Source organism: Macaca mulatta, chromosome 7, assembly GCF_049350105.2.
Source record: "Macaca mulatta isolate MMU2019108-1 chromosome 7, T2T-MMU8v2.0, whole genome shotgun sequence".
Classification (NCBI taxonomy): Eukaryota; Metazoa; Chordata; class Mammalia; order Primates; family Cercopithecidae; genus Macaca; species Macaca mulatta.
In genome coordinates, this window is record NC_133412.1 from 44,514,768 (window position 1) to 44,725,332 (window position 210,565).

The 210,565-nt window shown below is 47.7% G+C and overlaps 1 protein-coding gene and 1 pseudogene across 24 annotated transcripts; one reads left to right on the top strand and one right to left on the bottom strand.

Moving 5' to 3' along the window:
* Positions 1 to 8,816: 8,816 nt before the first annotated feature.
* On the bottom strand, positions 8,817 to 25,591 carry LOC144329766 (non-histone chromosomal protein HMG-17-like; annotated as a pseudogene).
* A 48,797-nt stretch (positions 25,592 to 74,388) lies between these two features.
* SMAD3 (SMAD family member 3) lies at positions 74,389 to 205,609 on the top strand. Of its 24 annotated transcripts, none has more exons than XM_077938334.1 (11): positions 74,389 to 75,147; positions 113,168 to 113,328; positions 175,210 to 175,403; positions 175,572 to 175,703; positions 177,050 to 177,124; positions 178,582 to 178,761; positions 181,173 to 181,223; positions 191,751 to 191,963; positions 195,219 to 195,356; positions 197,843 to 197,987; positions 200,892 to 205,609. In XM_077938334.1, exons 3-11 carry the CDS (start codon positions 175,319 to 175,321, stop codon positions 201,013 to 201,015), a joined length of 1,143 nt encoding a protein of 380 aa, XP_077794460.1. In that variant the 5' UTR covers positions 74,389 to 75,147; positions 113,168 to 113,328; positions 175,210 to 175,318; the 3' UTR covers positions 201,016 to 205,609.
* The last annotated feature ends 4,956 nt before the right edge of the window (positions 205,610 to 210,565 follow it).

Below are 210,565 nucleotides of genomic sequence, written 5' to 3' on the forward strand. Positions count from 1 at the left end.
TGAATAATCACCTACTATGCACAAGGCTCCAGGCTATCTGCTTTAACATTGTTCATCTTATTTAATCCTCCCCAAACTTTGAAATAAGCAAGTCCCTTTTAATAGAAACAAAAACTTGGGAGTTAAGCCACTCATCCCCAGAATACACAACTAGTGGCAGAGCTGGATTTGAACACACATCAGACTAGATCTAAAGCCCACACTCTTACCCCTTCATCACGATGAGGAACCAACAGCTTTCAAATATCGAATGGCAGGGTCCCAGCTCCCTTCCTCTCCAGACTGAGCATTCCAGAGACTTTTAGTCCCTAAAGTTGGCGCCTCAGGTAGAGCATGTGCTCAGATGTGGTCAGAAAAACAGAACATAGCCAGGGATAAAAGAACTGTGGGGATGGAGAAAAAAGCAGCCCCGAGAGCTTCACATACGAGTTACTCATCACTTGATTTCATCCACTTGTTGACATAAGTTGAGTGCCTGGTATGTGCAGACACCATGTGAGGCCATGAGGATGAAGAGAGAAAGAGGGAGAGTGAACAAATGAGTGAAGAACAAATGAGTGAAGAAAGAGAAGGGAGGGAGGGAGGAGGGAGGGAGGGATGGAGGGAGGAGGGAGGAGGGAGGGAGGAAGGAAGGAAGGGAGGGAGAAAGGGAGGGAGGGAGAAAGGGAGGGAGGGAGGGAAGAAGGGAGGGGGAGAAAGGAAGGAAGGAAGGGAGAAAGAAAGGGAGGGAGGGAGGGAGGGAGGGAGGAAGGGAGGGAGGGAGGGAGAGAGGGAGAAAGGAAGGAAGGAAGGAAGGAAGGAAGGAAGGGAGGAAGAAAGGGAGGGAGGGAGGGAGGGAAGGAGGGATGGAAGGAAGGAAGGGAAGGGAAGGGAAGGAAAGGGAAGGGAAGGGAAGGGAAGGGAAACGAAAGGAAGGGAGGGAGGAAGGGGGCCCATGTGGTTGCTCATGTCTGTAATCCCATGTAATCCCAGCAGCACTTTGGGAAGCTAAGGCCGGGGGGATGGCTTGAGCCCAGGAGTCTGAAGCTGCAGTGAGCTGTGATTGCACCACTGCTCTCCAGCCTGAGTGACAGAGACCCTGTCTCTATTAGAAAAATAAAATAAAATAACAATTTTAAAAAGGAAAAGAAAAAAAGGAAGAGCCTAAAGCATGAGGGAGCTTGTGGCCCAGTAAAAAAAAACAGAGGCAAAATCAATAATTACTGTAGGCTGGGTGCGGTGGCTCATGCCTGTAATCCCAGCACTTTGGGAGGCCGAGGCGGGCGGATCACGAGGTCAAGAGTTCGAGACCAGCCTGACCAACATAGTGAAACCCTGTCTCTACTAAAAATACAAAAGTTAGCTGGATGTAGTGGCGCACGCCTGTAATCCCAGCTACTTGGGAGGCTGGGGCAGGAGAATCGCTTGAACCTGGGAGGTGGAGGTTGCAGTGAGCCGAGATGATACCACTGCATTCCAGCCTGGGCGACAGAGCGAGACTCCGTCTCCAAAAAAAAAATTACTGTAAAATGTTATATATGTACATATTTATATAGATAGATGTTGACATATGTTTACTTATATATCCATATATTTATATTGATGTATATATAAATACACGTATATAGAAACATATGTAGAAACATTTGAATATTTAAATAGCAGCATAACTAGGGTGCTATGAATCTGGTCCTGGAGCAGTCCATGGGGAGATGGCAGGCATGCCAGGCAGGAGGAAAAGCCTAGGCAGAGCACAGAGGGGCAGACATAGCTTTCAGACAGCTAAGGATTCAAGAACAACCTAGATGGAAAAGTATTCCATTAAAAGACTGCGGTACACCAACAGGACTATTCTTGCCTTAGTGTTGGATGACAAGGCCTTTGCTTCCCAGGGCACCCCTGGCCTGGGCCTGCCTTCCTGAAACCCCAGGCTGTTTCCGCAGAAAACATTCTCTCCATACGTTTAAAAAATTGGTGATTCATTCCCACAGAGGAAACTTGTTTTGGCGTTTGAAAACATAAATGGGCAAAGGACATAGGCGGCTCACACAAGAGGAAGCATGGTTAGTAAACAGACTCAAGGAAACACAGTCAACCTGGCCAGTAATCAAAGAAATGCAAATTAAAACAACTGAGGCGCACATTTCCACCTATTAAATTAACAGCCATAACAAAAAGGTTGAGATGATTATATTCCATTCTGGTGAGGTCTGGGGAAAAGCGGCAGCTCTGACGTTGTTGGAGGTAGGACGGGCCCCATGATCTGCAGAGTCCGGGGCAAACGGAAAATGGAGGGCCTTTTCTTCAAAAAGCAGTAAGAATTTCAGGCCGGGCGCTGTGGCTCAAGCCTGTAATCCCAGCACTTTGGGAGGCCGAGACGGGTGGATCATGAGGTCAGGAGATCGAGACCATCCTGGCTAACATGGTGAAACCCCGTCTCTACTAAAAAAATACAAAAAACTAGCCGGGCGTGGTGGTGGCCGCCTGTAGTCCCAGCTACTTGGGAGGCTGAGGCAGGAGAATGGCATGAACCCGGGAGGCGGAGCTTGCAGTGAGCTGAGATCCGGCCACTGCACTCCAGCCTGGGCAACAGAGCGAGACTCCGTCTCAAAAAAAAAAGAAAGAAAAAAAAGAAAAAAAAATCATTAAGAATTTCAAACGGCCAGGCACAGTGGCTCATGCCTGTAGTCCCAGCACTTTGGGAGGCCAAAGCGGGCAGATCGCTTGAGCTCAAGAGTTCAAGACCAGCCTGGGCAACATGGTAAAACCCTGTCTCTACAAATATACAAAAATTAGCCGGGTGTGGTGGCATACATGTGCCTGGAGTCCCAGCTACTCAGGAGGCTGAGGCAGGAGGATCATGTCAGTCCAGGGAGGTTGAAGCTGCAGTGAGCCGTGATCATGCTACTGTACTCCAGCCTAGGAAATAGAGCAACACCCTGTCTCAAAAAAAAAAAGAAAGAAAGAAAGACAAGAAAAGAAAAATTTCAAGATGGCAACAGCATAGAATTAAACCAAACACTCTTCTCTTCTAAGTCCTCACTGGAAGTTCTGTAAATGAGTGCAAGCCTGTTATGGGGAAGGCATCCCTTCCCCTAACAAAGCAGTCTCTTCACCTGAAGAAGATGTCATCCTCTCCCACCTACATGGAGACTTTATTATCAACTGTCACTTCTCCCTTGACATTCACCCTGCTGCTCTCCACTCAGATTTTCCCATCAGCATTCAACATATGCACAAATCCTCCTTTCTGAAAAAATATATGACACCAATAACTCCCTCCTCAAGCCCTCACTCTGCCTTCTATCCTCCCACTCTGCCGTCTCAGTCACATTCTGGAAAAGCTACATAGACACACTATCCCCATGTCCCTATTTCTCATTCATTTTTCCACCCTGTTTGTTCATCATTATGTCTTGCCAAGGTCACCATTGATTGACTTCCATTTGCTGAGGCCTCTCAGCGGCATTTGACACTAGCAACCACTCTTGCCTTCCTGTCACACTCTTCTCTTGGCTTCTGTGACATCATGTCCTCCTGCTTTTCCTCCCACATCTCCTGCAGGCTCTTTGGCCAGCTGTCTGTATACTGACGACTCATAAGTTCATGGCTCTTACCTAAACTCTGCTCTGAGTTTCAGACACGCAGTCCAGATGCCCATTTGGTGGTTCATCTTGTCTATCTCAAAGACACCTTGAATTCCTTATGTACAAAACTACCCAAATCTGGTCCTCTTCCATTGATCCTTATGTCTGTGCATGGTGCCATCATTTCTCTTTCTTACACCAGGAATCATCCTTCAGATTCCCTTCTCTCCTCTCCTTCTCACTACATCTTAAGTCTACCAAGTTTTGCCAATTTTACCTCCTCAATACTTCCTAAATGCTAAATTCCCTTATCCCTAAATGCTAAATTCCCTTATCCCCACCTCTATCCCCACACTCATCATCTAAGCAACTATCATCCTTCATCTGGACCACTGAAAAGCTCTCCATTTGTACCCCCGATCTTTCTTAAGCTCCCTCCCACTATGCAACAACCAGTGTTTTGAAGCACACATCCTGTCAGTAGGACCCCATTGCTCTCAGGATAAGGACCAAAGTTCTTCACATGGCTCACAGCCCATGCATGGTCTTGCCCCATGGTCCCCCACCCATTTGGCTCCAGCTATTGCGGTCTTCTTCTGGTTCCATGTGCTTTACCAAAAGGCATTTGCACATGCTGCTCCCTGTGTCTAGAATTTTATTCCTTTCCACCTTCGGTCTAGTTAGCTCCTAGTCATCCTTAAGCCCCAAGCACAATCACTTTTTCCTTAGGAAATCCTTCCATTAACCAACAGGCAAAAGAGGGTTCCACCATCAAATACTTTTATAGCTCCATGCCTCTCTCCTTACTAATACTTAGCATGGTTATAATTGCATCCATCTGTGCAACGACCTGATGGAGTCCGCCTCCCCAACTAAACGGCAGGATCTATGAGCATTGGCTGTATGTTTTTCCTCACCATTGTAACCGTAACACTTAATCAGTGTCTGGCAAGAAGAAAGTGTTCAATAAATATTTGGTGAATGAATGAATGGAAATCCCTTTGACAACATATTTTGAGAGCTATAGAAATTACAGCTATAGTTATGTTTTGATTCAGTAATACAGCTCCTAGAAATTTATCCCGAGGAAGTAATCCAAAAGAAAGAAAATATTGTATATATTTATATATATATGAAAATATTAAGTACAAACTTTTTCTAATGGCAACATTTTTAAAAACACATGGATATCTAGCAATAGGAGAAATGTTGAAGTGTGGTAAATCCACAGAATAAATAACACGGTCATTAAAAATAATAGTGAAGACTAAGTAGCAATGTGAAAAACAGATTACAATATTACAATTGTTTTTCAAAAGCTGAATGCAAAATTGGATTTCTACAACTACGTAAAAATGTTTTATGCATGTAGACAAGTACCAGATGGGAACGAGGAAAAATAAATGAGTTGATTTGTCCAAAGAGTACATTATGGTGGAATTTTCCATTTCATTTTGATTTCTCTTTGTATAGTTATAATATTGTTTTTATATAAATGACACCTTAGTGTGAGCTATACATTTTATCTAGCAATAGGTTGAATAAAACAGCAATGTTAAACTAAGAAGCCATCAAAACATAGCTAGTTACAATTGATTCACTGCTCAGCTGAGTTACAAATGCCTAATAAATAATGTTATTTGAGAACAACCTTATTAATCACTTTTAAAATAGATCTCATAACCATATATATATATATATATATATATATATATAAACCCTATGTTTATAATGTTTTATGAACATTTGTGTACATGTCTTTGTGTGGACATATGTTTTTGTTTCCCTTGGGTAAATACCTAGGAATAGAATGGGTGAACTGTATAGTAGGTATATGTTTAACTTTTTAAATAACTATCAAACGGTTTTCCAAAGTGATTGTGCCATTTTACACCCCCAGCAGCAGTGCATGAATGCTAGTGGAATGTAAATGTTCCACATTCTTACCAACATGTGGTATGATGGTTGGCCTTTTTAATTTTAGCCAGTCTAGTGGGTGTGTATTGTGGTTTGGATTTGTATTTTTCTAATGATTCATAATGTCAAAAATGTTTTATATTCTTATTTGATATCTGTATCTAATGTTTGGGGGAAGTATTCATTCAAATCTTTGGCCCATTTTTAAATTGAGTTATTTTTCTTTTGACTGTTGTGTTATAAGATATATTTATATATTCCAAATACAAGTTCTTTATTAGATATATTTTGCGAATATTTTCTCCAGTCTGTAGTTTGCCTTTTCACTTTCTTAACATAACATGATCTTTTGGAGAGAAAATTTCAAAATATTTATGAAGCATAATTCAGCAACTCTTACTTTTATAGCTTGTGCTTAGCCCAAGATCACTAGATTTTTTTTCCTTCTGTTTACAGGAACTTTATAGTTTTAGGTCTTACATTTGGGTTGGTGGCCCACTTAGAGTCAGGTTTTGTACTTGGTGTGAAGTAAGGGTCAAGGCTCACATTTTTGCACATGGATATCCAATTGTTCCAACACTATTTAGTGGAAATATTAACCTTTCCTCATTGAACTGCCTTAACATCTTTGTCAAAAATCAATTAACCTGGGGAACGAATAATTTTTTCAACAAATGGTGCTGGAACAACTAGATATCCATGTGCCAAAGAATGAAGTTTAAACCCTACCTCATACCATATACAATAATAAACTCAAAATGGATCAGAAACCTCTAAGTACATGCTAAAACTATAAAACTCTTAGAAGACAACATAGCAGTAAACCATTACCTTGAGCTAGACCATAGTTTCTTAAATATAAAAATTAAAGCACAAGCAACAAAAGAAAAAGTAGATAAATTGAACTACATCAAAATTTAATTGTTTTGCAAATATTAATAATACATCAAAAAAAGTGAAAAGCAATAGCAAAGACATGGAATCAACCTAAAAGTTCATCAATGGCAGATTGGTTAAAGAAAATGTGGTACATATACACCGTGAAATACTATGCAGCCATAAAAAAGAACAAGATCATGTCTTTTGCAGGAACATGGATAGAGATGAAGTCCATTCCCCTTAACAAACTAACCTAGGAACAGAAAACCAAATTCTGCATGTTCTCACTTATAAGTGGGAGCTAAATGATGAGAACACATAGACACAAAGAGGGGTACAGTGGACACTGGAGCCTATTTGAGGGTGGAGGGTGGGAGGAGGGAGAAGATCAGAAAAAAATAACTATTGGGTACTAGGCCTAATACCTGGGTGGTGAAATAATCTGTACAACAAACCCCCACGACACGAATTTACCTATATAACAAACCTGCACATGTACCCCGAACCTAAAATAAAAGTGTAAAATATTTTTTAAATAATCAAAATAATATTTTTTAAAAAGTAAAAAGACAATCCACAGAATGGGAGGAAACATTTGATCACATATCTGATAAGGAACTCATATCCAGAATACATTTTTCAAAAAAACCAATCTCTTACAACCCAATAATAAACAGACAAATAGCCCAATTTAAAAATAGGCAAAGGCTTTGTAGATGTTTCTCCAAAGAAGGTTCTACAAATAGCCATGAATAACACGAAAAAGGGCTCAGCATCATTACTCATTAGGGAAATGCAAACCAAAGCCACAGTTAGGTACCACTCCACACCCAGTAAGATGACTATGATAAAAAAAAAAAAAGGATAATAACCAGTGTTGGTGAGGATGTGGAGAAAGTGGAACTCTCATCCATTGCCAGTGGGACTGTAAAATGGTGCAGCTGCTTTGGGAAACAGTTGGGTAGTTCTTTAAAAATTAAATATACAGTTACATATGACTCAGCAATCCTACTCCTGTCTACCTGAGAGAAATAAAAACATATGTCCACACAAAAATCTATACAGGAATAGTCATAGATGTATTATTCATAATAGCCAAAAAGATGAAACAACCCAAATGCCCACCAATGATGAATGAATAAACATAATGTGATATATTCATGCAATGGTACATTATTTATAATTAAATGGAAGAAAATATGGATACATATACAACATGGTTGATCCTTAATACATTACGCTAAGTGAAAGAAGTCTACATATTATATGACTACATTTTTAAAAATATCCATTTATATCAAAAATTTTAGGCAGAATGGGCAAATATATGAGACAGAAAGTAGACTAGTGATTGCTTAGGGCTCAGGGTTGAGTGTTGGTGGAGGAAAATGAGGAATGACAGCTAATGAATATGGGTTTTGTTCTTAGGGTAGATGAAAATATTCTACAATTAGATTTGTTGATGATTGCACAGCACTGTGAATATATTAAAACCATTGAGTTGTGACTTTAAATGGGTGAATTACGTGATGTGAATTATGTATCAAAAAGAATGTTAAAAGACCAATTGATCATGTACATGTGGATCTATTTCTGGATTCTCTTCTGTGCCATTGAGTGATTGGTCTTTTTTTTTTTTCCCCCAAGCCAAACTGTATCCAGCTTTATTAAAGATATTTTCCATAAACAATCACAGTATTTCAGGCGGGACATGGGCAGACAATTGTTAATAGCATATGACAACTTTCAAACTCCCTTCTTCAATGGACTACCAAAAATCAGAAAGCCACTGTAAAACCCAGGGAAGTCTTCACCTGATGATCTGAACGGGGAAAGTTTAGAGTGAGGTTGATATTTCACATTTAGCATGTTGTTTAACAACTTTTCACAAGCTGACCCTGACCTTCAGGAAATGAAATAAAAATGGCAGAATTTATCTGAAGATCCACAATCTAGAAACGGAACCACTGCTTTTTCAAGGGGTTCCATCTCAGTGGCATCACTGGAAAGTCCAGATTGCCTGACACACCAGTAGCCAATTATTGAGGGTCAGGTCCCAACAGGTGTCTGGGCTTAAGGGAGTTAAGTCTATGCTGAAAGGTGGTAAGGGATAAGAGGACATAAAAACGAATTTGTTTTTCCGTCCCACAAGGCTTTTGCACCAAGGGGCCTTGGGTGTCAAAGTCAGGGAATCCCCACTCCTGGGAGCCAAGAGCAAGTGTCCCAAAACTAGAAGGGAAAGGGGTTTTCCACACGTCAATCCAGCTTCAGAGACATTGTGTTAGTGACATATGCCCCTTCCCCAAAAAACACAATGAAGTGTTCTGTGTGATAACAACATAGTTTAAAAAAAAGGTAAAACAAAATTCTACATTTTTATAAAAGCTTGATAAAAAATAGCATTTCAGACTATACAGTCACCAGAAGTACACAGTTATCAAAAATGCACACGCTTCACTTGGCATCTGCAGCACCTTCAGCTTTCTGTGTCCGGTCCCTTTTCTGCGGCGTTACTCCCCTCCTTGCCAGCCTCAGCTTTTCCCTTCTCCCTTTTGGGTACCTTCTCTCCCTTCTTTGCGGGGGCCTTTTTAGGTTTGGGCTCCGGCTTTGGAGGAGCAGGTTTAGTAGACAACCTCGTGGATCCTCTCTGTGGTTCGTCCTTCACCTTGGCTCTATCTCCTTTAGCATCACCTTCAGCCTTTCTCTAGGGCACGGTGGTGGCGGCAACGGCGGCGGGTCGTAGGCGCTGGACGCCTGATGCAGCAGCGCGGGGGCTTTGGTTGGTCTGGGGATCGTTCTTGCTGCTTCTTCACGCTGCTCCGATTCGTCTGTCTTGACACAGATACCACGCTATCTTGATCATTGGAGCTTTATAGATTTGGAAATTCGTGCAATTTCAACAACTTTCTTCTTTTACAAAATTGTTTGGGCTGTCATACGTCACTGTTAGAATCAGTTTGTTATTTTTACAAAAAACAGCATGCTGGGTTTTTTATTGGGATAGTACTGAGTCTGTAGATCAATTTTAACAGAATTAACACCTGAATATTACTGAGTCATCTGATCCATGGAGATACATATCTCGTCACTTATTTAGGTCATCTTTGATTTCTCTCAGCAATATTTTCAGTGCATGGGTCTTACACATCGTTTGCCACATTTGTCCCTAGGTATTTCATATTTGTGATGACCCACAAAGTTTTCAAAGAAATGTATTGGCAGAAATACTGCTAGATTAGACCGAAAGGGACAGAGACAGTACAAAATGAACAGAGGTTCTTTGAACCCCTCAAATTCTACTGGCAGGGAGCAGACTGAGAAAGCTGCTCAGTTGCGAACATGTGCAACGTTTTATTTAAAACTATTTTGGGTTTTTTAAAATTTCAATTTCCAATTCTTTGATGGTGTATAAGAATACAATTTCCAATTTCAGTTTCCAGTTCTTTGCTGGTGTATAAGAATACAATTGATCATCCAAAAAAATAGATCTCTATGTATCCTATACATTTCTTTTTTTTTTTCTTTTCTTTTTTTTTGAGAGGGAGTCTCACTCTGTTGCTCAGGCTGAAGTGCAGTGGCATGATCTTGGCTCACTGCAATCTCCGCCTCTTGGGTTCAAGTGATTCTCCTGCCTCAAGCTCCCAAGTAACTGAGATTACAGGCACCCGCTGCCACACCTGGCTAATTTTTGTATTTTAGTAGAGACTGGGTTTCACGACATGTTCATCAGGCTGGATTACAGGTGTGACCACCACGCCTGGCCTGTATCCTGTACATTTCTTAAATTCACTTATCAGTTCTACTGGCTTTTCTGTAGACTCCTTATAATTTTCTACCTAGATAATTGTGTCATCTGCAAATTAAGAGTGTTTTATTTCTTCCTTTCTAATTTGAATGCACTTTCTTTTTTGCTTTATTGCACTGGCTAGAACTCCCACTAGAATGTTGGGTTAAAGTTGTGAGAGTACACATCCCTCTCTTATTCTAGGTGTCAGGTGAAAGCATTCAGCGTCTTACTGTTGTGGTAGACAACCTCCAAGATGGTACTGATGATCTTCATCTGCTGGTGTTCATATCCTTGTTAGTCGCTGTGTGTCTGCATTGGTTTGTATGACCAATAGAATAAAGAAGAAGCGATCGTGTGCGAATGCAGAGACTAGATCAGAAAAGGCATTGTTACTTCCCTCTCTTTAGAATAGTTTGTTTGGAGGGAAGCCAGCTGTTATGCCAAGCAGCCCTCTGGAGTCTCTCGTGACAAGGAACTGTGGTCTCCTGACAATAGGCAGTGAGGAACTGAGCCTCTGGCCAACAGCCATATGAAAGATACCATATTAGAGGCGAATCCTCCATCCCCAGTCAAATCATAACTGCAGTCCTGGCCGGCAACTTGGCTACAACCTATGGAAGGCCCTAAGCCAGAACCATCCAGGTTCCTGGCCCTCAGAAACTGCAAGGAGGTAAAAAAAAAACAAAAAACAAAAAACAAAAGTGTAAGCTGTTAAGTTTTGGGTAATTCTTTATAAAGTAATAGATAACTAATAAAGACTTTGGCATTTAGAAGTGGGAGGCTGCCATAATGAAAACTTAAAATTTAGGAATGGTTTTGGAACTGAGCAATTGGTAGGAGCTGGAACGACATTGAAGAGACTGCTGGTGAGGACTTAACAGTAAATGAGGAGTGTGTGTGTTATTGGAAACTGGAGGAAGGAAGTTTCTTATTATGTAGTTACTATGTAATTCTCATTATGTATTCTTATTATGTAGTTAGCAACACTGTCAGCTGTGGTTATGGGGAAACTAGAAAATGTCACCAGTCAACTAGGTAATTGGGCTAAGGACTGTTAGCCAACACTGTTGAGGGTACTGCCTCATAGCTTGCTGCTTATCGTAAAATGCCAGAGGAAAGACTGTTTGGTTTTTTGTTTGTTTGTTTGTTTTTAAAAAGGAGCTGGGCACAGTGGCTCACACCTGTAATCCCAGTGTTTTGGGAGGCTGAGGTGAGCAGATCACTAGAGCCCAGGAGTTTGAGACCAGCCTGGCAAAACCTCATCTCTACAAAAAATACAAAATTTAGCTAGATGTGGTGGTGCACGCCTGTAGTCCCAACTACTCAGAAGGTTTAGGTGGGAGGATCGCTTGAGCCCAGGAGATCGAGGTTGCAGTGAGCTATGTTCATGCAACTGCACTCCAGCCTGAGTGACAGAGCAAGACCTTGTCTCAAAAAAAAAAAAAAAAAAAAAGAGACAGGACTTACTATTTACGAAGATTCCCACCTCTCTAGATAGCAAACAATGCTAAAATTAAGAAATAGCTTCTGGGTAAATATTAAACTCAGGGGCCTCTCAGGAAATTGTGTTCTTAGGATGAAGCTGAGGGAGGAGGGTGACTGTGAAGTCGTTTGTTAAATCCTAAGAAAGATTCAAAAGGCAGTGTTTCACAGTACCGTTCAGTTACACTGCAATTCTGAAGATTTCACGGCGTGACTCACTAGAAATGAATCGCTAAGTGGGACAAGATTCCAGAGCCAAATAACTAGATGAGCAAGAGGACACCGAGAGGGATGTCTGGAAGAGGTAATCATTTCCAGGAATTGCCAAGAGAGTAGAGGTTGTGTCCACGAACATGGCTCAGGTTCGAATCCCAGTTCTGCCGCTTGTTGGCTATGTGACCTTGGGCAAGACACTTTATTCCTTGGTTTCCTTAGCAGTAAAATGTGCATTAAAGTACTTACTTTTGGGAGTTGTCAGTGAAGGTTAAATAGTTTAATATACATAAGCACTCAGAACAACGCCTGACATCTAGGTTATGGTAAACAAGTAATAGTTGTCGTCATTATTTAGGAAGGTGAAGTGAAAAAACCTACATTTCTCATAGCGAAGCTAGATGTGGCCCAGCTGTTAGAATTTGAGCAACAAAAGGAATTATGGTCTCATGTGTTGTCACAGGCTATGGGGGCTCTCAGAAGCCATCAAAAGAGAGCAGTCAACCAAGGGACAAATGTGAGACCAGGTCCCAGAGGTTTAATTTGCATCTGGCAGTTGAGTGACACAAAGAGCTGAGAAGTGAAAAGGAGAAATTGCTAGGGTCTGAGAACACTTAGAGTCAGCTACAGCTGGAAGCGGTTTTTTCTTTTTCTTTTGTTTGTTTGTTTGTTTTGGAGATGGAGTCTCACTCTGTCACCCAGGCTGGAGGGCAGTGGTGTGATCTCAGCTCACTGCAACATCTGCCTCCTGGGTTCAAGCGATTCTCCTGCCTCAGCCTCCTGAGTAGCTGGGATTACAGGCATGCGCCACTATGCCTCACTAATTTTTGTATTTTTAGTAAAGACGGGGGTTTCATCATGTTGACCAGGCTGACCTCGAACTCCTGACCTCAGGTGATTCACCCACCTCAGCCTCCTAAAGTGCTGGGATTACAGGCTTGAGCCACCGTGCCCGGCCCGGAAGGGGTTTTTATATGACCGTGTCCAATATGATCATTTCTGTCAGAGAAAGGAGCTTAGAGGGGAAGTGATTCCACTAGCTGTGGCATAGCTGGGCCTGGCGCTGAGGAGTCCATGGTCTTCTGGTGCCTGCAGCACTGAAGTGGGCATCAGCACCTGCGTTCCTCTGTGATAACCAGCCTGGGCAAGGTCTGCTCAAAAATGGCTGGTACTTACTGTCAGAGAAGAGCTGAGATAGTAACAAATGCTAATATAATTTTCTATACCTTTAGCTTGCATTTATCTAGCAATTACTATGTACTAAGTCACAATCGTATTAGAATAAACCATTTGGGGCCTATAAAAATGACAATTTCACTAGGCGCCATAGGTCATGCCTGTAATCCCAGCACTTTGGAAGGCTGAGGCAGGTGGATCACCTGAGGTCGGGAGTTTCAGACCAGCCTGACCAACATGGAGAAACCCTGTCTCTACTGAAAATACAAAATTAGCTGGGCGTGGTGACACATGCCTGTAATCCCAACTACTCAGGAGGCTGAGACAGGAGAATCACTTGAATCCAGGAGGCAGAGGTTGCGGTGAGCCAAGATCGTGCCATTGCACTCCAGCCTGGGCAACAAGAGTGAAACTCCATCTTAAAAAAAAAAAAAAAAGGCCAGGTGTGGTGGCTCACACCTATAATCCCAGCACTGTGGGAGGCCAAGGCAGGAGGATCACAAGGTCAGGAGTTCGAGACGAACCTGGCCAATATGGTGAAACCCCGTCTCTACTAAAAATACAAAAATTAGCCAGGTGTGGTGGCAGGCGCCTGTAGTCCTAGCTACTCAGGAGGCTGAGGCAGGAGAATCACCTGAACCCAGGAGGTGGAGGTTGCAGTGAGCCGAGATGGCACCATTGCACTCTGGCCTGGGTGACAGAGCGAGACTCTATCTCAAAAAAAAAAAAAAAAAAAAGACAGTTTCATATAGGTCAACCTAATATTTTACTTCATTTAATCATGATAAAACTCTATGTGGTATATACTATAATTATCTCCATTTTACAGATGGAGAGACTGAGGCACAGAGAGGTTAAGTGACTTACCCAAGGTCACATAGCTGGTAAATGGTGGAGACATTTTATCAATCCAGGAGGTCTGACTGTACAGCCCATACTCGCAAACCCCTTCTTTATACACTGAGGTGGCTGTGCCCACAGTCTTAAGGGGCTGGCCCAGGCACCTGTCCCCTACCCCAGCCCTCAAAGCCTGGTAACCAGTTTTCCTCAGGAACTTAGATCAGCCCTGACCCTCCTGGAGCCTTGTCAGAAAGAACGCGCGCTAGATCAGCCCTGTGATCTCTTGCTGGCTGGGCTGCAAGACAATGGAACGACTCGTGCGCATCATGCGTTGTGGTGGAGACAATGTGTTTCTCCAAACACAAGTCACCGGAATAACAAACACTGCTGACTTCCACAGTACCGAAGTCTAAATATTGAAGTGGAGCATCCGTGCCTCGCCACGTGTGGTAATATTCCAGTGGGAAAAAGCCGGCAGCTGCTATTGTCTGGATTCCCCAGAGGGAAGATCTGAGGCTGTTTCTCTGGTCTTGTGAGACTTCTGCCGCCTCTCCCAAGGCCCCAGCCTGAAAGAGGGATTGTCTGATGTCAGACAAACTTGGGGACCCCAAACATCCCCCTGCACTGGTTTATAGCAAAACAAGCAAATAATGACAATGTGGAGACTTTTCCTAAAACAAAATGTATTCCATTTAAAGAGTCCTATTCATGATGCACAGCTTCCTTCTCACAGTGGCCCCTGTGCTCTGGGTCAGCTCCATTCCCCTCTCTGTCCTTAGCAGCTTCCTCTTCTGACACATACTCTCTGCATTGCACAAGGGCCTTCGCCAGCCCTGACTCTACTTCATGACTTTTCAGTCTCCATTTCCATTGCTCACAGCCTCATTCTCTCCATATTTCTTTGCTCATATTCTCTTGAGAGAATCTGACTAACCTAATATGCCTCTTCTTAAAATTTTTTCATATTTTGTAGAGTTAGGGTCTTGCTATGTTGCCCAGGCTGGTCTCAAACTCCTCGCCTCAAGCAATCCTCCTAGCGAGGCCTCCCAAAGTGCTGGGGTTACAGGTGTGAGCCATCACACCCAGCCCTAGCTTGCCTCTTTTAACATCAGGCCATATTATATGTTGTTGGCCAGCCAATCAACCACCTGCCTTGGGGCCAGGTGGCTGTGATGGTCCAATAAGCTGTCAGGGTCATATGGCCCTAAACAGGGTTCCCTTTTGCAGCAGGTAGTGGCAGCAGGCCAGTTCCCCTTAGAAGGGATGTAAAAGGCAAGTGCTATCATTGACATGGCTGGTACAAAAGTCCAATTCTAAGGTTTTGTGCCAACACTGTATTGGTACTTCTCAGCCCAGGAAGGTCACAGTCGTGGCTCAGGAAGATCCACCCGAGACACACAGGGGATACCAGAGCACTGGGCTCTGTGGAGAGAGGCAGCCAAGCGTCAGACACATGCTAAATGGACAGGATTCAGCCCAGGGGGTGCTTGCTGAGTCAGAGAAGAAGACACAGATTTACACATGTCTAGGAAGAAATCAGGAAGCCTTGCTGAATAATAGATCGATGGTGGCATCGTTCACGGAGAAAAAGGACAGGAGAAGAGCAGATTTTGGGAGATGAAGAAGACGTGGGCGTTCCCTTCTGGCATGAGATATGAGACATTCTACTGCATTTACCATCAGAAAGTAGGTTGTTCAAATGCCAACTTTAGGAAAGAAGTAGGGGTTGGAAGGACAGATGTGACAGATGTGGGTGGACGAAACCAGGGAGTAGGTGATGTCGCCCTGGGAGAAGTGGAGCATGTGACCGACAGCAAATGAATGAATGACCTAGTCAAGACTTGGGACTTGCTCATGTTTCATTCCTCCCCAGGTGACGAGCACTCACCGAGACCCTGCTGTCAGATAAGGCAGAGTGGTGAATGGAAATAATAAGGATATGGGCTCTAAACACAATGCCAAGTTCAAGGGTGGACTCTGAAATGTACCAGCAATTTGCCCTTGGGCTTTGTCCTTAACCTCTTGTAGTCTTAGTTTCCTCATCTCAAAACGGGTGTAATGATATGTACCTCATCAGGCTGTAGTGAGGATTTAAAAAGGTAGCAAGAGTAGAGTTCCAAGCAGAGGATTTGGTGTGTGTAGTAGGCATTTAACAGAACTTACAGGGCTGAGCACGGTGGCTCAACCCTGTAATTCCAGCACTTTGGGAGGCCGAGGCGGGCGGATCACCTTAGGTTGGGAGTTTATGACAAGCCTGACCAACATGGAGAAACCCCATCTCTACTGAAAATACAAATTAGCCGGGTGTGGTGGTGCATGCCTGTAATCCCAGCTACTCAGGAAGCTAAGGTAGGAGCATCGCTTGAACCCAGGAGGCGGAGGTTGCAGTGAGCTGAGATCACGCCATTGCACTCCAGCCTGGAAAACAAGAGCAAAAACTCCATCTCAAAAAAAAAAAAACAACCGAACTTACAGACTCCTACCTCCTGCCGAACGCAGCTGTGAAATACTCACAACATTCTGATAAAGAGCAGAATAGAGATTCTGGGGATGCCATACCCCTAGCCAATGGCTTCTCCACAGGACCCACTGACTGTGTCAATAATCTCATCTGGAGATAATGTCAGGAGTCTATATTTGAGGCCTGGGCCAAATAGTCCTCCTGCTCCCCACCCACATCCCTTGCATGTGCCCTCTGTGCCAGGCCATGCCCATTCATGTGGGCTCACTCCCCAGTGGGGGCCTCCCTCTTGCAGGACTCTCTCAGGCCCCTCAAATCTGCATATCCCTGGCCCCATCCTCCCCCTGCCTGCTGCTACCCAGGTACTGGTCACTCTCCAAGGGGAGTATCCAGTTTCCAAGTCTTCCAAACTTCCCAGCCAAGAGCTACCATTCTGATGCGTATACTAGTGTCATGCAGATAGAAGCCACAGAGGAAAACGTATTCCCTTTAGTTAACGTCAAACATTCAACACTTGAACATTAGTTTACTTCATGTCATAAGATTTCTTCAAAGAAGTTGATAGAACTCAATTGAGAGAAATAAATGAAGATGAAAATAAGAGGAGGGTATGCCCATTCCAGCCTAGACGACTAGAAATAGCAAAGGCAACAATTTACCTTAGGTTTCTGTATAGATTTATTTATTTATTCATTTATTTTGTTAGTATTGTTTTTTGAAATGGAGTTCTGCTCTTGTTGCCCAGGCTGGAGTGCAATGGCACAATTTCAGCTCACTGCAACCTATCCCTCCCGGGTTCAAGCTGTTCTCTTGCCTCAGCCTCCCAAGTAGCTAGGATTACAGGCATGCATCACCGCACCTGGCTAATTATGTATTTTTAGTAGAGACAGGGTTTCACCATGTTGGTCAGTCTGGTCTTGAACTCCTGACCTCAGGTGATCCACCCGCCTCAGCCTCCTGAAGTGTTGGGATTACAGACATCAGCCATGGCTGCCAGCCAGATTTAATGTACTACCTATCAAAGCCCCTAAAGGATACTTTATGAGACCTTGATTAAATGAATAGTGATGTCATTACCGGATTAAATGGTTAAAAAGACTAAAGCTTCTCTTGAAAGGGTGTGATAGTAAATTTAGCCTACCAGATTTCATAACATATTACAAAGTGACAATTATCCAAACTATATGGTAACAATAGGGGAAAAATGATCAGTGGAAAAGATTAGACAATCCAAAATTAATCCAATATAAAGTAAAACTAAAAATAGTTCAACAATCCAGTGAGGAAAACAATTACCATATAATAAATTATTTCGAGAGAATTATAATGCAGAGAAGAGTTACTTACACTTTGTACCATTTTCTGCAATAAATTGCATGAGATTATGTGCCTGTCTGAAAAACAAACCGTAAAAAAGACTTGAACATGCAATACCACATTGATCATATTGGAAGAAAATCCATAATCAGAGACAAAAAATTCAATTAAAAAATAGGAAACTTTTGTTGAATAAAATATAGGACAGTTGCAAGAGGAAAATAACAGCCTGGAAGAAATAACAAACCAGCAATACACTAAAATTTATTAATTTTTGCTTTTTTACAAAAAACGCTAAAATCAGTGCCCAGATTCCACTCTGTAAGCAACAAAGGAGGTGAACAGACAGTTTACACAGGAAGCGCAGATGGTAAATCAAAACATGAAAAAGTACATAGCTCTACCAGAAATGAGAGGAATGCAAACACACAAGCTCTGGGTATCAGTGCATGCTTACCAAACTAGTGAAAAAAAAATGAAATCATCAAACCCTGAATGGGTGGGGCTGTGGGAAACAGGCAAGAGCCTCTATAGAGAGGCTCAGGGCTGACCTGCAGCCAGACGGCTGCATTAAACACGGGCTACACCGTGTGCCGCTTCTGAGACCTTGGGCGACTTATCTCTCTGTGCCTTGACTTCCTCACCAGTCAAATGAGGTATAAATGAGTTGATACATATAAAGTGCTTGGAAGAGTGCTTAGCATTTAGTCAGTACTCTATAAGTGCTAGCTATTATTAATATTTGTGTGGGGTGGTGGTTTTCTCTCAACTGAAGTAACAGGGCATGGACTTTGGAGCCAGAAAGATCATTCTTTCAACAAATATTTATCAAATGCCAGATCCAGGTGCAAATCCCAGTTCCATTAATTACTAGTAATGTCACCTTGTGAAAACTGCTTAGAAATCCTGAATCTCAGTTTCCTCCATCAGTAAAACTGAATCATAAAATCTACTGCCTAGTGCTATTTGAAGTGTAATGAGATACTACATATAAAGTCCTAGGATGGGACATGTAGACATCCTTAATACATATTAGATTCTTCACTCCTCCTCTTAGAACGTCAGCTCAGCCCAGGTGTCCAGCCCAGATCTGTGATCACACAATTTGCCCTCCACTGCCTACCAGCTCAACCTGGCTAAGATCTTTAGAGGCCCCAACCCCTGAAGGCCCATTATGCCATCTACCTCCAACACATGTAAATCAAAAGAAAAACATCACCAATTCATAAAATAAATGTTGGTGCTTTTGCTTGTTGTCATTGTTGTTGTTTGTTTTTCTGAGATAGAGTCTTACTCTGTCACCCAGGCGAGAGTGCAGTGGTGCAATCTTGGCTCACTGCAACCTCCACCTCCTAGGCTCAAGCGATTCTTCTGTCTCAGCCTCCCCAGTAGCTGGGATTACAGGCACCTGCCACCACGCCTGGCTAACTTTTTGCATTTTTAGTAGAGACAGGGTTTCACCATGTTGGCTAGGCTGGTCTCGAACTCCTGACCTCAAGTGATCCGCCTGCCTTGGCCTCCCAAAGTGCTGGGATTATAGGCGTAAACCACCGTGTCTGACCTAAATGTTGGTGTTTTGATGTGCCATGCAACTTGTACATGTGCTGAAATAAGTTGTTTATTTCTGTATTATTTTTCTCCCTCTTGCTTACTTCTTTTGGTCTGCCTGTTTGCTGCTGACTTTTTGCAGGTGGCAAAGCCAGCCCAGTGGGTCATCCCTTCCGCTACCAAATCACCCCCATGACATGCAGGCCACCTCAACTTCAGATTTCTCCCTCCCCAGGGGAATTTACATTTTAGGTGGTTGGGAACAAGAGCTCCTGGCCAAAAACCTGACACAGAATGGGCACTCAGTAAATATTTGTGGAATGAAGGGGTGAATGGATACATGAATGTTTCTGAACAGTGGAATTTGAGCTGCCATGGGAGGCAGAGGGGAAGAATAGCAATGCTATTTTTGCTATCTTTTAAAATCCCCATTTCTCTTTAATGGAGAGACAAAGTAACCAGAACTCTTCAAATCACACTAGGTCAATGCAAGGCTGATATTTAACAGGTTGAGTGGCACAGATACTGACCAATCAGAACAGACCTGGACAGCCACGCTGGACTCAGCACAACCTCTTTGCTTGTGGGTAATGGAAGCCCAGGGTTTCTGAAGGCAGGGGCTACAGAGGAGGGGACACTTGGGACTCGAGGCAGCTGCTAGTCATCAACTGGTATGAAAACATTTCAGTACTCAAACAGCAAGCACAGCAGTGTCACACACATGATGAATAAACATCAGCTCGGGCTAGGTAGCTGCATGACAATCAAGAAACTTCTGCCACTTCCCTCCCTAGGCCCCAATTTCCTCATCTACGAAACAATAAAACTTACTAATCTTCAGCTTCACTCTAGTTCTTACTACCTGTGATTTTAGTATAATAATAAGAAGAACAATTTATAAAAGCCAGCCTGGTATGGCAAAAAAAGCACATGTTCTGAAGCTGGTAGACCCAGTTCAAACTCCAACCGTTACTTACTGTGAGGCTTGGGTACAAATCAATTAACTTCTCGGAACCTCCACTTTTCATTCATTTAACAAACATTTATGGAGCCCTTTTTATGTACCAGGTCCTAAGGACACTTTTGTGAACAAGACTTAGTCCCTTGCCATCATGGAACTCGCTATTCTACCAAGGACTCTGGATGCAAGTGACAGAAACTGGCTCAAGCTAGCTTAGGCAAAACCAGAATGCATCATAAGAATGTAGCAAGTCTGGGGGCACCCAGGATGGAAAGCAACTAGACGTTGCCTAGAACCTGGACAGGAAGGCCACCAGCCTCTCTATCACCCTCAGCTATCTGCTGCATTACTCTCTTCTCCCCCTCAACCCCCTCAGTTCTGATGAGCCTCAGTTAATATGACATCTCAATTGTAAATTCTTCACAAAGAATCCCAGCACTTGGCTGGGCACGGTGGCTCACGCCTGTAATCCCAGCACTTTGGGAGGCTGAGGTGGGTGGTCACCTGAGGTCAGGAGTTTGAGACCAGCCTGACCAACATGGCAAAACCCCGTCTCTGCTAAAATTACAAAAAGTAGCTGGGTGTGGTGGCTACTCTGCACCCAGGATCCTCCACACACACACTCTGCCTCCCTGGAATCTCTTGAACCCAGGAGGCAGAGGTTGTAGTGAGCCCAGATCGCACCATAGCACTCCAGCCTGGGTGATAGAGTGAGACTCCAACTCAAAAAAAAAAAAAAAAAAAGAATCCCAGCACTTTGGGAAACCAAGGTGGGTGGATCACTTGAGGTCAGGAGTTTGAGACTGGTCTGGCCAACATGGCAAAACCCTGTCTCTACTAAAAATACAAAAATTAGCCGGGCGTGGTGGTGCACTCCTGTAGGCCCAGCTACTAGGGAGGCTGAGGCAGAAGAATTGCTTGAACCGGGGAGGCGTGGTTGCAGTGAGCCGTACTCCAGCCTGGGTGCAGAGTGAGATTCCATCTCAATAAATAAATTCTCCACAAAGAGAACCTGATTGGCCCAGCTTAAGCCACATGCCCACTCCTAATCCAATCACCTATGACCATAAGGCGGAACCACTAGGTTTAAACATGGCCTCAGAGACTCACCCATGTGGATGGGGGAGGGGTCCAAATCCCCAAAAAAGGGAGGCTTGTAGATCCTGGTGTCCACTTCACGGCCTCATAGGGTGGATGTAAAGATGAAATGAAATTCCATGTAAAGTGACTGGCACAGAGCCTGGCAGACATAGCTGCAGCACTGTGCCTCTGTGCCTTGCTGGCAATTGGTGCTTGCCTAAAACATGTGCTGAATGGGGGAGCAGTATTATTAACAATGATACCTTTCACGTATTCACCAACTTTATGTTCTTTCCGTTAGTTACTTCCTCTGTTGCCTGGATCGCGAGCCCCACTTTGCTGAGTGGACTTAAACAAGTTAGTTGGGCACATGTGGCACCCAAGGTGGGTGGCATCCACAAGGTGGGTGCCTGATGTGCTGAATGAATGAATGAGTGAATGTTCTTCCACTCAGCCCTCAGTGCTCTGCTGAGGCAGGATGGGTGGCTGGAAAAACGGGGTCTTTGAAATTTGTCTCCTTTTCACCCAGACCTTTGTTAGAAGATCTTTTTCCCCCTTTGTTTAGTAACCAAAGAACCAAGAACTCAGGAAGAGATCAAGGACTAGGTTCAAGTCCTCCCACCGCCCCCTCCCCCTCCCCCTCCTCCCCTCCCCTCCCCGCCTAATTTGATGACTATCTTTGAGATACTGAGCTACCCTCTCTGGACTTGGTTCCTCCACTGGCAAATGGATATGGGCGCACTGATGATGGCTGCTTGGCTTTACATGTTTGGGAGGATTGGTCAAAGTCAGAGGTGGGAAAGGACTTTGACAAGGCCTGGCCTCAGCCCTTCCCTACCGCCATCCACAGAGGAATCTTGGGTCTCTCTGACCAGGCCCCTGCAGCCTGGCGGGAAGAGATCTCCAGGCCTTCCGCCCAGCTGCTCCGTGCCCTTGGGAGCCCCTCCGTCGCCAGCCCACAACCAACCGATGACTTTACCGGCTGTGTGGTTGAAACCTGAGCTCTCTTGCTAGGGCTTGAACAGGAAGTTTTTTCCTGTGGTGGAAGCTTTTGTTCTCCAAGTCGAATTTCCCTCAGCTGACTGAGGGAAATTTCAGTCAGCCCATCAAACCTGCAGGGGGGCTGAGGGAGGGCTGCCTTGCAGGACAGAAGGTGCAGGGCTTCAAGCACCAATGGCTGTCTCCACCTTCCTCTTCTTCCTGCATTAGCCCATTGTGGCCTGGGGTCAGCTCCCTGTCCATTGGCTCCAAAGGAAAGACAGGGGGACCTCATTCATTGTGAGAGGGGTTAGAAAGGTGGGTGGAACATGGTTTCTAATTTTGGTCCAGTCACTTACTGTTAGCTGAGTGACTTGGGCTGGACACTTAACCTCACTGGGACACAGTTTCCTCATCTGTAAAATAGGAATAATAGTTCCTCATACCTCCTATTAATGGGTATCAAATGTAAAGCATTAAAAACTGCCTGGTACATAGTAAAAGCTCAGTGAATATGAGCATTAATTTTTGTCCTTATTATCTCTCCGGTGAAGAGGAAATTAGATATTGTGTGTGAGGTACCTACAGAGGGTCCAGCTCAAAGACAGAGGCAGAAAAAATCCCTTTACCAAGGGAAGATCATGCTTTTCTGCTGTAGGAATCCTGCTGTGCTTTCCCTCCCAGGAGCGCAAGGCCTCACAAAGATGACTCTGTTTGCTAAGACTGCCATAACAAAGTACCACAAACTGAGTAGTTTAAACAACAGAAACACATCCTTTCATAGTTCTGGAGGCTAAAAGTGTGAAATTAAGGTATCCAGCAGGGTTTGTTCCTTTCGAGGGCTGTGAGGGAAGGATCTGTCCAGGTCTCTCTTTTTGGCTTGTAGATGGCCGTCTTTTCCCTCATACCATCTTCCTTCCTTCTACGTGTATCTCTGTGTCCAAATCTCCTCTTTTTTTTTATTGCGGGGGGTTGGTGGGGAAGGGCAGGGTCTCACTGCATCACCCAGGCTGGAGTGCAGAGGTGCGATAATGGCTCACTGCAACATCAAACTCCAGGGCTCAGGCAATCCTCCTGTCTCAGACTCCTAAGTATCTGGGACCACAAGCACACGCCACCACACCTGGCAAATTTTTTTTTTTTTTTTTTGAGACAGAGTCTCGCTCTGTCACCCAGGCTGGAGTGCGGTGGCGCGATCTCAGCTCACTGCAAGCTCCGTCTCCCGGGTTCACGCCATTCTCCTACCTCAGCCTCCCGAGTAGCTGGGACTACAGGCGCCCACCACCACGCCCGGCTAATTTTTTGTATTTTTAGTGGAGATGGGGTTTCACCATGTTAGCCAGGGTGGTCTCGATCTCCTGACCTCGTGATCCATCCATCTCGGCCTCCCAAAGTGCTGGGATTACAGGCGTGAGCCACTGTGCCCGGCCAATTTTTTATTATTATTATTATTTGTAGAGACAGGGTCTCACTATATTGCCCAGGCTGGTCTCAAATTCCTGGGCTCAAGCAATCCTCCCACCTCCCAAAGTGCTAGGATTACAGATATGGGCCACTGTGCCTGGCCGAAGTCTCCAGTTTTTTGTTTTTTTATTTTTGAGACAGAATTTAGCTCTTGTTGCCCAGGCTGGAGTACAATGGTGCTATCTCAGTTCACTGCAACTTCTGCCTCCTGGGTTCAAGTGATTCTCCTGCTTCAGCCTCCCACGTAGCTGGGATTACAGGCATGTGCCACCACGCCTGACTGATTTTGTATTTTTAGTAAAGACAGGGTTTCTCCATGTTGGTCAGGCTGGTCTCGAACTCCCGACCTCAGGTGATCTGCGCGCCTCAGCCTCCCAAAATGCTGGGATTACAGGTGTGAGCCACTGCGCCCGGCCTCCACTTCTTAGAAGGACATCAGTGTTGTTGGATTAGGGCCCACCCGAATGGCCTCATTTTGATTTGGTTACCTCTGCGAAGGCCCTGTATCCAAATGATGTCACATACTGAGGGTTAAGGCTTCAACATAGGAATTTCAGAGGGACACAACTCAACCCATAGCAATGACCTGGGGGAAGGACAGTGCTTAACTGGAAGGTGGATTTCAAGTCTTAACACCAGAATAGAGAAGACAATTTGGAGGAGAAAGGTCTCCTTGAGGCCTGTCAAATTCTCCCTGGAGCACGGCTATTTACATAAATACAATAGTGTCACGTTTTCAAAGCATCAGAACCTATTTATGGGACCCAAATATTTAAATTACTTGTTTTCCACTCTAAACCTCTGCTTCCCATTCCTAATTTCATCTGCCAATATCAAACATGAAATCTGAGATTCCCCAGTAAAACTATGCCATCCTCAATTCCTTGGCAATGGAGTTGCAAAGAAGGAGCAATGGATAGGGAGTTGATGGAGCTAGACCCACGCACTTGCTGTGTGATCTTGGCCATGTGACCGCCTCTCTGGGCCTCAGTCTCAATTGTAGTTTGTGTGATTGCGTATGTGTGTATGCACAGGTGTAAGAAAGGTGGAGGGATGGGCTGGGTGTGGTGGCTCACGCCTGTAATCCCAACATTTTGAGAGGCCAAGGCAGGCAGATCACAAGGTCAGGAGTTTGAGACCAACCTGGCCAATATGTTGAAACCTCATCTCCACTAAAAATACTAAAATTAGCCAGGCGTGGTGGCATGCCTCTGTAGTCACAGCTACTCAGGAGGCTGAGGCAGGAGAATCGCTTGAACCCAGGAGGTGGAGGTTGCAGTGAGCCAAGATCGCACCACTGCACTCCAGCCTGAGCAATAGAGCAAGACTCCTTCAAACAAAACAAAACAAAGCAAAAAAAAAACAACAAAAAAAAGAAAGCAAGAAAGGAAGGAAGGGAGGGAGGGGAGAGAGAGAGAGAGAGAGAGAGAGAGAGAGAGAGAGAGAGAAAGAGAGAGAGAGAGAAAAAGAAAAGAAAAGAAAAGAGAGGAAAAGGTAGGCCTAGGGAGACGATCTGACTTCTGACTGCTGCTCTAACCGAAGGGTCATGGGACAAAGCTGGTGCACCTTCTTTGAGTGTCAATTTGATATGAAGGTAAGCAATTTCAAATATAATTTTAAAACCCCAAAGCACTCAAGTATGTCAGAGTAGAATGCAACACTGCATGCGCCTTTATGCTAAGACATGAGGTTTTAGAGAAATTAGAGATACACTAGGCTTTCAGTGGCTGTCCCATACTTCATTTCATAACCCTGATCCCTGGGGTCTGAGCTGTTTCCTGTGTGCCAGTAGGGGCTCTTCATTGGAAAAATCTGAGATGCTTTGGACTAGATATTGGCAAAGACATTCCAGTTCAGAAACTAGAGAACTTGGACCTGGACTCACTTCTGACACTGACAGTCTCCGGGGGTCTTTCATTCATCGCCTCCCTTTATTCAGCCACATTTTCACTATGCATGCAACAGCCAGACCAGGTGGGAGGCCTGCACCAATCCGAAAAGATGCAGCTGGACGTTGGGAGACTAAGGCGGATCACCTGAGGTCAGGAGCTCAAGACCAGCCTGACCAACATAGTGAAACCCTGTCTCTACTAAAAATACAATTAGCCAGGCATGGTGATGGGTGCCTGTAATCCCAGCTACTCAGGAGGCTGAGGCAGGAGAATCGCTTGAACCCAGGAGGGGGAGGTTGTAGTGAGCCAAGATTGTGCCATTGCACTCCAACCTGGGCAACAGTTTGAGACTCCATCTCAAATAATAATAATAATAATAAATACAAAAATTAGCTGGGCATGGTGGTGCACACCTGTAATCCCAACTACTTGGGAGGCTGAGGCAGGAGAATCGCTTGAACCCAGGAGGCAGAAGCTGCAGTGAGCTGAGACTGTGCCATTGCACTCCAGCCTGGGCAACAAGAGCAAAACTCCATCTCTGAAAAAAAAAAAAGAAAAATGCAGCTGGCAGCTAGGAGAAGAGGTGCACAGATGGTGGGCGTGGAAGCAGAGGAAGTGGAATCAACCACTGGAGGAAGCAGGCTCTGGCAGTGCTTCGGGGAAATGTCTCGGGGCTTCCCCCATCTTCCAGTTCCTCTGATGGTCAGAACGATAGGAATTTGAAAGGGAGAGCTGGCTGGGCGTGGTGGCTCATGCCTGTAATCCCAACACTTTGTGAGGCCAAGGCAGGAGGAGGATTGCTTGAGTGCAAGAGTTCAAGACCAGCCTGAGAAACATAGTGAGACCTTGTCTCTACAGAAAATAAAAATAAATTTTAAAATTGGCCAGGCACGATTGTGCATGCTTGTAATCCCAGCACTTTGGGAGGCTGAGGCAGGAGGATCACTTGAGCCCAGGAATTCTAGGCTGCAGTGAGCTAAGATCACACCACTGCACTCCAGTCTGGGCAACAGAGTAAGGCGCTGTCTCAAAACAAAAAAAAAAAGGAAAAAGAAAGAAAGAAAAGAAAAGAAAAAGAAAAAAAATAAAGTGAGAGCCCACCTTTCTCTCAAGCTCCAGCCCTCTCTTTTCTCCTTCACAGCCAAGCTTCTTGAAGGTGATGTGTATCCTTCTCCACTTGCTGTGCTCTGGCTTCTGCCCCCCAGCACCCACTTAAACTTGATCTCCATAATGTCCTCTTCCCTTGCTGCTAATGACAGGGAGTCCTCATCTCACTGGCCCTCTGGCAGACCCTCTGGCTTAAGAGTCACTGCCTGCCCTTCACTTTCCTCCTCACTCTCCAGCTGCTCCTTCTCAGCCATACAGAAGCTTCTCCTTTCCCTGGCAGCTCTTCCTTCTGCACATCCTTACCCACTCTCACAGATCAACCTATCTCTTTACAATGATGGTCCCCAGTGTCCATCCCTGGCCTAGAGCTCTGCTGCAGCTTCCAGCCTGGCCACCTGGCTTTCTCCTAGACATCCCACAGTCCTTTCAAACTCAGCAAGGATCAAGGGGGCCAAGGCCTTCCCCTGGACCCCGTCCTTCTTCCATCTGTGTTCCCAGGCACTGAAACCAACTGCGGAGCTACCCATGGTGCCTCCCTCCCCTTTGCCCTCCTCTCATTTTATCTGTAGATTAATTGATTAGCTTCAGTCTCATTCTGTGAATTGCACCTCTCAGCATTCTTCATTTGCACGTTTCAGCTGTTCTTGACCACATGCTCCCTTCAGCTTCTCCAAGTCCCACAGCTGCCACTTTGCAATGCTTGTTCTCTTTCCTGCAGTGCCCGCCTCAGTCAGGCCTAGGTGCATCCCTAGATGCTGATTTCAAGACAACTGAGTTCCCTTTGGCTGGGCACGGTGGCTCACGCCTGTAATTCTAACACTTTGGGAGGCCGAGGAGGGAGGATTGCCTGAGCTCAGGAGTTCAAGACCAGCCCGGGTAACATGGTGAAACGCTGTCTCTACTAAAAATACAAAAAATTAGCCAGGTGTGGTGGCATGAGCCTGTAATCCCAGCTACACGGGAGGCTGAGGCAGGAGAATAGCTTGAACCTGGGAGGTGGAAGTTGCAGCGAGCCAAGATCATGCCAATGCACTCCAGCCTGGGTGACAGAATAAGACTCTGTCTCAAAAAAAAAAAAAGACAGCTGACACAGGGTCGCTGAGCCCATGAGAGGGGCACAATAGCACACAGAGCAAGGCAGGAACAAGGTAAGCCCCTGATAGATCTCATGAATAAAAACCAGGAACCAGCCCAGGACTCAGGACTAGACACAGCAAAGAAATCTTGCTCCTCATCCAAGCTCTCCCACTGCAATAGATTTTGGTCACTTGCCTATGAATGTCCCGTGTGGTCAGCCAGCCAGAAAACCCATCTCCACCTCTCCTCTGTAACACACAAGCAAGAATTGGATTTAAGGAACTGGCTGGCAAGCTGGGCTGGGAGGAATTTGTTTGCCCAGACCGTATTGACTCTAGATGACTGATACATAGGATTTTTAAACCAGAAGGCCAAGGACCCTAATGAAGATCTCCTTGGGAGAGCTGGTATGAGCAGCACTCTGGAGTCTCCCTTCCAGATGCAAATATCCTGTCTGGGGCTACCAACTCCAGCTCTGCTCGGCAGGGCTTAGCGGTGAACAACCGTGGTGGTTCTCAACAGTGGTTCTCAACAGGGGCGTATTTGGCAACTTCTGAAGACACTTGTGGCTGTGACATCTTGAGTCAGGGAGAGGTGCCACTGGCATCTAGTGGGCAGAGGCCAGGGCTGCTGCTAAACATCCTACAATGCACAGGAGAGTCCCCAGCAGAGGATGACCTGTCCCAACAGGTTGTCAGTGCCAAGGGTAAGAAACCCTACTATGAAGTCAGACAGCTTGACTTCATACCCCAGATCCACCTGGAGCAACTCACCTACCTTCCACTGGCTTTGGTTTTCTCCACTTTAAAGGGCTGAATATTTATATCTACCCACAGGGTTGTTGTAAATTAAAAAATGAGATAACTTGGGAAAGGTACTTGGAACCATTCTTGTTATACAATAAAGCACTCAAGAAAGTATCCTTTCTGCTGTTAACTGCAGCACAGTGAAGATACAGCTCTTCAGTGCCAATCCATTCAGATATAGATGAACATTTCCATCTTGTCATCACATTTGGCAGAATCAGGGAGTCCCCATGTCACTGTGGAGGCTTCACGTCACTCCAGATTGAGCTACGCCTCTGAGACCCACAGGGGCAAGGCACTCAATCTTCCACCTGGATAGATTTAGCAGCTTCCCTCCTGGCTCCCTGGGCTTGCTTCCTTGTCAGCCTCTGCAGACTCTGACCCAGAATCAATCCCAGACTCCATTGCTGGGCTCTTCCCCACCAGCAGCTGAGTCCCAAGCTGCTCCAACTCAGCTGTTCTTGACCACGTTTGGGCTCCCTGACCACCTCTGGCTCTGGCCTCAGCTCGCCCATTATTGATGCTGGCTGCCCGAGTAGCCTCAGCTAGCTTCCCATCCAGCCAGGGCACTAACAAACACTGGAGAGTGTACATTTCTATTTTTCTAGTTTTTAGTTATACCTGATCTGTACTTGGAATTATTTAAAACACTCAACAAAAGAAAAAAAAAGATAGCAGTAGTGGAAAGTCTGTAAGAAGGAAAAGAGAGGTGAAAAGCATTTTTTACAATTTTTGAATTACAAATATACCTACCTTACTTTTTACATGTACTGCACATAAAAAAGCATCGTGGCTAAGTGGATTGGTTTCTAAAACATATTCATTCCCCATGCCGCCCCCTGCCAAACATGCTTTAATTATTTAGATAGTACAGTTGGGAGGGGAGGCAGAGGGAGCGAGAAGGAGAATATTAAAAAATCCTAGAATTTGTATAAAAGGAGAACCAACACTTTCATGGGTTAAGTAATGAAAAACTAGCTAATCTTTTATTTTAAGGAAGGTCAGTCTCCCAAAGGCAGAGATGGAAATGCACTATCACTTACGGAACAATCAGCTTGGCCAAGCATCCCCAGCAAGTCCCTCCTAGGACTCTTGCATTCAGAGGGGTCAGCCTGCATTCTCCTGGTGGCAGCACGGCAGGCTCTGAAGTGCCTGGCAGTGAAATTTAAGGAGCAGAGTGAGGCAAATTCCTGCTCCAAACCTGCTCTTCCATTCTACAGTCAGGAAGGTGAGTGACAGAGCTTGCCAACTCAGCCAGTCATAAAAGATTGATCCGTTTCTTCCAAACTGATGGTTCCTCTCTTTAGGCAATTGGGCACTTGAAGAAGCTTGCCCCATCCCAGTTGATTCCTCTGTGCCCATTTTCTCACTAGCAAACCATTAGCATGATGTTCAAGGAACAATCATCTACCACATGATGTACTGATGCCCTGTTTAATCAAACTAGGGCTTAAGAATAGCTGTGAAGGGCCAGACGCAGTGGCTCACGCCTGCAATCCCAGCACTTTGGGAGGCTGAGGTGGGTAGATCACCTGAGGTCAGGAGTTCGAGACCAGCCTGGCCAACATGGTGAAACCCCGTCTCTACTAAAAATACAAAAATTAGCTGGGCATGGTGGCATGCGCCTGTAATCCCAGCTACTTGGGAGGCTGAGGCAGGAGAATCACTTGAACATGGGATGCAAAGGTTGCAGCGAGCCAAGATCTCGCCACTGCACTCCAGCCTGGGCGACAGAGCGAGACTCCGTCTCTAAATAAATAAAATAGCTGTGAGATGGAAGAGGCTGCAAGTTCCCCTGGGAGCTTGTGGCACACAGAAGACCCCAGGACCTTGGCCTTAACGGGGTTAGGTTGCTGGGACTGGGGCTGGCTATTTCCACTCTAGAATGGTAGTACTGAAGACCCCTTTATTCATTTACTACTTCATTCATTCAGGGAATATTTATTGAGCATCTACTATGTGCTCCCAGGCACTATTCTAGGCACTGGAGTTACAGTAGAGAACAAAACGGAAAAACTCTTGCCCTCATGGAGCTAATATTTTAGTGGAGTGAGACAGATAAAAAATAAAGTAGGTAAGAGATATAAGCTGTGAGGGCGGTAAGAGCTGTAGAGAAAAATTAAATAGTGGAGGGGGCAGGGTATGTGGGTAAGGGGTGTTGCCATTTCAGAGAGTTCTCGGAAAGCCTCACTCAATGCTGATGTTTCAGTGAAGACCTGGGAGGTGAGGGGTGCTGCACTGACACCTGGAGAAAGGGTGCGCGGGGCAAAGCCAACGGTCAGGGCAAAGGCCCTGAGGTGGGCATGAGGCTGGTGTATTTGGAAGACCAGGGATGACATTAGATCAGAGGAGAAGTGGTGGTAGAGGTAGATCATGCGGACCTCACAGGCTGCTGCAAGCCCTTTGGGTTTTTCTCCAACTGAAATGGAAAGTCACTGGAGGGTTTTATGCAGAACAGTGACACCAAATATTTTATGAATCACTGTTAGCTCCTTTCTCAATTATATGATTACCACCATTTTAAAGGCAGGGAAACTGAGGTTCAGAAGGGTTAGGAGAGTTTCCCATAGGCACATAGCATGAGCTGCCAAAACTCCTCTCCCTTATTTATTTATTTATTTATTTATTTATTTATTTATTTAGAGATGGAGTCTCGCTCTGCAGAGTGCAGTGGCATGATCTCGGCTTACTGCAACCTCCACCTCCCGGGTTCAAGGGATTCTCCTGCCTCAGCCTTCTGAGTAGCTGGGACTACAGGCACACACCACCACGCCGGGCTTATTTTTGTATTTCTACTAGAGACGGGTTTTCACCACGTTGGCCAGGAGAGTCTCGATTTCTTGACCTCGTGATCCACCCTCCTCAGCCTCCCAAAGTGCTGGGATTGCAGGTAAGAGCCACCGTGCCTGGCCAACTCCTCTCCCTTCTAATCCAGGGCTCTTGGTGCTCCTGCATGTGGTTTCCAAATGCTCTCAACTCTTCTCCTGCCTGAGAAGGGGAGGCCAGAGCCTTGGAGCTGGGAAAGGGGCAGGCAGGCTGGCTTTTCTCAAACCTGGATTGCTGGGCACCTCTTGTCCAGCATCATTTGAGGGCATGTAAGGAAACTGCTCTAGAAATTTATGGGGTATGGCACACACGGTGAGTGTTATGAGAGATTATTGAGATGCTCTCCATGATTCCTGTGAACCCAGGTCCCGAGGGCCCAACAGGCCTCCATTTGAGCATTGGCTTGGCCATTGCTGGTAGCTGCTATTCATCTAGGAAGATCCCAGTGCTGGCCTCTGTTTCCACCTCCCCCAGCCCTCACATGTGGATCCACTGGTTTCAGCTACAATTCCAACGCTGGCCTGGTTCACTGATCCATCAGCCTGAGGCTAGAAGCACTTACTGGAGAGCAAGTCACTCTTTCTACTGGCACCCAGTACTGTGCCTGGAGCACAGAAGTTGTCACACACCTATCATCCCCTTGGGCACTGGGCCTTGCCCTCCTGTGTAGCCTGCAGCTGGGTCAGCCTGGCTCCTCCTGTGGGGGCTAGGGGCTGGCCCCAGAGCTGCCCTGGCTAAGGCCACAGGGTCATACTGGAAGTGAACAGACCAGTCTCAACAAATCCAGGAAACAGACCCAAGTAAGGAGTGTGAAGGGCATGGCTGTAGTGTGGAGTGTGGAAGCCCAATTCTGGGCTGCCCAGAATTTCCCAGCAGGCTTGGGGGAGGGGTAGTGGCAGCTGGCCCAGTGGAAGGGAACCTCCATCCACCCTAGAAAGGTTGTCCCACTTTCCTTGTGGGTCAGCACCTCACAATGTCATCACCAGAAGGGCTTTCTTCCCCATGTGAATTGCGTAGCAGGTAGATGGATTTGTGCTTACAGACACAGAGTGGCCAGAGTTTTAAACGCCATCAGTTCCTATGGCCCATCTCAAAGAAAAAGACAAGGAGAAGCAAAATTAGAAGGAAAGAAAGAAAGACTGTAAAAGTTAAACAAAACCACCCACAAATAGCTTGAGGCAGAAAAAAGATTGTACCATATCATGGCAATCGCGGACAGTTTGGCAGCTGAGGGAAAGATGACTCATTCCTAGGCTCCGCTTGCATAATCCTCCCCAGCCCAGGCAGGAGAATGAAACTAGGAAACTAATGCAATGACATTTAGTAGCAAAAAGGAAGCCCACACAACATTTGTGCGAGGCCGTCCAAAAATAGCGGGCTCCTCCATGCTTGGGTTTTGAAACTATGCATTTCGCTTGAAATGCCTGAGTCGTGGCACATTTTTCTTGGACCTCCCACACCCTAATTCAGTTCATTTCAATTTAGCAGACATTTAGTGCAGGCCTACTGTGCTCCAGGCTCTGTGCTAAGGATTTGGGAGTGGCAAATACAAGGATAGGGGAGACACCAAAAGGAAAGTGTGAAGGGAAGAATGATGGAGTCAAACCCCAGCACGATCCCTTACCAGGTCTGAACCTCAGTTTTTCTGTCTATAAAGTGGGAACAATGCCCACCTCATGAAATTGTGTGAGAGTCAAATGAGAAGAGCAAAGCCATAGGGGCTCATGAAAGGAGCCCTTAAATCTGGTCAGGGTGATCAGGAAGTCCAGCAGGGAAGAAGAGATCTTTGAAATGAGCCTTGACTTATTTTAACTGAACCGAACTGCCAGACTGAATAGTGGCAAGTATTTCTTCTGGGCCTGCTGGGTGTCAGGCCTGGCGCCGGGTCCTGAGAATGTAAGAACAAAGGGGAGAAACCCACCATCAAGCAGTAATAATCCTAACAGTAAAAACAGTAAAAATAATACAGGGAAGCAGCTAGGCATCATGGTTTTGGGTGCCAGTTCTGAAAACAGACTCTCTGTGTAAAAATCCTAGTTCTTTTACTCCCAGCTGTGTGGCTTCAGTGAGTTCTTTAACCATTCATTCTAGGCTCCTGTTTCCTTTTCTATAAAATTAGTATACAAATAGCAATTCCTTATAGGGTTGCTGTAAAAATTAATTGGAACAATGCTTGCAAAGCGCTTAATCTAGTGCCTGGTGAAGTGATCCATAAGGGTAAGCTGCCACTATCTTCATTGCCACCGTCACCATTATCTTCATCACCATTATTACCATCACACGTCACAGAAGAGAGGGAGGCACAGAGTCCTCCAAGCAGAGGAGAACATGGAGAGTCGGGGAATGCCAGAGGACGGAATGCTTATTCTTGAAGTGGGTTTTGAAGGACAAGGAGAAGTTTGCCAATAGGATTCTGGAAGAAAGAGGTATTCCAGGCAGGGGGACAATATGAGAAAGAAGCATGAATGTGCAGAAGATAAATGTTCAGGAAACAGGAAATGGCTCAGGCCGACAGCCAGGCTGAAAGGATGGCCTGACCAGGGAGAGAGAGGGCAAGCGGGAAGGGAGTGAAAGTCCTTCCTTTCTCGGCCTTTTGCACACACCCTCCTGGCACATGCCAGGCAGTCAGGAAGCCCCGGGCCTGGACATGAGCACTGGCTCTCTCACAGAGCCCTTTCTGACTCTTGGCTTCCTTCCAGGAGACATTAAGACACAGCCTGACTGAGAATGCAGCCACGGTCACTATCACATTTATTGAGAAAACTATCCCTTATGTTACTCAGAGCTCTTTGCATACAGATGCTCAAGATAAATTCAACTTAGAATTCAGCCAGGAAAAAGCATTGATGAAACTAATTTATAACTTTCATTCAGAGTTTACAACATGCCAGCCTCTAAGTGCTTTACGTTATTAGCTCATTTAATTCTCACAATGACTCTATGAAGTAGGCACTACGATTGCTCCTGTTTTGCAAATAGAGGAACTGAATGATAAAGAGGTTAACTAATTTGCCAAAGGAACATAGCTAGTAACTGGCAGAACAAGGACTCACGTTCTGGGAGTCAGGCTTTAGAGCATGTATTATTTCTATTTATTATTATTATTTTTATTATTATTATTTGAGACAGGGTCTCACTCTGTTGCCCAGACTGGAGTGCAGTGGCACAATCTCAACTCACTGCAACCTCCACCTCCCGGGCTCAAACGATCCTCCCCCCTCAGCCTCCTCAGTAGCTGGGACTACAGGAGCACGTCACCATGCCCAGCTAATTTTTGTATATTTTGGTAGAGGTGGCGTTTCACCATGTTGGCAAGTTGGTCTTCAATTTCTGACCTCAGGTGATCTGCCCACCTCAGCCTCCCAAAGTGTTGAGATTAAGGTGTGATCCACCACGCCCGGCCAACATGTGCTCTTTCTTAACTCCTTTGTAATAAACAGAACTCTTGTGCTTTCTGTGTTTCCCTTTTTGCTTTGGCCACCTGGAGCTTCTGCTAAGTTTTCAATAAAGTATAATTCTTTCCTTAGCCCAGATTCTCTTTCATAATTTTTTTTTTTCCTTTAAAGCCCTCTGGTCTCCAGATCCTAACAGTCAATCCAGGTTTTCTTCCCACTACATTCTTCCTTGCAATTTGTGCTCCAGCTGCTCTGGGAGCCTCACTTTTTCCAGAATTCCTTTGCATTGTAGTACCTCTATGCCTTTGCTCATGCCAGTCCTCCTACCTGAGATGACTTGCCCTTTTTTTTTCTTTTTTTAGACTTAATGACGTGGAAAACTTATCATTTAGTGAGTGGAAGAAGTAAGTTACAAAACTACGTATATAAAAATACAGGTCGGGTGCAGTGGTTCATGCCTATAATCCCAGCACTTTGGGAGGCCAAGGCAGGCAGATTGCTTACGGCCAGGAGTTCGAGACCAGCCTGGCCAACATGGCGAAACCCTGTCTCTGCTAAAAATATAAAAATTAGCTGGGCATGGTGGTGCGCACCTGTAATCCCAGCTACTCGAGAGACTGAGGCAGGAGAATTGCTTGAACCTGGGAGGCAGAGGTTGCAGTGAGCAGAGATCACACCATTGCACTCCAGCCTGGGCCACAGAGTGAGACTATGTCTCAAAACAAACATAAATAAATAAATAAACTCCCATTGTTGGTAATTAATATTTGAAGTGAATATATGAAAAACCTCTGAAGTTACATACCAAAATAACATTGTTTAGATCTGAATGGTGGAATAACAAATTATTTTATTTAATTTTTTTCTTGGTGATCTCTATTTCTTGAATGTTCACAGAAAATACGTATCATTAAATTGTTACTTTTAAGAAAAATCTAAGTTAATTTTTTTTCATTAAACAATTTTTTAAAAAATGACTTATTACCCGGATGGGCACAGGACCACTTTGGGAGGCTGAGGCAGGTGGATCATGAGGTCAGGAGACCGAGACCATCCTGGCTAACATGGTGAAACCCCGTATCTACTACAAATACAAAAATTAGCCCGGCATGGTGGCAGGCACCTGTAGTCCCATCTACTCAGGAGGCTGAGGCAGGAGAATGGCGTGAACCCGGGAGGCGGAGCTTGCAGTGAGCTGAGATCATGTCACTGCACTCCAGCCTGGGCAATAGAGCAAGACTCTGTCTCAAATAAATAAACAAATAAATAAATAAATAAATAAAGGCTTTTTATCATTTTGACCCTTTTTAAGTAAGCAGTTTTATGACATTAAGTACATGTACATTGTTATGCAACCATCTAGGATGACATTCTAACCTCATTTCCAGCTTAGCCACATTCACTGTCTTTCCAGGACTAGAGTAGTTTTCACCTTCTGTTTAAAACTTTCTCTATCTCCTCCCACACCCCCAGCAGAAATGATGGCTCATCTCTCTCCACTCTCCTGTTATGGGGAGTGTGAAACTATGTGTCACTCATATCATTCTGCAATAGTGGTCAAGTGAGCAGCCCCTACAGCCTTCATTTCCTATATTTGATACCTACTATTTGTGTCCTAGCATAGCTGGGGCAAGTCACTTAATCTATCTGTGCCTCAGTTTCTTCAACTTTAAAATAGACATTATCAGAATGGCTATTACTAAAACATCAAAAAATAACAGATGCTGGCAAGATTGCAGAGAAAAGTGAACTCTTTTTTTTTTTTTTTTTGAGATGGAGTCTCGCTCTGTCTCCCAGGCTGGAGTACAGTGGCGCGATTGCGGCTCACTGCAAGCTCTGCCTCCCGGGTTCACACCATTCTCCTGCCTCAGCCTCCCGAGTAGCTGCGGGCACCTGCCACCATGCCGGGCAAATTTTTTTTTTTTTTTGTATTTTTAGTAGAGACGGGGTTTCACCATGTTAGCCAGGATGGTCTCGATCGAAAAGTGAACTCTTATACACTGACAGTGGGAATGTAAATTAGTTCAGCTGCTTTCAGTGGAAAGCAGTCTGGAGATTTCTCAAAGAACTAAAAATAGAACTACCATTCAACCCAGCAATCCCATTTCTGGGTATATTCCCAAAGGAATAGAAATCGTTCTTTTATAAAGACACATGCACACATATGTTTATCTCAGCACTATTCACAACAGCAAAGACATGAAATCAACCTAGATGCCCATCAGTGGTGGACTGAATAAACAAAATGTGGTACATACACACCATGGAATACCACGCAGCCATAAAAAAGAATAAAATCATGTCCTTTGCTGAGGCGATTATCCTAAGTGAATTAATGCAAGAACAGTAAACCAGATACCACATGTTCTCACTTATAAGTAGGACCTAAACATTGAGTACACAGGAACACAAAGAAGAGAATGATAGACACCAGGGCCTACTTGAGAGTAGAGGATGGGAGGAGGATGAGGACTGAAAAACTACCTATCAGGTACTATGCTGATTACTTGGGTGATAAAATTACCCCAAACCCCTATGACACGCAATTTACCTATGTAACAAACCTGCATATATATCCCTTGAACCTAAAAGTTGAAAAGTAAAAAAATAGACCTTATTAGTTTTATTTCACAGATAAGGACACCAACGCTTACAAAGGTTAAGTTTGCCCAACATCCCAAAGAGAGTAAGTAGTGAAACACTGTTAAAGCCAGTCGTCTGGCCCTAGAATGCACATGCTTAATCTGTGCCCCTCTAAATAATAACAACACTGCCATTTACTGATCACTTATTATGTAGCAGGCTCTCAGCTAGGTATGTGGTGCAATAACCTATTTAATTCTCATAAGTAGCCCCATAAAAATGGTTATTTGTAGCCTTTTATTTTTTTGAGATGGAGTCTCACTCCGTCTCCCAGGTTGGAGTGCAGTGATGTGATCTTGGCTCACTGCAACCTCCGCCTCCCGCGTTCAAGTGATTCTCCTGCCTCAGCCTCCTGAGTAGCTGGGATTACAGGCACCCACCACCACACCAGGCTAATTTTTTTGTATTTTTAGTAGAGACAGAGTTTCACCATCTTGGCCAGGCTGGTCTTGAACTCCTGACCTCGTGATCCACCCACCTCAGCCTCCCAAAGTGCTGGGATTACAGGCATGAGCCACCATGCCCGGCCCTGTAGCCCCTTTTACATATGCAGAAACTGAGGCCCAGAGAGGTGAAGTCATTTGCCTACATTTCTCAGCAGAATCAGAATTTGGTGACTATAAAGAATGCCTTCTTATGCACTACTCTATGCAAAAAAAAAGTTTGATTTCTCAAGTCTATGACTGAGGACTCGATGACTACAGATTGTTCTTATGACAGAAAAGGGTAAGGCTTTAGAGTTCAAAGACAGGGATTCAGCAAGAACTCAAAAGTATGAAGAAGCCTTCACAGGAGAGGCTGCACTGAGCCCTGCAGACTGGCGGTGGCTGGCCCATCCTGCCTGGGGCTGGCAGTGAAGGTGGGACTCCTCAGAAGCTGTCAGTTCTCAGTTAAGATTAATGAGACTGAAGTGGGATCTGGGCCAGGGCTATTGCCCAGGAGATACCACTGAAAGCCAAAGGCTAGCTAGAGATGGCCAGCGTTAAAGATGAGCTCAATTCGGGAGATGCCCTATCAGAGCAGGGAGAACACTAGAGTCCAGGTCCACAGGTGCACTCAGCAGGTGTCTGAGCAGGTGGCTGGGTGTGGGAAGGGGAGAGTGTGGGAAGACTCCACATGGGCCTCTCATGGGGCCTCCTTTCCACAGTTACAGCCTTCTCTCCTGGAAGCCAAAGCCCTCCCTCCGATGGCTCTGTCAGCATGAATGACAACTCAGGCCTCCAACAGGGTAAGATAACAGGAAGCATTCCAGGGAGCCAAGCGATAAGAGGTGCGCAGGGTGTGATGTGGAAGAGTGAAAGGTGGAGATAGAGGGGAGGAGACAGGCAGAGCACAGGAACAGGGAGGGAAAGGGCGCTTTGGAAGCAGCTGTTTACAGTTGAGGCCTTCCTGGGAAATCAAGGTCACCTCTTCCTAAAGCCAGTTCTCCAGGCTCTGCTTGTCAAAGCTTTGCTAGTTGTGTTCAGGTTGTGTGCTTGAAAGTAACATTGCTGCCCCTTGGAGGAAATGCTAGTGAATTCAGGTCTTCTGCAGACAAAGACTGGCCTTCTCACCTCCTGACCCCTCTTTCTTTTCTGGTGATCACCTGCTGGTTTCCCCCATTATGTCCAGTCTACAATGAGCACTGTGATTTGTGTGTGTGTGTGTGTGTGTGTGTGTGTGTGTTTCCAAAGGAAAGAGGGCCGAGCATGAATAACAGCAACTACTTCTATCATCTTTTAAGCTTCACCCTGATCCAGGACGGCTCTCAACTAATTCTCACAATGATCCCACAAAGTAAATCTTTTTATTAACTCTTTTTACAGGTACAGAGTCATGGGTCACACAACTAAGAACTAGCTGAGCTGGAACTTGAGCCCAGGCCTGCCTGATTCCAAGACAATCACTCAAAGAGTCCTCTCTGGGGGTTGCACTGAAGTGGGAGTTTCATTTTTTTCTGGTTTCATCCTGAAACACTACCACTTGTGACTTACTCCATCATCCCCTTTGAATATTAACTCTACCCTCTACCCAGCCCTGGAGACATAGAAAAGCTAAAAATATAGACAAAACACGGTAACAGGGTATCAACAGAGACTCTGAGGAGCGGTACTTGGTCCAGATTCAGGGGAGGCTTTTAGGGACTATTTCTTGAAGGATGAAACATCTGAGCTGAAACTTGAAGGGTGAATAGCAGCAGACTGGTAGGGACAGTGGAAAGGTATTTAGCCAGAGATCAGAGTCTGTGCGAAGGTCCGGAGGCATGGAATACCAGAGCTTCTTCAGGAAACTCACTGGTGATTTGGAATATGGGCAGACTCCTGGAGTAGCAGAAATGCAGTTGGTGAAGGTAGCAAGATTTACCTATCCTCCTAAGGAACTTGGACTTCATCATGAGGAGATGACAGGGAGGCACTGAAGGATTTCAAACAGGAGAACAATGAGTTCAGACTCCTGTTTGAGTTGAGCACTGGTCTTTCTACTTTCAGAAAGGCAGCTGTGACATTGTGGACAGCACCTGGAGCCCTGATGTTTAATTCCGAATTGGACCTTAAGCAAGTCACTTCCTCTCTTGGAACTCAGTTTCCTTATTTGTAAAAACTGAAGAGGTTGACCAGATGGCCACTTGGATCATTTCCAGTTCTTATATTCTAAGAAAAAAACTATGACCTCTCCAGGGAAAACAATGAGGATACCAGATCTCTTTCTGGTTTTTTGATTCCTCTAGAGTATACTATAGAACTGAAGAAGGCAGTCAGATATAAGAGTTTAGAGTTCAAGACAGAGATCTGGCGGGAGAGAAACATTTAGAAGCCCTCATTATACACAATATTTGAAACCCTAGGTCATCTCATCCAGTCCCAAGGCTTCAAACATCATCTATACCAAGAGATCTCAAATTTCTCTCTCCAATCATACCTCTCTTCCAAACTCCAAATTCGCACATCCCACTGCCTTTGAGGCACATCCACTTGGATGTTCAATAGGCACCACCAACAAAACATGTCCAAAATGGAACTCCTGATCTTCCCACTCTACTACCCTAGCCTGCATCACCCTCACCTTACCTTACAGTTCTTCAGGTAAAAAATGTACACATCAGCCAGGAGCGGTGGCTCACGCCTGTAATCCCAGCAGGTTGGGAGGCCGAGGCGGGCAGATCATGAGGTCAGGAGATCGAGACCATCCCAGCTAACATGGTGAAACCCGTCTCTACGGGTTTAAAATTAGTCGGGCGTGGTGGCGGGCACCTGTGGTCCCAGCTACTTGGGAGGCTGAGGCAGGAGAATGGCATGAACCTGGGAGGCGGAGCTTGCAGTGAGCCGAGATTGTGCCACTGCACTCCGGCCTGGGTGACAGAGTGAGACTCTGTCTCAAAAACAAAAACAAACAAACAAAAAAGTACATATTATTCTCAATTCCTCTATAGCTCTTATACTCCCATTTCAATCCAACCTGAAATATATCCAGAATCCATCTCCATCACTACCACCAGGTTCCAGCCAACATTATTGTCTACCTGGATTAGTGAAACCACCTTCTTATTCACCTAATAGTCTACCAGTAATGCTCTGTCTCGGAGTATCAGCTAGGTCATGTTAGGACTCCCCAATGACTTTCTTTCTTATCAGAACAAAATTCAAAACCCAAACCGTGACCTACAGGGCCCTACGAAATATGCACCCTTCACTTCCTCTCTGACCTCATCCCCTACCACTGTCCCTTTCACTCTGCGCCCTCCAGTTCTTTGAACTCCTGCCTCAGGGCCTTTGCACTTGCTGTTCCCTCTGCCTGGAATGCTCTCACCTGGAGCGCTACAGCTCCCCCACTTGCTTTGGGTCTCTGCCCAATGTCAGCTTGTGAGAGAGGCCTTCCCTGAGCACTCTCACTAAAATAGCACGCCTCTGCCACACTTTGTCCTTTCACTCTGCTACCGTCTTCATTTTAACACTTATCATCATATAATGAAGATATTTATGTGTCTGCCTCCCCACCTACAACGGAAGTTCCATCACCACCTGGACCTTTTGTTCACTGCTCTGTCTGCGATGCCAAGAAAGCTGTCTGGTAAGTTCTCAGTAAGTGCTTTCCATACGAATGTGAATAAAACAACGTGGCAAGGTCACATGTCTAGAAAGCATAGGGCAGAGATTTGAATCCGGGCACAACCTGCTTGAGAGCTTCAAGCCGAACCACTGTGCGGTTCCTCCTGTTGATGACGGGGCGGGCTGGGGAAATCTGAGGTCCCTCAGCGATTCAGTCCTACACTTAGGGGAAGAGCCGTGGGGCTGGGGGGCGGGTAGGTAAGGACAAGAACACAGTGTGGCTTTTCCCAGCCGTTCCTCTACTCGCTGCGGGGTGTGCTTGATTTTAACAGCACTGGCCATGAGGTCATGGGGGCGCGGGGGCAGTCTCCTGGGAAGACAGAATGGGGGTAAATACGGAGGGACACCTCTGTCCCCTCAGGGCAGCAGAAACCACGGACTCTCCGAAGAAGAAAGGCCAGGTGGGAAGGAGGCGTCACACACTAGGTGGGAAGGAGGCATCACACCTTCGCCGAGTTACCTTCCCGGAGAAAATCCACGCGGGGACCTTGGGCAGCAGAACCCTAATGAAGGGACCCTGGCAGGAGGGAGGACCACAGAAATTCAGAAGAAAGAACAAAACAGAGCGAGACCGCACTGGCGGGGCCTCCCAGGACGTTCTTCGCGAAGGACGAGCATATTGCAGGGAGCGAGCGTGCCCGGGACGCTGCTGGAGGCGCAGTCGCTCCGCGGCGGGGGCGGCCCGGTTTCCCCGCTCTGGTCCTCGCCAGTTCCTCTGCCGGGGCTTCTAGGAAACTCGCCTGCGTCGGCTACCCGGGCCCCGGGCGCCCACCGTCCCCCGCCGCGGCCGCGCTTTCCCCGTGCACGCGCGCCGCCCGCGCCAGCAGCTGCGCCGCCGCTCACCCACCCGCCTGGCTGGTGGTGGAACGCATCTTCCAGGAGTGCCCCGCAGACTCCGAGACTCTGGGGTCTCGCTCTTGGCTGCAGCGTCGAGACTAGCGGCACAGATGGCTTTGCTGCACGTGAAAAAAAAAAAGCCGTCGGCAGGCTGGGTACCCTGAGCCCTTTGATCTCTTGGCGAAAGGGGATTCTCTGTCCTAAATCTAAATCTAAAAGGAGAATCTAAAGGGCCTGCTTTCTTTGCCCTCTACCTCCTCCTCCGTGCCATGTGGAGCTGGGGAAAGGCTGCAGTCTGGAAGTTGGGCCACCTGGCTTCCTGTCTCACTGCTGTCTTTTGCTTGCTGTAAGACCTTAGACCAGTGACTCCCGGTCTCAGATACTCTAACTTTAAAGCCAGCAGTGTAGATAAGATGGTCTCTACCGTTTCTCCAGGACAGGGATTGGGTCCTATTTTTTCTCACGATCCCCAAATTGAAAAGTGGGGGAGTACACTCGGTTTAAGAATGATTGTCTGTATTGTAATGTATTCCTGTTGGGGTGTGTGTGTGTGTGTGTGTGTGTGTGTGTGTGTGTGTTATTTGAACCAGATGTTTTCATCCCATGTGCAAAGTTCTAAATGGCCCCCATTGTCCTGCAGCTGGGGACACAGAGCAGAGATTTCACACACATGCCAAATTCATCTTAAGGTTCAGCTAAACCCCGAGCTCAAGGGAGCAAACCACAACCCACTTGGCCAAAGTTTTCTGTTTCCCGAAAACTCCCCTGCACCTTTGAAGAGGGATGATGTCCCAGAGTTGTGGCTCTGTCCCAACCTGCTCCTGAGAACAGATGAGCCTCAAGGTCAAAGCCTGGGGGAGTGGAGAGCAAGCTGTGTGGGAGTCAGGGTGAACTTAAAGTGAGGCCCCAGTTCGAAAGACCAGGTCTGCTCAGTGGCAGGTACGGTGAGGAGGGGACAGGTTTTTAGAGCTTCAGATGGAAGTCATCTAGAAAACTACACTTGACAGCTGCAGCCATACCTGGCACTCTTGTAAGCACCTTTCCAGTGCCAGCATCCTCCAAAACAAGGGTGTAATATTGAGATCATTACTGTGGGCAAAAGGGGGCTCACCTCAGCTAGAACCTCCTGAGAAACATACAGAAGTCCTCCCTGACAAGTATGAAACTAGGGTTCAGAGAATTTAAATCGCCTGCCCAAGGTCACACCACTGGGGAGTAAGGCATTGGCCAGCAGGGATTAGAACCTTCTGTTGTCAGAGCTCATGGTTTTCCCATAATACTACAGACCAGGGTCTATTTAGGCTCTGACTTGCTGGGGGGACTTTTTGCCTATCACCTGACCTCCCTCTGGAGGTGGCTCAGTTTCTCACCTAGGAGGGGGATGATGAAGGACCTAGGGAGAGAAATCACAGGAAGAGGGGAGGTGCTCACAGCATAGCAGAGTATGAGTAGGGCATGGGGTTGGGGCTGTCATCCTGGGCACGGGGTGTGGGTGGGGGGGTCCTCCTGGGTATGGGGTGGTGAGGGTATCATCCCGGGCACAGAATGGTGGTGGAGTGTCATCCTAGGCATGGGGTGTGGGTGGGGGTGTCATCCTGGGCATGGGGTGGGGGTGAGTGTCATTGTGGGCATGGGGTGGGGATGGGAGTGTCATCATGGCACGGGGTGGGGGTGGGGCTGCCATCCTGGGCATGGGGGTGGGGGTGGGGTGTCCTTCTGGGTGTAGGGTGGTAAGGGGTATCATCCTGGACACAGGGTGGTGGTGGGGTGTCATCCTGGGCATGGGGTGGGGGTGGGGTGTCATCTTGGGCATGGGTGGGGTGGAGGTGTCATCCTGGGCTTGGGGTGGGGTGGGGGTGTCATCCTGGGCACAGGGTGGGGGTGGAGGTGTCATCCTGGGCAGGGAGTAGGGGTGTGGGTGGGGGTGTCATCCTGCTGTGTATGGACACCAAGAAAAGAATGAGGAGCCATGCCTGAAGGGAGACACTGGGAGGCCAGGCTGCCCACCTGACTTCCCTGCTCCTCCCCCTCCCCCAGCCACAGTCGCCCCAGGCTGGGAGGTCTCAAGTCTGATTGCACCAACACCTGGTTTGCATTAAGAAGTCCCTGACTGCTGAAGGAAGTCTCCCATAGAGACTTACTCTTCCCGATTACATAGGGCTTTACAACTTACCAAGTATTTCCAATCATTTTTTTTATTTTTATCTTCCCACACCTCTTTGAGGTGAGCAAAGAAGGCATTGTTATTATCCCAATTTTACAGCTCCATGGAAGGGAACTTGCAGACCACAGCCCAGCCCCCTCCCTTTATAATCACATTAATGTGGCCCAGAGAGGAGACGCTACTTGTCCAAGGCCACACAGGTAATGCATGGCAGAGTCGGGACAAGAAATGAACTCTCTTGGCTGACAGGCCTTTGTTCTTGCTAATGCACTGACCCAGGACATCCAGACTCCCGGGATTTCCCTGAGAAGTTGCTTAGGCTGGGCATAGTGGCTCATGCCTGTAATCCCAGCACTTTGGGAGGCCAAGACAAGTGGATTGCTTGAGGCCAGGAATTTGAGAGCAGCCTGACCAATATGGTGAAACCCTGTCTCTACTAAAAATATAAAAATTAGCCGGCATGCCTGTAATCCCAGCTACTCAGGTGGCTGAGGCAGGAGAATTGCTTGAACCGGGGAGGTGGAGGTTGCAGTGAGCCGAGACTGTGCCACTGCATTCCAGCCTGGGCAACAGAGCAAGACTGTTTCAAAAGAAAAAAGAAAAAAGAAAAAAAAAATCCCCTCGACTGGGCATAGTGGCTCATGCCTGTAATCCCAACACTTTGAGAGACCGAGTCGAGAGGATCACTTGAGCTTAGGAGTCAAGACCAGTCTGGGCAACACAGGAAGCCCCCATCTCTAAAAGAAAAATAAACAAATTTAAGCTGGGCATGGTGGTGCATGCCTGTGGTCCCAGCTACTTGGCAGGGCTGAGGTGGGAGGGTCACTTGAGCCCAGGAGGTCGAGGTTGCAGTGAGCTAAGATCACACCATAGCACTCCGGCCTGGGTAACAGAGCAAGACACTGTCTCAAAAACAAAACCAAACCAAAAACAAGTCCCCTTAACAGCATTTTCCCCAAAGTCTGCCTTTTCTTCATTAAAGTCAGGTGAAGATTAGGGAAGAAAAAAGATTGTGCCTTGACTCTGGTCCTGCTTCCTGTGCTGGGTAAGGTGAGGGGCGGGGGCTGGTGAAGGGTGAGTGAGGGGTATGGTGGCAGCCAGCCCAGGGTTCCCATGGTGCCCTGCAGCCACACAGTCAGTGGTGGCTAAACCCTACCCTTCTGCTTTTCCATCCTATTTTCCAACCCTGGCCTGTGGTTATTGATGACCACACTGCTCCTCTGTGGCCTACAAGAACCCTCTTCAGCAAGGATTCACTTCATCACAATCAGAGGGCAGAAAAAGTGGACTCGGACATTTTTTTAATAACCAGAAGCTACAAAGAGGACTGAAACAAATTGAGTTTTATTAAAAGAACCCTCCATTAGCCAGAAAATGTTATTACCTTGCATCCTCTACTCCCTGAGCTTTCCGCTTAATAGAGTATTGATTGAAACACACATTTCCAAAGTCTGGTCTCAGAGGAGTGGAAGGGGAAAAACCCAAATAATTCAGAAATGCAGAGACCTCTTGCAGAAATGCAAGAGACCTAGCTGAAGTATTACTCTCTCTGATAGATTTTGGAGGGATGCTGGAAAGAAAAACACGTTAATTAAGCAAGTAACAGGCTGAGGTCTGGCCTGAAGCAAAAGTTTTGTGGCTGAGCTATAAAAAGGTTAAGTGTCTAAGGGAAAACCCAGAAGCTTGCTAACCAGCTGCTCAAATGGGTGTTGCTATAATTCCATAGTTTGCACCAGACCTGGGCAACAGCTGGCTTTTGGCACCCAGCAGGGAGAGTGTGTCCCTACTGATTGATCCAATTGAGAAATTCCTCTTCCACTTTGTAATTTGAAATCCAATAACTTACCTCCTTCCTTCCTCCCCCAACCCCAAAGACAGAAAATTAGCCAGTGTGTGAATGGACTTCATAAGTGATCCATCCTATCAATACCGTATCAGGGATGCTAAAGACTGCCCTTTTAGGGTAAGTGGGCAACCATCTTGAGCTCAATTTTCATCCCTCAATATGATCCTGAACATCCAATGGCTCCCTGATACCTTTAGGATAAAGCCTAGGTTTCTTTGCATGCATCTCAAGTCCTCCAAACTGAAACCCACATTATCTTTCCAACTTAATCTCCTAACAATTCTATAACATACGCCATCTGCCCCAGCCAAGCTACTAAGTCTTTCTCACCTATTCATTCAGATTCTTCCCAAAACATGTGAGGGCCAGAGAAAAAAGATAATCTCGATGAAATCTTCCCTTTCCTTCCTCAGGATGGACTACAGACTTTCTGACCTTCCTCTCCCATTGCTTCCAGGATGTGCCCCACCCTCCCCAGCCTGACTTCCCAAGCTTTTCTCAGCTTCGCTTCCCTGCCCTGCCTTCAACATGGATGCTCTGGGTCCCGTTTTTGACCTTACACAATTACAAGTGTGACCAATTTAGTCCATCATCTGCATGTATTGTATTTGTCCAACCACACGGTAAAAATATAGAACTTCTGAATGACAGAACAAATGAATTTGCAATTAGCCCTTCACAAATACTTCATGGCAAGGCAAGGATAGAATGATTTGCTCAAGGGATCTTCAGTCTAGTGTTCCATACACAGAGAGGTGAACTATGATAACAATCCATTGGTAGCCTAAAGGTTAGTTCATTTAACCGACCAGTTTAGTTAGGGGTTGTTGGCACATCAAAGCAATGTTTATTAGACCTGGCAAAGTGTCATATTGTGCTTGGGTACCTCAAACTTTTCTAGAGCTAGATGATAACATCTGCTTTCTTTTCAAGAGAAAAATAGTTTCCTTTCCCTGAGCATACAGCATCTTTGTTCCCTCTGTTAACTAAGATGTCAGGCTGCCTCGAGTTATTTAAAGAGACAGAAAATGTCTTTGTTTCTCAGCAATATTCCCTTGGATTCCTTTCAGTGACAGCAAACAGCTACCTTGTTATAAGATGTATTTGCTTGCTTTAAAAAGGATATCACTCTATCTATCTAAACTCCACTTTCTGGTTTCCATCTTTACTTAGAATTGCTCTGGTCCCCTAAAGTCATTTCTGTGTATATTGCACTTCTTTAATATTGATATGGAAAGACCCCAAGCTTCATGTTCCTTTTCCTGAGAAAAAACACCCTCCTCCTCCTTTTTAAGGGCTAATAACTCCATTTTGCAAACATCCCATTTCAACCCCAGCAGTTGAAACCAATGGATGCAGCTGCTTTGCTAAGACCAGATAAATGGGGCGGCTGCCCTGGTTACCACAGAGACAAAAGCCCACTTTTCAGGAGAATGAGGGCCACATCTGGGAGCCTCAGGCCTCGCCCCTTCCCCCTTGCTGAGGCCTCTTGCTTTCTGTTCAAATAGAAGTGGAGGAAGAATAGTTTCTGCTGCTGACTTGTGACTTTGTGGAGCCTCAGCGGGGGAGCAGAGGGGAGGCAGTACTAATCTAAGACTCATCTGGTCTAGTGGGAGGGCCCTGGGCTAGGGGCCTGGAGGCCCAGGCTCTTGCCTGACTAAGCCAGCTGTTTGGTGACCTTAAGCAAATCATCTTCTCCTCTCTGGGCCTCAGTTTCCCCAGCCATATAATGAGGGACATTTATGAATTATTTTGGTTTCAGTTTCCCCAGAAGCTTGCATCGAGGATTCAAGTGTGAGTAATAGGTCATTTAGAAGGTGATCCCTAGCAACTCAGGTGAATGGTGTGGAAGTGAGACAGAGAACGGAAGGAAGCCAATGTGAGGCGTGCTGCTGAGCAGGCCATCACCACGGGCAACTGGTGTTGGGAACACTCTGGGAGACAGAGTTGGAACACACCTCAGAGTTCATCTGCCCAAGGGGTGAGGAAACTGGGGATTTAGCCACCAAATGCTCATCCCTTATTCATAAGAGGGCTCTTGCCAGGGACATCAACTCTTGGGCGCTTTGGGCTTTGCCCCACGCTGGCCACGGTGCTCATGGGTATCGGGTGTGAGTGGCCTGAATTCAGCATGGAAGTGAGTGCTGAGGAGATGGGGCAAGGCACTGACAGCATCTGTTCTAATAATTGACCTTTACAGCCCTGAAAAGCTGTGAATTTGTACTTGGGCAAAGTAAGCAAACTTAGGGTTTTGGTATGATAGGCAGGGCAAAAGAACTGTATTCTGTGCAACCAATGACAGTCCCTGACTTCCTTCCCCATGATTCTAAACCTCTAGGCTGTTTCCAGGGAGAACAGAACAGAAATAAAGTTCATCTCTAACTATTTAGAATGGTAAATTTACCCAGTGGCCAGAGAAGATGATGAAACTATACAGACTCCATCCTGCCTCCTTTCCCATTGCTTCCAGGATATGCCCCCACCCTCCCCAGCCTGGCTCCAAAGCATTTCTCAATCTGGTTCCAAGATATCTTTTCTTTTCTTTCTTTTGTTTTGTTTTTTTTTTTTTTTTTGGCTTCCCAATACAAACCACCCATCACTGTTAGGTTTTCTCTCTCCTCACTTCTACATAGGCCATTCCTACAGATTCCCCTAGAGTATCTTTCATCTTATTGACTGGTCAGAATTCTAAATGTCTTTCAAGGACCAGTGCTATTTCACCTTCTCCAGGAAGTGCTTCATGACCATTCTCGGGTTAGAAATATCCCTCATGGCCAAGCACAGTGGCTCACTCCTGTAATCCCAGCAGTTTGGGAGGCTGAGACAGGAGGATCACTTGAGTCCAGGAGTTCAAAACCAGCCTGAGAAACATAGTGAGACCCCCCCCCGTCTCTCCAAAAAATTTAAAAATCTACGTAAAAGCAGCCACCAGTTAAGACAGTGTTTAAGCTCAACATCTGGCTATCTTTAATTCCAACCAGTAGTCCCAGCTACTCAGAAGGCTGAGCAGGGAGGATCACTTGGGACGAAGGCTGTGGTAAGCCAAGATCATGCCACTGCACTCCAGCATGGGCAACAGGGGAGATCCTGTCTCAGAAAAAAACAAAAACAAAACAAAACAAAACCAAAGAAAGAAAGAGAGAAAGAAAGACAGACAGACAGACAGACAGAAAGAAAGAAAGAAAGAAAGAAAGAAAGAAAGAAAGAAAGAAAGAAAGAAAGAAAGAAAAAAGAAAGAAAGAAAGAAGAAAAAGGAAGGAAGGAAGGAAGGAAGGAAGGAAGGGGGAAGGGAAGGGAAGGGAAGGAAGGGAGGGAAGGAATGGAAGGGAAGGGAAGAAGGAAAGAAGGGAAGAAAGAAAGATCCTTCTTCTCTGAGTATCTGTTGCCTCCAGCATGCATCCAGCCTATACACACTAGACTGTCATTTCTCAGAGGCATGCCTGGCCTCCCTCAAATCGGAGACAACTTCTTTATACTACTTGGGTACCTATCTCCCAGTCCCTAGCAAGTATCCTAGAGACAGGAAATGTTGAAATAAAGAACAGTTTGGCAAGTATTTATTGAGCACCTTACTATAGAGACACTGTACAAGGAGCAATGGGGTAACTCAAAGGTCAATAAAATCCCATGGCCATAAAGGATTTTAGAGTCAAAGTTGTCCTAGGTAATAGAAAGTCAGGATTTGCAAGAATGGCTCTTGGGGATCATCAGCTCTAAGTGCCTTCCTTCACAGATGTGGGAATCACAGAAGAAAATGACTCACCTAAGGTCACATAGCTAGTGAGTAGTTCTACATTAATCTGTTACTAATAGAGGGCCCCAGGCTGTCTTTTTTTAATCATCTGTGCAAGTTCAGGAACAGTCTTCTTTCTTTTCCTTTGTCTTTTTTTCCACTTTAAAGGAAAATGAAATTTACTGGCTTCCCTTTCTGAAGAGAAGGGGCAAAGAATAAAAATATCAGTTATGTAATAGTCATTTGGCTTAGTCATGCAGCCCTGCCGGAGTGCTGTTCGAACAGAAAGATGATTAAGTTAAACGCTGCATATTTATTCCCCTGCGGTCACCCTCATTGGTTCTGCCGCTGTAATTGATTTGACAGGTTATTTTTACTCGGAATGAGCTGGGTTCCTCTGCTGGCTTGCAGATTTGCTCTTGCTCTTGGAGTCCAGGCTGGCAATTGTCCAGATGGCCAGATGTGGGCTGATTTCTACCTGAGGAGGTGGAGGGGGGTCCTCGGCCTAGCCTGGGGGAGAACTGAGCTTGCAGTGTGAAAATGTGAAGGTATGAGTGCCTGTGTGTGTGTGTGTGTGTGTATGTGTATGTGTGTGTGTGTAGGGGTTGATGGGAGAAGAAGGGTAGACAAGCTCAATGTCATGCTTCAAGGGATCAAACTGGGAAGGAACTAGGAAAAAATTCAACATGACATGAAATTATGTTAAGGATTTTATTCTGAGGGCAGAGAAAGTCTTATATGGCTTGGAACAGAGGAATGGAAGACCATGTGGGGGAGAGCTTTTTGCCTACAGAGGCTTCTGTACTTTTTGTCTATTCCAAGCAGCCACCTCTTCCCACCACTGCAAACTGCTCCCCAGAGTACAAAGTACATAGAACCAGTGTTCTCGGGTAGCCTGCAGCACCAGCCACCTACACAACCTTCTTCATCCTTGCACACAGCTCAGTGCCTCCCGCTTTGCCTGGCTGTGAGGGGAGAGTGTGCTGGCAAATGCTCGGAAACCCATGGGAGACCTCTAGAAGTGGGCAAGGACCCCTTGAGGGAGCTGGTCCCCTGCAGAGAGACAGGCCATGGATTATTAGAACCATCTCAGTAATAACGTGTGACTTCAAATATCAACTAACCTTTGAACTTCAGAGTCCTAATCATCTATCAATGTGGGACAACCATAGGCTCTGTCCCATCCCCTCACTAGGTTATGATAACAGTAACCACAAGTAATAATCATGGTATGTCAAGGTCTGAATCAAATGCTTCCTGCCATGCACAATCACACGCTATCTTCTCAGCGTGATCGAGAAGGTGTTACTATTATCGTTCCTTACAGATAAGGAAGCTGAGGTTCAGAGAGCTGAAAAACTCTACTGTGGGAATACAGCTCATGAGTGTTAGAATTCAGGCAGGCTGGCCCCAGCCCTTGTCTCTCTCTCTCTCTCTCTCTATTTCCTTTAAGTCAGGGTCTCACTGTGTCACTCAGGCTGGAGTGCAGTGGTGTGACCTCAGCTCATTGCAGCCTCTACCTCCCAGGCTCAAGTGATCCTCCCACTTCAGCCTCTCAAGTAGCAGAGACTACAGCTGCATGCCACCATGCCCAGCTAATGTTTGTATTTTTTTGTAGAGATGGGGTTTCACCACGTTGCCCAGGCTAGTCTCAAACCCCTGGGCTCAAGTGATCCATCCACCTCAGGCTCCCAAAGTGCTGGGATTACAGGTGTGAGGTGCCACGCCCGGCCCAGCCACTGTCTCTTAACACTACAGTACTTCATTCAATATATGCCAGGAAAAAAAAAAAAATGAAACTGCTGAATGGTCAACTGCTATGAAGCATGTTAATGTGAAATTGTTACCATATCCAGAGTACTAGAATGCTGTGGAGACAATGTGTGGAAAGGGCAGCCCCAATGTCTGCTAGTTTTCTAACTTCTCAGACATCATCCTTCTCATGTGTAAAATGGGAAAAATAATATCCATCTCATATAGTCATTCTTTTTTTTTTTTTTTTTGAGACAGAGTTTCGCTCTTGTTGCCCAGGCTGGAGTGCAATGGCGCGATCCCTGCTCACCGTAACCTCCACCTCCCGGGCTTAAGCGATTCTCCTGCTTCACCCTCCTGAGTAGCTGGGATTACAGGCATGCACCACCACCCCCGGCTAATTTTTGTAATTTTAGTAGAGACGGGGTTTCTCCATGTTGGTCAGGTTGATCTCGAACTCTCAACCTCAGCCGATCCACCCGCCTCGGCCTCCCAAAGTGCTGGGATTACAGATGTGAGTCACCGCATCTGGTCTCACATAGTCATTCTGAAGAGTGTAAACCTAGCAAAGGGCCTGGTATAGAGTAAGCAGTCAATAAACACAACTCCTTTCCTTCCTTCAACTCATCAAGAAAGCTGAGCCAAAGGAGCATCCACTTCCCCCAGGCCTCCCAGAACAGGGAATTTCCTCTGTGCATTTAACTTTGAGCGAGGGTATTGGGGTTTGACTCTCCAAAGTGGAACATTATCCATGGCAGTGACCTGGCCAAGCCCTGCTCAGTGGCCTGCCATGGTCAGGTCTAGGCCCATGCTGCTGCCTTCCTGCCCACCGAGCATTCAGGACTGGAGAGGAGGCTCACCCTGGAGCGGGCTAAGGAAGTGAGGTCATAGCCTGTGACAGCAGTTTGGAAGTTGGGAGAGGCCTGTCAGCCCCTGCCAGTCCCTGGACCTTCACAGAGCAGTTGTTTCCTATGGTTCGGCTGGAATTTCAGGCAGGAATGTCGAGCAGACGGCAGTGGGGCAAGTGTAAATTCCAGAGGCTGAGGCAACATTTTGCAGATGAGATTTTTTTCGCTGCCAGCCTCTGGCCTCAAGCAAGGCCTTCCTGGGAGTGGGAGGCGTTCGTTGGGCTTGGATTGCCTGAGATGCAGCTTCTCCTATGGTGAAGGGAAAATGATGGGTGCACTACTGTGGGCTAAGCACTTCACATGGATGTAACCCTTGTATGGTCAATGGGATTTAACCTGCAAACTGAAGTCAACATTATTTTCTTTTTCTGTCCTTTTCAGCTTTGTTTCTTTCTTCCTATCCCTAAATAAAATCTCAGGCAGATCTTATAGGTTTTCTGGGCCCCTTCAGTTTCCAAGACAGTCTTAACATTGTTTTTGTGTTGTGGGGTTTTTTTGTTTGTTTGTTTTTGAGACGGGGTCTCACTCTGTTGCCCAGGCTGGAGTGCAGTGGTGCAGTCACAGCTCACTGCAGCCTCCACCTTCTATGCTCAAGTGATCCTCTGATGTCAGCCTCCCACTACAGGTGCTTGCTACCATGCCTGGCTAATTTTTTTATATTTATTTATTTATTTATTTATTTTTGAGCCAGAGTCTCGTTCTGTCACCAGGCTGGAGTGCCATGGCACAATCTCGGCTCACTACAACCTCTACCTCCCAGATTCATGTGGTTCTCCTGCTTCAGCCTCCCAAGTAGCTAGGACTACAGGCATGTGCCACCATGCCCAGCTGATTTTTGTATTTTTAGTAGAGATGGGGTTTCACCACGTTGGCCAGGATAGTCTTGATCTCCTGACCTCATGATCCACCTGCCTTGGTCTCCGAAAGTGCTGGGATTACAGGCATGAGCCACCGCGCCCGGTCAATTGTTTGTACTTCTTACAGAGACAAAGTCTCACTATGTTGCCCAGGCTGGTCTTGAACTTAAGTGATCTACCTGCCTCAGCCTCCCAAAGTGTTGAGTTTACAGGTGCAGGCCTTGGCACCAGGCACAGTCTCACTTTGGTAAACAGGAACATCTAGGTTAGTTTTATATCACAACTCACAACTCCAAGGTGATTTCTCCCTCCCCACATAAGGAACACTACTGAATGTAGTGTTTACCCTGAACTTTGTAATTTTCATTCCCATACATGTCTTTTTGTTTTGTAAGTTTTTAATCAAAGTATCATTTGCATTAGGTGCACAAATCTTAAATGTACAACTTAATGGATTTTACAAATAAATATATGCCTGTGCAACCACCATTTGGATCAAGCTTGGAAACATGTCCAGAACTCCAGAATGCTTCCTCAGGAAATACCACTTCAATGTACCACTGGTCTGACCTCTACCACACGGATGAGTTTTGCCAGCTTTTGGCCTTGCTAAGTGTGAAATCATACACATCATTCTCTTTTGTGTCTGGCTTATTTCACCTGTAAGAGCCACCCTATTGTTTTGCACGTCAGTAGTTCATTTGTTCTTACTGCTGTGTGGAATTCTTGTGTGACTATGCCATAATTTATCCGTCCTACTAATGATGGACATTTGGGTTATTTCCAGTTTGAGGTTATGATGAATATATAAGCATTCTTATACATGTCTTTTGATGGACTTAATGGCTTATTTCTCCTGGGTATGTAACAAGGAGTAGAATTTGGGAGGATGTTTACGTATGTTCAATAGTGGATGCTGTCAAACAGTTGTTCAAAGTGGTTGCACCAATTTACTTTCCCACCAGCAATGGATGAGAGCTCTGATTAATCCACATCCTTGATAGTACTGGTGTTGTTAATCTTTTAAATTTTAGCCATCCTAATGGGTATGTGGTGTATGGCATTATGTTTTAATTTGCATTTTCCGGGTAATTAATAAGGATGAACACTCTTTTATATGCTTAGCAACCTTTGAATAATCTTTCTTTTTTTTTTTTTTTTTTTTTTGAGACAGAGTCTCACTCTGTCGCCCAGGCGGGAGTGCAGTGGTGCCATTTCGGCTCACTGCAAGCTCCGCCTCCCAGGTTCATGCCATTCTCCTGCCTCAGCCTCCTGTGTTGCTGGGTTTACAGGCACCCACCACCACACCTGGCTAATTATTTGTATTTTTTTTTAGTACAGACAGGGTTTCACTGTGTTAGCCAGGATGGTCTCGATTTCCTGACCTCATAATCCGCCCACCTCAGTCTCCCAAAGTGCTGGGATTACAGGGGTGAGCCACCACGCCCCGGCCTGAATCTTCTCTTTTATAAAGAACTATTCAAGTTTCAGTTTTAAAAAATTGACCTCCTTCCCTTTTCATATTGATCTACAGGAGTTAATTATGTAATTTGGAGGAGTTCCTTCTATATATATTGCAAATCTCTTTTCCTACTGTTTGTATTTCTTTTCAGTATTTCTTCAATGTCTCTTTTCATGAACAGGTCTTAATTTTTTTTTTTTTTGAGATGGGGTTTCACTCTGCCTCCCAGGCTGGAGTGCAGTGCCGCAGTCTCGGCTCATTGCAACCTCCACCTCCTGGGTTCAAGCGATTCTCCTATCTCAGTCTCCTGAGTAGCTGGGACTACAGGCGCACCCCATCTTGCCGGCTAATTTTTGTATTTTTAGTAGAGACTAGAGACGGAGTTTCACCATGTTGGTCAGGCTAGTCTTGAACTCCTGACCTTAGGTGATCCCCCTGCCTCAGCCTCCCAAAGTGCCGAGATTACAGGCATGAGCCACCGCACCTGGCCACAGTTCTTAATTTTAATGAAATCCAATTTATCAGTTTTTTATGGTTAATGCTATTTGTGCCCTGTTTAAGAAATCTTTTCCTATCCCAAAGTCATAAAGATATTCTCCTATGTTTTCTTCTAGAAGCTTTATTTCCCATGCACATCTTCATACTCTAACTATGTGTATATGTCTAAGCATATACAATTTTTTTAGTTTTAGATTTCATACAATGTAGCACATATTCGGCAACTTATTCTTTGCACTCAGTAGTGTATTTGCCAGCTTAATCTTTGTTGATACATGTAGCTCAGATTCATTCATTTTCACCGTAGCAAAGTTAATTACACTGTGTACATAGATCACCATGTATTTACCCTTTCTCCTGCTGATGGACATTTAGGCTGTTTCCAGTGATCATCACCATAAGTAATGCTTCTATGAACATGCAAGCACGTGCCTCCTAGTGTGAGAGTGTCTCTGGGGTACATGCTTCACAGACTAGGAGGCTGTGGTTTGGAAGCTGTAGAAACTCCGCACTTGGAGGGGGTGCCTCTGGGGCTGTTGAGGAGTAGGAATGGTGAGATAGACCAGTGAGTGGGTGGAGTGGGGGTGCTACATAATCCTGGCTCCGGGCCCAGACCCCTGTTTCAGCCAGAGCAGATTTGCTTTCATGCTTTATAACCTGGGGTTCTGTTTAACTCTTTGTTTGAAAAATCAGTTCTGCTTTTAAAAAATAATTTTTTTTGCCAGGCACGGTGGCTCACGCCTGTAATCCCAGCACTTTGGGAGGCTGAGGCGGGTGGATCATGAGGTCGGGAGATCAAGACCATCCTGACTAACACGGTGAAACCCCGTCTCTCCTAAACATACGAAAAAATTAGCCGGATGTGGTGGCAGGCGCCTGTAGTCCCAGCTACTTGGGAGGCTGAGGCAGGAGAATGGCGTGAACCTGGGAGGTGGAGCTTGCAGTGAGCCAAGATCGCGCCACTGCACACCAGCCTGGGTGACAGAGTGAGACTCTGCCTCAAAATAATAATAATAATAATAACAATAATTTTTTTAAACAAATGACTGTGTTAAGGCATTGTTCCCAAAGTGTTATAGGTTAAAAAAAAAAAAAAAAAAAAAAGAGTCTAGGTTTGGTGGCTCACACCTGTAATCCCAGCACTTTGGGAGGCCGAGGCGGGCAGATTGCTTGAGCTCAGGAGTTCAAGACCAGTTTGGCCAACATGGCGAAACCCCACCTCTACAAAACATACAAAAAATTAGCTGGGCATGGTGGCGCGTGCCTATAGTCCCAGCTACTTGGGAGGCTGAGATGGGAGGATTGCTTGAGCCTTGGAGGCAGAGACTACAATGAGCCATGACTGTGCCACTGCACTCTAGCCTGGGTGACTGGGGGACAATGCAAGACCTTGTCTCAAAATTTAAAAAGGATGAGCCCTTCAGCCTTCAGCCCCAACCAGTCTGCTCACCACTATCACTCTACATTGTGAATTAACCCTTCACGTGCAGCCCTCCCTCTTCTCATCCCAGCTAGACTGCTTATTGGTGTATCCTCAGCTGTCCAGCTAATCGGCTTGTTGATAGGTTGATTCATTGATGAGTGACCCTTTGAATAACTTGGCACCATCATCTCATATTTGTACATTGTACAGTTCACAAACCAGTTTCATAGCTATCCTTTGCTCCAAAACTGCCAACACAGAGCCTCAAGGATTATGTGGTAGAAGAATCACTGTCCTCACTTCACAGAGGTGATCCTAGGTCTCGGGGAGATGAGGAGGCTTGAGGTCATGTGACTGGGTGCTGGCGGATCGGAACTTGGACCCAGGCCTTTGAATCCCGGCATTGTGCCCGCTCCACTGTTGAGTGTGGCCTGAAAACACGACCTTAATCCAGCCGTTAATTAATAACTAACTTGTGTGTTGGCCTCTGCAACTTACAAAGTTTCTTTTAATCTCCACAATCCTTTGGTGGCTGGATGTTGTTATAATTTTCCCCCAACCCGCCCCTTTGCAAAGAGGGAAAACTAGTGCTCAGAGGGTTGAAGTGTCTTACCCGAGGGCACACAACTGTGGCGACAGAGCTACACTCAGTACCCAGCTTCCAGCTTCCTTGTCCTCTGTTCCCTGTCCTCTGTTCCATCCCTCACTTTTCTTCCCATGGGCAGGCCCCGGAGATGTCTGAGCATGTGAGCTTTTCAGCCACCCTCCAGCAGCCTGAAGGCCTGGCTCTCCTGGGCAGGCCCCGGAAACAGCTAGCTCGGTGGTGCTGAGCCGCCCCTCCCATGAGGCCTTGAGTTGTTTTTCTTATCTAAATAAACTCTACACAAACATGGGCACATTACTCATGTGTGAGTTATTTGCGATAGCATAGCCCAGAGATGGGGAAATCAGTTCACACTGGAACTATGTCTCAACCTGGTCAAAAAACAAATGGGGAAATGGAGTTCTAGGCCCAGGGCAGCAAAACTCAAACCCACACCCCATCTCAAGCCCGGGGAAAACTTCTGCCCCGGTCACATGCTCTGTGGACCCCACTGGAGAGAAGACAGAACCCACCTGTGCCTGGGGAAGGATGTGAGGGAGCTCCAAGAGCTGGGCCATCTCTTCCAAGGCCAGCCTCTCTTCCCACGGGCCCTCTTGAGGAAAGACAGAGACACGCCTGCAGAGCAGGAGATCTCTGCTTTATCTTCTGGGCTTTTGCAAAATGAGTGCTGGAATCCATACCGGGTCCTTCTCCCCACATTTAATTAGATTCCTTCAACTTCTGGACTTGGATCTTTCACCAGAAGGCCTTGGGATCAGGGGAGGGGCTTAAGGAGCTGCTATAGAAATGAAGACTTGTAACTTAGCTCAGTGCCTGGCAGGGACCGGCTGCTTTCATTATGGTTGAGGGGCAGTCGGTTGTGTGAGTGATGGGAAAGAGAGATGATGCTAAAAGTTGTTTATCTTGGCCCACCATCACATACCTTCCCAAAGGCTTGCACACCCACTCTCTCAGGCGTGTTGATTACCTCATCGTTTAGGTGAGGGCCTCTCAGAGAAGTTCTCTGATGTGCTGGAGATACCCATGGGATGTCAATCATAAACCATGGAATGTGGGTTTTGTGTTTGCAAAGAGCTCTTGGACACAGGATCTCAGAGGAATTCTTGACAGAGCTGGAAAAAGAACCTTAGCCCCCTGACTCTTAGATCAGCAGATCTGGGTTCCAGAAAATGTTTCCAGGATGCCCAGCTCTCTGGATATGACTCACATTGGTCCCAAGGAATGACAGCACTGCACATGGCTTCTGCCCCAGGTCTCTGGAACTGCGCTGCTGCTTGGCCCCTGTGGTCACAGGGATTCCTTGCTCCTCTTTGCCAGCTTCAGACCAAGGGACTCGAGTTTGGAGAGGCTGTGGTTACTGTGCTGTGTGGGTCTTGTCCTGGAGCCCTTGTGTGATTCATCTTTGTGTTCCCACAGGGACTGCCACTAAGACAGGGCTGGGTTAAGACCCTTGGATATTCTGAAAGATCAATCCTCCCCCATATGAAATTCAAAGAAAAACAATTCTAAATTTGAAAAAAATGCCACCCATTCATGTGGGCTGAACTCAAAATAGCTTCCTTCTAGAGATTCTGATTGCAAAATCCTGGATGAATGCAATAAAGCTGAACTTTTTTCCTTGGCCTAGGAGTGGGGCAAGGGAGGGAGGGGTTTTGCCGTTGGTCTAAGCACCTACTTGCTCTGCTTCCTGAGTCATCCAGATTGCCAAGGGAGTCTTGTACGTGGTAGATGTCAGCCCACGTCTTCTAAATTGAATGAAGTGTGCTCGCTTCCCAGAAGAGGACTAAATCCAAGCAGTAATGTGTTAAGGTATGGGCACAGAGTCTGAGCCAGCAAACACACACACCTCCCCTCCATGTGCGCACGCGCGCACACACACACAAGCCCATGCAGGCACACGGAGGGGAAGGGGAAGGTGGGGGAGGGAGGGGGAAGAGGGAGGAGGAAGAGAATGTGTGGGGACCCAGCAACCTTTCTCAGTTCCAGTTTAAATTAACAGCAAAATAAAAACATGTTGTTCTCTCTCATAATTAATAGATGTGCTTGGAGTTTCACCTCTTGCCAGGCCCCTCCCCTGGTACTAACTGACCCTTTACAGACAAGGTTCTACAGAAGGATCAGCTACTAGCCCTGAACCACATGGCTGGAAGGCTGGGCCTGGAACCTTTAACTTCACGGAAGATGCAACTCCACAAAGGGATTTTAGAACTTCCTGTTGCAGCCCCAAGAAGATGAATGCATTTCTACCTAAAACGGGCTTAGATCTGCTTAAAAAAATAACAACAATGGTAAAAATACACTTAATGAATGTGTAACAAACCACAAAACCACAGAAAGTGGGGTTTGAGGGGGAGTGCATAATTGTGTGTATTTTAGACATTAAATTAAGGTAACATGGCCTCATTTGGAAAAATCTGAGGGGAGGAAGGAAAGCACCATGAAAATATGAGCTCCATGCTGGCTGGGAGTTCAACTCCACCGTCCCCAGTGAAGCGCCAAGGGTGGAGTGTTCCTTTGTTAGTGTGTGTGTACATTTGTTTTTCATTTATTCATTCAAATATTTACTGAGAGACTACTTTGTGCCAGGCCCTGTCCCGGATACTTGGCAACAGAGCCATTTATTAGATATAGGAGCTCCTGCTCTGGCTACTCACATCATTGGGAACAGAAATGATATTTTTGGGTTCTTGTATTAAACTAACTGCATGCTACCCAAGGGCAGCAGGCCAGGTTCTTCTCTTGTAGCATTTCTTCTACAAAGCACCCTGAAGTGTGTGCCCACAATGGATGCTCAGGCAATAGGCCCAATGTGTGTCCTGATGCCCTGATAGGCACTAGACTTCCTTTTCTCCTATCACCTCCTCTCCTGCTCTTATCTCCTAGACCTCCGGGGTGGCCTTGGCAGAATAAGGCCCTGAGAGTTTAGCTGATTAAAGCTGGCAAGAACTTGAGGTGTTACTCTCTCATGGTCATTTGCATCTAGTTATGGGAATTAGGTCAGAGCTAGGAGAGTCTCAAAGGCAAAGAGGTTTCAGCTAGAAGAATGACAGCTCCATGGCAGGGTGGAAAGAAGAATTCCAAGGCAGAGAAGAACCCAGTAACTGAGTAGCAGTGTCTGCAGTGGGTAATGAAAGGAGGGCACTGAGTCATGTATTTGCAGCTTGCAAGGCCAGTCTGCTCCCTTCATTTTACAGATGAGGAAGCCAAAACTAGGAGTGTAAACAGCTTGCAAGCTGGGAGCAGGTCCATTGCTAAGACCAGGCCCTCCAGACCCCTGGGCACTCCAGTCGGTCCATTAATCAGGTCCTTAACCAGGCTTTGAGAACTTCAGATAGGGTCAGGCACAGTGGTTCATGCCTGTAATCCCAGCACTTTGGAAGGCTGAGGCAGGTGGACCACAAGGTCAGGAGTTCGAGACCAGCCTGGCCAGCATGATGAAACCCTGTCTTTACTGAAAATACAAAAATTAGCCGGGCATGGTGGTGTGTGCCTGTAATCCCAGCTACTCGGGAGGCGAAGGCAGGAAAATTACTTGAACCTAGGAGGCGGCGGTTGCAGTGAGCTAAGACTGCACAAAAAAAGAACTTCAGATAGTTTTCAGGCAAAGAGACTCCTTCCCCAGGTTGCAGCCATTCTCTTCATCTGTAAGTGAAGTCAGCTCTGATAAAGGGCTGTGTATCATCCAGGACCATGCGCCTATGTTTCCTCTGGTCTCTGTCATTTCCTAGTAATTATCTGAAGGCAGTGAAATATGGTACAACTAAAACTGAGAAGAAACCATACAAGAAACAGCGGGATTGTGATCCAAGTCACCTAAATTTTAGCAGTTGGCACCTGAAACCAATCTTCACTTATATCTTTCCATGCATACACTACAGATTAGACCTATGACATCACCTGACCTAGTGGCAGGATGAACACGGGACTGAGAGTCTGCAGTGTAAGTCCAGAGGCCGAGTGTCAGTTATGAGACTTTGGGCAAGTCAGTTCATCTTTCTTTCTTTCTTTTTTTTTTTTTTGAGATGGAGTCTCGCTCTGTTGCCCAGGCTGCAGTGCAGTGGCCGGATCTCAGCTCACTGCAAGCTCCGCCTCCCTGGTTTATGCCATTCTCCTGCCTCGGCCTCCCGAGTAGCTGGGAGTACAGGTGCCCACCACCTTCCCCGGCTAGTTTCTTTGTACTTTTTAGTAGAGACGGGGTTTCACCGTGTTAGCCAGGACGGTCTCCATCTCCTGACCTCATGAGCCTCCCGTCTCGGCCTCCCAAAGTGCTGGGGTCAGTTCATCTTTCTAGGGCTCAGTTTTTTTCTTTTTCTTTTTCTTCTTCTTCTTCTTTTTTTTTTTTTTGATGGAGTCTGGCTCTGTTGCTCAGGCTGGAGTGCAGTGGCATGATCTCAGCCCACCTCCCCAGTTCAAGTGATTCTCCTGCCTCATCCTCAGTAGCTGGGATTATAGGTGCCCATCACCATACCCAGCTAACTTTTGTATTTTTACTAGAGACAGGGTTTCACCATGTGGGCCAGGCTGGTCTTGAACTCCTGACCTCAAGTGATCTGCCCTCCTGGGCCTCCCAAAGTGTTGGGATTACAAGTGTGAGCCACCATGCCTGGCCCTGAGTTTCTTGATGATTAATCAATTTACCTGCCAAACATTGATTCATCATCTTTGATGTACTCGGGTATACGTGTTGAGGGGAAAAAAGGCAAGACAAGGTCCCTGACCTTAAGGGGCTTAAAATCTAGTGTAATGGATCAGTTCAGTAAACAAATAAATGTACTGATGGGTATAGGTATGAATTGGAATAGAGGTCTGAACAGGGCCGAGTGGGGCTCAGTCCTTCCCCGGGAGTCCGAGAAGAAAAGGCTTCAGGAAGGGGGTGATGCTCAAACTAGTCTTGAGCAGAGAAGGAAGTGTTCATCTGGCTGAAGAGGTGGCATGTGAGGACTGAAGGGATGGACAGGCCCCAGAAGGCAAGATGGGAGGGGCCTAAGCAAAGGTACAATGGGTGAAAGAATCGGGAGTATTTGTGATTTTCCTGGAGAGAAGATGTGATATGGGACACAACAAGAGGGATGAGGCCAGAGGTAGCGCAGGTCGCATCACCCAGTGCCTTCTATTCCATTTTGAAGGACTAGGGCTCCAGTCTCTGAATCTGTGCTGTCCACCAAGGTAGCCATTAGCCACACATGGCTACAGTGCACCTGAAACGTGATCAGGCAAGATTGAGATGTACACGTGAAATATACAATGGATTGCAAAGACTTCATACGAAAAATAATATAAAACAGAGATAACTTTTTTTTTTTCCTGAGACAGAGTTTTGCTCTTTTTGCCCAGGCTGGAGTGCAATGGCGCCATCTCAGCTCACTGCAACCTCTGCCTCCCGCGTTCAAGCGATTCTCCTGCCTCAGCCTCCCAAGTAGCTGGGATTACAGACATGCGCCACCACCCCAGCTAATTTTGTATTTTTAGTAGAGACGGGGTTTCTCCATGTTGGTCAGGCTGGTCTTGAACTCCGGACCTCAGGTGATGCACCTGCCTCGGACTCCCAAAGTGCTGGGATTACAGGCGTGAGCCACCGCGCCCGGCAAACAGGGATAATTTTATATTGATTACATGTTGAAATGATAATGTACTAGATATGTTGAGTTAAATAAAATAAATTATTGCCGGGCACAGTGTCTCACGCCTGTAATCCCAGCACTTTGGGAGGCTGAAGCAGGTGGATCACGAGGTCAGGAGTTTGAAACCAGCCTGGCCAAGATGGTGAAACCCTGTCTCTACTGAAAATACAAAAATTAGCCAGGTGCAGTGGCAGGTGCCTGTAATCCCAGCTACTTGGGAAGCTGAGGCAGGAGAATTGCTTGAACCTGGGAAGAGGAGGTTGCATTGAGCCGAGATCACGCCACTGCACTCTAGCCTGGGCGACAGAGCAAGACTCCGTCTCAAAAAATATATATATATATATATGTCTATATATATATATAAATAATTAAAATTACCTTCACCTTGCTTTTTCTTTTTTAAATGTGGTCTCAAAAAATTTTTAAATTATATATTTTTATTGGACAGCACTGCTGTAAATAATGGCAAATCGCCGAAAGCATACTTTTTTATTTTAAAGCAAGAGAGATGCAAATTGAACTTGTGCTTTAGAATGCTCACTCTGGCAGCAGGTAGAGAACAGAGACAATTAGAAAATTATTGTAACAATTGGTGGCGAGCAGTGATGGGGGCCTGAATTAAGATGAAAGCTGGGTGTTGGGATGGTGAATTCCATGGCGCTTGGGGTGTGAGAAAGGCGGAGTCCCCAGGCTGCTGGCTTCTGTGACTGTAAATTTTGGTGGTGTCCCTATAGGAGGGAAGGTCGAGGAGGAGGTTCATGGAGAAAGATGACAAACTCAGTTCCGAACCAACTTTGAGTTGACTGTGGGCCACCAAACGGGAGGTCCAGGTGATTTGGCCTGATGTCTCTGGAGAGGAGTCTGGGCCGGATACTTGGATATGGGAGTCAGTTTATAAGGTTAGGTGAGACTCAAGGATGAGTGAGATCAATCAGGGAGAGGACAGAAAAGAAAAGAGGCAAGTACTTGGCTCTGAGGAACACCAATACCTACAGGAGGGCAGGTGGAGAGGTCTGAAAAATAGAGCCTCCTACTTCCTGACAACAATGACATCCTATGATCCCTCATCTCAGGGCAGGCAGCTCTCTGCTGGGAGGTCCTTCAGTGGAGCCTGGTTTTCATCTGTTGATTTCAGAGAAGACAAAAAGTCACAGCTAAAGCTGAAGCTTTCTGGTCCCCTTGAATGGAGCTATTGATGATGAAGCGAGGCAGTGAGAAAAGAATCTGCCCCAGGTGCAATGTCACTTTTTAAAGCTGATGTGGCAAGACTAAACTGGTGTAATCACTTTTCAGAGGGCCATTTGGTAATGGTATAAAAAGTAGAATTCTGCTTCTAAGGAATTATTCTTAAACAAATAATCAGGGATGTACACAAACGTATATACACAAGAATGTTTAAAACAGCACTTTTAATAATACCAAATAAAATTGGAAAAAACCTCACTGTCCAAGTGTGGGAAACTGATTTAATAGTTATGGTAGGCCGGATGCAGTGGCTCATGCTTCTAATCTTAGCACTTTGGGAGGCCGAGGTAGGCAGATTGCTTGAGCCTAGGAGTTGGAGACCAGAATGGGCAATATGGCAAAACCCTGTCATAAGTTAAAAATATAAAGAATTAACTGGGTGTGGTGGTGTATGCCTGTAGTCCCAGCTACTTGGGAGGCTGAAATGGGAGGATCACCTAAGCCCAGGGAAGTCAAGGCTGCAGTGAGCTGAGATTGCACCACTGCACTCCAGCCTGGGCAACAGGAATGAGACTGTGTCTCAAAAAAAAAAAAAAAAAAAAAATTAAATTATGGGAGGTCCATGTGACAAAAAGCTCTACAGACTTTCAAAACAATGTAGGAAATACATATGTATTGACATAGAAAGATATTCACAATATGTTAAATGAAAATGCAGGTGAGTGCAATATGATTATTTCTAGTTAGTGGCTGTTGTTTGTCTTCATTGTGATTAAGAGCAAGGACTTAGGTCTAGCAGGCTGCCTGGATTGACTGGGCACAGTCACTCACTGGTCTGACCTTGCCATGCTCAGTGCCCTTTTCTGAAAAGGAGACGATAATAACATGAACCACAAGCAGTTGTGAAAACCAAACAAGTGAATCGAATCCATAGAAGTGTTGAAAATGGGGCTTAGCACTTGTAAGACTTCAATAGGTGCTAACCTTCATTATTTTTTAAAACATCGTTAGTGAGATATAATTTACATATCATACATTTCAACCATGTCAATCAGTGGCAGGAAGTTCTCATGGGCTGCAGATGCTGGGCTGTAAGTAAGGTGCAGAGTATTCCAGATGGGATATTATTGTAAGAGGTCAGGATTCTGCTCTTTCTCCCGTCACACACCCAGAGCCTGACTACACTGAAGCACTAACAGGCCCTCTCTGAAGGCCAGCAACATCTTCACACCTGATCTGAGAGTGCAAATCACCATTGTCTCCTTCTCTGCAACTCTACAACCCACGTTTCACACACTGGAGACACCTGACACTGCTTTTGCCCACATTTTTTTTCCTTCTCTCTCTCTCTCTCTTTTTTTAGATGGAGTCTCGCTCTGTCACCAGGCTGGAGTGCAGTGGTGCGATCTCGGCTCAATGCAACCTCCGCCTCCCGGGTTCAAGGGATTCTCCTGCCTCAGCCTCCCAAGTAGCTGGGACTACAGGTGTCCGCCACCATGCCCAGCTAATTTTTGTATTTTTAGTAGAGACGGGGTTTCACCATGTTGGCCAGGGTGGTCTCGATCTCCTGACCTCATAATCCGCCTGCCTCAGCCTCCTAAAGTGCTGGGATTACAGGTGTGAGCCATCGTGCCCGGCCTCCTTCTCTTTTTAAAATCTGTTTTTTCATTGGGTTATAACTCTTATACAGTATACCCTATTTCCTTTTACAATTTAATTTTTTAAAGTCTGGCCCAATATACATAATAAAATTTACCATGTTAACCATTATGAAGTATACAGCACAGTGGCATTATGTATATTCATCCTTGTTCTGCTCTTATCACACCATCCACCTCTGGAACTCTTTTCATCTTGCAGAAGCTCCGTACGCATTAAACACTAACTGTCATCACCTCTTACCCAACCCTCTGGAAACCACCATTCTACTTTTTGTCTCTATGAATTTGTTTATTTATTCATTTATTTTGAGACGGAGTCTCGCTCGCTCTGTCTCCCAGTCAGGAGTGCAGTGGTGCAAGCTCCGTTCACTGCAGCCTCTGCCTCTTAGGGTTCAAGCTGTCCTTGCACCTCACCCTCCTGAGTAGTAGCTGGGATTATAGGCATGCACTACCATACCCGGCTAATTTTTGTACTGTTAATAGAGACGGGGTTTCTTCATGTTGGTCAGGTTGATCTCAAACTCCCGACCTCAAGTCATCCTCCCGCCTTGGCCTCCCAAAGTGCTGGGATTACAGGCATGAGCCACCCTGCCTAGCCTGAATTTGACTACTCTACGAATCTTATATAAGTGAATTCATAGAACATTTGCTCTTTTGTGACTGATTTATTTCACTTAACATGGTCTCAAAGCTCATTCACACTGTAGCATGTGTAAGAATTTCAATCCTTTTGAAGGCTGAACGATCCTCTATTGTATATCTATACCATATTTTTCTTCTCCATCTGTTAATAGATGCTTGGGTTGCTCCCGCCTTGTGGCTACTATAAATAATGCTGCTATGAACAGGGGCATACAAATATCTGTTTAAGTCCCTGCTTTTAGCTCCTTTGGGTATACGCCTCTGTTGACTTTTTTTTTTTTTTTTTTTTTTTTTTTTTTTTTTTTTTGAGATGGAGTTTCATTCTTGTTGCCCAGCCTGGAGTACAATGGTGCTATCTCAGCTCACTGCAACTTCTGCTTCCTGGGTTCAAGCGATTCTCCTGCCTCAGCCTCCCAAGTAGCTGGGATTATAGACATGCACCACCATGCCCGGCTAATTTTGTATTTTTAGTAGAGATAGGGTTTCACTATGTTGGTCAGGCTGGTCTCAAACTCCTGACCTCAGGTGATCCGCCTGCCTCGGCCTCCCAAAGTGCTAGAATTATAGTAGTAAGCCACCATGCCGGGCCTCTATACCTCTGTTGATTTTTAATGTAAAAATAACATGCCTCTATTATTTTTAATGTAAAAAAAATTAAAAAATAATTTAAAGTCATACACTCTCGCTGCATTTGTACAACTCTATTTTCATTTCAATGCATCCTCTTTGGTGACTGTTCATATGCAGGTATTTTTAAACGTAAATGCTATTGTAATGAACCAACAATTTTCTGACTACTGTTTTTTAGGTCGACATTGCAAACAGAACCATAGACCATGGGCCTAAGCCAAAACTGATTTGTGACTTTATTATCTTGGAAAATAGGAAAGGGAAAACACAGCAACCTCTGTAAACATATATACGTACATACAAGATATATGCAAGGACAGAAACATATGAATTCAGAGAGGAAACTCACACAACATGTACTTAAACAACTGGTGCTGGACTTCGAAAGAATGAGCTATGAACAAGACCTCAGAGGCACAGGCAGAGACAGCTCACATGCACACACACGTGAATCTCAACAACACCCCTGTATGCCTAGAGAGTGCAACACACCAGGACACACATAAATGATAAAAAAATAAACTCATACACACACCTCACACCTACCAGGATCTTCTCCTGGCCCCCAAACTCCCGGACTGGCAATTTCTGAAGGCTGGGAAGGAGATCCTGCAAGAGAACTCAAAACAGCTCTGTGAACCCTGCCCTGGGCTCCAAGTGCCCGCCCACAGGCCTGTCCCATGCTCCCAGCTCAGCGTTGGCCCCACGCCTGGGTCTGTGCACAGCCTCAAGTCCAATTCACTGCCCCAAATCTTTCCGAGTCAGACCTACTCCCTCTCAATACTTTCCTTGGACAGTACCTGTATCCAGCTCCTTCTGTCATAGTCATTCTCCCAGGGACACTGTGTAATCCACACCAGAAATTCTGCTATGGGCTTTGGGGGCATAGGGACCCACACTGGGCTGGCAGGAAGGGGCCAGCAGTCCATGGCCAGTCAGGCTTGGGCCAACAACAGCTGAACTGCCTGCCTCTCTGGTCCCTCCTCCATAAAGCAGCAACGCAACAACTAACTTGTAGACACTGATAACTTTAAACGTGGCCACATCCTTGAAGTCCCAAGCCCAGTCCTGGCATAGAGCAGCCCCACAAATGGTGTTAATCTCCTGCCCTCCGTTCCCTAAGCTGTCAGATAGGGCAATGCCTAAGCCTGCATGTTTTAGGGGTTGCTGTGAGACAGGAAATTTTTAATAATTTTGACTAAGTTCTCCACATGTAAGATATCATGATCACCGAACTGAATAGTACTGGAAGCCAAAGGTTGTATCTTTTGAACAAACTAGAGAACAATTGGTCTATTGACTAATGTATGTTGAACACTTTGTAATGCTGTAGCTCTAGAGCAGTAGGGTAAAGTTAGCCACACTCCTCGGTTACGCACATCAATCAAACACACTTAAATGCATTTATTTATTTTCCCTCTTTAGCCTCATCCCCTATTCTCCCATACATCCAACTCAGACATCTATTCTACTCTGTTCAATATGTACCATTTTATTCCTACTTTATTTATTTATTTAGAGACGGAGTCTCGCTCTGTCACCAGGCTGGAGTGCAGTGGCATGATCCGGCTAACTGCAACCTCCATCTCCTGGGTTCAAGTGATTCTCCTGCCTCAGACTCCCGAGTAACTGGTATTACAGGCTCCTGCCACCACAACCGGCTAATTTTTGTATTTTTAGTAGAGATGGGGTTTCACCATGTTGGCCATGATGGTTTCGAACTCCTGACCTCAGGTGATCCACCTGCCTTAGCCTCCCAAAGTGCTGGGATTACAGGCGAGAGCCACTGCACCCGGCCTATTCCTAACTTTTTTATTATGGTAAAATATACATAATAAAATTGACCATTTTAACCATTTTAAGCGTACAGTTCCATGGCACTGACTGCATTTACATTGTTGTGCAACCAACTCCACCATCCATCTCCAGAGATTTTTCATCTTCTTCCCCTGAAACTCCATACCCAGTAAACAACAATTCTCCATTCCCTCTCCCCCTGGCCCCTGGCAACCACTATCTCCTTTCTGTCTCTAAGAATTTAACTATGCTAGGTACCTCTGTAAGTGGAATCACACAATTTTTGTTCCTTTGTGGCTGGTTTGTTTCACTTAGCATAATATTCTCAAAGTTCATCCACAATGTATCATGTGTCAGCATTTCCTTCCTTTTAAAGCTGAATAATATTTCATTGTATGGGCCGGGCACAGTGGCTCACGCCTGTAATCCCAGCACTTTGGGAGGCCGAGGTGGGCGGATCATGAGGTCAGGAATTCAAGACCAGCCTGGCCAACATGGTGAAACCCCATCTCTACTAAAAATACAAAATTAGCAGGGTGTGGTGGCACATGCCTGTAATCCCAGCTACTCAGGATGAGGCAGGAGAATCATTTGAATCCGGGAGGTGAAGGTTGCAGTGAGCCAAGATTGCACCACTGCACTCCAGCCTGGGCAATAAGAGCGAAACTCCATCTCAAAATAAATAAATACATAAATAAAATGTAAAAATCCCATTGTATGGCTACAATATATCTTGTTTTTCCACCCATCCATTGATGGACACTTGAGTTACTTGCATCTTTTGTTTGTTGTGAATAATGCTTCTATGGACATGGGTGTGGAAATACCCTGAGTCCCTGCTTTCAGTTCTTTTGGGTATATCCCCAGAAATAGAATTGCTGGATCATATGGTAATTCTGCTCAGTTTTTTGAGGAACTGCCATACATACAACATACCATTTTCCTCAGAGGCAGCACTACTTCACACCTTTACCAGCAATGTGCAAGGATTCTAATTTCTTCACAACCTCTCCAACATGTTATTTTCTGTTTTTTAAAAGCTAATAGCTGGCCAGGCATGGTGGCTCACACCTGTAATCCCAGTACTTTGGGAGGCAGAGGTGGGAGGAATCACCTGACATCAGGTGTTTGAGACCAGCCTGACCAACATGGAGAAACCCTGTCTCTATTAAAAATACAAAATTAGCCGGGTGTGGGTGGCACATGCCTGTAATCCCAGCTACTCAGGAGGCTGAGGCAAGAGAATTGCTTGAACCTGGGAGGCAGAGGTTGTAGTAAGCCAACATTGCACCATGGGACTCCAGCCTGGGCAACAAGAGTGAAACTCTGTCTCAAAAAAAAGAAAAAAGATAATAGCCATCCTAATGGATGTGAAGTGGGTCAATGTGTATCTTTTTATTTGTATAACTTCTTTCAAAATATATGTAATTATTTTGTGTATATGTAATTTGTTTTACATAGTAGCATTATGCTATTCATTTCCCTCTGTGTCTTACGATTTTCTCTTGGAACTATGTTTAAGTTCTATGCATTTGTTTTGTGTACATGGAATTCATTGCTTCTCACTTTCGCATAGCACGTTATGGTATGCATGAATCACATCCATGTATATTGAGAACCTACTATGTGCTTGTGCCAAGCTTCCTATATGAGTGATTTAATCTGATTCCATACAGCAATCCTAAGAAGGTGTTGTAATTATCACATTTTACGGATGAGAAAACTGACACACACAGAGTTACAGAACGTGCCCAGAGTCACACAGCCGGAAGTGGAAGAGGTAGAAGTTTAACCCAGGTCATTCTGGTGCCACAGAAGAGCTCACACGTGTAAGGTATTACAAAGAGCTATAGATAGAGATCTGACTGTAGACAGAGGCTCTCCCTTAGGCGAGGGCACTCTGATGAAAGTTCTAGTCCTGATTTGGCTACTAATCTTCACAATGCAAATCACCTTCCTTTACAGACATCACTTTCTGTCTGTGTAAGATGAAGATGATTTTATATGCTTTTTCTAGATTCACTACTTGTTGATTAAATACCCTTTAGCTAATGGGAAAATAATCAGAATTGAGGTCAGGTGTTTGTTTCTTTCGTGTATTTGAAGTGGCCCACCTGGGAGTCACTCCAAATATGTGAAAACCACTCAAAATACAAGAAAACCCACCTCATGAGGTGAACTGTTCATAGGATGGACTATTCCCAGGGAAACAGAGCCGCTGTTTCCATTTCCATCCCACCTCTCTTGAACTTTGCACTTAACCATGATGAAAAACTAACCGGGCTAACGTTTCCCTCCCAAGAACAACCTCTGCAAAAGCAGGCCTGGGTGGGCCTCAAGAGACCAGGTGCCAGAACAGAGTTTTATCCATCAAGAGTGGCCCACCCATTCACTGCCCAAAGTCAAGATCAACAGAACATGTGGGGTCTTCTCAGCACTGAGAAGAATCAGTTCCTCAGCCCTCCTCAGAGCTTTCTGAAACTGGACTTAGTGCCCCAGTGGAGGGACCTCTTTTGGAGAAACAGGCCTGAGGAGAAATAACTAGCCTAGAAATGGCACTTCTTAGACTTGCAGGTGGGTCCAGCACTATTTTTCTGCATGCACAGCTGTTCCTGTCACACAGATGCCAGCAGGGGAAGCGCAGGGAAGCGTGGTTCTGCCGCACTCACTAGCTGGCTGCCTGGTGATTTCTTCCCCTCAGGAAGATGAGAGGGCTTGAATGAGGGCCCCTTCCAATGCCATGATTTTAGAGGGTGAAGTACCTGTCAGGTCCTTCCACTACATGTAATCCTCAAATCTCTCTGAGGCTCTTCCTCCACAGTGCAAATCGCCTTCCTTTATCAGACATTGCTCTCTGTGTAACATAAAGGACTTGAACTAGAGGAGGACAGTTACAATGCTCTTTCTGGATCCACCACTCTGCACAGTGAGAACCATTTACTCCATTCTTACAGCAGAGAGAACAGACGCTCCGCGAGGGGAAGAAGAGAAAGCCAGCATTGGAAGCCAGGCCAGTCACTGACGGATACTGAGCCCCTTTTACTTTCTCTGGCTACCTCTCAATGGTTGGACTTGTTCAGGTTAAGATTAACATTTTACTGGACGATGATGACTGCAAGGTCCCTGTCCATCTTTGCCCACTCAGTCACATCATCCTCATCCCCACTCTTTGATGCTTCTCTAGGCTGTGAATCCCTTGAAGACCTTCGTCTTTTATTTTGGAAGTTCAGGAACTGAGTAGGAGGGCTGCAACATAGAGCTGCTCCGTCAATGTATGTTAAACTTATCTGACCTCCCTCCACCACTTTTCATGGCATTAACAATGCAAACCTTTTCACATGAGCTTCTCACAGCCACCCTAGGAGATTGCGAGGGAAGCTACCTCTAGCCCCATTTTACAGGTGAGCAAATAGTCCTTGCAGTGTTACAATAGTGTGCTTGTGTAGAGAACTGTTTTGCAAAGAGCTCGATCAATGATGTCTTCTTTGCCTTCCGTGACCCAGGCAGCTGGGTGCAGTGTCAAGATCGAAGACTGAGGCGTCAACAAAGTATTGGGTTCAAATTCCAGCTCTGCCACTTGGAACCCTGAGTAAGTAATATAATCTCTCTGTGCCTCCGTAAACGTGAGGCATAGGAACATCTACCTCACCAACCATTGTTAAGATTGAATCAGAGGCAGGCGGGCTACCTGGAAGAAAGCAATTAATAAATGAGGATTGTGTCATCCTTGTCTCTTGAGGGACGGGAAGAAGAGAGTGAAACCTAAGACCACAGCGGCAGCGCATTAACAGGAGGACCAGCAAGCAACGGAAGTCAGGTTGACAAGCCTCAGTTGGGTTTCAGGGATTCTCCTTTTCAGGCGGGTATTTAGGAAGAGAAGGTGAGGAGCACAACGCCCTTCTGCAGCAGCAGCTGCGGACTGGCTTGTGGGAGGCGGTTCTCTGGGGCAAAGCAAGGGCCCCTGCCGCTTCTGGGCTGACTTTGTGGATTCCGCCACACCTCACAGGGCTTTGTAACTCCCCACCCACTTGAGGGTTTGCAGATAACTTTTTTTTTTTTTTTTTAAACAAAGCGGGGGTGGGGGGTGGGGGATTCCTGCTGTTAAAAACAAACAAAGGGCTTAGACACCGGCTAGTCAACTGCGGGAGGCAGCAGCAAGAGAAAGGCCAAGGGGCCTGGAGTAGCTCCTTAAAGCCGCCGAGGGCCCTGCGGCCAGACGCCCCTGAATTCTTTTGGTGGGGTGAAAAGCCCCGGAGCTCCCCAATGTGCCAGTTGGTTTGTTGTTGTTTTGCTTTTTTTGAATACACAAACTCTCCGAATACTCTTGTCTTGCCCCACTTTTTTGTGAGTTCATTGCTCTGGAAACAAAACTCTTCCATTTACTGGGAATTATCAAATTTCCGATCTTTCTCTATCAGGAGATCCAGCAACACCGTGTTATGTAAATTTCTTCCAAAGATAAATTCGAAAGCACCTCCATTCATTCCTTCAAGAACTCAACAGATGTCCTTGAGGCTCATTTTCTGCCGGGCACTCAGTTCAGAAGGCTCAAAGGATCCCTGGCTCCAGCCATTGTCCAGGTTGTCACTGGTGTCCCCAGCTCTCCATTTCTGAGGACCCACTTCTCCCCCCCCCACACCCTCCTCCGCACACTTTCCCAAGGCTCTCGGCCGGTGTGATCTCACCAACGAGAGAATAAAAACAGCCCAGGGGCGCGGGCGCGGGCGCGGGCGCCGGCCAAGAGCCTTGACGGGGATCAGCCAGCGCGAGGCCAAGTGCGGGCCCCAACTTCCTGGGCCCGGGCCTTCCGCGCGCCCCCTCTCGGGCTCGGGTCCTCTCCAGGGTTCACTCCCGTCCGGACGGCGCTTACTTGCTGCGAGTCCAACCCTCTCCGGCCCGCAACTCCAACCGAGCCGCACAAGTGTGGACTCCGAGAGCGGACGCCTCGGGCCGCGCTCAGCCCTCCCGCCCGAGGCCCCTCTCGCCGCGCGTTTCCCAGGACTTCCTCCCCGCGCCCGCCCGACTTCAGGTCGGGGCCGCGCGGGGTCCCGCGCGCTCCAGCCAGGACTGCCGCCGCCCGCGTTGCCCACGTGGGCGTGCTGGGCACGGGGTGGTGGCCGGCCGGCCGGCCGGCCGCCCTCCCCGGAGCAGGGGGCGGGCAGGGCGCCCGCGGGAGGAGGTGGCGGGGCGCAGGGGAGGAGGCGGAGAGCCCCGGCGGCGAGGGGGCGGTGACAGCGCTTGGAAAGGAGGCTGCACGCGGATTTGCATGAAACACAGACTGGGAGCGGGCGGGAGCGGGAGCGCGGCGCACGCCCCGGGCCGGCCCAGCCAGCGAGCGAGCTAGCGGCGAGCCGGGAGGAGGAGGGTGGCGAGGCGGCGAGGCAGCAGAGGCGGAGGGATCTGCGCATCAAAGCTAGCAAGGCGAGCGAAGTTTGGCCGGGGGTTGGACTTTCCTTCCCGGAGGCGGCACCCAAACAGCTACCCCGTGCGGAAACCCAAACTTCTGCTGCCACTTGGAGTCTCGCGGCCGCCGCCTCCGCCCCGCGTTCGGGGCCTTCCCAACCCGGCACCGCTGCCGTCCGCCCGCCCGGCCGCCCTTCTCTTCGCCGTGGGAGCCGCTCCGGGCGCAGGGCCGCGCGCCGAGCCCCGCAGGCTGCAGCGCCGCGGCCCGGCCCGGCGCCCCAGCAACTTCGCCGAGAGTTGAGGCGAAGTTTGGGCGACCGCGGCAGGCCACGGCCGAGCTCCCCTCTGCGCCCCCGGCGTTCCGTCGAGCCCAGCCCCGCCGGGGGCGCTCCTCGCCGCCCGCGCGCCCTCCCCAGCCATGTCGTCCATCCTGCCTTTCACTCCCCCGATCGTGAAGCGCCTGCTGGGCTGGAAGAAGGGTGAGCAGAACGGGCAGGAGGAGAAATGGTGCGAGAAGGCGGTCAAGAGCCTGGTCAAGAAACTCAAGAAGACGGGGCAGCTGGACGAGCTGGAGAAGGCCATCACCACGCAGAACGCCAACACCAAGTGCATCACCATCCCCAGGTGGGGGCCCGCCCGGGGGACCCGGGGACACGCCGACCCGGCCCCCTGGCACTGCGGGGCCGACCCATTGGGGTTGGAGATGGGAAGAGGGAGAGAGAGGGAGTGAGACTGTGTGGGTGCGTGTGTGTGAGAGTGGGAGCTAGAGCGCGGGCAGGAAGGGGGTGGGGGGACCCCAAACAAAACCATCTCTGCATTTGCAAAGATCAGAGCCCGAGGCTTCCACACGGTACTCTGGCTTCCAGACCTCACATTCCCTTTCCACCTCCGGGAGGGGAGAGCGGGTTGTTGCGGGACTCGGCCGCCCCCACCCTGGGGAGCTGGGGCTGGAAGTTGAGGCCCGCTTTGTTCGGCTCCGCGGGCCGGAGCCCCTCCTCCGCCGCCGCCGCCTCCCGCCCCCGCGGCCCGCGCTCGTGGAGGTGGTGGTGTCTTTGCGTTTCTTTTCTTCAGTCCGGTCTCCCCACTTTCCTCTACAGGAATGCGGTCCGTACAGCTGGGGCTGTGGGTGAGGAGCGGGAGCCTCGTGATTGACAGATTCCTTCTTCGTTCTTTCTTTGCCTTCGGGATTAGCATTTTTATCGAGTATTTTTAGACTCGGTTGTGCCAGTCTCCCGCCCCCTGAGCACGCACGCACTTTGGTTGCAGTGCAATGCTCTGACTTCCAAATGGGAGAGACAAGTGGCAGAAAATAGGGTCTTCTCCCCCACCTCCCACTCCCCATCCCGACTCTTTTGCCCTCCTTTTGGTCCAAGAGATTTTGAGTCCGTGCAGAATGAGGGAGAGGGGCGGGCTGGAACCGGGCAGATAACAAAACACACCCCAAAGTGGGCCTCGCATCGGCCCTCGCATTCCTGTAGAGCCCTCCTTCCCAAAGCGCGCTGCCATCTGTCTGCATCTCCTTTATCCTTCCTGTTGCGCGCTAGCTAGGTCGGGCGGGAGCCCACAGATGGCTGATAGAAAGGGTCAGTGACTTCTCTCCACTCCCCCAGGGCCTTCCTTAGCTTAGCTGTGCCTGGCTGGGAATTGGGGGTGGGGATACCTTGACTTCCTGTCTCTACCTCTCAGCCTCCTTTGATTCTGAATCAAGGGAGAGAGTGTGTGTGTTGGGGGCTGGCTGTTTTGGGGGTCCCAGGCTGCAGAGGAATGAGTAGAAAGCACCAGGGACTGTAAGCCAAAAAAGGGATTGTCATCCCTGCCCCTGGGCCAGGGTGGACTCCATCCTTGGCCACCTGCTTGGGGCAGTTGTACAAGGGCTGCCAGGCGAGTCAGGCAGGCACAAAGCAACATCTGTCCACGGGAACCCAGGGCAGGCCTCCCCTGGAAATAAATGCCACATATGGTGGGAGTGCAGACTTAAATTTTTTTTTTTTTTTTTTGACTGGGTGGATCCAGTCAATAAAGGGGGAGGGAAGGCGGTGTGCTGTCTGGGGAAGTCCCTGGCCGTGTGATCGGGAGCCAGAATTGACTTCAGAGGAGGTGGTGTGATGTGATGGTCAGAGAGACCTGGGATTTGGTTCCAGCTCTGGTTCTTAATTCTTCTGTATTCCTTCGGTGGGGGTGGAGAGGGTAGAGTGGGTGAATATGCTACTTCTCTGTCTGGGGAGGGGTCTGTCAAACCTACCTTCCTCTTATCTGCCTGGGTGCATTGAAGACAAGTGCTTTATGCATTGAAACAGGAAAAAAAATGGTATCAATTATAAAACAGGCAGCTGTGAAAAGTGTTTCACGGTTTACAAAGCACTTTCACATGGTTTTCTGAGGTCCTCAAAACAAGATAGAAAGCAAGCAAGCAAGCAACCAGCCCTGGAAAGTAGATAAGGTTGTTAGGCTTAAGATTATCACGTTTTTAAAGCAGAGGAAACTTTAAAAGAGAGAGGTGAAAAGGCTTGAGTTGTAGACGTGGGATTCTGACAGAATGTGCTCTTTCTGCTGACCCATGCTGCTTTATACTTTGAAGATCCTGAATACATTCTTTGCTGAATGCTAAAACTGTGTTAGCTTGGGGAGGGCCCTGTGGATGTTTGTATGTGCGGTTGCTTCTTTAATCTTTGGGCTGGTGATCGCTTGGCAGAGAGGCCCTGCTTTCCCTTGCCTTGGTAGGAGTTTGTCCTCTGTGGGGCCATACCTTTGGCCTGCCTTTTCCTCTTCCAAAGTCCTGCTGAGACTTTGGAAGCCTAAGACATGTGAACGCTTTGGATGATTCTGAGGGTTCAAGCCAACCTGCCCTGTGGCCTTCTCGTGACTTTGTTAGGACTGAGGCATCTTCTGCCTGCCTGGATAGGACTGAATGCAAAAGCAGATTTTTTTTTTTTCATCTTTTTTTTCAGTTAGGGAAACCCAGTTGCTTGGGTGGATCCAGACAAAATGGATTTTCATCCTTGGATTTTGTGCCCACGCCTCTGGGTCACCTTGTGTCCCTTGGCAACAGCTGCTGCTGTTTTGGTCGTGGGCAGAAAACTAAAGGCCACGTCTTGGGGAGGTGGCTGGTTTGGCCTTATGCTGGTGATATCGATGTGTCTGCTAAGCCCCATAGATTGCAGTGTTGCTTGTCAAATTGTCTGCTTTCACCACAACTGCCTTTTAGTTTGGAAAGTAGAGAAAGGAAAGCGTTTAACTTAGTCATTCCCCCTGTGTGTGGGGGGTTGGTCACTGGATGCTTAAAAACACTCTGCAAGATCTGGACTCTGGGGTTTAAGGAGCCCTCAGTCTAAGGAGATTAAGCCAAGTGTGTTTTGGCTAATATATAATCACGAGCTGCAACAGCAATATTTGGCAATTAGAGCTGTATACTGGGGACTTCCAGACCACAGGCTTGCTTCTCTGTGACACCAGCTCTAATTTGTTTCAATTATCAGGGGAGCTGGAGTGATACACACTTACCGACATCAAGAAGGTAAAAGAGATTGGTGCCGAGGAAGTGGTAAGAGCTTCATTTAGATACACCAACAAAGGGGCTGTCAGGATACTCTGAGGTCTGGCAGGATTGACAGAATTTACACAAGTTTTGTAACAGCCTCTCATGGCTCACCTGCTTGAGTACCTGAGTAAAGCTGCAGGTATCTTCCTTGCCAGTGTATGAGAATGGAATCAAAGCATTTGCCACTGAATGAGAGTTGGTGTGTGAGCGTTATATGAGGAATAAGGAGCTCGGCACACTTAAAACTTAGTTTTCTGGTAGACACTGGTAGCTTGTGCTTCCACCAGGGAATCCATGCCTTGGCCTCGTTGTTGGGAGCTAGACCAAGCTTAAAGCATTGCTTGTTCGGAAGGGAATTTGGGCTTTCATGTGTCAGAGCACCCAGTCCAGTGGAAAATTGGAGGATTGAAGCAAACGCTAGATCTGACACACCGCATCTGCTCCCTCCCTGTGAATCTGATCTTTTTGTTTCGGAAGCAGATTCTTGCCCTGTTGCCCAGGCTGGAGTGCAGTGGCCTGATCTTAGCTTACTGCAACCTCTGCCTCCTGGTTCAAGCGATTCTCGTGCCTCAGCCTCCCGAGTAGCTGGGATTACAGGTGCCTGCCACCACGTCCAGCTAATTTTTGTATTTTTAGTAGAGATGGGGTTTCACCATGTTGGTCAGCCTGGTCTTGAACTCCTGACCTTGTGATCTGCCCACCTTGGCCTCCCAAAGTGCTGGGATTACAGGTGTGAGCCACCACGCCCCACCGAATCTGATCTTTTACTGTTGCCTCCTCTTATTATCTCCTTGAATTTTGCCAGGGTACTCTCACTTTGAGAAGGGAAAAAGATCCTAATCTTTAACATTCTTTTTCCAGATTTCTGGGGATAGACCTATTACCAAGGCTGTAGAGGCCTCCCTCTTCTCAGCTGCAGCTTAGAGCACCATGTGGCCCATTGGAAGCAAGCCCCCTTCCAGCTGCTAGGGAGGTAGTCCCTTGTCTCTGCTCTTGTTAACTTTGATTAGGGGAGCTCCACGTAGGGCCTGAGAAGAGGAGGTGCCTGCAGGACAATAGGTAGCTGATGAGGGAACTGACTCAGCTGCAGCTGAACCTAGGAGCCACTTGATGTTCCCTGGGAACATTTAGAACCTTGGAACATGCTGCTTGCACCTGGGAGTGGAATGTTTGCAGACAGCCCCTCTGTTGAGAATTGCCAGTCAAATGTTACAGGGCTGGATTGTGTTGATTTATTGATATTTATTGGACCCCTCCCATGTCTGAGTCAGTTTTTTAGGTACCAGAGGAGGATATAGAGACACGTTTGAAAAGTTCCCTGCCTGTGAGGAGCTTACACATCAGTAAGGGAAACATTAATAGGGCATTATTTGAGTACCTAACTGCTATCTCTTTCTCATTCCCAGTTACCAGTCGAAATATGAGATCTAGTATGGATGATTTTTGATGGGGCCGGGCGTTGATGTGCCTTTTAAATATTGTAGAAGTCACTATGTTCGAAAATAAAATAATGACAGGCATCTGTTTTCTCTGGGAAAAAAACACAAGATTCAGGTCCTGTACCTACCGTTCTACTACCTGCAAGGATTTGGGAATCCACTTAAGTTTCACAGCTTTTATGTTTGCACCTGTAAAGTCAGGATGAGATAAGTCCTGTGGAAGTGTTTTGTGAACCAGAGAACTTGACAGGTATGTTACGTTTAGCCTTCGTTCTGCATCATTCATTCATTATTGAATTATTCAGTCCTTGATTGAGCATGTACTACAATGACCCCAGAAGGGTCCCTGTACTCCAAGAGCTCCCTGTCTAGAGCGGGAGACAGACTTGCTCAAAGGTGTAGCATGAGCTGCGGCTGAGGAATGTACTAAGTACCAGCAATATGGAAACACAGTTAATTCTGTGAGAGGAGGTATAGACAGGAGGAGAACCCATGAGAGGTGGAAAACTAAGAAGGGGACAAGAGTTATCCAAGTGAAGGTTTTTGGACTGCAGTATGATGTTGGGAACTTTTTGATACATGGGGATAGTTCCCTACAAGAATGAGGACATCTTTATCCTCTGTCTTTTACTAAACTGTGTGCTGCTATAAATATGTTACCTTGTAACTGGCACTGAATGGCCAGTGACTTGGGTGCCATATTTTACTCCACTGTAAACCATTTTCTCTTTGAAGTAAAAAGTAATTTGGTACTGCAAACCTGAAATTCAGGTTTCCTTGGTGGGAACAGGGACTTCAGATATATCAGCTCAGAATATGACAGGGAGTGTTAATAAAAAGTGGACAACTTGGCCGGGCACGGTGGCTCACGCCTGTAATCCCAGCACTTTAGGAGGCTGAGGCAGGCGGATCACAAGGTCAGGAGATCACGACCATTCTGGCTAACATGGTGAAACCCCATCTCTACTAAAAATACAAAAAAATTAGCCGGCCATGGTGGCGGGCGCCTGTAAGTCCCAGCTACTCAGGAGGCTGAGGCAGGAGAATCACCTGAACCTGGGAGGTGGAGGTTGCACCATTGTACTCCAGCCTGGGTGACAGAGCGAGACTCCGTCTCAAAATAAATAAACAAATAAATAAATAAATAAAAAGTGGACAACTTGCAGATGGTTGCGTTGAAATTCAGAGCTTCAGTGTGATCTAGCTTCTTGTTTCTCTAGTTAACAGTTGCTGAGAATAAATCCTAGATACCCGAGTTTCTGAATGAACATCGGCGCTTTTAGTGGTGTGTTTTTAAAAAAGTCTTTGCAAGGGCAAAGTTTTAAATTACAATTTTAATAACAGAAAAAAGTCTATGAATACCGTCGCATTTAATTCTGATGAGAAATGCAAGAAGTTGATTAAATTGATAGAATTTGTTTCAGGCTTATCACATCAGGAATCCAGTTAAATGAGTTAAAAAATAAATATTGGTTTAATAATGTAGACATGTGATTGCTGTATTATTATAATGGAAATAAAATTAACACAATTTAGTGAACTGAGCGACCATTAATTTTTACTTGTTAATTTATTAGGAGATTTTAATGCCATTTGATGCACAGTACAGCCATTATTCTGCATGAGCTCCTTAATGAAATAAATAGGACCAAGCAGGGCTTGCTTTAAATTGAAATCAGCTTTCATTCCCGTTAACCTTATTCTCCCACCTTCGTCCACCTCTTCTTCAGCTTCCTGTAATTGCAATTAAGTTCTCTAAGGTTGGAATGCAGCTTTCTTAATCAGCAAGTCTCATCAATAGTCCTAATTGACTTTTGCCCTTTTCTCCTTTAACATGTTGACTGATTAAAACAAAAGCAAAACTAAAGGAAGACTCCATTCCCTCCCCCAAATCCACATCTCATAGAGTTGGTTGGCTGGCAAGAGGACTGCCCAAGAAGGCTGCTCGTGATGGCAGCCTGCTGAATATACAGGGGATGGGAGATTCACCAGCCATGTGCACACGTGAATGGCTGGTGCAGTGTTGGATGGGACTAGCTCCTCCCTAAGGAGGGGTAGGACCTTCTGTTGGCCTCTGACAAGTCCCTGAGCTATGGAACCTTCAGTCTTCCCATCTTCAAGCACAATGGTTCCTGGAAACAGTGGGAAGTTGCCATCCTAAGTTCATGCTACAGAAGTTTTGGTTTCTAATTTTACTCTATTCTAAGTTTTAGAACAGAGGCCATTCCAAGAGAACGTGTCCAGTTCCTTTTTATGCCTGCCTTTAATGCTCCTACCAGGTGCTGATTTCTGTGCCAGGTAATGGGGACAAAATAGTGAATAAGGCAGATACTGTCCCTGGCGGCTCCTGTAGCTTCTAGTCCACTGGCTGTGAAACACAGGCTCTTTGGAGTTGTAAGAATGCTGTATGTGTTCACTCTTTAGCTAATTTGTAAGTACTGTTTTTTGGTGCCAAACAAACCGAGTCCTCCAAGCTCTGCAGTTTATTGACTTGACAAGGATCTCTCTCTCTCTCTCTCTGTATAACATTATCCTTTGTTTCGACTTAATTAACAGTTGGAGAAATAAACAAATCTATAGCACGAGTCATACTATCCACTGTTGGTTATCTAAGCCCTTCCTATAAACAGCACCCTGCCACAGTGGCAACTGCTGTAGAATGTTTTGACAGAGACTCAGTTTAAAATGAAAACACAGTAGAAGGCTATTAATTAAGAAGTTTGGCTAATTCTGGACTAGGCGAAAGTTTGTTTAGCAGGCCTTTTTGCCCCATAAATGCTGTCAAAGAAAAATTACTAATAAACAAGGGTTTGGGGATTATTTTGGAGGTAGGAGTCAGCAGACCTGGGTAGGTTCTAGACATGGCTCTGTTTCTGATTAGCTGTGTGACCTGGGACAAGTTACCTTACTTCTTTGGGCCTCAAATGTTCTTAACTGGAAAATAGGCTAGATAAGCTCTATTGGAGGGCCTTTCTAACTTGGAATTGTATTCCTACAAGCATTTTATTTTATTTTATTTTATTTTTTGAGATGGAGTTTTGCTCTTGTTGCCCAGGCTGAAGTGCAATGGCGCAGTCTTGCCTCACTGCAACCTCCGTCTCCCAGGTTCAAGTGATTCTCCTGCCTCATCCTTCTGAGTAGCTGGGATTACAGGCATGTGCCACCATACCCGGCTAATTTTCTATTTTCATTAGAGACCAGTTTCGCCATGTTGGCCAGGCTGGTCTCCAACTCCTGGCCTCGAGTGATCTGCCCGCTTCGGCCTCCGAAAGTGCTGGGATTCCAGGCGTGAGCCACTGCGCCTGGCCACATACAAACATTTTAGAAGCTCCCATTTGCACGCATCTAGTTCATCAGTGAATGACAGATCTTTGATTATCAATGTTCCAAGACTCTGTCAGCCTGGTGTCAACTAATTTACATAAGTGGAATAATAAAATTGTAATTCAGCCTTTAATTTTGGTGATTTCCCTCCCTCTTCCTTTCCTCTTCCTTACTCTGTGAGTCTGAATCAGTGAAATTTAACTACAAAGGAATGTAAAAATAATGCTAGGATGAAGACGTGGAGGCTGTGCCTCTTGAAATGCAGTGAACAGTTTTTCTTCTTTTGTTGCTATTTTTGACTATTCTAAGAACAGGAAGTTTACTTAAACTAATGACCACAGATGCCTAAAAATGGTTAAATGTAAGAGGTAGGCATTATAGAGGATACCTGTGGAAAATGTTTGCTCATATGTCAAAGTTTACCCAGGAAGCTTCCTTTATTTATTTGCAAGCATCTATATAAAGAAAGGCTGCACTTGATTGCGTAAGCATGAGCCTTTTGTTAGGCAGCGTGGATGTTGCAAGTTTAAACCCCAACTAGGAAATGAAAAGTGAGTTTCCACCTAAATAGTTCTTTTTCAGTATCACATGGCTCTCCCAGCTTACATCTGGCAAGTTTTTCTCTTGAGTGCTTTGCGGGTATTTAGGACTCCAGTATTGTATTGTTTGTTTCTTGCTTGCTTGCTTTTTTTTTTTTTTTTTTTTTTGACAGTCTCGCTCTGTCGCCCAGGCTTGAGTTCAGTGGCACGATCTTAGCTCACTGCAGTTCCAGGTTCAAGCATTTCTCCTGCCTCAGCCTCCTGAGTAGCTGGGACTACAGGCGCCCGCCACCACGCCCGGCTAATTTTTGTATTTTTAGTAGAGCTGGGTTAAGACTCCAGTTTGTTTAAGAAACACTGTGTATGACTTTGCCTTTGAAACCTACAGATTATAAATCTGGTCCCTTTTGTGGCTAAGTGTTGCATCACAAACTGCCAAGCCAAGTTGTAGCTCTGAGATGTCACCAATTTTTTTTTTTCTTTTCAACTGGACTTTTGAAAATAGTGATGCTTTTTGGGTGTGTGTTTTTTAAAGGTCTGTTTTTACGCTGTCACAGCTCAAAAATGCCAAAAGGCATTTTTTCCTTAAAAAATCACCTCTGGGCTAAGCCCAAATGTGGAGTAATGAATCCAGAAAGGACTTTTTGAGTAGTTACAAGTGGCTGAAAGCAGGCACTGGTGATGGAAATTGGATTTTTCCTTTTGCTTCAAATCTTCCTGGTTGTAAACTTTTTCTTACTCTTACTGAAGTCAGACTCAAGGTGGGTCTAATTTCTCCTAGTCCATGGGAGGGCAGAGTGAATTACTGTTTGGTGTGCCACCCCTTTACATTTTGTGTGTGGCTGTCTCTACCCAAACAGGTTCTTCACATATTACCTGGGGAGCAGGAGCGGGGGGGACAGGAAGAGCACAGTTAGGCAGAAAGAGCAAAGCCTCTCAGGTCTGATGGATCTGGGTTTGAGTCTGACAGTTATCAGCTATGTGGTGACCTTGGGTACTTTGCTTCAACTTACTGAGCCCCAGTTTCTGCATCTGTAAAATGAGGATGAAACTACCTACTTCATAGAAATCAACCCAAGTGGCCGGGCACGGTGGCTCATGCCTATAATCCCAGCACTTTGGGAAGCCAAGGTGGCTGGATCACCTGAGGTCAATAGTTTGAGACCAGCCTGACCAATATGGTGAAACCTTGTCTCTACTAAAACTACAAAAATTAGTTGGGCGTGGTAGCGGGTGACTGTAATTTCACTACTCAGGAGGCTAAGACAAGAGAATTGTTGGAATCTGGGAGCGGGAAGTTGCAGTGAGCCAAGATTGTACCACTGTACTCTAGCCAGGGCAACAGAGTGAGACTCCGTCTCAAAAAAAAAAAAAAAGAAATCAACCCAAATGAGATAAGATGTATCAAGTACTTTGCCAGTATCCATCACAGTACACAGTAGGTGCTCAGTAAACACTCATTTTCCCTTTCAGAGGGGAAATTTGGCAGATGGTGTCCATCGACTCCAATAGGTGATCCCCTTCCCGCCCCGACACCCTTGCTCGCAGGGCATTCTCCTTTGGAGAGTCTCGGTTGATATAGTAAAAGGATCTACTTCAATACACACGGAGAACATACAGACATGCCACTTGTTGATGTAAGGCTTGGCAGGCTATTGAAAGAGAAACAATTCATATTCTTAGGTGGTTGTGCCCTCCCCCCTCACCTTCTCTATCATTATTTTTAAAAATTCGTTTGGTGGACCAAAAATAATAGTACTAAAAACAAACTGATGAATCAGGTCTCCTGGGGTGGGGGATGGGTAAGATCCTGAAGCAGAAACGCAGTGACTCACGCGCCTGTCACTGATAGTTGCCCGTAAGTGCATGGAAGTGCATGATGTTTATTGTTGCTGGTGTTTTTTTGAGGCCCAAGTTGGAAGGCACTTCCGGCTCTCCCTCAAGTACTAGCTTACTGGTTAGCTTGGCTGTTGAGTGAGAATGGTCAGGTCCAGAAACTCATGGCTCTGAAATGACCCAGATGTGGTGGCTGTACCCTTGACTGCCCTCAGATACGTGCAAGAGGGAGCTCACGTTTAAAGAGTCATGCTTTGGCGTTCCACCTGGCTGTGCTCCTCTTGTTGGGGCAAGGAGACTGTAGGGCCAAGGGACAGGCCCATCTAGAGCCAGCACTTCCTTTTTCCAGATCCTGCTCAGAGGCCTGGCCCTGCAGTTCCCTGCCCCAGTGTCTTGAGCCTGTTTCCAAGTCCTGGGTAGGTCTCTTCCGCAGGTCTGTTACTTGAGGGCAGACTGTGTTAGCCATGGACAACACATGTACCCGCGGGCCCAGTGGCTGGGCAAGGGGTGCAGGGGTATGAAGGAATTGGCTAGAGCTTGGACTTGTGACCTGGGGACTCAATGTGGGTGTGCACCAGGCCTCTCAAAGTTATGGGTGGTGCTAGGGGTGGGCTGAGATCTGGGGCTGGGTCTCTCTGAGCTTCCACATTCCATTGTGAAACCAAGGGGTCAGGGAATCCTAAACTCAAACCTGGACTTATTAAAGTATTGGTCGAGGTAGGATGATAGAAAGCGTGCTGTGTAATCATTTGTTACCTTGATTTCTGTCTTTAAATACTACATATGGTGTGTAGGCCATCCTATGTATTCTTGCTTTGTAGGGACAGGCCTTTCTTTCTTTCTTTCTTTCTTTTCTCTCCTTTCTTTTCCTTTTCTTTTCTTTCTTTTATTTTTGCACCATCCGCTCAGTTGCGTGGCCACAACTGAATCCCAGCCCAGGTGGCACCATTATATTGGTAGGATTTTGGAGATGTTCGCAGGAATTGATTTCCCTCACCCTGAACCCAGGTCAGAATGAATTTAATGTAGATGAGGGAGAAGGTGCTACATATTGTAGCTGCTCATTCAAAAAGTGGAGCAGAGAACTGAACCACTGAATGTGCATTTGTTTGCTGGAAATCTTTATTAAGCACCAGAGATACAGAGATGAAATCGTGTCTCTGAACTGCTCAGAGGCAAAAAGGGACACCAGTAACCACAGTTATGGTGGGTTCATGGAAGAGACACTAGAGTGAAGGTCAAACGAAATGTTTGGGAGCCCAGAGGAAGAGCAGATCTATTTCTGCAGGCTTCACAGAGGAGGCATGCTCAAATGGGGCCTTGACGGATGGATAGGAGTGTAGGAGTGGGGTGGGAGGCAGCACAGATCACAGACCAGAATGTGGAAGGGCCTGCTGTCTAGGGAAGGCAAGACAGTTTAGGGTGGCCAGAATGTGGATGAGGGAGTGGCCAGAGAGGAGCTGGAGAAGGATGTTGTCAAGGGCTTTGGTTTGTCAAACTTGGTACTTTGTGTTTGGACCTTGCTCTGTAAGCGTCCAGGAGATTTTAAAGCAGGGAAGTGGCATGGTAAAAGCCACCATTCTATCGTTTCTTATTTCATTTCCTCCTCTTACCCAGTGGCTGTTAACAGCAGGTTTTCTGCCCGAGTTATCCAGGTCAGAGTCATAATCCTTTACAGTACCATGTGAACAGCTTTAGGCTATGTCTGGACCAGGTTGAAAACAGTGTTTTGTTCACTGTCAGGAGAGAAGACATGTTGTTCAGCCAGGAGGGCTCAGGGAGCCCAGGCGTTCAGGTAATTAGCCAGTGAGTCATGCCAGCCTTTTGATATGGATTCCTTGGGAAACTAAGTGGGGTGTTAGTGGGCTCCATGCAGATGCCTGGTCTACCCAAGCACAGGCCCCCCAGTGCGTCTGCTGGGTCTTCCCTGTGCCTGACACAGTGCCTTCATATGGACTGTCTCTGGTCAGTGTTTTTAATTTGTTGATGATCGTCGAGGCTAGGCTTTCCAATTCCACACCACACTGCAATCAGTGAAACTACCTAAATTCTGTACTGCACATCCATAGCATGATGTAAGTTTATTACAAACAGATTATATTCCTTAATAAGAGAGTAAAATAGCATCTTTAAATCAGTATTCTTCGTTCATTTTATCATTGAGAGATTGGGTATGATTTACCTCTCCTCTATAGGGTCAACTTGGTGGTGGTGGTGGTTTACGTTGCTGGGTTTTTAAAAGATTGAGTTTCATGTCCAAGGACTGATTCTAGTTCATGGGCTGTTTTTGAAAACACTGCTAGAAACCTGTCACTGAAGGCAAGACCAGGGGCCGCCTGTTGCTGCGGAGTGCCGTGGGTTCAAATCCCTGCTCCCCAGCTTACTGCAGTGGTGACTGTGGACATGTCGTTTAACTTCTTTGAACCTCCTTTTTCTCATCAGTAAAATGGGAAAAACAATGACCTCCCTCAGGAGGGACGTTATTAAAGTTATGTATTTAGATCGGATTAGATTTATTTTAGATTAAAAGCTTCTTGCAAGCTGTGAATTGTTTTGCGATGTCTCATATTCTTTCTTTCTTTCTTTCTTTTTTTTTTTTTGAGATGGAGTTTCGCTCTTGTTGCCCAGGCTGGAGTGCAAAGGCATGACTGTGGCTCACGGCAACCTCCGCTTCCCGGATTCAGGCGAGTCTCCTGTCTCAGCCTCCCGGGTAGCTGGGATTACAGGCATTCACCACCATGCCCGGCTAATTTTGTATTTTTAGTAAAGATGGGGTTTCTCCATATTGGTCAGGCTGGTCTCGAACTCCTGACCTCAGGTGATCTGCCCGCGTCGGCCTCCCACAGTGCTGGGATTATAGGCATAAGCCACCACGCCTGGCCCCCACATATTATTTCTTTATGGTGTAGAACTTACTAATACTGCTGAAAACCCTTTCTGACAGAGATGGGAGTTAAGGCTTCCAAGTTCACACCCAGATTTCCCACAGAGACTTTAGAGACAATCATAAATATTGCACAAAATTATATTGGAATATGAGCTCGGGGCACACATGCTCTGGTGCCTTGGTACTAGAAGCTTAGGTGAGCTGTTACTCTTGGCCTTGTCCAAGCATTTGACTCAGAAGATGGTCGAGTCAGCAGTGTTGACTGTTAGCAAATCACCTAAGCCCACTCACGTGGGATGATCCTGGTACGTGCTGCATGGACTGAGTGTCAACTGCATGCTGAGTGTATGCCAGAGTGGGTGATCTCTTTGATCTTATTTACTTACCTACAGTACTCTGGGAAAGATGGATTATTTATGTTTACAGAGGAGGAGGCTGAAGCATTGAGGAGTCAGTGGCAGAACAGGAATCTCAACTCAGGTCTCTGGTTCCTAGTTATCTGCATTCTACCCCATAGCCCCTCAAGAAAGGGTGGCCATTCTTGTCCTCATACAAAAAGCCGTGACTTTGCTATCATTATTCCCTTTTGGTAAATGACAGAAACAAGGTTCAGATTACTTAGGTAAGTTGCTTTAGGTCTCAGGCTAAGGGCTGGAGCTGGATTTGCTGCTGAAGCTCTACCCCTTCTAGAATCGAGGATGACTACATAATTTATCAAACCAAGACATTTCCAAAAGTGAAAAGGGGCAGCATTATTAATTATGGCCACTATTAATTACGGTCCTTGGCCACAAACCGGGACTGTCCAGGCAAACCTGGGTAATAGTCACCCTGCCTCTGGTCTTGATACCTGACCAAGGTGATGGAGAATTGGATCCGCCAGCTCCTGTGCTGTTGCTTAAGTGGAAGGGAATGTGCAAATTATGTCCTGCTATTCTAAGTGAAAGGACTTGCCCAAGGTCATGCAACAAGTTGGCAATATAATATTTTAAAACTGGATGAGACGTTAAAAACATGGTAAAGTGAGTACCAGAGCTTAATTAACTGGAGTAGGTGTTAGGGAACATTTGGCTATGCTGATGTCTACTACTGAAGGGAAAGGAGGTATAGAGGTCAAGGTCGGGTATGTATGGAGTAGGTGGGGGTGGTGGTGGCAGGGCATTCGCATGGCTCTGCTATGTCAGCACCATCATCAGGCCCTGTACCTTTGAAGCCCGGGAGATGCCAGTAGGCCCAGGGCAACTTGGATGTTATTTAATGGCCAAGAGCAGAGACTTCTGGGACTTGACTTTTCCTGCCCTGAGCTTCACTTTAGCTGAGGGCTTCAAAGGGACTATTGGCTGGGAGTGGTGAAAGTTTAGTGGATAATCCTGCTGAAGAATTTTGGAAGGCCTTGAGGAAGGAATTAAAAATAACAGTAAGCATGCCTTTTCTTTCTCTTTGATTGTGGTCAGTGCATGGAATGTGCCAGGGCCGCTGCGGAGCAAGCACGTGGCCCCGAATAACCCCTCCCCGCCAACGGAATTCTGCAGAGAACATGTAAGGGCTGTGCTGTTTCACTCCTGCTTCGGGCTCTCAGGGTTTGTTTCCGCGATCATCCAAAACTCATCTTCCTTCTCTTGCCCCAGATAATTTATTGGAAGTCTGGAGAGAGACTTGAGTTCTCTCAACTCTCCAACCAGACTATTGCTGTGGGTGAGGCCCTGTCGGGTGAGCTCCAAGGAGAGCAGTTGGAGTGACAAAGAGGAACGGTTACAGGCTGAGAAATGCGAAATATAAATTCAAACCAAACTTGGCACCTGTTTGGAGAACTTCAGCTGACACTACAGTGCCCCTGTCGTTAGCCTTTGTGGCTCAGCTGGGTCTTATAAATAGAACAAGATGCATTTCCCCTTTTGCTACCCCACAGACACACGGAGGCATGTGTGGGGGTGGCATGGACAGAGAGTATTCATTACTTATGCTCCAGTGCATCAGATAGTCATCGTGGGAACTGAGCCCTGGTGACACGGGGATGACTAGGCCATCTTGTGGGTAAGCCTGGAAGCGGCTTTTGAGTCTCCTGAGTTGCAGCTCTCCTTACCTTTGCCAGCCTCCCTTCCGGAGCTGAGGCCCTCAGTCCTTCATGCCTGCGTGCTGCAGTAAGCCGGTTGGCCCCTTCCGTCTCCAGTCCATCCCACAATCTGTATCGGGCCAGCATCGCTGTATCAGGATGCTTTTGGCCAAAAGCGACTTGAAATCCAACAAACAGCTTTAATCATAAGAGGGCTTATTATCTCCCCTAAGAAGGCTAGAGGCAGGAAAGTTTCAGACATCAGAAAGGACTCAGGAGCCTTACATCTTTCTTCGTGGCCATCTTCTCTTCAAGCTTGTCTTCTGTTGGTCCAAAGGTGGTCATAGCTGTTACAGATATGCCGTCTACGAACAGTTGCATCCAGGGTCAGAAAAGGGCTCCTATTCCTTGGGGGTCTCTCTTTAGGAAGAAAACCTTTCCCAGGAGCCTCCTGGTATCTTGTTGGTCATTATTGTATCACATGCAATCAATGACAGAAATAATGGACCCTCAGAAGCCTCTTGAGGTCAAGGGCCCAGGCTATTCCTTTGACTCATCAGGGTAATTAGTATGGAGGTAGGTGCTTAGTACATTTTATTTGGGTTGGTGCAAAAGTAATGGCAGTTTTTGCCATCGAAAATAATAGCAAAACTGCCATTACTTAGGCACCAACTTACTAATATTTGTTGGTTGCTGGTGTTCTTCACTAAGAGACTCCTGAACACTTATGTCTTGCTGACTTCTGAGGATGTGATGGTAAGCCTGCCCTCATGGAGCTTGTAGTCAAGGTGGAGAGAAGGTGCTGTAACTGTGTTTGAGGCATCTCCCGAGTAGACTGTGGCAGTCTGGTAGCTTTGGAAGAGGTGTTAAATTGAGGCCCAAGGAGAGAAAAGGACCTGAGAAGCACAGAGGGGGGACTGTCTGGGCCTCTGAGTGCCATACCCAGGGCCACACATTTTGTGATGCAAGCCACGTTGTTTCAGGTTTCAAGCAGTTGCGATTTCTGTCTCCACCCCTCCACCAGTCTTATTTTCCTGTTGACAAATGATAACAACTTGCCCTAGGGTTTGGAGTGGGGGCAGGGCACAGCACTGAGGGGAATCTCCTCCCCCAGGGGAAATTTTCTAAAGGTTCCTGCGGTGTTCTAGCTTCAAAACCATATGCAGTTTAATTGCATGTTTAGTATCTTTGTGCATCTCTCTTGCTTTGAATCTGCTGGAAACTTTCTCTGAAAGCATGTATATGTGAAGACATAAAAATTCTATAAATGTTTAGTGGTTAAAAACAAAGTCCTGGCCAAATTATATAAAGTTTTGCCGTCTTCGGATGGAACTTTCTGCAGATAGGGAATACCCTTGAGTCGTCCTGTCGCAAAGAGCTAGTAACTAACTTCAAGTGTGTAAGTGCCCTTTCATTCCAATTCAGAGAAAACAGAGCCTGTCCCAAGGCCTCATGTTTTGTTTTCCTATTGATGTAGGAGCTGGGATAACTTGGAACCCCAGGGAACATCTCAGAGTTAATTAGTTTTTTGAGGTCTTTCTGTTTTTCTTGCTTGATTAAAAGAGTTGCAGTTTTTGCTTTGATTGTTTAAAAAAAGAATCTATCGCTACTGAACCAAGAGGTGAGGGTTGGCATGGGGTGGGCACTCCAGTAAATATGTAAGTTGTCTTCCTGCCCTCTTGTCCTGGTGGAGCACAGAGAGGCGCCTTTGAGCATGGGCCTGGAACCAACAGCTACTTTCCTGGAAAATTCTTTAGTTTCCAGAAGCAGTGGCCAGGTGAGCCTGGGCATGAAACCAGACGAAGTTGCCCCAGTGTGAGGCTGATTCTGTTTGCCTCAGTTCTGAAGTTAATGGTCCAAGTTCACTACTCAGAGAGAGAACGTCAGCATGTGGGGGAGACGGAGGCCCTGACGGCCATGCCAGGGTGCCCCCAACCCTTTGTTTAACCACGGCTGTGGACCAGTGGTCTCAGATGTTTACCATCGCCTGTTTATAAGAGGGAAGTGTGGTCATATTTCTATCTCTCTTGTGGGCTGCACGGTTGCCTTACAGGGGTTCATGTGGGAAGTGGTTACCGTTAGGAGGAGGATGAAATAACAGTACTCACAAAAAGGCTTTGATCCAGGGATCTTTTTAAATGTCATCTTTTGGCCACTGTGTTTTTTTATTTTTATTTTTTGCTATCTGCTTTAACTTCAACGATGAGAAAATCAAACCATATACTGGACATCATTCTACCCAGCTGGGCTGAGTCAGAATTGCAGTTCAAACTACTTCTGCTCTCCCTGGGTTTCATGTGCTTTCATTGTGGGGTATCTTCCAGATCTGCAGTTCTCCGGAGCTAGGGACCCCTGAGCTCCAGCTGCTCTCTGGACAGTACCTCAACATCCCTACAGTATCTGAAATGGAATGTTTGCCATTTCTTCTTATTTCTCCTCCCACAGCCTACTCTGATGTTCACGATTGCTGGAGCCCCCAGGTTCTAAAAAGTGTTGAATCAGCAAGTGAACAAATAAAATGAGAGCCAAAGAAACTGTGATCTTAGCGTCTTGTATTCTGGGTGAGATTGAGGCCTCTTGGCCACTCTTGCTGGTAGAGATAGGCTTTATGACTTTGGGGAAATCAGCTTGACTTCCTGGGTGTTGGCCTTCTCTTCTACAAAATGACAAGCTCAAAGGGGGAATCTGAAAGAATCTGTGTAACCATTCTCAGTTTTTCTTTTCTTTTTTTTTTTTTTTGAGACAGAGTCTCGCCCTGTCCCCCAGGCTGGAGTGCAGTGGCGTGATCTCGGCTCACTGCAAGCTCTGCCTCCTGGGTTCATGCCATTCTCCTGCTTCAACTTCCTGAGTAGCTGGGACTACAGGCATCCACCACCATGCCCGGCTAATTTTTTATTTTTATTTTTAGTAGAGACGGGGTTTCACTGTGTTAGCCAGGATGGTCACGATCTCCTGACCTCGTGATCCGCCTGCCTCGGCCTCCCAAAGTACTGGGATTACAGGTGTGAGCCACCACGCCTGGCCATTCTCAGATTTTCATGATAGACCTCTGAACTCTCCTTGGCTTCTTGTCTTTGGCTGTTTTCTCAATGCATATATTTTCCTGGGGGACAGATCTTAAGTTTTCATCTGATGGTGTGCCTTCAGAAGTGAACCATTCCTTAGTGACCTATTTAATTGCATTATCATTGTTGTTTAATTCATCACGTATTTACTGAGCTGCTTTTGTTGGTGGTGGTGCCATCAGACACATGGTCCAGGAGCTGCAATGCGCTGCTGATGAGGATGGTCACACATAGCTCTGCCCTCATGGAGCATCCCAGGGTGAAATGAGACCTCACCTGAGATCCGATTCCCAGGCTAGGGGAAATCAGTCTACAGGCAAAGAGGAATTCAAATTTAGCCTGAAGCACAGGTTTTCTGTGCTTCTAGGCACCGACTAGGTTCCAATCGTAGTGCCATAAAAATACAGGAAGGAAGGGAAACGTGTTCACAGGTTGGTTAGAGATTTTGAAACCAACAATCAGCTCTCTCTTATCCATAAGAAACTAGAATCTACTGCTGGCTTCAGTCCCTCAGACCTGCTGCTTAACAAAGTGCCCTTTCAAAACTGGGTTAGACTCTGTGCTAATGGGTTTTTCCATGAACCTCGGACAACCGACAAGTATATTTTTTGAGGATTATGATCGACTAGGATGCTCGGGAATCTTTAAAGAGAAGCACTCTCTTGGCTATCTTTGCCCTTAATTGTTTTAAGACCGGTGAGGAGACTGAGCCTTTCAGAGATGAAGCATTCAGAGAATGGCCTCTGAAAGCATATGGCTCAGTAAACAACTGACTGGTCCTTTGTCACTATTTTTGTCCAGCGGCTGTCACCGTAGGGGCTCCTCTGGTGTGGAGGAGAGAGAATTAGAGGCAGCAGGCCTGGGTTCTAGGTGTGCCTCATTGTGAACCAGCTTCAGGACCTTGGGTGAGTCACTTTTCTGCCCTGGCCCCTGGCTTCCTCTTCTATAAACTGAAGGTGTCGGCTTAGCAGGATTTTAAAGTTTCTTCTACCTTAAAAATTCTGATTCCTGCACTTGCATTCAAAGAAATGACTCGATTACTCATTTGAATAGTTTCAGAATCACTGTATAGTCAACTCTGGACTAGAAATGGGGGCCTACAGTTGAGGACAGGATGGAAAGAGGTTTAGGGTTCAGGGTGAGCTGTGGGGGCTAGGATTCTGGATTCCTCATGATTTGCAATTTGTTGTTGGTGTTACCATAGAAGATTCTCAACCATGGCTGCTTTTAAAACTTCTGATGCTCAGACCACCCCTGAGACCAGTGAATTTCGAATTTCTACAGGCCAGGCTGGGGAAATCCATATTTTTTAACTTTCCTAGGTGATTCCGGTACGTGGCCAGGGTTGAGAATCCCAGCCATAGATGCTTATGTAAAGCTGTGGTTCAGTGTTATGGGCATCTGTTCTGGATGGAAAGCGATAGTGGTTGGTCAAAAAAATAAAAAACATGTGCACACACAGACAGACACACACACACACACACACACACACACACAGAGAAAGAGAACAGCTCTGGGTTCTGGAAGTGTGTTGATTTGGTCATCACGAGTGCTGGTGGTGAGTAGTTGCCCTGAGGTTTGGAGTCCCAGTTCCCTCCTATCTCTGGGTCAGTGGTTTCTCAACATCTTTGAAGTAGTGAAACCATCTGTAGTTGGTTATTTCTGCTCAGAAACTCACAGTACTAAGTGGGGGGTGGTGCAGGGGGGTGGAGCAGGAATGGATTAAACAGGCCCTTACACATGCCCACACTTTTTTCATGAAACTAAGTTAGAGGCCTTAGCCAACTGCAGCATACCTTAGTGTCAGATCCTTGGCATTGCTCTGGTGGATTCTAGGGGCTGTGGATTCTAGGGGTTGAGAAGGCTGTAGGGATGTGTGTTGCTCCCTGCTGCCTTGGTGAGAGAGTGTCCCTGTCTTTGGCTGAGAGCCTCCTGTCCTGCCACTTCATCAGCAGTAGCATCTAAACAGCCCTTGAAGGGAATCAGTATCCACAGCCTAAGAAATCTGATGGGACACAGCTGTCTGCATTAAAATATTAACAGAAAAGGTCAAACTGGGAAGGGGCAGCTAGGTTGGAATATCTCATTCAGGTAAAGAGATGGGCTTGTGGATCCTTAATTGGTGTGAAATGAGCCCTAGGAGGGGAGACTATATCAGTGCTGATTAACCTCGAGGGCTTTCACAGATGAAGGGGGATGGTATGAGAAGCTTTACATATAACAAGGTTTGAGATGCAGTTGTAGACACATGCCAGATATAGGTTGCTATTTTCTCAGATCAATGAGGAATCTGTCAAGGCACTCAGAGAAATGGAAAATATAGTTCCTGCCCTCAGGAACTATAGTGTCAAATGATAGCAGTGAAGACCTTCTGTGTCCTGGCCACACAGTGAGGATCAGAAGACAGAGCGTGGAGAGAGGAGTGGGACACGTGGATCAAGGAACGTGGACTTGAGCGAGCAAAAGCGAGTCACTCAGATCCCACTATCACATTGCATATCTTTTTTTTTTTTTTTTTCTGAGATGGAGTTTCGCTTTTGTTGCCCAGGCTGGAGTGCAGTGGCGCAATCTCGGCTCACTGCAACCTCCACCTCCCGAGTTCAAGTGATTCTCGTGCCTCAGACTCCCGAGTAGCTGGGATTACAGGCGCCCGCCACCACACCTGGCTAATTTTTGTATTTTTAGTAGAGATGGGGTTTCACTCTGTTGGCCAGGTTGGTCTTGAATTCCTCACCTCAGGTGATCCGCCCGCCTTGGCCTCCCTAAGTGCTGGGGTTACAGGCATGAGCCATAGCGCCAGCCTCTTCTCCTTTCTAACATGATGTCAGTGTCTCTGGGAAGCGGCCCTGGGGGGCACCTCATTGGTAGCAAGAATGACTTCATGTTCTTGCTCCCATGCAAATTCTCTACTTTCAGAAATAAATTTTCCTCTAGGATTTTTCTTTGTCTGCAAATGGGGGGGGCGGTGTTCTTTGTCAGATCCCTACTTTGATGATTACTGTCTGCCCACCTGAATTTCCTGCATAGTTTCAGTTGGAAAGTCTTTTCTTTTTGGACTCTAAGATACCGTGTAATAGGATTGTTTTTGATTTCAGTAGGCACCTGGCACCCTCTCAGCTGTGGCTGCATTTCGGGTATGTTGGGAGTGATTATCTGTGCATCAGAAAACTCAAGTTTGTCATGTGAGCGAGTTGTGTGAGCATCAGTGCAGGGCGGGCTTCGTTAGGCCCTGCCTGTGGCCGTGGCTTTCCTTTCCCGGCGCGTGATGATTCCAGATTTCATGGTCACTAGCTGAGTGTAATCAGGAGCAGATAAGAAAGCCCTGTATAGAGCAAAGTATGAATTTCTTCAAGTGTTGAGGGAGGTGGCAGAGGCATTATATAGATGTGTGTGTTTGTGCATGTGTTTAAAAAAAGACTTATATTTTCTGGGCAGCAGAACTTAAGTTTCCAGTAAACATCTCCTCCCTTTTTACTTTACCTTTTAATTTTGTGTTTATGGTCTCTGTGCTTTGAAATTGTTTTTGCTGTGATGCCAGCCCTGCCTGAAGTGGGTGGAGAAAGCCAAGCCCTTTGGAAGCCACGGTTTAGATCAGAGTTCTTGTACTGACATGGCCCAGCTGATTGACAGCTCAGACGTGATCACTCCATCTCAACTAGAAGAATAAAAATAAAAACCTTGAGCTGGAGCGCCGAGGGGCCCGTATTTGTTAGTTTATCCCCCAGTCTCACTTTTATCACAGGAGGGGTAATAAAGTGCTGCTGTGTATAAGTCTGATCTGCGGTTGGGTTTCTGGAGCCCCAAACCTGGGACTAATTCTCCCTGGAGCCTGTGGCCCAGAAGCTGGGTGCACAGTAGGGTTCCTTGATGCTAAATGGCTCTCCCGATTGACTTGAGATCTCACTGTTCTTGTCTTAGCTTTACTTGTTGAGTTGGAGGAGGTGAGGTGGGTGGGCAATGGCCTAGGGAAGCCCACAATAGAAACACTGGGGCAGAGAATCCAGCCCAGGCCAGGTGGAGAGCATCAGCCAGTGTGAAAACACATGGAAGGGAGGGAGGCAGGCAAGAAAAGCTGTGGGAGAGAAACCCACAAATGCAGCAAAACTGCGTAGGGCCCAAGCGGTGGGGCGGCAGCGAAGGAAACACAGTGGTGTTTGGCTGATGCTTCACGCCACTTTTAGTTCAGCGCTGCTAGGAAGGCTATTTCAGAATGCTCCCGAGTGGGAGGGGGCAGCTGCTCTGGGGTAAGAAGGGGATGCTAAGGCCGGGTGCGGTGGCTCATGCCTGTAATCACAGCACTTTGGGAGGTCGAGGTGGGCGAATCACGAAGTCAGGAGTTTGAGACCAGCCTGACCAATACGGTGAAACCCTGCCTCTACTAAAAATACAAAAATGAGCCAGGTGTGGTAGCGATCGCCTGTAGTCCCAGGTACTCAGGAGGCTGAGCCAGGAGAATCACTTGAACCCAGGAGGCAGAGGTTGCAGTGAGCTGAGATCACACCACTGCACTCCAGCCTGGGTGACAGAGCAAGACTCTGTCTAAAAAAAAAAGAAGGGGTGCTGGGAGCATGTGGGTGGATAGGGCTGACTAGGGCTGACTAGGTCACCTTTGTCGGGGTGACCTTTCTCCAGAGAGCCCAGTAGGCTCAGAAGGAAGGACCCTCAGCACCCTGGCCCACACAGTTCCCCGGGAGACCCCAAATAAAGCATTTGCACAAACAGTCCTGAGTGGAGCACACCTAGCTACCTTCTCTTGCAAAGTGAGCCTTTTAAAAAGGGGTGTATGGCTGCTTACTTCTGAAGAGGCCAGGCTAGGAGACCCCAGAGGGACACCCGGAAAACCCAGATGAACCTCCTCCATCTGCTATCCCTGCCAGATGACCCTTGCTGCTTTACTGCTTTTTTTCTTTGAGCCGCTTGGTGATCTCGAATAGCAGAAAAATGAACCAGATTTCCTTCAATCTATGCCAGTCTTCATCCCCAGCCTCCCGGTGGGGCGATGAGTCACACCAGTGGGAAAGTGCTCTGTATACTTGATCATGTGCAGAGCACTTTCTCATTGTTTTATCTTTACAACCGCCCTGGGTGGAGACACGGCAAAGTGGTCCTATCCCTATTTTGTAGGCGATCAGGCACAACTTACAGTTAGTGCAGGAGCAGGGACTGAGGCCAGCCCTCAGTTCTTCGACAGAGTTCTTTGTCTATGCTGTGTTGCCTCAGAAAGAAATGCCCATGGGGAGTGTGTGTGCGTGGGCATTGTGCTCTCCTCGTGTCCCTCAGACAAGAATGAATTCTTTTCCAACTGATGTCACTGGGAAAGGGGGACACCACTACTTTCCTGCATACTGCACTTTACAGTTTACAAAGCACTTACCCACACGTGATTCCGTTTCATCTCCCAGACAGTCCCTGGAAGTAGGTGCTCGTCTGGATGAGCAGGCGCAGACTTGGAGAGGCTGACTTGGCCCAGGGCATATAGCTAGAAAGCAGCCAGGCAGTAAGTGGGTGGCACCGCTGGATGCTGGGGGTGGGGAAGCATGAGCTGGATGGAGCATTCAGTGGTCTAACCAGTGGCCAGCAGTGGTGTTGGGGTTTGCTGCCCTCACCTCTGAAGCCACACAGTCTCCTGCTTCCTGAGGGTCACCCTCTCCTGGAGGGCTGCCCCCGCGTGGGAGCGTGGACAAGTGTGCACAAGGGGGAGGCACACCAGGCACACCCACCCCTAAGGGGGTGGGACAGGTGGCACTGGGAATGGCTGGAGTCGGGGTTCACCTGCTCGGGGTCCGGCCTTCCTGTTTTGCAGGACTGAGAGGCGGGCTCTGAAGGAATGCAGTGCTTAGAATCTCGATGCCTGTCCTGGGGTAGTGGGAAGAGCAGGGAGTCTGGAGTCCAATTTTGCCGAAAATTCCAACTTTGCTGCTGAGTAGCTCATGAGACAGGCATTTCACCTGTTGGAGTTCACTCTGAACTTCAACTTGGGGGTACTCAGATTTCCTTCGGAAGCTGTGAAGAAGTCCCCTGCCACAAGTTACTCCCCTGTTCAGAAGTGACTTGACTGATAGTCTAGTCCAACCCCATGATTGACAGCTGGGGAAACTGAGTTTCCTGAGCAGGGCAGTGACTTGCCCAAGTCGCTTGTTGGGAAGAATGGGGCAGGATGATGATGATGATGTCCACTTCTTGGGGAGGACGAGGAAGGGTGGTAAACCCTTCTCAACGCTTGCTTATGGGCTCTGATGTGAACCACTCACTATTGGCTGACTCCTGGTTTTCCAAGTGTTTAGAGGCTGAGCTGAGGTCCCTGGGGTTTTGGAAGGCAGACTCACATTTCACTGAAAGCCCTAGATGCTTCTCCTTACTGCAGTTCCCCTCCCCAGCACTCCCGCCTCTCTGTTTTCTCGGGCTTTAAATCAGCTTTGGCTTGGGTCTGAAAGTAACCCATGACAGCGGTAAGCCTCCCGATCTGTTGTGTGCAGTGTTTCAGCTAAAATATTACAAACAGACCACCAAACTGTGTTTGGTCCGAGGCCAAGCCCCTCCCTCCCCACTTGAGCACTTGATTACCTGCTGTAGGGTTGCATCTTGAGCTCCATGGAGGAAACTGTTTATTTCAGGGCCGTTAGAGTGCTGTGTGGGAATCCAGGAGAATTTATTGTATTGTTAACATCTGGTTTCATGGAGTCTGTTTCTTTTGATTTTAATTGTGCCCTCGGGAGAGAAAGATCCTCGAAATGGTGGAAAAAGAAGATACCACCTTGCCGTGGCACACACATTGCTGCTGTGGTACATGGTGGACGTGGCTGAACCAAGTCCCCTTATTCTTTGAACATCCTTGCGTATTATTCCTGCTTCCTCAGCCGTCTCCAGGCACCAGTCTCCTCTGGAGGGATTTCCCGGATGGCTGCCAGGCCAGAGCCTGACAGGAGAGATAGGACCTGCCTCCACGGTAACAAATGGCTGAAGGCGGTTTGGGGTGTTGCCAGTAGCCTTCTCTTTCACAGTGGCTGAGGATCCGGTGTTGCGGTGATACATGATGTGACCTCTTCAACCAGTGAGTCACTCACCCCCAGATAACCACCCGGTACTTTCAGGGGAAACCGTTGTATCATTGTGGCTGTGGCCATGGTTTCTCCAAAATAAGGTGTTTTTAGAAATGAAAGTACAGGGATTGGTTTCCTTAGATTTGTTGTCATGGATTCATAGATCCCCGACCCTTTTCACGTAAAGACTCACCTCTGTTTCCTCTTAAATTGTATACTTGGTGTCTGTTTTGTATATTAATAACAACTGACACTCTTCTAAAGTTTTTTGGGGAAAGAAAACATAAGTTTAACTCTTAAGTCTAGAAGGTAAAAGCCTTCTAGAATTGTCCATTTGCATAAGCATTTTTATATTGCTGTAATCAGTGTATTAGTCAAACGGGAAGGAGGAACTACATCAGACATTTAGCACAAAGGGAATTGAATACGGGACCTTGGTTACACAGGTGGTATAGCAGCTGAGAAGCCACACATGGGAAGGTGAGGTGACCCAGAGCTTGGAGGAGGCCGCTGCCGCCTTCAGGCTGGAGGGACAAAGGGAACAACAGGTGATGTTCCCAGAGCCCAGGGTCTGTCTAGAGCAGTTGCAGCTGCTTCTAAAAATGCCGACCCAAGGTAGAAAGGGAGAAGGGGGAGAAACAGCTTGGCCTCTCCCTCCCTCCTGCCCTCTGCTCGCCATGAGAGCCTCCTATTATTTAAACCCTGCCGGAGGCCTCCTGATCTGGAGTCTGCAAAGTCAGGGCTCAGCCCCAGGGAGGACACAGCAGAGCACAGGGAGATGAGGGGTGGATCAGAGGGCAGACTGGACCTGGACCAGCACAGGGTGCAAGCCTGATGCTCTAATTTTATGTTTTATCAGCATTTTCTTATATGTGGCTTTCATAATTACACATATTTTATCAAGTAGATGAACTGCATTTAACCATTCCCCAGCTGTTCGGTGAACACTTTAAATTACTATACATCAGCAGTTCTCAAAGTGTGGCCCCGGGCCAGCAACGTCAGCATGACCAGGGAACTTACTAGGAATGCAGAGTCTCAGACCCCGCCCCCAGGCCTCTTGGATCAGAAACCCTGACTGCGGGCCCAGCAGTCTGCATTTTATACACTCTCCGAGGGCTGCTCATGTGCATGTGAGCTTGAGAACCGTGATTATAGACAACGATGCGCCGTGTGGAAGCGGGTGGTGGGATACTGAGGGTGCTGGGGGTAGAAGTGGTGGAGGGAGTTTATTCAGAGGAATGTGGTATAGCTGAAAAGGCACAGGACTCCAGGGCTGTTCTCCTTTAGGCCCAAGCCTGCCCTTGCTCTTAACCTCTTAATGGGTTTCTTCTTTTTTCTGTTAAACAGCTAAAAGTATCAAATCATGGGGTTGCTGTGAGGGTTAAATGTAATAACAGGCATGATGTTCCGTATATGTTGGGTCTTCTGGAGCTTTGGGGAAGGAGGCGTGGCAATAACAGCCAGCTTCTGCGTCATGGAAAATGGCCACCATGCCCATTCCTGAGTTGTGTGGTCTGAAAATCAATGATGAACACTTAGGAGGCTCATAGCCTGCTTTGAGTCAGTAGGAAGACTGGACTTGAGAGTTTGGAATCTATAGTCTAACTTCCCCTCCCCACCCTGTCTTTGTAAATGGTGCTCATCTAACCCTACAGTTAATACTATCTTGTCACTCATGTCTGGCCACTTGTTAGAGGGGAAAGAACCCTGGTGTCAGGACAGGACTCCCGGCTCCCCAAGCTGGCTGTGTATTCCGGGGCATATCCTTAACCTCTCTGAGCTGCACTTTTCTGATCTGTCAAACCTCTACATTGATGCAAGTCAGGTGCGATGATGGACACAAAAACTGCCTTGCACACCTTAGCAGGCCTGTGAAGATAAAGCCTTCAGGATCCACACCTTTGCCAGGGCCCACGCCAGCCCCGCCACCTCCGTGAACCTCTCATTCCACTGCCAGTGCAGGGGTGCGTAATCAGGATTTGCCAGTGGAGGTAGGAAGGGTGGCTGGATTGTCACGCTGCTGGCACCCAGATGATGTTGGTAGCAAACTGGGGTCACCTATGCACTTTGCTGTCTCTCAGTCTTCCCAGCAGCCCTGTCAAGCAGGGAGTCTAGCAAGAAGTGGCCAAGGCGCAGATTGTTTAAGAGGAAGGATGTGAGCAAACTGGATCCCAAGAGGACAGACGGAGGCCCACTTTGCCTCAGAGTCCAGAGAGCTGCTGCTGCTAAGAAGGGAAAGAGGAACTGGGTCAGTGCGCCTGCTGACTTGCAGCGCTGTGTTGGCATGCGAGGTAGTGCTGGTTGGGAGGTCGTTACCTGAAGGAAGCAAAGGCAGCTGGTGGTTCCTATCTTTTTGCCTCTGGCAGCACCTAAAAGAAGCCTCTTGGGCCAATAGGAGGATGGACTGTCCCCGGCGGCAGAGTTCTGTGAAGTGCTGCGGACATGTTCGTTGATCTCATTTGGTGCCTCCCTCTGTTGATGGCTCAGGAAGCCGAGGCTCTGAGAAGGCACATGGTTTACCCGAGGGGATGCAGGCGAGGAATCTGAACCCAGATTGCATTTTCTGGTCTAGGGCTCTTTGTGTGACCACGGTGCTTCCCAGACCCACACTTCTAGTGTTCCAGGCCCTTGACCACCCATCCTGTGGAGGGGTCCTCAGGGCAGGCAGTGGGACCACCTGAGGCCTGTGTGGGGTGGCCTGTGGTGTGAGGGACCCAGGAAGTCAGCCTGTGTCTGGGCAAATCAGAAGACGTGGCCATCTACCAGTCATCAGATGTTCCGGTACACTTAGGGCTGTGACCAGAAGTGGCATCAAGATGGGAGGTGAAGCTTCTGGGACCAGAGAACCAGCTGCTCCTATTCACTCTGCTTTTGGCTCCCTCATCCCACCATCCTACCCCGTGGCTCCTCCTGAGTAGGGCTGAGGGCATTTACCTGGCTTTCTTCTAAGGCAGACTCGGCACGAGAGAATCTCATTCAAGCTCTGCTCAAAATTGCTACCCTGAGGAGAGGGCTGTGACCAGGCAGGGCAGGGTGTGATAACATGGAATCCAGGGCCTGCTGGAGCAGGCCCTGATGAGTGTAAATAACTGTGTTATAGGCAGGACCTGAGCTTTTCACTTCATAAATATACATTACTTCTAATGTGGCCAGGGCCGAGCTAAAGATCATAATTATGTGAGATCTGCTTTACAGACATTTAGGGAAATGTGTGGGGCTGCACTGATGTAGGCAAAGATGTGGCCACATACATTTAACATGTGTCTCAAAGGAGCCTTTGCTTTAACCCTTTATCAGACCCTGCCAGGGTGCTCCTGACTTGGTGTCCCAGAGCGTTTGGAATCAGAGTTGCGCTCTTTTTTCTTGCATTAAATGCACTTGAGTTTTAACCCAGCTTCTGGACAGATGGCAGGGCCGCATGAGGGGGTCTCCATGGGTGGGGATAAGTCCAGAGAAGTCAGCTGAGCTGACTGGGCAGGTCTTGCGTAAGTCACGCCATTTCTCTGAGCCTCGGTTTCTCCAGCAGTAAAATGTTACTTGTCTCTTGGGGTTGTTGTAAGGTTGAGTTAACGTGTATACAAGGCATTGCTTGGTGTTTACCACGTTGCTGAGCTGGTAAATGGTTGATTGGTCCCTTCCTCTCCCCTTGATGTTAAGCATATTGAAAGATGGCCACGTGCTCACCTCTCCTGCTTTACTGGGTGGACAAAGGAGCTGTCACACAGTGTGGCAGCCTCAGAAAGGTTACAGAAGGCCAGTAAAGCTTTCTGGCTTATCTGGTCCTGAGGCAGGTGAGCATTAAACCCAGATCCTTTTTGTGTTTTAGTATTGGATCCTTTGGCCGACATATCTGAGACCCAGGGCCTCGGAGTGTGGGGTCCTAACCTAATTTGGCTTTGGATGAACTGGCCAGTAAATGGAAGGACAGCTGTGGAAGTGTGTCTCGAACCTGTCCTTACACAGGTGTGGCTGGCATCAGGGCCCGCTTCATGGGCACATGACGAGTGCAGTCACACACAGTTCATGCTCAGGAGGGCCCTATGCTTGGTTTAATGCTCTGCTGTCACCATCTTGAAATTCTTTTTTTCTTTTTCTTTTGGCTCTTGTTGCCCGAGCTGGAGTGCAATGGCTCAATATCGGCTCTCTACAACCTCCGCTTCCTGGGTTCAAGTGATTCTCCTGCTTCAGCCTCCCAAATGGCTGGGATTACAGACACCCGCCACCATGCCCAGCTAAGTTTTGTATTTTTTTTTTTTTTACTAGACATGGGGTTTCACCATGTTGGTGAGGCTGGTCTCGAACTCCTGACCTCAGGTGATCCACCAGCCTTGGCCTCCCAAAGTGCTGGGATTACAGGTGTAAACCACTGCATCTGGCCATCTTGAAATTCTTAATAATTTTATCTTTGACCTAGTGTTTTGGAGCATGAGCATGGGTAGAGATGTGGGCAGTATGTGAGCCTTGAGCCTTCTGCTCCATTCACATGTGGCATTTGAGTACGGACTTCTGCTGGACCTGCAATGTGAGGGAGTTGAGCGAGAGTCAAAGCGAGTATGAGATGTCACATCTGCAACTGAGTAGGCGGGGACCCTGACAGTCCTGATGCTTTCCATCTGAACTGGAGCTTGTCTTGGACGTAGAAAGAAGGCGACGACATTCTAAGAAACATCAATGACCAAAGAGCCCCATCATATCCTTTATTAATCATGTCACTTCCCTTGCACCAACCACTTATACTGCAAATGATGACGGAAGAAGGAAGAGGAAAGATAGGGCACCCGTAATGCCTTTTCTTCTCAGAGCTTCCTCACTCCCCAGGAAGCTTAAAGAGTGATGGTAGAATGGACAGTATCGAGAAGCGAAGTAAAAACGATTGAGATAGCTTTATGGATGTTTCTCTGGTTCTGGTACGTCACAAAATGCATATCCAAGCCCTAAAATACAATTCATATAATGTTGGTGATTCCACATACTGGTTAAAGGCTTTTTATATTTGCAGTTAAAACTGGCATCACACAATATAAATAGTAGTGGTAAAATTCATGCTAATTCATGGCAATTTAAAATTTTAATGTTGCTTTACTTAGAATAATATTAAATAGCAAATTAAAAACACCATGACACATCAAGAGAGAGACTGTGGAAGGAAGAGAAAAAGCTTTCTATTTTAGTACCATGATTGGTACTTTTTTTTTTTTTGCCTTTTGCACAAAGGGTTCCATATTTTCGTTTTGCACTGGGCCCCACAAATTATGCAGCCAACCCTGACTGGCGTCCTGGGGCTGGAGGTCTCAGTCTGGTCTTGCATGGGCAGCCTCTAGATCCCTGGTCTGCTCACGTTGTCTCCTGGGTTGCGGAGCCAAGAAACAACATATAGGCAAGTGAGCATGTACGCTTGCTCTGAAGATTCCAAGCTTCCAGGTGGTGGTGGCTCTGTTGATAGAGAGAAAAGGTGAGGAATTTCAGAGGCTACAAACATACTCTTGTTGAAGGTGCTTTTGAGGTCTCCTTTGCGTTTACTTTTGTGAATTTTTGGGCAGCCTAGTATAGAGGCATGAGCCAGCAGTGAGCTGAGAGAGAGGCCCTAGTTTGACTCTTAACTCAGGCATGGTCTCCTTGGGTGAGTCATTTCTTCATCAGGCAGTCCTCAGTCTTTTGGTTGCAGTGTAGTTGTTAAAAATGTGGGCTGCTTGGAGGCTGAAATCTTGAGTCCAATCTTATCTCCATCTCTCTGTCCTTTTTTTATTTTTGTGTTTTTTTTTGAGACAGGTTATTCCTCCACCATTCAGGCTGGAAGGCAGTGGTATGATACTGGCAAACTGCAGCCTTGACCTCCCAGCTTAAGTGATCTTCCCATCTCAGCCTCCTGAGTAGCTTGGGACTACAGGCATTCACCTCTGTACTGGGCTAATTTTCATTGTTTTCTGTTGTTGTTGCTCTTGTTTGTAGAAACAGAGTTTCACTATGTTGCCCCAGGCTGGTCTCAAACTTGAGAGCTCAGGCTGTCTGCCTGCCTCAGCCTCCCAAAGTGCTGGGATTACAGGTGTGAGCCACTGTGCCCGGCCTTGTCTCCATCTCTTAACTAGTTGTTTGATGTTGGGCAGGTTGTTCAAGCCTCCTGGAGCCTTGGTTTACCCGTCTATAAAATGGGTATAAAGGTAACTACCTTATAGCGTGGTCATGAGCATGAAATGAGGGCAGAGGGAGGAGTTAACATTGTGTCTAGTCAGTGGGATTGAATCAGTGCTAGCAAGGGTCATGATGGTGAAGAATGAGGGGAGGAGGAAGAAACAGTTCCTGTGGGGGCTAGGACCAATAGTAGTATCCTCTAGGAATCCTGACCTTCAAGGTCTAACTTCCGAGATTCTGTGAATACGGTTCTAGGGAGCCTCTGCCTCCGACTTCTAAGTAGTTCTTCAGGCTGTACTGTGGAAGTTACTGGAATGAAAGAAAAAGTGTAGTGTTTGAAGGTCTTCAAGGATCCTGGTCCTCTCACCCTGTTACTGTCAGTCCCATGACCTTTGACTGTCCATTCCCCACTAAGCCTTGCTTTACACATCTGTCAAATGGAGCAGCTGGGTGTGCCTGCCTTAGAGGATGAGACCCAGCTGAGATGACCTGCGGAGAAATCTTTTATAAACTTTTAAGTACTGGTGTTAGGAAGAGCTAACATGGTGAGTCTTCAGTGTTTATTTAAATGCTGCTCACTACTGTCCTGAGAGACTCCAAGAAGGAGTTACTTTCTTTGGGCCCCAGTTCATCATCTGTGAGATGAGAGGATTGTGCCATAAACTGCCCCCCCACCCCCACCCAAGGCAGATTAAAAAAGAAGGAAGGAGGGAGGGAGGGAGGGAGGGAGAGAAAGAAAGAGCGAGCAAGCCAGCAGGATTTGGAATCGTCCTCTAACTGGAACCACAATCGCAGGTTTCAGGGACTCAGGAAGGGGTGCAGCCCAGCTTGTGGTTGAGAAATGAATGTCAGATGTTAGGAAGAAAAAGGCCTATCTCAACGCAGCAGGGGTTTCTTGCTGTCCCTGCCTCCTCAGCCCCGGTAGCCTGTCGCTCCCTGGCGAACAGCTTGGCAGCACAGAGGCAAACCACAGAGTACATTTGAGGCCCAGATCTGCTTATTTCAAGGGTGGGGCCGCGTTTTTCTCCTGCCACAGTGAGCTAATTAAAGAAAACAAGCTTGGGGAGTTGGGAGAGAACTGTCCACAGGACACTTGGGGAGGCTTGCATTGGTTGCGGAGGCCTCCACAGCCCCCGGAAGGCAGGTGGAAGTGGGCATGGAGGATCCCACGCATCCCCGGTGGGGGTCCGAGGGCCCACTGTTGCTCAGCTGGGAGACTCGGGGACGGTGGGAGGGCATACATGGATGGGAGGGTGGACTCCGCTCCTGAGAGGGCCAGTGTGGAGGAGGGTCAGGCAGCCCATGGAGATGGGACGGTGTTCTGAAACGCTTCACAAATGTGGACTTTTGCCCCAAACTGTGGACAGAGCCTGTGTCCTGAGTGAGGGTCAGCTCTGTGAGTACCCATGGTAATTCCCCTCTCTGTGGTGCTGCTCTTTCAATTCATGTGTCAGCCTTAGAGAAAGTGGCTGTGACTTCTGCATTCCTGAGAGTACGCTGACATGAGAAGTAGCCGCCGCTCTTGTTCAGAGTCACAGGGCTGGACAGTGGGATAAGAACTCAGGACTTCTGTCTCCGGATTCAGCATGCTGATTATGGGGAAAAGCAGACACCAGTTCATCATTTCTTGTAAGCATCACTGTCCTCCATATTGGAGCCCAGCTCAGACAGCTGCATAGTATTCTATAGAGAAGATGTGTTGTTGAAATACCGATTGTGCAAATTGAATTGTGTTTTAAGACTACTGGGAAAACCATTTAAAGGAATCCTGTTGTGAGTCATTTTGAAAAAATGGAGAATTACACCACTTCCCCAAGGATTTTCTATTTTGGTAAATTTCATGTGGCAGGATTACTTAAAGAAGGGTTCCTGTGTTTTGCTACCTTATACTGGTTACTGCGTAAGGAAGGTTTACTCGCCAGAGGTCCGCACACATTGGAGAACTGGGGGAATATGTAATACTTGTGCAGAAATGTTTTGATTCATGTACTCAGAAGATGGGATCTGGATGACACCTCCAGTCTATTGATTCCCAAGTAAGGTGTGATGATGTCACTGCCAGCGAGGTGTGCTATGAGGAATTTTTGTTGATGATGAAAAGTGGATGCTAACTGATTGCATACCACATGCCCCATACCTTACATAGATTATCTCATTTAATTATTACTGATAATAGTACTGCAGTCTGTGAATGATTTACTTAGCAATTAATTCAAAAGCATATTCCACTCTACAGTGGAATATTTTTTGAGCCAACAGATGAAGTACGTGGCCAGGCGCAGTGGCTTGCACCTGTAATCCCAGCACTTTGGGAGGCCAGGGTGGGCGGGTCACTTGAGGTCAGGAGTTCAAGACCATCCTGACCAACATGCTGAAACTCCATCTGTACTAAAAATACAAAATTAGTCGGGCGTGGTGACACATGCCTGTAATTCCAGCTACTTGGGAGGCTGAGGCAGGAGAATTGCTTGAACCCAGGAGGTGGAGGTTGCAGTGACCTGAGATCGCGCTCTTGCACTCCAGCCTGGGCAACAAGAGCGATACTCCAACTGGAAAAAAAAAAAAAAAAAAAAAAGAAATTAAGTATGTGCCACAACATGGATGAACCTTGAAAACATCATGCTGAGTTGAAGAAGTAAGACATCAGAGGCCACATATCACATGATTCCATTCCCATGCAATATCCCGATAGGCAAATTCATAGACGTAGAAAGCAGATTAGTAGTTGCCAGGGGTGGAGGAGAGGGGAACGGGGAGTGACTGCTTCATGGATACAGGGTTTCCTTGAGGAGTGTTCTGGAACAAAATAGTTGTGGTTGTACAATACTGTGAATGAACTCAATGCCACTGAGTTATATACATTAAAATGGCTAACATGGTAGATTTTTGCTACATGTATCAATATATTAATGTATTAATGAGTGTGTTAATTACAATATTAATATATTGTGATAAATATATCAATATATTGTGACAAACATATAAATTGATTTTAATATACATTAAAATCAAATGTATTCCTCTAATGGTGTCCATTTCACTGACTTCGTTTCTGATATGTTTGTGTTGGGTGGGACAGAAAGGAATGGGTCATTTACGCGTACACGGAGGCTGAAGAAAGAATGGGACTTTCCAGTCCAGGCTCTACCTTTATGAGGAACCAGAGACCCAGAGAGGGCTAGTGACTTGCCCAAGGGCACAGAGCAGCGTACCAGAGTTGAGCTTTGGCTTCTAGCCTCCTCACTTTCTGTTGGGGAAGTCACAGTGGGAAAGTGGGTTTTAGCTCCTTTATGTCTTTGGGTGTGTTCTGGGTTACTGAGGATCAGCTGTGTTCCACCTGGCATTTTGTGCAGTCCTTGGGTGCTCAGGGAAATTGTCTGTCTCACCCTCAGGTGAGGCTCAGGAGGCTCTGGGGCTGTGTAGCAGAAATAGAAATAGCCCAAGTCCTGGGTTGTGTCCTCGTGGATGTGTCTAGAATAATTCCAGTCGTGCTACTCGCTTTGGGCAGTTAGCGAAAGGGCCCAATTATGTGCAAATACATACGTTTGGTGTTTGATGGGAGACTTGCCATGTGACACTGCTTCTTCTTTTCTTCTCTTTTTGACTATAAACATCTGACACTACAGGAAATAAGAAACTTTCCAGTACCTAATTTATGCTCACTCTACTTTCAAACCCTCTTGGCCCCAGCACAGGGTAAATGAAACTGTAGCTTATAGTAATATTTACATATGGGAGTCAATGAGCTGTTTAAATACTTGGATGTCAGAAAAAGGTTTGAAATTTAGCAAGCCCCCTGACTCTCCCACCCTCTGGCATGTAGTGGGTAGGCCTGCCTGCTCTCTGAGGTCGAGCTCTGGTATCCTGCCCTGGTCGGTGGCAGTATAGCAATGATGATGACAGTGACGATGACGCCACCGGAACAGGCCGAGCAGTAATTGAATTAAATATCTATTTAATCCCTAGGAGAATCCGAATAAGGTTTCAGGATCTTGGAAGTTCAATTATACTCTCAGCAACTGAGGTGAGATCCGTAGGCTAGGAGTGACAAGATCGAGACTGATTAGCTACATGACCTTAGGAAAGTAATCTAAAGCTTGTTCACAGAGTCCTCATCTTTGAATGTGAACGATATTTCTGGCCTCTCCTATCTTACAGAGTTGGTGTGAGCATCTGCATGAGATGATGGCCATTAAACTGCTTTGTTAGCTGTTGAGACTCTACTGAAATGAAACCCAAGGGTGGGTGCCACTGAAAGAAATAGGAATGAATGCAAACTGGTTTGTGTTGGGAGTTGTACTTGGCACAGCAGAATTTGCCTTTGTCTTTAGGAGAGTCTTAGCTGTGGGAAGCAGGGCTTGGAATGCACTGATATTTATTTCTGCCATCAAATCAGGATTATGAGGCACCTGATCTGTTTAAGGCCGTGTGAGTGGAACCAGGTCCTGCCTTCCAGAAGTTCATGGTTACATTGTGTTTTCATGGGTCACCTGGAAGGCAAGCTTGTGTGAGAGTGAGGAGAATTGACCTAGTGAATCCTTCCTGCCTAGAGGCCCACCATGTTATTCAAATCAGTCTTGGGGGAAATGCTGTAAAAGAGAGAGAGAGAGAGAGAGAGAGAGAGAGAGAGAGAGAGAGAGAGAGAGAGAGTGTGTGTGTGTGTGTGTGTGTGTGTGTGTGGTGTGCATGCTCGCGTGCGTGAGTTTGTGTTGAGAGAAAGAAAAAAGCCGGGAGAGTAGGATGAGTCAGATTTAACCACTGTTTTTTCCCTTTTGAAACTTGTTATGTTCATACACATACAGCAGTCATGCACTTGCTCAGAAATGTGTGAAAACCACTTAAAATGTGTGAGATGCGGCCCTTTAGAAAGTGTGCCTTCCACCACATTCTCTTGAGCAGTGGAGTAGGTTTGTGAGTGTTCATATCTGTCCTCATCTGTGGGAATTGTATGTCCAAGGTGCTAGTTCAGGGCCCTTCTGGGCCGACGTGTGTGTATAAACTTGTCCTGGGTGTGATGGGAACAAAACCATCCAGTGTATGATGGGGAATTCTGTTAAACAGGTAGAATTCCGAACCTCTTGGTGGTCCTGGCTGGTCAGTTGCAGGGAGTGACCTTGAATGGACTGGGAAGATCTGGGTATACCATGTTTCTGTAGACAGGATACGCAGTCCCTTAGCTTGGTATTTAAAGTTCTCTGGAGGTGACCACTTTCTGGATTTACCTTTGTGTGGCCCCTCTGCTCCTCCCAGGTGAGACTCATCATAGCTCCTCTTCAACGTGCTTTCTCCACACCTGCTGCCATGTTTTAGCTCCCCTTTACGTTTCCTGGGACGCTCTCCCAGACTCCTCTGTACCTTTCTTCTTTCAAATCCAGAACAGGTCCCATCTCCTTAGTCTTAACTGTCTGTGAATGGTCTGTTGCCTCACTTCCCAGCTCTGGCATGCAGTACATGCTCAGTACACATTTTTGAATGCATTAATTTGGCTCTTCTCTGTGAAGGCAGCTTGTCTGTGTGTCGTTCATCTGCCCAAATTTGATTGTCAGCTTCCTTTGTACGGAGCTGTACTATTCTTTTTGTTGTTTTTCGTAACTCCTTCCCCCTGCCTCCCACCACCCCAGTTAGAAGAGTTGTAGTCAAGGTCATGTAGTCAAGGTCATGCAAGAGCTACACACTTGAACCTTTTCCATGTGATTTCACACAAGGCACATGGCCTCCTTGGGACTCACTTTACATTACTCGACAAGGGGATAGCAGAACCCACCTTGGCTGTATTGAAGGCTGCATGATGATGAGGAGAGAGTGAGGGATGGGAAAGAGTTTGGAAAACAGCAGAGCACAATGCAAACATGAGTTATTCATGGTTTTGTGTCCATGCTAACTGTGCCCTGACATTAAGGCTGGGCGGGTCTGGCCCAGGGCTTCCGGGGTAGGCGCTCTGCTGGTGTCTGCTACTGACCTGGAGTCCAGGACCCCTGAGTCCCACTCACCCTCCCTGGGCTGCAGTTTCCTCAGCTCAGCTACCCTTTCCAGCCATGACTGCTGGTTGTGGAGCTGAATGTGTGTGGGGCGTGGGCCCGTGTGTGAACTCCCCACCCCTGTGTGGTTTTCCTAAGCTTGCAGTGCAACAAGGAGCTGGAACAGAGCTACGACAACAAGGAGGGTTTCCTCCAACTATCAGTGCTCTTGGATCCACCGTTTCGGCTTTGACATCACCGGGAGTGACCACCCTGGTCCTCTTTCTTTGTGCCAAGCTCATTGCTAGATCACCATAAACACTTACTTGGATTGATTAGAGAGGCTATTTGCAGTATTGAAGGTGGCAGAATTATTTCACCTTTTCTAGAGGTGTTGACGTTCAAGGGTAGTTGGCGGTGACTGTACAGAAGGGAGACAGGAAGCCTGGAGGAAGGAAAGCGGGTGCGTAGCCGAGAAAGTGCACAACGGGCCCTACTTTTAAAAGTGCCTGCCTCCGCTGGTTTTGTTGTGGCAGCGTTCAAAGGCAGGAAGACAGATAAGATCGGATTTCAGGATTTTTGTCTGCCCCGTACCTCCGCCCCCAACTTTTGACAACCAAGAGCTTTTCCCCAGCAGGAATGGGTATATTTCAACTTCTGTAATCCCTGCATCTCGCACAATACTTGGTATTACAAGGTGCTCAATGAGTGTTTGAGTGAATGAATGCCTTCCCAGTTCTCATCACAGCTATAGGGTGTCCCTGTATACATCAAGTCATGGTTAGCAGCAGGTTTGATCGCGTAAGAGACACTAATCAATGTGTCTGATTCTAGAAGAAGACGGAGCTTCTTGGAAGAAGGGCCTGCCCTCTGAAGCTGTCCTCTGTGTTCCCCGGCATTCTGCATTTTGCGGTCACCCCTCATTATCCCTGAGTCCAGGAACACCTGAGATTGGAAAGGATTCCAGCCCCGTAGGGCCTTTATTGTGGCCCCCAGTAAGTGATAAATATTCATACTAATTTTGGGCAGTGTCCTTTATCCAGCTGTTTTCCCATGAGTGCCCTCTGTTCCGTCAGGTGGCCGAAGACGGATAACTTTGGCAAAGGGCTTGGCACAAATGGCCAAGTTTACACTGGATCACTGTACTCCGTGTTATCTTGTTTCCCCGATGGTCATTGCCACACAAGAAAGTACTTCCTCTGTGGGCTTTGCCCACCCCCTTCCCTTGACAGAGACCTCTGGGCCTAGTTAAATGTATAAACTGCATTGCAGGAGTGAAGCGGTTTCCATTAAGAACTGGGATCTATGTCCTGGGATCCAGTTCTTCTCCCCTCTTTTAATACTGAAAGCTGCTTCCTATCCGAGAGTTGTCTGGGGACAGACACCGTGCAGCTGCGTGCAAACTTCTTTGAGAGTTTGATCTTGCAGGCGTCCCAGCGGCTGCTCTGCCTTGTCTGCTTCCTGGGGGTCTCTCAGTATCAAAGCCACCTGTGGCTCCATCTCACCTCCCTGAATAGGAGGTGCCATTTGTCAGGAGGCCTTGCCACCTTTGGCCCTTTCTTTCCAAAGAAAGAGCCCTGGCCTGGAGTTTTTGTCTCAGCTCTGTTGTGTGAGCTTAGGCAAGTCAGTTGACTTCTCTGAGCCTCAGTTTACTCCTCAGTAAACAAAAAGATTGGATGAGGCGCTCTTCAAAGTTCTTACCGTCTGTGTCCTTCCTCTGCATTCTACAGGGAGGGAGGAGCTGCCTCTGTTTGGTTGTGGGGACTCAGGCAGGATGGTTAGGGAGGGGTAGGGGAACGAGATCATGGTGTACCTCCATGGCCACAGTGGAAACTTTGAACCTTGAGCTGTATGCGGTGAGTCCAGGATGCTGAGAAGATGCCGGGCTGTTGGGTAAGCAGAGCCCCTACGGGAAGCAAAGAGTGTTATTCAGCCCTGTGGAATGCTGAGGCAGGGCTGAGCTTGGGCAGGGTGGCTGAGAGAATTGTGGCTCTAGCTGTGGGCAGAAATTCATGGCCTTGAAGAATGGCTACTGTATATACCAGTGATAAATATTAGTCAGTCTGGCAGCAGAACGAGTTTCCTGTGCTGCATTTTTGGCACTTCCAGAAAAGGGAAAGCCTTTCTCTCTGACGGGGCACAGGAGGGAGAAACAGGAATGTGTCTCCTACCCTGATGCCCTGGCTGGAGATCCCGTTGGGTTTTCAGGCTGCCTCAGGCAACACAGGGCCTGCTAATGCCTCCTGTTGCCCTAGGTCAGGCCAGGGCCCATTGTTGACATCTGTGCTGTGCTGCGTCTCCGGGCCTTGCTTGAGCATGTCCTGAATGGAAGCCTTCATCTGCGCTCATTTCCCTGCCCTCCCTGCCATCTGCACAGCCTCCTCCAGGTCTCCCCTTCCCAGTGAAAAGCACCACCATCCAGACCTCAGGAAGTGATCATTTTAGCCTCCTCTTCTCCCTCCCCATCCAGGACATCACCGAGCCCTGTCAGTTCTGCTCCCAGAATATCTAAGTCCATCCAATGCCCCATCTCCACTGCTGCTTCCTCACCCAAATCACGGTGTTTCTGGCCCCATCTCCCTCCTATCTGGTCTCCCTGCCTGCACCCTCGTCTCCACTGGGCCCTTTCTACACCAGCAGCCAGCATGATCTCTAAGAAATGTACCTCTGTCATCGGTCATATCTGCTGAAAATTGTTCAGGGCTTCCTGTTGCCTTGAGGATAAGGGTCTGAATCCCAAACAAGGGTTCACATCTCAACCTCTCAAGCCTACCCTGACCTTACGTTTCTTTCCTCAGGGCGTTTGCACATGCTGTTCCTTCTGCCTGGAATGCTTGTCCCCATAGTTTTCAGCTGGTGAATGTGAGTCAGGTTTCCCCTTAAATGTCACCTAAGAGAGCCCTTCCTAATTCCCCCCTTCATCCTAACTATCCTCAGTACACTCTCTCATACAAATTGTTCTTTTCCTTCTGAGACCCTGCTCCAGCTTGTAGTTCTAAATCTGTGATTATTTACTGTCTGTGTTCCTCTTGAGGGCAGGGGCCATTTCTTTTGTTCTCTACTATGCTCAGGACCCAGAACCAAGGAGCTCAGTAAATATTTACAGGCATGCATCATACGTGGAGGATACTTATGCTGTGATGGCCCCACACCCGGCTTCCTTTGGGGTCTGTCCCCTGCTCTCCATTACCCGCGGAGTAGTCACTGAGCACTGGCTCTTCCTGGCTTCACTCTCTGGCATCAAAACTTATCAGTCCCACATCTCAGTCTTTTGCAAGATGACACTTCATCTGATTACCTAATTCACACTAAGGTGTTAATGGTGCTAATGACATAGTATTTATTACCCCAGGGGACCCAGAACGGTGGCATCAAAACATATCGTTCCCCAGTGGTTTAAAACTCCTTGGTAGCTTTCCAGGGAGTCCAAGTAGAGTCCAGTCTCCTTAGCTGGGTTCACAGGGCCCCGTCTACACGACTCGGCTTCTGTCGGCTTCCCTAGCCCTGACTTCCTAAGCCTTAGTCATCGCCCTCTCTCCCACCCAGGGCTCAGCACAGTACCTGGAACAGCCAAGCCCTCAATAAATGTTTACTGAGTGCATTAAAAAAAAAAAAAAAAGATTTTAATGAGTCATGCTTAACTGAAGATTTTGGTGTAGTCAGTCGTTGGGCCTTGGATGCCAAAGGAATGACAAATGGTGGGAATTTCAGGCACAGCGACTGTAATAGCCCCAAGGAAACCAAGAGAGAAGTATCTTTGTCTGGGTGGAGGGGAGTGGGCCTTTCAGAGCCTCGAAATCTCCTCACCTGCTGCACCACTCCCGCCACATAAGCACCCTTCTTCCCAGGGTGAGGTTTATCAGCTCTGCTTTCTGATATGCCAGACGGGAGAGCCTCAGTGCCATGCCTTCCTGCCCTCCTGATGCAGTCTGTGGTCACCTGCAGGCAGAGACAGATGAAGTCTGTCATTCGGCTGAGAGTAATTTCTGATAGGAGAGGGGCTTCCCCCGGCCCTTTCCGCCTCTCTGAGCCTTGCCAAGGTCACTTGGGTTGCCCAGCCTAAGTCACTGCCTGTCTCTGTGGTTATTGTGTGGACAAGGCCTCCCTCTGTTCCTCCACTTCCCCTCCCTGCCCCATACTCTTGCCCTCACCCACCCCAAAGCCTCGCCCTTCCCTTCCATAGGGATATGGCCTGAGAAAGGAGGAACCATTTGATTTTGGTTTAGTTTAGGAAAATCTTCCTTTTTGATTTGTTTTAGTGTTAGGTTCAGAGTGGTGACTATTGTTGAAAATGAGTGGGGGATTTTGGCTTCGTTTAGGTTTTGGAAGGGAGGATTCTCTGAGGCTTGAGGCTTCTGTGATACTGACTTCTGGTGTGGAAAGTCTTCCTCCCTCATCTAGGTGGCTGGGCCTCCAGGTTACTTCCCCAGCAGCCTCCCTGGATCTTCTCTCGTCTCCCGCCGCCCCTGCACCGTGCCCAGGTGATCTTTCTAAAGGACAAATCTTGATCTAGCACGTCCCTGGTTAGAACCCTTCTGTCTAGTGGTTCCTAGTGCTTCGGGGATAACTCGCCTTGTCCCTCGGTGTCTGCACAGTGTCCTCTATCTCCTCTCACTTGGCTTTGCCCTCAGGGGCTTCGGTAAGAAGCTTTCCAACCTGGCAGCTACAGACTCTGTGCAGTTGTATTATTGCTGTAAATGGGCAGGGATTATGCATTTATGGAGTGACTGATTTCAAGTACAACTGCTACCACGGGAGAGGTCTGTGAAAATCACTGGAATTGAAAATTATCATGCTTTGCCCAAAAAGGTTGAGAATCCCCACTCTGATGATACTAGGAGCCCGCTTTCCTCCCCACCCTGTGCCAAGCCATTTCTTGCCTCCTTGCTTTGCCCATACCAGCCTGGAATGTCCCAAGCCTATTCAACTTGCTTCCTCCAAAACGTAGTCCCACCTTGATCTCCAGGAAGCAGCCTTCAGATGCCCCCTCCTCCTGGCCACTGCACATGTGTCCCCCCAGCTGCTGAGGCACACGCCTAGGTCTGACACACACCATGATATGTTGAAAACATTGGTTTCTGGGTTATTCTTCTCACAGTCCCAGGCAGCGAGCCCTCAAGGACAGGGGCTCCATGGGACTGGTCTCTGGGTAGGAGGCCAGGACCCAGGTCACTAAGGGCGTGTCACTCATCTGGACCACAGCTCCCTGCCTCGTGGTGTGGGCTCTGTTCTCTGCACTGGACTCATTCTAAAACAGAGCATTTGGTCCTTGCATCCTGCCTTGTGGTTTATGACTTAGTAGATTGAAAATGACAGTTGTGCTCCATTTTCATTTGGAAAGAAAAAGAAGAGTGGAAAACCAGAGATTGCACTGATCTGGAGGTAGAGAGAAAACTGTGGAGATCAAAGAATATATTATTTATTATGAATGTTACATAGATCAAGGCATGTTTGAAATAGGCTTAATTTTCCTCAAGGTGGCTTTTGTCTCACAATTGAGTTCTTGTTGACAAAGACCAGTTATTATTCATAGTTGTGTCTCTGGAGCCTAGCATGGTGCCTGATAAAGCGTGGTCACTTCACAAATACTTGCTGAATGAATGCATGGGATGAATATGCATTTGGGTATTTTTAATGCTTGATGATTAGAACATTCTCATGGCTTGTTAACTTGTAAGACATAATTTTCATTGTAAGTTCTTTGTGTGTGCAAATGCTTTTTGTGTGGAATGCTTGCCATGCACTGAAAAATGCTTTGTGATGGCAGTTTTGAAAAATTGAGTCATTTTGCCCTGATTGAAGCTGGGTGACCTTGTGCAAGTCAATTTAACCCTCTGGGACTTGTGGCCCTCATCTGTAAAATGGGTAGAAGGTCAGAGTGGACCTCGTGGCTTGAGAGGCTAGTACCCTCATGTTGCATGTAACTGTCACATCCTCCTCTTTGGTGATTGGACACTGACCCCCTCCCCAAGGGTTCCTGCACAGAGCTGGAATTCTCTCTGGTGTCTTTGACTGCATTCCAGTGGGTGGAATGCCTTGTTTCTCAGTAGCAATGAGAAATGTTAATGTGGGGTTATGAAAGCAAGCCAAGAGCCATGGAATAATTAAAACACACACGCACACAAAGAAGGAAAAGCGGGAGGGGAAAACACGCTTAATGGACAAGGGATGAGTAAAACCCAATGGACTGAGAAAACCCCAGAGCTGAACTTCACATGACCCCGCGTGCTGCCTGCAGTTGCGACACCCCGTGCCCCTTGTGCCCCGCCGGCCTCTCAGTGATGTCAGCGGGCCATGGGTCCCACAGGAAGCAGGGACTGCCATCAGCCTGGTGGAGCGTGCCAGCCCGCTCCTCCTCCATGGCCCACTTCCCACCCACCTGGGTCTCCAGATAACATGAAGCCATAGCTCCCAGGCTCGTCAGCGCGGGAAACCAACTCAGTGCTTCCCAGAAAACAGAACCCCAGCCCCTTAGTGATGTCCACGCAGGCAAGAGATGACCAAGAAGAATGTTTGTCTTTTAGGAGTTCTCTGCCTGAAACCAGCAGGTTTCCTTTAGGGGTAGGGTGACTGTGCTTGCTGAATACCTCTAGGTCATCAGTGAATGAAATAATTCATTCTGTGCTTGAGTGTCTAAGACCCAGGGGGTTTAGGAATAAGTAAGATACTGGCTGTGCCCTTGGAGTTCTGTGCTGTTTAGGGGATACGACTCAAACTCACAGACATCCGTGGCTCAAATCAAGGCATATGGATGCAGTGACTCTTGGAACATTCAAGAGAGAATCACCACCTCTGCCGGTGGAGGAAAGACCAGGAACTGCCCACCTAGTTTTCCCATGACCCCAGCCTGTAGCGGGATATGTCAGAAGATTTGGACTTAGAGGAACTTGGGTTTGACAAAACAGAAGTGTGTGTATATAAACAGAGAGATGGGAGTGATGGGGGATAGGACGCTGACAGTGCCTCGGTAGTCCCTCCGCCTAGGCGACAGCATTGACTTCATATTTGAAGAAGATACAAGAGGGAAGAGGAGCGTTCCTTGCTGTGCAGATGCAAGTGCTCATTGTTACTTGTTCTGCCTCTCTGTGTCTGTGACATCCAGCCCTGTGTGGGCTGCCCCTGGTTGCAAAGTGGGCCTCCTGCCGTTGAGCAGCTATGGTCCAGCGGGCAGGTACGCCACAGTCATGGAAGACTAGTTAAATCATTACATAATAGTTAGCTCTGTATGACCAATCTTTTCTTTAAAGAAATTCTTCCTTTTGGAATAATTATAGATACACAGAAAAACTGTATACAGGTAATACAGAAAGTTCCAGTGTACCCCTGACCCAGATGTCCGTAATGTTAACGTCTTACATTACCACGGTACACATGTCAAAACTAAGAAACAACATTGGTACATTACTAGTAACACAAGTCTGGACTTGATTCAATAAACCTTTTGAAAAATAACAGCTTTATTGGCATATAATTCATATACCATAAATCTACTCTTTTAAGGTATATGATTTAGTGGTTTTTAGTATATTAACAGAGTTGTGCAACCATCATCACTATCTAATTTTAGAACATTTTCAACACCACAAAAAGAAACCTCATACCCATTAACAGTCACTTCCTGCCCATCCCCCTTAACCCTGGCAACTTAGTCTACTTTCTGTTTCTCTGGATTTGCCTCTTTTGGACATTTCATATAGGTGAAATCCAATTTGTGGACTTTTGTGTTTGACTTCTTTCACTTAACATATTTTCAGAGTTCATCCATTTGTAGCATGTGTCAGTACTTCATTCCTTTTTATGGCCAAATGATATTCCGGTGTATGGATATACCACATTTTGTTTGTCCTTTTTTCGGTTGATAGGCATTTGAGTTGTTTTCACTTCTTGACTATTGTGAATAATGCTGCTATGAATATTTGTGTACAAGCTTTTTTTGTGGATATGTGTTTTCATTTATCTTGAGTAGATACTTAGAAGTGGAATTATGGGGTCATTCGGTAACTTTGTTTAACTTTTTGAGAAACTGCCAAATTGTTTTCTAAAGTGGTTGTACCATTTTAGAGTCTCACCAGCAATATATGAGGGTTCCAGTTCTCCCCATCCTTGTCAAGACTTGTTGTTGTCTCTGTTTTATTTTAGCCATTCTAGTGAATGTGAGGTGGTATCTCATTATAGTTTTGATTTGCATTTCCCTATTGGCTAATGATATTGATCATCTCTTCATGTGCTTTTTGGCCATTTGTGTTTTTTGTTTGTTTGTTTTTGAGATTGAGTCTCACTGGGACATCCAGGCTGGAGTGCAATGGTGCCATCTCGGTTCACTGCAACCTCTGCTTCCTGGGTTAAAGCGATTCTCCTGCCTCAGCCTCCTGAGTTGCTGGGATTACAGGTGCATGCCACCACCCCCGGCTAATTTTTGTATTTTTAATAGAGACAGGGTTTCACCATGATAGCCAGGCTGGTCTCAAACTCCTGACCTCAGATGATCCATCCGTCTCAGCCTCCCGAAATGTTGGGATTACAGGCGTAGCCACTGCACCTGGCCTTCCATTTTGTATATCTTGTTTGGAGGAACATCTACAAATCCTTTAGCCATTAATTTTATTATTATTTTTTTCTTTTTTGAGACGGAGTTTTGCTCTTGTTGCCCAGACTGGAGTGCAAAGGTGCGATCTCAACTCACTGCAACCTCTGCTTCCTGACTTTAAGAAATTCTCCTGCCTTAGTCTCCCACGTAGCTGGGATTACAGGCGCCTGCCACCACTGCTGGCTAATTTTTTGTATTTTTTTTTTTTAAGTATAGATGAGGTTTCAGGCTGGTCTTGAACTCCTGACCTCAGGTGATCCACGTGCCTTGGCCTCCCAAAGTGCTGGGATGACAGGCATAAGCCACCACCCCCGCCTACCCATTTCTAATTGGGTTGTCTTTCTGCCGTTGAATTATAAGAGTTCCTTCTATATTCTGGATACAAGTTCCTTTATCAGATACATGGTTTGCAAATATTTTCTTCCATTTTATTTCTTTCACTTCTGTGGGTTGTATTTTCACTCTCTTGATGATGTCTTTTGAAGCACAAAAATTTTTAATTCTAATGAAGCTAAATTTTTACTTTTTTTTTTTTTTTTTTACTTTTGCCACTTTTGCTTTTTGTGTTGTATCTAAGAAACCATTGCTTAATCCAAGGTCACAAAAATTTACTCCCTTGCATTCTTCTAAGAGTTTTATAATTTTAGCTCTTATATTTAGGTCTTTGATCCATCTTGACCTAATTTTTGTATAAGATGTGAGGTAGGGGTCCAGCTTCATCCTTTTGCATGTGAATATCCAGATGTCCACGCACTGTTGAGAAGAATGTGCTTTCCCCAGTGAGTTGTCTTGGCACCCTTGTAGAAAATCATTTGACCGTAAATGTAAGGGTTTCTTTCTGGACTGTTAAGATTCTCTTCTATTGATCCATACATCTATCCTCATGATAGTCTTGACTACTATAGCTTTGTAGTATTAATCAACTTTTAAAATATATTTTTCTTTTTTTTTTTGAGATGGAGTCTTGCTCTGTCACCCAGGCTGGAGTGCAGTGGTGTGATCTTGGCCCACTGCAAGTTCTGCCTCCCGGGTTCACGCCATTCTCCTGCCTCAGCTTCCTGAGTAGCTGGGACTACAGGCGCCTGCCACCATGCCTGGCTAGCTTTTTTTTGTATTTTTAGTAGAGACGGGGTTTCACCGTGTTAGCCAGGATGGTCTCGATCTCCTGACCTAGTGATCCGCCCGTCTCGGCCTCCCAAAGTGCTGGGATTATAGGCATGAGCTACTGCACCCGGCCTTAAAATATATTTTTCAAAATCTGCATTGTTCAAAAAAAGAATCTGTGGTAACTCTCAGAAATCCAGTAATTACAAGAGTAAATCCAGTAAATACAAATAAAGATAGACAAGGAAACTAGGGGAGAAGACAAGAAAATCAACAGGAAAATAAGGTGACATCAGAGTTAATGTTAGCACACAGTATTATGTGTTGTAAAGTTTTGTGAGATTGTTGGAAGTAGCCTGCAAATTTGGCTTTGAGCTTTCTAGCAGCCAAGGGTAAAATGGAAATGCGATTAATGACAAGATTAACATAGATGTCTGAAAGATTTTTAAAAAAAATGTCCCCCCTCCAATATTTTCAGGGACTGAAAATAAGCATATTTCTCCCATAGACCCTAGGAACCTGAGCTTCTCGCGCACAGGATTGGTTCTTTTGTGTTAGTTCTTTCCCTTTGGACCAATAGCTCTTCGAGGACAGTAACTGTCTTATTTCCCTCACATCTCCCTGCAGTGTTTAGGACAGAGCACGGGAGATGCTTACAAAATCTTGACTGAATTCTTTTTAAAATTGGGAATGTTTATTACATCCTGTGGCAGCATTTCTGCCACCAGCTTGAGGTTAGTTGGGACCAATTTGGTGGTGGAGAAGTGGCAGGGGCTGCCCTCCTGGCGGCATTTTAGAAGTGTTTTCTTGCATCATGCTTCCTGAGCGCTGGCTAAGCACTGGAAACATCGGGCCGTTGGGGTCGTGTGCCCTTGTCCTGAGAGATGGCGGTCACTTTGGAGTGAAGGTAAGCGGCATTGCTTCACTCGTGTGGAACCCACCCACCTTCCCACTTCCTCAGCGCTGGAGGGTCCTCTCTCTCGCTCACGGCCTCTGATGTGCCTTTGAGACTGCCTGCCCAATGGAACTATCCAGTATGTGTGAGGGGGGACCTGGCTAAAACTGAACAGCTTCTCATGGAGTTGGGCCCCTCATCACCTACGGTTGTGTGTAGCACAGAGATGGCCACTCTGCAAAGAGGCCTAGCTCCCTCACTGGGGGCAAGGAACAAGCCACCTTCAACTGATTACATGTCATAGTGGGTGGCCCTCTTTGTCCCACACCCAATGAAGGGCTTTACCATTTTTCAGTAGCATCCTTTCTTAAGAGAAACAAAAAATAGATTTGAATACCAACCTTTAAAGGGGTAGTTGTCATTACTTCACAGTTGACAGATGGGGAAATGGAGGCTCAGGGTGCGTTACCTGCCTGCTGTAAGTCATATGGTGAGTGGGGTGCGAAGACCTGACTCCAACCCAGAGAATCTTTTTTTTTTTTTTTTTTTTGAGACGGAGTCTCGCTCTGTCACCCAGGCTGGAGTGCAGTGGCCGGATCTCAGCTCACTGCAAGCTCTGCCTCCCGGGTTCACGCCATTCTCCTGCCTCAGCCTCCCGAGTAGCTGGGACTACAGGCGCCCACCACCTCGCCCGGCTAAGTTTTTGTATTTTTAGTAGAGACGGGGTTTCACTGTGTTAGCCAGGATGGTCTCGATCTCCTGACCTCGTGATCCGCCCGTCTCGGCCTCCCAAAGTGCTGGGATTACAGGCTTGAGCCACCGCGCCCGGCCAGAATCTTGACTTTGACTTCATCCTCCCCTCTTTCCACCTGCCAGCACCCAGTCTTTATCTACATTTAGGGGGCTTGAGAGGCCATTCTTTCTATTTTGGGTACCTTCAAACAGGTAAGCACAGTTTTCTTGGAAGTTACCTCTGCCTCCATGTGGGAGACTATCAACAAACAGCTCCGTCTTACCCCCGCAAAAGCACTCTCTGCACGGTCACCCCGGTGCCAGGAGCGGCCTTGTAATATGCCACACATCTTGTACTGCCTGTGGCTTTTCACACCTCCTGTCTCAAATATTGGAGCTTTTTTGGCTACAGCCCTGTGAGGAAGGCAGTGTGGGTGCTGTTGACCCTATCTTACCCACATGGGCATTGCATCGTCTAGGGTCGCCCTGTTGGTTGGGATCTGGAGTAAGCCCAGAGGCCAGGATTCTGACTTCTGGTCCAGTGCTCTGCCCTAGCCCTGGAGCAAATGTGTATCAAGTTGCACTGACAATCTTTGAATTCCTGGAACTCATGCCACGAGCACTTCCAGGAGCACCTTAGCGCTTCATTACAAAGATGATGAGACCGTAGGAAAGTCTTCTTTTTTTCCCACGGAAGTAGAATGTCACCCACACCCGCAGATTTTGTTGTGTCCCTTCAGCACTGAGCTGTGTTCTCAGAACAGAACAGGTAGAATACAGTCAAAATGCAAACAGAATGGCTTCCCCCCACAATCTGCTTTGATGGAAATGTGATGCCAAACAAACAGAAAAGTTGTTTTGGCTCCATCTCTGAGGTCATTTAGTTGCTATTTCCATCGACTTGGAATCCACATCTGCTGTGTGCTCAGAGCTGTGCTGGTTGCCAAAGAATCCAACAAGAAAAAGGCATGGCCCCTGTTGGGGTGCTTAGTCCTACATCGCAGTGCCCCAAGCCCAGGTGAGAGACGTATGCCCTCTGGGCCGTGATTTCCTCATCAGTAAAGCAAGGAAGATAATGTCTGGTTAACCACCCTCCTGGAGTCATGGCAAGGCTGATACAGATTCAGTGGCATTAACTCATTTGTTCATTCAGCACATTTTACTGGCAACTTACGCTGTGCTGGGCTCCGGATATAGTAGTGAACAAAGAGGAAGCACCCACAAGGGTAGCACTGCAAATGGTAGGAGCCATGTATGAGAAGTCCAGGGAGCCTGGTTCCATTTGAGCAAGCAGTAGTGGTCTGGGAAGGTTCCCCCAAGGAAAGGACATTGGAACCAAGTCCAAAGGGTGAGTAGGAGTCATCAGAAGAGCATGTCTCTCATCTCTGGACTTCTGTAGAGAGATTTCTGTAACCACTGTACCCTCTGGAAGTGGGTACAGAAGTCCAGAGATGAGAGAGATGTTTAACAACAGAGAAATCCACCCGAAGGACTTTGTACATCTCTCTAACATCTCCTGTTCAGTTTATCTCAGCTGGCCTTTGCTGAGCACCTGTTAGTTGCCTAGTGCATCCCCAGGTGATGGATTATGGAGATGGCAGTGGTTGACACGTTCTGAGAGCAGCTCCCAGGTAAACCAGCGCACTGTGGTTGATGGGCTGCCTCCAGGTAGAGAGTGAGGCCCTCCAAGCACAGCCTGGCCATCTGCATCTTCACATTTGCAGTGCCTAGCACACAGTGGACAAAAGGGATCACTGGACACGCTGTCCTAGGATGCAGATTCGTACCAGGCCTACAAGGCTTGTAGAAATCTTCCCTAACACTGATCATGTGGTGTCCAGTAAAGGACCTAAGCTTTTGAATCTTGGATCCATCTCGGGCACAGGGATAACGGTGGCGCCCATCTCACGGGATATGTGGACATTGTCTCAATAACGACTGTGATGTGCTGAGCAAGTGCCTGGCTGGAGAAGCGCGTGGTAAAGGGAAGCAGCTGTGATTATTATGGGCATCATTCCTAGTGGTTCTGCAATTAGTCTTGACAGTATGTGCCGCAGGACTTCATACAAGCAGAGGCTGCAGGTGTTGGAAGTGCTCCTTTAGAGCCTGTGGGACCTAGATGGGCACAGCGAGGGAGAGTCTTAGGTGGAAGCAAGAAAACTGAGCATCAGGAAAGGAGCAAATTCCCTTGGTGATGGGGGTATCTGTTCTGCATGGAGAATAGATGACTTCTTAGCCATTGGGAAGCCAGCTAACCAGCTATCTGCTTGATGGTTGTAGAAAAATCCCGTGATTAGTGACAATGGCATGCCAAGTTTGAAGAGCAAAGGTCAGGAGGTGAGAAAGCAGATAAATGCAATGTTTATCTTGAAAGAAGTTGTCAACTGCTTGGAAATCCCCAAGCTTACTTCCTCCAGGAAGCCATTCTGGACTACTTCACCCAGTTCTCATAGCTCCCGGGCCCGCCATCTTCCCAGCACTGAAGCACACACTGAAAAGGGCATTTTTCTGAATATGTCACTGCCTCCCCTTTTGGAGAGATGTGGCTCCTTGAGGTCTGGGGTCATAGCTGGCATGTTTGGTGGCGTAGCTAGAAAGAGTAATAATCCTTTTTGAATGCACAACATTGACAGAGGCCTTACAGGCTGAAAATGCTAATAGAACACACAATCAGGTCTTTTGGCCTCAAATCCAGGTGTTTTCCCACCTTGTGGGCCTCACTCAAATGATGACCCCAGGTTCTGCCTGTGGTGAACGAGCAGGCGTGGTTTTGTTCCTTTAGGATATGGCGGGAGAAGAGAGCTGGTTGTCAGAACCAGCAGTGGCTTCAGATCTTGAAAGTCCAACTCCTTCATTTTACAGAGGAGGAAACCTGTGCCCCAAAGCAGGTCCCCCCAAGTTCCAGCCCAGTGCCACCCTCACTGCACAGAGCAGCTGTCTCCTTTTGATCATGAGGAAGCCACTGGGTCCCTGGTGGAGTTCAGCAGATGTGCCGGGTGTGTGACTGGTGGGTGTGAGGATGTTTCCTTTCCTGCTGGGAAGTCCTCCAAGCTCTTGTGAAAGAAATGTGGTTTGTCGAGCATGGATTTTCAAACTTTCTTTATAGACAGCTGTTGTTAGCTTAAAAATGCCTGGAAACATGATCAACTGTAATGTTCTAATGATAACATAGAAGCACATAATACTAAGCACATGTAATGAGAATGTGTGGAACTCTCTAGTAAGAGTCTGAAATTTGGCCGGGTGCGGTGGCTCATGCCTGTAATTCCAGCACTTTGGGAGGCCGAGGTGAGTGGATCACCTGAGGTCAGGAGTTCAAGACCAGCTTGGCCAACGTGGCGAACCCTGTCTCTACCAAAAATACAAAAATTAGCTGGGCATGGTGATGGGCGCCTGTAATCCCAGCTACTCAGGAGGCTAAGGCAGGAGAACTGCTTGAACCTTGGAGGTGGAGGTTGCCGTGGGCTGAGATCGTGCCATTGCATTCCAGCCTGGACAACAGAGTGGGACAACAGATTGAGACAACGTCTCAAGCAATAAAAAAGAGAGTCTGAAATTCATTCTTTCAACATGCTTGTGTTGGGTGCTGCCTGGCACAGCACTTGGTGCCCACTGACTCACAGCGTCGGGGAAGATAGGCATGGAACAAGTCATCTGGTGTGGTCACTGCAGTGGGGGAGCCCAGTGAGGGCCTGTCCAGCCCAGCTGAGGGGAGACTGAGAGAAGGCTAGGTGGCGTAAGTAAAGATATGGATAGCGCTTTCCTCTTCAGAGTGTTTATTACCAGGGTTAGATAAAGCAGATCTCATGTATTTTCTGCTACTAAATAGAAGTTCTTGTTTTGTTTGATTTCTGGTGGTCTTTGATATTTTCCAAAAAGGTAATAACTCATTGTTGAGTGAGATCAGGACTGGGGCCAGCAGACTTGGGTCCAAAGGTGTGTCATTTTTATGCCAGACTAGAATCGGGTGAGGGGAGATGTAAAGAGATGGCTATTGTCACAGAAAGCACCGGAAAGAGCTCTGCTTAGAAAAAATGCCTTTCTCTGTGAGGTTTTCATCCGACATGGGAACACAAAACACCAGTTTAAAATAGCTAGGTAAGGCTTCACGGTCTCTCCATGTGATGTGGGGGTCCTGAGTCGTGACCATCCCATTGTACAGGATAAAATACTGGTTTCTGAGCTTGTCTTTCAAGACACAACCCAAATGCTGTCTTCCCCGTGGTGCCTTCCTTGGGAACCCCAGCCAGGTGAGGTTTGCCTTTTCTCTGCTGTTGCCTAACTTTTCCTCTTTGTGTCTCTTGAGCTCAGGGACATGCATCCCCTGTTGTACCTAGCACAGAATCATGCACAAGCAGGTCCTTGTTAACTGTTGGTGCGTACCAGCAAACATTTATGGAGCACCTATTATAAGGGGCACAGGCCAAGGAGCTGGATAGATGAGCGTGGAGTTTGCGGGAGAGGTCTGAGCTGAGATACACATTTGTGAGTCGTCATTGTATGGATGAGGCTGGGCTGGGGAGGATATGAGGGTAGAATGAGAAGGTCCAGACCTGCACCTGAAGAACAGCCCCATTTAGGCAATGCAGGGAGAGACAGAGGAAAAGCAAGATGGTGCACAGTGACGTTGAAGGTGAGTGATGAGACCCTGTAGTGAGAGGAAAGGAGCAGCAGTGCTAGATGTTGCAGAGAACCCAGAATGATAAGGGCTGAAAACCAAGTGTTTTGGATTCTGTAACCTGGAGGCCACTAGGTGACCCTAGCAAGGGCAGTCATGGTGGAGTGCTGGGGCTGAAGCCCACTACAGAGAGGCCCGTAGTCAATGGGAGGTGGGCAGTAGACACAGAGGGCTGGGTTATTCCTGCCACACAGCTGTGCTGGGGCCATGGCGGGGGTGGGGGTGCCACAGAGTCGGAGTCAGAGAGGGAACTGGGTAAGGGCTGACCGTGGATGGGGAGCGCATGCAGTGCTTTCAGAGGCCAAGTGAGTGGAAATGTCTATGAAGCAGATGGATGGAACCCTGACTGAAGTGTCTCAGACTTGCCAAAGACATCCATAAAATTCAGACCCGCACACACTCGGGAATGGGAAAAATGAATTATTTTGTAAGAAGCTTGTAGTCCAAAGGTAGAATTGCCTAAGAGCTTCTGAAAGGAAAAAGTCATGGCAAGTTGGTATTTTTAAAGTGAAATAATATAGGTTGGATTTTTCTAGTAACTTCAAGGGGTAAAGACTTTGGATTTTTTTTTTTTGAGACAGAGTCTCACTTTGTCACCCAAGCTGGAGTGCAGTGGTACAATCACAGCTCACTGCAGCCTTGACCTCCCAGGCTCAAGCAATCCTCCTGCCTCAGCCCCTTAAGTAGCTGGGATTATAGGCGTACACTACCACACCTGGCTAATTTTTGTATATTTTGTAGAGGTGAGATTTCACCATGTTATCCAGGCTGGACTCAAACTCCTGAGCCCAAGCGATCTGCCCACCTTGGCCTCCCAAAGTGCTGGGATTAAAGGCATGAGCCACTGTGCCTGGCCAAGACTCTGGGCTTAGTAAGCCTCTTGCAACTCACTAGGAGTGGGTTTCTAGGACCTCCCCACTTTCTTGCTTGTTGTTTCTTTTGCTAGCCATAAGTCCCTGGAGTACACTGGGTACTTTATGGGAGAAAGAGGAACAGTGTGGGACAGACTTTGCCCTGAGCTGCTTAACGTGATGTGGGGAACAGAGGTGATAAGAGCCTGTGGCAGCTCAGGCAGCCCTGCTGTGACCTGGAGTTCAGGAGGGCTATCAAGAATAAAAAGGACTTACACACATGCCATGCTGTGTCTTGGGGTCAACACATGGATGATTTTTGAAACTCCCTCTATATATCAAACTCACTTTGGAGATGTAAGGCGTGGCCTCTGTCCTGGTGACAGTATCTGAGTGGGAGGCCTGGTAAAATGTCTGTGTTTAGGATGATGAACGCCATAATCTAAGACTGGTAAGTGCCATGGGGTGGTCTAGAAGGGCAGATGGGCTGGCTGCGAGGAGGGCGGAGGCACTGTGCAATGGTGTTACCTGGGAACACTCCGTGGAGAGTGTGGGAATCTCACCCTGGCCCTACCCCTTTATCCTACAGGTAAGAAATCGGGCCTGGGAAAGGGAAGGGGATTTTTCAAGCTTCATGGCCGCTCCAGGACTTGTAAGACTTTCCTTTAGAGCAAGCTTGTCCACCCTCTGGCCCGTGGGCCGCGTGCAGGACAGTTTTGAATGAGGCCCGACACAAATTCATAGACTTTCTTAAAACATTAGAAGATATTTTGTTTTTTGTGATTATTTTTAAACTCATCAGCTATCGTTGGTGTATTTTATGTGTGGCCCAAGAGGACTCTTCTTCCAACGTGGCCCAGGGAAGCTGAAGGACTGGACACCCCTGCTTAGAGAATGTGCATTTTCTGTTATAAAAGGACCTTGAATCCCCATCTGATACGTTGGGACTTTGTCTTGCATGTTTTCAGGCAGGACACGATTATATCGGTAACATAATAATATGTAAGAATGTGCACTTCTTAGCCTTTGCAGAGAGGCCGGAGGCCTGTTTCCTGCAGCCCCCGCCCCGTCCTGGCTGAGGGGTGGGAGGCAGCTTGCTGGCCAGCCCCGCTGAGTCACCCTCCGGCGTGGAGCCCGGTGGGGATTTCCACGCGGCCCCAGTGTTCTCTTCTCCTCGTTTCCTGTTGGGCTTGTGACGCAGGCTGGCTGCCAGCGGGTGCCGGTGGGCACTCCCGACACGGGCCACTGCCAGCCGGCCTTGTGGGTCCTGAGGGCATCGTCGGTGGCTCTCCCCCCATGAGTGACTGTGCCTGGCAGGATGTGCCCCGCATCTCAGTTGCACTCCGTTCTGGGTGGGCAGCTCCCAGAGGCCCCTGGGAGGGCTGCAGATGGGCGGGGGGTGGCTGCCTGGGAGGACGGGAGTTTTTGTTGAAGAGAGAGCTTACTCTTGGGGCAGTTTGTACTGGGCGCTTAGGGTTATAAAAACCTACATTTGCTGAAAACGGCTCTCTTTTATCTTCTGACAAGAACATTTGTGAAGAAAACAAAACAGACCTTCAGCCATTTAGTCTGTACACTGAGAGAATGGTTTCTACAGTATGCCTGATGTCTCAGGGTTTTTCTAACACATCCATGTATGTGCTCGTCAGCCTCTAGTGCCTCCATTTCTTGATATGAGGATGTTTTGCTTAAAAAAAATCTCTGCTGATAGGACCTCTGCATATTCATGCATGTTTTTCCTCCGGAACTCTGTGTCCCACTACTGTGCTAGGCAGTTTACAAATGTCATCTGATTTCATTCCTGCCACTACAGTCTAAGGCTATGTTGTCTGATACCTATCCAGCACCCTCATGTAGCTATTTAAATGCTGGTTCGTTAAAATTAAATACAATTACAAATCCTGTCCCTCAGTCACACCAGCCACATTTCAAGTGCGCGGGTAGGCTAGTGGCTACCACATCAGTTCACATAGAGCAGTACGTTTTCATTACCACCAAAAATTCTATTGGGTAGCACTGGTCTAAGGTCTGGACATATGTTCCCATTTTGTAGATGAGGAAACTGAGTCCTACAGAGGATAAGTTGCCTTGACCACTTAGAAGAATGAACAAATGAAACCTTTTCATTTTACACATGAGGAAACTGAAGGTTATACTCCCCTTTCCTTCTTAGAAAAGAGAAATTGATCTGTAGGCTTCAGGGACTCTTCAGTTAGTCTGGGGGTGCTGTGCGAGTCAGCTCTTTTGCTGTTCCCCCCAGACCCTATCAGCTGTGGGTGGCTGGTTTCTCTTGGTTTCCTCACCAGAGTTTGGGAATGAGCAAGTCAGGACTGCTCTCTGCATGGTAATCCTTTGGCGCATTTCCTATCGGGGGATTTATGGAGCTGGTTATCTCTTGGGTTTTTTGGCCATTTGTTAGAGCCAAGAGAGGTCACAGGAAAATGATATACTAGTTTCATTGTCCAAAATACTGAGGTCCAGAGAAGTGAGGGGATGCTGAGGGTCATGCATCTAGCTAAGAGCTGAGCTGGTTCTTAAACGTGTTTTCAAGCCAGGGCTTGTCTGATTTTCTTAGGAAAGTAATCACTCCTTGGACAAGGACAGGTTTTTTTCATGGAGCAGTGATGTTCCCTGTGGTCTCTATGTAGGGTGGTAAGGAATAGGGCTTTGGGATCCTACAGACCAGGGTTCAAATCCTGGCCCCACCACTTGTAAGTTATGGGACTTCAGAGAAGGACTTAAACATTCTGAGTCCTCAGTTTCTTCATCTGTAAAACAGGGATAAAATACCTCAGTGAATTTGTTTTAAATACTTGCGTCCGGGCATGGTGGCTCATGACTGTAATCCCAATACTTTGGGAGGCTGAGGCAGGAGGATCGCTTGAGGCCAGAAGTTTGAGACCAGACTGGCTAGCATAACAAGAACATAACAAGATCTCATCTCTACAAAAAATTAAAAATATTAGCTGGGCATGGTGGTGTGAGCCTGTGGTCTCAGTTACTCGGGAGGCTACAGCATAAGGTTGCTTGAGCCAGGAGTTAAAGTCTGCAGTGAACTATGATCCTGCCGCTGCACTCTAGCCTGGGCAACAGAGTGAGACCCTGTCTCAAAAAACAAAAACAAACAAAAAAAATCAGCCGGGCACGGTGGCTCACGCCTGTAATCCCAGCACTTTGGGAGGCTGAGGCGGGCGGATCACCTTAGGTCAGGAGTTCAAGACCAGATTAGCTAACATGGTGAAATCCCGTTTCTACTGAAAATACAATAAGTTAGTCAGGCATGGTGGGACACGCCTGTAATCCCAGCTACTCAGGAGACTGAGGCAGGATCAGGAGAATCGCTTGAACCCAGGAGGAGGAGGTTGCAGTGAGCCGAGATTGCACCATTGCACTCTAGCTTGGGCAACAAGAGCAAAACTCTGTCTCGAAAAAAAAGGAAAAAAAAAATTCTAACATGTTTGAGATTGACTACAATTCCTAGCATAGTGCAAGTGTTAGTAAATAGTAGCCATTAATATTATGAGCATATCATCACCTTCTCCCAGGATTTTAATTCTATAGTATAGAATCCAGTACATAGGAGGCACTCAGACAGACAGAATGCCCCAAAATTGGGAGACAAGACAAACTTATTTTGAAATAGTCTTTTTTTTGACATTTCCAAAGAATATATTCAATGTTTTTCTGCAACACTTGGCCTTCTTTTTAGGTGAAGGACCTCTACATTTAAAGCAGTAGATTCAATTGCTAACCTGAAAAGCTATAATAAAACATCCCAGAGTATCCAAAAAGCCTGGAAACAAAGGGAAAATAGTGTGTCCTGCTTTCCAACTTTTGGATATGCTGTAGAATAGACTGAAACAAATCACTGGAAAATAGGTTGTTGTCAGTTTTATTTAGAGGCTTTTGTTCCTTTGGATTTTCGTTTTTTATTTTTGGGACAGAGTCTCCCTCTGTCACCCAGGCTGGAGTGCTGTGGTGCGATCATAGCTTACTGCAGCCTCAAACTCCTGGGCTCAAATGATCCTCTAGCCTTGGCCTCCTGATTAGCTGGGACTACAGAAGCATGCCACCACGTCTGACTAATTTTTGGATTTTTCTGTAGAGATGAGGTCTTGCTATGTTGGGCAGGCTGGTCTTGAACTCCTGGCCTCAAGTGATCCTCCCACCTCAGCTTCCTGACATGGTAAGATTACGGGCATATGCTACCACACCCAGTTTTTTTGTTCCTTTGAAAGAAGACATTGCTAATGATTGCCCTGGGGTGTCTAGATGACCCCGCCAGCCATCCACCTCTGCAGTTTACACAGCTTGTTGATCTCCACAGTGAGAATTAACTTCACAATCTGGGCCCGAGAGGCTGGAGGATTGTCAGTCTTTAGAAAAAAAACAAAACAAAACTATTATCTTTAGAGAAAATGAACTTGTTGAGGAAGAAGAGTAGACACACACTTTCTGGAAATATTTTCAAAGGGAATTAAAAAAAGAAAAAGATTTTGGTTGTCCTTTGGTGAACGAGAATATTCATAAGCAGAATGCCTCATTACTATGTCACACAGCTGACCAAGGCCTCATCTGAGACTGTGTTTGAATAGAAAATTAAACAGGGCTGACAGTGAAGTTTCAGCTTTTAATTAGCTTTCAAAGGTATACCTCTACCTGTGATGTTGGAGCACCTTGAAAAACCTCACTGCTCTGTGCCTGAATGAGGGGCATCTAGAGGGCTTGGAAGGGAAGATGTGGCACGGGGCAGCCAGGGAGAGGCTGGTGGCCAGAAGATGACCCTGATCTTGGTGAATTTACCTGGCATCTGAGCCTGGCCTGAACAATTCAGAAACCTCATTTTGTCAGTCTTAGAGTCAGGGCTCCTGTCTCTTAGCAAAAAGCTAAAGCACACATCAAGTGTATTTATTGACAAGTGTAACCACTGTGAGGTTGTAACCAGGGCGCTGTCTGCTTATGGGCACACCACCCGACCAGCCAAATGGTCAGAGGGCTGGGTGGGTCGGGGAAGGGGAGGGAGGGAGTCATGGGAAGCAGTTGTGCTGTAGCATGGGCTACAGGCCCTGGTGGCTGGGTGCATCCCTGTATTCCATCCAGGCCCACCCACTAGTGGGCCAGCCCTTTCCCTCTGGACAGTTCTTGCTTGGGCACTGACTGGGTTTGCTGCTGAACCTCCTGGCCTGGCAGCTCTGGTTGCTGATCCACCCGCTTCTTTCTTTATGGAGATTAAGAGTGGCTCCAGCGTGTGTATGGAGAGCCTCTTTGAAGCGCTGCTGCCTTTCTGTGCCTAGATCCACGATCTTCTCTCCGGGATCACCCCGTTGGACATTTGCTTTCCACCTTCTCCAGTCCCAGTGAATGCATGAACCTCTGTCCTCACTGTTGCTGGCTGAGCCAGATGACAGTCCTGTGACCTGGCCTCAGGACCACTCTTCTAGCCCACCGTGGGTGGATGAAGCCAGTGGGAACAGGATGATAGGAGTTAACCACTTTTTAGGCCTCATCGGGCCTTTTCACTTTAATAGCTTAGCAGAGACATCTGTGATGGCTTGCATCCAGAGTGCGTGGTGTTTATTTTTGATTTGAAATATGAAAAGCATTTTTTTTAAGACAACTGACTCCTCTGAGTCATGCCCATGGGAGCAAACGGCCTGAAATATGAGCTTGTGCTTGCTGGAGGAGGATGACAGAGGAGCCTGCTGCTGGGTTCACTGGTGCTGGGGTTAGGTCACTGCTGGGCTGAAGTGCACTGACCATAAGAGCAACATGTGGGCAAGAGCCGCGGCACTGGGGTAATTTATTGCCGCCGCTCACTTCACCAGGAACCCCACACGCTGGGTTCCCACAGGATGGGACAACTGCATGGAAACCCACACTCGGGCCTGTGTTGAGCAACCACGTTTGAGTAAGAGTTATCTTATTTGGCAGGGTGGGTTAGGTGTGGGGTATTTGTCACTGAGAAGCAGAAACTGTGTGCTTGACAGACAGTCCCTGAGTCCTTAGGGAGTTGTGTAGTTTTCTTTTCTTTTGTGGGTTCATCTTACCAGCAGTCGTGTTTGAGAATGTGCACAGCTCACCTTCGTTCAGCCCTTTACAGTTCACTTCCACAGCCTTCTTTGCGTCTTGCCACCATCTTGCGTGGTGTCAGGCCAGGGGTTAGGATGCTCCGTTTACAGATGAGGAGATTGAGGCATGAGTTGTGACTGCTCACAATTGCTTCCTGAGTGGTGGGGCAATGCTGGGGCACTGCGCCCAGACTCCAGACTTCCAGGGGTCCGGGACCTCCTGCTGCCAATCTCCTAGCCTGCTACCACAGCTGTCTGTTTCTTGGCCTCTCCCTAGACTTCTAATGGAACTCTTGGGGTACAGTCTGGAAATAGGTTTTTTTTTTTTTTTTTGAGACGGAGTCACGCTGTCTCCCAGGCGATCTCGGGTCACTGCAAGCTCCGCCTCCCGGGTTCACGCCATTCTCCTGCCTCAGCCTCCAAAGTAGCTGGGACTACAGGCGCCCGCCACCTCGCCCAGCTAGTTTTTTGTATTTTTTAGTAGAGACAGGGTTTCACCATGTTAGCCAGGATGGTCTCGATCTCCTGACCTCGTGATCCGCCCGTCTCGGCCTCCCAAAGTGCTGGGATTACAGGCTTGAGCCACCGCGCCTGACCTGGAAATAAGGTATTTTAAACGTGCTTTGCAGCGATTGTTACAGATCATCATGTTCAGGTGGCACAGGGGCTGACCCTACTTCAACTTCCCCCTCAGACATTAAACCTGTACCACCCACTGAAATGGATTTGATTTTCTACTCTGCACTTAAGGCCCATCTTCCCCCCATGAATGCCAGCTCCCCAAGGACAGAGCCCTTCCCTGTCTTGTCCACGGCCGTGTCCCAGGGCCCTGGAAGGTGCCTGGCACACAGTAGGCCCTTAGTAAATGTTTGTCGGATGAGTATGTCTCTTTTTCAGCCCTGTGGTTAGCTGGGAGAGCTCTGACAGTAGAGTCTGGCAGGTCTGGTTCAAGCATCCCTTTGGTGTAACATGGTGTGAACGGTGGGGCCTCACTGAGTTGTGGAGTGGAGGGCTGTGTCTCCGTACGGCCTCCTGGTGAGGAGAAGATAGTCACCACCCACACAGGCACACTCTTGAGTATTCCAGCACAAGGTGGGCACTCATTAGAGGGCAGCTCTTACGGCCACTGCCTGGTGTGTCTTGGCGTGAGCAGTAGGGTCATCGTGGTGGTCAGTTTTTCCACTGCCATCAAATGGGATCCATTTAGTTCTCAGACAGACAAGGTATAGGGCTGGACTCTGTGCTGTGGGCTAAATACCGACTGCCACGAGCCTCAAATCAAGACCAGACACCGGCATAAACCCAGGTGGCCCAAGCCGAGGTCGCTTCCCAGGGCCAGGCTCATGAATGGATGAGTAAATATTTACCCTGTCTGAGGTCGAATGTGAACTGTCTACCAGGTGTTTTGTTTTTCTGTCTCCTCCCTCTCTTTCTGCGGTGCCTCCCCCTGTAAAAAAGGAAACCAAGAGGCTGACAGGTTAAGTGACGGGCTTGACACAACTAACCATCAGAACGTCCTCCAGTCACATCTAAGTCCCGTTCCTTCTTAGGCACTTCCTCCAGGAAGCATTTCCAGATGACTGGCCCATCCTGCCCTTTCCCTCCTCTGAGCCACAACCTGGAGACAGCCCTCTACCTGTGAATCCATACGGGATATAGGCACAGGGGAAGAGGTTTGCTCATCCTCTCTCCTTCACCCTTGTACATATTAATACTCACCTGGCATTTAGTCATATGCAGCTCTTGTGTTGACCTTCCATGTCCGTGTCTTCTGTGCCCATCTCTGGAGTTCCTGAAGGTGAAGGGCTATGTCTGCTGCACCTTCAGACTTTTTGAAATTGATTGGTTGATTTGTACATCCATCTATTCACCCCACCCCCACATCCTACTGTACACGCTTATGGTCAGTCTATTCTGTGTCAGGCTCAGGGCCTTTCTCCCCAGAGTGCGTTCATGTCCAAGGCTAGAGTGGATGGCTAGAGGCCAGAGGACAGCTTAGGCTGAAAGTGGTAGGGAGACTATCAGTGGAGCTGGGAGGAGCTGAGCTTCTGAAACTTGGGAATATTCAGCCTTGCTAATGAGCTCCTCTGAAAAAATATCTTATCAGGCCCTCAGCTATCCACCGGTTCTCCCTTTCCAACTTGCAGCCTACACCCTGGCCACGAAGTTCATAGGCAACAAAATAGAATCCACCTTCCCTATCACTCACTCCATTTAAAATGTGACTAACTCTGAGCTAACCAAGCCTTGGCCAGACGTGGATATGGTTATGCACGGACTTCGTTTTGTGGTTTGTCATTTCTGACTTGCTGGGAAATCCTTTGTTGGGGGTGGGGATGGGAAGTAGAGCATCTCTGGGGCTGGAGTTTTTCTAAGATGTGTGAGATTTAGAGGCTTTCACACTGCAAAAACAGGGAGAGTGGGCTGTCTGCTTGCCTTTATGGTCAGTGGAGAAGAGCCCAGACTTGGAGGAAGAACAGCTAGGTTCAGATCCCTGCTTTTACTCCTGACCATTTAGTAGCCTTGGCCGAGTCCCTCAGCCTTTTTGCCTCAGTTTCCTTATCTGTAAAACATGGGATTCTTGAAGGATTAAAGGAACTGGTGTGTGTAAAAGCCAGGAACATAGTTCCTGGTGTATAGTGACTTGTTATAATTCATAAATCATAATTCATTTCTTTTTTTTTCAAGGCCAATGTAAGAGTTCTAAGAGTTTGGTTTTCAGAGAGTTGGGGTCTTGCTTTGTCGCCCAGGCTGGAGTGCAGTGGTACGATTATAGCTCACTGCAGCCTCAAACCTCTGGGCTCAAGAGATCCTCCCACCTCAGCCTCCTAAGTAGCTGGGACTGCAGGTGCACGCCACCACACCCGCTAGTTTTTATTTTATTTTATTTTTTTTTTTTTTTTGAGACGGAGTCTCGCTGTGTCGCCCAGGCTGGGGTGCAGTGGCGCGATCTCGGCTCACTGCAAGCTCCGCCTCCTGGGTTCACGCCATTCTCCTGCCTCAGCCTCCGAGTAGCTGGGACTATAGGCGCCCGCCACCACGCCCGGCTAGTTTTTTTTGTATTTTTAGTAGAGACGGGGTTTCACCATGTTAGCCAGGGATGGTCTCGATCTCCTGACCTCGTGATCCACCCATCTCGGCCTCCCAAAGTGCTGGGATTACAGGCTTGAGCCACCGCGCCCGGCCTCCGCTAGTTTTTAAATATGTATTTTTAGTAGAGCGAGGCTTGCCATTTTGCCAAGGCTGGTCTGGAACTCCTGGCCTCAAGCGATCCCACAACTTGGCCTCCAGAAATGCCAGGATTATAGGCCTGAGCCACCACACTCAAGCCTTCTAAAAGTGTTTTGGTGTGCACCATTAGCACTGTGTCTTAAAGGTGATGTGCACCTTTAGCACAGAGTGTTAAATGCACGGTGGATGGATATCATGTGCTTTTTACAGATGAGGCAACAAACTCAGGCCCAGCCACTGAGCCAAGGCCACATAGTCCCAGATAGAGTTGGAATTTGGAATATTCCAAATATTCTGCTGACTCCAATCCTAGGTGCCTTCCACTCACCTGTCCTCTTTCCTCTACCCCTGGGACCCCTGGGAAGTGATGTGCACTTAACACATCACTGTGGGAAAAACAAAGCAGGCACTAACAGGACTCCTCTCTCAAGAAGGAATTTCAGTCTACTTGGGGAAAGAATAATGGCCAAGCAGTAACTCACGTTTGTTTAGCATTCTAGAGCAGTGTTGCCTGATATCATTGTAATGTGAGCTATGATGTACAGCAGCCCCCACTTGTTCTTGGTTTTGCCTTATGAGGTTTCAGTCAGCTACAGTTTGGAAATAGGTGAGTATAGTACCATCAGATGTGTTGAGAGAAAGAGACCACATTTATATGACTTTTACGATAGTATATTGTTATAATTGTTAGATTTCATTATTAGTTATTGTTGTTAATCTCTTACCGTGTCTAATTTATAAATTAAACTTTGTCCTGGATGTGTATGTATAGGAAAAAACACAGTGTCTATAGAGTTTGGTACTATCTCTGGATTCAGGCATCCACTGGGGGTCTTGGAATGTATTCCCCTCGGATAATTACAATTACTTCTAAAATCTGAAATCTTCTGGCCATGTTAAAATGTAAGGTGAGGGCGAAATTAATTTTACCTAATATATCTTGTTTAATACAGTATATCCCAAACCATCATCATTTTAGCATATACTCAAATATAAAGATTGTTAAGGAGCTATATTACATTCTTCTTTATCATACTAAGTCTGAAGTTGATGTGTTCTTTATACTTGCGGCACATCTCAGTTTGCACCGTCCACATTTCAAGTGCTGCCACGTGGCTGATGGCCACCATATTGGACGCAGCAGCTACAGGCTTTCTTCGTTAGGTCAATTGATGTCACCTGCATTTTGGAGTGGAGTCATTGAGCTCCCTGGCTGAGTTACTAGTGAGGAGCTGGGTGGGACCAGAGCTTGGTCTTCTTCCCATTAAGGAAGAAGGGAAACTTGGATTTGCTGAATATCTACTATGTCCTAGGTGCTGTGCTAGATACTCTACCTTTGTCAATCCATTTAGTTCTCACAGCAGCCTTGCATGGTGGTTGGATATCATGTACATTTTACAGATGAAGCAACAGAAACTCAGAGAGACCCAGCAACTTACCCGAGGCCACGTAGTCCCAGGTAGAGTTAGAATTTGGAACAGGGCCTGCTGACTCCGGTACTAGGTGCCTTCCACTCACCTGACCTCCTTCTCCTACACCAGGGGTCCCTAGTCCCAGGGGTCCCCAACCCTGGGGCCACGGACTGATACTGGTCTGCGCCTTGTTAGGAACCGGGTCTCGTAGTAGATGAATGGTGGACAAGTTAGCATTACGGCCGGAGCTCTGCCTCCTGTCAGATAAGTGACTGCATTAGATTCTCATAGAAGCATGAACCCTATTGTGAGTTGTGTATTGGAGGGATCTAGGTTGTACACTCCATATGAGAATCTAATGCCTGATGATCTGAGGTAGAACAGTTTCATCCTGTAACATCCCCCCAACCCCCCGTCTCTGGTGCCAAAAAGACCGGGGACCACTGCCCTACACAGAGAAAGAGAATTTGCACATAGCAACTTAGGCAAAGTATTCAAGGAAAGTGCCAGGGGATAGGAAGGACACCATGGGCTAGTGGCCTGTCCAGTAACAGCTTCAGGGCATCAGTTCAGAAGGCCTAGGCCTGCTTTGGTTGGGGTGTACATGTAAAAGCAGCATTCCGTCTAATCACAGGTTCTGCCTGAAAGGTGGACACTTTTAACCCTTTGGGGGACAGGGTTGGTGATAGCTAGTCGGGGGTATGAGGTGGGGGTGAGGAGGTGGTAGTGGGCAGCAATCACAGAGGCCAGAGATCTGGGCTGTGTTCTGCCTGCCACGCTGGGAATGCTGAGTACTTCCCTAGCCTCCAGGCAACTGAGACTTTCTGCTCGGGGAATCCCCAAGGATTTGGGGCAGCTGGAATTGAGCAAGCTATCGAATGCATGCATGGATTCATGCAGTCATTCACTTCACAAATATTCACTGAATACGTGCTTTGGGCCAGAATGATTTCAGCAGGAATATCTTGTGCTACATGCTATTGCTGTGTCCTCTGAGGACCTGCTGCTTCGCACGTGTAGATAGATCTCCCTCCAGAGTACTCGGCAGATTCCGGAAGCTGACTGAGGCTCAGGGAGTGTCAGCCCCTTGCCACAGGTCATATGGTACCGAATGGAAGGTGTGAGACCTCAGAACCAAGAGGTTTTGACTCATTTGTCCCTCTTTCTGTCTGTTTTGCCATCGGCCGGGAGATAGGCATTGAGTTGTTTCTATTTGCCAGGCATCGAGCTGTGTTTTCAGGGGTTTCATTGTTGTTGTTTTCATTTTGAATGTGTTTGTTTTGTTTTACTTTTAAGAGCAATCACAGTGCTCCTGATACTGAATGGTGGCTGACGTCTGTTGCATGCCAAGCCCTGTGCAGGGTGGTGGTCACAATTTATTCCAGGGATTTCTCCCAGTCCCGCTGTAAAGAGGAGGAAACTGATGCTCAGAGATTTGGACCTTTCTGAACATCATGAAGCTAGGGATTTCAGTCCCAGCCCCTCTCTCTAGAGCCCCGAATTAGCCACTATACCCCACTGCCTCTCTGTGACCAGGGTTGAGTCCTGGTCCTCAAATGAAGCCCGATTTGCCAGAACCTTCTTGTGAGGCCTTACCTGGCCTTCAGTTTTACCACGTGTTAATTGGGCGCAGGGCAGCCAGTCCATCCTCTTGTGCAGAAATCACCCTGCCCAGGAGATGGGTGCTTCTTCAGGATACTACCTGGCTCAGAACACTGCACTAACAGGAGATAGAGATCCAATGTGTGTGAACTGTGTGAAGGCATCTCTCTCTGCTCCTCCAATCTCCCCCTTCTGTCTTATCATGCAGGGCAAGCTCAGGTTGTCGTCCTGCCTCTGTTGGGAGGACCCTTGAGTGGTCATCTCCCATGCCCAAGCAGACCTGCAGAGAACCCTGTCCACACTGATGGTCATCTGAGACATGGAACTTCATGACAGGAACGCGTCTTGGAGGATAACTAGCAAGTCTTTCACTTTATAGAGGGGGAAACTGAGTCCTCAGCGATCAGCCACGTAGATTCCGTGTTGTAGAGACCTGATGATGCGTCTCGTCTCCTTATCTGAACAGCAAGTTCCCATGCTGTGAACGTCTCACCCTGACCCTCACCGTATTTTTTAGGAAGTGGATGGGGCTTTGAGAAGGACAGCCTCACTGTTTTGCCCATTTCTGAGATGGAAAATCAAGGAACATTGCCCCATCTTCACCCCAGGAATCTATATGCCCCTCCCATAGGCAAGATGGAAGCTAGACCAGAATGTGCGGCTTGTGCTTCTTGCAGGGATGGTGAGGGCAGATGGGGCAGGGAGACATCGTTCCTAAACCCAGCCTTTTGACCCAAGAGGCAGGGACTCCAGGGCTGTAGAATGGGAGGAATTGTGGGAGGAAAAGCACTGGGCAGAAGGCCTCAGTCAAATGCACCTGCAGTTTTTAGCTGTGTGACTTGGGCACAGTGCCACCCGTGAGCTCCCATTTTCCTATCTAGGACAGTGGACTCACGAATAGGTGTGAGATGTGCCCTCCCAGAACTGTTGCACGAATTGAATGAGGTGCCTTGCTTAACTGTACTGAATACGGGGGAAGCCTGCTTAAATGGATGACAGGCCTTTTATCATTAGCAAGCTGCCGCACTCCCCACTCATCACTCCAAGGCAGCCTGTTGCATTTTCTTTCATTCTGATACACTCCTTGAGTTGAGCAGAAATCAGACTCCCCGTAACTTCTGCTGCGCAGTTTAGAATAGCCCACCATGAAGCCTTATGTCCTTCGGGACATTCTGCCCTGTCCACTCGGATTTCTCTCCTCCCTCTGAAGCATCATCAACTTCCTCCTCTATTCCTCCTCTGACCCATGTTTTGCACTTCCTTGCTCTGTCACTCCTCTTTAAACACTTGTCCAAATTGTTTGTGGCCCATCCTGTATTACGCCCAGGGCAGATGCAATAGCCCAGCCCAAGCAGCAGAGACATGGCCTCCCTGGTGTGGGGTCTGTGCCTCTTCTCCAGGCAAGTGGCTGTGACAGTCTAACTTCATGGAAGGATGAACTCAATGACATTGGCTGAACTGCTGGTGAACACGGGAAAAGCCCTCCCGGACCTCTTATCTCTCTCTTCTTGCCAGAGGAAAACCATGTCCCCGTTCGTCCCATTGGAGCACTATCAGGCTCATAGCCATAATCCTTTACACCATAACATAACTTTGCCCCAGATACCAATATTATATGCACATATTTTTTTCTAGAAAAACTTAATTGGGATTTTAAATGCATTTGGGGGATGGGCTGCTTTTATGTTTTCCGCCGAAAACAATGAGAAGGAAAACAAAGTATGATCCTATTGCCAGAAAATGGAGCCAAATCTGAAATTAATTTACAAAGTCATTAGTATTTTCCATTTGCGAACCCCAAAATGAATGTAGGTGCAGTTCCCTGCAATTAACTGCAAATTAGGAAAGGGTTGGGAGGAATTTTTAGGGACCAACACACAGAACTGTAGCAGAAGTGGACGGGGGAATGGAACCAAGAATTGCCTTGGTTTTCACTCAAGTCTGTGGTTTGGGAGAGTGGTGCTGACTCAGATATTCCCCAGAAGAGAGCACTTTTTCAACAACCTGAAAAGTGGCAGGGACCTTTGGAATGATCTGTTCTAACCTTTTCATTTTCTCAGTGAGGCAACTGAGAGATTCAGGAAGGGTACGCGACTTGCCTAAAGTCACACAGCCAGGAAGGTCAGAACGAGGATCAGAGAGAGCTCTGCTTCTGACTCCCTGGCCAGTGGTCCGGCCGCCACTGCCACCTCTCTCCTGGGTGCTTGTCTGCTTGTGCCTTTCATGTTCAGACCTTGAGATATTTTCACGTTTAGCACCACTCCTCATTAGAGTAGAGAAAAATGGGATGATGTGGTCAGAGTCACCCGCAGAGTCACCCCAGGTTTCAGATGTGCTGGTGCTTACCGACTGCCACAGGGAGAAAGCAGTGGTTTCTCCCTTCCCTTCAGTAGCCTGGTTATTTCCAAGGCCCAACCCCCGCGACTCCCCACCAAGCCAGGCCCCCACCACTGCACATTGAGAATCTGCTGCTCTGTGAATGAAATCGGCCTGGGGTTAATGAGCGGTGAATGTGTGTCAGTGTTTGGTATTTGCAGCAGGAGCTTTTCCTGCGATTCCCTAAGCTCAGATGAACGGGGCCTTTAAGATGCCATCCAGCCATCAGAGAGATGCAGGAAAGGCCTTTTGAAATGCTGTTTCCCCTGACCCATTTGAGGTGAGGCCCTGTGATGTCATTTCCCCGGTGGTGTGTGAGAGAGTGGGCAGCGCTAAGAAATGCCACTGCTGAGAGTTCACAGTCCTTGCTTCAGTGTTGTCTTACTCTCAGGGTGCCTTAGAGGACTCACAGCGACCCTACCTCCAGCTTCTCCAGCTCCCTTTCCTTGGCAAACACTTGACCCATCCCAGCCCTCGGGCTTTCTTTCCTTCTCCTCTGCTACCACATACTGTGGGTGGTGGGAAATTACTAAAGGCACAACTCTGGCTCTCAAAGACTCTGAAGTCCAGGATCGAGAAGAACTGTGTTTACACGGAGTTGTCAAGGATCGTTCTGCCAATGATAACCTATAAGCGTGCAACTCTGTGCCAGGTCCTGCTCTGGGAGCTTTATATGTGCTGTTGCCCCTCACACTCATGGCAGAGGTGAGACAGAGTGCTGAGAGATTTCTACAGACAAGGAATCTGAGGTTTAAAGAAGCGATGTTTGATGAGCCACTGAGGGGTGGGGCTGGGATTGGAACCAAAGCTGGCTGCCCTTCAGCTCCCAGGGTCCTGCTGGAGAGATGTGCCCAGGCGGGCCTGTGCTGGGACAGTGGAAGCAGGAGTGTCACTGGTGGCTTTGTCCTGGAAGCTGGGCAGGTGCTGGGGACAGAGCTGGCCTGGTTTTGGAGCCACAGGAGAGAAGATGGCCAGGAAGAGCTGTGTTTGGAAGGTTCCTCTCTGTGCTAGGGGTCAGCAATCTGGGTTCTAGCACTGAGAGAGGGGCAAAACGTGGGTTTGTAGGAGAGAGAGGGTGACCCCCAGTGAGGGTAAGAAAGATCAGCTCCAGTGAGCTCTTCTCACCTGGGTCGCAGCCTGCACCAAAAATCCAGGGGCAGCCCCTGGGCCCAGCCTGCCCCCTTCACAGTCCCCTGACTGTTTGAGGCCATGGGCCAGTGGCTTTGCCCCTTGGAAGCTTGGTTTCATCATGCGGGACAGAAAGGGGTCAAAACATCCCTTTTCATTGTTAAGATTAGATGATTTGAGAGCCGAAACTTCTGGCAAAGTACCTGGTACCAAGGAGGCCCTCTAAATAATTAAATGATAGTTTTCATTTTCCCTTCCACTTAATTGTTTTTTCAAAAAAAACTTTTCTTCCCTGTAATAACAAATTTCAGAAGACAAGTTAATACATTGTTGTGTATACTCTCAGGCCAAGAATTTCCTCAGTGTTTACATACCAGAGTAGTACTTTGAACTTCGATTTTCTCCTCTGCCTCTATGCTGGTTCAGACACCCTCTCTAAGATGCCAGAAGCAATGCCCTGCCTTGGCCTATTTTTGGGGTGGGGTGTGTGTGTGTGTGTGTGTTTTCATCGTATTATAAAAACATGAAACATTTGAATTACGGGCAAAGGGTAACTTAGCCATGTACCTTCTACCAGATTTAATAAATGTTAGTATTTTCCATATTCACATCAGGTATTTGTAACATCTCTTTCTTTACTAAAAATAAAGAACCTTCTGTTGAAGACCTCCTGTTACTCCAACCCCCTCTCCCTTCTTCGCCCTCCTGTTTCACAGGTGTTTACTCTCTTTTAAATTGGTGTGTGTCCTTCCCAGCTAGAATTTTGTAGTGTATTATTTGTAAAGCCAAATAATCCCATTGCAATGTGTTTGAACCGCCAAAACAAATGATCGACTTTTGGGAAAAGAAGGCTAAATATCCACGGTCAGATCAGTGACTCGAGATTGCAGAACAAACCTACCTGCTCTCAAATTGAAATCTCAAAATTATAAATTCATTGCCTTTGACTTAAAACTTGAAGCCCTCAACCCTGCATAATTGCAGATACATTAAAGATTGTGCCATCTTGAGCTCCCAGGGTCATCTGAACCTTTCATGTGAAGAGATACATCCCAGAGTCAGTCATTCTTTTTTTTTTTTTCTTTTTGAGATGGCGTCTTGCTCTGTCACCCAGGCTGGAGTGCAGTGGTGTGATCTCGGCTCACTGCAACCTCTGCCTCCCAGATGCAAGCAATTCTCCTGCCTCAGCTAACTGAGTAGCTGGGATTACAGGCATGGGCCACTATGCCTGGCTAATTTTTGTGTTTTTTAGTAGAGACAGGGTTTAGCCATGTTGGCCAGGCTGGTCTCGAACTCCTGACCTCAGGTGATCCGCCCACCTCTACCTCCCGAAGTATTGGAATTACAGGCGTGAGCCACTGCTCCCGGCCCAGAGTCAGTTATTCTTAGAGCAGGTGTTCTGGTTTTTGTCTTTAATGCTTCCCTCCCCACTTTAACATAACTGTAATATATAATTATTGTGGAAAATTTGGAACACATGGAGAAGTAAAGATTGAAATTGCTGACTGCCCTATTACCCCAACCTGCACCTCCATGGAGATATTTTCTCCCCATCCCCGCAAGGGCAGAGGATGGAGATCCCTGGGCTCCTCCAGGTGGGGAGTGGCACCATGGTCTTTTTGGGTTTCCTAGGGGACGGGCCCCATTGACCATCGGATATGTGTCCCCAAGGTGGTTAGAGGCCATCACCTGCCTGAGGTCAGCTCAGTGGGCGGGGCTGGGCAGCTCCTGGTGGTCTACCCACCATGCCTGTTCATCAGGTTGGTGTCTGACCTCTTTCTGGTGTCTGGTGCTGATCCAGGCGAGGTAACAAGTGCTCAACAGAGGAGTCCTGGTTCCTTCAAGGACGCTGGGAAGTGTAGGACAGAGCAGGCTGCGTTTGTGGTTTTTGCCAAGGCTTGACTTCTGACGACTTTTCTGAAAAAGGTCAGGGGCATTTTGTTTTGTTTTGTCATTTTTTTTTTCCCAGTAGATGTTCCTATTTGGTTCACAGATATAAACACTTGAACCAGGAGATATCAGCACTGCAAGTCGATTTACCACCACAGCCATTCTGTAGTACCCATATGAAACTGTTCCTTCCTAAGTTCTTTCTTTTTGCTTTTTTAAACAGAAATCATTTTCATTAGGATCACTACTTTCCCACGTGCATTTTACCACAAAATTTGGTTCTAATTTTGTTGGCTTGCTTGCTGTTAGTACTCATGTTAGCTTCTGCCATTCTTTCCACCGTGTCCTGGGTAAAATTTTGCATATCCGAGTTGTTGGATTCTTTCATCAGTTTTTGGTTAGTGACTTTCGTGGTCTACAGTTTTAGCTGCTTTCAGTTTTATTTTGTGTTGAAGTTTTTTCTATGAGATTTGAGTTTTACAGGGTCAGTTTTTAAAGGTTGCAAGAAGGGTGCTTTTTCAGTTTGCTTATTATTTTCAACACATCTTTTACGTGGGTAATTTTAGCTTTGTTGATCACCAACCAGCTTTGTTTGGGGTGCTTGGTTTCTCTCAAGTCAAATTATCCCAGGTAACCTGGCCAGAGGGCCCATAGGGTCAGAATGGCAGGTCAAAATGTCTTGCTGCTTTCTTGAAGAGTTTGAAACAAGCTTGCAAAGTACTGTCCTCCCTTTGGATTTCTCCTGTCTGGGTGTTGCCAGGGCTCTCCTGTTAGCGACAGAAAAGAGGAGGTACTAGAATTTGGGCTTCTAGGAAGGGTTGTATTGTCCTTATCATCAGAATCCCTCCCTCCCGTCCCGGTGACCTCCCAACTTCACAAACACATCTTGCCTGACCCTAGGCAAACGTGGAAAGGCGCAGCTCTGGTACACCGGAAAGCACGGTGGATGGGGAGGTAGGAGCCCCGTGCCGGGACATGTCTTCTCTCCTTCTTGAACTCCTCTCCCCACCCATCCACAGGGTTGCTGGCCAGAGATCTGTCAGAGTTCTTCCGGGTTTCTCTTTCTCTGGGTGGGGATGTGGACTCTTAGGATGTCAGGAAGCAACTATAGGAAACCCCCTGTGTGGGTGGAGCAGAGGTGTTGCTCAGGGCTCTCTGCCTGGTTCCGGGTCCTGGGACCCTGCTCCCCGCCCTGAACCCCACCTCCCCCGGCTCCAGGACGGAGCTGGCTTGCCATTGCAGTGGATCTGCAGAAGAGGGTTCCAGAGTGTGCGGAGAGCGCGCTGGGGAGAGGAGCTATTTGTTCCTTTCCAATCATCACTGTACTGAGCGGTTCCCTGGGACAGTTGAACCCAGGAGAACTGAATTCATCTGTGTAAGTAAACACCCATCTCCCCTTAAAGGAAAAGCCCCTGTGCAGCCTCTCTGGGCAGCTGGAATGCTGCTCTGTGGGTCTGGGCGTTTGTTCCTTCTTTCTTTCTTCCTTTGATTTCTTGCTGTCTCCTTCAATTAGGCCTGTGACTGTTTTCACATGGCTATTTGTATATACAAGCCGTGCCAGGCATCATCATTTGTGTTTGTCTAGATCAATAAGAGCAGCTTTAACCAAAAAGTCCAGCTGAGAATTTATAAATACCCTTCACCCCCTCCCCTCCCTGGAAGATGTGAAAACACCATCCCATTAACCCTCCAAAGCAGTTGGTGGACTTGATCAGGGAAGATGTGAAATATAATTTCTTTGAATGTGCTTTCTCTTTACCCTTTTAGTGGAATTTGATCAGTGTTTAAGCAACTGTAGCCGATTCCCAGCCCACTTCAAAGCAAAAGCCCTTCACTGTGCCTATTTGCAAAATTACCTTTGAGAGACTGAAGTGTCGGAAATGCATTTAGACACAGATTGTGCTTTATATTAGCTCTCCGTTGCCCCATAAAATGGGCTTGGGCGTATCTGAGGCAGCTACCAAAGGAAACTTAAAAACAGATTCCGGCGGCAGCGATTCTTCTGTGCTCACTGTGGAAAAGAAGGGGGTTAGAGATTTAAGTTTATGTGGATCTTGAGGATTTTAAGAACCAGATTTCTTTTTGCTCACATTAGGGGAAAAAAATAAAGCTCAGATGCCCCGTGATATCTCGTTACGTCAGGTTTTCCTATAAAATGTCAAGACGGCAATATTGGGTTTCCTGGCTTGCTTTTCCCCACTGTGTCTGCTCTTGCCAGAATTTTTATTAGGGGTAGGGGAGCATTCTCTACCCCTCCTCCCTCAATGAAATCATTTCTTCCCTAGCCTTTAACCCGTTAAAGTTTGGGAAGGGAGTACTTTGATTTTAGGGTTAAATACAAAACTTCCCTAGTGACTGTGGCTGGAATTAAGGTGTACTTAAGGCTGTGGCAGCCCTGGTGGGTCCTGGGCTGGCTGGGTGCTAGGGTTTGGTATGGAAAGCAGCTTGCATCACCTGCTTTTCTTCCCGTGCCTATGGCTTCCCCAGGCACCCCCTGCAAAGCCAGGCACGATTCCAGCTGTGTTAAAAGGCCCTGGGAAGTGTTAACTGATCAAAAATGTTGAGTAACTAGGATTATTATTATTTTCACCCTGACCAACTTCAATCAGACTGGCATATCTGCGGTCATCAGGTATGCCACAGGCATGGGTGGAAGCTGTGCTTGTAAAGTGAATGTGTGTAGGCCAGGTGTGGTGGTTCATGCCTGTAATCCCAGCACTTTGGGAAGCCAAGGTGGGTGGATCCCTTGAGGTCCGGAGTTCAAGACCAGCCTGACCAACATGATGAAACTCCATCTCTACTAAAAACAAATACAAAATTAGCCAGGCATGGTGGCACATGCCTGTAATCCCAGCTACTTGGGAGGCTGAGGCAGGAGAATCACTTGAATCTGGGAGGCAGAGGTTGCAGTGAGCCAAGATGGCACCATTGCACTCTAGCCTGGGCAACAAGAGTGAAACTCTGTCTCAAAAAAAAGAAAAGAAAGAAAAGAAAAGGGAATGTGTTTGATGGAATCTGTGCTTGATTAAGCGAATGTGTTTGATCCAAGAGGGCAGGGAATTCTGGAAGAGACATTAAGTACAGATTGACGAGTGTCTTGTCTCACTGCAAAAACCTCCTTTCTCTCTTCCTTCCTAGTCCCCACTGAAAATGGAGTGGTAATAGCTTAGTTCTCACTTTGGGTTCAGGCAAGAGAAATGGTACCCAGGAGGTACAGTTGAGTAGAGAGTCCTTTAACTCTCTTCTTTTTTCTCACTTCTCTTTGTTCCACTGTTCTCTCTTTACTTCTGCCTACCTTAGCAGCATGCTGCAGAATAAACCCTGCTAGGAGGAAGTTTGAAATCTCTAGGCTGAGAAACTATGCAGAGAGCAAATGACCTTCTGAGGGCTCTGGGTACAGAATCTTGGTATGATAGGTGGGTCTAGAGCCGACAGAGACTCAAGGCTCTAGAGTCTTTAGCCTTGATGAGACAGATGAGCCTGACGGGACAGCGAGAGTGAAAGGGAATGCTATTAATAATGACACCGGGTCAACACATGTGAACCCAACTGTCCTGAACAAACGGGGGTTTGTGGTTGCACTACAAAGCCCAGGCTCCGTTTTGATTTGGAAGGAGTGACGCCTTCCTCTCTGGAAGCTTAGGCTAGGGTTGCAAGCTGAGGTGTTCACATGGACAGACAGCGTGCAGGAAATGGGGCCTGGTGTAAGGAAACAGAGCAGAACTCAGGGTTCATTCGCAGTCTAAAGGGGGCATTGGCAAGTCGGCATCAGACAGTAGCAACTTGTTGCCAGATCTTCAGAGTTTTTTCAAGAGAAGCCAAAAATCGAGATTTACATATGAAATCTCCCAGTTTGTAAAACTTGGCAACCATTTAAAAATTTTAAAAATGTTATGCGGGCCAAACACAACATCTGTGGGCAGTGGGCAGCTGCCTGTTTTTGACCTCCAGCCCAGACCGATTAATTGATGGCTGTCTTCTGGGTCTCCCAATTCCGGCAACGGGAAGTTTCTTAAGGAAGTTGCCTGGGCTGACCACAAGTGAGGTGGGGAAGTGGAAAGAGGAGCTTGACTTGGCTTCAGTTGATCATTTGCACAATAAATATGTATTGAGCACCTGTTATGTTCAAAGTACTATCTGTGTTGGGCCTTGTTTCCTAGTCTACATTTTGGGATGAGCTGTGTCTTCCTCATGCTGGTGGACTCTTTATGCCCTGCATAGGGATGGTTCGATGCTTCTCCCTGAGATTATAGCCAAGATGGATGCAGTGGGAGGAACTTCAAGTGGGGGAATATTGGGGAAAGACCTGGGTCTGATTGGCAGACCCTGCCAAAGTGAATTGTATTTCAGGTTAACCCAGTGGTAGTCCCCAGGATGAGACAGTCTTCAGCTGAGGAAAGCCCTGGGGATTTGGAAGCTAGAGTAGAGAGAGCCTAGCCAGGGACCCTTGTCTGGCAGTCCCTGAAGGCTGTACCAGGACCAGGAGGCAAAAATCACAGAAGAACAGATTCCATTCAGCTCCATATGTGGCAGAACTTTCTAACAGAGCTCTGTACCCTGTGGCTGTTGGGCCAGATGATCTGTAAGCTGTTTTTCATTACCTGGAAAGTCCGATATCTTGAGGCTGCCTCCTGCACACCCATTAGACTCCTGAATCTTAAACCTGCTCTGGTTCATGGCTTAACTTGGGGTCCGGTGCCCCAGAAAAGCCAATCTAAACTCTTAAGTTGAGGCCAGCTCAGTTTGCCTGGGGATGAGGTGAGGTGCTATGGGGAAACAAAGGCTTCTCTAATGCTGTGAGGTGTCATTCGTGTTTTCCGTTCTCCTGCTCTCTGAATTTTAAATTAGGGCCAATCATACAAACCTCACAGGCTTGTTCAGTCAACAAAGGCACAGAGAGCTTAAGCCACTTGCTCAAGGCCACGTAGCTAGGCAGTGAGGAGCTGGGGCCTGGACCAGCTCATCTGTCATCCACTGCTCTTTTACTCCCTTTCCTAAACTGTTAGATTTTAATTTCCTTTTGGTATATTCATTCTTTTGTGTGTCTCCTCTCCCCCCCACCCCCCATTGTTTCTAGAACTGTCTGCGTTCAAATGTTTAATAGCTAGGTTTTTTTTTTCCCCCCGTACACTTGGCCAGAAGTAGGAATTCATCACCATCTGTGAACATTTACTGCGCCTCCATGGTTTGCGTGGAATTGTACTAGAAACACTCAACCCCGGGGCTTTGTTGGCAATAAACTAGGTCTTTCTGCAGAACTTTTGAGGACAGATCACCAACGGGTTGGAAAGCATTTCCTTCAGGAATGGCAAAACTCTTATTTTTCACCTTGTTAACGCTGCTCCCACCTTTGTTTCTCCCCTTGTGTCAGTCTTAAGTGTGTTAAGTGCTTTTTTCTGCTCAGTGTCCTAGATAAGAGGTTTCCAAATGATGTCCCCTGATCTGCACCCTACCCGCAATTCTCAGGCTTCTGGATAGACAGAGAATGGACATCTGGTTTGTTTTGGAATGACAGGCTAGACTAGAGGCGTCCAGAGGCCTGGTAACGGCAGAGGCTGCTGGCATCTTAAGACATTCAGAAACCACTGTGCTAAATAACGGTGGAGCTGTAGTGATCTCAACATTTCAAGGAGAAAGGAGCTTATGAAGTAGGCTTGTGATGTTTGTGAAAAGGGCCCTGTGGGGCATCTGGTGGGCACCCCGTGTAGAGCTGGAACACAGGGACATGATCCCATGTGCAGGAGACAGCTCCAGCCTCTGCATACCCGTCGGCGCACTCCTGGGTTGGAACATCCTCTTCGTTTTCTCTGGCATGTCCTTTTGCTCAATGAATCATTCCCGGCCAGGCCAGACGTCCTTGCTGGATCCAGAGCCAGCTCTCTGCACCAGCCGTGTGATTCTCTAATGCCAGCTTGAAGTTTGGTGACCCATCTTGGGATGCTTTGCCTGTCAAGACTTTTCACTGATGAATAGTTGTTACGAGCATGTCAGCCAGAATGGTACTTTTCAAGTCATACAGTAATGGATCTGTATGATTTTTTTTGCACAAAGAACTAAATAGCTAAGATACTAATGTGGCAGATATGCCATAGCTACCTTTTCAGTGAAATCTTTAGTGTACACATTTGTCACACTGAATTAGAACATATTAAGGCAGCTCATTAATGTTTCAGTATTTAGAGTTTGTCATACAATGAGCAAAGACAGACATCGTTGACACAGTCTGTTGGAGCAAAATATGTCTAGGCTTTTGCTTGCTTTTTGCATTTTCAAATTCACATTTCTATCAGAATTTTTGAGTTGTTTGTTTGGAGGCAGAGTCTCACCCTGTAGCCCAGGCTGGAGTACAGTGGCCCCATCTCAGCTCACTGGAACCTCCGCCTCCCAGGTTCAAGTGATTCTCATGCCTCAGCCTCCCAAGCAGCTGGGACTACAGGCATGCGCCACGATGCCTGGCTCAGTTTTGTCTTTTTAGTTGAGATGGTTTTCACCATGTTGACGAGGCTGGTCTCAAACTCCTGGCCTCAAGTGATCCGCCCCCCTCGACCTTCCAAAGTGGTGGAATTACAGGTGTGAGCCACTCTGCCCAGCCCTAGGGAGTTGTTTTTTTTTTTTTTTTTTTTTTGAGGTGGAGTCTTGCACTGTTGCCCGGGCTGGAGTGCATGGCGTGATCTCGGCTCACGGCAACTTCCGTCTCCTGGGTTTACACGGTTCTCCTGCCTCAGCCTCCTGAGTAGCTGGGACTACAGCCCGCCTCAGGTTCCCAGAGTGCTGAGATTACAGGTGTGAGCCACTGCACCTGGCCTTTTTTTTTTTTCTTTAATGTTTGTATTGAGGTATAATTAATATGCAATAAATGGCACATATTTAATGTGTACAGTTTGATGGTTTTGATATTTGTATATGCCCATGAAACCATCACCACAATCAAGATAATGAACATGTTCATCACTCCTCTAAAACTTTCCTCCTGCCTCTTTGCAATTTCACCATCTTGTTTGCCTGCTGCCCCCTGTCCCTAGGCATCCACTGATCTGCTTTCTGTTATTATACATTAGTTTGCATTTCCTAAAATTTTATATAAATGGAATCATACTATATGTATTACTTTTGTCTGATTTTTTTTTTTTACACAGCATAATTATTTTCAGATTCATCCATCTTTTTGCATGTTTTAGTAGTGACTTTTTATATTTCTTTGTATGGATATAAAGGGAGAGATTATTTATTTTCATTATTTTCATTTTCAATAATATATTTTCATTTTCAATAATATATTTTCATATATTATTTTCATTTTAGAAGTTTCTCCTGAAGTAGTATTTTTTTTTTTTTGAAAATATGCTTTGAAAGAAATTTGTTTAGAATTCATTTGGCCGTAAAATCCACGTAATCAATGAGTTAAATCAGTAAATATAATATTTGGCATCTACCATGTTTGCTATATGCCAGGCTTGATGGTGCTTGTAGGGCATAGAAGAGGTTCCTGTCCTAGCCAGTGATTGGTGTGTTCAGGAGGGCTTATCAGTAGTTCACTAGTGCACCATATCCTACATGTGATAGAGCTGTCATGTTCTTAGACACAAAGACGGCTGTTACACTGTTATTTGCAAAAACGTTGAGGTCTTGCTTTCCACAGGCTATGGCCTGATGCGCGTTTCCAATTTTGCACAGTGTCACAGCAGATATGCCTTCCACGCCCTTGGTCTTTCACAGCCAGGCATGGGGCTGGAGTCTCAGAGCTACGGTTGCTGTGATTCTCTGATTCCTGCTCAGGGGATTGCATGATGGGGGCTGGAGTGCAGGCAGGAAGTTAGCCTCGCCGATTCCCTCATCCTCACAAAGCCAGGCGCACAGGGAGGTGGTGGGGGTAGGGAGTTGCCATGGGAATTTCTTCCCCAACCAGACAGAGTGGAGTGTGTTGCTGGGGAGTTGGAAATGTATCCTCTTTTCCACATCCATTGTTCAGTCAAGTTCTCCTGAAAGAACACTTCTTACTGTGTGTAAGAAAAATCAGTAAGCCTCTGATAAATAGTCAGACTGTTGGAAAAGGGACCTTGGAAGTATCTGGTCCAGCCTGCCCATTTTATAGGTGAGGAAGCTGAGGCTCAGCAAGCAGGAGTGACTCAGGAATAAGCACTCATGGCAGAGCTGGGACTTGGGAAACCCAGGCACTGCTTTAGACCTTCATTTTCATAATCCGCGAGGGTGGGAGTTTCAAGAAGGCTTGGCAAAATTTGATAGGACTGGGAAAGAGGTTGTTAATCTCTCATCCTGTGCTCAAGGATGCTGTGCCATTTAAAAAAAAACAAAACAGAAAAGAAAGACAAAATAATTCTCCCAGATGATGTTTCTAGAATGTTCTCACATCTTACAGTCTCCTGACCTTGCACAAGCTTGTTCCAGGAATAACGTTAAAATTCACGAGTGGGTGTTTGGCGACATCATTGGGCAGGATTTTCTGGTTCGTGAATGAAAGGTGATAGGTGACACCGTATGTCAGTGCAGCGCTTCTCGGTTTATGAAGGGCCTTCATGTGCAATCTCTATGTGAACCACTTCCCACATAGCCCCTTTATACCAGTGAGGAAATTGGCCCCCAGAGATGAGGCACTTGGCCTGAGGTGGCCCAGGTGGTAAGAAGAGGAGCCAGCTTTCCAATGCAAGTCCCAGTCTCCTGTTGTTTCCACCGTGTCCCCCTGCAAGGCAGCTGGGGTGTGCAGAACAACAGCTTGACACAGTGGGAAGAAGCTGGGCTTTTATGTTCAGAGTTCAGAGCTCAGCTCTGCTCCCCTGCCTGCTGGGTGACCCTGTGGAATACTCCTAACCTCTCTGAGCTTCATTGTCATCTTTTGGAAGATGAGACCCTGTCCTACAGGATTAAAGTAGTTCAATATAGAGTGCTCACTATACAACTTGCTTCTAGGAAGCAACTGGTCAGTGTTACCTCCTTAACGAGGGTGAAGTAGACGTGGGAATACTAGATGTGAAAAGAGAGCCTATAAAGCAAAACTGAGGACACATTTACATATACCAAGGGGTGCCCAGCCCTGTTCTTCTTGCACATAGAAGCTTAAATGTTTCCTAGATTGAGCCATTACTCTTTGATTTTTTGCAAAGGAAGTTAAGACAGAGGTTCTCACCAAGTACCTTGCACATAGTAGGCCTGTAATACAGACTGGATGATCAGCTGCTCTTTGGAGTAGCACAGAGTATGCCTACACACCATTTGAATAAAATGCGACAGCCTGCCAGAGACCAGACTTTGAAGGTTATAGACCCAGGGCGCGTGGTCAGAGCAGCTGTCAGTGGAGGTGCGGCCTAGAGCGGGTAGTGTGGAGGCTGGAGGCTGGAGGGGCCTGTTCCATGGCACCAGGGTTGAGTGGGAGTCAGTGCAGACTTAGAAGAGGGGATGTGTGTTCCGGGGTGGGGAGCGGAGAGGGATTTCTCTCAGACACTTAGATGGAATCTCAGGTCATACAGAGACATGGTCTCTGTGTTTTATATTTTCCTTTGAGAACATCTCCATTTAAGTAACTGATGCTCTGAGTGGGGAGAGAAGAATGAGCCTTTTCCCTCTATTAGAGCCAGTAGCCGCCTCTTCAGGTTCAGACTTTTTAAGGTGTATGGAGACAAAGTTGGGTCAGTGTTTGTAGAAGAAAGGCTCTTTCTCCCTGTCTCCCTCCTGCTTAATCCAAGGAGCAGAGAACACCAGGGAAACTTGGAAGTAGCGGGGGTGATTCGGGAGCTAGATGGGGCCTGACGTGTGAAGCTGCTACCTGGTTACAGCCAGGCAGAGTTGGAAGGGTGTCCTTTGGTGGGGTGAGAAAAGAGCAGCCTCCCCAGATTCCCCTGCACCCTGCCAGGCCCTGCCGGGGGCCCCTCCCACCGTTCTTTGCTCCTTCCACGGAGACTGTTTGAGAATTCAGTGATTCACTTCCCGTCGTCAACTCTTGTTTAACGTTCCCCTCCATTGTTACCAAACAATCCAGGCCCCAGTGATGTGTGGTGTTCTGAGAGTGGAGGAGGGAAGAGAGAGAGAGCGAGCCAGAACTGTTTACAGAGCCGGGGAGATGGGCCCAGGCTTGACAGCCAGGCCGACTTGAAAGACAGGCTACAGTGGAGTGTGGCCCCAACAGCTGGGTGTGTGCAGGGTGGGAAATGCCAGGCACAGCCGCTCCTCCACAGAAACCACTCTGTTCTTTCTGCTCTTGATGGAAGCTCCTGCCCTTTATTGTGGTGTTAGCTTCTTTGTTCAATTACGCCGACAGCTGAGTTTTCTATTTGGGGCCATAGTTTTGGGGTCATGATTACCAGAGTAGAAAAAAAAAAAAAAACAACAACGTAGGAGCTCACTCAGAAGGATCCTTGGGTAGATGCCATCCCTTCCTGGGCCCCAGTTTCCTCACGTGTTCGGGGGGAAAAGAAGGTGGTGGTGAAATGCCCCCCACTAGCTCCAAAGTCCTGTAGTTCTGAGGCTGGAATATTCTGCAAAAGGACATTTGCACACCACCCTTCCACCGCCCCCGCCCCAGTGTCGCGTCCAGGTCCAATTCTACCAGCCACAGATGTGAGCATGTCTGGAACCCGTCTACCTGTCTCATTCATTCCATGACCTCTGATTTTTGAGGTCGGTAATTCTGCAGCCTCCCTCACCTTTCTGGTTTAAAGCAACCTCCTCTGTCAGGAAGTTGTTTGAAATCAATTTAATTCCTTTATATCCCACATGACAGCTACGACTGCCACCGTTTAGTTGATGTTGGTGTCGGGTTTGGGGCTTACTTGGTTTTTGTGTTTGCTTCTAACCTGCAGAAAGAGTCAAAGTTCTGAAGTTTTCTCTCTCATCCTTTCTGTTTGTTGCTCCATGTACAGTAGGGAAGAGGAATTTGTGTTGGTAGAGTCCACATTCTTGATTACTTATTTGCTCTGCTGCTATTGATGATTCAGGTTTTCTCCAAGGCCCTAGGTGCCTAAAAGCATTGAAGGAATGAGAAGTGTGAACACAGAACACCTTTAAGCCACTTCCCCCTGCAAATTAGTGTATTTCACAGGTATTTGGAATGCTAGAAGGTGCTAGAAGGTGAGCAGACACTAGAGATCTGTTGAACCCATCATTTTTTAAATGAGATAATCCATACCATACCTAAAGACTCCTCCGTGAGTCAGTAGCACAGCCAGAGGGAGGACCACACACACCCCTGTCATCTAATGAGCGGCCAGGGCTCCAGTCCATCCCCAGTGTGGCCCATATATCCGTGTGCTTTCTCCTCTATTAAATTCAACACTGATAAAAATCGCCAGTTAACAAATATTTGTTGAGCAAGTTTATTGCAAATCGTTCTATTTAATGTCTGCCTACAACCTTAGCCACAGATGACTCTCTCTCCCTGGTATGGCAAGTGGGCAGAGCTTCCTTATTCAAAAACATTTTAGCTTCCTGCACCTCCCCACTGGTTGCTTTCACCTAACTGGCACCTGTGGCTGTCATTCCCCTGCTGTTTTTAATTGCGCCTCTCAAGACCAGCTGATGACTTAAAGAACATTTCTGGTATCGGGCCCATGGCAGTAATGTGCGTCTGTGGATCCCTTTGCTATGAGGCTTGACTTCTCGATCGGATTCACAAGGCTGGTGGGCAGTCTGAGATGTTTGCTTATTTCTTACGTCTTCTGAAAGGTGCTGTGAAGCTTACCGGTTGCTGCTGCACATTATCAGTTAGTCATTCCATTACCATTACTATTTTCTGAGCAAATGTGACCTGCAAGCCCCATGCTCCATCCAGGATGCAGGCAAAGTTAAGCTGGGTTTCCTTTCCCTCAAGGCGCTCCTGGCACACTTGGGAAGGGAAGTCAGAAACACACAGAAGTCACTTCATCATAGTAGGCCTTTGGTGCTAATTGATGATGAATTTGAAGAGTGCGGGACAGCGGGGACGGTGGACTGTAAGAGTTCGAGGAGGGGAGGAGGGAGAGGGGTCATTTTTTGCAGAAAGCCACGGAGTAGGTTACTGTTTGAGCTGGAAGATAATTGGACCTCTGAGGGCTCTGTCCCCACCTGCACCTCAGCTCACTATGCTGGTGGCCAACAGTGCAGGAGCCCCACATTCAGATGCTGTGGCTGCAACATTTTACCTCCACTACTTGGGCCTGTTCAGCATTTGGAGTTTCTATGCCTGCAAATTAGGCCTGTCTAGGAAGTGGGGGTGAGGTGGTGGGTGGGCAGGCGCTGTGAATCTCAGCTGGGACTGGGTGGGCTGATAACGGGGAGAGTTGTTAAGTATCTAGGACCCAGCGGGAGGACGCCTCACCTGGAAGCCTTTCCTTGTTCCTGATTGTAGCTGTTTGAGGGATGCAGTTTTCAGACAAGGGCCACTTAGTTGATGAGGCCGGCTTAATCCAGGATGGCTATTGCCACCCTGACATTGTAAGTGTGGGCCTGGCTTCTCTGAAGTCCTCCCTTCTTACTTGTGTGGAATTCCTATCTTCCTGCCCATAGGGGTTCTTTGCTGTCTTAGGTGAATTGCCCCAATGAACCAGAACCTTTTGTTTAGGTACAATAGGAGGTCTGTACCCTTAGACAGAAAGGAATGCTAATTGGCCACTTAACTGTCCTCAGGGTACAGATGCCAGAATATACAGGACACCCATTCTTTGTTACCATTTGGGATGGAAACTGCTTATATAAGCTTATAAAGCTTTGGTTCAGAAAGCAAGAGAATGTGTATGGAACAGACTGTGTATGGAACGTTAGCAATTGGTATCATGCAAATGCTGCATTTTTTGCATGTAAAGGTACCTCTTTAACTCCATGGTCCTTAAACTAACTTTTTCAAGCAACACGGTCATTTCCCACCCTTCCTTTACTTCCAGCCCCCCATTCCTACCCAACAGTGGCTGAACTGAAAGGTTTGCAAATCCTGAAGGCTTTGGGGCTTCTTTTAAAAACAGGGACTGAGTTGTAAATGTCGTAAGACTGAGATGGGGAATGTTCCTTTCCCAACCATACTGTGTGACATTTGCTAGGAATTGTTGTAAAATCACTGGAGTGAGCGCTTGTCCTGAGGCACTGCCTCTGCGTGTGAATGTCACTGAGTCGCCCGGTTGACCCGTTGCATGTTATGCAGCACTTGTGACACTGTTTTATCTCTCTGGCCGGTGACTCATAATTAAGGAAGTCAAAACTGTGCAATTAACATAAAACCTCCTCATTTGCCCTCTTCACCTTTCCCCAACCCCCGCCCCAGTCAAGAATGCCCGCCTGACATTTTCTCTAAGTCTTTGGAAACTTTAAGATTTGTTTTGATAGAACAAGGCCTCCAGTTATCATCATCATCGCCTGGTTCCACTTGTTTTACCCCAAAAGTCTGTGAGAATCTTTTCCAGGAAAAAAAGAAAGAAAGTAAGTAAGTCCCACCCCCAAGCGTGCAGTCTGCCCACGGGAAGTGATTCATGGTGCTCCGATTCATGCAGACCTGACTGCAGGAGGCGGGAGGCTGGGAACCAGGTCTGGGAAAAGAGGGCAGAGAGAGGATACCCAGACCTAATGGCTTCTGCTCTGTGGAAGAAAGTGAAAAACAGAATGACTAAGAGTCCTGTAATAAGAATTGTTTGTTTTGTGAAGTTGAACTAATAGTGAGGTTTGCCGGCAGATAAGACTTGAGAAATTGCAGTTGTCAGGGAAGGGGACTTTTCCATGTCCTGCTTTTTTTTTTTTTTTTTTTTTTTTAATTTTTAAGAGAGCAAAGCTATTTCTCAGTCTTTTTTTTTTGAGATGGAGTCGCGCTCTGCTGCCCAGGCTAGAGTGCAGTGGCACAATCTCAGCTCACTGCAACCTCCACCTCCCAGGTTCAAGTGATTCTTGTGCCTCAGCCTCCTCAGTAGCTGGGATTACAGGTATCCGCCACCACGCCTGGCTAATTTTTTTGTATTTTTAGTAGAGACGGGGTTTCGCCATGTTGGCCAGGTTGGTCTTGAACTCCTGACCTTAGGTGATCCGCCCACCTTGGCCTCCCAAAGTGCTGGGATTATAGATGTGAGCCACCACACCAGGCCTTATTTCTCAGTCTTAAAACATTCAGGTATTAGTGGAAGGCCCAGATCTGTGTTTCAGTTCTACCTTGCCTCTTCTAAGCTTCTTTTCTTTTCTTTGGGGAAGAGGGTCTAAGATAAGACCATTATCTCACAGTCTCCAATAGCTCTTTCTCCCCAGTTTCCTTTTTATTTATTTATTTATTTTTGAGATGGAGTCTCTCTCTGTTGCCCAGGCTGGAGTGCAGTGGCATTATCTTGGCTCACCGCAACCCCCACCTCCTGGGTTCAAGCCATTCTCCTGCCTTAGCCTCTTGAGTAGCTGGGACAGCAGGCGTGTACCACCATTCCCGGCTAATTTTTGTATTTTTAGTAGAGACAGGGTTTCACTGTGTTGGCCAGGCTGGTCTCGAACTCCTGACCTTGTGATCCACCCGCCTCGGCCTCACAAAATGCTGGGATTACAGGCCTGAGCCACCGCGCCCAGTCCATTTTCCCTTTTAACCTTTCTCTCCAAAGTTAGAGTTTTTGAAAAATAATTGATTTTTTAAAAATTGACAAATAATTGTCCATATTCATGGGATACACAGTGATGTTTTGATGCATATTAATGTCATCATGGTGATCACATCAGGTTAATTAGCAGCTCCATCATATCAAGCATTTATCATTTCTTTGTGTTGAAAGTGTTCAATATCCTTCTATTTGAAATTATGTAATATATGATTGTTACTGTGTTACTATATAAGCATTCAATATCCTCCTGTTTGAAACTATGTAATATATGATTATCTATAGTAACAATCGTATATTATATAATTGTAAACTATGTAATAATATTGTAATATATGATTGCTAGCTATTTGAAACTGTCTAATATATGACTGTTTAGTATAATCATCCTACAGTGGTATAGGACACCAGAACTAATTTCTCCTCTTTAGCTGTAATTTTGAGGCCTTTAACAGGTCTCTCCCCATCCCTCTATTCCCTCTCCCCTTTTCAGCCTCTGGTATCTTCTTTTCTATTTTTACAAAGTTAAGAGTTTTGGGGCTGATACATGTTTTTACCTAAATACTCATTTTTTGTTCCACCAAATGGATCATCATGTTGTCGTAGAATGAAGGAATCCTTTCTGTCCTATGGGCATTTTATTTTCTTCTCCCTCAAACTGACAATGCAAATTAATTTGATTCCCCAAAGCACTTTGGAAACAGAGAGATTCTTAAGTATTGGCTACATGAACAGGCCCGCTGCCAAGCGAGAGGCCCAGATCACCCGGAGTGAGAAGATGGGTCTAAACACACCTGGCTTTGTGACTCCATTTCAAGCTCCCTGTATTGTTGGAGGTCAGCTTTAGGGGTGAGGGATTTTAATGAAAGCTGAGGTGAGGTCCGCTGTTGCCTTAAGCCCATCAGAACATTGCCAAGGGCTGTGAGTATGCTGAATGGGTCCATGAGTGATCTCTTAAAAAGACATAAACCATCTTCAGGCCTAATTTTCAGTAGAGTGAAATGGCCCCCCCCAGAAGATTCTCTGAAGCCTGGCAACTTTTCCCTTTCTTCCAGTAGTCACAGACCAATTCCGATCTTTGTAGCATCTTTTATTTGGGACTTGAAAGTTCTATGATCCTGCTGACACTCAAGAAAAAGCAATCCCCATCAACTTGGTGCTTGGAGAAAAAAGTTTGTGAAGACCAAAGCTGCTAAATAGAAAAGCCCTGAACACTCCGCTCCTCCTCCTCCTTCAATATTTAACCATCTTTGCATGGGGGAAGGGAGGGGCTCTCACCAGAGCCAAAAGAGAATCTCTGCTGATTTAAACCCAGTGTGCTTTGTAGTCATAGAGAACTGAGTTTGGAGTGTAACATCTAGGTTCAAGCCCAGGCACTGTTCCTTGCTGATCCTGGAAGACTTTGGGCAAGCCACTCAGCATCAAAAATGTTTCATCTGTACAATGGGAGTGATGATACTCAGCCTGCAGGATCCCTTTATCCAATGAGTTAGTGAGTGAGAAGTGCTGGGTAAACGCTTGCTCTGAGGTGTAAATTGCTTCTGTTTGGCCAGGCGCCGCGGCTCACGCCTGTAATCCAAGCACTTTGGGAGGCTGAGGCAGGTGGATCACCTGAGGTCAGGCGTTTGAGAGCAGCCTGACCATAATGGTGAAACCCCATCTCTACTAAAAATACAAAAATTAGCCAGGTGTGGTGGTGCATGCCTGTAATCCCAGCTACGCAGGAGGCTGAGGCAGGAGAATCACCTGAACTGGAGGTTGCAGTGAGCAGAGCTAAAGGAGCGATACTCTGTCTCAGTAGGGGGGAAAAATTGCTTCTGTTTACCCCCATCTTGCTTATCTCAGCGCATTTCCTTAGCCTAGGGGGATCTCAAGGGGAGGGAAGAGAGCAGATTTGCCCCCAGGGGACATTTGGCAATGTTTAGAGGTGTTTTTTTTTCAGTTGTCACAGCTGTAGGTGGGCGGCCTACCGGCATCTAGTGTGAGGAGTCCAGACATGCTGTTAAACATTCTATACATGTTTCTATACAGGACAGCCCCCCAGCCCCCAACAAAGATTATCTAGCCCAAAACATCAGTAGTGCCAGTGTTGAGAAACTCTGGGCCTCGCCAAATCCATAGTCCAAGGTTGAAAAGTTCTTGGTGTCTGCGTGCTTTACAGATAATTATCATCAAGCTGAACTTTCTCCAGTAACCAACCTTCTTTTCCAGAAAGTACACATTCTGTGCCCACCCATGGCCCTTGGGAGGTGGGATGGCCCAAGGTCTAGGCGATCTTTGTGTGTTTCCAGTAGAGTCCAGCCCTCCCAAGGATAAGGCAAGTAAGGCAAGGTGTTTCCTGGTTTCCTCCTCCAAGGGTCTGCCCAGGAGCCTCCTGCAACTTCTGTGGCTCCTGCCCAGGCTGCCCCATCTGCCTGGTGCACTTCATGGACCTGAGCCGGCTGCTCTGGAGAACTAGCAGGGGGAAAGAGAGGACTAAATATAATGGGGAGAAGTGAACAGGAGGCCAGCTGCTGGTCTAGAGGATGGCATAGGGGGCTGCAGCCTGGCATTTTATTTGGTTCCCCCCAGACTGGCAGCATTCATGCCTGAAGCACTAGATATTGTCCATTTATAAGTTCAGATGAAAATTGAGTTGTTCTTGGTGGAAATGTTTTAGTGACTGGTATCAAGGGTTGTGAAATTCTGTCTTCAGCTCTTCATGGCCAATCTAAACTGGAACATTCAAAAATATGTTTAGTACGCTTACAGAACTTGTTGAGAACACTCAGGAAACTCAGCTAGAGACAGAGCACATGGTCACTGTGGTAGAACTTTTTTTTTTTTTTTTGAGACGGAGTCTCGCTCTGTCGCCCAGGCTGGAGTGCAGTGGCGCGATCTCGGCTCACTGCAAGCTCCGCCTCCCGGGTTCACGCCATTCTCCTGCCTCAGCCTCCCGAGTAGCTGGGACTACAGGCGCCCACAACCGCGCCCGGCTAATTTTTTGTATTTTTAGTAGAGACGGGGTTTCACCGTGGTCTTGATCTCCTGACCTTGTGATCCGCCCGCCTCGGCCTCCCAAAGTGCTGGGATTACAGGCGTGAGCCACCGCGCCCGGCAACTGTGGTAGAACTTGCAGTGAGACCTCAATTATCTAGAACCTGGCCAACCACATACTTGACCTCACTAGATTTCTTTGTGGCACCAAATGAAAAGAACAGGCTAATGTTGGAAATGGAGTTTAAATAAACAACAGTTTTAAAAATCTTTGAAAGTGCCTGGGGTGTAATATATTCAGTGTACATCCTGAGTTCCTTCTGTTTGTGACTCTTTGATTTCAAGCTTCAGAAAATTACAATTATAGGCTAATTATTTTTACTACTGCTAATCATAATATAGTCAAATTATAGGTCTTTCAACCAGAATCAACAACTGCTCAGTCCCTTTTTAAAAAAACAGAAAACACTTGTGATCTTAAAGACCTTCAGGCAACTTAAGATTCAATACAACAAAGAAAAAATTGTCTTGCTGTTCTTAACTTACCAAAGCAGGAAAGCAGACTCACATGTGTTTTACAAACGTCATTGGCAAGAAGGTTGGCGACACCAGCTTGGTTGCAAGGAAAGAGGCAATTGGGAGGCCTCCTTCTCACGCTGCAGTAATTTGCTGAGTGACCTTGAACAAGGATCTTACTAATGCATCAGAGTCTGTTTCCTTAACCCCAAAATGAAGGGATTGGACCAGGTGCCCTCAAGGTTCCTCAAGGGTCAGCCGTCACAGTTCTCCAAAGTGAGTTTTCAGGCAGACATAGAGTTAGCCAGAGTGTCGCCTCACCAGGACATTTTGTTTTCTGAACATGGGGCCTCTGTGGTTTGTCCCATGGACCCAGCGGACTGGGTCCATAACTCCCTGAAGAACTTCTCCCCAGCACAAAGGATGCTTTGGATTTGACTGTGTGTACCAAAGGGAATGAGTGAACCCCCAAATCAAACATCCTTCTTGGCAGACAGTGTTTTCAGGGCTTTCTTATTTGTTCCTTTATTAAGCAGTTATCCGGGGGTGGTCCACTGCATGGGAGAAAGAAAGGCATGTTCTAATACTTGCGTATTAAAGAGCAGCAGAGGCCGGGCGCGGTGGCTCAAGCCTGTAATCCCAGCACTTTGGGAGGCCGAGACGGGTGGATCACGAGGTCAGGAGATCGAGACCATCCTGGCTAACATGGTGAAACCCCGTCTCTACTAAAAAAAAAAATACAAAAAAACTAGCCGGGCGATGTGGCGGGCGCCTGTAGTCCCAGCTACTCGGGAGGCTGAGGCAGGAGAATGGCGTAAACCCGGGAGGCGAAGCTTGCAGTGAGCTGAGATCCGGCCACTGTACTCCAGCCTGGGCGACAGAGCGAGACTCCGTCTCAAAAAAAAAAAAAAAAAGCAGCAGAAAGAGAGCTCTCAGGGTGAGCTTCCGGTTCAAAGACCAAATGGAACCGAGGCAAGGAGACTTTCCAGCCACCAGCAGAATTTTTTTCTGCCTTCCCAGAAGGTCTGATGGAATGAGCACGTCATCCAAACTTGAAGTCACTCAAGTCTTGCTTTTATTTTGAACCAGAAGAAAAGATAAAGAAAACCCACGTAGAATGCAAAATTTAAGTAGAGTATAAAGATTTTAGGCCGGGTGCGGTGGCTCACGCCTGTAATCCCAGCATTTTGGGAGGCCGAGGCGGGTAGATCACAGGTCAGGAGTTCAAGACCAGCCTGGCCAACATGGTGAAACCCTGTCTCTACAAAAAATACAAAAATTTAGCTGGGCGTGGTGGTGGGCAGCTGTAATCGCAGCTACTCAGGAGGCTGAGGCAGGAGAATCGCTTGAACTGGGGGGGCGGAGGTTGCATTGAGCCAAGATTGTGCCATTGCACTCCAGCTTGGGTGACAAGAGCGAAACTCCATCTCAAAAAAAAAAAAAAAATTTAATTGCAGGTGAGTGAACACAGGAATAGTAGGGTAGCTTGATTGCTGTCAAAGGGAAAGAGATGGGGAGGATGTGAAACTATGAGGGCAGATGGGCGTATCTGCTGTAGCATGTATGTTCTGGGAACATGTGTGTATGTATCAGTGTGAGTTCAGGGCATTCATTGGCAACCCCGAGGTCTAAAACAGCTCCTTTTTTTCCATTAAACATAGCAGATGGGAAATGTCTAGATATAGAATAAATTGAGGTGAAATGTATGCTAGAGGTTTGGTTTTTGGGTTATTAATGTGCTATTTGGGGCTGCTTTAAAAAATGAATACTAAATGAGTATTTGGGGGTAAATTCATATTTTATGCAAATTGACTCCAAAGCCTCTAGGTAGGTTGTCCTTCTGAAATAGTTAAGTCTTATCCTGGTATTGTATTCAAGATCTGGGCATAGGGCTATGCCCCATTTAGAATTAGGGAAAAGAATCTGAGTCACGCAGCCTGGCTTCACATTATATTAAGTCTGGGAAAAGTTAGGAAAGTTGGGTAACTCTCAGGTGCTGTTTCTCAATCCATCTATGGAGATAATGATACTGGCAAGTTTATTGGGAAAACTGGTGGTGGAGTCAGTGCATCAGTCAGCTAGTGTTGCGTAACAAAGCACTCTAAAAACCCAGCAGCTTAAATCCATTGTTTATGCTTACTCATGCTTCTGTGGCTCACCTGGGCTTGGTTCCTTGCTACAGATTTGGCATAGGTCTGCTCCATGTGTTTTCATATCTTGGCCCAGCGTATGGGGCAGTAGCTGCCTGGAGGTGGGCAGGTGGGAGAGGAGGGAAGTCCCATGATGATGGCAGGAGGTACAAGAGGACAGGCAGAGACATACAATGGCAGTCTGTCCCTTCTGCTCACATTCTACTGGCCAATACAAGTCAACAGTCTACCCCAAAGTCAAGGGACAAGAAAATACATGCCACCCATGGTAGGAGGAGTGGCAGAGCCACAGAGCAGAAAGTGTGGCTGCAGAGAGGGGTGACTAATTCACTCTGTCACAGTCATCAAGTGGCCAACACGGTACCTGGTACATAGCAGCAGTCACTTCCACCTCTGTTGTCACGATTACTACTCAATGGGCAAGTTGAAAAAGAAAGTTTGTCTGAAAGTGACTAGAAAGTTCAGTAGTAAGAGCATGTGTGTGTATTAAATAAAATAGGTTTCAACTGAAATATGATAATGTTAACAAATTTACTCTTTGTTCACTTCTTTGGCCCAGTTAACTGGCACAGTGCTTGGGAGATGGTAGGTGTTCAATAACTATGCGGTGATTGATGAATGGTCACTTTTTTTTTTTATTTCCGAGATGGAGTCTCGCTCTGTCACCCAGGCTGGAGTGCAATGGTGCAGTCTTGGCTCACTGCAACCTCCACCTCCCGAGCTCAAGCAATTCCCCTGCCTCAGCCTCCCAAGTAGCAGGGATTACAGGCACACACCACCACGCCCAGCTAATTTTTGTGTTTTTGGTAGAGATGGCATTTCATCATGTTGGCCAGGCTGGTCTTGAACTCCTGACCTCAGGTGATCCACCCACCTTGGCCCCCCAAAGTGCTGGGATTACAGTCATGAGCCACCATGCCCAGCCGAATGGTCACTTTTAATAATGGTGATGCAGCATGGGATAACAGAAAAAGCGCTGTTCATCCTACCTGCCTCTATCTCCCATGTTTCAGCCCTGGTCTGGGTTTGAATCCTGGCTCTGCCGTTTACAAGGTATATGACCTTGGGCAAGCCTCTGGAGTTCTCTGAGCTGGGCGAGGGTCCTGGGGGGTGTTGCCATGTCTGCGTGCTCACATAGCATTCGTGTGCCTGGCACATAGTGCTGAGTAGATCTTGGCATGTTTCTGGAACTTACGTACTCTGCTCCTTACCTTCTCCCAGCCTCTGTGTTGTCCCACAGATGGCTGTGAGTGGCTGATGGGTGGAAGTGCAGACGTGAGTAACCCTTGGCATGAGGTGGGCCCCAGCTCCACCCTCTCTCCTTGGGGTGCACTCTGGCAGGCTTCACCTGCGCCATCAGCTTTGGGCTCTGGCATGGCCGCATCCTTGGCTGTGGCTCTCACCACCATTTTGGGATACTTTACAGGTCCCACTTGAAGCCAATGGGAGGAAACCTAATTTCCTGTAACAGGAAATTGTTCTGCTAGGGAAGAATATATTTAAGGATTAAAACCTTCTGTCAGAGGAACTTGAGGGAGTTGCTAGAGAAAGACCTTTGGGGGTCTGTCATCAGGAAGCCAGTGGGTGTGGGAGAGATCTCAGTCATAAACAGGGAGGAGGCCCAGCGGCAGGTTCCTGGGACTGTACTCCTCATGCCAGCAGCTGGTCTTGGGCTGGGAGGAAGGGCTGGGCCAGGGAGAAGAGTGGGTCATAAATAGACCATTTTCTGCAACCAAGCATATTTATGGTAACATCAGCTCAGAATTAAGACTTATTTATTGGATTTACTTAGTGGGCCCAGTGCCCTCTAAGGCTTGGGAGGGTGTGTTCTGGACACATCAGCTGTATTAAATCCAGCCGCTGAAACTCCACATTCACTCTTATTATTTTGGTAAGCATTGCTATATATTTTGAGTGGGGCAGAGGGAGAAAGAAGAAACAATGCCAGGGCTCTGGGCAGCCCAGACTCCGACCCAAGAGGAGTTGTCGCTGATGCATAAGAAGTAAATGAGATTCCCTCCCTGTCATGAGTTTGGGAATTGCATGGCCCAGAGAAGCAGGGTCCAGATGACTTTTAGAAAATACTGCCAAGCCAGATTGGTGGTCGTGTGCTTGCGAGCTGGAGAGTGAGAGGTGCCTCTCTCCTTGCCATCAGAACCCAACCTGGGAGCCAGGAGTGCTGGCCACTTGGCATGGCCCTGAAACAGACTGCTGTGTGATCCTGTGACATGCGCTTTGCCTCTCCAGGGTATTGGGTGTACAGTGAGGTGGGACCATTGTAAGATGTGCCTTATTACCCACACAGTGTTGTGGTGGGGATGATCTGAGATAAGGAACACAGAAGCCTTGTGAAAATTTAAAGCACCAGACAGACATGAGGACTCACTGTGACCTTCCTGGCTGTGCACCCAGATGGCTGAAGCAGGGAAAGAGATGTGTTGTTGAGGACCTACTGTGTTCCTTCCTTTGCCGGGCACTATCATAGTAAAGAGGCAGTAATGGTTACATGACAATACTGACAAAAGACTTTCTGGAATATCTTTCTGACACTTTCTGGAATATCTTTCTGGGTAGTGTCCATTCAAATCATATTATCTGTTTTTTGAAAAAAATGATTGTTAATATTGAGTGTTCTTACTAATATTTCATTTTTAAATTTTATCCCTCTGGGGAAAAGAATTTTTTTTTTTTTTTTTGAGACGGGTTCTCACTCTGTCACCCAGGCTGGAGCGCCGTGGTGCAGTCACAGCTCACTGCAGCCTCAACCTCCTGGGTTCAAGCGATCCTCCCATCTCAGCCTCCCGAGTAGCTGGGACTGTAGGCGTGGGTCACCACGCCCAGCTAATTTTTCTATTTTTTGTAGAGATGGAGTTTCACCACGTTGGCCAGACTGGTCTCGAACTCCTGGGCTCAAGTGATCCACCTGCCTTGGCCTTTCAAAATGCTGGGATTGCAAGTGTGAGCCACCACGTCCAGCCAGTGTTTCAGATGAAAAATATTAAGACCAAGACACTAACTGATTTTTTTCAAATTTGTACAGTTAGCAAGTACTGAGTCAGTATTTAAACTCAGGCTTATTAAATCCATTGCCTTTTTTTGGAATGGTGGTATAATTTATAAATAATAAGCCATGCATATTTAGAGTGTGCACTATGACAAATGTTGATATATGTATATACCTGTAAAACCACAATAGCAGTAAGAGAATAAACATAACCTTTACCCCCAAAAAAGTTTCCAAGTGCACCTTGGTAATTGCTCCCTCCAATCCCTACTCCCTCCCTGTAACTCCCTCTGTCCCCAGGCAATGACTAATCCCTGCTTTCTGTCACCAGATTAAGATTAATGTGCCTTTTACTTTAGTTTAAATTACCTTAGAATTTTACATGAACATAATCATGCCTGGCTTCTTTCACGCAGCAGCATTAATTTAGATTCATTCATAGTGTTGCGTGTATGAGTAGTTCATCCTTTTTTAGTACTGAGTTGTATTTCTTTGTATGGATATGTTATAGCTCATTTGTCTGTTAATACACGTGGAGTAGTTTTCAATTTGGGGCTATTACATTCACGTACAAGTCTTTGGACATAGGCTTTTATTTCTCTTGGGTAAATACTTTGAAGTGGAATGGTGGATCATATGGTAGGCTTATGGTTTTTTAGCTTTTTAAGAAACTTCCAAATGTTTGAGGGATGAATATCCCAATTACCCAGATTTGATCATTACACATTGTATGCTGGTATCAAAATATCGCAAGTACCCTATAAATAAGCATAGCTACTGCATATCCCCCAAAATAAAATATTTTAGAAAGGAACTTCCAAGCTGTTTTCCAAAGTAGTTGTACCATTTTACATTTGCACCAGCGGTGGAAGGGAGTTCCAGTTGCTCCACATCCTTGCCAACACGTGGCATGATCAGGCTTTTTAATTTTAGCCATTCCAATAAGTATGTAGTCCTATCTCATAGTTTTAATTTGTGCTTCTCTAATGACCAACATTCTCAAGCATCTTTTCATATGCTTGTTGCCTTCATATCTTTCTGGGTAGTGTCTGTTCAAATCATATCTCTTTTTTAAAAGATTGAATTGTTAATATTGAGTTTTCAGAGTTCTAGAAAAAGGTCTATTATCAGATATACACTTTGCAAATATTTTCTCCCAGTTAGGGCTTGCCCTTTTATTCCTTTAACAGTGTCTTTCAAAGACCAGAAACTTAAATTTTGATGCGGTCTGATTTTTTTTTTTTTTTTTTTAAATGAAGTGCTTTTTTGTGTAGTATCTGAGAAATCGTTGTCTGTCCCAAAAAGTCACAAAGATTTTCTCCTGTTTTCTTCTAGAAGTTTCAGAGTTTTAAGTTTCACTTCAGTTTGTTTTTGTATAGGGTGCAATGTGTAGTTTGAAGATTATCTTTTTTACATATCCAATTGTTACATCACCGTTTGTTGAAAAGACTGTCCTTGTTCCACTAGATTGTCTTTGGACCTTTGTTGAAGCCAGTTGTCCATACATATGTAACTATTTCTGGACTCTCTTAGAGTCCATTGATCCGTTTGTCAGTCCTCGTGCCATTATCATACTGCCTTGATTACTGTAGCTCCCTTGCTTTTAGAAATATAATTAATATCAAAGTAATTCATGTATGATTAATATTACTTTTAAGGCAGGAGGGCCACCCACTTCTGTCACCCAGATGGAGCTTACCTCCACAGCCTCATTCTCTCCCACTGCCGGCCTGAGCTTTTCTCCAAGGCCTTCTCTTGCAGAGGAGGCTATGATGTCCAGCTGGCCCTTTTTTGGGACTTTCGTCAAACACTGAAGAGCAAGTGTGGCCACTTCCCTAATCTGTGGGCACTCAGTGGCTTTGCAGGAGAAGGAGAACAGCTGAATAATGACTTCCCACTCTCCCTTTTACTCCTGTTCAACCCCCAGCTCACCGTGCTCGTCCAGAGCTGGGTTTGGGGAGTATCTCCTGTGATGTAGAATAATAATGCTAATTTGTGGGTGTTTATGAAGCACTTTCAAATGGAAACCAAGCTTCACGAGGTCGGGGGGCAGGAGAATACCCCATTTTATAGACGAGACAGCTGAGTGTCCTAGGAAGCTCATGAGCTGCCCAGTGTCTCCCAGCTAGGAGAGTAGAACCCTCCTTGCCCCCAGGTCTTACGACTCCACATCCGCCAGTCCTCCTTTTATACTTCAGGGACGAGTCCCAGGCTGTCCTCTCGATCTGCCTGGTAATTACTGTTTTTCAGCTGTAGGGCTTCCTTGTTCTGGGGCCCCACGGGAGGAAGGTAATTACATCCTTCGAGATGCCCTTAGTCAGCAGCTCTGGGTCAGTTCCTGTGACCAAGCCCAGCTATGACCTTTGTCTGTCCTTTCCCCTTCCCAGGCCAGTGGCTTGGAGAGTGCAATTGGAGCCCTCTGTTTCTCTCTTTGGTTGGTGCTGTTGGTGGCATCTGGCCAGCCCCTCCTTCACAGAGTGCCCATGAATTCTGTGTATTCAGGCAAATGGGTGCCCTCGGTCATAAGAAGGCACAGAGGGAAAGCTTGCAAATGTCTCACTGCCAGCCCTGCCCAGCTATTAGAAAAATTATGGCACTGACTGGCAGGGTCCTGGGGTGGGCCTCCTTGAAGAAAGAGCAGCCCTGCCTCTTAATGGGGTACCTGTGACTCATGAGCATCCATCTCATCGGCTCCCCACTTCTATCCCTGCTACCCACAGTCTGTTGGTCACATGTAGCCAGAGTTCCACAGGGCCTGTCTCTTTCACACATATGCACAGCCCATTTGCACATCTCAGAGGCTACATACTGCTTTTAGAACACAGAAGAACCCTTTATCATGGCCTTCAGGGCCCTGCAGAGTAGCCCTGCCTGCCTCCCCAGCCTCGTCTCTAGCCAGCTCTCTCTCACGATCTCTCTAGTCCCTCTGGCCTTCATTCTGTTCTTCCGGCCTCACTATGTTTTCCACTTTCCACAGGGCCTTTGCGTGTGCCCTTCCCTCTCTTTGTACTGCCCTTCTCCTGCACCCCTTTGCCTGGTTAGTTCTTACTTACCCATTAAGCCTTCAGGTCAACCATCACCTCCTCTGAGATGCCCCTTCCAAACCTTCAGCAAAGTGGGGTGCCATGGTCATACACTCTTGGGGTTCCCTGTTATTTTCCTTCAGGACACTTTCATTGCGTGTAATTGTAGGTTTCTGTGATGATGGTGATGATTATTTGAAACGGAGTCTTGCTCTGTTGCCCAAGCTGGAGTGCAGTGGCACGATCTTGGCTCACTACAACCTCCCCCTCCCGCGTTCAAGTGATTCTCCTGCCTCAGCCTCCTGAGTAGCTGGGATTACAGGCACGGACCACCACGCCTGACTGATTTTTGTACTTTTAGCAGAGACAGGGTTTCACCTTGTTGGCCAGGCTGGTTTTGAACTCCTGATCTCAAGTGATCCACCCGCCTTGGCCTCCCAAAGTGGTTTCGGTGAGTATTTGATTAATGTCAGTCTTGCCTAGGGGAGTGGAAGGTCCATGCAGACAGGGACCACTTTGCCAACCTTTTCTCACGGTGAACTCTCTTTCCTCACCACTGTATCCTTATTGCCACACATAATAGGTGCTCATTAAATATGTGCTAAATAAGGGACTCCATTTTACTGGCACCTCCTCACCTAATGTCAGACACTATCTGAAGTTTTATGTCCCTCCGGAAACCTTCTGCCTCCCAGCCTTGCCCATAGCTGACGATGCTTTTGCCATCCCTGAGCTCTCCAGTCGTCCTTTCCTGTAGGCCACCCGGACTCTCGTCATGCACATCACCTGGGGATTTCACAAAGGGAAAGATTCTGATTTAGTAGGTTGGGGTAGGTGCTGAGAGTGTACATTTTTAACAGACTTCCCTGAACCTCTGCTACTGGTCAGGGACCACCACACTTTGGCCTGGCTTGAGAGGTAAGGGCACCAGGTCATAGCTGCTTGGCATAGAAGACATGGTTCACTCAGGGTCATGGCACTGGCCCATTGTAGGTGGGCACAGTAGTGTGTGCCTGCAGTCCCAGCTACTTGGGAGGCTGAGCTGGGAGGATCACTTGAGCCCGGGAGGTGGAGGTTGCAGTGAGCCGAGATCACGCCACTGCACTCCAGCCTGAGTGACAGAGCAAGACTCTGTATCAAAAGTTAAAAAAAAAAAAAAAAAATCCCTTTAATTTCCCTCTTTCCCTCCTTGCTCACCACAAATAACTAAGAAAGAGAGAAAGGAGGGCCAGGGCATGGTGGTTCATGCCTGAAGTCCCAGCACTTTGGGAGGCCGAGGCGGGCAGATCACGAGGTTTTGAACTGCAGGGCTAGAGTGGGTCTGTTCTTTCATTGAAAAACTATTTGTACACCTACTAGATACTGGCTAACATGGTGAAACCCTGTCTCTGCTAAAAATACAAAAACAAAATTAGCTGGGCATAGTGGCGGGAGCTACTCGGGAGGCTGAGGCAAGAGAATGGCGTGAACCTGGGAGGCGGAGCTTGCAGTGAGCCAAGATTGCGCCCCTGCCCTCCAGCCTGGGCGACAGAGCAAGACTCCGTCTCAAAAGAAAAAAAAAAGAGAGAGAGAGAAAGGAGGAAAGGCAAGTTTTCTTTTCTCTCCCTGACTTTCTAATGTGCAAGGGAAGACCTGGGTGAATGAGGGGAGGCAGCCTGTGTACTGTGTCACTCTTCTTTGGATCACTGTAGTCCCCATATCTGTGCCTAAAGAACTCTCACTGTCCTCCCCAGCCCTGTCCCCTCTCCACACCTCCGGGCTGTGTAGGAAGCCGATGAGTGGCTCCTGGACCTTTTCCAAGCACAGTTGAAGTGCGGGCCCTTCCCGTGGAACACAGCTCCCTGAACAGCAGTACAAAGTTGGGGAACCCACCGGGGACGGGTGGACGAGGCCTGCTCTGCCGGCTGGGGGTCCTCACAGGGGGCCTTTGTTGTCATCTCCTGAGATCCCCCCCAGCACTCACAGGTAGCAGTGCTCTGATCTCCTGGACCTCTGGGTCTGGGAGAAATGAGGGGAGGGAGAGCTTTCCAAGTGTCTGGAAGTAGGAGGCCGGACTCTGCAGAAAGCACGGGCAATCCACATTTCCCTCTCTTTCCGCTCCTCCCCGTCCCGGCAGGTCCCTGGATGGCCGGTTGCAGGTGTCCCATCGGAAGGGGCTCCCTCATGTCATCTACTGCCGCCTGTGGCGATGGCCGGACCTGCACAGCCACCACGAGCTGCGGGCCATGGAGCTGTGTGAGTTCGCCTTCAATATGAAGAAGGACGAGGTCTGCGTGAATCCCTACCACTACCAGAGAGTAGAGACACCAGGTATGCTGCCTGGCCCGCCTGTGGGGACAGCAGGTGCTGGGGTCGTCACCTCTCCCCCGACCCCCCCACCCCCCCCCCGAGGGTCTGTGGTGCACTTGGGGGTGCGGGGACTTTGGTGCTGGTCTGGCATCGACACTGAGCCACCTCTGCTCTGTCTCCCCCGGACAGTTCTACCTCCTGTGTTGGTGCCACGCCACACAGAGATCCCGGCCGAGTTCCCCCCACTGGACGACTACAGCCATTCCATCCCCGAAAACACTAACTTCCCCGCGGGCATCGAGCCCCAGAGCAATATTCCAGGTAGGCACGTGGGCGGCATAGGCTGGCCTGGGAGGCAGGGGCAGCGGTCAGACATCAGTCCTGTGGCCCCAGTCTCTGCCCCCTGGCCGTCCCCCGTTCATCCCCTCTCTCTGCACAGCTCTGGCCTGAGGGCCCCTGACTCAGAACCACATCCCTGTTGGGAGAGGACCCATGACCTCAGCTCCCCCCTTACTAGTGATGCTTTTTTTGGCATAGAGGAGCAGCGTGACCCTTCCGCCCGGCCTTGGTGCAGTCATTTATTTTGGAAGCGGAAATAGCAACACTGTTTCTCTCACCGCCCATGAGGCCGGGACTGGCGTTCAGTCCCCAGTGGACCGGGGGTCTGCAGAGGCGGGGAGTGAGCTGAGGGCCAGGCAGCAAGTGCGGAGAGCTGGTTCTGTAAATTCGCCTGGGCATCGGGCCTCGGTGAGGGGCCCCAACCTGGGTGGGAATTGAAGTAACTTTGAGTTTTCACTCTGCAGGGAGAAATGGGCTTTGCTGTCAAAGACTGCAAATGTTTTTAGAAGCCCCTCATTTACATGCAAATAATGTGTGAATCACCAGCACTTTCCGACTCCAGGAAAGCTGTGCTTGGCAGCACTTGGGCTAGTCACTTTTGCTTGCTGGGGCAGTAATCCTGCTGCGTTCCTCTTAGAGCATGCTAATTTGGACGTGACGTTCATCCTGGGTTAGTTTACTGAGCTGAGGTTGGCTACAGACCTGTGTGCTTGGGTCAGAGTGTTAAGGAGAGACCCACTGTCCAACCTTCTCAGATCCTTTGCGGGTAGCCCTGGCGTCCCAGGGGTAAGTCAACTACTCTGTGTTCAAATGGCAAACTTTGGAGGGCTTCAGTCAGGGTCTGGGGGAGGTTTCAGAGAAGTAGATCGCACTGTGTTTGCGACCATTGAATTTGTAACCTAACTGCTGAGTGAGGACACATCCCCTAGAGACGGTAGAGGGTGGGTCTGAGCCTGCAGGTCTTCAGAGGACAAAGAGGGGTGAGGCAGAGGCAAGTCCAGACGCCTCCCTGGAGGGGGTGGGGCTTAACCCTCACCTTGAAAGACCAGGAGAAGTTAGCCTGGTGGAGGCTCTAGGAGTATACACTTCAGACGTGGGAGTTGGTCCGGTTGTGCGTGAGCAAAGGCAGTTATGATCCAAGTGGGAGTCAGAGGTGGACAGGGGCGAGGACAACAGAACCAAGAGCTGGAACCTCTACTCCGAGACCTGGAACTCCTGCAGCCAGGGACACTAGCATCATGGTGTGCATGTGTGATGTGTTTGCAAAAGGTGTCTCAGAGCCCAGCTGTGAAGGCCTTTTAACGGACCTCCTTCCTTCTCATTCCCAGAGACCCCACCCCCTGGCTACCTGAGTGAAGATGGAGAAACCAGTGACCACCAGATGAACCACAGCATGGACGCAGGTCAGTCATGCAGGCATATGCTCTTATTCTTAACTGATTAGCAGCCGGTGGGTTCAGCCCTTCCATCCCTTCCTGTTCGCCCCCTTCCTCCCTCTCTCCTCTCTCTCTCCAGTATTTGTAGAGCAACCATGATGTGCAAGGGGCAGGGCATAGGAGAGGGTCCGAGCTGCCCACGGATGATGGGGGAGATTGACAGGACAGCCAGCAGTCACTGGGCCATCTCGTGTGTGCCCTCATGGAAGATGACGCATGGCCCCAGGCACACAGCAGGGCCACTTCATCTGGTCTGGGGAGGAACAGCACCTTGCAGTCCAGGTTTTTCCCCACGTTGAGTCTTGGTGATGTGTAGGTGTTAGCCTAGCCAAGCTGTCAGAGTGGGCAAGGGGTGTGCCAGGCAGAGTCATGGGAATTGGGCAATTCTGGGTGCATTCTGAGCCTGGTGCATTCTGGGGACAGTAAGAGCTCGGTGTGTCTGGAGTCCGGAGAGTGTCCAGCCCAGGGAGCTCAGCATGACTGGAGGATACACTCTCTCCAGTGGGGAGAAGGATGGGAGGGCCTACCACACAGGGCTCCGGGTGTGATGGACCTTCAAGCTGGCAAGACCACTTGGCATTGAGTCAGGGCTGATGGGAACCACTGCAGGCTGTAAGCAGGGCCTGGGCCTTAGTGAGATGTCACCGGCAGCAGGGTGGAGAGTGGCCTCGATCACCTCAAGAAGTCAGGTGGGAGGCAAGAAAAGACTGAATGGAACTAATGCCTCTTCTGATGACCAGTGGAGACCCCTGAAGCCAGTATTTTTGTGTGACAACCACATGTGATATGTGTGCTCCTGCCGTGAGGGGCAGGCTTTAGTTCTCGCCTGCTACATCTCCAGATGTTTTCCATATCATTTGTTATAGGACCAAATTGGCTCCAGACCAGCAGCTTCTTGAATTGAACCCCAGCTGCCACATAGAATGTGTACTGAGTTGTGTGTGGTTGGGAGAGGGGGAGAAGGGGAGAGGGAGCCACGCAGATGTTCCATTCTGATGGTGGTGGGCATGCCTCGTATGCACAGAGCCGCTAGACACAGCGGAGCCACCTGCCCTCGCACACAGCCCAGAAGAGATTGTGCGGTTCCTTCCCCCACCCGCCCCAGACGGAGTCTCCCTCTGTTGCCCAGGCTGGAGTGCAATGGCGCGATCTCAGCTCACTGCAACCTCTGCCTCCTGGGTTCAAGCTATTATCGCGCCTCAGCCTTCTGGGTAGCTGGGATTACAGGCAATGCAGCACCACGCCCAACTCAGTTTTGTATTTTTAGTAGAGACAGGGTTTCACCATGTTGGCCAGGCTGGTCTCAAACTCCTGACCTCAGGTGATCCGCCCGCCTCAGCCTCCCAAAGTGTGGGATTACACCGCATCCAGCTGAGGTTGTGCAATTCCTGAGAGAACGAAAGAGATTCGCATGTCCGTTGTAGTTGCTGAAATCCAGCCTGGACATCGTGGCACTTTTGGGTTGAGCACACCCGGTGGAACACACCCGCCCGGCGGAGTGGCTAGCAGCGCGAACCAGCTGGAATGCATCGAAGACCTTCCTGTATCCGATGCCAAGAGACGGCTGCAAGCTTGCAGCTCTTCAGTGCAGGCACGGGAAGCAGGCCAGTGGAGCAACATGTCTCCAGCTGCTGTGTGTCTCCCCACTCTGCGCTCCCTCTTCCCCCTCTGCTGCTCTCCGTATTTGCGCAGTGATTATTATTACAAACAAACATGGACCAGAGGGGCCGGAGATTGGAAAGAGCAGCCCAGATTTCATCCTGTCAGCTCTCGTTTCTTCTCCCTCCTCTTCCTCCTTTGTGCCTCCCTTTTCTCTGTCCCCTCTCCCTTCTTCCTTTCTTCTCATTAAGGGTGCCTTCAGGGCCCTGTTGTGAACATGAGTGATTTATCTGAAGTAGAGACAGACCAGACTTGCGGACCCCAGCCAGTGTGTGGGTGGTGGACGGGGGCTCTCCTGTTTTAGTCTCCGTTCTTCAGAGTTGCCTGCTTGGATAGTCCAGTTGCTCACGGGGTTGGCTTCCCTGCCCCCCGGGGTGTGGTAGCATCTCAGGGCCAGAGGGTCACCTTGTTGTCCCCCATGTCGCCTCACCTACCTCCACGCCCTTTTAGACTTGCGAGAAGGCCCCTTGGACTTCCTAGGTGTTCGTGGTTCAGGTCACTACAAAACAGGGGACAAGCATTTATCGAGTGCCTACCACGTAGCAGTCATGGTGTAAGCCTTTTTATATGCACAGTCTCACTTAATTTTTACATGTCACACAGTAGATGATAGTATCCTCATTTTATACCTGAGGAAAAAATTAAGGCTCATAGAAGTTAAAACGGCTTAGCCAAACTCACATAGCTGATTTGTGGGGTTGTCTAGACCCTGTGACTGATTATGTAACTCAGTTCTCTCAGTGAACATTCCACATCCCCCTTTGCATTAGGAGTTACAGGGAAGGAGAAATCCGTGGTTCTTCCCTTGCCCTCAAGGAGGTTACAGCTGAGTTGGGGCAAAAGAAGAGATCGCATGAACAGCGCAAGGCAGCATTCGCTTGAGGCCAGATGCGACCCAGTCTCAGGACTGATAGATTTCATTAGACCCCATAGGGTGGTTAATAAATAAATAGCCTCCTTTTTTATTTTTATTTTTTGAAACAGAGTCTCACTCTGTTGCCCAGGCTGGTGTGTAGTGGTGCAAACATGGCTCACTACAGCGTCTATCTCCTAGGCTCAAGTAGTTGTCCAGCCTCAGCCTTCACCACTCGTGGCTATTTTTTTTTTTTTTTCTGTAGAGATGGGGTCTCCCTATATCACCCAGGCTGGTCTCAAACTCCTGGGCTCAAGTGACCCCCCAGTCTTAGCCTCTTAAAGTGCTGGGATTATAGATGTGAGCCATTGCGCCTGGTCTCTGCAGCCTGCTTGATAGAGGAACAGAGGAGGGGTGACCAGCAGGCTGCTGCTCTGGAAAGGTGTCCACTGTTTATTTTTGAAGGCTGATACCATGTGAGTTCTTTTCTCTGGAGGTGAGAGGTGTAGCGAACATAATAGAGTAAGAATTGGGTAGATTTAGACTTTTTCCCACATGCACCATCATCTTTTGCATAAAGTGTTTGTCTGGGCCGGGCGCGGTGGCTCAAGCCTGTAATCCCAGCACTTTGGGAGGCCGAGACGGGCAGATCACGAGGTCAGGAGATCGAGACCATCTTGGCTAACACGGTGAAACCTCGCCTCTACTAAAAAATACAAAAAACTAGCCGGGTGAGGTGGTGGGCGCCTGTAGTCCCAGCTACTCGGGAGGCTGAGGCAGGAGAATGGCGTGAACCCAGGAGGCGGAGCTTGCCGTGAGCTGAGATCCAGCCACTGCACTCCAGCCTGGGTGACAGAGCAAGACTCCGTCTCAGGAAAAAAAAAAAAAAAAAAGTGTTTGTCTGGTTGCTGAGTTGCAGGGTTTCTGAGACAGGTTTGTGAGTTTCCTGGAATTGATCTTTCTAGCACCTGAGCTGCTGCAGCCTCTGACCAAGATCGTGGCTGGTGATGCTGGGGAGGCCTCAAGCCCCGCCTGTGTGGGAGGGCTGGCCTCCTGCTTCCTGGGTCTTTGCAGCTTGGGAGAAGGGCTTCCCTGGTCCTCTCATTTTCCTGAGGGCATAGTTAATAGGGCAGGTGTAAGCTAAAGAAAAAAGGTGTCACCTATTCTAGTTGAGAACTTAGCAGCCCTGAGCTGGGAGTCTTGGTTAGCATCATAAAACCATCCGAGACCTCTGAGATCATAACCATAAGAGACCTCCACTCCATTCATTCAAATGGAGATCATCCACTCCATTCATTCATTCCAGACAAGAAATTGGGGCCCAGGGAGGGACAATAGAGGCAAGGGTATGGGGTAGGCCTTCTCCTGGGACTTGGAGGCTCAGTCCAGGGTTTTCTTTCTGCTGTGTTGAGCCACCCCACCTTGATATGTAAGTGTTTAGTAATTTGGCTCTCCAGGCCAAGAATCTTTTGTGAAGTCTCACAACTGTGTCTCACCTCGCAGGTTCTCCAAACCTATCCCCGAATCCGATGTCCCCAGCACATAATAACTTGGGTGAGTATCTCCTGGTGCACACAACTGGAACCCCCTCTAGCTGCAGCCCTGGCGAGTCGCCAGTGTGGGGAGGGGGCCCTGAAGGTAAGGCTCTCCCCCGACACCTACCATCAGCCCAGCTCAGCCCATCAGGTTTCTGGTTACGGTGATGCTGAGGTCACCGCAGAACGGAGAAACTTGAGAACAGTGGTGGCAGGAAAGGCAACCATATGCCGGGTTTGTATTTCCCCTGGCGGGGCCGGTAGACGTGAGTGAATGAAAATTCCCCAAACCTTATGCCCAGGAGAACGAGGGTATGTGGTCAGCTAAGCATACGTGTGCGGTTTGGTGCAAAGCCATGGACAGCCGTGCAGACTCCAGCCCCCTGACATTTAAAGACTTGTTTCAGATACACTTACTGGAGTGTTTCATCTTACAATTATGTAATTTTTCTTAAAACAGCAACATATAAGGAATTTGAAAATAAAGTCAAAGTGCCCATAATCCCAGCACCCTAACATAACTGTGTGTGATCACAGTCCTAATGTTCGTGCATCAGGCATATACATACATATCTGTGCCTTGCCACTGAGATCACAGTGCATATCTGGTTTTTCCATTCTCTCTTCTCCTTACGTTATTTTGTAAACACGTTTCTGTATTTACGTGTCTTGTTTATCGTTGTTATCGCGTGATGTTTTGGAGTGCAGGGTCCATTGTTTCTGCTACATCCCTCCGTGGTTAGACTTCTGGATCAGTTTTTCCAAGACTCACTTTTCTAACCCAGTAGGGTCCTTCAGTTCTCCAGCTTGGGATAGACTTTGGCATGGAACCTGCCAAAGGTCTCAAAACAAATGAAATATCCGTTTAGTTTTTATTGATGGGAGTTTTTTATATTCTGGTCTGGTAGTTTTAGAAAATGTAGGTTGGATTTTGTCTGGGGCTTTATTGCTGAGGCTTAATTTGTGGCTCAGGAAAAGAAACAGTTAATATTTCTTGGCGAATCAAAGTGGATTGGCCTGGTTTTTGTGCCCATTTGCTTCCAGACCTTGACTGACAGCGTCAGATGAAGAAACTCATCATTTGGAGTATTAGGAGATGCCTGAAACCCTTTAGAACAGGCTGACCTGGGCAGTGTGGGATGTGACTTTGAGGGGATCTGTTTTAACATTTTTGTAAAATAATATCACCGTGAGTGCCGGGCTTTGCAGAGGGAAGGTCAGATTCCTGATATGAAAGGACCGAGTTATTAAAAACAAACTGAAGGCTAGAAGCGAAGTTAACTCTTGAGAAATTAAAGGCCATGATGATGAACTTGACTCCAAGCTTTCAGCTTTTGAGATTGGCTGCTTTAGATTTATTTTCTGTGCCATTTTAAAACCCTTCTGGGGCCAAGGTAGCACTTTTAGTCATCAGCCTTCCAAGCAGACACTTGCTTTTGAAACCATAGCAGTCCCAGGGCAGCTTGGAGGTGGCTGATGCTGGACGCGGTGCTCCAGACTGAAAGGTGGTCATTTGCTATGAACTGCCCTCTATATTGTGTAGACTAGGATGAGGATGATGGGATGTTTCTTGAGCTTGGACCCAAGGCAGCGTCTCCCGTTGACATAGTTCTCCCTCCCTACTGCCCCTTCCTCAGGCAGCTTGCCTGAGGATTGAGGATTCTTAGGTTATTTCTTCCAAAGGGAGGACCCTCCCCGAGCCTGGCCAGCAGAGAATGGGTGCCAGTTTGCACTGGCCTAGTTGCATCTCTGCTGGGACAGTGTGACTCGGAGGCGAGTCGCCCAGCGAGTCAGGGTTAGGATTCTGGATGAGACACTGCGCTGACAGGCCTGGCTTCCCCTCTGCTTCATGAGCCCCTGTGCTCCCCTTCACTCATTCAAACCATTGACTTCATCCCTACTCAGAAGGTCGCCTGAACTCCCAGTGTGATAGCTGGAAGGGGGTGAGATGGTGATGACGATGGGAAACATTTCTTGAGTTTGCTGTTTACTGTTATTCAGAGTGCTTCCTGCGTGTTAACCCAATCCTTGTAACTTTATAAAGCAGAACTGTTGTGATTTTTCATTTTACAGATTAGGAAACCGGGGAACACATTGGTGAACTGACGTGTCCCAGATTCACAGCTAGTGAATGGAGAAGCTGGCTTTGAACTCAGGCCCTCTCACTCCAGAGCCTGCACTCCCATTGCGGCATGACACTGCCTTGCTGGGCCATTTGGACCAGCTGTCCCCACCCTCCTCACTTGGAGGAACAAGGCTCAGGCAAGGCATTTGCTGACTTTCACATTGGAGACTAATGCTAGGCTGTGGCCCCAGGAGGGGAAGCCCTGCCTGCTTACCTGCCTCTTCCTCACTCCCTCATTCCCAGATACTTGTGGTCTGCATGCCGTTCAGGTGGGGGATTGGAAGAGGGACCACAGACCCAGCCATCAACGGGCTATGGCCTTGTTGGAATCAATAAGGCAGGACCAAAAATGATTCTAAAACAAGAAGTAGGTGCAGATGAAGAACTCTGAGGGTTCAAGGGAGGGAGCGATGGAATTCCAGGCCGGCCAGGCGTCTCCTCTGTATTCATGTACTCAGTCAACATTGGCTGAGTTCCCAGTATGTACTGATGCTGGGGGCCAGAGCTGGGAGAGCACTAGGCATTTGCAGCCTGGGGGCGGGGGAGGGGCAGCTGGAGGTGTCCACGTCCACCTGTAATGCATTGTGCCAGGTGCCCAGGGAGCAAGCCCAGAAGAAGGAGAAATAGTACATGCCAAGGAGGAAAGTAGGGAAGTGTGGATGGAGTGGGGAGACATGGGAGAGGTTGTGCCATGTGTGAGCGGGCGCTTGAAGGACAGGTGGGACCCTGTGAGGCAGAGAAGGAGGGAAGGCCATTGCAGGTCCAAGGGCAGGATGTGATCTGAGGACAGCTGGCATGGTGGTTGGTGGTTGTCTCAAGAAGGACAAGGCGGGAAGACGAGGCTGAAATGGCAGGTGGGACACTGAGAAAAGACCCCTGAGCGTCTGCTTAGCGCCCTCTTGCCTGCAGAATACAGCTGTTCATGGGTTTTGAATGGGGAGGTTTTCTGATGACAGCTTCATTAAGATTAATCTGGCCACGGTGTGGAATCTAAATTCTAGGGGAAATTACTGGAGGCAAAACAAAACAAAAACTAAACCCCACTTAGACAGCTCTTCCTCTCGAGGAGCCTGAGATGGATGCTTTCGAGAAATGGTCCAGAGCCGGGAGAATGCATTTGAGAGGGAGTCATGGGCCTGAATGAGCAGGGTTTGTTGACCAGCATTAAGTGGGGATGATGGTAATGCCTCCATCGAGGCTGGACACCCGGGAAGTGGAATGGGTTTGGGGCGGAAGATGGTGGTGGGTTGCCTGTGCTTAGTCAGGAAAGCAGCTGGCGCTGGAGGTGCAGATTTGGAAACCATTAACATATGTGACAGCCTTTCCCATGGCGGGGCCTGAGAGAAGGGGTTTGGTGGTTGAATGAGTGTGGAAAGCCTGTATTGTGGCCCCTTCTGCAGCCCCCACTCAGGAGAGACTGACATGGCCACGCTCTGAGGAGCCTGCAGAAGGAGGCCTGTCTGACCCAGTGTTCCTCCCAAGCACTGATCGCTGTTCCTGCACTTCTCTTTATCACCCCACTGCCCATCCGTAGATCTCACTCTGCAAACACCAATAAAGTTTGGCTGAAGTCATGACAGTGGATGGATTTAGTGGAGAGGGCGACCCAGCTCAATATGGAAAGACAGCCAGAGACGCACTCGGGTCAGGGGGTTCCTTGGGGAAGGCTGAGGTCAGGGGGATGATGGGGTCACCGCAGCTCAGAGGGGAGGGAAGCCCTGAAGGACGGTGGCCACAAGCAGGCCCTGCAGAGATGCAAAATGAGATTTAAGAAGCGGCCTTGGATTTGGCATGAGGGGTTCAAGGGGGAGCCTTTAGGGAGCAGTGTGTGGGAGGGGAGGGGCTGCAGCAGTCAGCAGTATACTGAAGGGCAAGTAACAGGTGGGGAGCGGAGGCACCCAGCAGCGCGGCCTTTGCACTGACTCAGGGTCAGTGAGTCCCAAATCCTAGGATGGAGGCAAGCACACAGGGAGCTCTTCCTAGGAAAAAATGGGGACATCTCACGACAGCTGATTATTTCTTTTAAAGAGATTATTATGAAATTACTGTGCAAAAAGAAAGCAAGCAGAGGACATCTGGTTTCTCCTTTCATTTCCTCCGCACTCCGGGCGTTAGCTCCAGGGCTCAGATCTGGGGAAGGTTGAGCCTCTTGCCCCAGCAAAGCCACTTCTGGTAATTACGGGGCAGGGACTCCTGGTTGAGACCGGGCTCAGCATCCTGCCCCAGGCAGGCTCTCGGAGACCCTGGGACCGTTGTTTGCAGGGCAGGGGATACGAGCAGGTGATGTTCCTGTTATTACACAGCGTGCTGGGTGAGTCACCGGGAATTTCCTAGGCATTTAAGGCGGAAGGATTGGGGTAAGTGGAGGGGAAGGAGGAGGCAGGTGGAGAGAGGAAAAAGGTAGTGAGCTGGCTTGTGCCCGGTGAGTAAGTTGTTCCCTGTCTTCAAGTGAGACAATTAGGGCGGAGCCGTGACTGAGGAAAATAATGTACCAGGGAGAGCCCTGGGGGGGCAGTTGAGCTGCAGTTAAAGGAGGCGATGGCTTCCCAGAGTGCCAGTGCCAGGAGAGAGAAGCGGGGATGGGGCAGCTTGGAGTGAGAGGGACAGGGCAGCTTGGAGGTGGCTGATGCCGGATGCAGTGCTTCAGACTGAAAGGTGGTCATGTGCTGTGAATTGCCTTCTAGATTGTGTAGACTAGGATGATGGGATGTTTCTTGAGCTTGGATCCAAGGCAGCGTCTCCCGTTGACATAGTTCTCCCTCCCTACTGCCCCTTCCTCAGGCAGCTTGCCTGAGAGTTGAGGATTCTTAGGTTATTTCTACCGAAGGGAGGACCCTCCCCGAGGCTGGCCAGCAGAGAATGGGTGCCACTTTGCGCTGGCCTAGTTGCACCTCTGCTGGGACGGTGTGAATTGGGGGTGAGTCGCCCAGCGAGTCAGGGTTAGGATTCTGGGTGAGATTCCGCGCTGACAGGCCCAGCTTCCCCTCTGCTTCATGAGCCCCTGTGCTCATATGTGAGCCCCTGTGTGGGGGCAGGGCAGCCCGAAGACCACTGGCCCTGAGCATGGACAGTGGCCCGGGGCCCAGGCCCAACCCAGTTCCAGGTATCTTCATGCTGCTGCCCAAGGCTCTTCTACAAGGCAACCTCTGGCTCCAGTCTTCCCCACCCTTGTGAAATCACAGGCAGGCGACATAATGACAGGAAGTCAGCTGCAGGCTCTGTCTTCACACTCCCGAGGGCCCGGTTTTTAGACTTTGCCACTGTTCCTGGTTGCAGTAACTTCCTGGTTCATAAGCTAAAAGGGCATGGGGCTCTCTGTGCAGCCAGGTTTGGTGGTTTAGTCCTTAGATACATAGATTGGAATTAGTGCCCTGGGTGCTGGGACACAGCTGGCGTGGGCTCAGAGACCTCACCCTCTGGCACAGGAGACTCAGGTACACAGTTTCTGGGACACAAGGCTAATTCTGCATTGAGGCAGTGAGGGAGTCTTTCACAGCCACGTGAGCTGGGCCTTAAAGATCTCGTCCCTGCAGAGGAGGGGGATGGGCAGTCCAGGCAGAGGACCCAGGCAGGACTGAGAAGTGGCGGATGGGGAACATGGGAACCGGAGTGTGGAATCTCCTAGAGTGAGGAAGAACTGCCTTCCGCAGATGAGGTGGGCCCGGAGGAAACCAGTCCATTTCTGTTTTGACCTTTCATCTTGCAGCGGCGGTGCTCCTGGCCTTTGTCCGTTCCTTGCTTTCGATTTAGAGGAGAAAGTTAATTTCCCCCTCTTGCCTCCCCACCTTTTCCTTTACCGGATTTGAATCTCTTGCACATGTTTTTAATAGGCATCCCTTAATCCAAGCGTTGCCTTCTGGGTTTTATTCTGTTTTCTTTTTCTTAAACAAAATGGAACGTCTGTGCCAGCTTGGAACAGGACTGAAAACTGAGGCCAGCCAATGCGTTAGGCTGGCAGGGGGCCAGCCATGGATTAAGTGCCCTATGGCACTCGAGAAGTCTGGCTGACACCACACTGGTGGGGGCAGGGGACCCACAACGGCTGGAGCTGGAGGTTCCTGCGTCTCCAACACGTCTGCACTGGGAAGAGAGATTAGCACAGACTCGAAGTCTGGCCGGGAGCGGGGCTGTTTGAAGGGAAGGCCGTGGGCACGTGCCGTTGTCTTCCACCCCAGTGTGCAGAATGCTCAGCCTAGAGGTGAAACTGCTGTTGATTGTGTCACCTTACCCTCCCTGTAGTCCTTCTCCTAGAGGAGCCTTCTCTAGAACTGCTTCTGCATTTGTTGGTAAACCCTGGAAACCAGATCTTGCTTGCTTGCTTGCTTCATCAATTGATTGATTGGTCGGGGGAGGGGTTGCTACCTCCCCCTGAGAGATTTCTTTTAAGATTTAATGCCAGGACAAGCTTTGTTTACCCTGAGGAACTAGTAAGCATTGCCCATCCACCAACCAGAGCCATAGACCATATCATCTTCCCTTTTTGTCTTGTCTGCTAGGAAGCTCAGAGCCAAACTAGATGCTTTTGCAGTAACTATAACCTCATGGTTATCCCATTTATAGCCTTCTTCTTTCCAGAGTCCTTTTTGTTTCTCTGATAGGTAAGGATAAGTCCTTTGGGAAAGAAATGAGGGCATATTTAGTGTTCTGGGGTGTGTGTATGTGTATGTGGCAGAGTCTTGCTCTGTCCTCCAGGCTGGAGTGCAGTGGCGTGATCTCGGCTCACTGCAACCGCTGTCTCCCAGGTTCAAGTGATTCTCCTGCCTCAGCCTCCAGAGTAGTTGGGATTACAGGTGCCCACTACCACGCCCGGCTAATTTTTGTATCTTTCGTAGAGATGGGGTTTCACCATGTTGGCCAGGCTGGTCTCGAACTCCTGACCTCAAGTGATATGCCTGCCTTGGCGTCCCAAAGTGCTGGGATTACAGGCATGAGCCACTGCATCTGGTCTGTTTTTTATTTGTTTGTTTGTTTGTTTTTTAAAGAAAAATGTGTCATTGAAGGCAGAACCCAGAGGTGGTGACCATACTTTCTGGTCTGCCACTCTTCTTGCACAAGTTTCGGGAGGAAGCAGCTGAGGTGTGGTGGGCAGGCAGGACCTAGAAAGGAGGGAAAGCACGGCTGGCTTTTAGTTGTTTGCAGAGAATAGAGAGTGCATGGCTGGGGTGCTGCTCCGGCTCAGTCCCGCTTCTGAACACAGGGCAGCTTGTCCAAACAGCACTCTCTGAAATGGCAGCCTGCAGACTTTGCCACTGGCCTGATTTCACTGCTCCCTCAAACAAGCATCTTCCTAATGATGTGTCAGGTTCCTAGTGTCCGGGGTTTTCCACAACACTGTCCAGTGTGTGTCTGTGAGTTGCAGGGCTGTTTGGATAAGGGCTCAGATCTGCTTGGGAGGGCCTCTCGGCCTATGACCCGAAGCCTGTCTTTGATTCTGAGGGTCCTTGAAGCCCACCCCTCCCCAGAGCATGGTTCCAGCACCATGCGATACCATGGGTGGCCTGCCAGCTTTTTCTTTTTTTGAATGGTGGGCTGGGTTGCTGTTCCTGGGAGCCTAGCTCTTTCTCTTTTGCCTGGAGTAAACCCAGAGAATGCTGGGCAGGGCTTTATGATTTCGGGGTGCGGACTCTGTTCTGTTCTACACACTGCTGAGTCAGTCAGAGCCAGCCAAAGCTATACGTTCAAGCCGACCTGTGCCGGAGAATGACCTAGGTGGTCAGCATTATTGTCTTCTAATGCACCAGAGTCGTCGTATGGACTGGAAAACTGAGGTTACAGAAGGAGGTCACGTCCCCAAGATCACACAGCAGGATCAGCAGAGCCTGCACTTGGGCAGTGGTGGCCAGCAGCACTGATACGTTGCCTGACCACTCTGAATGCTTGGGTTGCACTTGGATTTTTTTTTTTTTTTTTTTTTTTTTTTTTTTTAGTTTCCAAAGCAACATAGCTCACATTTTACTGACCACATTGTTTAGAATATAGCTTATCTCATTGGAATGTTGAAGCATCAAGCAAAGCCAGAGCCAGATGTGGCTGACGTGGCTCAGCCTCACCTCAGGGGCCAGGACACAAGCCACAGCTGCTCCTGGCCCTGTCCTTCCTCCCTTCCCCATTAAGTACTTTTGATGCCTTCATCCTTATCTTCCTTTGCTCCACCCCAGGAAGAGAGGAAAAGGTTAAGAATGCTTTGCCTCCATCTTGATGGTGATCAAGATAGGACCAGGCTGTTTTCAAGTTCATAGAATCCAGTTTTTATCATTGTGTTAACACCATGTGCTGAGTGCTTGATGCGCACCCTGCACTTCACATGAGTTATCTCTGTCTGTCTAGAAACAGCGCCGAGAGTAAAGAGGATGAGGCCCAGAGAGTGTAGCTGGTTTGCTCGCAGTTGCACGTCTAGTCTGTGCCTGAGCCAAGACTGATCTCCAGTCTGTCTGGAGGATGGCTTTATAGCTTGTGTCCCATGATCCAGTTAAATATCTAGCGCCGTTTTGCCCTCTAGAATACATCTGGCAATATCCACAGCCTTCTTTTATTGCCACAATTTGAGAGGGTGGTATGGATGTATACTGCTAGCACCTAGTGGGCAGGGGTCAGAATGCTGGTAAACATCCTACAATCTACACACGCTCCCTCCCACCCACCTACCCAACAAAGAATTATCTGGCCCCAAATGTCAGTAGTGCTGAAGTTGAAAAACCTGACCTAGGGTGTCCTAACCCTCCAGCTGACTTCCTGGGCGTGTGTGGAGTGCAGGGGTGTTACTGGCCTGCCCCTTCTCTGTTCGTGGTAGCATTCTCCTTGCTTTTAGAAGGGATCATGTGCCTAGACCCCATAAGGGGATCAGGGACTCTTTGTCCTGCAGGCAACCAGACCCCTTCCTGTGGGCAGAACAGCTTCTGACTTTTCTCTCTTGGGCTTTACACACTTTCAGAAGGTCTAATGAGCGGGGGTGCCCCCGGTGGTTTCCCCCTCCTAGACGTTGCCTGGTATCCATTGAGCAGGGTTCTCAGGCCAGGGCGACGGCACGGGGAGCCTCTCCTGTTCCCCCCTCAACAGAGCCCTGCGCTGAGGGTTAAAGTGAGGGAAGAGAGATGTCAGCCTGGGCCCTGGGACCTCATGGTCGAGTTGGACAGTCAGGATGCTCACATAGAGGCACACCCTTAGTCACTGCGTGGCTCCAGGTATATTTAAGAGCCAGAGGGACTTCAGAGCCAGGCTGAAGCTTTGAGATGGAAGAGTGAGAATGAGCAGGGGACTCCCTGATTCTTCAGCAGATGGATGGGATTCAGGTAGGCATCAAGCAGAGCGTGGCAGGCCAAGGGCTCGTGCCCAGCAGTCAGTGCAGCACAGAGAAGCAGCTGCAAGTGGTTGGCCCAGGGCGCAGGGCAGTCCTGGTCCAGAGGCTGTGGCATCGGTGTGAGTGGGAATTCCGAGGGCCCGGCCAAGGGCTGAGAGTATGGACCTGGAGATGCTGCAGAGGCGTGCAGTAGGAGGGCACAGCGCCAGGGCCGCTGGGCTGGGGCAAGAGGAGGGCAAGGAGGCCCCAGGAAATGGAAGGCTGGGATCCATTTCCAGTGTAAGGAGAAGCTGCCATTTACTCTTCTGAGAAAGAGAACCAGCCCCTCGCAGGATGGCAGTTTTGCTTTGAGGAGCCCCATATGGAGACTACACAGACAACTGGGACAAATCCAGATTTTCTTTCAGATGGGTTTGTGTCCCAGCCACCCCAGCAGCCGGCATGTAGATAAGTGTGGAAAATGGTTTCTGTGATAAGAGGCAAGGCTCCAGGCTCAGTCTGCGGACGATCCTGGTGTGTCCACTGCGCTGACACGGGGCCCTATTGGGAGCCCACTCGGCTGCTGCAGGCTTGGAAGCTGCTGCTCCACAGGCTGGGAGTTTGCCCCCAGGGCTGTGCAGAGCCAAAACCTGAAAGCCCTTTTAGGGGCAGGGATTAATGGTGGTTACTGTAGGAACCTTGCAAGAGAGGCTGAGAGGTGACTGTGCGGGAGGTGTGGACTGCCCCACAGTGGACACACTGCAGTGGCTGTCCCAGGTTCATCCAGGTACTGGGTGGCCCCTGGTCCTCTTCAGGTTTGGCCCAGCCCCTGCTTGAAGACTCCTTCCATCCAGTCAAGGCCAAGCAGGCGGGGCAGGGCCTCTATGAGCTTAAAAAAAAAAAAAAGAAATCAATGGCCCTTTACACACACAGTGTGGCAAGGCTGACGGAATCTCCTCCGGACACCTGAGCATCTTGTTCTGGTGGGTGCTGCCAGTTTTATACGATAAAAGGCACCAGGTGGGGAGACTATTAATCCCTCTGAAATGTGGGGAAATGGTTCTCCAGAGCGTCCATGGGACCCCATCGAGGCAGCATGGGGCTTGGGGCACCCACTGACCCAGTAGCCCGCCCTGTGTCCACAGACCTGCAGCCAGTTACCTACTGCGAGCCGGCCTTCTGGTGCTCCATCTCCTACTACGAGCTGAACCAGCGTGTCGGGGAGACGTTCCACGCCTCGCAGCCATCCATGACTGTGGACGGCTTCACCGACCCCTCCAATTCGGAGCGCTTCTGCCTCGGGCTGCTCTCCAACGTCAACAGGAATGCAGCAGTGGAGCTGACGCGGAGACACATCGGTATGGGGTGGCTCCATTCCCCGCCCCCACCCTGCCCCTGCCACTCTATCGCGCCCCCAGCCCCAGGCCCGAACACACAGCCTCTGCAGGGAACCTTGCCTCCATCCTTAGCTGTGCTCTGCCTCCTGCTGGGCATGGGGGAAGACTCACCGCCCCAGCAAGGCCCCCACATTCCCTGTTGCCCTGTTTAGGGGCCAGACAGGTAGTGTTCAGGCCACTTAATCATTCCCACTCAAAGATATAATCTCAGAAAACCTGGAAGCCACAGAGGAAAATACTTAAGGGATCGAGAAGGGAATGTCTATGAGAAAGGCAACATATGAAATCTTTTTTTTTTTTTTGAGACAGAGTTTCACTCTATCCAGGCTGGAGTGCAATGGCACAATCTCAGCTCACTGCAACCTCTGCCTCCCGGGTTCAAGCGATTCTCCTGCCTCAGCCTCTCAAGTAGCTGGGATTGCAGGCACCCAACCACCACGCCCGGCTAATTTTTATATTTTTAGTAGAGATGGGGTTTCTCCATGTTGGTCAGGCTGGTCTCCAACTCTTGACCTCAGGTGATCCACCCGCCTCGGCCTCCCAAAGTGCTGGGATTAGAGGCGTGAGCCACCAAGCCCGGCTGAAATCCTGTTAATAAAAAGAGTTTGAAAGTGCAGATGGATAGGTTGATAAGTAGGCAGTCGTCGTTGGAAGAGTGATCTTTTCTTATTTTTATGTATCATTATTCTAGACAATTTAGAAAAGGTAGAAAAGAATTGTCCACTATCCAAACACCACTACTGTGAACCTTCTGCCTTCGAGCCCGCAGAACATAAGTAAAAGATGACTCTGTGAGTTTAAGGAAGATGAAGCTGTGTTACGTATCGCTTGGTTTGCTTATGAAGTTATCATGCTTAGAGGATTTTACCATCCAGAACACAACTGTGAGAACTTAGAAGGGCTGTGGAGAGATGGCAGAGTGACGTTTTCTCAGACCTCGTCCTGGAGCCCCAAGGGTTGGCGAAGGGTTCCTGGGGCAAATTCAGGAGCTGGGCAGGTTAGCAAAGGGAAGCCTGGCCCCACGTGAACCAGGGCACCTCTGCATTCGCTTGCTTTATATCTCGGGCTCTCACAGAAGCCTTCGTTTGAAGAGAGGATTGATTCTGTAGTGAAGAGAAGAAAAGTTTGGAGGCCACAGGCCTAGGTCTGTGCTGTCATTTTCTAGGAGAGGGGCCTGATGTCTAGGGGTGGGGAAGGGTAGGGAATGGCTCTCAGAGACCTCATTGTCAGTGACAGACAGCCCCCACTACCAGACCCGTTCTCCCCATTTTGCTTTTTGTCTTTTACTTCAAAAAAGATACTTATTCTGGGTGGCATACCACTGTTGGATTGATTGATTGATTTACAGATAGGGTCTTGCTATGTTGCCCAGGCCCAGTCTCAAACTCCTGGGCTCAAGCCATCCTCCCATCTCAGCCTCCTGATTAGCTGGGATAATAGGCATACACCACTGCAACTGGCTTTTTTCTATATTTTATTAAAAATATATATATATATATTTTACTTACATATATATATATGATTTTTGTTTGTTTGCTTGTTTTTTGTGAGGGGAGACCAAGTCTCACTCTTGACCCCCAGGCTGGAGTGTGATGGCATGATCTCGGTTCACTGCAACCTCCACCTCCCAGGTCCAAGTGATTCTACTGCCTCAGCCTCCTGAGTAGCTGGGATTACAGGCACGTGCCACCACACCCGGCTAATTTTGTGTATTTTTAATAGAGATGGGGATTCATCATGTTGGCCAGGCTAGTCTCGAACTCCTGACCTCAGGTGATCTGCCTGCCTCAGCCTCCCAAAGTAGTGGGATTACAGGTGGAAGCCACCATGCCCGGCCTATTTTTTTGTTACTGAAATGAAACAAACATTTTTGGTCTGGGTCTTCACATCCCCACCTCTGCCTCCTGCTCTTACTGACATGATACAGTTGTGGACAGCCAGGAAGTCACCCCTCCTGTGGACTCTGAGCTAACCAGCACCCTGCAGAACTAAAGCCAGGAAAAATGGGGAGTGGTTGGAGGAAGGGGACAGTAGTGGGAATAGGAGGAAGGACAGGGGACATCCAGTGATGCATGGGTCGTTCACCTGGTGTTCATCCCACCTGACGCTGGGCCTGTAACACCTGGCTCCACGTTCTGACCTCTGAGCTTCTTCCCCAGTAATGGAACAGAGACTTTCCCAGGCGGGAGAAGGAACCATCCCCTGGCCGAGCAAAGAGCTCATTGTCAGAGTTTACGTAACTGTTCGAGTTGCAGAGCCAATTTAAAAATAATTTCTGTCCATCTGGAGTGGATTTAAGAGATGAAAGAAAAGTAAATGATATAAACCTCTGGAATGTTTTAGAAAAATGCATTGAGGGTAGAAAAAAATATGGGGTAGCATTAAGCCATCCCTGCAATAAAGGGCTCCTCGGGGTGTCTGCTGCGCCAGAAGGAGCCCTGCAGGTTTACTCAATGAATCTCTCAATCTTGGAGTGTGAAGAGACCAGATAGTAGTGGGGTAGTAGTAGCAGTAGCAGCAAGAAAAGCTGACACTTACAGGCGCTTATTCTCTGTCGCACAGTAATCCTGCAAGGGTAGGCGTTATCATTCCCATTTTCTTTTTTCTTTTTTTTTTTTTGAGTTAGGGTCTCACTCTGTCTCTCAGGCTGGAGTGCAGTGGCATGATGGGAGCTCGCTGCAGTCTTGAACCCCTGGGCTCAAGCAATCCGCCCACCTCAGCCTCCCAAGCAGCTAGGACTACAGGGATATGCCACTATGCCCAGCTACTTTTTAAAAAATATTTTTGTAGAGATGAAGTCTCATTACATTGCCCAGGCTGGCCTTGAACTCCTGGCCTTAAGTGATCCTCCCACCTTGCCCTCCTAAAGCTCTGGAATTAACAGGTGTGAGCTACCGCGCCCAGCCCCCATCCCTATCGTAGAGACAGACGAAGGCTCAGAGGGTGAATAACTTGACTGAGGCTCACACCTGCTCAGTGGCAAAGGCTGTCACTGAGACCTATCCTGTGTGCCCATCTCTTGTCATTTGCCTCCCTTGGCTTTAGGAATCCAGCATTGCCCATTTCTCCTCCTTGAGGCTTGGGCTTTGGGGCCCGTTTGCCTGGGGAAGCTGTCAGTCACTGGGAGCAGCCCTGCAGCTCTGCATCCTTTGCAAGCCTCAGGGCCACTGTGTATGAGCAAAGGCACCCCGTCCAGTCTAACCTGAATCTCTGTAGGAAGAGGCGTGCGGCTCTACTACATCGGAGGGGAGGTCTTCGCAGAGTGCCTCAGTGACAGCGCTATTTTTGTCCAGTCTCCCAACTGTAACCAGCGCTATGGCTGGCACCCGGCCACCGTCTGCAAGATCCCACCAGGTAAGCCAGCCACACAGGCACCCCTGCCTTGAGGTCCCTCTCCAAGTGCATGCCTGGGATGCTGGAGAGAGTCCACGTTTCTCACCTTTTCTGCTCACTGGTGATTGCGTTTTCAATCTGGAGGTGATTCGATTGGGTTTTCTCTATGCCCACAGATCTAACTGTGCTTTCCCTGAACCTCCAGGGAGCAGATGTAGCATCTGATGGGTCTGCTTTTAACCATGGGTACCTGCCTGTTGCCCTGTGTGTAGATGCTCAGGCAGTGTGGCTTCCTTTCTTCACTCATTCATTGTACTAACAGCATGCAGGGCTCTGTGCCAGGTGCTGTAGGGGATGAAGAGGTAGATGGGGCCCTGCTGTGCTCCCGCAGACCTTACAAACCTGCAGAGCACAGAAGACAAAGACACGGATGAGTTCAATATAAGGGAGGGGTGCCAAGCACCAAGCCAGCAGCCCAGGTAGAGAGAAGGCCCATTTAGCTGTTGGGATGGATCAGGGAAGTCTTCATGGAGGAGAAGCATCTGGATCCTGAAGGATAGGTAGGCACTAGGCACAGGGAGGGCTTTCTAGACAGGGGGAACACGCCAGGCAAAGGCCCTGAGGTGGTGGGGGGCAGGACATGGATGGGTAGCTCTCTGGCTGGAGGAGGGCCACGTATGAGACGGTCAGGGGAAATGTTTCAAAAGCACAAAGCATGAGGCCGTGGAAGGACACCAGGGTCTGACTCTAGGGAACTGCTGAGGGTTTTCTGAGTGAGTCTGAAGATGCCACCTGTACCCCAAGAAGAGGTGTCAGGCTGCACCCCCGAGAGTGGTTTGGACAGGGCCATGCCTGGACAGCAAGATCAGGCAGGTGGCTGATCCCGTCTAAGGCCTCTTTCCTCAGGAAACCAAGGCAGAAAGCCCCAGCCAAAGCCCACAGTGGACCTGCAGCCACTGTGCAGGCAGCCCGCGGAACGTGGCCTGTGACAGGCTAGTGGAGCAGGTAGCCTGGCCGGGCCATTGCCTGTGACACGTGTGTGGCATGCCCTTCCCTGCCCACTGAGCAGCAGATGGTAGTGGAGAAGTGGTGGACCACGGGCAGGGAAACTTTAGAATGCAGCAAGTCTGAAATGGTAATAGCGCATCAGGTTTCCAGAGCATTTTGTGGTTGCATTTACAGAGTACATTCCGATCTTTGACCTCATTTAGTCCTCTCTAGTTATTCTCTGGCTCTATAAGTAAGGACATGCTTTGAGAGACAAGTTCAGAGAGTTTCAGCCATCTGCCCAAGGACACACAGCTAGTAAGTGACCAAGCCAGGATGGGGCCTAGGGCTGATGGACTCTCAAGTCTGGTGCTCTTCTGCTTCTTGGCTCTGCTGGGGGTCAGGGCCCAGGTTCAGCCCTGTTCCACCACCCTTGTCCTTGGAGAGAATGAGAAGAGGAAGCTCAGTGACGCTCTTGGCCTTCTGCCTCCTCCATTCCCCGGCCCCACCCCCATCTTTTGGGTGAGGGCTGAGTTGGCTCTGGTGGTGTTTGTCAGCTCATAGAATGTCAGAGCTGGAAGGACCTCTGAGGCCAGCCCCTCATTATACAGAGACACAGGGTCCCCAGGAGAAAGCGACCAGCTCAGAGTCACACAGCAAGAACAGGAGCCTGCTGTTGGCTCATTCATAAGCGTCACCCCAGCTCACCTTTTGGCTATTTCCGGCATGTGCTTTTGTCTTTATTTTTCTGGTTGACACATTCCTGGCACTCAGGCAGTAAGACTTCCAACAACGTTTATTTTAAACTTTATTTGTGACTGTCTTTAGTTTTACTGTCTGGAGAATTAGATGCACACCTTCACTTAGCTGTGAATGTCACCTCCACCCCGCCTGGTGCCCAGAGGCCAAACTGTGGCCCAGATCTCTCCTTCCCTCCTAGCCCCAGCACCAGGTGTATTCATCAGAGGAGCCCAGGTGGAGGGTGCCCTGGGCCCTCCGCCGAGCTTCCTGTGGGGATGGCAGGCCCAGTAGCCTTTCGGCCAGCCCGTCTCTGCTGGCACTGCCTGCTGTGGAACAGCCAGAGCTCCTGTTCCTAGGTGGGCGACCAGACCCCACACAGCATGGGCAACCTGGTCCAGGTCCCTTATCTCTCTGTCCCCTGGCCCATTTGCCCAGGGCAAGGCCCCCTCTCCACACCATCTCCCTAGTCTCGGAAGCCCACTTTGCAGACTTCTCCCCGCCCTGGGAGTTGGAGCTTGTGGGCCAGCCTTCCATCTCCCCTTGCAGGTATGTCAGCGGCACCTCCCAGTGAGGAGGTCGGTTCAAGGGGAGGGACTGAGTCGGCCTTCCCTTTGCGTGGTGCTGAGCGTGGAGTGTGTGGCAAATGCATCACACACCATGTGTCCCGGGAGCTGTATAAATGAGGCTGGTCTGGGGGTCCAGGACTTGCTTTATCCAGGAGGGGAGCAACAGACCTGGCCACTTTCATCCCCACAGCCCCATTTCTGTGTTTTTGCCAGGATGCAACCTGAAGATCTTCAACAACCAGGAGTTTGCTGCCCTCCTGGCCCAGTCCGTCAACCAGGGCTTTGAGGCGGTCTACCAGTTGACCCGAATGTGTACCATCCGCATGAGCTTCGTTAAAGGCTGGGGAGCGGAGTACAGGTTGGTTACGGGTGCTGCCTACATCAGGGGCCCCAACTCCAGGTGACTCTGGACAGCAGAGCAGGCGGGGCTCCTCAGAGATGAGCGAGGCCAGCCCTGGCATCAAGAGCAGAGAGACCAAAGATCAGAGAGAGCCCAGGGCCTGGCAGGCAGGAGGGGCTGGGCCAGCAGCAAGGATGAGGAATTGCAGAGCGATGTTTGCTGGCACCGAACAGCTGCAGGCACTATAAACACATGCTCCCTCTTATCCTCATCCCAGCCCTGGGTGGGGCTGCCGGCATCATCCGGATAGATGAGAGAACTGAGGCCCAGGGAGGAAGAGTGGCTTGCCTGCAGTCACACGGGTAGAAGAGCTGTGTCTAGAACTCTGCCCTCTCGGCTTCTTCCTTACTCTTCATTTTAGGCACATGGCTTTAGGATGACCCTTTTCAGGAAGTTAGGTCTTCAGCTCATTGTTCTTTCCTCCTCTGTTGCTCCATTTCTGACTCAGGGACCCCTGGTGATGCTGAGGAGCCCAGGATATTAAAACTGAGAGTCAGGGAAGGGAGGAAGAGATTTGGGTAGTTATAAAGGAACAAAATTTTCTCGCTGAGAAATGACTTTTTTAGAGTCCTAGATACTGGTTTCTTTTTTCTTTTTTTCTTTTTTTTTTGAGATGGCATCTCCCTCTGTCACCCAAGCTGAAGTACAGTGGCGCCATCTCGGCTCACTGCAATCTCTGCCTCTGGGACATGCCTCAGCCTCCCAAGTAGCTGGGACTACGGGCGCGTGCTACCACGCCCGGCTAATTTTTTGTATTTTAGTAGAGACCACCATGTTGCCCAGGGTGGTCTAGAACTCCTCAGCTCAGGTGACCTGCCTGCCTTGGCCTCCCAAAGTGCTGGTACAGGTGTGAACCACCGTACCCGGCCCTAGATACTGGTTTAAACATGGCCCTGATGTAGTCAGGTCTACCTGGTCTGCTTGGGTTCAATCTCTCAGGCCATCCTGCTTTGGGTTTAGAAAATCCAGTCCCTTTTCTTTCCACTCACGGACAAAAGTTTGCTGAGAGGCAGGGCTGTGTGCCCCCGCCTTCTGCTCCACACTCCCCACTGCCAGCCGCCAGCTCCTGCGGCAGATGCAGGGGTGCCCACACGTCAGCTCGAGCCAGTGCCTTGCAAGCTACTCTCCCCTTCTCTTCATTTTTCCAGATGTTTGGAATCCATTTTGTTTTGCAGTCATGCTGCACCCAGGCCAAACCCATTTCAATATTGGCCTTAGGCCACCGTTTGTAATGAAATCCAGATGAGCATGACTTATGGAAAGTCAGATTCTCATTAGAGGATTTCGTCCTGTAAAATCCTCCTCTTCCACTTACCGTATTTTAGCTGCTGTTCTTCTGTGTCTGCCCCAGGGTGTCAGGGAACATAGCCCCTTGGTCTCTGGGGTGTCTCTGAAATTCAGGAGTGACCAGTGAAGCAATCAAAGTGGTCAGACCTCAAAAGAACTTACCTATGTTATGGCCTAAAGAGATCAGCCCAGGCCCAAAGGTCCAGCCAGAGAAATGTTTTAAGCAGTCTTTTAGCCCTGGCTTAGATCATTTAGGGAACAGGAGTGAAAGGTTAGAAAATTAATCTCTTTTTACTGGAGAAGGGAAATATTTAAAGATGGACTGCAGTGGAGAAGAGCAAGGGGATGTCCATTTGCTCTTCTTATACCAGACTGTAGTCGAGAGGGCCACATTCAAGTACCCTCCCTCATGCAGACACCCCAGGGTTTGTCTGCAGGCCCATTTCTTAACCTCCCTGCTACACAAGCAAAGTAGAGGCCAAGCAAGGAGGGCGGTGCCCTCAAGACAGCAGCCCTGTTCGTGGTGTGGCATTGCAGCTCTCCCACTCCAAGTGCTAGGAAGAGGCTCTTTGGTGGCAGAGCCTTTCCCTGGGGACACTGTATCACCGTGCGGGATGTCCTGCCAGCACACCCAGTCCTCTGCGGCCCACCGCGTCACCGCTGCCTGGCAGGACTGCACAGCAGCCTGACGGGCGGGCGCGGCCCCTTCCCAGAACAGCCTTGTCGTCCTCCTGCCTCTTGGGCCAAGGAGAGTAAGGTTTCAGCTCTTCTCTCTGTGCGGTGGCTGAAAGCAGGGCCCAGGGCCCACACCTCTCACCTCCAGCTGGCACCAGCGGCTCCAGCCTCAGCAGATAGCCTTTGCTCAGTGGAGGCCTTTGGGAGCCTGCCTGCAAGCTGCGTCATCAACCAGCCTGAATTTAGACAAAGTGCTTTGGGGAAAAGAAACGTGTGGTGTGCCTTGGTTTTTTCCAGTAATTGTTCCATGGCTCGCTCTGCTTGTAAGATTTTCCAAAATAAGGCCGTAGATGAGAATTATATCAGCACATTGGGAACCGAAGGCATGCGGACACTGTTGGCGCTTTGTAAAAAACACCCCTCAATGAGACAGACACACGTCATCGTGGCCTGCTGGGGCTGGGCCCGGATTTGGAGATAGGGGAGCGGCACGTGCCCATTTGGTACAGATGGGAGCCAGGAAGCCCTTTGCTCAGGATAGAGGTCTCTTCTTTTAGGGGGCCTGTTACAGTAACTGGTGGGCCTCTGGGTGCCCTGCAGTTGACTTTGCGTATTTAACTCTTTGCCGTTGACTTTACATGTTTAACTCTTTAAAGTTGACTTCCTTTCCCCTCGAGAGAACTTAATTTACCTGAAGTCCTCCCTGGGTGGAGGAGTGTGGCCTGGTAGTTTCAGCAAGTTATTGGTACCGCTTCTAGGACAGCATCTCACAAGGTGGTCTATCTCTCTGGCTTTGGGAAGAGGAGTGTCATCAAAGCAGAAGAAGTTTTCTGACTTGTGTAGCCCCCTGGAGATGTTTTTAAGTCCCCCCCCCCCAACCCCTTTCCCTGTTTCTTACAGGAGACAGACTGTGACCAGTACCCCCTGCTGGATCGAGCTGCACCTGAATGGGCCTTTGCAGTGGCTTGACAAGGTCCTCACCCAGATGGGCTCCCCAAGCATCCGCTGTTCCAGTGTGTCTTAGAGACATTAAGTGTGGTAGGGGAGGGCGGGCTTGGGGGAAATGGCCATGCAGGAGGTGGAGAAAATTGGAACTCTACTCAACTCATTGTTGTCAAGGAAGAAGAAATCTTTCTCCCTCAACTGAAGGGGTGCACCTACCTGTTTTCGGAAACACACGAGCAAACCCAGAGGTGGATGTTATGAACAGCTGTGTCTGCCAAACACATTTACCCTTTGGCCCCACTTTGAAGGGCAGGAAATGGCGTCTGCTCTGGTGGCTTAAGTGAGCAGAACAGGTAGTATTACACCACCGGCCCCCTCCCCCCAGGCTCCTTTTTTGAGTGACAGCTTTCTGGGCTGTCACGGTCCAATCAGAAACGCCCCTCTGTCTAGGACTGCAGTGTGGAGTTCACCTTGGAAGAGCGTTCTAGGTAGGAGGAGCCCGCAGGGGCCATGCGGACCTCACGCCCAGCTCTCTGATGTTTGTGACGGTGCCTCTTCCAATGAACATTCCCAGCCCAGCCCCAGCACTCCAACAGACCCTGCCCCTCGTGAGCTGGATAGACTTGGGGTGGGGAGGGAGGGAGTTTGTCTGTCTCCCTCCCCTCTCAGAACGTACTGATTGGAAGGCGCGTGTTCAGCAGAACCTGCACACAGGACAGTGGGAAAAATTGATGAGCACCACCTCTTTAAAAACTCACATGCATTTGTCCTTTTTCACTTTGAAAAGTTGGAAGGATCTGCTGAGGCTCAGTGCGTATGCAGTGTATAGTGTCTATTATCACATTAATCTCAAAGAGATTCGAATGATGGTAAGTGTCCTCATGAAGCAGGAGGCCCCTGTCGTGGGACGGCGTTTGGTCTCAGGCAGCACCGCACTGGGCGCGTCTCCAGTCATCTGTAAGAGCTCGCTCCAGATTCTGATGCATACGGCTATATTGGTTTATGTAGTCAGTTGCATTCATTAAATCAACTTTATCATATGCTCTTTTAAATGTTTGGTTGATATATTTTCTTTAAAAATCCTGGGCTGGCACATTGACTGGGAAACCTGAGTGAGACGCAGCAACTGCTTCTCTCCCTTCTCTCTCCTAAGGTGCAGCTTTTCCAGGTTTTGTTGAAGAGACACCTGCCGGCACTTCTGCAAGCTGAAATTTACGGAAGCAAATTCACCAGAAGGGAAAACATCTCAGGCCGACATAGGCAAATGAAAAGGGCTATTAAAATATTTTTACACCTTTGCAAATTGCAGGCTTGGTTCAAAGAGGTCTGTCATCTTCCCCCTGGGATATAAGATGACCTAGCTCCCGGTAGAGGATCGTCAGTGACAACTATAGCAGTTGTATTGTGTAATAAGTACTGCTCCCAGCAGCAATTCGGGAGAAAACTAGCCTAAATGATTTCAACTGGAAAACAGAAAAAAAAGCCCTCTTCTTTTCCCAGCCTTTTGCAGAACACAATAGACAGAACTGCCACCTTCAATTGGTACTTTGTTCTTTGCTGCTGTTTTTGTATAAAATGACCTATCCCACATTTTTGCATGGATTTAAAATCAAGGGACTTCCTATGGAAGTCCTGTTTTATTCCAGGTGAAGGGAAGAAAGTGTATACTCTTTTGGCAGGGTACACACCTCAAATGTGATGAGATTTTTGATGTTGGAGGGAGATGGAGAGGTTTCCTGATGCCTCACCTGCAGGGTCCTGTGCCTCTGAATCTCTAGCCATGAGGTTTCCAGGTAGGACAGCTGCTCCCCAAGCCTCCTGAGGACACAGGAAGAGATGGAAGGAGCACCTTGACAGACTTGTGTGAGTCTTCTCGAAGGAGTATTGACTCAGAACCCAGAGACAACACAACACCCCTCACTTCCTCTGAGAGGGCCAAATACTGTGAGTCTGAAGTATGTGCCTGGTGTTGAAATGATCTGTGGCCTGTTGCTTACACAGGAAGCCCCCTGAACCTCCTGTACATGGGTTCATGTTCCCAGCCAGCTCTGAGACCCAGGACACAAATACTCCATTTTGGCTTCTGCTAGAGCAGTCATGGTTCCTCTCCTAAAAGCCACGGGCAGCAGTTTCCGAGGGCCTGCATTCTCCACCTGCTGCGTGATTCTGTGAGGGCTTCCTGTGGCACACAGCCCTCTGGGTGCTTGGGAACTAGCTTCAGGCACAGCCCGATTCTGGTGATCCAGTGATCTGTGGAGTCTGTCTTATTCCAGGTGAAGGGGGGAGAAAAAGCCTATACTTTGGCAGGTTATGAACTTTGAATGTGATGAAATGACACATTTGGCTGCTTTTGGATAGTGTCTTAGAACTCTCATTGCTCAGACCTGAAGGCTACTTCCTTGGCCCTTTTTCTTTATAGACTAGACCATCAGAGGAGGATGTGTGGGATTGTAGGCAAACCCACCTGTGGCATACTGAAAATAAATTTGATCATACCTAAGAGGTTAGGAAATGGTGCCTTTCCCACCTTAGAGCGCTACATAGGTGCTTTGGGCATATGTAACATCAGTCTCCTTCCTTGAAGCCACAAGCTAGTTTTCTTAGTTTTAAAATCCTGTGGTATGAGTGGCATTTGTATATTAAAACACTTTTTTAAAGGACAGTTGAAAGGGGCAAGAGGAAACCAGGGCAGTTCTAGAGGAGTGTTGGTGACTGGATAGCAGTTTTAAGTGGCGTTCATCTAGGCAGCACGACCGTGTGTGTTGCCGCTGCCCTGGGCTCCCCGCCATGACATCTTCACCTTGCAGCTTGTGTTGAGACTGACCCAAGTGTAGCTAGCACTGGGACATAGATCCTTGTCTTCAGCACCTTCCCAGGAGCCAACTTTTATTCCCTTTCCTCTCTCCCCGCCCCACCTCGCTTCTTCCCAATTTAGTAACTTAGATCCTTCCAGCGCATACGTAGGTAGCTACCCCAGCCGGTTTGGATTACAGGCCTGTGCTGGAACATCATCTCAGTTGGCCACCTTCCTGGCGGGCTGTAGACCTGACATTTTGAGACAAGCCTAGAGTCAGGAGCAGGGACTTTGACTCTTAGGAAGAGCACACATGAGGACAAGGCTGCTGGCAGACGTCTCCATTGTCCTTATGTTGTCTGTGTTGTATTTTCTTTTTTTTAATTGACCATGGTGATTATTTTTTTAAACCATTGTTCATATACTGAAGTGAGCTATAGCACATTATCGTGTGCTTATTTTGTTTTAATTTTCTCCATCTCCCCTTGGCTTCCTAGAGTTTGGGCATATTCCAGGCTAAACGCTTTTACTGAAGACTACAGAAAGGTCTGAAGTAGTGTGTGCATGGCATGCACGTATGTGAGTAATCTGGGGAAGACGCAAAGATCTGTTTCATTCTTAGCCTCAGGCTCATGAGGGTCTCCACAGGGCCAGAGCTCAGGTTACACAACCACTCCTTCGTCCTCACAGGAGACGTAGGGAGAAGAATCTGCAGGCTGCTTGTAGGACTGTTCACCAAGGGGAATACCAGCAGCAAGAGGGCACACGTTTAGCCCTGGACGCTGTTTCTTATTGTGTGACTTGGCTAGAGTTGGGAGTTCCCCCAAAACATACGTGTCCCCATTTTACCAGAACCAAACCTCAACACAGCAAAGCTGTACTGTCTTTATGTGGCAAAAATGTTTCCTTGTAGGCCCCTTTCAGGTAACAGTCTTCACAATGTATTGCCATCACGGTTTAAGGAGCATCAGCAGCTTCTCAAGTGGGTAGGGAAAGCAGAAAAACGTACGCAAGAGGACATGGATCCAAAATGATGACGAAGCATCTCCCATGGGGAGGTGTTGGTGGGGAGATGATGGGCTCAACAGGCAACTTTTCAAAAACACAGCTATCATAGAAAAGAAACTTGCCTCATGTAAACTGGATTGAGAAATTCTCAGTGATTCTGTAATGGATTTTTTTTTTTTTTTAATGCAGAAGTAATGTATACTCTAGTATTCTGGTGTTTTTGTATTTATGTAATAATTTCTTCATTCAGACAGATAACTATTTAATTTTTTTAAGAAAGTTGGAAAGGTCTCTCCTCCCAAGGACAGTGGCTCGAAGAGTTGGGGCACAGCCAGTTCTGAATGTTGGTGGAGGGTGTAGTGGCTTTTTGGCTCAGCATCCAGAAACACCACACCAGGCTGGCTAAACAAGTGGCCGCGTGTAGAAACAGGCAGCTCTGAGTCAGATCTGGGCCCTTCCACAAGGGTCCTCTGAACCAAGCCCCACTCCCTTGCTAGGGGTGAAAGCATTACAGAGAGATGGAGCCGTCTATCCAAGAAGCCTTCACTCACCTTCACTGCTGCTGTTGCAACTCGGCTGTTCTGGACCCTTACTTTGGTGTGTGTTGAGGGATGGGGAATAGGACATTGACTATGTTGATTACCTTCACTATTCAGCCAGCCTGACCTTTTAATAACTTTGTAAAAAGCATGTATGTATTTATAGTGTTTTAGATTTTTCTAACTTTTATATCTTAAAAGCAGAGCACCTGTTTAAGCATTGTACCCCTATTGTTAAAGATGTGTGTCCTCTCGTTCCCTCTCTTCCTCTTGTAAGTGCCCTTCTAATAAACTTGTCATGGAAAAGCTCCTGTGCCAGGAGCTCAGTCTGATTCTTGCTGTTGTCTGTGGGTGGAGAGAAGATTTAAAGGGGAGCCCCGAGGGGTCCCAGGGACTTCAGGGCTCAGGAGGACCAGAGGAAAATGTCTATAAGCCCAGATACACCTTGACCAATGATGTGCCAGGCCACATTCTGCCATGGTCCTCATGTAATATCCAGCTGCTCTCATTCACCAAGGGCAACATGCAGTGCCAGCAGGAGCCCCTGGGCCATCTGCACAGAGGTCAAGTTTCTCAATGGGTGGATCTCGCTGTTGCCCAAGCCTAAACACCATATGTGTCCCATCTATCTCTGCAGTGCCATTTTGTATTTTACTTCCTCTATATCCCAAGGCCTTTGGCAAATGACTGAATGCCACCAACCCAACCTCCACCCCTGCCATCTCTTGCCTCTGCTAGTCCCTCCTAGCCTGATTCCTCCGTATTGTCATGGTGTCTTAAATGCCACCAGATTTGTCTTCCCACAGGCATGGAGGTAACTTTAGCATCACAAGTACCTTGGTTTCCACATCTTCCAGCTCAGATGATTGTTAGCACCTGTGAAAATTCATTTTGAATTCAAAACGCCCAAGGAGAAAGGGACTTCAAAGTTGTTTCTTTGGCTAGATCTTACACCGACCCCAGAAGATGTGGATAAAGAAAAACATTGATTAAAATGTAAAATGTTGGCCAGGCGTGGTGGCTTAACGCCTGTAATTCCAGCACTTTGGGAGGCAGAGACAGGCAGATCACTTGGGGTCAGGAGTTCAAGACCAGCCTGGCCAACATGGCAGAACCCCGTCTTTACCAAAAAATACAAAAATTAGCCAGGTGTAGTGGCGCACGCCTGTAGTCCCAGCTACTTGGGAGGTTGAGATGGCAGAATCACTTGAACCCAGGAGGTGGAGGTTGCAGTGAACTGAGATCACACCACTGCATTCCAGCCTGGGCAACAGAGTGAGACACTGTCTCAAAAAAAAAAGTAAAATGCCTTTTGGTTTTTAAGAGTGAATAAGCAGCGTTTGGGGTAGAAGGATGAACTGGGTTGGAATAATCCTGTGGTGTGACCACATCTGCAGTAGTCCTCCTAAGGACCTCCCCAGCATCCAAACACCTCCCTCAACAGGAGGAGGCAGGTTGCAGTGTAAGGGCCCATGGATTTGGCCTCCGAGTACTGCATCAAATTCCTGCCTTTATGATGATTTGGTTGGTACTTCCACCTTCCTACCCCCTTAACAGCTTTCCTCAAGGGTTTATGTAGCCTGTAGTTCTCAACAGCTGACCCAAACCAGTCCTTTTAACCCAGCCTGTTCCTTGAGATGCATGACTTTAAATTCCAGCTATTTGTTAGACGTGATGCAAAACACAGCGCCCCCAAAGTGGATCATCTTCCCCCCTCACTTGAGCCAGCTCCCTTTTCTGCTTCCCCAGTTTTGATCAGTAGCCTCTTCCCTCCCATTTTCCAAGCCCGGAGCAGCTTGAGGAATGTCTTTTCCTTGCTCCCCATCACCTCTCTGCTGCGACCATCTCCCTTTTGGAAAGGCCCTACTCCCTGAACTTCCGGGTTCTCCTTGGCCCTCTCATAGTCTGCTCTTTCTCTTGGGCCTACACCTCTTCTGCCTGCTTCCTTGTTGGTATTCCCAGACCACTGTTCTGCTGACTCCTCCCTAAGTGATCTCATCTACCCTTATGATTTCAAGCCACACAAACGCTAATGACCCCCAAATCAGTACTTACAGCCCAGACTTTAATCCCAAGCTTCAGACTCATGTCCAGCTGACTGCTGGCTGCTGGCACATGGAGGGGCCACAAGTACCTCAAACTCACAATCAAATAAACAGAATTCATGGTGTCTCTTAAAACTATCCCTCTCCTCTGGCCTTCAGCCCTGTTTTAGACATGACCATTGACCCAACCTACGTCCACAGAAGCCACAGCGGTCCACCAGTCCTCTGCTCCCACCTCCACACAGTCCCGCTTCTCCAGTCTCTCTGCTCTAGTCCCACTCAACCACCCTGAACACACCTCTAGTGCCTGGAGAACTGCACCAGTGTCCTAGTGGGTCTCCTAGACTCCAGATGGCTTTCCTATCAAGGCACCCTTCATACTGCCCCAGTAACCAATCTGACCATAGATGCTTCCCCTAGTCCACTGCACACATTCTAAGGTCTTTGCCCTGGAGCACTTGGCCCTCATTTGCCCTTACCTAGCTTTCACCACTCCCTGCCTCACCCTCTACAACCCGGCAATTTGCAGCCCTCATGGATCATCCTTGTCTTCATGGCTGCTTGTGCTTAGAACATCAACTTCTCCTCCCCCGCCCACCCCCGGCTCCCCAGCACACCACCACTTCGCCTGGCTAACTTTTACTAATGCTTTGTGCCTCCATTCAGACATCTCCAGGAAGCCTCTCATGAACATCTATTTCTGTTGCCACAGTCCCCGCTCTAGGCTGTGAGTTCATTGAGAGCAGGGTTTACATTTTATTCTCTTATCCCTGGCTTCTTTTTTGGCCACCACATACTTTTGCCGAGTAAATGACTCAGTGTCCATATCTAGTAGATTCTATCTTAGCAATATATTTTATATACATTTCCATAGTGCTTACAGCAATTCCTTATATATGACTGAAGGAATATAGTTCCTGCTTACCTGCTATCACAGCTATTCCAAAATTCTCCTAATCTGTGTCCCTGTAGTCCAGGGATAGCAAATATATGGCAGAATTCCCCCCTTCTCTATTTCTCTATCCATGGCAAACTCATCACTGGGTTGGGTCCATCCTCAGCCTCAGACTCTCACAGCTAACTGGTTAGACAGATACTGCTAATACTGCTGCCACATTTTCCTGGAATGTAATTATGATTAGATGCTTTTTCTGCTCAAAACCTTTGGCTCCTCACTTACCTCCAGAGTAGGCACAGACTCTACAAAGTCCCCTCCAGCATCACGCCATCCCCATCTGCCACCATTTCTCTATGTGGACTCCTTGCATTTTCCCAGCACATCCCTTCACTCTTCTTTCTGTACCTTTGTTCAAGCCATAACTCCAACAATTCTGCTGCCTCCACTCACCTATCTGCCTCAATCCCTTATCCTTCTAGCTCAACTCAAGCAGCGTTACTTCCCCTAAGTCAGTGGTTCTCAGAGTGGGTCCCAGGACCGAACCAGCAGCATCGGTATCACCCGGGATATTAAAGACGCAAATTCTCAGGCCCCACGCCAGGCCTACTGAATCCGCAGCTCTGTAGTGGGGCCGTCCAGGTGGCTGTGGCGTGGGCTCACTTCTGAGAACCACTGCTCTAAGATGCACTTCCTGTTCTCCCCAACCCACTGTGTTCTCTCCTTCCCACAGCCATTAGGGCTAGTCACAGCACTCTTCACATGCTGTCTTGGCATTGTCTTTTGTGACCTTGTCTGGTTTGCCCCCTGCTCCCACCTGAGTTGGACTCTGAGTTCATGGAAAGGAGAAACTACATCCTGACTCAAGTCTGGATCCTCTGCCACACCTTGCTCAGATTCTGGCACCACCGACGTTCACAGTCAGTGTTGGCTGGACCCTGAGTTCCTGTTTCTGCTCTCACCAGGGTAGAAGGAACAAATTTAAGGCTCTCTGACTTCACCATTAATGACTTCCTGAGAATTTCCTGGGGAAACATGATTGTTGCAGGCCATGTCCTTGGAATTCAGATTAAAAGAACCTTTTCTCTCCTAAACTATGCTGCTGTTTCCATAAAGTTCCTACCCTAGGCCTTAGTCCACATTTTTGTGTAATAGCATTAAAGCCACCTGGTTGATAATAGCAAGGGCAGGGGCAATGATTGGACACCTCCTTCATTAGAGAGAACCCAAGAGGCTTCCTACTCAGTAAACTGGGCATGAGCAAGCAGCTTTGGGTGGCTGGTGATGCCTCCCAGATCTGTAGCTGTGTGGAAGAAGTGTTTGGGCCTAACAACGGATACACAGAAAGGGGTTTTAAAAGTTGTTTTTTTTTTTTTTCTTTTTACCCCCAGGCCTGTGTTCCAAAGATGCAGTAATAACCATTAGGGCCAGGTTTTGAATCACAATGTTTTTCAAAAGGAAACAAAGTAGAACTGTAAATCCCTAAGAGTGGGAATATGCTATTGCTGTTACCTTTTTTGTTAATTTTTCTGCAAACCAGAGAAACAACTTAGAATAGAGCAAGATACTTACTATGCTAGAACTTAATTCTGAGTAAAGAGACCTACGTTAAGAGCAAGCTTTGTGATGCTAACAACAGGCCTATGTAATGCCAAAGTAGGAAATTTAGAGGATTTCTCTTTTTTTTTAAAAAAAAAAAAAAAGCCTGTCGCCCAGGCTGGAGTGCAGTGGCACAATCTCGGCTCACTGCAAGCTCTGCGTTCCAGGTTAAAGAGATTCTCCTGCCTCAGCCTCCCGAGTAGCTGGGACCACAGGTGCCTGCCACCACGCCCAGCTAATTTTTTGTATTTTTAGTGGAGACGGGGTGTCACCGTGTTAGCCAGGATGGTCTCGATCTCCTGACCTTGTGATCTGCCTGCCTCGGCCTCCCGAAGTGCTGGGATTACAGGCATGAGCCACTGCGCCCGGCCAAAATTTAGAGGATTTCTAAGATGTTTTCTCTAAGAGCTTACATGCCAAAGGTGCCAGGATGGATCACTAAACCCTGAGTGGAATCAAAAATACTAGAATTATGCCCTGCACAGTCAGCAGTCTACTTTCATGAGACATACAAATTATGGGAAAGTTAATAGGGGGTTGTTTTCAAACTAACCTTGTACTAACACCATACTGGGTTCAGTACGCATGACCAGACTTTTTACACTTTCTTCACCTATAGTCCTCTAATAAGATTTGGTACTTAATGACATAATGCTGTAGCTAAATTGTCTATTGTAAAATTAACAGGGGCAGTAGGGAGAGTGAAGAGCAAATCTAATGCGTTAGAATATTCACTGAAACTCTTGTCT

What these genes read in the sequence shown, in the direction of transcription:
- SMAD3 (XM_028850434.2), top strand. Translation starts at nt 74,942, where the DNA reads ATGTCGTCCATCCTGCCTTTCACTCCCCCGATCGTGAAGCGCCTGCTG. An exon ending in GAACCACAGCATGGACGCAG is followed by an intron (nt 177,125 to 178,581) that starts GTCAGTCATGCA and finishes TGTCCGTTGTAG; the next exon opens with TTGCTGAAATCCAGCCTGGA. An exon ending in AGTGCAGGCACGGGAAGCAG is followed by an intron (nt 178,762 to 181,172) that starts GCCAGTGGAGCA and finishes CTCACCTCGCAG; the next exon opens with GTTCTCCAAACCTATCCCCG.